This window comes from Salarias fasciatus, chromosome 23 (assembly GCF_902148845.1).
Source record: "Salarias fasciatus chromosome 23, fSalaFa1.1, whole genome shotgun sequence".
NCBI classification, from domain to species: Eukaryota; Metazoa; Chordata; class Actinopteri; order Blenniiformes; family Blenniidae; genus Salarias; species Salarias fasciatus.
This window is the reverse complement of record NC_043766.1, coordinates 17,876,718-18,123,345: the sequence shown is the minus strand read 5'-3', so window position 1 is coordinate 18,123,345 and position 246,628 is coordinate 17,876,718. Positions and strand designations below refer to the sequence as shown.

Below are 246,628 nucleotides of genomic sequence, written 5' to 3'. Positions count from 1 at the left end.
CTTTTATATTCCAATGTTTGCCAAAGCGGAATATAACAACAATTTTTCCACATTTCAGTCAGTGTATGCTAACCCAGCTGTGGATGTATAGCTTTATTTTCTTTGTAAAGAAACTTTGACCATCTCTCCTTTGATATATTTCTATAAGTGGCTTTATGACCGTCTCAGCAGGTCTACAGGCCTCCTCGTGCAATAAGAGGCCTTCGAAATTTATTGGGCATATCTGTGAGCTGACGAGAGTCCAACAACACGGTGCTCGTCTGTGTATGAGCCACGCCTGTTTATTGTAAATACTTAAGCTTTTTCACAAACGACGAAATACATGCAACACCACACCAGCTGGGCAACTCAAAAATAAACATATTCAGTTATAAGTACTTTATCCCGAACACTCCTAAGCTGAGGCAGAAAACAGGTGTAACCGTCCTTATATAATTTGCCTGAATGTGGTTTTCATTCTGCTCCCAAAAGGTCACATTTCAGTTCAAATGAAGCATGCAAGTGTAATGGAGCTGTTGGACATTCTCTGTAAAAGTGTCTAGAAACGACTTTGTTGTAATTGGCACTTTATAAATAAAGCTGAATTTAATGTAACTGTCAAATAATGGTTCAGACTAAACGATGTTGATGGATTGCAAATAAATGTCCTGACTCGCTAAGTTATTTTGCCTTGTTTGTTAAAAAACACTATAGGCCAATTTATAATATATATTAGGCCCCACATTAAAATGAGTCATGGCTCACACAGGTAGCACTTCTATCCTGAAGCTACTTGAGCCCTGACAGTGTCCTCATTATAATGTTGACAAATACTGTCTTGTTTTCCTGCAAAAAAAGTGAACCCAAAATATATTTTTTACATCAAAAAATGGATGCTTTAATGCTGGATGCAATCACTAAGTGTGAAGCATGTTCAGGATAACTATGGTGGGCACTGTCAGCACACTGTAATGATTAAACTAATGTGCAAGCCAAGGTTTCTGTCTCAGTTTTAACCATTCATTCGCACTCTGGTTGGTGGAGGAGCAAAGTAGAGCACTGTGGAGAAAATTTAACCTCAAAAACTTGTGTCTGACTTGAAGGCCTGAAATGACATGCAATGGGGTAGGTAAAAAAAAAGGGTGGGTAAAGAGGAATTAGTGGGAGGAGACGCCCGGGCCGGCCCTGAATTTATATATGACGACAGACATGCAGAGAGCTGTGATTGGCTGATTTACAACCACATGTGCTGAACGAGGTATGAGGCTGAAACAGAGAAAGAGCCCAAAGAACTAACAGCATAAACTAAATAATATTTTGCTGTTGTAATTATTACGATAGCGTCAAAGGACTTTTATCCTCACCAAATCACAATTTTCTGTTTCTTTAATAGTCGGAAAAAACTGTTGTATATATATTGTTTTATGGAGTGAAAGAGGAAGAGAGATTCATTCTACACGTCTTTCCTGTTTCTGCTTTTCTGCTTCTGCTTTTCTCCTTGCCTTTATCTTAGCACTTTATTTAATATTTTGTGAATACTTTAAATTTATTCCGGTGAAAATGGCCATTAGTCTATAGCTTAAAATACGCAATATTGTCGAAATCAATATTAAAATGTAGTTTGAGTAAATGTCGTGGTTTTATATAAACTCATTTGCCGTCAGTTTCCTGTTTTCCTTACTCTGAATACTTGATAACTGATAAAATAAGATTGCGGTGCTCTTCATACTCCACAGCATTGATAAAGCTTTTTTTTTTTTCATTTCCTGCGGAATGAAAAGCACACGCTCTAAAACCTACAGATTTTTTAATAACACAATGACTAAAACAAAGTTTTCTGTAATGGAGAGAATTTCAATAGAACCTAGATTGATCTTATCCATAAGTGAACTGCAAAACATTGGAATGAAACCTACATTCTCCATTTTCTACTCTAACGCAATGATGAATCAAAGCTCACTGGGTCTTCTGCTGTTGCCATATCTTTTTATTTGATTTTAGTAGATAGCATACGCATATTTTTGCTTACAAACAGTCTTTTACAAGCATCCAAAAACAAACACACAGCACACGCCATTCACATATGAGAAATGCTTGCCGCTCAACCAAATATCTGACACAGCTATAGCTTACCCTCGAATGAGTTTGACTACTTTAAATAAATAAGTCCTTCTGGAGATTCAGAGTGAGGGCTGAAAGTCTTTCCGTCTTGGAACTCTTTGTGCAGCAGTGTCATTGTTAGAGAAAAGGAAAAAAAAAAACTAGCTAAACACAGGGTGGACATGGTGAGTCATTATCTGAGGATGTGAGCACATTTTTTAAATATGCACAGATAAAACAGGACATCTGGTGGGGTGGAACAGTATGAATATTTAATGTGATAGTTAGAAGCAGCTCCACAAACTTACTCCGATAATAAACACCTTTGGGAGGCCTTTTATGTTCAGATGAATCGGGGCAGGTATGTGGACTCCTCAGTAAGACTGATTATTGTTGCAGAAACTGTGGCACATATAAACACACACAGAACACAGCAGAGTTTAAGGTCTGTGACACACACAATGTCTGCTCACTGTATCTGCGCTCAGCCTTGGTTAGATCCAGACGGTGATTAGGGACTTTGCCCTCGCTGCAAAAAAGCATTTCAGTCCAAACTCTGTGGCAGACTGCAGGTCACAGTGTAGGGGCAGCCCTACGGGGGAAGAGAGCAGGACAATGATGTGACAGAAATCCAGTCCAAACACCAACAATGCACTGACGATTCATTTATTAGTGTTCAGACGACGTAGCAGGACAGACGCCTCCCGTATTCATGACATGACATGTACAGTGACCGCCGCCCAACGACAGCAGCCTAAACAATCTTTGCATCATCCCCTCGGCTTCATGTTGTCTTTCACTTAACTTCACTCACATTTTAGCAGCAGATATCAACCCCCATATATATATATATATATATATATATATATATATATATATATATATATATATATATATATATATATATATGTGTGTGTAACCTAAGGCCATGAAGATCCATCTTAATGATGGAGGACAATATAGAGTACATTACAGTACTGTGCAAAAACTAAGGTGCTGACTGCCACTCACTGATCTTGACCACACACACTCGCACACATAGGCTGCAAAGCCTTAAATAAACACATTTGTGTAGGTGTACACACACACTCACACATGCACATCCACACACATCACTAAAGGCATGTCTTCAAACTGTATTTGATGTGTATCGTGCCCACTGTGCAGGGGGAGCTCAAATGATTTATCAATGTCCTGCAGGTCTCATATATAGTGGCAAGAAAAAGTATCTGAATTAGGCAGAAACCGCCCTGAAACATCAAAGTAAATGTACGACAATGTAATCAAAAACATAAAATCCACCTTTAGAGAGGTCCAGTCAGAGCCCAGGCTTGAATCCAGAGAAGAGGTTGTGGAAGATAATTAAAAGATTAAAATTAAAAGACTTCAGATGATTATAGATGAACATCTGTCTCTGTCCTCGCCTTCTCTCCACTAATGCCAACTGGAACAGCAGAAAGTCTTCACCTCTGAACCCAGTTCTGCAGAGGTTCCTTTTTGCTCAAAGGGGGTATTTCTTTTCCATCAGGGATTATTCTGGCTCATTTGAAATTGATGAGTGTTTCTGTCCAAAAGTGCCTTGACATGACTTTGTTGTATTTGGCACCATATAAATAAAACTGAACTGAATTGAATGAACTAAAGCTGCTGTGTTGAGAAAACGGTCTAAACTTCCTACCAAGTGTTGTGCAGCTCTGATTAGCAGCTACCATATTAGCTTGGCTGTCGTTACTGCTGCCAAAGCAAGTTCAAGCAGTTATCAAGTCCAAGTATCCACTCACTTTCCCGCTCAAGATAATGTTGAATGTTTAATGCAGATTTTCAATAAAGACATGAATATGACAAGTATTGTGCGGTATTACCTTAAGCATATCAAATTTGTCCGTAACCATGACCGTGTATAGGTGGGATCACATTGGACGGGAAATGAGTGAAATCTAAGAAATTCCAAATGGTTCACATACTTTTTTTGCCACTGCATATCAACTCACGTAGAAGCCAAACACTGGCAAGGAGAGGGAAAAATACAAAAAACTGAGCAATTGTATTTATTTGTGCTTTTACAATGAACTGTGTGTCTTGGGCAACAGACATTTCAAAATCTGGAGAGATCACTTGCATTGAGGCCTTAACTTGATGCAACCTAAATCGAGAAATGAAAGTTGACAAAAATATAAAACATCCAAATTGAAAACAAAATCAAAATTGTATAACTGACGTCTCTGACAACACCAGGCCAATTTGAATATTTACTTTACATCTAGCTGTGGATGAAGACATTTCATAAATGCAAACACATGAAATAAGCTCAATATGATGTATAATTTAAATTTGGTTGACCTGAATGCTTTTGATTTTCTTTAGAAATTAACAGAGCAACAAACCATCAAAGTAAATCAGTAGTTTGGTTAATGTCATCTGTAATAAATTATGCCCCCTCTCTCCTGGTCCATAGAGATGGTAGCCTTCATAACAAATCAATGATGGTCATGAGGATTTTCACAAAGTAAAACAGATTTTTTTCACATTGATAATACTAATGAATGTATATATTCTTTTTGTCAGAAGTCTGCTAAAGAAGTGCAAGTTTCAATCACTGGTCTACCTGTGCTTTGGCCAATAATACAAGATCTCACAAGATGATAAAATCCTTATAAGTCAAATTAGTGACTAAAACACACACTCACCCCCCTTCCACCAACAGAAACGATCCTCTTACTGGTTTCTGTTCACAGGTGGTTCAACATGTGAACCTCACTCATCACATCTTATATATATATATATGTGTGTGTGTGTGTGTGTGTACACACACACACATATGCATCTTTGCTTTCCAAAAGACATAGCCCCAGGAGACAGTTGGTTTTTCCAAAAACAACAGCCTGCTGTTGTAAGTTTTGCACTGGCAAACCAGCAAGGAGCTTTTCCTGGAAAGCAGAAGAAAGGAGAAATTCTGCATATTTCCTTGTGAGTAAAGAGAGGTTTTCTTTGACAGCCCTACATCTGATGTCTTGTTCATTAAAACTGAAACACCTGTGGTTTGACAGAAAAGCTCACCTTCCTCTCAGAGCAACAAACCACTGTACCGGTAATTGCAGGTTTGAGTGCTTGCTTCACAGTTTGCTCGATAATGCACTGGTTTGTGCACTTTTCAGAGGGAACTGAGAGCAAAGTGAATCGACCGCAGAGGCTGGCTCAGATGGTAACATTAGCAGATCTTGATGTGAGACAGCCACATGTTGGTGCCACTCAGGGACCAGTTCTCCAAGTCCAGAATTGCTGTTTGGCTAATTTCAATAAAAACAAAGGCTGTGAAACAAGTGTCAAGACTGCCTTGGTGGAAAGGGGGCAACGACATTTTCGTTTGTCACATCTGTGTTGTTGGTAAACGCTGATTCAACAGAGCCCTTATGCTAACTGCAAAACAAACCAAGAAACAGGTTTCACAAAGCCACAAGACAATTCATCCACTGACCAATCCCATTCTTCTCAGGAATTATCTGTACAAAGAGAGAACTTGAGGCCTGAGTGCCGAAAACAAGATGCCTGCAGAATAAATCTCAAGTCTGCTCCATATCTGATGTTCATCCCCAGCAGATTTTGAGACACATATCTGCAAATGTAGTGATTCTTACAGCAGATATGTCTGAGCAGCAGGCATCTGGAAGCTCTTCCGAAAGACATTTCTTTCTTCTTTGTTATAAGTAATCCGGCATCGGCAGTCCAACAAACACTATCTGCAGCCTGGGGACAGCGGTCATGTGTCCTTTCTCCAGTGTTCTGTCACAGGCTTGTTTCAAAATAGGAGAAAAAGAAAAATAAAAGAAGTGTTTACACTAGTGTGAGCATATCGAATATTTAGAAGCAACTCTTTGAAACATTTCTAAGCCATATAATTTAACTTGTATATCCTCGGTCGAGTTCAAGTTCACGCTGTTCCGTCTGATTTTTCAGTCCTTTCCACGGTCCGGCGTACTCGTGCTCGTCCCGACCAGAAACCCCCTTCAACCCACCAGTCCATTCCCAGATGCAATCCTGTCCAGCAGGCCAACAAAGGAATACGACACACTTCATCCTAGAACTTTTACATGATCACTGATATCACCAACTTACTAATCCAGGATATAAGTGAGCAAGATGGAAAGTGTGTGTATTATCAATTGTGTACGTATTTGGGTGTATGCGTGCGTGCGTGCGTGTGTCCAGTCTGGGCTGGGGGTGTTTTAATCAGTTGGTCTCATAGGAGGAGAGTAGTGCGGCGTCCACAGGCTCCATGCAGGACGGGCAGGTGAAGGATCTCATCAGCCAGTCGTCTATACAGTCCATGTGGTAGATGTGCATGCAGGGCAGGAACCGGATGGGGTCGCCATATATAAAGTCCATCATACAGATGACGCACCTGAAGAGGTGAACACAGACCCACAACAAATTTACCACAAACACATTAGAAAACGAAAAGTACAAAAACTGACTGATCTAAACCAATTTTTTTCCTTTTAAGTAATGAACTATTTGGGATTTCTTTTTAATCTCATAAATCAATATAATTACAGCAACACAGCCAGTCCTATCAGAAAAGTACAACTGTGAGACACTTTGTGGCTGCATCGGTCTGCCTCACAAGAGTTTCTAATCTCAATAATGACAGTTAGAGGAGCTAACTAGAATAACACAAGTCATATGATTTCTTTCCTATTGTCAAATGACAACAGGGTAATGTGGAGATACACTAACAAGTTAATGTGTGAAAAATCATAAATGCTGTTTTTCCAACACTTTCTGCGTTTTTCCTTACAACCAATAAATGACAGTAGAGCAATGGTTGTTTAAATATTACCAATATTACATTCAAAGTCAAGCTGATGTACTGAATATCAGCATGGTGGCAGGTACATTTAAGCAAATCACACAGAGCATTGCCTTACTATATGACAATGTGAAAAAATGATTAGAAAATCTGGCATTCAACCTTAAATTACAGCCAGTATTCGATGTTGAACAAAAACGTGCAGGATAATTAAGATTGGCTGCAATGTGGTTAAAACTCCGTGAGTGGAGCTCAAGCTTCAACACTTTGAGAGTCTCCACAGCGAATAATATCAGCACCAATTTTACTTTTTCTCAAATAATAACCAATTCTCAGAAAGTGTTGTAATTCTGTCCCGTGGTAAATATACACTGGGTTTTGTTGATGCAGATGGAGACAGATGGCCGTTTATACTCACTCTCTGATCTTCTTCTCGGAGCCATCCCGTCCCGGGTCATACACACCCTTCGGGAGGTGCTGGATGAGTCCAATGCGTTGTGCAATGCGAACTTGCTCCTCTTCCGTCAGCTGAGTGGCCAGGCGAGCTTGGCTGGGTGTTGGATGGTAGACAGGCACGTGGATCTGCTCCTGCACAATGACCGGAAATCGCATTAGAAACACAAGATTGCATGAGCGCCGAATGAAAATCAGAGCTCTACAGTTCATGATCTCAGTCAGTAGGTGGCGGTGTTCTCTCACTTTAGCGTAGCAGAAGCAGATGGCTTCAGAGCAGTTTTTGCACACTTCACTTGACAGAAGAAATAAAATGACAACACATTTCTTAAAATTTTATCTCAATGTACTTTTTTTTTCTCTGTTCATTAAATTGATAATAAAGTGACAGGATTTGTAGCATTAGCCCACTTATTTTCAAAAATAAATGAATGTGGCCCAGCCTAAAATTTCAGTTTTCAAAGAGTGGACACGTGACATTGGCCCGAAACAAACTACAAAGCAACCAACACCTAACCTCTCCGTTCTTTAAATCTGATTCTCATTTGAAGAAACAGTGAATGAAACTAGATTGTCATCATGGAGTTTTGATTTTACACATTGGCACATACAAAGGGAAACGGTTATGAAAGTCACATCAGTAATATGGTTCCATAGTTGACTGTGATGAGCCAATCCAAAAGGTCACATTTCCAGTATGCTGCAGCTTACATTGTATATTACATATTCAGTATATACAGAACTGCCTTTAGACTAACAATGGATTTGATTAGTCAGTTAAAAAAAAAAAACTGAATGTATTCCTTCTAGTGGGCACCTGAAGTGTCAGTGTTTTGTTTCTCTACAAGTTTTCTTAACTTTCATAATACAGTAATACCAAACACAATCTGCAATTTCAAAATAGCGCAAGCTGTCCTCTCTCAAAACCAGAGCGATTTCTCACGACTTTCTCATAAAGTTTTAAAAAGATAACGTGAAAAAATAGAATATATCATCTAACTTGGAACAGTCTGCAACCAATGTGACTAAAGCATTGTTGATAACAACCTGCAGGCAATAATGGCTGCCGCTGCTGCTGCTAGCGTTGCATGTGAGCGAATGTCAAGGGTCAGTTTGATGCATCTAACCACTGTGATCCTGCATGGTCTGACAAGATAAAGTAGCTCAGCACAAGAATGATCCTAAACATATGCGTCAACTTAACTATGATGAATACGCCATGCCGTGCTGCAACATAACAACCTCCAGAATGCTGCATGTGCCATGTCTTCATGCTTCAGCAGCATTTAACATCTAACATGGTTGTCCAAGAGTGTAATGAAAGGCTTCAAATGATTCCTAAAGGACAATACTTTTGTGGACAAAGTCTGAAATACTTTAACTACACTAAATAAAATAATAGTCTTATTTTATGTAGTATATTAATCTTATAAAGCTTACATCTAATATATCTCTAATATGTTTTATTATAACACTAATTTTGGCATTTTGATTATGCTATTCCCTTTGAAAAGCTTAGAAACTTTGGGAATGGGGTCTATAGTGCTGAATATCTGATTGGAAGACTGGTTGCTGTTATTGTAAATATAGACTTAAGAAATGTTAATGTATGAGAGACAGATTAGCATGGCTTTATTTCTCCTTTGCAATGTCAATATTTCTTAAATTATTGTCGTTTCTGAGGCAGGCATCGTCCCACAAAATAAATACTAGTCATGACGGTCTCACTTTATGGCTGTGTCATCTTCCTTCCTCATTTTTTCTGATTCACACACAGTCCCCTGAGCTCCTCCTGTCCCTTTCTTAATTCACTCTGAGACACATATTCATGTCAGACAGCTGAAAAAATGTCACGGCCATGTCAGACATTAAGCAAAGTCACCTGAAATGATATTACATGTTATCTTTCTTTAAGCACTTACACATCCACAGACCACTGCCGAACTGTGCATTTGAATCCACCACACATACGAATAAATTCCAAAATCACAAATGTTTCAGTAAAAGACAATCCAATTAGCAGCTTTTAATCCACAACTAAGAGAAAACAATGTGTCTTTTACTCAATGTGACTGGTTTGCTCGCACAAGTAAAAGGTCAAGTTATAACTACTCTATATTTTCTACTTTATTTTTGCCTAAATGTTATTAGGCAGCATCAAAATGTTTGTTTCAAATTAAGCAAAATCCTGCATATGTAGAGGGATAAGATGTGAGTGCTACCGCCGTCACTTTATATTTGAATTTTGAATTAATTTGGGCATGAGTTGAAAAGTTCATGTTCTAGCAGTATTTTCCTCTATTTTCTTTATGGGTGCTGCAGTAAATTTTATGTGAGTTGCTGGGTGATCCCATAGATTCCACTCTAAGATTTCACCCTCTTCATGGGCTTATTGTGTGCCCTACTGACTAATCACTAAACAAAGCTAACATTAATGTGTTCTTGCTTTGTGTACTTCAGCACACACATGCTAATGCAAATGAATTATAACTGACCAGATGATTCATTCCGCTAAATATTTGTCAAGGATTAACTCTGGTTCTAAAAAAGATTCAAAAAGCCTTCAAATGTTTTTTGCTTTTTTTTTTTTGTTAAGGCAAATAACTGGCCATCCAAATTCTGTATTCAAAAGCTGTTTAACCTTGTGACAAGATAAATGCCATTATATTATCTTGCCACACAAAGGCAATGAGGTTCAATGCGATGACTCAATTTCTCACAGTGATAAGCAGAAGGAAATTACCTAAATGATTTGATCATTTGTCATTGTTTTTATTTTATTCAAAGTAATAGGCACATAAAACACTTCAGGAACAGTTTAATTTCGTGAACTATGTCATGCAGTTGAACAGTTAAATCATCGTTGCATGACAAATACAGACATACAGGCGAGCAGTTAGCATCACAGCTGACTGAATGGGACTTCGATGCATGAGTCAGCACAATTTTAATAGCTGAAACTGTCTGCAGCGCCCCTTACAGCCACTTCTTTAGCCCATGTCAAAAAGGGGCGGCTGCCAGAATAAAAGCTGCAGACAGGGCCTCTGAGGGGGCAGCAGCTGCTGCTGATGTGTGTGTGTGTGTGTGTGTGTGTGTGTGTGTGTGTGTGTGTGTGTGTGTGTGTGTGTGTGTGTGTGTGTGTGTGTGTGTGTGTGTGTGTGTGTGTGTGTGTGTGTGTGTGTGTGTGTGTGTGTGGTGCTCAGCTGTGCCGTGGTCAGCAGTATAATTGTTGTCATTTGCCTCTCCCAGTTAATGCATGGCGTGTCAGCTGGGCTGTGACAAGTGTTCATTAAGTGACCTCAGGGTGACCAGAAGGGCAGCCATCAAGAGAGATAGAGAGTGAGACAGAGAGAGTAGGTGAGGGTGGAATGAGTACTAATGGGGGGAGGGATGGGCCGGTGGCGGCCCGCTGAGCCAAAGAACAGACCTTACTTTCCTCTGCCAAGCATGCTGTAGGTTACTGAGCCAAGCGCACAGCAACACAAACTGTCGGCCTGCCAGGCCATGGCTGCTAATGGGAAGCGGGAAGCAAGGTGAAAATTAAAGGTAATAAAGAACACATGCAGATACACACAGTTCAAGTGAGAGGAAAACGAATGGAAAGGGAGGAATTCATATTCCCGTCCTATCAACGATTGCATACAAGAAAAACAAAAACTACGAAGAAAAGATAAGTGGGCAAATTAAAGCTAACCTTATTAATAAAACTGGTTAAGATCCACAGTATTTCCCTCCACCCTGTCATGGCTTTGTATCGTTAAAGAAAAAAATGGATTTCTGGCATTTACACACAGATATCAACATTTTCCTAATTGACAGTCTCATGTAGCAACAAAACCAGCAAGATGTTGAAAAAAATTCACATCGCTTGACTAATTTATGGAGTCTGCCTCTTGCTTTACGGGTAAATGACTCGATTGCTAACACTGTAAAACAACACCACAGCAACAACTGAAAGCTTGTGGCCATGCCAGTGCGATAAACACATACCAGAGCAGCCAGAGCATTAAGGCCTAATGTGCATGTGGGAAGTGAGTTGCAGAAGAGCAGCACTTGGATTGGACATAATTACAGTGACCAGACTTTGCAAACATAAAAAAGGCCTCATAATATATTTTTAAACCACAGTCAAATCCAGCCCAGCAAAATACACATGCTGAATGTGGCTGTACCTTTTGTGCAACATAAGCAGAGTGACTACGCACTTAAAGGGGAAGCAACACATGAAACACGAGGCATTTTTCAGCCCTGAAACTGTAGCTGTCTGATGGCAAAGTAACAAAATCTTTAAACGAGGCCTGCACACACCTGGACACAATGCAAGGGAACATGCACATAGCTTCTGACTGCAACAATGGGAGAAAAGAGAAGCGAGAGGATGGACATAAGCATCACAGGATGTGTTTGCTGATGTGATAACAGCACAGGCTGATGTTATGTTAACATGTGCATATCACGTTACTTCATCACAGCAGGGAGCTGAGGCACTGCCGTCTCCTGGGAGTACCAACCCACACAAACCTTTCACTTCAGAAAGGACACAAGTGGATGGTGAATGTGACAAAATAATTTTACAAGAAAATAGCAGTGTATTTTTGCAGTGAAGCAAAATCTGAAGTTGACTTTTGAAGTTGAAGCAGTGTTAACCACCCAAAAACATATCTGGGACTTTAGTTTTTTTTTAGAACATACAGAGCTGAAACTACATTTTCAAAGTAAACTGTAGGGCTATCACATTACGAGAACTTTAAACTCCAACAACAGCAGTTTAAACTCCCAATACCAGAACTTGAAATTGTAATACTGAAAGAAATACTTAACAAGACAGCCCTACTGAGCTGGTAGTATTTTGCTCAACCATGACAAAAACGAAATGTATTATTTGAAAAATGAACAATTAATGTTAAAGGTTACGTAATATTTGGGCTGTGCAATATTCACCAGATATAATGGTCAATGCACAAAATATCACGTGAGACACAGCTGCTAACTAGACCCTTGCTGAGTATTGAACTGATTCGATTAGTTCAATTTTTGACATGCACCAAGATTTCACCTCTCTGGCTAAAAAAAATATATATATATATATCATAGCTTTGTCAGTAAGGAAAGTTAATATTAAGCAGTAAGCTTTTGATTAGCATTACAGAGCAAAAAAAATTAAACAAAAAACAAAACACTACATTAGAATGCTCACAGTTAGATCCTCAGGTCTCTGGTGAACCAGACTTTGGGCATCCAGACTGTAAGGTGAAGTTTTGTCGTCTGGAATTGTCACTTTAGTGAGAGAGGCAGTCCAATTGCTTGGGTACTAACGGGCACACGCATGACTTTAGAGACCAGGACATTTAAATCTCATTTTTACATCAGAGGCTGCCTGTCTATGCAAAGACACATATTCTTCTTTAGAGAGCCCACTTTTTTTTTTTCTTTCTTTTTTTTTTAAAAAAAGGTTTTTCATTGACACAGAGAGTTTGTAGAGAGAGTGAAACCACAAAAAACCTGTTCCTTGAGTGGCGAAATCTGAAAACGCTTGCGCAGCGTCTCGACCTTTACAGGTAAATACAGTGGCATCATAATAACTTTACCTCACCCTTAATCCGCACGCACGACACTCGCCAACCAACAACACAAACATGGTCGCCTCCATTTTTGTGAACAAATGTAAATTGAAGTAAATATACATCATATGCGTTTCACACACCTGGTTATTTTTCGTGTGTTTTTGAGCTTATGTGTATGCTTCATGTTTTCCTGTTTTGGGTGCATTTCTGTGGCGTCGTTACCGCACCACCACAGGCCTGCTCTAATTACTATAGTTTTTTGTTTTTATTTTTGAAGCTGCATGTGCTTGTTTCTAGGTACAGTTTCGTGTGTCCAGAAGAGCTTTGTGAATGGAAACATTTTTGTGCCCATGTGGACAGGCTTTAAAGCTTCCCCGTATATGTTGTAAACAGGCAAATTATTAAAGACCAAACAACATACTTCTATTTGGAAATATCCCAGAGGTAGTGGTCTATAATGGAAAGTATTACATCATTTATGATACTTTGGAAAAAAATATATATACTTTTTTCTTTTTTTTTAAAAGATGTCACCTTAAAACAGATACAAAAAAAAATTTATAGTGAACAAAAAACCAAGGTCAGTCAGTCTCTCTCGTTCATTTCATGTCATTGCTTTAGCCTCTGGGTGAAAGTTTCACTGTAGGTTTTTATCACTTCAATACTTTCTATTCTGTGATTAACATAATGAATGAATTAACAGAATGAACCAATTTTTTGTCAACAAGACGTTTAATAACAGCCCTGAACAACTCTTAATCATACTAACTATATCCACCCTGACCTCTGCTGAAGTGCACAGGCTTCAAACACTCAATCAAAGGATGCCAAGAACTAAATTGATAGATGAAGTCGTGCAGCAGACAAAACATTCACTGGTGGTTGCTGGAGTCCAAACCTTTGTGGTAAGCCCTCATGAACAGTAACCTCTGTGTGGCTCTGTGTCAGCCAAAGCCCACAGACTGTGTCACTGACCTGTAGTACAATGGCTTGTTTGTCAGCACTGACCCCTCCACCCACGGCAGTACTTCGGTTGCCATATTAGGACAAGACGTTAGGTGATCTATTACAAGGGGCTCTCAGATATAGTGCACCACTCCCTTACAGAGACAAAAAGCAACATCAAATTTGACTGATGTTACTTCATCATGCTTCCAGTGATAGAACAGTCCTTTTAGTTTAGCTTATCTTCCCAGTACCTGCTGATTTCCTAAACACAATAGGAAAGTGTTAAATAAATGAAGCTGAAATTGTTAGAACTTATTTTCTTCACTTACTGAATAATACCTGAAGAACAAAACTCTAAAAAAAATAGTTGTCCTGCTTTCATTTATGCTTATTGATATGCTGTTGTCTTGTCCCAATCTACACTCAATGAGGTGATCCATCCATAGCTTAATAAAGATGCAGCCACAATCGCTCAGAAATTCACCCTTATTTCCTTTTCCACGTCTTTCTTTCCTTTGTCTTCCTTTTCTCTCTTTCAAGTCCAAGTTTGACAGCTAATTAAAAACAACGTCTAAAGCAAAGTTTCTAGCCCGACTTCTTCTAGCTGAGCTCACTGAGCTGAAAGCAAACTGCTGACAGGAAACCCTCTCATCCTGACAGCAGCGCAAAGGGTCGTCAGACTGTGCTTCTCGATTGTGAGATTGCATGCATCTGCAACAGTCAGTGATGCATCCTCTATTCCACTGAATGAGAGACTATAGTTATCTTTGACCATGCTTATTAGACATACTGTATTTTACTTCTTTCTGTGTGTGTGTGTGTGTGTGTGTGTGTGTGTGTGTGTGTGTGTGTGTGTGTGTGTGTGTGTGTGTGTGTGAGAACACTTCTTTATATCAGAATTTCATCTCAAAATTAACATAAAAATTATCACACTTAAATGCTTCTTTGTGAAGTGTATTTTTTCTGCTGCTGTGCCAAATCTCACCAAGCAACCCTGATGATAAGCTTTCCTGCTTCTGGAGGCGGAACTGGTTACAAAGTCTGAAAACAGAAATGTATTAAAGAAGTTTTGACTTTGAAAGTCTGTAAGGTTTCAGCCAGTAAAGCTCAGCTGTAAAGGCTTCAAGACCAAAGTAAATGGGAATCAATAAAAACTTCAGCTATCGCTGAGGCACACTTGCCAAAGCTGCTATGTACAAGGGAGATGTGGTGGGGGTGAAGGCGGACTCTGGACAGGTGGTATCAGAGAGAAGGAGGCGAACCAAACTGATGGCCATCCCGAACATTGTTTCTCAGCCCCTTCACGATGTCCTGGTCAACAGCAGAAGCTTTTTCAGAAACAGACTCACAACACCGAAGTGCAGCATCCTTAATTCTTTTTGCAATAAGACTATCTCCTTTTTTAAATAGTGTTTTTTGTGTTTTTCAGGCAGTTTATTTCTTTATGCTTATACCAGCCACTGTGTAGCCCTGTATATATTATATTTAACATTACTTATTTAATTCTATGCTCTCATATAGATATTGTAACTTCTATGCTGTTTATTGTATGTTCTTTCTGCATGGATGGAGCTATATGCTGCAAGAATTTCTCCCAGGGATTAATAAAGTATAAAGTATTTTTTATTCTATTTTATACCAGAGGACCAGAAGCACACACAAAAACACTCACAAACACACTGAAATTCCCCTCTCAGATGGAAGCACATTGGGGTGCCTTATCTCTCGTAGTCCAGTCCCACCGCGATGAGTCAGCACCGGTCTAACCAGCTGCTGTGAAAAATCACCACACTAAATACACATTGTGTTTCTCGCAACACACAATCTAATGGGGATAAGAGCTGAAGCCAAAATTAGGAACAGAGGCCAGACCAAGTGTACCCTCTCTGCTTTGTCGCCATCCCAACAGCTATGAAATAAAAGACTTGAAACGCAGATTAATTTCAACATGATTTAAAGTAGTTCACTCATATATATGTTGGCCTTATCTTATCTCCTAATCTTATTCTGTTACCATCAATCCATCTATTATTTATTGACTTCGTCTTGGTAGGCTTCAATATTCTGAAAATAAACTGCTTTAATGCAACAGTTTGATTTATATTTCAAACAAAACTCTGGCTGCCATTCAAATAGTCAGTGAAAGCACCTGTTGTCTGTGAGTTTATGTCAAAGACATACTGAACTTTTGACGGACAATTTGATGCACATGCAAATCTATTTATGTTCACCACATTGAAACAAATATTAAAATCAGCTTGACCACACATAATATATACATTTTATTGAGAGGCAAGTTTGAGACAGAATGTATCACATACAAACACCGTGGAGCCTTTAGATAATTTAGATTTTCTGTCATCTCTTTGTACTAGCTTACACATTGCAGTATAGATTGAAATCCAAGCAGATTTACAATAATTTATCATCTCAATTAGAGCTGAATAACTTTAAGAAAACCTATAATTGTGATTTTCTAGCAGATATTGAGATTTTGAATCGATTCGGGAAATTCCTTCAAATCAAGCTTCAGTACAATATTCACCAGGCCCAGGTACAGACTCAAAACATGACAGCAAATTACACCATACCATCACAACATTAAATGCTTTTGAGTCTGATGCAGGGATAAATACTAAAAGCTAAGAATTGCTTCCAACATGTATCTATTGCAGAGAAACATGAACATTCTTACCTATCATTATCGCAGCCTTATTGCCATCAATTGACCGAAAAATCCCAAACTTTTTTCTAACACATACCATCTTCAAATGAATGTCAATGATTAACTGAAAGCACCCCAAAGTGACCAAATGCATTGTGAAATGAAACCTCTCGATAACTTTGAAGCCATAAAACCTTTTTCCAGCTTTCAATGTTGATCTGCCTTTACGGGTTCTGAGAAAACTCTTCTTAAGACAATAGCATAACAAATCAATGGCGTGTTCTCACAGGTCAACTGAAGTGTGTGGCTGAGTCAAAACTTGTCTTTCGCCACTCCCAGATTCACGCCCTCTTAACAATTAGTCAACAATTTGTGTTAAGTGAGAGCCTGTAGGTAATCATTTACTTGTTTTTAATTGAAAGTTAATAGTAATTTGCCCACTTTAGTTCATTCTTATTTAATCAGACCAGAGCTATCGAGCGCTTCATTTATTCTGGTAATTCTGGTGTTGTATTCCTAAAAAAATGAAGGCTGGGAGACTCTTTTCACACAGAATGAATCCCTTTGTGAATCATGTATCTGAAACTCAGTCACAGTTCACATTGTATGCTGTGGATCTGATGGGATTGCCAGTATCAAGTTTTTCTACCTTGCCTATAAACCTCTCCCTCTGTATGGAGGACAAGCCTCCAGCCAGTATTCAGAGTTTAATGGGATTTACACTCCACACTCAACTACTTTTAAGCCAAATAAATTCAATTTACAACAGAGAACAATGGAGAATTTAGTCCTCTTTCGCTCTCTCTCACACACAGGACTTCCTAAGTGTGTTAAGCTGAAACTAAAGTACACAAAAAATGTGAGCTGTGTTCTCAGGCTGGGTGCAGACGATGAAGGTGCTGATTACTGTAGTCACCCGGGAAAAGCTGGCAGGTCTGAAAGAGTCCTGTATAAGTAGGTTTTAACTAGTTAGTCAACCTTCTTGTGAAACTCTTGTTATTATGAATAATTCTGAAAGCCCAGAGCATTTCCATAAAGACCAAGAACTACTTCTGTTGTTTATTTTGTCAACTTCACTCTATGATGGATAGATGCTTTGACTCTGACTTTGAAAGTGGTCTCGCTCAACTTTGTCATTGAAAGAGTGACATACTTCCTCATTGAAAGGGAAAAATGACAAAAGTAGCTGCATGTTATTTAAACCAAAAAAATTTAGCAATTTTTAATTTAAGTTTTAATTTGCTGTGCTGCTCTGAAACTAAATCCATCAAGTATGTTGAGCATGAACAGGTGCAACATGAAAAATGAATAAAAATGATTAATAAGTATAATTTGTGCATATTTTTTAAACACGATTGAAAAGTTACCTCGAGCTACTTTTCTAAGCGTCAGCAGCGATGTTATGATGAATTTCATAATTGTGTTAAGAAGCACTTGGGATGCTTTCACATCAGCATTGTTCAGTATGTTTCAAGCAAAACTAGTGTTCACTTCCTCAGATACCCTACCTTGATTGTGCAGGAGGGAAAGTCCATTACATTCCAGAACAAGCCAAACAAGAGTTTAGGCTGCCTAAAAACATGGGAATTGCACCTCGTTCACTTGCGAGTGAACGAGGTGCAGGCTGTGATCAACTCAGGATCTTACGGTTACCTGTGGCTATTCTCAAAAACATTGTTTTTTAATTGCTTTACATTTCATGCATGTGTTTATTGAGAATCATGTGAAGGGGGATTGGATCGGGGCAGGATTGGTTTCCACTTTTGGCAATAGCCAATCCATCATTTTGGATCGCTGTTGAAATTGCAGTGGGAAAGTGAACCAAATCAAATGAAAATGTGAACATTTTCACATGCCCAGCTACATTGAACAAAGTCTCCAGACTAACGTAAAACAAAGGCAGCCTTACAGTGGGGCAGCATGATAAGTAATTTTTATTAGCAAACGTGGCCCAACGATTCTTAAAGAAAAAAACAGTTAATTTGATTTACTCTGTGTTGACTCTGTAGATTTTCTGTCCAGAAAGACTAGTTTGTGTCTATTGTATTTTATTTGGAACTTTAAAAGATGAATCAATGATTTCATACAATTATTTCTCTACTCATAGTCTTTTTTAGATGTGTACAATGTTACATATTCAGGGTCTGATTAGAGTCATCATATTTACTGTACATTTTATACCAACATAAACACATTGTTCTGTTTTTGCTTTTATTAATAACATAAGTGTATAAAAGCAGTCATTGCACCATCATGCATTACATGTAAACCAATAGTATGCTTTCTGGAGGTCTCATATCAAACTGACCTGGAATCACTAGTGGTTTCCCATGCTTTAACACACACTTATCTCAAATCTACAGATAAGACTTGGCTTAACCTAATAAGATGCAATCTCCCTGACAGGGCCTTACATAACACATGCCACACTACCATTTGACACAGAAAACACACAAATCATGGGTAAAAACAAGCTACACATTTACTGCAACAGCATGACCCAGTCTGTTTGTAGATAATCTAATTTAGGAAATAAGGGCACCAGACAAAGTTGCTGCTCTGAAGACCAGCCATAGTAGGTGTTGAGGTGGTTATGAAAGTCACCTTTAATCAAAAAACTAAAAACTGCACAACTCATTTTGTTGCAAATAGGGGAAGTGAGGGCTCAAGTTCATTTAAATCTCAATCTCTATAAGGACATGTACAGGCAGCACCACGAGAAAGTGTCTGAATTCACACTCTGTAAGAGATCAAATCACCTTATTTGGTGTTTGGGTGGACGTAACAAAGTCGTGCTGCTGTCATATCAATGAAAGACAAACACGACTGGAAACAGATGGACAAACTTAGAATATAACAAAGCGGATTAGTTCCAGTGCCATGAAGGGACGGGGTCAGTGGGTTGGGTTGCTGCTACCTAAGGGTGATGTCGGGAAGTAGTCTGGAATTTGTAGTGACCGGTAGTAGATTTTAATCCCGTCACCTTATTAAAAAAAGAAAAGAAAAAACAAACAAACAAACGACAACAACAAAACCATCGATAGCTTCACTCGCACAGACACGCAAAAACATTACATACGATTCAGTTAAAGTAAATCAGAGGTTACATATGTTTGGGTTGAAACAGCTGCCCAGTCAAAGTTACCTGATAGGGAGGCGGTGGCTCCTGGTCGGGGTCAGTACCGTCTCCGTAGCTGGCCCGATCCGACTGGGATTCATGTAGCAGGGATATATCATCGGAGGTGGGAGATTTTAGGCAGTTTCCCATCTCCCTTTTCTTCAATCAAACTCCCCCTTTTGTCGGCGTCGGTAGTCACTTTCACAGACTATGCCAGAGGCTGTAAATGCGTCGAGAGGGCGTTTTTCCATACACAGCTGATGAGTCTCCTCTCCCAGACGACGGGAGGGCTGCTCAGTTCAACAACAACAAAACATCCCTCGGCTAGCAGCTAGCCACACAAAGAGCTAGCATGCTAACACCGAGCTCGTAGTCGGAGGAGAGCAAAGCAAAGACCCGCCTCAAACAACCAACCAGGCGTTAATGTCTGCTAACGCAATGGGCAGGCAAAAATATTAAAACATTTCATTGAAAATGACAAAGCGAAGCGAAGTTTCCTTTCTTTTTTCTCTGAGTAAACCCTCTCTATGCTGTCAGGGACTTTCCAGTTTGCAGGGAGCAGCCGAATAACGACAAAAGGTGGTGATGTAGCGACACGAAGAACCGCCCATTCAGGAAGTTAACCAATGAGCTTTCAGCTACGCTCAGAAACCTCTTTGCGACAGCCAATCAGAGCCGTGATGACGTACGCTTTGCTGAAAACATAAACACAGAGCTAAAATCGATAAATGAGTCTTTGTAAGTGCAATGTCTGCTCATTCCTGTTCATCCCAAAACTGTCCTCAAGCTATTTCTCTCACTTTTTTCTTTCCCTGTGACTAAACTTAAATCTCCTTTATGTTTTTTTAAATGAACATGGAATGTGTAATCTTTTATTCTATATCTCTGGTTGCCAGACAATGAAGCACCAGTGCAAGACTCCCAGCAGAATAGTAGTGCCCCTTTGTTTTGCAAATATTTTCACTATATAATGTATTACTTGGGCCACATGATGGAATAGTGATTAATGCTCCATCATCACAGTCAGAAGCTTGTGGTTCAAATATCTCCATTTAGAGTTTGCATGTCTTGGGTGTGTGGGGGTTTTCTCAAGGTAGTCTGGTTTTCTTTCACACTTCAAAAAACATGCATGAGATTTATGGGTGACCCTAAATCACCCGTGTGTGTTTGTGTATGTGTGTGTGTGTGTGTGTGTGTGTGTGTGCGTGTGTGTGAACATGCATGTGTGGCTGTCTGTCTGTCTGTTTGCCCTGAATTGCCCCGTGACCCTGACCAGTGATGGATGGATAAGTTGTGTTATAACAAGTCAACACACAAAAAAGACAACACAAAAGTGGAATACTTAGTTGCTTTTCATCATTTCATCTTAAATTACAACAGAAACATTCAGTATGTACAAGAATGTCATACTGTTCAGTGGTAGCCATGCCCAGGATCATACGCAGATTGTAAACATTGCAAATGCCACTGAATTTGGTTAGAATATTTTCTGGGTACATGTGTTAAACTAAAAGCTAAAAAGAAACATTAGCTTGATTATTATAAAGCAAACTGTTTTTGTGACTGGAATTTTCAGGGAAGCAACTGCTGTTAGAATAAGACTATTTCCTACACCATAAAAAACAAAGAAAGAAAGAAAAAGCAACTGGCTCTTACTCATCATCTTGATTCCCAAAGCTAACTCTAATCATGAATAAATCAGTAGTGCTCTAATTCAAACATGAGACACCATCTGAGTTTGTAGGTGCTGAATTCCCTGTTGCAGGTGCACAGTCTTTCCAATTACTTAAACATTGCTTTTATTACAGGTGGTCCTACATCTTTATTTGATTCAGAACAGAAAACATAAATTTAGGTATTTCTACTGGTATTTTTAGGGATGTAGCCTGAATACAAGAGCAGAGGAGGCTGTTTTTGAAACAGGAAGATTGTAGTGGTTGTAATGGGTCAGAGCTCCTTCAACTACTAAACATGCAGCAGGCAAATCAGCACGCATCCTCTCACTGGTCATTGTGAATAGCCTGTTTGTTTAGGCTCAAGTGCTTCTGGAGCCTGTCCCACACACCAGTAGGAAAAAAGGAGGAAGTCTGCCTTTCTAAAAGACACATTCATCTGTCCTCTTAAAACAGGACAATTTGTGTAAAAGGTGCCATTTGCAGTATATAAATGTAAAGAACAACTCCCATGGCAAGTTTTACAGTCTTTTTTTTCTTTATCCTCTGGAGAGTTTGTTTCAATGGCTGGTTTTTACAAAGCGGTGTGCAAAAGCCTCATAATGTAAATGTACACACATCAGGATTTCAGATGTGATCATTTTTCAGAAAGACACAGGATAAAAGTGTTCCATTAAAATAAAGGTTTTTCATTGTTTCAATACATTTTATGGAAAGACAAAAAAAGAGTAAAATACGCAATTAAATGCTCACACACTCTAACAATCCCACAGATTCAATCATATTGTGTAAAGAGGAAACTCCACAGTTCAGTATTGCTTTCTAATTCATTCAATTTTGTATAGAGTATGTCAACACCTTAGTGTTAATGCCAATCATCTGTAATGTTGTGTGCTTGTATCATTGTACCCCATTCATCATAATGTTCTAATTAATCCTTTGAATCCATACAGCCTGTAAATAAGCACTTTAGTGAAAAGAGATGTTATGTGGGCCTTTTACGGTTTCTTTGTCATCTGGCACTTGGTGTTTAATTGAAAGAAAAAAAGGAAATGAATATATCATCCTGTATGTGTAAGAAAAGGAAAAGCAATACCCTCTTGTGTCAATTCACCAAATAGTGGGGAGGTTTTGAACCAACAAGGTCAAATGGTGTTGCTGGCTGAGTGGATTTAGTGTCAGTCATTCGGATGAAGGATGTATGGTACTCCAGCTTGATCGTGTCCAACTTCAGTGCATCCTGGGACCCGGCCCATTTTTATTCAGATATAGTGTAGATAATCTGAAGTATAGACGACCCAAATCTGACCTTGTTTTTTCTACTCTAGTAGTGCAAGACAAATAAGCCTGCTAAAAGCAACATTTCATAAATATAGGCACATTTTTCTATTAGTCTCTATTTTAAACCACAAGTGAAGATTTTTTTTTTTGTAACATATCTCTGGAAGAGGCAGAGCAAATCCGCTTAGACCAGTCAAGGCCACAGTAAGTTGCAGGAGCCCACAAGGTTGGCACACTAGAGACAAATAAAGCCTCCCTCTTCCCCAATACTTGACGAAAAAAAAGAAAGAAAGAAAAAACACCCAGCCAGACAGGCGGGGCATGTCTGTTCTGAGGTTTGCATTGTGGGACTGCAGAAAGCTGTCTCTGTCCAAGTGTGCCCTCCTCTGTCTGTTATGGGCTGGAGGGTACGTGAATGCCATTCTCCCCGGTGCCCTTGGCCTTTTGAAGAGCAGCCTGAATACGGAAGTGTGTCCGTGACTCCATTGAGTAGTTTTTGTAATTTTGCCTGGAACAAAACAAGAAAATTCATTCAAAATCATACTGGAACAAAAAAATTAAACTAAAACAACAAAATGGTGTACACTGAAATGGAGAAAAAAACAGCTATCTTAATTTACAAATTTGACTTAAAATGATCTGAAGCTACAAAGATCAATAAATGAACTAACATGTAATTTAAAATACAATTCTAAAAAGTGACGGCTTGAGGTTTTGCAGCATGTACAATAAACGGTCTATGTTCTTAAATTTCAAAGTGACTGACAACAAGGGAGAGCAGACCAACTTGAATTTATTTTGCTGGTTGAAAGACTTACTTTGCTGTTTCTAACAGTTTGATGGCTTCATCTCTTCGGCCCTGCTCCAGACAAAGTAGACCATGCTCTAGGAGGGCATTAGGAACCAGATAGTGGTCATACTTGATCTGAGTCTCACTGTAGGCCAGAGCAAAACATGGTGGCACAAGTCATTCAGTGTGAACAAATACACTCTTTAACTTTAGTGACTGAGTGTTCTGTCATTGTGTGCATAACAAAAACACTCAAATTCACAGATAGTGCAAGCAGCCAGCACTGCAGTGTTTATGTTTGATCTTGAATCAATCTGGATTTTTTCATTTGTTTATAACCAAAACATATCCCAAGCAGCCTGAAATTTCGCTTTACAACATAAATGTACAGTTTTCTCTGTTGAGGTGTTTCCCTTCAGACTTAATGAAGCAGTTTTTGCATTTCAGGCTGCACAACTGCAGCAGCTTTCAGTTTCTTTCACAAAGGCATCCTCACAGTCTGGATTTCATGTTGATATAGTTCTTGACTCCTGCTTCAGTGTTTTGTTGCTTACTGAAAAGAGTGTGACCCACAGTGGAGAAATTAGGAATTGCAGTTACTTCCAATTGGTGTTTTAGTTTTAATTATTATTCACATGTAAAGCACAAACATAAAATCTGTAATTATTTTTACAGTACAGTTTATACTGTCATCATATGTAGGTCAGCTATGGTTAAAGAGCTGCTTGTTTGGCATCCCTGAAAGAAAAGATGCCTGTTTTACTCTGTGTCTGTCTCTGTAGTGTTCTGTACACAGCTGCATGTATTACTGGAGAAGGCTTACTTGCAGAGAACCAGGGTGAAGTAGTGCTCTGCTTCCTCTTGGTGTCCCAGGTGTTTGAGACACAGTCCCTTCAAGAGGCTCAGCAAACACTGATCATCGATGGAGAACTCTGTTCCTGTTAGAAACAGACAAAACCACACAGATGACGTGAGCTGTAAGTCTAACAAATGGTTTTAAGGATTACTGTTTTATTTTACATGATATTCAAATTTAAACTTCACCAAACATACAAAAGTTTTGATTCAAGAAGAAAAAAACATTCTATTATATACCACTCATGTAATTTTTGTGAAAGTAGAGTAGTTCATTGCTTTTCATACTTGGGATGCTTTCAAGTTTAGCTTGCGCTTCATCCAGAGTTTTCAGCATGCCTTCAGTCAGGTCTTTGTGTTTTCCAATGACTGTGTAGCCGTTCCAGATGTACATCATCTCCTAAGCAAACACACAATTCATCCAAAGCCATTAATCAAAACTTTTTTTTTGATGAAGCAGAATCAACGATTGTTTCATATGACAAAGTTTTTGAAATCCACATAGACTTTATCCTTTCAGAAGTGCTGCAGCCTCAAGGAACAAAGTCAGACATTTTAATGTGACTCAGGAGAGGTCATGACTTTGCACTTTCTGACCAACCAGGATGACACTCTTGTTATATGACATGATGTAGCCACTGTTAATGTCAAGTCTTTCTGGTTTTAATCAAAATATGATATTTGGGACACACAGCAAGTGAGAAAACCAGTGGACATCAGTTCACTGAGCTGAGGGTTGCTGCTTTCAATGTGGTCCTATCTTGCAGTCATTAGCTGAACCTATAAACATAGTGAAGCCCCTGGCTGGTGGGTGGAAATCTCTTGACACTAGTTTGCAGAGCACGAGCGGAAAAAAATAGCTAATAAAAGTTTTTGAAATGCAACATAGCAGGCAGCAGCCCATCTATCAACTGACCAGTGGGGGAGCAGGAAGAGGAATGGGGTTTTCTGCAAAGTAGCGGCGAGCTTTCCTGATTGCAAACTTCTCAGTGGGTAGTGATTTTCCTGCTATTTTCTGCTTCAGACCTGGGACCTGCCTGAAATATAATACAGAACAAACACAAAGCACCGAAAGTTAATTAAAAAAAAATCAATTTACACCATTTCTTTTTCTATTAAAAACATGTCAATGTGCTATTTGCAAAGGAAAATAGCTTGTGAGTGCAGCAGTTAACACCTCACAGAGAGAACATCCGTGTTTCAAATCTGGTGTTCCCCAGGTAATCTGATTTCCTCCCACAGTACAAAACCACAACGTGCAGAAAAAAAAACGATACTTCAAAATTGATTACTGTTGTGAATGTGAGTATGGGAGACTGTTTCTCTTTGCCTGCTCTGTGATGTATTGGGCGTATCACAGGAATGGGTAACTTTGATCATTGTGAGGGCATCAGAAATTTTCCCTTTGGTGTGGGTTAAATTGTGATCTGGGACTTCCACCTCAAGAGTTTATGAGATGCATAGTAGCTAGTTTAGCAAAAATGAAATTTGTACGTCTATAATTTTAATCAGCATGGCATTATGTATGTCTTACCTCGACTTGAACTCAGGAATTTGGTGATATTTTGACTGACACATGGTTATATGTGCTTCAAATGATCATCACCTGTAAATCTATTAATGCAATATTATTTGAAAACTACCTTGTAGGTCATGTGACCAATGGTTGGCCATGTCCTTCTGTAGCCGTAAGTTGGACGAAAACACTATGGAAGATGAATGTATTTCTGGGATGAGCACCCCATATTTGTGTGCATCATGTCTAAACATCTGTGTAACTTTGAGCCACAAATAACAAATAATGCAAAAACAAAACAAAGGAAATTATAACATTGCCCTCTGACTGAAAATGATATAACCTCTCGAGTAAGGTTCGTCTTATTGACCAAGGACAGTTTTCCCCTGAAGATGTCATTTCAATATCATTATATAACTGTTGCAGTTGCATAATCATCTCTGTTTCAGTTTGAGTGTGATGAGCAATTCCAGTAGCATCTTGGTTTGTACCTGAAAAGAGTGAGTTCAGTCTCCCCGAAGGTTAGGCAGTCATCCTTAGTCAGCATGCTGAGGTAGGCAGCTTTCATATATGCATAAGTAGCCTGAGGAAGGAAAAAATGTGGTTACTATTGCATTCTGCACTTTCTTTTTACAGATGAGACGGGGACAGAAAAAGAAACATACCACTAAGACAAACACAGCAGCAACTTTGTCTTAGGATTTCACGAGGCCACGAAAAACATTTTATAACATCAGTTTATTTAAATGAGTGCAATTAATGAATACATCTTTCAGAAGAAAGAAGGGCAGTGTTTTTTTTTGTTCTGTTTTTCTTTTTTTAACAAAGGTTTACTGATTCGTGAAGTCACTCCTAAAGACAAGTCTGAGATCTCAAAAGAAACTTGGATTCATCAGGATCAGAGAGGATTACTGTATTACTACCCGTTTTAAAAACTTGTCATAGGTTTTTGGCCTCTTTTCTCAGGACTTGAATAAATTTTGAATTGCATTTGCCGCATAGCCAGCACACATTTGAATCACACCTTGGACCAAGCGTTCTCCTTGCTGAGGAGGTCAGCGTAGAAGTAGGCCATCTTCCAGTGCCTCTTGTACGTGAAGCACCACATCAGTTCCCAGTAGCACATGTGATGGAACTGCTTCCACTGCTGCTGCGCCTCACAGCACTCCTCAAAACGCTTGATAGCCTGACAGAGACAGGCACACGCACACGCACACGCACACGCACACGCACACACACACACACACACACACACACACACAAACACAAGACTACATTACTGACAGTATTTTACTCATAATATGTACACACAGTGAGTTGAATATATGAGATAAAAGTGTGGATCATGAGGAAATTACTCACTGCATCCAAGTTGCCTTTAATCTCTTCTATTCGACCAGCAAAAAACAAAAAGATTGATCCCTGGAAACAAATACAAAGCAGTAAGTTTAGGCACTTACGAAGAAAACTCAAAAAGAGAATTTTGCTTCTCATTTTGCCAAACCTTTGGATATTTTTTCAGGTAAGGCTGAAGCAGTTTCTCTGCATCGTCAACATCTCCTTCTCCAGTTCCTGTGACACACAATCAAAAGAAAATCGTCTCAGATTTGCATCAGTCTTTCTGGATGTTTGCAGTTGCAGAATTGTGTGTGTTTTTTTCCATTGCTCACCTAGAATGAAGCTCATGAATGTGTGATAACAGAGCAGTAGCATGTTACATAAGAAGGACCTAAATGTGCTTTCTGAAGATCCCTCCTGAAGCTGCTGGAGACCAAACTCCTGCATAAATGAGCAAGCACACACACAAAGCAAAATGTAGAACAAAGCCAAGACAAGCTCAGTGATACAAAAACACAGACAAAAAGGAAAGATGCATTTTGCCTCAATCTGATAACTCTGCTAAACCTGATAACCCTTAACTGTGGCCTGTCACTAACACATACCTATAGATAAAAATACAATGACTGAAACACGAGGACGTCCATATTTCAAGGGTTCAATGATTCAGTTCCTGTAGTTTTCTAAGATTTAGGTCTCCACCCATATGCCTGCAAGCACACACAAGCACAAACTAACACACAGAATCCAAAGTCAATTTATGTGGTGGATTTCTTGGTCAATCCACATAAAAACCAACACACTCACACACAGGGGACACTGCTGATGTTTGTATCATTGTTCTGTGATCAGTCAGGGTGTGCTGGAGGACAGACAGCGACTGCATGTCTGCAGATTACCTTCATTCGGTCTGAGCAGATATGCAAAGCTGATTACAGTGCTATATCCCTTGACACAAGGTGTGAATAATACATGCATATAGGCTTTTCTGAATCAACTAGAAAACTAGCAGATGAATTTGCAGTACATGCAGAAGGCATAATCTCACTGTGACTAATACCACAAGTAACCACGCTGTAACCCCAGTCGAGAAAGGACAAAATCATAAATCACCCACTCAATGTTAGTTTTGTTTCAGTCAACTCAGTAGTCTTTCGATGAGTTTCACTACAAATCACAGCCTGATTTAACAACAAAGTACTAAACCAGCTTCTCTGCAGTCACATTATTAATTATCCACACAATTCTCAAAGTTATATTAGAGAGGGGAATGCAACACATAGAGCAAAGAAATGCATCTCTAAGTGTAAACTTCTCTAAGTGGCCCTCAGCCTCACATCTAGGGAGAACGCACCTTATTTCCAGAGAAGCCAACGAACTCCAGTAACTTCAGTGTCCGCGTGGGCAACATGGAAATCATCTGCAGGAAGAGGACAAACAATAGGATTTAAAGGCAGTGAACAAAATTTCACAATTTTGAACTAATAGATTTATACTTGTAAGCAAAAACGACCCTGAAAATCTGAGTGCAACATTGTCGTGTAACAGGAAATGCACTAAGCAGAAAACTGCATGCTTGATTGCATATGGAGACTCTTACGCTATGTCACCTGCTGCTCTATCTGTACACGTTTTTCTTTATGAACAGGCAAGCAAGTAGCTACATTTGATTAAGAAGAGGCCAAATGGTAATTCTAACAGAATCTATCAGCGGAAAGGAAAGGCACCTGACCAAAATTTGGTTTGTATAAATATAAATGATATTGGCTCTGTTTTATTTCATTTCCTTTTCGAAGTGCAGTTCATATTGCTTCATTTGAGTTAAGCTGGTGAGGTGAACTTGCATTTCCTGGTTTTTCCGTTTTTTTTGTGAGAATAAACCTTCTGTAACCTCAATCTCGAATTCTGAAGGAATGAGAACACACAGTTTTAAGGACCAACAAGTGGTAGTCTATTTACTTTAAATTAGATTTTTAAACTGTGCTCTTCAGTTCTGTATGACTCATCCCCAGAATATTCAACATGTTAATGAACTCACTAACGTCAAAGGTCCTCTGCCTGAAAGTTGTTGACAGTTTTTGTGACAGTATTTGTATTTGGAGTCCTAGATTTATATATTACTATTCAAACTTCTTACTTACCAGATTGAATGCTCCCACTCCCAATTTAACACCACCTTCAAAATGGCCATGGTTGTCACTGTGAGTGTATCCAGCAGACTGGAGAACAGTGTGAAGCTCTCTGAAAGGATAGCAAAAAACAAAAAAAAACAAAAAAAAAAACAATAACAACAATGACAACGACAACACAGATATAAGAAACACATTAAAAGTGTGAATTTTTTTTTAAAGGAAAAAACAAACGTCAAACAGATATTGAAAAGATTCTTACTTGTACGTCTGATAGCTGTTCCTCACTTTGATCCCTCCTTTGATGAAACTGATCATGTTTTCATCCTGAGGAGAGATGAGATCCAGTAATAAGTATAAGGATGAATTTAAACAGTGTGAGATTGTCTGTTGCTGCTCTGACCTGAAGGAAGGTGAGTGCTGCCCTCTGCAGGAGACATTCAGCATAGCAAACCTCAGCATGGAGCTCCTCTGAGGTGAAAATTATATTTGTCATCAGTCAGAAAGTCTGAGAGCTGAAAGCATCAGGCTGCTTACATTGACTTGACGGTACTGACCTTCTGTAAAGGTTTTTGAGAAGCTTGACTTCTTGCGGTGCCTGGTGGAAATGACAGAGGACACCAAACCATCAGCAGATGAAAACGTTCACTGGTTTGTTCGTGTTTTTGTTCCTACAGAGCTTTTCTGGTCAGTGACTCAGCCTCATGCCAGTAAAGACAGGATGACGCACTGCTGCAGGATAAAGTTACTGTGAAAAAACATGTCGATTTTACATTAATTTTCTTGTTTGCACTCGAAAATTTATCAAGGTATGACCTCAAATAATAGTTAGCCTTTATTTGTCTTAGCTGGATTTTATGTTTCTTGTGTCGTGCTGTGTAGCAATAGTTTTTTTTTTATCCCTGTTATATAAAAACACAGGGTGTGTTCAGTAGATAAACACAACAATTAAAAAGGCGAGTTTAAACTATATTTATTCATCTTCTATTTAACTTAATTGAAAAGGAGCTGTTGTTTATTGGTTGTAAACATGAGATTATTATTGCAAAACAATCTAAAATCAACCCCAGATTTATGACTTTTCACTGCTGAGCCAATGTTCCCAACTCACAAGCTGGACGGATGAGGTGCATTGTTGATCCAGCTCTGAGTCGGGATTGGTTTGAGCAGACGCTTCGTGACAAAATTTGACAGGCAGTTGTGACATTTCTTGTAGCGATGAGCTGGGATAGTCTCAGCATGCGCTATAGTTTCAACAGGATGTCACTAAGTGGACGCAGTGCTCATAACACACGTTGCATCTGAATGTCGAGATCTGCAGACGGAGCAGAGTATCTGCTGTGGGACTAAAATCAAATAACTGCATCACCACAGCAAAAGAAGGTTAACTGCAAGTAATTCCCTTTTCTTTATTAAAAACATAACAAATTGACAAATCATACCAATATATACCAAAATACATTGATATGAGCTCATCAGGGGCTGCACAGTGGTGTAGTGATAAGTACTCCTGATGCACATCAAGTCTGCCTTTGGGCCTGTCTTAGAGGTTTTGCATGTTCTCCCTGAGCCTGCATGGGTAAGCACTCTAACTTCTACACACTCAACGTAATAATATCCCAGGGCACAGTACAAGAGCTGAACATATCACACAAGTCATCGTTGCTTTCAGTTGGCTCCCTTTGAGTTTAAACATTTTCTTACTCACTTCTAAATCTCTAAATAGTCATATCTCTCCTTGTTTACAAGATATTGAAACTCTTCACAAGCCTTGACTTCCTGAGATCTTAGAGGTTTTCCTTTAACTGTGCCAAAATACAAATCCTTTACTTAGAAATTTAAGGCATCTCTAAAAGCCTAGATATTACATTGGACAGATCCCAGTGCTCAACAGCTTCACTATCAGTTCTCTTTTCTGCTGAAACGCTGAATTTGCAACCGTGACACATCTCATCGTGCACAAAGCCTCAAGAGATAAAACGAACTTCTGCTGCTGACTCTACTGGGCAGGAACTAAAGGTGCTGGAGTCTCACCGCTGACAGATGGCTTGTGCCTCCTTCATGGTGTTTCCTGCAGCCAAGATGTGATCGGGGTCAAAGGTCATCATGGCCTGCATTTCTAAAATGGTGGCGTAGGTCAGTGCATGGTACATGCTGTCTTTGGCTCTGTGAATAGAAGAAAACAGAAAAAATGAAATGTTTTGTTTCAGTTACACAGCTCAGACAGATTCGCATTGAAAGAGGGTGTAAGTAATATTTCATGAAGACAAAGTGGCTTCGGTTCACATAAAAATAAAAACCCTTTTAAAAACAAGGAGATACTTTATGCAATGAGCGAAGGTGAGCATAGATTAATTAACACATAGATCCCCTTAAAAAACAGGAAGACTGACATTACCACATTACAACAATTAAAAAAAAAAAAAAGCAAACAGTGTCTATTTATATCTGTTCTTGTTGGTAAACCATGTCACACACCCTCTACTTCTAGAGCTGTGCTTCTACCGGTTTTAATCTGATAAAGATCACTTAAGATGTTAGTTCCACGTATACTTTTAGAGTAGCCATACTGGCTGAACTAGTTTTAAAAATGAAAACTTGTTGTACCTGTTTTAAACAATTATCACAGCTAATTATTCAGCAGAAATGAGATGACAAAGAATAATTTCGACAATATCTTTAATAAGCTGCCCCACAACAGTCACTGTTCATGACTTCGATACGGTGACGCGTTCTGTATTTTCCTCCATACTGTACCCACAGCCCATAAGTACAAACAAAAATGCACATCCAGGATCAGAGTACAATGGTTTTGAGGAGGCGTGTCGAGAGGAATGTGGTCGGTCTGCATGACTGACGCTCCATCATAAATTGGCTCATGTGACGAGCCACTGTGATGTGATACTCTGACGTTGAAGGAGACTTTTTGCACAGTCACGTACAATTGATTTGCTTCAAGCTGATTTTCTGCGCATGTAAACAGGCCTCCAAACTTTAAAGGTCTTAAGCCTCAATGCCATTGCAACACTGGACAGAACAAACAGTAATGGGCACAATAAAAAGAAATAAACATATGAAGATTTAAATATGCATATCTAAGAGGAAATCAAGGGAATGATGGGGGTTCAGACCTCATCAGCCAGCCCCTTTAGAAAATATGATCCTAGTTGTTTGCAAACAGCACATCATTTGTGAATCCCCCAGAATTTGTCTTTAATTATTTTTTTCATACATTGCTCCTCTCTCATCATTAACATGACAACTTTACGTTAATAATGATAACATGATGTGGGACAGCAGCCAAACGCGGGAAGAGAAAACTTCAGAGATGACACTGTGAGATACATTTCCAAGTATTTAGCTGTGATAAAAGAAGTTGGGATTAAAACAATTTCCTAAATTTTCACATCAGTCTTCTTCACACTCGATCTAAGTAAGACCGTCGCTCCTCTCATGATGATGTCAGTTCGAAACATATTTTCACCTCAGCTTCCCTCACACGAGTGAAGAGTTTCTTTACCATTTTAGGGGAAAGAAATGCTGTGTGTTGACACACCTTCTACACAGTTCTTGTACACGTGCACATACACGCAGTAACCAGGAAGTGCTGTCATGTCGAGAGCACCACTTCACTCTGAGCTGCCCAAATGGCAGCAGTTCTCTCTGGTTTAGATTATAATCATTTAATAAAAGCACGTCTGCGTTGTAAATATCAAATGATTAAGTATTGAAATTAAAAATAATATTTTATTTATCAGTTCTGCTTGAAGCACAGAACAGCAGTATCACCACAACTCCGTCAGCTGCTGTAGTGCACTTCCTATCTGCAAACATCGGCATGCCCCTTTCTGCAGGAGGTGAAAGGAATGGGGCACGACGGCAGTGTTAGATTGCTCTGTTAAGGCTGAGCTTGGCGTCACTGCATGTTTGAACAGAGAGCTGGCAAATACAGCCAAGCCTGCTGCTGGATAGCTCGGGGATTTGAAGGCAGATCAAGAAACAAAACGGGGGAAAAAAAAAAATTGAAGGCACATGACTGAATACTAAGCAGTGTTCACGTTGCAAATGACTCTGCAGCTTTGTGTCTCAAATGTCTAAACGCAACAATACAGCAGCAGAAGACTTACGCAACACCGCTTGAGTTGGTAAAGTGATAGCGCCACTTCACCCAATAAACAGCTCAGCTGACAAAACCTCTGATCGGAAAAGTCTGACTGGTTACACAGATCTTCACATTAGCATCTGCTGCTAAGCACAGTTTTACAGGAGCGACATTACAGGACACACTGAATTATTCAAACAAATAAATCACTGACACATTTCACATGTTGTCTATCTTTTTAAATTAGGTTAAGTCACATGAGGTTAAGTCTTGATTAGTGTAAAAACTAAATTTCATGTTAACAGTGCAGTTTTTTTTAAGAGAGCTATTCACAAGATACAAACTAGAAAATGTGATCTAAAAGCACTAAAATTAGTCACTTAACATGACAGAAGCTATATGACCGGTCCAAAATCACAAAGAAATGTTATTGCAATGTCCCTTTATAGGATCGGTAGCTTTGCGATCGTCACTTCCTGTGGTATCTTTCTGTTGCTCGAGCCTCACTTTGCCTACTGCTCAGACATGTGCTCAGCTTCTTGCTTTACAGCATACACTTCAGTAATCTTTGTCCCAGTGTGTTTAAGTGGTTTTCTCACAAACCTTTCCCTCCTTTGTGCCTTTAACTGTGTTACACTCAGCAACTTAGTATAAAGCTTTCAAAATTGAAAACCCGGATTAACAATATCTATGTTCTAGCATCAGTATGTAAAATGCTCATGTGTTGGATTAATAACTTTGAGCTGTTTTTGGAAAATGATTCTTCTTCAGTGTTATGTGATGTTACAGCTACCTAGTGTACTGTTAATGTTACTTCAGTCCTTTGATCTGCAATAGGTATAATTAGCTTTAGTAGAATAAATTGTTGCACAGTACAGCCTTGCAGTTTTTAAAGTTTACCTGAAAAAGAAAAGTCAAGGACTCTTGCCTTATAGGGCTGCACAGTGACGCAGTAATTAGTGCTCTCAACTCACACTGGCACCTGGAAGTTTGAGCATCTGGAGTCAAAAAAGCTCCAACAAATCATACTCATCTCGAAGGTAAAGAGATTTCTAACATGACAGATCAGGACACCGACTGCGCTGACAGACTGTCAGGCCTCAGCTGGCAGCAGCTTGAGGTCTTCACAGAATAAATTAAGCCTGTTTCCCTCCAGGGTGAAATATTTGATAAATTTTAATTCAAACGGTGAAGCACATTATGTTTTATGTCCCCGACATTCAACTGAATATCTTTAAAAATGTACCTGACCTGTTAAATCTGAATAAATCCCGTCAGTCAAACAGAATGCTGGCTGACAGGGAGCTCCTTATGTGTTGTTCTGTAAATCCATCTGTGAACAGCCTAAACTGGGCCATAGGAGTGGTCCACTGCCCAAGACACAGGAGACAGACGGGGGAAGAATAGCATCAGTGTGATAAAGGGAGTGATAATGGAGCAGATTATAAGTAGGGGACAATGAAGAAACTTGATGACGCCGTGTTGGTGTACACAGCTCGAGGCAGAAGTGTGAATCTGGAGAAGGAGTTCATGTTATGAGAGCTGCCTTACGTAAAATATCAGCTCGCTCTTACACAGTCACTCAAACCTCAATTTCCTCCTCAACTGTGTGACAAACTGGAAACTTAAAGATGCTTAAGAGATTTAAAAAATGTTTTCAAAATAGAACAACGGCAATGTCCGCACGGCTGGAATCAAACTCTTGATGAAAAGATGTCCGACAAACTTTTGAAAGCCACCAACAAAACAATGCCAGGCATCATATCTCCATTATCACAGGTGTACTGGTACTGCCAATCACCAAACAAATCTTGTTGATGCATTAAAAAAAGTAAACACTGTATAAAATTTGGCATAATTTTAAATCACCAACTGAAGGTAGATTAAACTGTGGCGTAAACATGTAAAGCTGTTTTTCTTTTTTGTTTCCTTCCATGTTTTATACTGCTCTGTGCAGCTATCAGGCCCATTGCAGCTAACCATGCGCCTGCCTGGACAGGTCACCAGTCCGTCACAGGGCGAACAGAGAGCTGGACGACCACACACACACACTCACATTCACTTCAAAAAGCAATTTATAGTCACTAATTCACTTCACATGCATGTTTTTGTACTGTGGAAGAAAAGCCAGGCTTCGTCTGTGTCCGAACCCACAACTCTCTCACCATGGAGGAAGAATGCTAACCACTGCACCACAGTGCAGTTAAATTGTATCTTACACACAAATCCTTTCTCTTCTTCAAAAAATCTTCTCTCAAGAAACAGGCATCAGGTTTAATTAACCGTGCTACATGACAAAACGTCAAATCAACAGAAGTAGTTTAGATGAGCCTGAGTATATTAGAAGGCCAAGTGACAGAAGTCTGCAGCAGTGGGAGCAGCTTGGTGGGAGTGTCAGCACAGCCAGGTGTTGGCCTGAAAGCTAAAGAAAGCTCCTCACAGCCTCAGTGCTAAATGGGACACAGAAAAAAACTCACATGTGAGCAGAGATCTGTTGCTGCATTGAGTAGATTTTTCAAATTTCACATTTTTACTTTGCTGAAAATTTTTGTAGCTGTTACTCCTATTTAAACACAAATATATGAAGGACAAAAAAAAAAGAGAACAGCTGCACTGAGACAGTGTGAGATACACTCTGAAAGGATCAATGCAGTTTTTTTTTTGTGGTTTCTTTTTTAAAATATGAGCTGTTGCAAAAATTACACCTTTGACAGTGCTGGTGAAGATCTGAGCCTTTGCAAATGATTAAGCTGGTAAATCACAGCATCGTAGGCAGTGTTTATTTTGTTACAATGAGCACACAAGTGTGCACGATATCATCTTTCGTTCAAGTTAAAAATTTACTTTTGATATTAACATGAAGTTAGAGCGAGAATGCGCACAACGTTCCAGACTGTGACAGCGTGCATGCGCGCGCTTGTGTGTGTGAATGGACATGTGAGTGTAACAACATAAAAAAGCTTTAATACTGCTGAAAAATCCACAAAAAGTAAAAAAAGAAAAAAAAAGTATTGAGTATTTTCATCAGGAACTTGTATTGATACACAGACCAGAACAAAAGTATATTTTTTAATTAGTAAGTAAAGAATTTGAGTACTCTGCTTGACAACAGCCCCCCATCCCACCCCGCCCCCAACACCACCACCCCACCAAAACCAATACATCCTCATTTTGATGCTTATTCCTGTAGTCCGACACGACCATCATGCAGTTCGCCTCGCTCTAATGTCTCAGACGTCAAGCCTTTTAAGGGCTTTGATTCTTTTTTCTTGTTTTTTTTAAAGCACAGAGTCAGGTGAGGACAGCAGCTGTGGTAGCGTGCGATGCCGGTTGTACTCTTACTTGGATCGGAGGCGGGCCAGCGCCCCCTCAAAGTCGTTCCTGTGGAACAGATCCAGAGCAGCCATGCAGTCCTCCAGAGACAGCGACAGGCTGGACTGTGAGCACCTGCACAACCAAAACAAACAAGGAAGGTGAATTAAAATAAGCAGAAAAGACATTATCCAAGGAGGAGGTTTCACAGTAACATCTGCTCCTGATCAAAAGGTTAGCTTCGATGACTGAGCGTAATTTACACTAAAAGGTCAGACAGCTGTACAGGTGGAACTCAAAAAGATATAATACAATTGGAAAGCAAATGTTTCCCATGATTTATTGTAAATGAAACATTCATATGTATTAGATTTATTACAAATAAGTAAAAAAGTCGCCTCTTTATTTGTGTTATTCTTTTCAGCTTCTAAATAATGAAAAATACAGCCACAGTGCCTCTTAAAAATGCCAATATTTCATAACATCGACCTCTCTTTTTAGATAATTTCACACATAACATACATCAAGTAGGATTGAAACTGTGGTTAAAACGTGTTAAAGCAAAATACATCAGCTCTCAATCATACTTTTAGGTAATTTCTGTTTCTTGACATTTTCAATAAGCTGGGGAAACCTTTGTTCAGTAATGTCATTTACAGACGTCACATAGCTGAAAACATTTCTCAAGAAAAAAGAAACAGGCTCCAGGATAATTTCTGAACAGGATCTGTGCATGAAGTGCAGATGCTCTGAATGGCTGACGACACTCTGACACTGTCGCTCTGTATTCAGGACATGGTGCACATGAGCCTCACGTGAGGCCAAAATGAGGCCAAACTGAGCTCCGATCAGGGCGGAGAATCACTATTCTTCCATCACAAGGCTTGTCCATCTCTGATCACAATAATTTTCATGTTAATTCCTCCACCTGAAGCTGCCCTCGGCATGAGACAAAGACAACAGGTGGCTTAATGAGCAGAAAACAGATCGAGTGGCTGACAGGAGCGTTCTGAGGACGTTCCACAGCATTAAACAGTGTCATTTTTCTCAATACATTATAACTCATCTGTTACGCTAACAACATTTCTAATGGGATTTCTACAGGAAAATATTTCATCAAAACATGGCACATGATGTGTTTATCAAAAAGGAGTGTTATTTCTATGTGCCTGGAGCTCTTTATTGCTCTGTATTGATTGCTTGAGCAAACCCAGTGCTTTTCATTTGCATTTAATAGCTGTCACACCACTGGCAGTCAGAATGGCCTCTAATACTCAAACTGCAGGATGCCAGCAGCAAACATTGTGCAGGCACAGAATAATACCACAGAATAGCAGAAACTGTGCAAACATAACTACGACTAATGTGTGTAACAGCAGTGACTAATACACTTTACATTCCTGTCCATTGGAAACACACAAGGACTTTAAACTCATCGCATACACGCCACCCCCATGCCAAAGCAGCACACACACACTTGTGCTTCTCCACCTAATGACATGCGGGTGACTGCTGTGTTACCATATGATCAGCAGTAAGCTGAGCTTCTTAAAAACAGGACAGAGACAACTGAAGCTACAGAAACTAACAACTCTTTAATCATCGTGAGTTTAGGGTTTCCACTTTTAAAAAGTCGAGTTGCGCTCGCAGTTTGTTTACTGTCATCAAGTAGTGATATTAGAATACTGCATGGAATGATAAGCCAATGTTTCTAACAGATAATCTGCGTTTCATCTGGAAATAATATTGCAGCTTAAAGTCATTAATATTATCAAGGGTGACGTGAGCAATTAATATTTTAAATAACAAGTGATAATGCTGGAGAGTCACATGTCTTTCTCCAGTGGACGTCACCTCTATAAAACCAGTCTAACCAGAGCTTTCTCTCCAGTGGCGTAACTGTTTTCTCCCTGGAGGAGTGAAGTGCAAACACCTACTGTAAATCAAGGCTGGTTTTAACTTTCAGTCCTTATACCAAACAAATCTTCAGCCATTACATTCAGTCCAGCGATCTTCCCCTAACCTCTTGTACAAAGCACTGTTGATACTGAATGCAACTTAGCCAAAAACCACATTTAACCTGATCTCTTCCACTAAGTTATGGTCCTAAACATTTCAATTTCCAAATCTTAAACCATACGTTTGACTAAAATCACCTGTTGCCTCTTGTTGCCATAATAAATCTGAATAAGTGTTTAATGCTGCTGAATTTTGCCCTAAATTTTGATCTGTCGGATGAAAAACACTTAAAGCAGCTTAAAATCGAATCACAGTGAAAAACAAAGCAGATCTTGACCAAATGTTTTCACAATTTCAAGGTCCTGCTAGGATCTAAATTGAAATCTCATCAGAAGTACTTCTCTGCTGTCAGGTTAGTAAATCATAACAATCACAAGGTTTTTTCATTTCCTAGAAGTTGCAAACCAACTGAACTGGTCTTGGCTGACAGGAAAACAAGGTTTTCTCAAATTTACACCTCATACAATGTGAAGCCCGAGGATACTGAAAAGAAAAAGAGGAAGCTGTCATTCATTATCCCATAATATAATCCTGTGTGTTTTAAATGGGAGGAACAAATGGCAATTGTGTGAATGCAAGAAAAGGCCTGATAACCACCACAACAGGGAGAGTTTGTTTGGCTCAGGATGTGCTCAGCTCACATTCTCCTGATAATTTAATTGAGTTTCAAGTCAGCAAGTCAGAAATTCTGTCTTAATTTCTCCAGAGGGTAACTTGCACAATGATCACTATCAGACAAATGCACGCACGCACACACGCACGCACGCACGCACGCACGCACGCACACACGCACACACAAAGCTTTTGCATGCAGCGATTGCTCTTGAACACACTCCTGCAAGTGAAACCACCCGGTGCAACAGTGACGAAGCATTAGGTTATCGGATGTGGTTCACAGGGCTTTCATCACATGCACTACAGCCGGTTTAAAATCTTCAAATGGCTCACTGCATTGAACTGTGACTACAAACTGAGCAAGTTTGTCCACATGTCTGAGTCTTACACCCAAAACACATTTACCCCCACCCCCCCCCCCCCCCCCCCCCCCCCCGACATGACGACGACAACAAAGTAGAGGAAACGAGAACAAATCATCTATGTGTAAAAACACACGTCATGACAACATGAAGCCAGTGTCTTACCCGTTTGATAGAGTCTCTTCCTCTCCTGACATTTTCATCTGGCAAAGTGTTCGTGTGTGTGAGAAGGTAAGACAGAAAAAGAGACAGAGGAGAAAGGGAATTTGCAGAAGTGGATGCAAGCCTGAGGCCTCCCCAGTAGTGCAGTATAATGGTCTGTCTCTCTCGGTAGCAGCAGAAACAAGAAGAAGAGAGGCAGCAAAAGGGCAGTCTGGTAAAAGAGAGAGCAAGAGAGAGAGGGAGGGAGGGCAAGAGAGAGAGAGAGAGAGAGAGAGGGACGAATGAATGAGTGAGTTAGTGAGAGAGGAAAGGAAGGGAGGGAGAATGAGAAGAGGGAGGGTTAGGATGCAGCAGCAACAGCAGCCCTTAATAAGATTGGGATGACTATCACACATGAGAGGAGAATGCAATGTCTAGCTGACACACACACACACACACACACACACACACACACACACACACACACACACACACACACACACACACACAAAAGCTGTGTCCCATTTATCCACCTTATGGTGCTATATCAGCGGAGGTGCTAAAATGATCTACAACTCACCGCCTTCAATTCATTAAAACGTGAAAGTACTCAGAGTTAAATCAGAAAGGGCGACACAGAGGACTGGCAATATGCGACAATCAATTAAAACAATATCAATTTTCTGAGTGAACAAAAGGATTAAAAGATGCGAATACAACGCGCTGTTATGCTGCAGGGATCACTGCCGGGCCGGTGTGCTGCAGAGGCAGAGCCTGAACACTGCAGAGAGCTCAGAAATGGAGACTATAGATGCTGCACTTCAGCGCAGCCTCGAGATGCACAGCAAGACTGAATTGAATCCATGAGTGTAATGTGGGCACAGTGCCACAAGCTACAGCCCCAGATCACTATATACAGCAGACTGTCATACAGTTACACGACTGCGTGTGTGTGTGTGTGTGTGTGTGTGTGTGTGTGTGTGTGTGTGTGTTTGTGTGTGAGCTGGAGAGTGGAAAAACACCATCAGGAGTCATCAGAGAGGACTGATGTGACTGTCATCTCATATGAGCGTTTAAACTCAATATTGGCAATAATGAAAGATGTGACGTTCATCATAAGTCATTCTCACAGCGTGCACTGAGGCACGGCACATGACTGTGAAGCCAGCAGTAAGTGCTAACGTTAGCGAGAGCTACACTACATTTATTCGAGGGTCGAGCTACAGTCAGGCTTTAGTTCAGCTGCATCGTACTGACGAAGCATGATTGTTTTTCTCCCACGAGAACGGAAACGATGTGAAGTAACACAGTTGGACACATGTGAAGATAATTCATGCTTTTGAAAAATGGCCAGCAGCAAAGCTTCCTCCGGGATATTTTTGTTTCACTTCAGACTGTTAACTTCACACCTTCTTCCTGTTTGTTTCGCAGCCAGGTTTTAGGTTGTAAGGTATCTTTTCAGCTTTTCATCAACTTCCTTCTTTTGTGCTTTGAAGTCTGAATGACAATTAATTGACTCTCTCTGGAGAACTGATCCAACAGCTCAAAAACTCCCAAGTAATATTCAGAATTCCTGTTAGGTTTAATGAGGAAGGGGCCAAAAACAAACAAACAAACAAACAAACAAACAAACAAACAAACAAAAAAGATTATTGCTACTGTTTTTAAACAGCATTTTTGTTCTTCTACATTTGGGAATATCCATACTGACTTATTTTCTAAGATGAAATTGTATGATCATCAGCAGACATATTTAAATCATCAAATGAAAATTTGTAGCAGAACAACCTGAAAGTCATTTACTTTTCTTAAACGCAGAAATGTGAACGTGTTTTCTCCTCAGAGCTACCAAATTGTCAAAAGTTCAATAGTTCCCTTGAGTCAGTATCAATGTTATAAAGTCTCATGGTAGCAACAGAAATAATTTACCCCCCATAAAAGCAGACACAAACATCAAATGTAAAGTAGCTGTGCTCCGAAGCAGACGTATACAGATAGTTTGTGTCTCCGCCGACATCAAGACAGATAAAACTCATGTGACCATGCCTGTGTGCTCATCACATACGGCAAATTTATCTCCCCTACAAACAAAGTCACTGGAGCAAAGCAGTTTGGTCAACCACAGACACATGAGGGGAAATCCATTTAACTTCAGAGAGTAGAAACATGTTTTTATAGTTGCTTTCATCTGAATGTGAGGAGACCAGACCACTGGGTCATGGGTTTAAGGTGGTGAGAACTGATCTGACACACCAGGGAGGCAATGGAAAACTTTCTACAGTCGTCAGTGAAAACCAGCAGACCTGAAACATCTGAAGGCTGTTACGCACAATACAACACTAACTTCTTTAAATTATCGCACACAAGAATACGCTTCATTCTTTATAGAGCTTTCGATGTGAATTCAAACAACACAACCAACTGTGGAAAGACAACAAATCTAGTAAAATTCATGGCTGGTTTGATGGTAAGTGCATTATTATATAGCAAATACTGATCTAGCAGGCAAAAACAAGCAGTTTGGACAGCAAGTTGGATTCACTAAATCACACACTTTAAATATACAAAAAGGCTATTGAGAAAGGAATTAGTTTTGATGTAGTTTTTTTGCAGCAGTGACTTTTTTCATCTTTGCTTTAAGCTGGAGGGGTCATCTTTAGGTGGGTGGGTGATAATCTTTGGTTAGCCTGTAAAATGCAAAGCTCATAATTTCATAATCTGTAAAAATGCATGAAATTGTGCAGTAAACCAAAGAGTCTCAGAGCTGTCAGTCAGCCAAAAAGCTCCATCTGAATTGGAAGTCACGTCTGAGGTGAACACCGGTAAGAACCTCTACCGTCCCCAAGATTCATGAAATGCACATGACAGCTGTTCGGGGTTTGTTTTGGGAAATATGAAATCACGTGGGTTACAACTTCGAGATGAAGCCACTACTCAAGTAGTGTTAAAAATTAAAAATAAGGTTCACTTTGGAAGCAGATTCATTATATCATATAAGCTGGGAAAAAAGTATCTTTATGAATAACTGATAGCACAGATGCAATACTTGTCTGATTCTCTTCAACAACTTAAAATCTCGCTCTGAGGAGCAGGATGTTCATTTGGCTAACCTGGTAACATACTTTGATTAAAGCTGGCTACTGTTTAAAAGCTCAGGGTTAACCCTGAGGTCCCCTCACAAAGCTGATATCCCGCTTTACAGGATAATCTGTGTTGTGTATCTGGAGCTGAAGTTATGCTCAATGACACTATCTGTTGCTGTTTTTTTGTATGATATTAACTGACTGACATGAGGTTAACTTACACGACATTAATTACACAGTAGCACAAATTATGTTATGTTACGTTGTGTTGTGTTGCGTTTTATTCTGCCTGGTCTTACCCATTCGATGGATTTGTTGAACCCAGAGTATCTTCACTGCCTGGGAGCTGTAACCTGAAACCGAGGGACAAAATTGAGACTGTTTAGAGAAAAGAGGATAATCTCAAGGGATGAAAATCCACTGAAAGGTCAGTCATTGTGGGAGCAACTTGATCAGGAAAGCCATAGAAATGTGAGCACTGATATGTGTGGACACTCCCTAGCTACGCATTTTTTTGAGAAAGCTTTTTTGGATTTCTGAAGATTTTATCAACTCGACCCTATTGAGGAAAAACTCCTATGAGATCAAACCTACGTGGAACTGTGTATTGATGCAAAGTTTATGCATCAGCAGTTTAAACATTGCACAATTAAATCAACTGAAAGTTTGTCAGGAGGATATTGTAGATTTTTTTTTTTTTTTTTTTTTTTTAATATTTCACTTTGAATTGAAAGACACTCACTTGAAGTTTGTGATGACTGGATCCAGGTCTGGGCTGTTTATGACTGACAGCCTGAGGGACAGGACAAGAAAAAGTCTTACAGTCTTGGTCACAGGAGGAAAAGAAAAGACTACGATGCATGTCCTGGGCACTCCGACCTGCACTGAGTTCTCTCTATTCTTTGACGCGCTTTTATGAAGCAAACAAACAAACAAACACAGAGCACAATGTAAACGTACCGGCTCGGGGAATCCGGACTCTTGGGGGCGTCACTTGCTTGCCCAGCATCTCTGTGAAGAGGACAGAGGTCAGCTTGGAGCCAACATAAGAACGTCTCTCATGATGGTGAGACAATGGGATCAGATGTGACGCTGCTGGTCTGAGGACCCTGAGAGGACTGACAAGTCCAGCATTCATTGTTCCAAATCAAATTGATTCAAGCGCCAAAAAAAGGCCTGTGAATTCATGAGGGATCTTCCTGCTGAAGGAAAATAACAAGCCAAACAAGCTTTAACATGCTGTGATTATCTTCACTTTGGAGCTGATGACTTATCTAATAATTATACGGAGAAAATACCAGCAAAGGAACATATGTCAGCACGAACAAAAGACTCAGAGCCAGCTGGTTTGTTCTGCTGGCTTCAACTAAAGGAGCAGGTACATCGAAGTGTAAACACAGAAGCACCATAGAACCTTCTGAGTTTACAAAATAAGCTATGCACTGTCAACAAATACTACTACAAGTCAAAGTTATGGTTGTTGCAGCTCATACATTACTTTAGTCGGTACAGATTCATTAGCCTGTAGGCAGACAAAAGTTAAGCTCTTCCAAAAAGGTCACTTGACAAATCGCACGGATCCTGATAAGATTATTTAAAAGGGGAAGAGAGGGGAAACCCAAATATAATAGATGCATATTACTAAAAAAAAAAAAAAAAAAAATCCTTGAAATGTTTTGGAAATTTTTTCTTGACATTTGGGAATTTGCCCAATTTAGGCATTGAATGATTTCTCAAATGAAAACATATTAACAACTCATTGTATGAAAGGACTCACCTTGATTTTAGAACTAAGGACTTATTTGCTATTGTTTCTATTTCTTGTGAAGGGAAATAAGTAAAAATTAAATTTGAGCAAGGTGCATAGAACTGAAGCAATCCTCATACTTATAATTGTACATTCATATAGCATATTGTGCCCAGTTTTGAGTAAAAACTCAAGAGTTGAAACAATAAATCATAAATTACTGTATTGTATTACTGTATTACTGTAAAAAAGCTGTATTTTGTGTACTTTTACTTTTATCACTGTTTTCTTGAAGTACTGCGCAGAATCCCAGTCAAAATGAAATGCAAACAACACTATATAATCCAGTTTGCTGTATTTAGACACATAAGTCACTAAAAGTGCAGCTACAATTTGAGTTAACACTCAAACCTTTTGAACTGAACTTGTTTAAGTAAGTTTAATATTTCTACAGAGAAGTTTTCACATTCACATTTCCTCACCAGAACGAGAGAAGTGTTTGAGTGTGATTCTGGTATAATAAACCGAATGCCTTTTACTGGCAATGCAATCAGATGTTGTTGAAATGCAACCAAAAACCTCGACGTGGCCAATGAAACACGTAAAAACACGATTTTTTTTTTTTAATTGTTGAAAAGTGTGTTGTTGTTTTATATTAATCTGGCGTGGTTTAAGAAGCATAAGGTCAACATTATGTATTCATTTAAATCAAAATCTGTAGTGAACGCAGTTCGTCCTGAAACAAACAGCTCGTTCGTGTGATGTCCCGACAAAACCACGCCAGAGGTGTAATGCTGTCTGACAGGCTGCAGGCAGGAAATAAAAGACTCCACAAAAACCAGACCTGCTCCCTGTTTCTGCAGGAGGTTTTCTAAACGCAGATTTAAAGTGAGTAACTTTGTCCAGGGGCACGTGACCCGGCTCGGAGGGTCCGGACCTGCCCACGCGCTGCCACCGCGGGGTCACATCCACTCAGCACGCGACTCCTCTGAGAACCGAAACAGACAAGCACGGACAGGACCGGGACCGGGACCGGCAGGATCCCTCTCCTACTCACTGCTGGCTGTCTTTTCTCTTAAAACTCCGCTTCAAGCCGAGAAAACTCATCCCACCGCGCTGGGGGTCCCGGACAGGATGGACGGAGGAGCGGCGGAGGCGGGGAGCAGAGCGGCGCCTCCCACTCACTTCACCCGGGCTGCGGTGCAGGGAGCGCGGCTGCGGCTGCGGCTGGGGCCGTGGTGCGGGGAGCGTCTTCCTCCTTCCTGATGTGGAAAGGTGTGCTGCTCTCATCGCCACAATAAAGACTCTGCTATTTAAATGCACAGGAATGTAGAGGCCGCCTTCACGGCCCTAAAGTCCTCCAGATCACAGCGCAGGTCACACAGCAGTTACAGCCTTACTGTGAGACATTAATGAACTATTTCCTCTAATTCGAGTCTTTATGGAAAATGTCATCTTTATGTTTAAGATGGTTGAATAGGTTTATGAAAAAAAACATTTGAATTGATCAGAGCAGGATGCCTTGTGTTAATAAAATAATTTGACATGACAGAAGACAGTGTATATATGTTTGCACCAAAGAACTCCAGGAAAAAAAAAAAAAATCAGGGGACGAGGGGAAAGACATTTCAAGCCTACTCTTCTGTCTGGGCGACTGTAAAATTGAAGAATGTATTGATCTTCTAAACCAGGGGTGTCGAACACTTCAGTTCAGGAGCCACGTTTCATCCTGAGTGGGCCAGACCTGCAAAGTTTAACCTTTAAACTTAAAATGTAAAGTTTTTCTTTGTCATGGTAGAATATATCGGCATCACTGACGTCTTAACTCATCTCATCTCTTTGTCTTGCATGACATTAGCTACTCTTAAGAATGGGGGGGGGGGGGGGGGGGACCTTCAATGTTTTCTTTCACATTTTACAATTTCCTTGGTTTGGCAGGCTGGACTGGGGCCCCATGAGGCACATGGGCCTTATGTTTAACACCTCTGTACTAAACCTTTCTGCAGCTTCGTTTCATGGGTGCAGGAGTGAATCCCAGCAGGGTGAAGGCAGGGCACAGTCGTGACCCTTCATCACATAGTAGAAGAACTCATATATTAAAAAATAGACTTAAATGTAAAACAATCACAGGCTATGAAGACTTACCAACACTTTACATTCAAAGGAAAAAAAAAAAATCAAAAATAACTTTCATTGCATGATAAATGTTGAAATAGTTAAACAATCTATCCTGACTTTAAAAAAGAAAAGTATTTTTACTTACAAGTGAACTGAACACACATACCGAGGTACAAATAAATATTACAATTTTATGGTAAATCTGTCATGATATTGACTGAGGTTGTTTACCATGCCTTCACCATCAAAATAAACACAACCTACATGAAAAAATACTCATCTGTCAGATAAGCAACAATCGTGAGACCGTCGTGAGACAGGTTAGTTTTACCCTACTGATGATGTGTTGTTGCAATAGTAATTCTGCAAGAACACAAACCCTGAAATGTTTAACATCAGAGACAAATTGTGGGAAAAAAGTAAGGAAACCCATTATGAAATGCTGTGATATTTTCTGGATAGATCAATTGACAATGACAACAAAAATGAAAACCCATCCATTGCGAAACTACATGTTTTAATATTTATTCAGTTTCAATTAAATGCATTACATATTCTGAACAAACCTCCCATTATTGATTTATTTTTCTTACAAGTTAGAAAATACAAAATAAAATACAATTAGGTTGACTTTTCCAAAAGCCTTTATGGGTAAGCCTAGAAACATAAGTGGTTCTGAATTCGTAAAATCTGCACTATCTGTACAAATGACAATAACTTGTGTGGACACCACTGAGTGTTAAGAGTGAAACAATGGACTGAAAGGAGAATCAAGAGAACCGACATGCAGCTCATGCTCTCTTATATTTACAATGAAAATGACCCTTGGATGTGTCGTATCAACCACAGACAGTACATTGAAGAGGAAACTACTCGATCTTCCCAAAAGGAAGACACCAGAAAAGAGAAATGAAATAAAAGGAAATAAGGCCTCATAAACTTCTGCCGGGTGCTCTCTCATCACAAACTCGCCGTCACCGCTCAGTGTTTGTTAGCTTTGTTCGTTTTCTGGGAGAAACACTAAAATATCCAACAAGAAGAATGACTAGCTGGCTGCTGTCTGAGTGAGAAAGGCATGAGGGTTCAGTGCAAGGTGAGTGCCCCTCCTCAAAACACCTGCAGGTTTTTGCAAGTAAAATCCCACACAAGCCCAAGGTGCACAACAAAGAGTGAATACTTCACCGACATGCAGAAACACTAAAGGTTTGTGGAGTCTGTGTAAAACTCAAAAGAGGAGATGCCTACAGAAAAGCATCGAACCAAAACAAACAGTTTGTACAAATGCACACAAAAAAAAGAAGTACCAGCTGTGGCAGAGGTGGAACCAAATATGAAATGTGATGAAATTACAACTTGTAGAATGACATGTGAATTGAATAGGTTGCACGGTTATGTTTTGAATACAAATGATCTCAGCACAGAGATGAAATATTGAAAAGTAGTTGTTCATCAAGCAGTGTCACCGTTTCCCTCGTGGAGCATTCAGGATCAATAACATTATTCATACTGTTGAACCCATGTGCTTAAACATCAACTAAAGTGGGATCCTCAGTAACAGACCAGAGAGACAATCAGCCATTACATTATGACCACCTGACTAATGTGTATTTTCTGGCTTTTTTTCCCCCTCATATCAACAAACTGTGACAAACTGTTTTCTGACAACTTTCCACTAGAGCCACCACTAACAGGCAGGCTGTGCTTCACTAGTGAACAGGACCACTGCTTCTCCACTATTCCTTTACTGGACCTATTTTGATAGATACTGACCTCTAAAGGCAGAAACATCCTACAAGAGCAGCCGTTTTGGAAACGCTCTGATCAGGTCAGGCATGGGCCTTGTTCAGTTCTCTTAACTCCTTTCACTTGTCCAGTTTAATGCTTCTAAAACATGAACTTACATAATAAAACATTCAATTGCTGCCCACTGTATCAGACCCCAACTAACAGGCATCATAACGAATGTTATTCACCTGCCTCAGTGGTCATAATGGTAGGTATGGCTGATAAGTGTTTAAGCCAGATTATTTATGATTTTTTTTAAACTAATTGTAAAATAAAAGTAAAGAAAATGTTTGGCCACTTTTAGGGAAAACAAATACTAAATGCAACCTTTTCTATCGATTTAAAACTAATGTACTACAGTCCTCTGGTGGGTCTGAGACAAAACATTTTTTCCCTCAAAATAATTAAATTTCTTGTGTAACCCACTTTAGGCCTCACCTAATTTTAATGCAACCATGTGTATTCATTAAATATGGTTATGATCATTTTTTATTCCTTATCCTTTTTTTTAATTAAAAACAAAAGTATTGGTGGAGTTTAAGAAAAGGAAAGTAACACAGTACTGACTTTCAAAAAGAAAGATAAAGCATCACAAAGCCAAAGGTGGTAGTTGTAGCAGACTTGTTCTACTTTAGTATAAACCTACATAATGCTTTTCACATCTGACAGGACTGGTAAGTTCCAGGAAAAACTGTACAAGTGTTGAATTATGTTGAATGGAGAAAAAAAGAAAAACTTGCACTGCGTTTGCTGAACAGTGGACATGGCAGTCCTCCATTTCAGAGGGATTAAAAACACTCAGGAAAACATGTTATAGAACCTATAAAATCTGTGTTCCCAGACTACTGAGGTTGTTTCAGAAATATTCGGAGGCTGGGTGTGAGTGACATTTTTCGGTTCTACAAAATTAGTATCTGAACTAAAACCTTCCTGAAATTCTCACTAATTTGCGAGAAATGAGATACAACAAGGTGTAGTGAGTTAGGTGATTGGTTTAACCTGGACGTCTGGCAAAGGCCTTTTCATTATTGGTGTGAGTACAGGATAAATAATTTACATTCTGGAGAGTTAGGGTGGCCTTTGCTGCCGGGCTCTGAGATCAAAACTCCACAATCCTAAAACTTGAACCTTTCCAAACCCTTTTTTCACTGAAATCAATCCACTCTTTCGAGCAAACACTTCATCGTAGTCCTTATATCCACATCTTGAAAGCACAGAGACCGACGGGATGGAAGAACGTGACACTGCAAATGAAGCCAGTGAACAGTGAGGGGTCAGGGAGGAGGAAGAGGAAGAGGAGGAGGAGGAGGAGGAGGAGGAGGGAGCTGAAAGATTCAGCCAGAAGTTTTTAGTCTTGTCATGGGGAAGCAGGTGCTGCTGAATGAGTCATGTACAATCCCCACTTTGCTTTGGTGCTTTCTGGGTCGGGCCAGACTGTGCTGTGCCGTGCCGAGCCTGACCGGTGGAGGGGGAGGAGGGGAGGGGGGAGGGGAGGGGGCTCTTCAAGAGAGTTCAGACTTGCTGAGGGCGATGGCCAGCTCCAGGTCCTCTTGTTCCTGCTGGGTGAGCCTGGCAAGTCGCTCCTTTTCCTCTCGCTCGCTCTCGCGCTTTGCCCACTCTATCATGTCTTCCTCGGTTGGATACTGCTCCATGAAAACAAACAAAAACAAACAAAACGCACACGATGGATGCAGTTTTAACACTGTGAAATCCCACTGACAATAGAGCCTTAAACATCTAACACTGTGATTAAAAAAAACCCAAAAACACCCTGCTCCTTCATTCAGGACCATAATGACACCAAAATGAAAGACTTTTTTTTTTTTTTTGGTTGTTGCTCAGAATTGTTTGTAAGAAGAAATGTGATCGTGAGATAAAACTTCCATTAAACTAACTAGCGAAGCTAAACGAGAGCTGCACAACCAAACTCACTCCTGGTTATCGGTTTATGATGACACAAGAAGTGGGAAGTAGACCTTAAAAATGCACATTCCGCCAGTTATAATGGTTAATCATTACAGGTTGGACATGCACGGTGTCAGCAGCTGCATTATTTTCCAATGAACAATGGACAGAAGCAACAGAGGTCGACGAGTGTATCGAGCCATGCAAAGGAAGGTAAAGCAACAATGATAAGGTTGTCTAGCAGCAATTTAAAAATGGATGATTTCAGCGTGCAGGATGCAGGGCATGCATGATGAAAAGATTCAAGAAATAAAATGAAATCAATGGAGAAGATGCTTTCAACCTGAGCAGGCAAAATCTCCCTAATTCTCTGAAACAGGAACAAATTATTATTTATATATTTGAAGTATTTCACCTACTCCAATTACTCATCTTTATTTTCAAAACTTTTACAGGACTCAAAAACACACAAGAGGACCACAGTTGATGTTTTTGCATACTGTGGATCATCTTCTTAAACATAATATTAACCCAAAACCTGATTCCAATGAATCTCTAATGATCACCTCAAAATTTTATTTTACTAATACTGATCATGTTTGAGGAAAATGATCAGTATTAACATTTACAATAATAATAATAAAACAAATCTAAATGCAAAAAACAAGGGGTATCAAGGTCAGGAGATCTACAGACAGGAACGTCACAGATGCACATAAAAGCCAGAGATGATGGCCTTGATTCAACCCTTTATTAAACTTGTTTGACAATGGAGTAAAGACAGAGAGACAGGAAGAGAATACAGCCAACGCGTTTCTCCACAACATACTGTGGCGTGAACTGATGAACTGAATGAAGGGATGAACAGAGGGTGCATGTATAAACAAATAGCAACAGAGAGAAGGAAAAAAAAAAAAGGAATGGTGGAAGCTGTTTTTCCAAAGTGAATGGGAGCCAGCTAATCAAACACACAGTCAGCACGTGCAGGTCAGGGGTCAGCGGGGACATGCGGACGCCGTCATGTGACATCAGAGGAATGAGAATCACTTTTATCCGTTCAACTGCCAAATTCAAAACTCAACTACGACGTCTACGCAGCACTGAACAGGAATGAATTTGGTGGATTTCAATACTGGCAAGTAGCAAATTCAAGACACGAAAACAGTGATTTATCACAACAGAGTAATGCACATTTCACTAAGTCCCGGCAAAGACTCCATGTTGACACAGTGACTTTTGACTAAAAATATGACTTTTGCCAGTATGTTCAAGAGTGAGAAGAAAGAAAAGCTCTCCTCGATTAAAGCACCTCAGGCTCAACAGTAACTTGCACCCAATGACTCCAGTGTGTTAGAAAAGACCTCCGGTACAGCCCAAACGCCACAAATTTACCTTTTAAATCAATAATTTTGCATACCTGTGGCAGTTTAAGGAAAGCTCCGAGGCCAGAGGTTGAATTGGTACAATACAGCATTTTTATCTCACGACACAGCAAACATTACTCTGCAACCTGTTAGTAAAGGTCAACAAAGCTGAACTGCGAGAATGTTCACAGTGCTAGCATCTCTCCTAAAATTTACCTGAGACAAAGTCAGTGTTAAAAGTGGAATAAAATGTCTCAGTCAGGACTATATGGTAAGTTATTTTAGGGTTAGTCTGTTCTTAAACATGCTTACACATGCACAGGATTCAACACAGCGTGCCGAGTTAGGATGGCCAACAAACACCAAAACCAAACGCAAGCGTCCTCTCATCTCTCCATTCACTGCCAAACATTACCTTCCTCCTGTTTTTTTTCTTTTTAATCATAAATATTCATGTGACCTCTTGGTTAGTAGCAGAGCCCACAGGTCCGCAACCACAAACACTTTCCGTTTTTCAGCAGACTCAATATATTAATATATCAATATCAATTATAAGCACATTTCTGTACATTTCCTCACAAAGTTAAACAGTGCAATTTCATTCAAAAGGCTCATGTTCAGTGACATATTCAAAAAAGGAAAAAAGAAAACAGTAACAAGAAAAATTAGATCTCTACATGGCAAAAAAAAAAAAAAAAAAAAACCTAGCTCAATATTAAGATTGCATATATTTGGGCAGAAGATGGATGAAAAACAAACAAGATCCATAAGCTAAAGTATAGAAAACATCACACGGGAATGCAGACATCTTTATGCACTAAAAAAAACGTGTGCTTCTAAAAGCTTTTACGCTGGCAGTGGATGGAGCGATCTGAAAAGGCGGCCTGATTTGCTTGGCGCTTGTAATCACACTGAAGACGTGAATTATTAGCAGGAGAAAGAGAGAGGAGGGTTTCACTACTGACATTCAGGTGGAGGTGAGGGAGATGGTGAGAGGGAGGTGCTCACTTTGTCAAAGCTGGCAAATCGATCAGCTTCCCGTACGTTGTGACGAGGAGGGGAGGAGGGGGCGAAGGGGTCAGCTAAAGGATCCTTTGCAGGCAGGGAGGAGGAGGAGGAAGAGGAGGAGAAGTCTCCTGAGGTCTGTGGGAGGAAGTGCCCTCGTCGATGGAAGGAGTCAGAGGACTCCGTTCTAGAGATGGACGACCTCTTACCTGATGAGGCACAGACATTCAACCTTTGAAACACTCGCTGCTAATGAAGGCGCAGCCACTCTGACAACAGTACGTATGATAGACGTGCACTTTCACCGGACCGACACCGACGCACAACTGACCTGGGGGCGGAGGAGGGGGTCTGGTTGGCGTACCCGTTTTTGGAGGCAGGGCTGGGGGAACGTCGGAGCCGGCAGACTGACTGTCGTCTTGGAATAAGTTCTTGTTGTTGATGCCAAACTGATCAGCACCGTTTGACTGCAACAGAGAGTTCACACATAAACACAGAACAGGGGACACTGAACCTTCCGCTCAATAACACTATCAGAGAATGTGCTCTTATTCAAGTCAAAAACTGATTCATAACTATGAGTAAAATCTGAATTGACACCATATATGTATTATAGTGTGCTCGAAGTTAGAGCTTAACTGAAGAATGAACATCTACTAAATAATAAATCACATTTCACCTACTCGCTCTTTTAAACGCTCTTTCATGTGATTGGTCAAACATTCCCTTGATCATTCTCAATCACACCAGTGGAGACGTTCCATGTGTTGGGTGTATTTATGGTCAAGGGGTCATACAGTGAGTGTTGTTACAGGTTAACGAGCTCATTTCGACAGGCTCTTTAACTCAAAATAAGTAAAGCCAAATCTCCTGGACTGCAGTGTTCACTCCTTTATCACTCACCCCAAATTCAAGTCCACCCTCCTATGTAAAGACAGCTTTTTCTAGATGCAACCATTTGTACTGAGCCAGTCGACTGGCTTTCAAAATACAATAGCTCCACCTTGTGGCCCAAATAGTGTTCAGCACAAGTGCAATGAAGGGTGTGCCAGCTGAACCACAGAAACTCATCTGATCTGTATCTGAATATTTGACAATATCAAGTTGTGTGAAATCAGTGATTCTGAAATAAATGTTAACACAAAGTGAGATTTTGATATAGTGCCTTTCAGTCTACAGGAAAAAGCCATGAAAACACTTCACTCCATCTTTCAATATTAACTCATTTAAAAGGCTTTGGGTGGCTGGGAGTCTTTTTGTGGAGTGAAATGCTTTCCGATACACAGCCTGGTGGTCGATGCAACGTATATCTGAGACTAAATACAAGCACATCTAGAAAATATATATCAGTAAATACTTAACTGTTTAATAAGTAATAATAGCAATAAGAACCTAATACTTTACCAATCACTTTTAAATTAGTATGTAAACTTCTACATTTATTAATTCTAACTTGATTTTTGGCAGAGGCGTGACAGAAAGCTATGTATTTGTTACAGAACAAACGAGTGCTTAAACATGCGATTTAAAATCCCTCCAACCACAGAGACCACTTTTTGCTATGAGTTTTGTCTTTTAGCTGATTACAGTAAATGGGCCATGGTGTGTGTTCACAGCCAGTGGAGCTTCTGGTGTTTGTAAACTTTGTGTGTGATTATAGTAACCACAGACAGATGCTGGTTCTGCTGGAGGATTCTTCATGTGAGGAGTTTTTTTTCTTACCCAGGGTTGCTAACAGGAGGATTTGTTCATAGTTTTAATATCATGTATACCCTATTTATAGGTAACTTTATTCTGTACTGCAGTCACACGTTGTTTCTAATTGTCAGACAAGCCTGTGGTGATATTCACCCCAAAGACAATCTATGGTAAATTATTTCAGTTTATTTTACAAATGAAACAAACACTGATAAATTTAATCTGTCAACACAAATATGCCATAACATATTTCATGGTGCATTTCATTTAAAACTTCATACACTGTCAATCTCCCAATTTCAACCTATTCTGAGAATTACCTTAGCCAAGGCACTGAAATCTGCAAAGCCCCCTCCAAACGACTCGTTTCCAAACACTGCAGCAAACGGATCTGCAACAGAGGAACAAAAACTCAATCTCAAACTGAGATCTCACAATTTCCCAAATATTGTAAATGCCGTTTCGACTGATTTTAGTTTTCTACCCAAACGACCGCTGTAATTGACTCTGTTGCCAGAAGGTGGTGCAATGCCACAAGTAATACCTGGATCTGAAGTGGCGCTGACTGTCGTACCACCTGGGGCGAAAGGGTCATTGCTTGCTGCAGAGTCCTTCTAGAAAAAGAGGAAAACAGCAAAAGGTGGAATGAAATGCAGTAACCTTGTCAAAATGTGAATCATGCACAAGCGTTGAAGCCCAGAGGGGTGAGCGTGGTGAGAGAGAGCGCCCTTTTGCCTTTGCAGCAGTGTCAGTTCCTGAAAGATCGTGCTCAGAGATCGTTTCAAAAGCACCTGGGAGCACCAAGCTCACTTCTACAGTGTCGACACAGACTGTCAGCAGGGGCAGCGTAAATCTGACAGAAAACCGCTGGCATCAAATACTTTTTTTGAAATTATGTAACACCTACAGAAAAGCTTTGTAAAGTACCGAGTGTTGAAAGAGAAGCAGTCATGCAGGTGATCCCACTCATCTTACCACCATAAAAAAATAACTGTAGGAGCTGGAATGAGTGTTTCATTGGTATTTATTCCAGTTTATGCTGACCTGTAAATGTTACTTTCAAACTGTCGTCATTTTAACTTTTTATTTTTCAAGAAACAGAAAAATTTTTTTGGAAAAAAAAAAAAAAAAAGCAAACAAAGCAACATAAAATACAATCAGCTCATCCATAATCTATACTTCTACTTGTCGTGTCTAGATTTTCTTTTATTGCCTTTATTCGGGGTCATTTAGTGTAAAAGGTTATGCAGAACTTAGCAATCTAACAAACGGATGCCTTTGCATCAATATTGTTATTAAGTTACTCTAATTTCTGTATCTGAAAAGTGGAGAGTTCTTCATGAAACTGCTCAAGCTTTAAAGAATTGAAGTTAAAAAACAAACAAAAAAAAAACTTTCCGGTGCACCATGAAACATCCATCACTCGTTCATCCCTCACATCAATACTGTATAAACACATCAAGAGGTTTTGCAGCAGCCGACTCACCACTGTCACATCAGAGCTCGGCGGGGAGCAGCTGAAAGGGTCCGGCCCTCCCTCCTGAGATCCAAACGGATCTGCCTCCCCCATCGCGTTCTCCTTCCCTCCAAAAAGGTCTGACTCAGCCGCATTGTTCTCAGAGGAGCCGAACGGGTCCACGGGTGCAGAATTTGGTTCAGTGGGTTTTGTGCTGAAGAGATCTGGGCCGCTCGCCGTAGCAGCTGCCACGTCGTTCTGCTTGGCAGCAAAGAGATCCGGTTCTGGCATACCAGGGGTGGTACCGAAAGGGTCAGCTGAGGCAGAGAAAGGGTCCTCTTGGCGAAAAGCAGAGTTGAAGTTCTGGGTGAAGAAAGAGTCCGCAGCAAAGGGGTCTGTGCCTTTGAACGGATCACCTCCAAACGGATCTAACGACACGTGCCGATCAAAAAAAAAAAAAAGTGAACAGTTGATAATGTGGCATCCATAAATACCTGATATGTTCATCAGTTTAAGCATGAATTTGAGTCAGGGTTTACCTGCAACGTCGGCCTTTCCAAAAGGATCCTCCTTGAAGGGATCATCTATAAAAAAAAAAAAAAAAAAAAAATCCAGAGTGTGAATGAAAAGTCTGATTCAACAGCCACACATTACATTTTGTACAGACAACACTGATCAGTGAAAGAAACCTCATGGTTTGAATTGGCTTTTTACAAACACATCAATCCTCAGCAGGATGAGTGACTCCTAAAGACTTACGGTCAGTAAAGGGGTCTGACTGGAAAAAGTCCATCTCAGGCAGTAAGGGAGAGCTGGCCTGTGGGAGCTTGGAGCGAGGACCGGCTTGAGGAGGTAATGAGGAGGTGTGTGTTTCCGTGGACTCCGCCTCTTGTTGGCTCTCCGGCTCTGGAGATGAAACCTGTTGGACAGCCACAAAACTGGTGACAGGTCTGACCAACACAGTGAGTATTGTGTGTTTACTGAAAACATTTTGATTAACCGATGAACAGGTGGAGATGCAGACATTCATGCCTGCATTCAGATCACAGAACTATGCAGAAGGATCACTCTGTACAAACTGAAACAGATTTTTTTTTTTGGGACACACCGTCTTGCTCACATGCTGAAAGCTTCTATTGCATAAAGAACCTCATGAGCCAAAAACTAAAAAATAAATAATGTGAGGTGAAGAAAGATTTCAGTCTAATGACTGATTCAAATGACAATAATAGTACACAGAAAAAAGAGGAAAAAAAATAAACAAAACCAACAGGATTGCCGACGACGGATCAAAGCTGCCAGCTGGTTTAACCCCGAGGGTCTTTACCTTCAGTGGGCTGTCCTTTGACGACTCTTCATCATCATCTACAACCTCTGAACAGGCGTCAGGTACGGGGCTATTGTGCTCCTGGAGTAAAACACAAACATTAAATGAAAATGTGTGTGTAGACCACCCTGTCTACTTCAAAATATATCTTAAACAAAACGACACAACAGCATGGTCATGAAACCAGGCCTTAAACAAACACAAAATACACTTTTCAAATAAAAAGTGTCATGTAAGCCCACTGGACTACTTCAAAATAAAAAACTGGGGAAAAAAAACAAACCAAAAAACTCCAACATCCCAACGAAAGTAAAACGAATGGAAAAAAAACCTGCACTCATGAGACATGAGATTCAGAACTGTCTGAGCTCCAAGTTTCCTCTATAATCTTCGAACCATTTGCTAACCTTAATCCTAACCCTGAGATTAATTGCGATTAATGCGATCCATACTGATAGCTCAAGGTTTGCTGAAGTACAGGTAAAGCTGAATTCACATATTTTCAGACGGTTTAAATCAACTGTTCAACTCGTACATGTCTCCGTTTACTCATTCCACATGAACGTAACATTTATCAGTGACATTGACAGGAAAAAACATAAATGACAGAACTGCCAAAGAGAGAGTGACTGTTTTTGCAGCACTGCTGTACAGAAAAAATTAGACTGTCACCATAAAATTGTGGCGTAAAACAGAGTAGAAGCCCAGCAGGAATAAATTCTAGTTTAGTCTTTTCATGTATCGGTTACACTTACAGTGGGGTCCCGTGGCTTGGCAATGGCTGACAGACCACTGTACATGTCAGAAGTGGCGAGACTGGTGTAAAGATTGTCCAAGGCATCAGGTTTCGGCTTTTCTTCCTCCAATGTCGTTGGACTTTCTTCCTCCTTCTCTTCTTCTTCATTTTCTACTTCATCATCTCCCTCTTTCTCACTTTCTCCTTCTTTTTCCTTGTGATCCGAACCGTCTATCAGCTGGCTGCTGGCGGCATCTGGCTCCTCCACCTTCAGCTCTTTGGGGTCTTCTTCCTGGAAGAGGTCCTGGCCGAACGGGTCCCCCTGCTGCAGCTCCGCCATGTGGCCTGCGGACCCGTTCACCATGACGGGAGAGCTGTCTTCCAGGGCTCGCTTCCAGCTGAGCTGCGCCGTCACGGACCTCTCCTCCACCTGAAGGTCGTTCAGTTTCTGTTGAACCTACACAGCAGAGCGACGAAGAAAAAAACAAAAATGACAGCAAAGACAACGGTTCAACAGAGATCTTAAAAATGTTGCACAGCTGCTTTGTTGTGTCATCTATTCGTGCATAAAACGCCAGAAGCAGCGATAAATTAATGGACTGGCAAAGTTTCCTAAGAAAGAAAAAGGTGTAACATGGGCTAAATGGGGGTTTTTGAGTGTGACGATGAAGATCTGTTACAACTCTCACATCGCTTGATTTTTTTTTTTTTTCTGTGGTAGTAAATTGCACTTTTTTAAGTCTTACAATCCCACCTTACAATATTTTCACTTGACATCTGTGGGACTGAAAGAGTTTCACACCTGTGCAACTTGTGTGAAGGAGTCACGCACCGACTCCTGAAGAGGCGTGAGCTGCTCCTGAGCAGCCTGAACCTTCTCCTGCAGCTTCCTGCTCTCCTCCTGCAGAGCCAGGAGCTCCTCGCGCGCTTGGACCAACTCCTCCTCATACTGACATATCCTCTGCTCCTGATCCTCGTGCTCTGTCTGCAGTGATGAAATCTGGACGGGAAACATGAAAATTGAGCATATTTATGTAACTTACAGCAGCAGAGTCACACAGTTGCCATTCTGTGGTGACTCCGTGAAGGTAAAACGAGTGAGTGCCCGGAAAAATTTATAACCACCAGCTGGGTCTCTTGGCTAGTCTGCTCTCGAATGTGAGTGAGCTGCTCTTCCAGGGAGCCTTTCTGCTGATCCAGCTCCTCCAAAGCCTCTTGGACCTTCTGCCGCTGAGCCTGGAGCTGCTGCAGCTCCTCGCTCGCCTTCGCAACCTCATCCTGAAGGTCCTGCAGAAGAGGAAGTCGTCACAATGTTTGATGTTGAGATGTTCTTAGACAAAATAGATCAAAATTTTTTTTTTTTTTTTACAGGATATGAAGGATGTAAGGAGGGAAAGAAAAGGGTGAACACAACAAAGATCAATAGCTGTCTTTTCTTTTAGACATTTGGATTGATCATGAGACTGTTCAGCAGCAGTTAAGTGAAGATTTGCATCAGAAACGACAATATTAGTTTATAAAACAAGTTTTCTGGTGAAAAATACCAATAATGTGAAGAAAAATTGTTTATGGGTGTGTACATGAAAGCAGTGCAGAGGAGAGGAACAAGGGCCTAAATTTTCTTATGCTGCAACTGTCTTTCAAGTGAAGCCTACGACAGCTCATATCCATGATTCGATATGCGCCAAATGCTGTTCTGAAAATCTCCATGGAATGAACAACGTTGGCGGCTGTGCCACACATGTACTCTCTCTGTCTCAGAGGAACACAGTGTCTCCATCTGAGGCTCGAGCTACAGATGAAAATAATGACAACCAAATGTAAAAGAAGGCACTGAAATTAAAAAAAAAAAAAAAAAAAAAAAAAAAGCGTAAACATACAAAACTGCTTTAGGCGGCCCTGCAGTGAAGCAAAGCAGTTCAGCTCTCCTGAAATCTGCTTTCTAACATCAGACGGATCTCTCAAAAGCAGAGCAGGCGAGTCTGAGAATAGAGTCCATCTCTCAGGCTGGGAGGAGGCAGACACTCCTACTTAAGGATATCGGACTCTCCTCCTTTGTTAGCAACATTAACCGAGCTTCAGAACAGCACCTCGATCTGCTGGCTGAATGTAGTATTGATTTTCTCCTCTGGTACATTCATCACAAGAGGAAAGAGGAACAGCTTTAGCACCTCCAATGTTTAGCAGCCAGGATGGATGCTTGAAAAGTGACAAGCGGAGAGAAAAACCCACACACAGAAGCTAGGCTGTCGCAAGCTTTATAAAAGCTTTTGACTTCACAGAGAATCGAGAAACAGCATTTTATGTCTGCATGAACAGTTTTCATTCTGTCCGTGGTCTCTGCTTGCAGTCCACTGTCAGGAGAAAAGGCTCAAACAACAAAATGACACCTTACCTGCACTTCGCTGCTGCGCTGTCGGATGGCCTCCTCCTTCTCCTTTATTTCCTCCTCCACAGAGCTCTTCTCCCTGGGGGTCCGCCACAAGAGACAGGAGTACTTAGCGAGCAAGGACAGACAGGTGAGACCTGGCGAGCTGAGCGGGCCCAGCCGGCGTTCCTCTGAACACACTTCACCCAGCTCCCCCTGAACCACCACATCCTGACTCTGAGCCACCATGATCCCGTCCTCAAATCACAACTTCACAGCACTCACAACTGCAGCGAGAGCAGGTGTGTGTGTGTGTGTGTGTGTGTGTGTCTCTGTCTGCGTGGTGTGGTGTGTACGAATATATCTTTTTAAAAAAAAGAAAAAGAAAAAAGAAAGGGTGGAGTTTGCACGACATCCGGGAATCACTGTGCTGTGAGTGAGGTGAGGGCTGGAGAAAGTAAGCATGAACGCGCTCAGTCAGATGTGTGGGGGATGAAGGGTGAGAAGCAGATGGCTGCTCGAGATGGAGGAGAGGGAGGATGGATGAGTGATGATGAGCCAACCAACGGCATCCATCAATCTGAGCTGCTCACAGCCTCCGCACGATATTATGCATTTGGCGAGGGAGCGCAAAGAGGAAACAAGAAAGGAGGCTGGAGAAATTGGAGGAGGGATGATACTTCAATCACTGATCCAAAGTCTTTTCATGAGCAGGTTTATATTCATTATGCTAGATTGCAGATGTAAAAACTCCTTTAGCTACAAACTGGCAATTATTTTGCATCGGTGAGAATCGCATGTTACCGGATTTCACTCACACACACCAGTGATCACTCTCAGGCTAAAGCCTCAGTATGATTCACATCACAGAAGCTTGAAAAACAAAGCAGCTCTGCACAGAAAACAGCCTGAATCAAACTGGGAATTAATATGCTGCCAGTAAATAAACCAATGACAGTTTCTGCCAATTTATTTTTTACAAATATGACTATGGCTACTGAACCTTCATTTGTCTTTAAAAAGTCAAAAAAGCTTAAAAAATGTTGTAAAATAACAGAAAAAACTTAAACTGCACCATTTAAGTCTTCTTTTACTCGGACTGACAGCTATCTAACAAAACCAAAAAATATTCACCTGAGAGAAAGAACACTGATATTTTTTCAAATTTAAAATAAAGGATTTCTTTTTTTTTGGTGTTCGACAAAATCGCTACACATGACATGCAAATTTCATGGCAAAAACACACACCTCGCATCTAGTTTAGCTTCTCTATCAGAGGTCTGAATCGCACACAAACTCTTCTGCTGCATCACCGATTTAACACCAGCTAAAAATAACCGCAAAACATTCAAGCTCTATTTTTACACTTTAACTCTTAATTAGACTTGAAAAACAGATTATTCCTCACAGCCCAGCTGGAGTCCTCCAAACCTCCTCTTACCCTTCAGCACAGCGTTCAACAACCTCATCCTGGGAGAAAGGTTGCTGCAAGATTCTGAAGCAGCTGCAAACATGGATCATATTTTCAAACTGGTCTTGATCCGAGGGATGACTGTCAGTAACGGCTAATATCTATCCGACTTAAAACATCTGTCACCTGGTGTGTGTGTGTGTGTGTGTGTGTGTGTGTGTGCACGTGTGTCTCACTTCTCAGTTCTTGTGAAAAATGAAACTAATCCAATTCAGAACCGATGTGCCACCAGCTCAAAGAAACACAAATAGGACAATACGCAAAACCAATCCGGGACATGTAAAACTGAAGCACGTTTAAAAACTACATCTGCTGTTAATGTAAAGCAGTGGTTTAAAACCTAAGGCCTGGGACCTTGTTGGTGGACACCAGAGACCACAGGAGAGGTCTGTGGCTGTGTCTCTTCTGAGGTTATCACCACTAGAGCTGTCAACTAAAAATTTTAAGCCCGAACAATCATAGAAGTTTTACAGTTCATCGTAATTAATTATTTCATTACATGTTTAAAACTGTTATTTTTCATTTTTAATTAAAAATATTAATCTTTTGATTGCCCTACATCAATTAATTTTGGCTGGTTCAAACCTGGAAAATCTCCCCCCTTGTCAGACTGGGTGTGTGCTCAGCCATTTAGCTTTACTATAAATCAGTGATGGGGGCCAAGCAGGGGGCAACGCTGCAAAGTATTCTCACTTGATAAAATGATGAGCGAGTAAAGAGGAAGTGAACACATTAAATCTAGTGAGCACTGCCTACTACGTCAGTCACTCTCCGCCTTCTATCCCACCAACATTACTCAGCTGTATGGCCGACTGCTGTCTTTGGCAGCTTTCAGCACAAAAACAAAAAACACAAATTTCAACTGAAGCTGCGACTGTGAGGGGGTTTAAAGGAAGCCTGAGAGCGAGAAAGCGATTCCCTCTGACACTGCTGAATGTGGAGTAAACATTAAGTGTGGTTAAGAAAATTCAACCTTAACTTTGACCAGAGCGGCTGCTAAAATGACGTAATGCAGTCGTGTGGCGCCGCACAGAGGCGTCAACTAGAAAACAGGCTTCACACACAGATACACACACACAGCCCTGTGTGCTGGATTTTCACGCTCTGTGAAAGAGAGATTTTTGGGAATTGATGAAAACATGCAATCCCCACAATCCCGCAGTGAAATTCAAGCCATGCATATCCATACATCGCGACGAAGAAGAAGGCATGTATGAGTCACACTGGCGTATAAGACACATTTCCTTTTCTATGCTCAGACATAAATCGATAATTCTTAGCCAGCAGCTACTGGTCAAGAAACCATCTGTGAATCTGTTTCTCACTTTGGTGATTTTAGACCAGTTTCAAGATCAAAATGGGGTGATGACTTTTGATCCAAAATTTTGAAAATGTGTTTCAACGGCACTGAAACAACAACTAAATGTTTTGAGTTGTGCAAGCTGGGAATATGAAAGCCAAATTATTACCTTTGTAGCTCGACGATCTCGTTGCTGAGAGAATCCAGCTCCTTAATGGCCGAGAAGTCAGCTGCCAGGTTCGCTGCATTGTTCTGGCAAAAAAAAAAAAAAAAAAAAAAAAGAAAGAGGAAAAAGACTTGAAAAGTGAGAAAAGGCCGACAACTGTCAGGAAAAGGAAAACCTTAAGTATTTTTGAGTATTACAGAGAACACACATATTTCTGATAGTTTGATGCAGGACTTAATGCCATTTCACACTGTTAGAATTAACACAGTCACAAAGAAAGTGAAAGTGCGACACAAACAGCTCCAGCAAAAGCTACCGATGAAGCCACTGACAGACGACCATCGACGCTAATTGAAGAACGGAAGATAATTACTCTGAGAGGCCATCATTGGAAGAAAATAAATAAATCTGCTAGTAGGGTTTAGAGCAACTAAATCTGAAGTGCTTGATGCTCCTCTGAGAAGAAGAAATGAACAGCTTTTTTTTTTAAGTATCCAATATTAAACACTTGAAAGTCTTTCAGCAAAACATGTTTGAACTAAAAAACAAACAAGCTAACATAACGTAACAGCAAAACTAGAAGGTTGCAAACAGCAACTCCAGTTCTCATCATTTTTTAAATATTCTTCAAAGAATTAAAGTAAGACTAAAGATTAAACAGAATAATTAACAGCAAATCGTTAAAACAGAAAGAAAAGAAACAACCTACTCAGAGCAATAAGAACAACCAGACATTTAAAGACAAAACGTTCACACTCTAATGTCCCATTGTAGATTAAGTGATTCAAAATGTAAAAATGTACAGAATAAAACGGAAAGACTGACAGGAAACTGTTGCACAAAAGAGGAAATGAAAAACAGACACAGCTGCAAACTCAGAATAAAAATCCAACACACACAAACACACCTGGAAAAAAAATCAATGTCAGCTTGAAAATAAAAAAAAATTGGCTTTTATCATTTAAAACTAATGACTGATACATAAAACACAAAATCAATCCTAATGAGGATGAAGGAAACCGCATATATTCACTTCTAGTGTCACCATGTTGTTCCAGATCACTGATCATTGAACAGATTCTTAATGACGTATAGAAAACAGGTTTTATTCTATAACTTGAGAAAACACTTTAACAGATACTTTCTTGGAGCGGAGTATAAAATCATGTCTTTTTGAGAAAATTTCATTGCATACAGAGTTTTCACTGTGAGGGTCGATTGAGAAATAAATCATTAAAAACGTTTTTGTAACACATCTGTTGTTTTTACTGTCAGGAAATATACAAGGGACTGATCATAGCATGAGTTGTCACACCAGGTGACAGATAGATTGAGCGTGGAAGTGTCTGTCTATTTGAGTGCGAGTGTTTGTAAATAACACTGCATTGATCTGTCATTGCGGCCCCAAAAATAATTGATTGTGGAGGTAGAGATGACAGTGCGTCAGCCAGTCAGATATCAGGGGAATGGCCCCACAGCAGCCTGTGTCCTTCTGCTTTGCTTCATCAAGTCACTACAAACTTCTCATTGTCCAGCGCTTGACATATTTTTGTGAATTTTACTTTTATTCAAGTAGATTTAAGAATCCAGACACTCGCTCAAGTTTGAAAGTAAGGAAAAAGGCCGAGACTTCCACCACAGTTATTCACAGACCGTGCTGTTGAAGGAGACTTACTTGTTTAATGTTTTGTCTGTCAGAAGGAGGAATCATCTCAGGCGAGAGGCTCTGAGGTGGGTCAAGGCCTTTCGTCAGCTTGAGATTGATCAGATACAGCGCCAGAGCAAACTGCTCTCGGGTGAGTTTTCCTATATCGCCAATGTCACAGAGCTCCCTGAGAACACAGACACAGAAGTTGCATAAGAGAGTAACGATTCACACCTCAGGCAGTGACTATTTTTGATAGCCAGACTGGTGCCAATACACAGGGCAGACACAAGAGGACAGAAGCTAATGAACTGTGCAACAAAAACCACAAAAATCCATATAGGCAAGGCAAGTGTGTTTGCAACGCACCATTCATGAGGATATAAAGTGAAGATATTCTCCTGGTACGAAGTGTAAACACATTACTTCCCAACATAAAATTCAAAAATCAATCTGCTCTGTTCAGTTTTAATACAAGCATCTGTTCATTGCGCTGACTGTCAAAGAATTTAATTAGACACACTAGTAACACATATGCAACAATACTGCAAAAGTTTTAAACTAGTATTAGGAAAGTGCTCCGTTTTGAAGATAACCTGATAAAAAAAAAAAAAAAAAATTGTAACTATTTTTCATCCTCATTTTAACTGATAAACTTGTAGGACTTTAATTGGATTAAAAATCTTTTGGTGCGCTTGTCTTGTGTTAATATTTTCCAAAAGCATTGGTATTTTGCTCATCAAATGCCCATTTTAAACCTTTGCACAATATCATGAAAACAATTCAGTCATGTTGCCTTAACACAATAATTTGACAGATTTCCAATTATTTTAGGAAAATCACCAAAAAGACATGACTGCATTACAGACGACAGAACTTTCATAGAAAATGTCAAACAATGGGATTTATGAACCGTTATATCATACGAAAAACAAAACAAAAAAAAACAAAACAAACACCGACAACTGGGATGTTTTCTCACACTAATAAGATTTTAAAATTACTGAGTCAACACCGAACATTTTCCATAATGTGGAAACAGATTCAATTTCCCTCCAGCATATAAAAATCTATATTTAATGTGTTCGTCTCTCAGTAGAGCTTGTCCTCTGTTTCTTTCCGTTTAACTGAACTGATAGACTGAGGATCAGAGGGTTTCTTACAGGCAGTAAATCCATTCAGGAGCCGCATGAAGAGCTGATCTTCACTGGAAAGAGCGGTCAGTCTTTGAGGTTCTGGGCTGTGCATGACACACACCGGAGCCGAGGATCCGGTTTTGCCGTTTCGACTTACCAAATACGCGCCAGCGTGGCAGAGGGCAGCCCGGTCTTCAAGAAGATGTCCCTGACTTCAGGTCCAGACACCAATCCGTCCAGATCACCGTCCGTCTTACTGAACAGCTCGTCATATTTGGCTTTGTCTGCTGGAGTCACCACCCACTGTTTAAACAACAAAAACAAAAACACACATTTAACAGCTTTTTTTTTTATAACTGCTGGAGACGCGCTGCACAACCTGCAGGCACGTCAGAGTCTTCTCACCTCACCTTTGCATTGCCTTTAACCTTGTTTTTTTGAAAAACACACTGAACTAGCCAATTGGAAATCATTTTAAACATGTGTGGTGCTGCGGCTACGTGGCAGTAAAACAAAAGCTCCCAAAAATGTTCTCAGGTGTTGCACGGGAGCGGCTGATCCTCTACTCACAGGGGCAGCTGCTGGTGTTGGGGCAGGAGCTGGGGCGGGTTTTGGAGGGTGGGGCATAGTCTTGGAGCCAGCGTGGGAGGAGCTTCTGTCTTTGACAGAAGGGGGTGAGGGCAACAGGGGCATCACAGGAGGCACAGAGGGTTTTTTCCTTTTGGAAGGGGGAACCAGGGGAGGCGGTAGGGACATAGGAACAGGTTCACCCTCCAGAGCTCTATACACCAGATACATAGCCTGGGAAAGAGTGACAACAACAAACATCAGTGATAAAAAAAAACAAAAAACAATTACCCGACCATCCTGTGGCAATTCAGTCTTCACATTTACTCCTCATGTCTCCAATTTGTTCCATACAGTTTGATAGAAATGTTTTTCACAGCCTGTAAGGATGTCAGATATGAATATGACATACGACAGAAAAAAAAAACAATAAAAAGAGCAACTTGTATTAAAAATAAAAATGTGCACAACTTTTAGGCTGGTGTCATGCAATGAATCTTATCCATCATGAAACAGCTGCTTGCAGGCGTCAGACTGAATCCCAGTTTATTCTACAGAAGAGATAAACAACCCCAAACCTGCAGTCTGTGTTTACTAAGAACTACTATAGTGTATACAAAAGGTGATGGGATTGATGGTGTGGTCCCCCACAGATTCACCATCTTAACATAATCATGTGTCGGGGTTTACATGGCGAAGCAGCATAATTTGAACCAGACCACGAACACAGGACGTTTGAGCTCACTCCTTCAAACACTGTCTGCAAGATGAACTGCAAAGAGCCAATTTCTCTGCTCAATAATGCTCAAATTTTATGAAAGAATATACACGATAAAGAAATTATTTTTACAGCTCATCTAAGTATTTTTCACAGGACTGTATTCTTGAACCAAAAGCATTCATAGTAAAAAGTATGAAACATGTTAGAAAACCTCAATTTCATTTAAGCATCTCCAACATCCACGGTGTGATTCTCTCATCAGTTTATCAGCCTAAAAGGAAACTAACTGCAGTTTATGTGGTTTCTATTTTATTTGTCAAATTTGCTAATTTCTTACCACAGAAAACTCATCTCTGTCCAACATGCCGTCTCTGTCGAGGTCACTGAGCTCCCACACCTTCAACACACAAAGTCACCACCCGTTAGACATCGGTCATTTCAACCCTGAAAGATACACACTATTGGTAGAGTAACACTTATTCCATAAAAAATTCTTTTGTTTAATTTAACTCTCTGACCACATTTGTTGGAGTAAACCATCTTATCATACTGTGTTGCTGAAATGTGCTTCACGAATAAAGAAGCTTTGAATAGTTTCATCCTGACTCACTATCGCCATCTAATGTACAGACATCAGCTTTACACCATTAACATGAAACTTTAACGGCTCTGATTTGCCACGGACTATTTTTACCTTATTTCACTTTCTACAACGATTAATTTACTTCTAATACTACTAGCAGATATAATTGATGATAATCTCATATTACAATAACTATATCTTTTTATTCTTGAAGGCATGAAGAAGCGTCCTGTCTGAGGATCATACCCGTCCCAGGATGTCTACAGGCAGCTTCGAATTGAGCAGGACAGGCTTCACTTTCTCTCCTGTCAGCATCCCTCCGACCGGGCTCAGACTGTCAAAGATGGAGTCAAACTTCATCTTTTCCTCGGGCTGAGAGAAAAATAAGAGGCATTAAAATGGCAAGACACTGAGCATTCAAACGCGATCCTCTTGTTTGTGTGCTCGATGAGTCTTTCCCAAAATACAAATGATTTGCATTTGAACAATTAGTTCAACAACCCTTGACCCAAAAAGGTGTAAACAGAATATAAATAAGTCTTAAAAATCCCAAAACCAAACTTCCTGTTTATTCAGTCAATTTGATATTTTCAAAGCAATACACCAACGCAACAAGCATCAGACACTCCATCATCTCACTTTATGTGGAAAAAGCACAGTTGTTTAGACCCCTTCATGTTATTAACATACAGCTCTTAAGCAAATAAAACCAGTACAATAGCTCCAAACAAAATTTAAACACCAGCACACAGTGTTGTTGTGAAATGGCGAGTATTAAAAACATCCATCATGCCGTCTGTTCAAAGCTTTTGGTTGGAGAATGAAGGCATCAGAGTGAACTCAAGTGGACTAAAGTGCAATGAGGTATAATCACAGTCTACGTCTGATTAACTAACCAACATGCTTCCACAAAGTCCAACAAGCACAAACATTCAGGTGCGCCAGTTCTTAAAAAAGAAAATATTATAGCTGTTATTGTGTGTGTCAAACATTCAAATCATTTTCCTTGAAAAATTACAGGAAGATCTGGTCTTTTTTTTTTTCATTTTCCATCAACACAACAGTAAAGATCACATTTCTATTGGGGTGCACCTTATGGGGAAAACAAGACAATAATCCCAAATAAATACTGATCACTGCGTTTATTAAATAAAGTTAGTTTTTCACCTTGACCACCCAGGGAACATCAATGACCACTCCTCCTGCTAACAATGGGCTGCTGGTGTCATGCTGGGGATAAAACAAAAACATTGTAGCACTTCAGCAACACAATTATGAATAATGTGTCCATTTTGGCAAATAACAGTTAAATTCAATCTGTCAGCCAAGAGACAAACTCCTCTGACTGTGGATGTAATGAGCAGCTAAAGCTAATTCACCTTCAGCAGACACAACATGGATTTACACTACATGGCATCAGACTTACAAACTTGGGGGGAGGAACAGCCACGTTAAGACTCTTGAGCGCCACCTCCAGGCCATTTTGTGCACAAGCCACCAACCGCAATGCTATGAAGAATTGCTGATGAGAGTAAAAGATGCACCGTTACATGAAAGACAACGCAACCCTGAATCACGAAGGACATAATTATCACGCTCGACTGTATACCTGTTTGTTAAGTGAGCCCTTTCGTTCAGAGTCCGCCAAATCCCAGATCTGAGGGGAGAGTCGCAGTTTTAGAGCAGCTTGTCAACGTAAACACTGGCTCGGGATCTTGTACTCAGGCCTCCGCTCACCTTCCCCAGCACCAGGTCAGCTAAGCCCGACCTCTTCAGAAACAGAGCTGCATCAGCTGCTGCCACCCGCCCGCTGCCAGATGGATCCACCTGCACACAAACTCAGTCATCAGTTTATCATCACATCAGCCAGAAAACGGAAAGGTGAACACAACAAAGCTGCTTCAGAGTGGTACAGTTTCAAATGCTCACTTGTCTTTGAACACAGTGATACAAGTATTATTGTTTTTGTTCTCGTTGCCTCAGTGATTCTCTGCAGATTTATGTTGGCAGAGGTCAGTCAGCTTCTCAGGGCAACAGTTTCTGTGGCCTTCAGTGTGCCTGTGTTCACACATTTACGCTGAAATTGTGTATTTAACTACTAACAAAAAGCTAGTCACCTTTCACTGCAGCATTTTCACTACTTAGTTTCCAGTTTCAGAGTTTTCTCCTCATCTTACAACATCAGAGCGACTCTTAGTGGACAGTTTAGGAACAACAGTTATTTATAATGAAAAACTGCCATTAATGGCTTCTTTGTGATATTTTAAGACATTGCAAAGTCATTAGATGTGCAGGACTCAACCCTCTGGCTGGCCCGGTTTGGCCTCTTGTTCTGCACATTTGACACCTCTGCTCCAAATGCATGGGGCTCTTCCCCCCCCTAAAAAGTGAGTGGTAACAAATAGAGAATGAAAAAAGAACAGTGAGAGTTGTCCTCTGGGACAGAGACACTCCAAGTAACTCAAATCAATAGTGAAGAGAAGCCAAAGCCATTTCCTCAGTGGTCTATTAGTAGTCTTTCATGAGGCTCACAGGGAGCTCCCCTGGTATGTTGGGCAAAGAGAAACATTATTAATTCATAGATATACTTCCTCTATTGGTCACTGAGACTGGGCATAAAAAAAGAAAAGGCAGATAGATCACTGCTCACTGCAACACTGCTATTTAATACTGCAGTTGAATCTATATGCACATTTGAAGAGTGCATAATATTTTTTTCTCTTCAACTTATGAGTCAAATGTTTTTGCCTGAGATTGTGAGAGATATATGTGCTTATTGTGTTGCATCTAAGACACGCATTGAATTTCAGAAAAAAAAAATGCCCCTTTTTATTCGTTAAAATAGAAAAATACAAAATTCCATCACACCATACTGACAAAACATTGATCTATAAAGTATTAAGAGCAGTTGCACACAGACAGACACACACGCACACACACTTCTAATAATCCCAACAAAATTAAAATAATAAAACACTGATTGCATTACTTGATCAGTCCAATGGCCAATAACACAAGCATGCACATTGTTACAGTGCAGAAGTCTTCATAAAGTCAGCATGGCTATACTCTAATTTCATCTGTGGATCAGTTACATACCTGTCGATAGTATTTGTCATAGATCGGATTTCCACTGGAAAGCTGTTGAGGAAGAAAAAACCTTGTTACAACAGAGGGTAGATTGAATTAACTGATTTACAGGTGTCTGTCAAACAGCTGATTAAATTAATAGTTTACTTTACCAGTAATCCTTCACTTTCAGATTTCAAACTGAAATGGTTAAAAAGAACATTAACCCTTACATCAGAAAAGGTGTGAATTACTTAATTTTACAATGATTAAACAATTTAAAAAAAAATAGAGTGAAACTTCTACTCGTTTTATAAGATGTACCTGTACAAGTAGCGCAACTTACTGAACTATGTCCACTCATTGTATTTACTACAATGACCCAATTAAACGAGCCTTCATACTGAACCAACAAAGAATAAAGCCTAAGAGGAACTTTGTGTTGTCGGACTCCAGCTGGGGACAGTGAGCATGTGTTTTCTGGATACAGTAACTGTCATCTGCTGAGCCGAGGCAGCTGTCAGAGAAAAGAATGATCCGTTACAGATGACTGCAGCAGCCTCATGAATCTAAACGCCAGGTTTTTAAAAATAAAGTTTAAAAACTCTGCATTACTCTTTCAACAACACAATGACAGTGTATTCTTTTGCTGTCAACAGCTGTAGGTGCGTATGATTCAAATTTCGGCCGTCATGAAACTTATCACCTGCTGCAAGATAGTTTCATAAGCATTGTTCTAAGTTTGACGGCATGTGCCAAGTGCTGCAGTGTATTTCAGTACAGCCGAATCGTCACCAATATACACCACTGATCTCCTCAGGTCCAGGAAATAAACAAAGCTAAGAGACAATCAAGCTTTTGATCAAGTAACATCGATGTGCACGGAAAAATTGCAGTCAAGGAAGTCAGTAACTCAAGCTTATCTCAGGCTGCCCATCACTACCACCCACTAAAAAAAGAAAAAGAAAAAAGACCACATGAGACCATTGACTTTAGGCCGTGGTTACTTGTTTTACGACTGTCTGACACGGTCAAAATAGTGGAGTGTATGGTCGCCTTTACAAACTCCCTCTCTAGTAAAATCATTGTGAAAAACAGTCCGATAGGAGCAGCTACGACGGTAAAACAGGCCACAGCAGTTTCACCACTGCACACAGGCTACGTTGTAGACGGATGAGGCAATGATGACTCAAAACAAATCAGTGCCGTATCGATGAAAGAAAATATTCTCCTTATTTAACGATCTGCCCGTTAGGGAAGCAACACACAAACATTTGATTATCAGTTAATCTGTTGATTTCTTTTGTGAAAAAGGCATACGGTCTGTCACGAAAGACTGAAAGAAAAGATTGTATAAAACTATATCGTTAAACAATGGCTGGGCAAAAAAGTGCAGGAAAATACTTCTAAATGATTTTATCATTTAAAACAGTTTCAGCAGCTGCCTGTTCATCTTGCTTCAGTCTTCCTTCAGCAACACGTTCTAATGCAGTTGATTTTTACAACAGGTCTTCATCCTATTATCAAGCATCCTGTCACCCTTCAGCACTAAACAACCCAGGCCAGGCCAGGCTGCTTTTATGTAGCACATTTAAGCAACAATGCAATTCAAAGTGCTTTACATTAACAAACGTGTGCAGTTGGCAAAAAACAGCCAGAAATGTAATTTAAAAAAAAAAGAATAAAAACAAAAAGTAAGGTGAAAACTTCACCACTCTTTCTGCTACGGTGAATGGATTTCACTTATATCGGACTTTCCACTAATTTCACAGGACTAAAAATGCTTCACATGAGTCGCGTGCAACCATTCACACGTCGGCTGCCATGCCAGACACTCAGGGTTCAGTGTCTTGCTCAACAGTACTTCAACACATAGACAGATGAGAGCTCGAACCTGCAGCCTGCAGATTGAGAGAGAACCCACTCAACGTAATTTCTCCCTGCCGCCACTTGTATATCTAATCTGAAACAACTGCCTTCCTACTCTTCATCCTCCTTAAAGCTGAGCTTCACCTGTTTGTTAAAAACAGAGTCTTCCTATTACGAATGGTCTCATTTGGAAAATCAAGACCCCGGTCACCTGTATATCAACCTTCTTTATGTCAACATTCAGCCAAACAGCTTGAAACCTGAATATCAGTCAATCTTCAATACCAACTTACTCAAACAACAAAAAAAAATCCATATGTGTATTACATGTGTGAAGTAGAATTCGACCAGTTTGTGAGCTGAAACAAACATTTGTTGCTTGTTAAATCTGCTTCCAAATAACTTATGAACCAGATATTTTATTACTGACGAGGAGATTATATAACACTTGGAGCTTGCATGCAAAGACGGACATATTCTCTCCAGAAATGTTTGCTACAGTGTGCAGAACACTGCTGCAAGTACATTCTGACGGAAACAGGGCTTCAGCATAAACATTCTACATTTCCTAAGGTTTGCATTTGGTGTTACAACAGGACGTCACACCGCAGGCTGCAGCTAATTTGGCCACTGGTCACATCCTCCCCCAAACACTCGTCTTTCCTCTGCTCATACAAAAGATTCACTGCTGGGCTGCACAGGAAACAAATCAACATTTCCTTCTTCATATGGCTGCAACCGACGATTGGCCGCTGCAGTTTTAAATGAGCAGGTGCAAGGAAGGAGAAAAGGAGGGGACTGCCATTGTTTGAGAGGCGTATTAACTGGGGAGTGGCTATTCAATGGGAGGTTAAAGCTTTTTAAGTTCCACCTCAACAAAACAAAAGAGCAGCAAAGTTACTTTTGATGGGGCTGAACTTTTTATATACACTCTTAATAAATAATCATTAAGGAGTACAGGCACGGAAGTCTGTTGGGATTGGGAAATTGCACACATTTATGCAGCCTTAAAAAGACAAGCTGCATTTTATTGTGATATACAGATTAAGATCAATCTTCACTGATAAATTGCTTGTTCATGGTGTAAAAATACCACAACAGTGAAGATTAGCTTTGACTTCAGTGGAAAAGGACTCACTTGACCTTTCAACTTCCAGTTAGCAGCCTGATAACTGTTGAGACGAACGCACGCGCCCATGTCTTTCTCCATCCAGAGCATCTTTTCTCTTTGGTACACACTAATGTGCCTGGAACTGCTGGTGGCTGTAACACTGCGGTCATTGTACGGGTGACTCTTTAATTGAGCACTGATAAAATACCACTCAATCATCACCTCCCCCAAGCTCAACCACAGAAAACGACAGCACCGGTAGCTGCCGTAGTACTGTAGTCTCGACTACATGACACTTGTGAGAAGTTGAGCGGTCAATCTAGTTTAACTTTTGAAGTGTCACCAACCTAAATGCACACAAAGCAATAACATACACTTCTGTCACCACTAGCAGCATTGAATGAGGCGTCAGTTGGAGGATTATCAGTTGGTATGGTTGAAAGAAAACAGTAATACATCTTTCACTGCCATGCGGGCGGATGAACTCTGCCATCAGAGATATAAGTACAGGTTTTTGGGTAATCTGTGAGAGATAATGCTGTCAAAGCTGCTGTTGGCAGACAACTCCAGTTTGTTGTTGGAGTCAACGGTGGCTCAGGTAACAAGGCCGAGATGGAAACCTGCTTATTAGAGGAGGCAGCTACCTGTTAAATAACTTATTTACTGCACAAACAAACAAACAAACACTGGAGAATCTTTGCTGCCTTGGGAAAAGCCACAGCAATCGTAATGTTTGTCAATAAAGTTAGGATGATTTTCATGTCGCTGCGTGTATGAAAAGTAAGGACAGGTTCATTCTCTGGTAAAGACTGTCTTCTATTGAACCACTCCATGTATATCACTTGTATTTGTTATATGTACAACTATTTCATACTGTAGCGACATTACTGCTATATTTCTGAAGAGGATGTACAATTCACCCTGCAGCAATGTCATGGCATTTCACTGTTCATTGATCCAAGCAATAATACTAACAATAAATATTAAAAAGGAATTTAAAAAGGCACTGCAACAAAAAAAAAGTTAAATGTAAGAGATTTCAGTTGAATTTAAGCATTTACAATGAGAACATTAACTTTTTTAAACCTTTATCAAAAAAAAATAAAATAAAGAAATTCTGGTTAATCCCAATTCAACAGTATTTCAACTGTGAAGAAACATGGACTCCATAAAGAATAAAGACAATGAGTATTTAGAGCATGACAAAGCTATGCTGTAAAAAAAAGATGCAAAGTTAAGATGACAATCAAAAAACTGCAAAAAAATTCAAATAGGATGTAACAGAGCATAATTCATGCTAGACAGCAATACTATTAAAAACATGCATGGGTTTTTAAAGCAGGCCTTCTATTTTGAGGAATTACATTTATTTGTTTAGTGCATTAAACCTCATTATCTTAACAACGGGGTTTTATAAAACCTGCAAAGCTTTTCTCTGAACACCTGAGCAACATTTTTACATTTTCTAAGTCAAAAAACAGGCACGTAGATCACAGTGTAGTCAGCTTTTTAAGTTCTGGGAATCTGCAGAGGGCGTAGAGACATTAGCTACACCTGTATGATGCGAAATAAAACTCACAGTACTTGAAAATAGAGCCTCCTTCACTCAAACCCATTTCACTCATTTTTACCGTGTTTCGACACTGAAACTGTCCAAAATGCGACTAAATCCACGAGTTGAGCCCAGCTGCATGCATGTCTTGTCCTGACCGCAGAGTGAGACAGTGTCCACTTCCTCTCACTGATTGCAACACACCAGTTAACATTATTCTGAGTTTTAGAAGATAAATTCATTTTAACCGACAGCAGCTAAACGAGCTAACGCTGTCCACTACAGAAAGGTCAGAGGGAAACCACCAAGCCAGTCAACCGAGGCATGTTTACTTCTAATTATAGGCAAAAACAGGACTGTTTTTCCCCCAGTCTAATCACACAACAGCCGACACACGCTGCTCATAAAGCCCATCAACCTGGCCTTTAAGGTGTCTATTTTTGCCGCGGAAAGTGTGTTAGCAGAGGCTGGACTAGCAGTAAATGTGACAGTAAAGCCACAACAGAGCCACACATGGGTGTCTCTATTATCATCTCTTTGCTGGGGACCAACTAGCCTGCAGCAAAACAACAGACAGCGCACAATTACGAGCAGAAGAAACAGTCCGAAACGAAGCAAGGTCGACTGAAAGCAGCGCTCGGTGTTGGTAAAGTTTGATGGAGCGGCTCTGAAATAGCCCAACACTAACTAGCTGTTAGCTCCGAAGCTAGCTAGCTAGCTACGCCCTTACGCAGTCCCCAAAGAGATTAGGCAGAAACTTTTCTCAGTCAGAGCGGGACTAAACTTCACCAAGAGGGGCGAGCAGCGAGGGGAGCACCCGTCTTTTCTGCCAGCCAACCTCAGGCGACGCTGCCGAAACACCCCCGAGAGCAGCGGCACGGAGGGCGGACAGCGAGCGCAGTCGTTAGATGAGAGTTGTAAGACAGTGTTACCTGAGTAAGAGACAGAGTGGCAGCCATAGTGTTTCTGTTTCCCACTGCCTTCACGCTGTGCTGCTGCCAGCCACAGACAGAGGCCGCTCAAAAACCTGGAACTGGACCCAGCTGCTGGAATCAAACCCGGGTCCTCTTTCTCTTATGTCAAGCCCCTGCGCCGCCTAATCAGCAGGGGCGCGCAAAAACATTCTGCGGTGCTGGAGCTCAACCACGAGATCCCCCCCTCACAAATGTTCTCCAGAAACTACAACACATGCAATTTTTTCTTTATTTGTCACCCCGGCTGACAAAAAAGGGCGATGTTAAATGTAAACAGGGTGTAAATCTCATGAAATGAAACTAGTAATCAGCCAGCAATTCCTGATATTAACTTCAGTTTTTACTACTGTGGCCCAGAAGGGGCTCACGATGAAACTAAAAAAAAAAAAAAAAAAATGGTTAGGGTTAGGGTTACACTTGACTCCTTTGAGATACCTTGAAAGTTGAATTCGTCCTAAATTTGCCTGAACCCCTATTTGCTTTGGCTTGCACAGAGAGCTCTATTAATAATCGGAATCTTCAGGTTTAAAATCTTGACTGAATGCTAGACCCAGATGAATTGCAGAAGCAGAATAATTCATGATGAACATGAGCTAGTGGCATTAAAGCATATATCCAGATAAAATACACTTGCGCACACACACACACACACACACACACACTCACACACACACACACACACACACACACACACACACACACACAAGCTATCTTTCAAGAAATTACTGTAGCTGTACAGAAAAAATGAAGAAAGCAGAAGTCAATAAATGTCTGCAATGTCTCATCCACATTTATGCAACGCAAGCAAAAAGAACTTATTTGCCAACACTGATTCATGGAACATCAAAATCCTGCATCGAAGGCCCATGACTGTTGAGTCCCAGTAATCCTGCCTCAGGATGGAGCTACAGTCATTTGACCAAACTCCAGGAACCTGTCTCTCCTCAGACCAACATGGACCTGTCCCAGGTTTTCAAATTACGAGTATTTCAACCATCAAATTCAAAAAGAGCAAATAATTTCCATGTAAAATTAAAACGACTCAACTTGATCTTGGGCTGTGTGTAGGTTCTACTTGGAATATTGTCTATTTATTTGATTAGAAACAAGAGTCTCAATTTCTTCTTTAAATACTTAAAGCTTTAAATACTTAAAACTTAAATTCTTACTGTAGTGAGAATTACCCTTAAAAAAGTAGAATTTTCTACATTCAAAGGCCATAATTATCAAAATCATAATGTAATCAAAGCCAAATTTGGAACTTTCACATTTGAATATTTGTGATAAAGCATCCTTTCCTACAATCATTTGTTCTCATTCATTAGAAACACCTGCATATGAGAGAAGTAAAACATTGAACTTGAGGATTTCTGCATTTTCCTGGTTGCCTTTATTGGACAGAACACCTGCCTTTTTGTTTTATTTTTTTCCAAACAGCAACATAAAAATCATCTCGCATCATTAACTATCATTAGTACAAAATGTGTCTTTTACAAAAGGAACACTTCCAGACTGTTTGGGACAGTGTGTTGGGGTACAGCAGTGCAGAAATAAGGAAACTGGCTTCATACACTAACAATGAGCAAATTATGATAATGAGAAGACTTTCTGCTACTGGAGTGTTCTTGATGTACATCTACATTTGAGCACGTTTTAGACACACAAGACTATAGTATGTGCATGAGAGTGGAAAAAGTATTCAGTCAACAGTACAAAACTCCACAGGAAACTTCATCTTAAGCACCTCATGTGACCATCTCATGGTAGCCGGCTTATCTAGTGTCAAGTCTCAGTGCACTCTGGTTTCCCTTTCAGTCTCATTTTAATCATAGTTTAAATAAGTTAACCTGCATATCAACATGTAACCCCGATCAAACTCTGCAGAGTGACAAGATTGACTTTTAAAACATTTACAAAAACAGGACACAGAAAAAAAGACAAACTAAACACATGAGGTAAACAAAACTGGTTTGTGGTACCATCCACAAATCAAATATACCTTTTAATGTCACAACAACAGTATACTTCATAAGAACTGAAATGTCTTCAAAACACAAAACGGTTTACATATTTTCTTGGGTAGTTTTAGAAATTCTGGTTGTGACATTCGTATTGACATTTCTATTCTGTTGCTATTCCTCGTTTATTAATAGTAGTTGTTGTAGTAGTAATAGTAGTAGTAGCACAATGAAACAAGAAATAACATAGCAATCGCCCTTTTTTGGCCTAAACCCTCGCCTTGTAAACAAACAAATGAAAAAGTCCCCCCCTGGGTGTCAGTCAGTCAGTCTCCAGCCTTCTTCCTGCAGCCCACTGACACAGGCAGTCTGAGCAGGTCCTGAGTTTATAACTCATCCTTGAGTTTAGAGTCTGTGCCTTCATCGTCCTCTTCTTCCTCCTCCTCCTCTTCTTCTTCCTCGTGCTCTTCTCCCTCCTCCTCCTCTTCCTCCTCCTCCTCCTCATCCTTCTCTTCCTCTTCCTCCTCATCTTCCTCCTTTGCCTCTTCTCTCCTCTTCTTGTCCTCCTCTTCACGCTTCTTCCTCTCCTCTTCCTCTTGGCCTTCTTTCATCTTCTTTTCAGCGTCCTGGAGCAAAAAGGACAGAAGAAAAATAAATCAAGAAGAGATAAATATAACACACCTTTGTAGTGACTATACTGAAACCAGTGCATGAATACACTGAAAGCCAATGTTGCATGAGATGAATGATGGAGTCCTGTCATCTGAAAACTGGTAATTACCTTAGTTTTGCCCCATGTGTCATTGCCTACTTCCTCTGCCAGATTTGGGTCATTGGTGATCAGGAAGTTGTCAAAGATAGTTCCAGACTTGACCTACACCAAAACAAAAGTATAAAGCAGGTCATTCATTCTGCTAATGGCCCAAAGCCAACATTATGCACAGTCCTAAACATTTCTTACACAAGCTCAGATTTGATAATCTGTCTGCACAACAACTCCTTTAGTCTGCATGCAAAACTTTAATGACGCTTATTATCTCCACCTTGAAAACACAAAACATAGCTGTTCACTTTAAGGAAAAAAATGAAGTCTCACCATTACACTGCAATCAGAACTATTCATGCATTCACTAAAATTGCACACTTGAACATCCGGTTCCTTTCTCCCGATTGTCTCATTAAGCTGGATATTCCCCTCCAGCATCAATATCTTCTTACCTGCCACAAATCAAGCCCGATCACCCCGACGCTGTCGTATTTATAGATCTCGGTATCTGCTGTGTACTCTGGATTTTCAATCTCAGGGTGAATCCACTTGCCCTTGTAGGCAGGGTTGTCGATCTCTCTGGGCTTCCACTCACCCTGAGAATTACCAACACAGAAAGACAGACACAAACACAGAGAGACACAAATGGAATCGCTTTTCTTCTTCAAACAGGAAAACATGTTCCTTCAGCTTCAGTGTATCTTTTGACTTAAAAAAAAAACAAAAAAAAAAACAGCATTCCAAACTCAAAAAGACTAATGTGAGAAACTTTATTCGGATGTGGTTTAAAACCTGTATAAGTTGTTGTAGTAAGTTAAGCTTTAGTGTTTACTGTGTACCTTATAATCAGGGTTGGTGACCATTGGTGGTTCCCACTCTCCGTCCATCTCATCGTCCCAATCATCGGGTTTCTTGGCATCAGGATCTGGGATGTTTTCGGGTTTGTCCCAATCCTGAAAAAAAAAACAATACAACAGTAAGTTAGTTAGTTTTTCTTTTTATATATATTGTAAAAACAATATTTTCATACAAGTGAAAAACTTTTAAAAGATAAAAAAGTTTTTTTTCCCCCTAAAATTATCCTAAAGGCCACCCGAGGATTCAGGAGAAGCAAGTTCTAAAACATCTCAACAGCGTTCAGAGATACTTCAGGCAATCAGACCTCTGGTTTCTTATCATCAGGATCAGGAATCTTCTCCCTGTCATCCCAGTCCTCTGGCTTTCTAGCCTCAGGGTCCTTAATTTTTTTGGGAGGCAGGAAATCCCAGTCATCCTCCAGACTGCCAGACTCAACCTTTTTGTTGTCAATCTTAACCTCGTACGTGTTGTCGGGGTTGACGATCAGTGTGTACAAGTGGGTGTATTCATCATCCTACAGGAAATACAAGAATGTTTATTGTTTACACTTGTCGCCGTAAATGAGATGGAAATAAAACATTTCAATACAGCACAAAACATTAGCTGGTTCAGTATTTTTAATCTTAAACTGTAAAATTAACAGAATATTTTAGAATTATCCATTTTCATATCAAGCAGAAAGCTGACTTTTTTTTACTGAATTCATACCTTGCACCTGATGTCCTTGTTAATCAGATGGTTCTTGCCTTTGTAGCTGAAGATCACATGAACTTTCTTTGTGCCAGGGCCACAAATATCAGGACCTGAGTGAATCACACAATACTCAAAGTTTAAACACACTCAAAAGGATTAAAGTTTAAAATGTAACAAAAATCTGCTAAAAAAATATCTGCACATTTTTATAAGATCAGTATTACAAAGACACTTGAACAACTGTTCACACGTACCAAACATGATGTTGTAAACAGAGTCTCCAAACATGTCCTCCTGACTGAGTTCAGAGGGGAACAGTTTGATGTAGCCTCCTCCACAGTCGATACTTTGCTCATGCTTCACGGTGAATTGGATGACCAGAGGCTCTCCTTTGTTGCTGAAGTCGTCAAACCGAGCTGACAATGCATAAAATCGGGCGTCCTGGCTCGTCTGCAGACCTGCAATATAAACAGCTTTACTGTGGACAAGCTCCAGTGGAGTACAATTCCCTTGTGTGGTTCATTAAAATTACACAGGTTACTTTTAATTTGGAGACTCTTTGTTCCTGGATTGCTTCAATATAATTCTGAAGCAGAATAAATGGAAAAAAATCAACTGTGAAGTACAGTAAATGTAGTGTTTAATCTGTTACATAAGGATATATTTTTTAGAATCACATTTCATAGAAATACATTCAGAGAAAATTAATTTCATTTGAACCACCTGACATTTTATAGATATGACTCACACGTTGCCGCAATCTAATTTAGACATTAATGCAGCTTCAAGATGTGAAGAGTTTCCATGCTACTTTGCAGTAAACGATCAGACCTGGTTTCCTGGTCGATCACCATATGTAGAAATGGTGTGAAGCTCTAAAGCACTAACCTGCTGATGCTGAAAGTTCTACTAAAGAGTAGACCTCCATGTAAAACCACAAACATCATCTCAACCTGCACCTTTACATCTGATTCTGAAATCTGTATTAGATGATTTTGAGGATTCTAGGGAATAGGAACATCAGAGGGAAGCAACTTCACAGCAGATTTTAAGACTACTTTAATAAAACCTATTTAAAAGAATGTCAACTTGGATGATTTAACAGCAAGCAATGCCAACGCAATTAACAAGGTTTCATTTTTTAGATAAATTTTAGAGGATCTTTTAACACAACACATCTTGAGAGTAACAAGTCTTTTGTTCTGATGCTTCTCAATCTGAGCAAAACTGTGAACCATCAGATTCTTTGAGCGGAGTGAAAGAGTATATTGGGATCACTGGAGAGGTTTTACAATGTTTACTTTATATATTTATAAAAGGATCCCTTTTTATTAATGATGAACAATCTCTCTCTCTCTCTCAAAATAATAAAATAAAGAAATAATAATAATAACCTGTGGGGTTCAACAAGGGTCAGATTTGGGACCACGCCATTTTATTTCATACATGTTTCCTCTGCATGGCGTGATCAGAATACAAAATGTCAGTTATACTGATGATCCTTGGCTCTAAGCAAACGTGTCTCCTAAAAATACAGGACCAAGTGTTGCAATTTAAAATTTTTGACCATGTGGAGTAAAGTTGGCTTTAACCTTTGACTGAGCTTAAGTTTAAGGTTAGTGGGTGAGGAGTCAAAAAAAAAAAAAAAAAAAAAAAAAAAAAGAATAAGCCCCCCAAATAACAACTGCTTTTTAATTATATCACAAACAGAACCAGAGAACACTCAGCTCTCCTCTAGGCAACATGGATGGAATAATAAAAGCATTTGTAACTAGTAACTTCTGTAAAGCACTTCTCTCTGGAGTCATTTTACAATTCAGCCCATACAACCCACTTTTTAGCTCTTTTACCTTTGACTGAGCTCGATTTTAAGATCTGTCAAAAAAAGAAAACCGCCAGAAACATGATTGTACTTTTAATCTTGATACCCTGGATACTTGTTAGACTTCACTGTCCTGTATCAGACCACTTCAATAAATCATTCTGATTTCCATACTGTCATGTTTATTGTACTCTATTTCTAGGTTTATTTTAATCTCACATTGACCAATATTATATTTTCATTCTGTGACATTTATATGTTTCTAATATTTAGTGTTGCTGTACTGATATACTATATATACTAATATACTACTCTGCCATTGCCATCCGATTCACTTCAGCTGTATAATCTACAGCTCCTTGTCACACACATCACATAAAAACACCTTCTTACAGTGGGGAAGCTGTTCTGTTTTGTCCGTTTTGTGTAGTTAAATAATCTATGCTTGTATTGTCAGCTTTAGGCATTTAGCGTGTATAATGAAAAAGACAGATCACTTACATTTTAATTTCAAATGTTTGCTTTAAATGTTCTAACAGTAACAATGTTTTTCTTAAGCTATCAATTAAATGATGTTGATTAGTAGTTTATTAGTATAAATACAATTTTATTTACCTTTGGCAAGTGTTTAAAAACTTCACTCACTAAAAATTCATTAAATATGATAGTGAGAGTTGACTTGCTGCATTTTTTTTTCCTTTCTTACACTGCAGAGAAAGTGGATCAGTCTTCTGAAACCCCTAGACTGACAAGGGGCCCAAATGATAGAAATCTGTTGGCTAATTAATACTAAACTAAAGACAGAGGTGTAGTGGTTAGCTCTCTCACCTCACAGTGATAATAAATCCCTGGTTCCATACACTCTGGGGGTTTTGACTGTGAGTGTGTATGTCTGTGCAGTTGTGAGTTCTCTGTTTGCTTCTTGTGATGCATTGGTGACCTATCCAGGAATGGGTGTGTCTGAAAGGCTCCAGCAATAAAGAGGTAACAAAGTGGGACCAAAGATTTTAAAACTGTGGTATGAGTACCACCAGAAGAACCTTAGTTCCCTCTAGTGGTAGGTTAAAGAAAATATCACTATATGGTTTTATGATCAATATAGTGGAGCTTGGAATAAAAAAATATAAGAAATGCAATTAAAAGCATGGGATATCATCTTTCCTTTACTTGGTGAAAAACAGTCGGTTTATTGTAGTTTAGCTTACTTTATATACAAGAGATAAAGAAGTGCTGTACCTTGTCTGAATGGGTTTAAATACCTGTTATAAAGCTACTGTTTTACAGTGTGACTTTGGCTGGCAAAACATGTCCATGAATAGTATTCATATCAGTTGTAAACATATATTTGTAAACTGTCTGAAAATAAATAAGGTAAATATTTTGAGGTTGATCATAGTGGTGATATTTTGAGACTGAGAGGTGGACATTTCAAGAGGAGGCACAAACTGTAAAGGTTTTCAGAACCTTTGGTCCAGAAGCTGAAAAATAACTCTTTTAAAATGCAAATTTGAAGAGAGAACCAAACACTCTGGGCATCCATGTGAAAAAGTAGAGGTTAAATTAAGAGGATGCTGGAATAAAATAAACACATTTCACTGATAAGTCAACTATAAACACTAAGTGTGTGCATGTGTAATTCATTGCAGAGCCAGGGGACACACATGAATTGACCACTCACCTTTGTCCTTCTCTGCATCCCCATAAAACTTCCCTGCAGTGAGGACGAACTTGCCATAGTCTGTCTTGTGCTTGGATTCCACCCAGCGACTCTTCCAGGCATCTGCACACATAAAGTCAGGTTGAGCTGAACAACAGTCACTGTGACAAGCCCCCCCCCAAGTCCACCTCACAGGATGCATCGGTGCAGGTGCAGCTGAAATGTGCAGCTACTCTGCAGGGTTTTATGGCTGGCTCCCCTAATGAAAGACCAGGACAGCTGGGTGAAGGAGGACACTGGTAAATGACCAGGGAAGAGGCGTGCGGGGGGGCGGGGGGGAGACAGACGAATTCTGATGATAGCTGAGGGTGGGTAACAGTGAAGAGGGAAGAGGGAGGGGGTGTGGGGGTCAAAGATGAATGAATGGTGGTCCAGTGAGTAGACAATGCATCTCTCGATCGGTGGAAGGAATATCAAATAATATGATAATGCATTCCAAACAACCGTTTTTTTTGGACACTCATGCACCGCTTCAAGACCAAACAAAAAAAAATTTTCTTAACGATGCATAAAAAGCTATGTCGCTGAACCGAGGAATGTTAAGTGCAGTAGACCTCACCCCCATCTTCAAATTGCTCTCGGAAATACACAGTGGACTCGGCCAGAGTAGAAGCGACCGACACGGCCATCAGCAGCAGCGACAAGGCTGTCATCGCGACGAGCTGGAGCGCGGACGCCACCTGCGAGTACCTGCGTGGAAATCTGAGTCTTTATCTGAGCGAGCAGACGTTGCGGCAGCGCTGTGCGTCTCTCCCGGTCTCTCATGCAGTCATGTTACAGTGAAAAGCGCTGAGACGACGCCGCTGCGCTCCTCTCCGCACGGAACAGATGTCTGTCCCTGATTGGACGACGGGCCCCAATCTCAACGAGGAAGCGCCGCCGCCAGCGGCCAATCGGAAGCCAGAGTGCGAGTGGGAAATGACGGCCGGAGCCAATCAGAGCAGACCACGCGTTGGGTTGGTTCACGCCCACAGGCAGACTGACGAGCCGCGGGTGAATCACATGCAGGAGCAATAAAATAACGGTGCGGCGCAATAAATACCCACAATTACCCTCATTTACAGAATTATAACATTCTGACTACACCTGGAAACACCAGATTGAGACTGTTCTTCACTGATGTTATGCAAAAGTGTTTGGATTACATCGATATGATTTGTTTTGTTTTTTCTTTTTCTTTTTCTTTTCTCTTCTTTAACCACTGACACTTTCAACAGGGGTGTCAAAATGGTCCACTCTGGCCCGTGGAATAGCAAGGAAAATATTCATTTTTAGGATAAAAGGAACTGCAGGCATAATGCCCATCTATCCTTTGCACAGAGTCAGTCCAAGCTAATTATGGGAGAGGGAAGGACATATCTTGCACAGTTCGCCAGTCCATTGCAGGGCAAATGCTGAGAGACAGACAACCACACAAACTCACATTCACATCAAGGGGCCAACTTAGGGTTGCTAATTAGCCTCATGTACATGTTTTACTGTGGGAGAACCTGGTGGACACACACACACACACACACACACACACACACACACACACACACACACACACACACACACACACACACACACACACACACACACACACGCCTGATCATCATTTGAACCCATGACACATGAAGCAAGGGTGCTTATCACCGATTCACTGCGCAGCCAGCACAATGTTGAAAGTGCTAATATTTGTCTTTAACAATTGCACTTGTTTGACAATTAGTTTCTTCACACTGGGACTTTGTTCCGGTTGGTTTCTGGGGGTGATGCACATGGGTCCTCCTGTCCTGGCTGGCTGGGGGGGCTCCCCACCTTGGTATGGGGTCCCATTGGTCTGGTGGAGTGGGGGGGTTGGGCGCCGGTGCCCCGGTGGCCCTAACCTATGACTTCTCCCGGTGTGGATGGCCCCAGTGGTGGTGTTCCCCATGATGCTCAGTTCCATGGCATGTCTCCCTATTGTATGCAACAAAAATGGGAATGTGTGTGTTTGTGCGCGTGTATTGCACCCAGCCTCATGGCAGTTCTTGCTTGTGTATGTGTGCATGCATGCGACTTTGATGAAGGTGTGGCTTTGCTCTGTTTTTATGATATACTAGTTTTGTTTTAATACTGTTAGGCACTTTGTGCCGTTTTTTTTCGTTAATATGAAAAGTGCTCTATAAATAACGTTTGATTTCATTTGATATTGCTTGCACGAACAAAAATAAAAAATAAAAAATTTCACACTTATACTTAAGTAGTAGTTTGTTTTACTTGTCCTTACCTGTATTTTATTGAGATACATACTTATACTCATACCTTAAAATAATTTTGAACTTGTGAGCTACTGGAAAGACTACAGCCACAAGTTTAGATGAAATACAAAGAAAGACAGATCTATATATTACAGTTTTGTGCATAATTGTTATAGTACCAGAGCAATGATGTTATTTCATAGTTTAGATAATGAAAAACTAAGTTTGAGCCAATGGTCAGCCATAAAATAACTGCATTCAATAAACACATGAAGCTGGCTCACTGGGTGTTTATTTCTTCAAACAAAGTCTGACAAAATGTATTTCACTGGTGATATGTATACAATGTTGCGATCCTCATCTTTGATAAAGTTGATATCAAAGTGAAAATGATGCAAAGTGGTAAAACATGCCATCAAATAAACCATTTTACATTATAATAAGTAATGACAATATTCACAGAAAGTTGCTGAAAACTACAATGAAAATAATTTAGGAATCATGAATACAGTCACACAAAAATGTCTAATAGATGAATTGAATGCTTTGAAACTAGGCCTTTCACGCGTTTTGCAGTAACATCTTTAATTGTCATTCCCGTCACTACTGGCCTTTGTGTGTTAGCTCTTTTACACACTTCATACAGTTCACAACATAGAACACTTTAATGGCCATTTCAGGTAATGCCGAAACCAAAAACTGTGAATTCAAACCACTCCACAAAACAATTTGTCACCGTATAAAGTTCATATATGGCACAAATGATATCAATAAATAATAAGTACTTATGGAAGTACGATGTTGATGGACAGACATGAATGATGACCTTATTTAAAAAACAGTGCAACTCAGACTTTGGATGAGGTGAACAGGTGCTAAGAATGTGGCTAAGTCATGTGTCCATCTATTGCATAACTGCACAGAAACCCTCTTCTTCACTGTGAGGACTCAAACCAGGCAGCGTAGGAGAACAGCCACACTTCAAATTGGCGACTCTGTCACAGACACACCCGCTGCGACGCTGCTGACCCCCATAGGGTGGCTTACACTGCTCTCCCCTCTCGTACTGGATCTGCTCTGCTGGCTGGCCTTCTCTGAGGGACCTGGGCAGACACATGCTGTATCTGCGAGGAGTAGGAGGGGGGACGTATGCAGAGCAGAGCAGAGAAGATACGCCTTCTCTGTGGCTCTGTGTGCAGTTAAGCTGGAAAAGCAATCTTACACCTCCTCCGGGTCTCTCTCTACCTGTCTGTCTCTCCTTCTAGGGGAGAAAGAAGTTGATCCTCTGTGGTATGGACTTGCATCCCTGGGCTGAGAACAGTCTCTCCTCTTTGGGAACATACAGCATTGCCTTGGCTACTTCATCCAATGTGGCTTCATCTGTCTCCAGACCTCGAGCTGCGTATGCATCGCGTGCACAGAGCTTGACGTGACGGTACTCCAGAGGCAGGAAGGGAACAAAGAAGTCAATGAGGTGGCCAGCCATCAGCTCACTCTGAGCAAATCCACCTGAAAAAAAAAAGTGATACTGCACGTCAAAATGGATTAGAAATATAAGTGAAGTGTCTAAAAAAAGTTTTTTTAAATCCTGTTGACTAACTGGCTGACAAATGTAATAACAAAATACCAAAACAGTCCTTTTTTGAGTTTTTTTGAGGCAGTCTGATGCTGAGTGACGAGAATTGATCCTTCTGTCCTAACAACTCCTAGCAGCATTGTTGACAGTATCTAACAACCAGTTTTGGTGAGTCACAGTGTTTTTTCATGGTACGATTAATACTGCTGTCTCAGTGTGCTAGTTTATTTTAATGGCCAGTTACTGATATATGAGATGCTACGCTGGAACCTTTGATTTTTCAATGTCATTAGCTAACAACGTTCAAAACATAATTGATCACTTATGCTCTGCACTTAAAAAAGATGTTGAATAACATAAATATTCCCTAATACTTTGCAATACTATTCAAGTTTCTCTAGTGTTTTAATATTCATAAATAGATGACTTGTTTAAATGTAAAAGGCTATTTTGTCTGACTTATTGTTGTGTAACTTTAATATTGGAAAAGAAATGCCACTCACACATTCACAGATCTACGTGTTGCTCAGGAGCTGTATTAAAATCTTTTAACAATGAAAAGAAACTAGTGTCTAAAACTCTGCTTACTTACCCTGAGACTCCATAGTCTCGGCTCGTAGTCGATGCTCCAGATCTTCCATACCAATATCTTCTCGATTCTGACCAGAGTGCCAGAAGTCCAGTGCTACGTCATTGATTGTTGCACCTCCAATATTACTGCAGAGACAAGCAGGTTGCATAAATAGAAAATCTTTTAAGTTGTTCCTGGACTACATAGTCTGGAAACTAAAAATAATTCTCTTGGGGTCTTTAAAATTGCATGACAAATCACTAATATATCTAAAACAGAATATCGTTCTTTTTCAAATGATTAACGTATTAAACTTTTAGATACAAGAGACAGTGGCTACTGAAAGATCATAATGTGCTCTGGCAATGATAAAGTGACAAAGTAAAGTAACTTGTGTTTTTTCATATTGTCACACTGTGCTTGGTGTAGGTGGTCTTGGATCTGTCTTATAGTCCATCAAATTAGTGACATATCATAACAATGTAGTGACAAACACTTTTCTCTTTTTGACTGATGAGACTACTTGTTTGCATGCATATGACAAGAGTGATTGAAAACCTGAAAAATTCCCCCCCAAAAAAAGCACTAATATAGACAGAAACAGAGAGCCGTCATTCATCACCATGAGCTGCCAGAATATCAGGACCAGTGGTGTAATTTTCTGAAGCAGCAGAGTGTCTGACCACACTTCAGTAGATGTTATGTGCCGCAAACATTCAACGGACCTCAGGAAGAGGAAGACGGCTCTGCGGTAGCTGACCCCGTCCACATTGTCATAGTGATCCATGTACGGTTTGATGGCGTCGATGAGACCCGGGTGGAGTTTTTCAGCCTCGTCAAAGATAAAGAGAGTCTGAGGACAACGTAACACCATGTCTCGGATGGCCTCCCGCAGCTGGCCCTGGACAGAAGGCGGAAGAATGAAAGACGGTCTTAAAAAAACCTGCATCCATACATCTTTGGGCACCAGTTCATCTAGAAGCAATTATCCGCTGATCTTGGACAAAATGCATCACTGTCCTCCTCAGAAGTTTTAAAGAAGATAGAAGAACAGCAAATCACAAGTAGATGTGACTTTGAGATTAAATACTTATTTGACACTGATTTCTTTTACTTGAAAGATGAAGTTTGAGGCTTTAAGTTAAAAGTTCAAAGTTAAATATACATGAAGACTGCTTTTAGATGGTAAATATAATAACAAACTGATCTAATTCAGGATAATGAAAAAAAGTTTCTCTTTGATGTAGTGACATATTGAATCTTTATGCTTTACAAGTAATTTTCTAAATACTTTTTTCAATTCCACAGTGAATGCGAAATTTAAACAACATGTATCCAATACCATCAATTGTGTTACGGATAAAATTATAAAACTAAACAATACTCAGGAAATCCTAAACACATGCAATGTCCAAAGTAAATTGGAAATGCAAAATAATAAATTCTTCAAGGTTATGATGTTGATTGAGATTTAGATTCAAAGAGGTCATTGTTGGGCTGTGACATGAAATCAAAGTACACTAAAACACAAAACCACAATCAGACATGCGTGCAAAGACATGACAGCAGACAACATGGGAAGTTGACATCTTTTTAAATAACTTTTAAATAAAAATGTGAAAGCTTAAAATAATCCTCTTATCAGATTCTGATGCCACCAGTTTCAAGGCTTCAAGGTCCTGTGCTCTATTTCCAGTTCAGTTTGATTTTGTGTAGTAAGACTAGGTCAATAATGTTTCAAATCAAATAAAGCGATTGCATAAATATGTGCTCAGAGGGGATCAGGCTGTCGTCTGAGGTCCAGTTGGTCAATTTCCAGGCCCCCAAAAATCAGGTGTATCTGTGCTCATCTTGTACCATCTGTGTTTGATTTAAACTTCTGGCTGAACTGTTACCTTTATCATTTCTACACTCGATTACAAAACCCAGATTAAACATATGACTAACCTATCACCTTGTTCCTGGCATACAAGCAGCAAGTCTGAGCCAAGTAGGCTCTCACCTTGTACGTGTCCACCAGTCTGGCGTGAGGAAAGTGAAATGGGGCAATAAACAGACGGACACACTCGCTCTTCACCCCGTCCCGGTAGAGGTTGTCTGCGATGATTCGAGCCACGAAGTTCTTCCCCGTGCCAGACCAGCCGTGAAAGGAGAGCGTGAGCGGCTTGTTGGAGTCGGGGTTGTTGATGAAGCCGTGGATGGCTTTGAGAACCACAGACTGAGCCAGGTGCTGCCCGTGAAGTTTTGTCTGAAGGTCCCTTGCCAGACCTGGATGTGCACACAATTTTAAAATCACAGAGATTTGACCACCTGCATGAATACATACACACTTGCAACATGAGTATAAATTGATTTTTTTTTAAACATGCAAAAAACCCCAAAAAAACAATCCCCCCAAAAAAACATGAAGTCTGATAGATTTAAATTGTCCAAGACATTTGATATGATCCACTTGTGGAGAGCGGCATTTCCACGCATAGAAGATATTTTGTATGCACCTCAGTGCAATCATTTACTACTATGTTACAATAGTTACAATTAACTTTGTTTTTTTCAAAGGAAGCCTCTAACAAACCTCATTTTGGGACAATGTTTTCTCCTATTATTGACTACAGAAAGCAATATTGAATGAAGTGCTATTAAAAGACATCATGTTTGCATATGGTGCCTTATGCAGTGCTGGTGTGCCTCTACAAATACCCTAAAAAAAAGTTATTGCACACACTTGAAAATATTTATAATTAAAATATAGCTACCCAATGACAAAAAAATGGTTCTTTTTTTAGAAAATAAACAAGTATATACGCACAAATATATGAACTACATATATTTGTCAAAAACTCTCAAAGTTTTATGTATTTTTAAATGTATTGTGAATAGCAGTTGAACTTGTGGGTGTACTACAAAGGCAGACTACATGATGCTGATTGTGAAAATATACATCCATACATCAAAATACAGTAATACTCATATAATTTCCCTTTTCCATGTGTAGACTGCACTGTGCACTGTGCAAAGGTTTCGAACAAGAGTGACAGGAAAAATGTCCCCAAAATCGATGTGTTAATAGTTAATTTTCCTGATCTGACTGAATGCAAATGAAATGAACAGACGAGAAATCAGTATTGAGTGAGACCATCCTGACAACAATTCTTCAAGCACAGTTTGTAAATCTATTCTGCAGACAGTTTTTCTAAAAGACTTTAAAAGCTAAGCACTGGTTATGGATGAAGGGTTTTTCCATCTCATCGGTCTCTTCTTGCAATCCCATGACTTGAAGATGTCCAGATCTGTGCATCACCTGGACACAATATTATCTCTTCCAAGACTCCAAAATGTTAACTAATGACATTGGGCATATGACTGCGGTTAATGCACTTTGCTTCAGGCTGACCTGAAACCTTTGCAGAGCAGTATGCGTGTGTGTGTGTGTGTGTGTGTGTGTGTGTGTGTGTGTGTGTGTGTGTGTGTGAGTGTGTTCTACCTGTGATGTTATTGGTTATTCTGCAGTCCCCGGATTCACAGCACTGACCCAGGCTACAGTACCACTGATGCAGCAGGCTGATGTAGTCCTGAGACAGACCTGCCCACACGTCTCTGGTGGGAACTGCTCACATGGAGAGGATAGATGCACTTCAGCACGGTGGAAGAGGCGCATTAGCCCTGGAGAGCGCCGCGGCCGGCCATGCGGGGCTTCTCCAAGCACCGCGCAGCCAAGAGGGCCTGAGAGCAGCGCCGGCCCCGCATCGTCTCTTACCTTGCTGTGTGGCATCGTCCTGGTTGGGCTGACACTCCCCTTCCCAGATGTTGCAGTAGATGTAGTTAAAATAGTAGGTGGACACATTGCAGATGCTGTCCAGGTGGAAGAAGTCGGCCTCGGCGGGCAGAGCGCACAGCAGCAGCGGCAGCAGCCACCGCACAGACATCGGGGAAGAGGCGAACCCGAGGCGGCTCAACGCAGACTGAACACCGCGGACCGGGCCCTCGCTCCCATTTATCTGGACCCAGTGGTTCACTGGTGGCCTGCTCCGTGCAGGACACCCCCAAATCGTATCCCCCACCCCCCCACCTCCGGCCGTGGGTGGGACCTACGGAGGAGCGCTTGGTTTCCGCGCTGTGCGCTCGGAGCACCATCTGATCCAGAAGGGGCGGGGACTACCACGATGCCCTCTTTATGTAATTTACTGGATTCTACAACCGCATTAATTTCACTCGACCGTCATTTACACCACATTAATGCCCAAATGCCCGGCTGTAAAGGAGGGGAACAGACTCAACCCCAGGAGCGGTGATTTGAGGACGCCCCCATCAGGCGACACGATGCGGACAGAATAAACCATGAACACCGAACAGCTCCTGCAAACAGAAGAGAACTGGAGGGTGACAGGCAAATGTATTAGATAAAGTGTAATATTACCAAAATAGTACACATACAGAATGAAAAGATACAAAACATAACGTGTGTACAGTGTAAGCCCATAGCTATCAGAGCGAGTCCCTGTTTCTGTAAGTTCAGGTAATAGTGATACTTGACAAGCTTCACATTTTCTCACCGCAGGTTTCATATTATATAGTAAATCCAGTGAAAAAAGATGCCTCTGAGGGAATAGAGAATACTGTATTAACCTAAAAAGGAAATTCTTTACATAGAATACATGAAAATGTATTTGTCCTTCAGCGCAAGATGTCTGCTTATTCATCGAGTGCTGTAGAATGAATGATTCTGTGCTGATGGTTTATCATATCACATAACGCCAGAGCGCATTCACATTTCAACACATCTCTTAACTAATAAACTAGTGATGGCAAAGAGCCGACCCATCTCTTCACCATTTGTTCTAGTAGGGGCAGACAATGCATGCCCAGCTCAAGCATGTGAATACAGAGGCTGTGTCCATGATTCAGTGCACCAATTATAGCGGATTAACTTTAGTTTTAAAGTTCCATCTTAAAAATAACTTACATTTACAGCAGCATATCAATGTTTTACTTCTTTTTTTAACTAAATGCATTTGTTTAGTGACACGCTAAATGACAATGTATGTGAAATGTGCTATTCTGTTGCATCAGTTCTCCAATATGAGACCAAATACAGCTAGTGATAAACATCGTGTTCCAATTTGATATATATATATATATATATATATATATATATATATTTAATTGCAGCAACCAACAGTGACTTTAATTGAATATTTCTTGCTTGGTTTGGAGGAAAACCAGAATAGAAGTCAGTATTATAAGCACTTCAAATTCTACCCACTAGAGGTCCCACAGAGAGACAAGCCCATATTTGCATCATTCAATACTTCTATTCCACAGAAACGTGTGAGCAGTACACAGATTAAGGTGGGTTCGTAGTTTAATGCCTGCAGTCACTTCCGTAGTGAAAACCACAATCGTCTTGGCTGAACGCTAAAGTTGCTTTTGACAAGACAAATGTCACAGACAAGAACTTATTCACTTCATCTTTATTTTCAGTCACAACTTCCAGGACACCAGTGCCAGCACAAGAGCTGTAGACGCAGAGAGCACAGCACGGGAAAGACATCTGTGGAAAGAGAAGACCCATTACTAATCTGAAAACATTTCAAATAAGTGAGAAAAGACCAACTAAATGGCCGACCAAACAAAACTCAGAATAAAATGGAACGGTATGGGTTATAATCAACACACATCATTTGGCAGAATCATTTCATCACAGATTGAGAGGTCGACTTTCAGCCCAGAGAAAAACTTTGTCAGATACTCACCAGACCCAAACTGAAGCTTTACCAGGTCTTCATCTCGACCTCTTCACCATGAGATGCCAACCTGCAGGAATAAATCCATGATCAAAATGCGCACAATCATGCAATAAAATGTATCACTGAGCACATCAGCGAGAGTTACACTCCAAGCTAAGTAGGCCCAGGTGAGGCAGCCTTTGGTCCAGTGACCTTTAAAGAGGAATGAGACCCAAGCTGAACCAACCCGTCTACCTGGACCTGCTGTACTTTGTAATGCATTTAACTCACCGTGTGTGAAGATTCTGGAGCTGTCCCAATCTCACCAAGTCTACAAAGAGCAAAGGCTTGAATGAAACTGTGCAAGTGTGTGACACAGGCCCACATTTAAAAATGTACAGATCAGAATGAAGTAATTTCCTCAATTGGATCAGCGACCTGATTCAAATTCATCACATCGGTAAAATTACAGAAGCAATAACAATGCGCTTTATTTACCATCAAACATGGAAATTCCAGCAGCCCATCCCTCCGATTAGCTGGGAAGTGCAGCAGCATCTGTAACGACAGGCTCAATTAACACCTACTTCACAAAGGAGGGACACACAATGAGGAAGTGAAGCTGATGCATCAGATAGGAGCGAAAGACATTTTCTTCTTCATGTTTATCTGCTGAACTATGCAGTCATCATTGCATTCAACTTCACAAAGTGCATATTTCAGAGCGGCAACCTCACCTTTACACGAAGGTCACCGACTGCAGCAGCAGCATCTGTAACCATAGAGGCCAAAAAAATTAACACCCAACTGAAGTCACGTGCAGCAGAATCAACATATGAAGCTGATGCATCAGATAGGAGCGAAAGACATTTTCTTCGTCATGGTTATCTGCTGAACTATGCAGTCATCACTACAACAGACCAGTCCCTTATGTTAACTGTGAAACTCGGTATGAATTTACCTATTAAGGCCGATCCAGCATTTCAACCAACAGCTCTCACTTCATCAGGACCACCTGCAAGTGGAAAAAATAACATTTCTTCAAAGAGCACAAAATGAAATTTACAGGAAGTCACTCTTGTTGTACTGCATCAGAAAAAAGTTGTCTTCACTCTTTTTCAGAGAGATTCCCATTGTTTTGAAAACAAAAGTCATCATAGACAGCTGGAACAAAATGATAGCGCCAACTATTTAGGCACATTACCTGTTTTTCTGTGTCCATGGAGTGACCAGCAAGTGGAAGCGTATCTGCAAGTAGAAAGACTTAAATGAGAAACCAATACTTCCTTCACCAGCTCACATGCACTAAGCTGCACATGCCTCAGATAGTTGACATGGTGGTTGTCTGTATCGTCATCCAGCTCGTCAAGAGTAGCAAATAAATGTCATCACAGGGCATGTGAACAGGAGTGAAGACACCAATGTGCCCCTCAGGCTTTATACAGAAGCAGTTTCAGGAAAGAAGCTGCCTTTTCCTGCATGCACCAATCATTCCCATGGTGGAATTTGCCACAGTCCAATTGAACCACACCCATATAAAACATGGTCATTTCAATTCTGAAGCTGAATTTGCAATAATATTTCAGTAACAAACAAACAAAAAAAAGACATCAATCATGCCTTTTGAAGTTGGAACATACTGGACCTACAGGAAACTCCTTATGACAACATTATCAAACATCACTATGTAATGAGAAATGTGAAAGTAGCTCACCTTGAGGCCTGCTGTAGTCTCCTTCACCATCCCCAAACCTGAAAAGACAGTTTCATCAGCACTGTACAGGCTGTGTTGGTAAAAACTTGTAAGCTATGAAGCCTCAGTAGTTTCAAAGCTCAGAAATCGCTTCTGTCCACTACTCTTAAACTCTGTTCATCAGCGACTTCCTCAGCTTACTGCAGTCAAGACGCGAAAAACCAAACTCACCGGTTGGGAAAGGTAAGGCGTCCAACACCAGCAATCTCATGATGTACCTAAAGAAACAGCATCATGGTTAAAAGGATGCAACCGGAAGAAGAATCCTCGATGAGCAGCAGCGCCGGGAGCCGCTGGTTTCCGCGGCCTGCAGCTACAGCCATCGTCACATGGAGTCAGAATAGTTGGCGTTTCTTCACATCGACTCAGATGTCCCTACCAACATTCATTTCATCATACAGCCAGCAGACGACGCGACTTTGCTTTAACGTTAAAGATAAAACAAACTAAAATGAACTAAGAGCCTCGGAGTGTGTGAGCGCGCCATGCTGAGCTACAGCTACTTGGCTGAGGCCTGCTCACATGTTCCGCTACTGCTACACCCGAGCATGAAGACAGCGCTGCGGCAGAGTGAGCGTTGACCGAAACATACTCTGAAAACATTCAGGTAGAATTTAAAGCTGGCCAGAAACAAATAAAGCGCAGATAATCATTGAAACTCCTTTACCTTTCAGACTACAGAGGACCAAGAGAGAGTCAGAGGGAGCCCGGACTTTATATAAGAGGGCTCGCAAAGGCTGCTGGGAAAAACAGGCGGAGACAGCTCGCCTCCTCGTGACAAATCCGGAGGAATGTACCAACTGACACTTAATACAGGAATGTACCAACTTACCAATGTACCAAACAGCATGGTGAAAACCAGTAAAACACACAACTTGCCCACGGCAGACGCAGCGTGGTGGAGACCAGCGCGGGTTAAAGCAGGTCGTCGCGTTCAGTTTCGGTGACTTTGGTTCCGTCCCACAGCGCACAAACATAAATCACAGGTGAAAATGAACTGGTGAGTGTCTGCAGCTGTCCTGTGATGGAACAGCAACTGGTCCAGGGTGAACTCCTGACTTCTGTGGATGAAGCATTATGGGATGGATGAGATTATGGGATGGTCTCATTTTCTTTGATGAACAAAGACTATTATAGAAAAGGTGCAATAAAAACTGCCTCAGTTTAGCAGGAGTTTCTTTTTGAGGCCTTTGAAAGATGCTCTATACTGGATTGAGGTCAGGATTTTTACATTTTCAGGTTTTTCTTTCTTTTCAAAATCAAGTTTAGATTGAGGGCATTTTGGGAGACACGCAGGTATCTACATTGGTTGAACCTTTATAAGTTGTACTAATGTTGTTTACAATGTTACCTGACTCTCAATGTGGATGAAGTAATTAGGGTTTTTTTTTCCGGGAACAACCACAACTAAGATTTGAAACCATACTTCCTTAAGATCAAATGCACCTGGGGTGTGCAACCCGACAAACTGTTACAAAGTGTACAATGACGACTATTGTTGTGCTGATGGTAGGATACTTACACAAGCATAATGTGCCATATACTTCACTTTATCAGTCTCAGTCTGACTCCACTGACCACAGTGAAGGTTATTAAAACAAGGTTATATTTCTCCTCTATGAGAAAAACCATGCACCATGTGACCATGTCCAGCTGACCTGATTCAATTTGAGATTCCCTCTACCTCAACACGTGGGAATATGCATGGGTTTTAGCACGCATGAGGCTGAATTTTAAAAAAGAGATTTGAAATACTGTTTTAGGGAAGACCAGACAGTAGGGCTTTACAGTAATACAGTAATCTAACCGACAAGAGGTAAAAGCATGCATAAGCACCTCTGTGCTGGCCTGAGCGAGAAATGGGCAGACTCTGGCTATGTTCCTAAAACAATAAAAACCAATCTTTGTTATTTTTTAATACATGGGATAAAAGTCAGCTCAAAGTAAAAAAAAAAAAAAATCACACCCAAGTTCTTTACAGATAGTGCTGGTTTAAAATCTTATAGTTTGTCTGAAAGATTCTCTCTCTGGTATTTGGGACCAATAACTAAATCCTCAGTTTTGTCTTGGTTGAGCTGTAGGAAATTCACTGCCCTCCATGACTTGATGAGTGAGATACAATATAAAAGGGTTACTATTGGCTCTGAGTCATCAGGAGACACAGCGATGTAGAGCTGAGTATCATCAGCATAACAGGTGTAGTAGAAGAGCAGAACTATAAATTTCAGGAGAATCGTTCATTTCTGGAAACAAGCACCAAAATTGGCACACATACTCCTCGGGGTATCACTCTTTTGTTAATACCCATTTGACACCTAAAGCTTCAAGTTGGCAGCCATTTTTCAAGAAGGCCGTTATTGAGTACTTTACAGAAAAACTACGCTTCATAAAAAAAAAATCACGACTTGTAATTTTTGAAACATTTTGGTGTGAAATCATAAAAGTTTGACTACGTCGAACTTAACTCAACTTTATTTAAAAAAAAACTTTCAAAACAATTGCTGTTGGCACACAGTGCTGTACATAGTCATAAAAAATAAAGTGCAAGATAAAATACAAGAAGAACAAGGAAAACAGTAAAATACATTAATAAAGCTGTAAAAACAAGAACGGAATCTCAGTCTGTGTTAAAAGCCAAGTTATTGAACTGTTTTAAGATCTCTTTTAAAAATGGACAGTGGGCAGTGGCAGCTCATTCCACACCAGGAAAAAGCTTTGTCCCTCCTGAGCTTCGGCTTGGACTTCAGTACCTCCAGGAGCAACTGATCAGCTGACCTGAGGCATCGAGCAGGAGTGTAGAGGTGAAGCACCTCAGAGAGGTTAGGCCAGATTGAGACCATTCAGAGATTTAAAAACAAATAAAACAATCTTAAAATGAAGTGTAAATTGCATGAGCAGCCAGTGGAGGGAGGCCAGGATGGGAGTGATGTGTTCCCTCTTATGTGCTCCAGTTAGTAGCCGAGCTGCAGCATTTTGGACCAACTGGAGACGTGCGAGGGACGACTGGCTGATTCCAAAATAAAGTGTATGACAGTAATCTGGCCAAGATGTAACAAAGGCATGGATTACTGTCCCAGAGTGCTCACATGCAAGAATAGGCTTCACCTTAGCCAAAGAAGCTGGACTTAACCACTGCATTTATTTGTGGATTGAATTTAAAAACACTGTCCTTTTTAAAACCCAGGTTTAAAACGGTAACTTTCACATATGGAGCCAAAGGGCCCAAGTCAGCAGGTGGAGGTTCACAGGAGTCACTGGGACCAAATACTATCACCTCTGTCCATTTTTTATTTTTGTCATTAAACAAAAACAGATATGAAATTTGGAGCAAAAAAAAAAAAAAAAACTCTTACTCACTGGCTTCCTTCTACCATATTCAGTCCTGGAACCATAATATTCTGCTAAATTAAGTGTTCGTGTCACATTTGACTCAGGTAAAATGCATGGTAGTGTTCATTGTAGTACTTATGAGGTTTTGTATGTGGAGCATCTTCTTGCTCAAGGCTTCTAAACTAGACATGACACGATGCAGTGCTGGTGTTAGTGGTAAGGAGGGGCACTGAGAGACTTGCAGCAAAACTTTAGAGTTGTAGCTCCACAGAGCAAATGTCAATGTCTAACCTGAGCACGCTGGTGGCACCACTGCTGCGAAATTCAACTTATTCAGTCGATACTGGCGCCATGCTTAGTGTCAGTGAGTAATAAATTCAGTGGACCAAATGCAACCTAATAAGCCTCACATCAGTTAGTCGGTGTAAATTACATGTTTTTTGAAATAGATGTTTAGTTTGATAGCCTGCCTGAATGAAACGTGAAAGATCGTCCATAAGTGAGGTGAATACCCACTCTGTCGTAAACAAAAACAATCACGTGTAAACATCTTGTGTGAAGCTATCTCACTGTGATTAACTTTTAAACCACAACTTTTTAACAGCTTTCACCATGAAATTAACTTACTCCTTCCAATGAACTTATTTTTTCTAAAACATTTTAATTTATTAGTCTTACTAAATTATCGATGTCTTTGACTCAAAGCCATTACACATGTATTTGAAAAACTGTAACAGTGTATGACAATAGTACAAACATAGAATGAAAGGATATAAAACATGACATTTATGTTTAAAATAAGTATTTAGTAAGTCCATTGGTATTGGAGTAAGCCTCTTTTTCTGTATGTCCAGGTCAGCTATAATGGTACTTGACAAGATTCTCATTTTCTCACGAGATTACACACTGAGAAGTTTGACAACCACTTGTCATGAGAGGAAAACGTGTATTTTTTCATCATATAAAGTACAAATATATAGGAAATCCAGTGAAACGGAGAAAACTTCATTAATCCTCAAGAGAAATTTACATGGATTAAATGAAAATGTGTCCTACTGTACAATATGCCTGTTTATTCATTTAGAATGCTGTAGAAGGAATAATTCTGTCGACAGTTTATCACGAAATGCAAGAACGCCTTCACAGCTGAACACATCTTATGAAGTAGTGATGGAACAGAGCTGATCCATCTCTTCACTATATTTGCTCAATCAGGGGCAGATACAATGCACATCTTGCTCAAAGCATGTATGTACAGATGTTTTGACCATGATTCAATACAGTCAGTATAGTGGATTATACTTGAACCCTTTTAAAGGTTCCAGCAATTTTCAAAGCAAGTGCATTTCTCAATTAGTGACATAATGCTAAATGACAATGTATTTGATATTCACTATTCTATTTTGGTTCATCCGTTGCCTTATATAAATGCAAATGCTGTTAGTGTGCAAATTTAATATTTTTTAGTGTTGAAATTTCAGATTGCTTTTTAAATTGTAGAAAACAGTGATTTGCTGTATGTGATCTAAAATGTGAAATGCAAAACAGAAGTAAATTCATACTTCAAATTCTATCCACTAGGGGTCCCACAGAGAGACAAGCCCATGGTTTGCATCATTTAAGGTGGGTTTGTAGTTTAATGCCTGCAGTCACTTCTGCAGTGAAAACCAATCATCTTGGCTGAACGATAAAGTTGCTTTTGACAAGACAAACGTCAGAGACAAGGACTTATTCACTTCATCTTTATTTTCAGTCACAACTTCCAGGACACCAGTGCCAGCACAAGAGCTGTAGACACAGAGAGCACAGCACGGGAAAGACATCTGTGGAAAGAGAAAAGCAATTACTAATCTGAAAACATTTCAAATAAGTGAGAAAAGACCAACTAAATGGCCGACCAAACAAAACTCAGAATAAAATGGAACGGTATGGGTTATAATCAACACACATCATTTGGCAGAATCATTTCATCACAGATTGAGAGGTCGACTTTCAGCCCAGAGAAAAACTTTGTCAGATACTCACCAGACCCAAACTGAAGCTTTACCAGGTCTTCATCTCGACCTCTTCACCATGAGATGCCAACCTGCAGGAATAAATCCATGATCAAAATGTGCACAATCATGCAATAAAATGTATCACTGAGCACATCAGCGAGAGTTACACTCCAAGCTAAGTAGGCCCAGGTGAGGCAGCCTTTGGTTCAGTGACCTTTTAAGAGGAATGAGACCCAAGCTGAACCAACCCGTCTACCTGGACCTGCTGTACTTTGTAATGCATTTAACTCACCGTGTGTGAAGATTCTGGAGCTGTCCCAATCTCACCAAGTCTACAAAGAGCAAAGGCTTGAATGAAACTGTGCAAGTGTGTGACACAGGCCCACATTTAAAAATGTACAGATCAGAATGAAGTAATTTCCTCAACTGGATCAGTGACCTGATTCAAATTCATCACATCAGTAAAATTACAGAAGCAACATCAATGCGCTTTATTTACCATCAAACATGGAAATTCCAGCAGCCCATCCCTCCGATTAGCTGGGAAGTGCAGCAGCATCTGTAACGACAGGCCCAATTAACACCTACTTCACAAAGGAGGGACACACAATGAGGAAGTGAAGCTGATGCATCAGATAGGAGCGAAAGACACTTTCTTCTTCATGTTTATCTGCTGAACTATGCAGTCATCATTGCATTCAACTTCACAAAGTGCTTATTTCAGAGCGGCAACCTCACCTTTACACGAAGGTCACCCAACTGCAGCAGCAGCATCTGTAACCATAGAGGCCAAAAAAATTAACACCCAACTGAAGTCACGTGCAGCAGAAGCCACATATGAAGCTGATGCATCAGATAGGAGCGAAAGACATTTTCTTCGTCATGGTTATCTGCTGAACTATGCAGTCATCACTACAACAGACCAGTCCCTTATGTTAACTGTGAAACTCGGTATGAATTTACCTATTAAGGCCGATCCAGCATTTCAACCAACAGCTCTCACTTCATCAGGACCACCTGCAAGTGGAAAAAATAACATTTCTTCAAAGAGCACAAAATGAAATTTACAGGAAGTCACTCTTGTTGTACTGCATCAGAAAAAAGTTGTCTTCACTCTTTTTCAGAGAGATTCCCATTGTTTTGAAAACAAAAGTCATCATAGACAGCTGGAACAAAATGATAGCGCCAACTATTTAGGCACATTACCTGTTTTTCTGTGTCCATGGAGTGACCAGCAAGTGGAAGCGTATCTGCAAGTAGAAAGACTTAAATGAGAAACCAATACTTCCTTCACCAGCTCACATGCACTAAGCTGCACATGCCTCAGATAGTTGACATGGTGGTTGTCTGTATCGTCATCCAGCTCGTCAAGAGTAGCAAATAAATGTCATCACAGGGCATGTGAACAGGAGTAAAGACACCAATGTGCCCCTCAGGCTTTATACGGAAGAAGTTTCAGGAAAGAAGCTGCCTTTTCCTGCATGCACCAATCATTCCCATGGTGGAATTTGCCACAGTCCAATTGAACCACACCCATATAAAACATGGTCATTTCAATTCTGAAGCTGAATTTGCAATAATGTTTCAGTAACAAAAAAAAAAAACAAAACACATCAGTCATGCCTTTTGAAGTTGGAACATACTGGACCTACAGGAAACTCCTTATGACAACATTATCAAACATCACTATGTAATGAGAAATGTGAAAGTAGCTCACCTTGAGGCCTGCTGTAGTCTCCTTCACCATCCCCAAACCTGAAAAGACAGTTTCATCAGCACTGTACAGGCTGTGTTGTTAAAAACTTGTAAGCTATGAAGCCTCAGTAGTTTCAAAGCTCAGAAATCGCTTCTGTCCACTACTCTTAAACTCTGTTCATCAGCGACTTCCTCAGCTTACTGCAGTCAAGACGCGAAAAACCAAACTCACCGGTTGGGAAAGGTAAGGCGTCCAACACCAGCAATCTCATGATGTACCTAAAGAAACAGCATCATGGTTAAAAGGATGCAACCGGAAGAAGAATCCTCGATGAGCAGCAGCGCCGGGAGCCGCTGGTTTCTGCGGCCTGCAGCTACAGCCATCGTCACATGGAGTCAGAATAGTTGGCGTTTCTTCACATCGACTCAGATGTCCCTACCAACATTCATTTCATCATACAGCCAGCAGACGACGCGACTAGGCTTTAACGTTAAAGATAAAACAAACTAAAACGAACTAAGAGCCTCGGAGTGTGTGAGCGCGCCATGCTGAGCTACAGCTACTTGGCTGAGGCCTGCTCACATGTTCCGCTACTGCTACACCCGAGCATGAAGACAGCGCTGCGGCAGAGTGAGCGTTGACCGAAACATACTCTGAAAACATTCAGGTAGAATTTAAAGCTGGTCAGAAACAAATAAAGCGCAGATAATCATTGAAACTCCTTTACCTTTCAGACTACAGAGGACCAAGAGAGAGCCAGAGGGAGCCCGGACTTTATATAAGAGGGCTCGCAAAGGCTGCTGGGAAATACAGGCGGAGACAGCTCGCCTCCTCGTGACAAATCCGGAGGAATGTACCAACTGACACTTATTACAGGAATGTACCAACTCAATTGCACCGTGAAAACCAGCAAATCATACACAACGTGGTGTAGAAAACCAGCGTGGGTATAAAATATTTCGTTCGTTACGATCATTTGCTGTTTTCTTTGTAATTACTGCACCGCAGTGGGAAGTGTAGCTTTGTACTTATTATAAATTTCCCAATTCTTTTTGTCTGGACTGGACTTGACTTGTGGGTACTCTGGTTCCGTCCCACAGTGCACAAATGTGAATTATAAGATAACTGGTGAAATTGTGAGTGTCTGGTGAGTGTCTGCAGCTGTCCTGTGATGGTCCGGTCCAGGGTAGACCCTGACTTCTCCCCATCAGCTGGGACTGAGCCCCCCTGACCTGGATGAAGCTGTAGCTTATAGGGTGGATGTGATAATGGGGCAGTCTCATTTTCTTTGAAGAACAAGGAGTCGTATTGAATTAATCACCTGAACCAGCCCCATCTTATTTTAACAGTAAAATCATTTTCGGGCCTGTGAACGGTGCTCTATGCTGGATTGAGTTCAGGGTTTCGTAGTTTTTCCATTTCCTATATTCAATAACTTAGTTCCACATTGCAGTCTAAAAGTTTTGGTTGAATCTATGATACTAAGTCACTTTGCTGCAGATGTATATTCAGTGAGCAAGTTTCATTTTACCTGCAGATTTGTTAATGTTTCGCCAAACATGGTAGGCAAATTACTATTAAATTCACAGGATATGGTGTTGTAGTATGTCAGGATGTATTTTTTTCAGTCTCTGGATACCCACACAGGTTATTTGATGCCAAGTAGAACATGGATTAAGCTCTGCATATTGACAGACTTTTGCAAATGACACAGATTATTATGAATTCAGTATTTTCACAAATACCAGTCCATAAAAACAGTAAGGCTGTGGGATAATACACTTTTAATCAAATTCCTGTATACTGACTGGGAACACCGCAAACCACAGAGGAGGTCACTTTGAAATCCAAAATTAAATAAAAATGAAAATATGTTATTCTGTACACTTTATTAGACTGATATGGTATAATGTTGCCTCACAGCAAGAAAATCCCTGGTTCAGTTCCATGTTTGAAGTTCCATGTGAAAATTGCATACAATGATCTCACAGAACACAGACATGCATCTTTTGGTGAAGTGGTGCCGCTAAAATGTGCAGATGTGCATGGGATTGTTTCTGTGTTTGCCCTTTGATGCACTGGTGACCAGTTCAGGAACCAGTCTCTTGGCTTCACCCATCGACTCACTGTTGTTGCCTCCAGACCCCTACAGTCAACAGGACACAGGTTTAACAGGAGCCCAAGTCATTAGCATTGCCGGGACTCTCTTGCAGATCAACTCCTTTCTGGTTCCCTTATTACAGTTATTCCCAATTGAAGTCCTCAAGTCCCCATCCAAAATGTTTTAGATGTTTCCTTCTTCCAACACACCTGATTCCAATGACCTGTTCCTCATCGAGCTCTGCAGAATGTGTTGGAAGAGGGAAACATCTGAAACATGTCGGACAGGGGGTTCCTTAGGACCAGGATCGGAAAACACTGCCTTACAAAGTAAGGTCAGATAGCTAAATTGAAGAAGTACTATGAAGACAATAAAATCATCTGAAGATGTTTTGAGCAGTGTGACTCAAGACGCTTTTCTGCAGAAGCCAAGACAAAATCTCACAGGAATCAACTCATGGAGATTTAATATTATGCATCAATAAACAGGAGAATCGGATACAATCACCAGTTATGATGAGAAGGAAATAAAAAATACATTTGTTGGGATTGCTTCCTATAACAGGCAATACTGAGTGATACAGAAAATAATGGCAAGGCCTCTATTCAACAGAATTTCCGAAGACAAAAACATGAAGGAAGTAAAGATAAAATAATTGCTTGAGATTTGGTAAACCCCTTAATTCAGCTGGATAATTATCAAATGCATTACTTTGTTTTCATCAGAACAAATTCCACATGAGGGGACATTTATCTTTCACCGTATTTGAATCAAGCACCAGCAAAAAAGCTTATGTCCTTCAACCTTATTTATTCAATCTGGCTTGAGAGACATCATGAAACAACTGTTGAATGTTATCCACACAAAGACAACAAGAGGGTCTGCATTGACTTGCTACAGCATTTTCAGGTGAAAATATTTTATTTGTTTGTTTCATTCAAATATTGTATTTAGGCCCACTTTATATAGCTGTAAATGAGAAAGTGAATTTAATGAAGCAAAGGTGTACAGCAGGATAAATATCACCCTCTATGTTGTTCAGAATTTAGGAAAACATAAAAAAACAGAAGAAAAAAAAAATCACACGAGGACTGAACAGTCGGGCTTGATGCAGCACTGTGAAACTGCAGCAGTGCTTCCAAGATCTCCTCTTGATTCCTCACTTTCAGTCTCTTCACCCTTTAGACTGAAGACCAAGGTGACTGGCCAATGCCAGAGAGGAAACAAGTATGGAGTGATTTGCAAAACAAATAGGAGATTCCCAATTCACAATGACCAACCGCCAGGAAACACAAAAAAACAACATGTAAACAATCATTTGTTCATAAATGCCTTCAGCTAAAACGGAGACTTCTCAGCGAACTATTGTCTGTCCTAATGAAAGTCCCTTTAACCTTTTTCTCTTAACATTTTTTGGCATATTGGACACTAAAATTTTTCCTTTGACCAGCAATGTAAATTAAATTTATCTGTATTGCATATATTTATAAATCAATCACAACTCTTTCAATCAGTGTGAGTTTAGATGCTATGGCTTACCAAGGACTTAGCCTCTGAATTAACACTGGAGACACAGAACAATGTGAATTATCTAAAGTGTGGAAAATTTAACTCAGAAATGGGAGGAAAACACTGAACGACTAACATGGAATGATTCCTAAAGATGTAAATAAAGCCATCAAATTCATATCCTCAAATATTTTACACTATTGCCAGAAAGAAAAATAAACAAAAAGAGCATTGAAAATAAAATAAAAAAAGAATATATATCCATTATATGTATATCTATATATAAACAACAGTTACAACTAGTCGCAGGCAAGCAGAGAACTTCTCTCCCGCCCCTTAAAGATTCATCCGGTCCACCGTTATAAGGCTGTCAGACTCTGGGAGGGGGCAGCAGCTTTCTTTCCTCAGTCACCAGATTCCCTGAGATGTAGAGCACAGTTTTACTCTTCAAGCTTGACTTGAACTGAACATCAACCACAGACCTCTTGCCTCCCCCTCCCAATAAAAGCATGTGTGTGGGGAAACGAGTACTGCTCAGTGCTGCCCAGGGAGCTGCTGGATGGTGTGGTGGTTAAGCTAATGGAAGGAGTCGAGAGACGAGTTGCGTCGGCTCTCCTGACTCCACCCTGTGCTGCCGAGTCTCATGTTGGCAGGTGGTGGGTCTCGATGGTGGTGGAAGTAAGATTGCCCAAATAAGGGGAGGAGCTTTACTAATATTCATATTACATCTTAGAGGCTTTTCATTCATTTCCATATTGTTTTACAGTCAAATGCTAAGCAGTGTACATCTTCAATCATCAGTCATATCAAGGCTTGGATAAGAAGTGGTTTTGCAAAAGAGTTCTTATGAAGACTCTGATCGGTGTGCATTTCTTTATGCATATGTATGTGTGTTTATTAGAGTGTGGCGGCGTCTTCTCACTGCCTCTGAGAGGCAAATCTCTTTAATAGCGGTTCGTCGTAGACCCAACACTCTCCATCTTCATGGAATAGCTGAAAAAAACACAAGTAAAAGCAAACATGACACTTTGGCACTGAGAGCATCTTCATCAGCACTCATTCTGCATGATAACCAGAAAGACATTCAAACGTTCAATTTCAGCAACAAATGCATGAAGGTGTGCTGTCACAGTCTGACACTTCCAACTTTATGCCCGCATTTTTCTGTTGAGGCTGAAATTTAGGTCCACGTGCATAAGATGTTTTAGATTTTTAGGGAGGAAGATCTGTCTTCACATCTCCGTATTTTAAGAACACAAAGGTGCATTTTCATGCAGTGGAAGCTAAATAACAAAGACAGAAAGCCTCACCCTGGTCTCCCACTGCTGCTCGTTCTCCTTTCGCTCTCTGGCTTCAGCTCTCTGTTTCTCCTCCAACCGGTGTTTGGCTTCCGTTGCTGCATCGATGTCTTTTAGCTTCAGGTTTACCGTCACATCTCTCCACAGTCTGATGGAAACAAGCGTGTGTTACTATATTCAAAGCATTTTCGTTTATGAATGATTCCACTGCATGTTATGAACATGCATTGGTTGAAAGTGAACTTCAAATTTCAGACCTTCGGGACTCGTACTCCAGCTGATCTTCCAGCTTCCTCACTTTCTTCTTGATGATGCCCATCCTCTTAGTGTCTATGAACACTGTGTTCTCCTAAAAAACAAACACACTCCAAAGTTAAAGCAATTCACAAGAAAAAAAAATCACCACCAGTCAATCAGATCTTCATTTGGACTAGTTACACTAACAATTGGTAGCTGTTTTATTTAAGAAAGGGACTCACTCCAGTTGTCCATTTGGCGTACATCACTCCGTTCCATTCTCCTTCGATGGAGCAGAAAGACTTCTTGTCATTTGGTGCACTGCAAGAGACACACAAAAATTTAGGATATTGTCACTTGGTGTTGTCAGGGTTTATAAACGACCAGCAAGACTATATTTAAATATTCCTCTTACAAAATCTCAGCAGTGATCCTGTGCTTCTTTCCTCCATAGAAAGGCTTGGTATGAAACACGATGTTTGCACTGTAGCCAGACTTTGAGCAGGAGATGTTGCACTCTCCACCCAGCTCCACCCACGGCACAGTCAGAATAGACCTGGACAGAACCAACAGCAGGACCAACATCAAACCCTGCTCCAGATGTGAGGACAGAATCTCCAGCTCCCGTTTGGTCAGTGAAGACTGAGGAACACTCAGAGAACAGAGACACCTCTTTGGACAGCTTTGGTGCTCGGGTAACTAGAATAACAATAAAAGTTTATAGTTTTACCAGTTATTTCTGCACCAGCAACATTTAAAGGGAAATATTTCAACATGGCGTCTTGTTAAAATAAAAATGAAAATATCTGATCTTATGAAAAGCATTCTCATTTTGAGTTGAGTACTTTAGATTTTCATGATTTATGAAACAACTGTAAAGAACAAGAAAGGCTTGAAATATTTCTGTCTTTGTGTAATAAAATCAAAACATATGGAGTGAAAAAATGAGGTGACTGAAAACCACAGAATAATCCAGTGGTGAGCCATACATACCTTCCGTATCCATTTGGAAATGTAAGAATATAATGCTCATCATGCTCCAAACATGACACACAGCCTGGATGAAGAAGAGGAAAAACGATTTAGGGAGAAACGATTTCTCAGTTTTGAAAGAATACTGATACAGGGCATAAAACAGTGTATTTCAGAATATGAGAAAAAAGTACGACATGTACCTTGCCCAATGTTGTGGACACCTATGGACATGCCTAGAAACTTAGACTTGGTCCAGATGTGAGCATTAAACTGGATCTTCTTACTTAAACACTCTGCGTAGAATGCAGAAACTACAGGAAAAAGAAAAGATTAGTAAAAAGTGGAAACACATCAACAGCGGTAAAGCAAAGTTATCAAGCTGTTTCACCCTTACATTTTGAGGGTGACTTACTATTAAAGCAATTACTCTAAAAACACATGGGTAGTGACCTTTTTTTAAATCAAATATTATAGACGTCACAGTTGGGTGATTTTTTTTTTTTTTTTTTTTTTTTTTTTGTATTTTAATGTTTCATTAGTGCTGTGTAGTTACACATAAGAAGATGGACCAATACTCACTGGGTGGGTGGTGAGAGACCTGCTCTGCCACAAAACACACACTGTTGGGTGACGACCAGGGAACTGGGCCATCTGATACAGTCTCCTAGCAGACACCACAAAGTAAAAATAATGAACAGAAGAAAGAATGACCAAACAATACTGATTTCCACATTATGGTTGCATGCATTTTTATTCTAAGGCCTGATAAATCTGTAGGGAGTGACTAGTGTGACCAGATAAAAAGTGATTAAAAACAGACACAGACACTGGGCTGGACCGATGACCATGTCTGCAAAGGCACATGACGGCACATGATCTCACCATGGGTGGAGACAGCTCCTCCGTCTCGACGGGAAGGTCCCAGTGGCAGTAGAAGACTTCACCCAGGATTGGGTTGTATGGCTTCTTGGCCACTGAGCCTTTCCTTCCTGCATGGAAAGCTGACAGGTACCACTTCACCACCTGAACCATGCGCTCTTTGGGCTCTGGCTGCTCAGCAATACTGGAGGAATCAAATGAGGATCTTAATGATGGATTGCAATGCTGAACCACAGATAAACAGAATGACGACAGCTCTAACACACTGTAAACAGAGACTGAGGAAATGATACAAACCTCACAAACAAGTCTGGATGTGCAAAAAAGTCTGCATACATTTCTAACAAGGATCTCCTCTCAAGAATAAATGTAGGCAGAACCACCTGCAGAACACATTGATGAAAGACAGGTATAAGAGTCGTGAAGACAAAAAAGCTTACTGACATAAGTGTAAACAAATGTGGCTCAAAGTGGCTGAAACATCAACGGCTACATTTACATGAGAGAATCAAAATTAAATCCGTAGTAAGTGGCTGGTTTACTCAGATTTTAAAGCAGAACTAAATAATTTCTCGATCACGTACAACTTCATTTCATTTTAAAGTAATTGCAGTTGTTCTGCGCATGCACATTCCCTCGTCCTGTTATCATGAAGCTCATGTTCCAGGATGGCTGCCCAAAGCAAGCATTGGACTCAAGCAGGGATAATTATTTAATGGAAGTCTTAGAAGACATGGATATAATGAAAAGAGTGAATGGATGAAGCATAAAAACGCAAACCTTCTGTCCAAGTTAATTGAATACTTAATTCCGAACCTAAAAACATGCAACCATGGCCATTGTCTCACTCAATAGTTACTGGCTTCAAAATGAAGAATAAAGCTACACCTTTTCTCTCTCTAAAGAATAAAGAGTTGAAAACATTGAAACTTAATAACAGAACTACAGAGACTTTGGTCCTTACCTTTGTGAGGTCCATACCCAAACGAACTTGAGAGAGAAGATGCATGATGACGCTTTTGTGCTCTTCCACTGACTCGCCCTCGCCGTCATCGTCACGGTCATCATGGCTGTCAAATGGATCTGAAGATAAGAAAAGGACCAGATGTGCCATGGCTTCCAAAACACACAGTGAAACGTCACTGAATAAGTGGAGTATAACTCACTAAACTGATCATAAAACGGACCAGTCCTATTTACAGAATGAAGAGGTGCAGCCACATTACGGCACTGCCGAGAGATGAAGCGGGTCAAGGGTCGTGCTCAGACCACTGTGCACAGGGACCCACAGCGATGACACATGAGCTTGACATTCAAATCTGTGAGCCGATCCAGAAACTGCTTCTCTAACCTCTAGGCCACTACTGCCTTCTGTCATTATATATTCCATAAATTTGTGTGTCTTATATAATCTCTTCCATATATATATATATATATATATATATATATATATATATATATATATATATATATATGTATATATATGTATATGGATGTATATATATCTCACATGTTTTTGTTTTTACCTGCATCTGTAGTTCCGTTAGACATGGATGAGCTGAGGGACTCGGTGGTGTCGGGCCGTTTCAACGCTGTTTCTTGATTTGCAAGGGGCGAGGCAGCTGAAGGCCCTGAGGAACTGCAGGCAAAAGGAGGAAATAGTGGGGTTGGAAATTAGGCAGGAAGCAGTACAGATAAGCTGTTGAAGAGGAGACAGAAATTCTCATTTTCTTTTGAGCCCCGCCTGAATCCAGCCACTAATGCCACCTAATTTTAATTAACTTGAAACAGCATTGTTATAGTTGACCCGCTGAACAAAAATGTCTGTTTTCTAACCCTACAGGAAAAAGTCACACATTCCATTTTGAAATAATCTAGGACTAAACCATTTTCTGCTGTAGATGAAGCCGTCTTAAACTGCTTCTAAGCGCTTCCTTGATATCATCACTCTTGTGTTTCAGTGTAAAAGTCTGGCCAAAACACAGTCGCTGCATTCAGTGTGTGAAGCACAGAACATTATGACGTCTTTCCAGCAAAAACCCCATTCAGGTGAAGTGCCAGAAGATGTGAAAATAGCTTGCCTCTAATGATCCACATTGATTTCCATCACATCATGCTTCTGTTTTTCTTACAATAGGATCTTGACGTATTTTCACAACAGTTGTCACTCCAATCCATGGAGTTAAATCAGGACTACTGGAAGCTTCAAATCTCCCCTGCCTGCCTTCATTGACGGTTATACCCACTTCCCTTTCACATTCCTAATGTGACGGCGCCCTGTGAAGGAAAGTTTTTGTATATTCTAGATATTGATCTGAAGGGACTGACTGGAGAGGAAGCGTCAACATTTTGTAGGGTTCAGATTATATTGTTGAGTATTTGGTCAGCTTCTCCAACTTCCTCATCTGAATGAATTGGTAGTATAGCTGGAACTACCTGAAAGGGTATTTCTTCTTTAATCTATTTATGCAGTAGGGATTGAAAACCATGTAAGGTGTCATTTTTTTGTGAATAAACTGCAGTATACAAGACATTTTGTTAATTTTTATTCATGACTAAAATCTTTTTTCTTCACTAAATGGAAAAAAATATTATTTTTTTAATGTATGTTGCATCTATATAGATTGGAATACGTATTTTAAAGCATACCACTTCCTCTTCTTCATTGAAAGTTCTGGTGGCACTGACTGACTCCTCCAGAGTTTTAAGACCAGGTCGTGTTCTTGGGGAAGACCGTGTGCTGAGACTATATAAACTTGGAACTTGACGTTACTTCGTTTTGAAAATCTGCATGCCTGTGTGTATTAATTTGGACAGAGTAGCATGACTGTGGTCCACGCTGATTTTGGATCGCTCCAAGATGTAACTTTTCTGTCTCTTCATTCATTCACAAGGGATCCATAATTCACTGCTTGCACAAAGCTGTGTGGCCGTTGGAGATTTGGAGGTTTTCTTTCAGCAGTCTCTCCACAAAGGCGTTCGTTGTCTGAGGTCACACTTCAGGATCTGCTCTCCTCCCTGATTGTTGTTCACATTTCAGGCCACAGCTTGACATTGCACCAACTTCTTTTTGTAGTGTTTTTACCGGTAAGGTTCTCCATTATTTTTGGTTGTTTTGCATACAGTGAGGTTTCTCTCAGTGAATCACAGTCGCGTTCAGTGGCTCTTTAGTCGGCTATTTGGGATTCCTCCACGGGCTGCTGTGGTTGCTGTTGATTTGTATTTTCAGCCAGTCTGACTTCATTACACATGCTTTCCCCTTGTTTCAATACTGGAAAACATCCTATTTAATGTGTCTGAATTAAATGAAGGGGTATTAATATAAAGTATGTTGACAAACATTCAGTTTGCATCGTTGTTATGACCTCGTCCCTCAATCTCTGTGCGTCTGTTTTTCAGTGCTTGAAGGTGTCATCTCAAATTACAAAAGTGTCCTCTTGATTTCCTGTGAGCTGTGAATGGCTGTAGGCTGCAGAAGAGGTGTAGTGATATTTTACTTACTCTATGCAGTGCTTGGGGGAAGTGCTGCTCTGGTAAAATTCATCAGCGTCATAGAACTCGTCCTCACTGGAGGAGTAGGAGAAGTCTGGCACTGAGTGCGAGGGGAGGGGGATTAGAGCTGGGGAGGCGACGCCGCTGCTGGGGCCTGATGGGCCACTCCCTAACAGACAAAAACAACGAAGAAAGATGTCAAACATTGCCTGTAACTGCAGGGCTCTCCTGTTGGCAACCCCGTAAAATACGACATGATGACCAAATCCAGACTGTTCTGTTCGGTGAGAGCGCTACTGCAAAATGTGCACAGCGACATTAAGCTGTCTCTAACACACTGAAGGCTTTCTCTGAAGTGGATATTGACAGTACTCTCAACCATGCGGACAGCCTCCTTAGTGCAAAGCGCAGCATTTTAATACTACTGCATCAGCACGGAAGACAAACAGGCCACAACCTCTGCTTTCCTCTACTTTTGCTCTCTGCACTCTGCTTTTTAATTTACATTATGCTTACAGACTGACACAGAAGAGCAGCATTAATTATTATATCAACTGTATGCTTTTCTGCGGTCAAACTCCCACTGCATCAGCTAAACATTGCTTGTGAAGTCAATTATCTGACTGCATCGTGTTATCACTGCAAAGTGTGCATACTGTCATTTCCTGGAGAACGAGTAATGCATCATGTCGGTGTAAATGCAATAACAAGGACAGCAAAATCATTTATATTGAGAAAATCTTATTTTTGTATATTCTCTTTAAGATATGCGGATATATAACTGTTCAGAAATATGCATGCTAGTACTTCATGAGTAAAGCTGTTATTTTAGTGTTGTTTGGTTGCAGGTATATTTTTGTCTTTATTGCAAAAAAGAGAAAAAAACTTCTAATTAAAAAAAAAAACAACCTTACAATAAGTGAACAATTTTCATTTTTATAAAAATTCTACAGTCGTTTAAAAACAGGCAAAGAAAAAAGAGTTTGATAAATAAATTAGTTCACCTGTACTGTTGGGAGTAGGGGTCTGCAGACTGCCCATAACTGTGACGACAGGACCAACAGGTAATGTGGAAGGTCGTTGGTCTGATTTACACACCTGAGAAGCGTCTTTATTGAAACAAAGAAGGCATATAAATTTGCAGTCAAGCTTGATGAAGGAGGATAAAATAGACACCTCTCCCCACATGCTGGCAGGCTGGGCCTGAGAAAATGAGCTGAATGAGGCTTCATCTGTGAGGGGGATTACACAGACCATTTATAGAGACTGAAAATAGAATGGCCTACTTTGTGGTGCTCATTTTTGCAGTATTTTTAAACAGTCTAGTCACAGTCACCTGACCAAAATACACCCAAAAGCATCAGGGCTTAGTCACACAGTGCATGTGCATTTGGCAAATTATTAATCATCTAATGTGGCTTAAAATAAAATTATACAGATGAAAAAAATCAAAGCAACTAATAGGAAAATATCATCTATTCCTTTCAGAAAAGTATTAAGCATAAAAACAAAAAACATGAAATACAAATGGTACACCCCCACTGTCTTTCAGTACATTTATTCAAACTACAGTAATAATAATCAAGGTATCATCTGAAAACTTGAAATAAGTAAATCTGCAAATCATTTTGCAAAGATTTAAAAAGTGATGATTTAAATGTCTAATTCAACGTGATCAACTGTATCATGGAGTGCTGCGGCATTTTAAGGAGTCAACATTTTCTAGAGAACATTTAAGGGGAAGTTGTTCTCATCTTTGTGCACATGACAGAATAACAATAACATTGTCGAGATTGAGATTTTTCAACCAATCAAATTTATTTTCAATTTTAGACGAGGTAAGGACAGAGTAGCAGCATACCTGTAGGTAGTGTGGTCTGCGTTGGCATGGTGCTGTTGACTACAGGAGTGTCCAGGGGGGGCTGGTAGATCCCATCCACTGGGTTGATGGTGCTCTGGAGAACAGAAAAAAAAAAACACAGCACAGCTCTCAAAAACAAAAAAAAAAAAAAACCAATCAGCATCTGATGCCTGTTGCAACACACACACACACACACACACACATACACACACACACACGCACACACACGCATAGACTGTCTGCTATAACTCCTCGGTTTCAACGTGAGCGGATAAATAAGCTGTCATAGAGAGAGTTATTTTTAATACTGAGGCACAATAGCAAGAGTCTATTTTGTCAACTCCTATAACTTAACGTACCTTTATGGGAACCACAATGAAACCCAAGGCAGATATCAATGGAACTGTTCAGTGTTTTAGGACAGATAAATGGTACACATGCAGGAACCTTTAGCTTAAATATGCACAAGCCGGTCTGGGCAGATCAATGTGCTTTCACTCTGTTTCCTGGAAAGCATGGCATTACAAGGTTTCATTATTGAAATCAATATGAAGCCAGCAACAGTGCTTGAAATCCAAACACCAGCAGCAGCTTCACACATCAAGTAACATCATCTCTTGAAGTGTGAGCAACCTTCCAGCCTTAAAAGGAGTTAATTAACTCCACTGGGTGAACTCCACCTCATCTGTAACATGTGTAAACTCTCTGGATCTTTATTTCCCTGTTGTATAAAATCAGTGGGGACTTGTTTGGATGGCCCATATGAGTGCCACATTTACTCCACGGATCCATGCATTTAAAGAGGGACACAAAAATGATAAACAGACATGAATAAAGCACACAGTTGGCTCAATGTAAGAGGGTCAACGCAACATCATCCAACTGATAGCAACACTGACAACAAAGCCATCTAAAGCCAAAGTATCGACCCGTACTCCCCTACAGCGGGCCCTCAGGGCTCTTGGTAGCACTGAAATGACATCTAGTCATTTTGATGTGTTATGCAATTACTCAAACCCGATGTGCAGTTTGTTACTTTGACTGCTTTCTTTCTCCTCAATGTTTTGAGAAAATTTGAAATTAACAAGAACAGTGACTCAGCACAGTGACTATGGTACCAACAGTCAGCAAAAATATATATCTGAACACAAATCAGACCAAACATTGAAAATGTCACAGCGACGCCTGGTCAGGGAGTGCAGCTTCATTTCCCTCAATTCCAATAAATTCCTCCTATCTTCAAATGTCCTATCCCAGATACTGTTGCTATATCTCTGCTCTTTTCAGATCAGTGCTGGCCTCCTCCATGTGCTTTCACATCACAAAATCGAAAGCTCCTAATTATTGCCAATTTCCGCTTCATGGGTCTATGAAGAGGGGACCAGCCTGTGGTCTTGCAATAAATATTTGAAGCAAAAGTACATGGTGCAAAGCAGCTGGGGGTTAAGAGAGTGTAACAGTCAAAGAAACTTTTAACCCAGAGTTATGATCAATGCATGTTTTTTTTCCAGTCAATACAGTATTGATGCAGCCAGTAGCTCTTGTGGCGCAGCATGCCGATGTCAATCACAGTACATAAATTATTTTGACAGATAAATACCAGACAGACTTTCTCTGTGCTGGGTTTAAATGATTTCTGCTCTTTATAACAATTTGCCCGGCAGTGCTTGACAGGGTCAATCAAACATGCTGCCTGCATTTTAAATATTTTCAACTACAGCTTACAGCAAATTTATACTTCACAACACGGGCAAGCGTGATGAACATTTACAAATGTATTTGCCACAAAGCTGACATATTGACACATGCAGTTATTCGAGAAGAGAGCTTATGATGTGCTATTTATACAGCATAATACTGTACTTAATGACTATGAGATTAGGTCAGCCATAAGAGCAATGCTGCCCTATGAGCTTTCTGCCTTATGTGGGATTCTTTCCCCAAGAAGAACACTATATTTTCTGGGTACCAGAAATATCTACTACTATTTCAAATTACCAACATTTTCCAATGCTTGCAGAGGCTTCACATCATTATTTTACTAGCCAGGTTCCGTTCATGCTCCAGTGGGGTTTAATCTCTTAGTACATGTTTCATTTGCACTTCGGCACTTACTTTGCCATATCTTCCATTTTCCAGTCTAGCAGCCTCTGTGCTGTACTTTTTTTCAATACCTCAACACTTGCACAACCTCAGCAGTGATATGCATTTCACTGTAGCCAAGTTAATATTTAGGTAAGCATGTCACCTGCAAATTGAACGAGAAAGATGAGAAAATCTCAGCAAAGAAATCTGGCTGTCTGTTCCATTTAACATACTGTTTGGCAGCTTACACTCAAAGCACAATAGTCAGAATTTCTTTTGTCCAGAAGAGTTCTTTTTTTACAAAGGCTTTACTCTCTGTAATGCTTTGACAAATTATCTGAAGAAAGCTTTGCGTCACTCTTCCATTTAACAATACAATACTGAAAGGAATAACAAGATAAAAGTGCCTCCGAGTATGAAAACAATTTAAAAACTACCAGTGAATGTTGAGGAAACTAGTTGTCATCCATGTAAATTGAGCAAGTGAGCTAAAGCATGCATAACCCCAGATACATCCTTCACCATTAAAGTGTACCTGCAGAGCTTGTAAAGTGCTGTCTGTGTGGCTTTACAGCTTTTAGTGCTCAGTGGTTCAATAGGCGGGCAGCGTGTGCACAAAAAATCAATGGTGAATTAGTGGACTCTAATTAGTGAGTGAAATGATGTGCGACACTCATACACTCACGTGTGCAAACATACATGCAAATTCTATACACATACAATCATTTTGCAACAATTCACATCTTGTGTACCAAACACACACACATTTGGTATGTTGATGAAGAAAAGAATAGTTCCCAAACATTGCTTAAAAATTAAACCTTAGATGAAATCAGGAAAGTGTTAACTTAATCAAGAGGATTGTAGTGGCAGACATGAGGGAAAGAGCGTCAGAGCGAGAGCGTATCTCCAAATTAGACGACATGCACGACAGAGACCCGATTTATTTGCTTTTCTACCAGAGGGTAAATTGAGCAGTAAAGAAAGTTAGCACTTTATTTGATTTCAGTTTTTTCATGGACAGAAAGTGTCAAACTTACTATAAGTCCGTTTGCGTGTTGTTGTTCGTTACTTTGGTCCTTAAAATTTTAAGAAGACAGTGTTAGACTGCTTGTGTAGGAACGTTCAAGACTCATTTTTCAAAGCATCTCGAACAGCTGAGGTGATGAGAGAAATAAAGTCCATCTCTCTCATCACATGGAGTTTCATAATAACTTGACAAATGCCGTGATCATTTCATCACATATCAGAATCCCCCTTTCTTCATCAGAAAGAACAAAATTGCTCTATCATGGAAAGCTGGACTTCCCTCTGCTGCTTTTCCTCCAAAGTTTATCACGAGCAAGAATGTTCCTTATTTAAAAAAAAAAAAAAAAAGATAAGCGTCAACTAAAGGCCACATGAAGCAGAAATTATTGCTCCACTTTCTTTCAGAGATGTGATGAAACAAGCACAGGGCTCCACCCTCATCAACCACCAACCCAGATAGCAAATGTAAGCAGGGAACTACCCCAGGGATGCAAGGTAACTCACAGTGCACACCATTGTGGTCTCACAAGAACAATGATTATGGTGAAATGGTAGAGCATACGGCACTGAGGGGGAAATCAAGCATGCAATTAAACTGTGCTTACCTTTGCAATTTGCAGCAGTACAATACAGTGCTTTATGGACTCTACCATACTCTGAAAGAGAAAAACAGAATTGATTTAATCTCATTACATCAGGAGCAGCAGACTTCCTCGACACTGCGATGAAGTGAAATATGTGAAGGTCTGACTTACACAAGTAGTTTGTTTCAAATTCTCAATTTTCTGTAAAAGAGAAGAAATCACATCAATCAAAAGCAGAACTATTGATGCAAACAGATTGATAACAAAAAACCACAACTAGAAAAAAAACCCCCATTAAAATAATAGTAACATCTTCTTAAAGCATTCACCCACAACTGAGAAGTTATTTGAGGCCCGAGTCCTCACATCGATGGGCAGAGAATAAATCTTGAACATAAAGAAGTTCAGAAAGGGTCAGATAGCTACTTGCCCTCCCCAACACACACAAAAAACAAAATAAAACAAAAAACCCTGTAATGTTAATGTTTTAATAATCATGAATGAGAAAGACAGCTTACTCCTTTGAAACAGAGTTTATATAATGAAAATCAGCATTTGTATGCATGTAATGCATCATTTAATAATTATGCATTACATTAACTTTTTTTTTCTGAGTGACAGAAAATTACTCAACTGTTGTTGAGGCAGAATACAAATTCATTGTTCTGATATGTCCTAACAAAAATAAATAAATAAATACAATATACTTTATTGTCCCACTTAGGGAAATTAGTCTTGGCCATAAATAAAAATAAATAAATAAAAGGTCAATTGAGGATATTTGTGAGTGTACCTGGAGAAACGAGTGGTGGAATTTCAGCACTTCTGTGTTCAATATATCAATATATTTGGTGAAGTGCCAATACTAAATTAATGAGCTCATCAACACACATGCTGACATGCAACTTGTAGTGTTTATACTTGTTTAAAATGTGTGATTTTAAAAGCTGACAAGCACCAGATATGTAAAATCTGCACCAGCCTGAGAGCCATCGTTTGCCTTTCCACAGTTGTTAGCCATGTCTCCTAATGAAGGACAGAAGTGTAGACTAGAGAGCGCAGACACAAGAACAGCACGGTTCTGCTCATACTCACTCTGCGTGATTCATCCTCTTTGCAGTCCTTGATCTTCTCATCAAACAGCTGTGTGAGAGCAAGACATGTGAGTGGACAGTAAAAGACAGATGGAACATGAGCGCAGATGGATCCACAGTTCAAGTGTTCAAAGGATCAGAAGGTGAATCTCTACCAATAATGTGGCAAGCAGCGAGCTGGTCTCATTAAGAAGGGACACTTGAAGTGCTTTTGCTACGATGTTCTTACTCATGATGATGTGCATCTGCTTTCTGAAGCGCAATTTTCTACTTTTCCACTATGTCGCCATGTGTCTCATTTTCAATAGCTTGTGCTTTGTTAATAAAGAGGACAGTTGTGGCACAGATGAATTATGGCCGGTTAATAATCAAGATAGAAGTTAATGATCACTCATTGCATCAGTTGAAACTAATTTTTTCTGAGTTTCTTTAAAGTCAGTAGTAACTTTCAGTGTGTCTAATATAAGTATGAACATGTGAAATACACTAGCAAATTAAATGATGACACTGAGTCGATGTTTTGACATGCAAAGATTTACCTTTAACTGGTCAATCAGAATCTGCAGGTAGGCATCAGCTTCAGCTAACTTCTTGTCAAAGTCTTGAACACTTGGGACCAATCCTGTCTCTGCCTCCTGAGGACAGGAAAACAAAGCAGAGCATGAGAGCAGCCCTAACCAAACCACGACAAAAGCTGTGCAAGTATTTACATATTCAAATTCACATTTACAGGCACTCCCAATAATCCATAGTCATAAATACAGATATTGTCCATTAATTAAAAAAAGACACCCACCCTCCCGGACATATCTGCTTTGTAAACTGTATTTTGTGAAAGACAAAACAGTGCACAGAAAGATCCCCAGTTCAGGAGAATCTTCCAGCAACGTACTGTACTGAGGGAGATATGTATAGTATTGTTGAAAGGCAGGCTGTCATGAAAGCACAGCAGGTCTGTCTGCCTGACTGACAATAGGCAAGCACATTTCAAGCTCCAACAAAACTAAATCAGGTATCTCAAGGCCGAAGAGCATTTAGTTCCCGACAGTGACAGACGACGATGTGTGTTAATGGGTTGAGGTGCACTCAGATTCATTCTTTGGTAATTAGCTTTGCCTCATAGCCCACCAGACTGCATGCACATGCACAAACTCTGGAACAGAAAATTTCATTACGTAATATCCATTAAAAGGTAATTACTAAACTATTGGCAGAGCGGACGTGACGGGGCATCTGTCTGCGTCTGTCTGAGCCTTATGTGCACACAGAACAATCCAGTTGGCTGTGACACACAACCAAAAACACACAAACATGGCACTCCTTAAAAAAAAAAGAAGACAAAAATATCACTCTGGCCATATATCCAGAGCCATATCAAGGTTGTCAACAGAAAAACCACTCAGCCACTCTGACAACACAACTTCTGTACATCAAGTCAGATGATTCAGGAGATGACTACCACAGTGTGTCAATTTCCCATTATACAACAGTAACCATAAACCACAAAGTCATCCATGAAACATTAGAAATGTTTCATGGACATTTTCATGCTGATAGAAACATTTTAAAAATGACCCCAAAATAAATTCTCATTCTCTTACAAAAACAGTGTCTGAACAAACCATGCAGGATGTCACGGCTGCTTTGAATCTGCTGCGTCGCATTGTCTCTCTGTGTCCGAATGGGGAGCTTCCTGCTCCTGAAGATGATCTTATAGGAATGTGAAGAAAAGCCATTGACCCAAAACCAAACACCGTCAGCAGTCTCTCTGGGCAGCAAGCTGTTAAAGTCTAAACTGTGAAAACATGCCTGCTTTATTGAGAACAAAGTCTGCATTACCGCAGCAGACATGAAGTCTACAGTCACTGAGGCATGCTTCTTTAAAGGGTCAAAGGTAGCGTCACTGTGAGTGTGACTACAAAGACAGTAGATGACCACATGGCCGCCTGAGTAAAAATCAAGAAAGGGCAGACACTGAATTGAGCGTGTTCTATTGATTACTGTGGTCTCGTGTCATCTCAGTAAGAGAGAATTGTCTTCTTTGATCTCTGAGCACACTGAAAAAAATGATTCAGTTCAGAAGAACTGCATCATGGCGAGACGAATTGTGAGTCATAGAGACTGACGGCAAAAAACAAAATACAGGGCAATGAAAGCACTTTTCCAGGAAGCTCTAAATACAATGGACAAACCGTGAAACCTTAAGAATAATGTATTTGGAAGTAAACAACAGGAAATCACCTTAAGCCTTCATGACAGTAGTTATAAAACAAGTAGGAATTATATCGTACAAGGTTTCTGTGCATGATACCAAGAAATTCAACTAGAGGAGTTGAGTTAAAATGTAATAAAAATAAATAAATGAATTTACTGCACGTTGGATGCATGTGAAAATTAATTAACTTAAATCACGAAAATGGAGCTGGAGCAAAATGTAAACGAGACATGAAAAACAGATCTCATGTATTGTCATACGCCAAAAAAGTTTAGAAGCAACCGGTCAAACACAGGTGGTTGTTTCATGATAAATCACTGTACTGCTGTCAGTATTTTCACTCACTCTCACCTCTTACAGTGATTGCCCCTGTGACAGAGGGGATATTTCAGGACAGTCTGCCAAGTCTTACATGTAAACACACATAAACCCATCCAACCACTCCAGACTCCACAAACAACACTGCCTTCACACCCTCCCCCTCCCCCCTGCTCTATTTGTCTTTCGACAGTGTGACCCACTTTAAAACGCTGATGCCCCAGCAGCGCACTGCAGCCGTTTGGGTCTTTCCAACTGTGGTGCAGTGATGTTTTTTTTGTGTTTGTTTGTGTGTGTATTTACTTACTGGGTGCCTTGCTCCAATGGACATGCTGCATTAAAGCTTGTACATCTCTCAGGCCATTTGGCTTGACACAAGTTCGTTTTCTGGCTCCGTTACTCAGCTTTTTTCTTCTCGCCAAAACAACAAATCACCAGCTTTAGTGAAATTAATATCCCCCCTCTTCTCAGCTCCTCCTTCTCATGCACAATGACACAGAGCACAATTCCTCCTCGTGCACTCCAGTGCGGCCTCCAAACATCAACCACAGCAGCCTTCAAAACTGAGGGATAGCCGGGAAGTCGGTCTAGCTACAATGCATCCTTCAGCAGCTGTTATCAGCTGAGCATTGAGTACAAGACAGACAGAGCTGAACTAATCCAGGACCCTCCCCTGGCAGGAAAGGCACACTTCCTCTTACACAGGCAGAAGCGAAAACACACAAAGCAGCAGCGACTACTGACAGGAACAAGCATCAACAGCTTCTCTGATTGGCTGAGGCAGCAGAGGTTTGGTTGATCAAGCATTCGGGCCTCAGGTTGGTTCGCGCTGGGTCACATGACGCTATGACAGCAGCACGTTAACACTGCATGTGTGAGCAAATGTGTGTGCGTGCACGCACTGAACAGTCAGGCACACGTAGCACATCAGAAGGATTTGCCAGGGAGGGAGGGAGGGAGAGAAGGGAGGAAGGAAAATGTTAGGTGGGAGTGAGAGGGAATGGAAAGGTTGGTTATGAGCATGAAAAGGAGAAGACGAGTACATGATGATGGAAGTAAGGCGCACGCAGGAAAGTTTGCCTTTCAGGACAGCAGTACGGAAGAGACAACTGAATAAAAAGAAGCTGCAGTATTGAAAACTGAAAAAGGCCTACTTAGCACTCATAAAAAAACCGAGAAAGAACACCAAAGAGACTTAAAGGCTGTCAGCCAGCTATTAAGCAGACGTTCCATTGAACTAAAAAGCCAGGTCTTGGAACACGCTTGCCATGTATTGCCAAAACACCATTTATGATGACGTAAATGTCACCATTATTTTTATTTATACAGCCGACACAGATAACCAACCCTCAACTGCTCTGTTGTCAAGCCAGAAAAAAAAGGGAGGGGGGGTCAGGTTCAGGTTTAAAAGTGCTGAGAACAACACCTGATATGTAAAGTCCCAACAAGTTCACCCAAATGAATATGAGGAAAATCAATACATGCAATTTTATGGTGACAGCTTTGCTATTTATCATACCAACCTTGCTCAACATACCTCTCCTTCACTTTATAAATAGCTGCACATTTTTACATTTGACGTGCTTACTTAAAAAAACAAAACAAAACATGAAAAACAAAAAAGTAGATGCTGACTTAAAAGCAAGCATTACCAGGAGTGCAAACATGAAGATTAACAGCAAAAGCACTCATTGTGTTTATGAAGTGCAAACATTAGATATGTTCATACACATGTGCTTACATACCCGGAGTTGAAGGGTGTGACGGAGGATAGTTCCCTCTAAGGCATGGATCCACTTCTCCCGCTCATCTGCATCTCGAGCTAAAGGCAGAAGCACACAGACACACCCAGTGAGCCATGTTTTCCATTCCGACCTCATCAGAAAACCTTAAATTCGTGTTACACACCAGTGACACCGGGACAAAACAATGAAATGATATGAGCATAGGTGACACGGAAATGGACACTACACTGATATGCAAGACACACTCAACTGATTTTTACAGTGAAGATCGACCGAATCTGATCAAACTGATACCAGTAAGACGCAACACGGACCAACATCAACTCTATGTCGTCAAGTTATAATTAAAATAAGTGATGTATATATTCTTATAACAGTGTCTTAAAGAATCAAATGATTTCCTGTTGTATCAAAAACCTCAAGTGTAAAAGCTGTGAGAGAAGAACTTAACAGAATCTACAAACTTGAATTGGGAGTAAATTATATCCTGTGTCATAGTCATTTTTCAGACAGCAGGAAACAAGACAGTACAGTAGATAAACGGCTGTGCTAGTACAGAGACTCAGCAGTGGTATAGCACAAAAGCTTTTAAAGACATTAAAAGGCATGCGAGGCTCAGGCCAATCCACTCAGACAGTGCCTCACTGCCCTTTCACTTTCCCCTCAGCCAAACAGAGTCTCCAGAGGAACAGATTACTGCAGTAATGTTGTTAACTCTATTCATGACAGAATAGAGACAGTAGCAGGGTCATTTAAGAAAAACAAATAGCGCAACTGTACATCCAATGTCACAAGTCCAATCTCTGCTCTCGTCTGTGGTTGAAAGAGTCACCAGAAAGCTTACCAGGTAAGCCTCAGCACACGGAATTGACTACTCCATACAATAGTGGCACAGTAACTGTCCTGTGTCAACATAAAGAGACACACATTCCAGAAACTGAAAGGTAAAGGATCATTTTAAACATTTACTCGTCACCGCATTAAAGAGACAAAGATTAACAACTTTCTGACAGCTGTGTATGGTGTACATTAACCCGCAACATCAAGACAACAGCAACGAGAACAGAGATTCTCCCAGTGGAAACACTGATGATAGAGCACAGTGAATGTTTTACTAGACATGTGATGGGCCTTCTTCTGCAGTAACCATTAAATGTTAAAGGAGAACCAAAAGGACAAAAGTCTCTTGGAAGGATTATCAGTCAGTTTTCAACACTCTTGATTCAGAGTGGACATCAAAGTTTTGTGACTCAGCTGTTAAGTGGCATTATATCAGAAGGAGGTGTACATACTAAATCTTGTTAATGTAGGTTGTAGTGGATCTCTGCAGGAAAAACGCAGATGGACACAGCTGCAAGGCTACCTCATCCACCACCTACACATAAGCACACCTCTCTAGTAATCACACACAGACTCTGGCAAAGACTGAATGAAAATTCACAATAAATACAAATTGACAGAGCAAATACCTGCAGGCCTGATGGGAAATCAGATGTCCATATAGATCTGACATACCGAGCAGAAAACAGTGCAAGTCTTTAGTCAGACTGCAGTTCACTATCGAAGTGTCCACACTGAAAGTGAAGGTCACCTCATATATAGCCTGGATACAGGACAAACATTTGCCGTGCAGGGTGTGGGTTGATGACACTCACCAGGATACATCATATCCTCATTTCACTCCTTAAACGCTCAACAGCATTCCATGGATAGTATGACTGACCCATTGGTCTAAAAACAACAAACAACTTTAATACCAAACCCCAAGCATCCACTTCATTTTTGGGTAAGCCCCGCCCTCAAACACAAACAAACCAATAAGATTCAACGACTGACTTCCCTGACTTGGACAATCATTCTCAGCTCCTTAGAGAACTATTAGAACTGGCGAAACTTCTGTTGTTATCTGAACTATTGAAGTCATTTAAGATATACAAAAATGGCCAAACAATGAGCCCAGGGCACTTGCAACAGCAACATGAGGTATCCCAAAAACACAAAGCAACAGGGTTTAGTTTATCCCATTTCAAAAAGCTGAACAAAACATGGGCAAATGTCTACTGTGGATTAAACTCTCTAGCAGAACATACAGCCAACTCAACGCTACCACTACAAACAAGGATGTCTACATTTGTTCCAAGGTAATGCAATATCTCGTATAGTCTTAGCAATGTAGCCATATAATATCAATAACAATGTTAGCAGCAATGAGTTTCCTTAACTTAAGGACCTTTAGCTAGCCCCAGAGCTTACCCAATGAATGCCGATGTTAGCCACTGCCACTGGCTGCAAGCTAATCAATAAAGATAAGTGGCCAAGCACTGTGTAAGCGGCTGCTGCGGTAGAGTCTCTACAATCAACTGCGGTGGCTTGTCTGAGTTAGCAACAGTAACTAAGGGGGGTGTAGCTTGGCCAAAGGTCAAGTGCTTTAAATTCCTTAATCTTTAAAATATTAACACAAACATTCATGTCGTTTAACTATGTTTAGCAGATCATTCTTCTTGTGTATATACCTGGCTATTTCCTACATTGGTTTGACCAAACTTGTGACAAACTCTTACTTATTTTATAGGAATGTTTTGGAATTTGTTTTTTCCAAATGTAGAAGGTGACAAGAAACAAGAGGAATTGAACATGCATGATGATATGTGGCAGGACTTAATACCTTTGATATTTGGCAAACAGACCCACAAATATTTGTAGTGCTCAGCATTATAATTACTGCCAGAATCATTTGCTTATCAAAATTTATATCATATACAACCAAGATATAACCAATTATGAAGGCAGCAAGTTAGTGACTAAATGCCAATATCTTCACAGGCTTGATTCAAAATCAACTCCAGTCCAATGATTTAAAAGAAAAAAAAAATCCAACAACAACTGGCAGTTACAGCCACTGACCCCAGCCAATTTGTCTGTAGTAAAGACCATACCAAGACAAATGTAGACAATCTCAAGAAATGACACTGAGTGTGACAATTTATTTTTTGTATTGGGTTTTTTATTTATTTATTTTTTTGTTCTGTTTTGTGTGGTTTGTTTTTCGATACATTTGTTATTTGTGTGTTTTGGGAAAACGTTAATAAAAAGACATTGTTGGAAAAAAAAATGTGGTCAGTCACACAGAAAAATTTTTTCTCACGCGCAAACTAAGGTAATGACAAAAGTGATGTATTTTTAACCCAAGAATTTTATCTCAGGAGGTCAGAGTAGCATTACACACATTTCCTACACACATTTCCCTTCATGATGCTCAGTCTCTACCCATGATGCTGCTCCTCCTCTCCCCAAAGAAGCTGCTGAATTATTCATTCCTCCTATGTTCATTCTCCTCCTGCCATCTTCAGACAAGCTCATCAAATGCCCCGGGACATACTCCAGTGGGAAGGCCGGAGCATTTGATACCAGACTGTAACCTGTAAATATTGCAGAACTGCAGTGATCCACATGTCTTTCCAAGAAAACAACTATTTCATTGTGAATATAATTTGAAAAAACTGCAGCAACTCCTAAGAATCTGTTCATAACTGTGCTGATGTGATATATAATTATGCACCAACTGTGTGATTAAGAAGACCAAATTGCACTATGTACTAAGCGAATTTACAAGCAAACATGTGGTCAAAAATACTGACAAGGTGACAATTTTTTGTTTTCTTTTTCACAGGATAATACAGATGGTGGTGGTATTGAGTTAAAGGAGGATTCTGCAGAGCGGAAACCAAACAATGTGCATATGTCTTTCATAGTGTCTTGCATTCTGGGGTGATGCTCTGGGCATGCTATGTAGTCTGATAGAGATAAGGGAGAAAATGCAATAAATTGATAGCTTTTCTGGATTAGAGGAGAGCAAAGAGGGGGAAAGAGGAAAAGGGCTCTCAGGCAACTATGATGCACCACCGGGGGAGAGGGACTGATGAATAATGGATGCTTCTCTAAATAGAAGAAGTACAGGGGTGTACTCTAGGCTAACACTACAGCTGGTAACTTCAGCACTACAGATCAACCTGGAAAATGGCTAGTACCGTAAGACACACAACGGACCTGTCCTTGAAAATACTCATGTCTTTATAGCAAACCATTAATGAAGAATGATGTACTTTAATGAGTTGATTAACAGTGGATATTTTATCACAAATCTGAATTTCTTTATTAGTGTTTACTTTCACCCTTCTAATTTTGGAGATCGTGCTATTTCACAATCCATAACTTACCCACGCATTAGCCAATACATAATGGAATGCACGCACGCACACACGCATACACACACACACACGCACAAACACACACACAGCTGTAAATCCTGGGGGACTGACTGCATAATATGCTTTGAATGGGATCCTTTTACAGCAACACAGAAACCTACTCCTGCCCAACATCCTGTGCATCTCTTGTCTGATGTACCCAGATTCTCCGGTTCAGCACACATGAAGTGGCGATTTTCTACTCTTTCCCCTCCCACATGACATGGACCAATACTCTTCTGGATATCCAGACAGCAGATGTGACTTACAGTGACATTTCAATGTTTTCACTCAAACTAAACTATGATAGTTAGGGTAGCAATGTGTCTCAAACTTTGGAAAGTTCATCTCATATTATTTTTGACTTTTCAATAGTACATTTTAATGGTAAGGCATATTTAATACATGTGTTGTGTTGACCTTATTACATGGATCATTTTGTTGTACAAGAACATGCCAGAGATAACTTTTCCCAGAATTACCGTGGCTCTTTGAATAATGCCAGTCAAGGTTGCTTCATTAAATCAGTGCATGATTTGGATACATTTCTTTTAAATAAGGATAACTCAGATCTCACAACCTAACATATAAGAAAAAAATTTTTAAATTTGAACAAACACCATTAACTCACTGAGGCACTATAGTGAACATCGAAGACTGATTCAACGGGAGCAAACAAAGTTCCAGAAAAAAAACACCAGATTACTTTCTGGTTATCATTAAGGGCATAGGCATGTCACTATGGGAATTTGTGAAATATATTGTCATTTGTATAAGTTAAAAACTGAGACAACTTCATTGTACAACTAAAACAGCAAACCCAGTAAACTACTGGGCAGGCATAACAACTTCCTTATCTCAGCAACACACCGAGTCAGCGCAAACATTGAGCAAAGACTGCACACTTCCATCTCTCCTTAACAATCCCACACAGTAGTCAACTTTTTATTTTGCTCCATTCCAAACTGTCCTTCAACCTCAAACAAACCAATTAAACCATGCGCTAACAGCATATACTGCTCCACCCTGACAAACAATGCCTCTTCACGATCCATTCTCCGCGGGTCTGGCATGCATGCTGACCATGAGACGTGCATGGTTTCCTCCTTACCCTTGCGTTTGTAGAACCACAGCATACAGCTTCGGAACACAGACATGGGAGAGGGCATGGAGAAGGTGAGAGGGGCGTGGGGCCCATAGACTGAGGCTAGTGACCCTCGAGAAGGAGGTGAGAAGGGGTATGCTGGTTGTGAAGTGTAGGGGAAGGGATTGGTGGTGGCAAAACGGATACGAATGGACTAATGGAAAAACAGAGATGAAGGAAAGTTAGAGGAGGTTAGTTAAAGACCTGACGTAGCGACAGAGTAAAAAAACGTGTCTGCGGTGTACTGGATGGCTCCCTGTCAAAAAGGAAAGAAGGTTAGAGATAACGGGAGAGGGGCGATGCTGTAGCTAGGAGCCAATCCTTTCCCTATGGAGTGCTTGGCTGTTAGATAGCGACGGCAGCGGTGCAGTGAAGGGCGAACAGCAGCAGCAACCAGAAGAGACCTGATCTCAGCTTCGAACTCAGCAGTATTCCCTTGTTCCCAGAGGCTCAAGTGCAGAGACACATAAGCAGCAATCTTCTTCTTCAGCCACAGTCGGGGGGGCCAAAAGAAAAAAAAATCTTACTTGCTGGGTTTGTTCCAAGAGGAATCTGTGTAGCTTGCAGTGGCACAAATCTTGTTTATCACAGTAATATGTGTCAGTCCAACTCCACAAAGCATGAAGAAGATCCAAGGAAGGAAGGAAGGAGCAGCTAAGATGCATGCAGCATGCTTTGACATTGTATAGATGCCTGTGTGCATGTGTTTCCTGGTGTTACAGCAAGCCAATCGAACTCTTTAAAAGGCGGGGGGTAGAGGAGTGAGTGAGAGAGAGAGAGAGGGAGAGAGAGAGGGAACGACTGATAGAGAGAGAGAGAGAGAGAGCAGTGAGAGCAGTGAAGAGCCCGGCTGGAAGCATAAGACATCACAGAAAGAGCAACGTTGATGGAAAGATACCAGGAGGGGAAAAAGACAAAAGAATAAACAGGGGGATATCTCACCTTGGAAATGGAAAGTCTTCTGGTCCACAGTGATGGTAAATGTACTGTCATCCTCGTCATCAATGCCGATCACAGCTCCCTGTGCAAACAGAGCCAGGAGAGAGAGAGAGAGAGAGAGAGAGAGAGAGAGAGAGAGAGAGAGAGAGAGAGAGAGAGAGAGAGAGAGAGAGAGAGAGAGAGAGAGAGAGAGAGAGAGAGAGAGAGAGAGAGAGAGAGAGAGACAGAGAGACAGAGAGAGAGAGAGAGAGACAGAGAGACAGAGAGAGAGAGAGAGAGAGAGAAAGCAGGCAGTCAGACAGCGGGACACGTCATACTTAACTTTCCATTTCTATCCTCTTTCCCTCCACATAGTCCCTACCCGATTCGCTTTGTAAATTACTCGTGGTCGTTTTCAGCAGCTCATTGTGTCCATTGGATTATCTCTTTCTCACTGTGTTTCTCTCTCTCTCTCCTCACACACACACACACATACACACAAATGAGTCCAGCGTTTTGAAACATGGGAGAGAAGAAAAGAGAGAGGGAGGTGGGATTATGAAGAGTGAAGGAGGAGAAAGCCAGCAAAGGGTGGAGAGAAACAGACACGGAGGACCAGCAGCAAGCAGCCAAAAGGGAGGAGAAAAAAAAAAGAAAAGAAGAAGAAACCGCAGAGAAGTGGCCTGCTGGCTAGCTGGGGCATTAGCTCCTAGCAACAGAAACAGGGTGTGTGACTCAGAGCTTTCCTATCCAGAAAACCTGCAAGTACTAAAAATAACAGTCTCCACTGTACTCCACATGGAGCAGACAGGATAAGAAAAAAGCAGTTGTAAACTACTTCAGTCTTCAAACAAAACTTTTTTGTAGCTCTAAAGTTTATATCGTGTCAACTGTTAAAGTATTTTGTTAATATATTTTAAAAGTTGCACATAACACAATGATAAACATCAGTGCTTTTTATGGAGAAAGTCCACTGAGTCCTTTGCTGCATGAAGATGGATTAAAAAAAAACATGTATATATGGACAATATCTTGTGACATGTAACAAATTCATGTCACATGAACATACTTGGATCTATTGAAAAGGGAGTCTCTAAAGACATGTATTTAATAAAATACTGAGCAAGTCAAATCTGGCTTTGTCACCAATTACAAGTAATAGCTGTTCTCAACGTTGGTATGTGTTATAAGTTATATCCTTGAAATGCTGAAACGCTGAAAAAAATCTGGGCTTGCTGACATTTCACAATGTAACACAAAAATGTTTACTCTCAATGCATTATTACACAACAAATTCTGATGTTTCTTTGTAAATCGTGTGTGCTTCCATTATTTGTTTTCGACAGTATGTGTTCTATTTTCTAAATGTCTTTTATATCTATTTTTGACATCTTTTATAATGACATGTACAAAAAATATTTGCTTCAGAGACCGTGGTGTATGTGGTCTTGTAATATCTGAATTAATTAAATTATGGTTCTTTAAGTTTTCATATTGTGTACTAATTGAAAATACTGAGCTCTTGAATGTTATTATAGTTAACCTGAACATACAATAACCTTATTAGCTATGGACTTATTACTTATTTTAAATATGATTTTCATGTTTATATTTTTTCATTATAAGTTTTGTTCTACTTTAACAATTTTAGATATCTTCAAGCAAATTGCTTTAAAAAATATAAATATATATGACTCGCTCCCACAAACCACTCGAAGAAGCTTGCGTACGACTGGTGGTATATGTACCACAGTTTGAGAATCATGGGTTTAGAACAAGTGTGGTGACCTGCACTGTTTTTAAACACTGAAGGTGGCTGAGTATTTGATTAGGAGACAAATGTAGTTGCCTAAATAAAATCAGAAGTACTCCATTCGCAAAAATAACTATTTACTTTAAACAAGACTAAGGATGGATTTAGAAAATTGAGTTTGATGTTTTTTATAATACTGACTGATCTTGAATCAGATCTTGCTGAAACCATGGGTCCTCTTTTAGATGGATAGGTTAATTTACTCAAGGATCAATACAGTAAAGCATCACATAAGCCAGGTACAAAAATAACAACAGACCACAATGCAAATACACAAATAGCATAAATATCAAGCTAAAACTGAAACGGCAGGTAATATGAATATGTTAAGTTCAAGCTCGGCACTGAGTGCAAACATGAGTACACATAGGATTTGTGCATATCTTGCAGTGTTGGTATGGGCGCACTGACATTACTGCGGTACAATGACCATAGGTGTGGCAGTTTTGGATGAATTGTAAAGCTTGAAGGCACCAGGCATAAGGATTTCCTGTACTGTTCCTTTAAACAGCGAGGCTAGATGAGTCTCTGGCTGGAGCAGTGTCTCATGCAGGGGATGGGAGACACTGTCCTTGACTGTCAGCAATTTTGCCAGCATTCTGTCCTCAGCCATCTCGCCCAGAATCACAAGCTTCGATCCATCAACTGACCTGGCCTTTTTATTGAGCTTTTTTCGAATGTTGGCATCCTTTGCTTTGATGCCTGCACCCCAGCACAACAGAGCGAAGAAGATGCTACTTGCAACGACTGACTGGTAGAAGATCTGGAGCACTCATGCACACATTGAAGCATTTGAGTCTCCACAGTAAGTAAAGGTGACTCACGCCCTTCTTATGGGCAGCATCTCTGTGTGAACCACTTTGGTTTATTGTCCAGGTGAGTACCCAGGTATTGGTGATATGTGAAGAGTTCCATATCAACTCCAGACTGGAGGAGGAGATTTGTTCCTCCTGAAATCCACCACCACCTCTTTTAGGCTACATTTAGCTGCAGGTGATTCTCCCCACACCACCTCACAATGTGGTCTACTAGGCCCCTGTATTCATCCTCCTGTCCACCTTCGACACTCCTCGGTATGTCCTTGTCTGTAAATGACAAGACTCAGTGCTGTATCTGAATTCTGCAGTGTAGATAGTGAAAAGGAAGGGAAATAACACCATTCTCTAAGGGGCTCCGATGCTCCTGATCACATGATCTGACCTCAGTCTCAAAAACTGCAATTTGGCCTTCAGCTCATCAATGATCTATGAGACTAGGGAAGCATTCACCTGCATATCCTCCAGTTTCTCCTTCAACAGTCTGGGCTGGATGGTGTTCAAAGTGCATTTCAGCTTACTTAAATCATACTAGAACACATAGATGACGAATATCCAACACCAAATGACATTCATTACTTCATTTAGCAAGCACACACACACACAGACACACACACCTAACTGAACTAACATGTGTGGTTTTGCCCTTTGATGGGTGTAAGTTTTTTGTTTTTTTGTTGTTGTTTACAATCAACTCAGTTCCTCAAATTGAAATGCAGCAGAATCATGTTTTCTGGCCTGATATGTAGGATTGAGAAGCCATAACAGTAGGACAATGCTGCTATCTAGTGGACATTATTCAACACTGAAAACAGCCTGACAGGACAAAACCTTATCCTGGAGGATTAATTTTTGCTCAGCAGTGGAAAGACGGATAATGCACCACCAAAGTATTAAACAAACTATTCAGTCAGAATAGTAATTATCTTCTTTGCAAAGGAAGAAATTTCAACACAAGTTTGTGAATAATGCATTGTATCAAGTGGTCTACCTGCCTGCTAGAGCTGTTTTCAATGTAAATCTTGTCAAGCTACCACACAAATATTTCAAACACTTGATTAATACAAAAAGTATCTATAAATACAGCAGAGGATGGATTCAGCTGAAGAAAGATAACTTACCCTCAGCCGTACGCAGCCTCTTCGGGATCCTCTCATCATTTTGTCCTTTGACTGCAAACAACACAAAGAAGCTTGAATAAGCAAAGTCAGCCTTCAACACTGAAGACTATGCACTTCAATAAAGAAACAAGCAGATTTTCAAGACATTGTAATTTGTAAAAGTGGAAAAAAACCCAAAACCCAAGTGTAAGTTGAAAACAAACTGCCGCAGATGCAGTCCTGTATGGCCACTGCTGGCTCACTGTTACGCCTGACTGAAGCCCTTGCGCATGAAAGACATACTGTCAACAATATAAGAATCATATGTGCTTTTGCTATTATGGTAATGTGTCTGTAGTGAAAAGGGCTGATGCTGATGAAATGTAGCATAAAGTCGTATGGGATGGGTATTAAATATACGCTATCTTGTTCCTCTGTAGGTCAATATAAAGATCAATGAGCCATTTGATCCTATTATTGTCTTTGCTCTTACAGAGTCCAGATAAAATGGTCTAGTTATAATCTAATAATAAAGAAGCTTGAAAACAAGACAAAAGACTTCAAAGTCAACCATCTATTCAGTGATAACAATGAAAGCATCTTACACCATATTGGTTTATAGTTTCAATCATGAAACACTTGGAATCCTTTTTAGGGTAAATCCTATATTGTAAAACGTGATTCAATGAAATCAAAGAGTGATTTCACCCTTTACTCAAATTCAGACAACAACCAGAAACATCATGCATGGATAGGTGGGATTGGCTCCAGTGCTTCCCAACCCTGCACAGGATCAAGTGGTATAGAAGATTAATAGTGGCTGTGGTTCATTGGGGAGAGCGGTCGTCCCACAATCTGGAGGTTATGATGAGGTCAATTCCTGTCTCCCCCTGTCTGCATGTGCAAGTATCCTTGGGCATTGGCAAGACACTGAACCCTGAACTGCCCCCAGTGTAAGTCCCTTTGGATAAAAGCATCTGCTAAATAAAATTGTAGAATTGTAAAAAAATGTAATGGAAAAACTCTGTTATATTTTAATTGAACCGCCAGGATCTGGTATTTACTGGTATTAACTCCCAGGTTTTTGCACCAAGGATGCCACTGGTCACATTTGAAAGGCTGTGTCCTGCCAATGCCTTATTTTAATTTTTTGCAAATACATCAAATATTTTTTGGCTCAAACAAATATTTACAACAGTGAAAGAGGAGCTAACAGATCACATTTTCCATCAGATTTCTAAACCATGGACAAAGTCCTTTAGTTTTTGCAACAAATTTTAAAACAAAGGAAGGGCCGCCAAATAGAAACAGTTTTATTTTTTGATATATCACTGCTTTAAACCAAGGGGCAATATTTTGACATTATGCCAAAATACTTTACCTATCTGTGCTGTCTGTCCAACTCCAAACACATCTTGAGTGGCTGTAAGTCCAGCCTCATACAAGACCATTATACCTTATATCTTTAAGAGTTCAGCAGCAGAACTTGAGTGCAAGAGGAATGCCATTAAGTCCTTGCCTCTGACAGCGACCAATCCCACTGTAACTATATCATTCATCCGAGAGGGATATAAAAAAAATAAGGATCCCCCTACCAAACCAGAAACTGGACAGCGAGTCAAGGCCTGAGATTGGAAGATGCTGTTTGATATCGGTAAGCAACTGATTTTTACCTCCGCCAAGGAGGTTATGTAATCACGTTGGTTTGTTGGTTGGTTTGTCAGCAACATTACGGAAAAAGTTATGGACAGATTGCAACGAAACTTTGTGCAAAGGTGGGTCTTGGGCTAACTTAGAATCCATTAAATTTTGGTGATGATCCGGATCACTGTCTGGATCCTGGAATTTTTTAAAGGATTCTTTATCATTGAGAGATAGGGCAGTCTTTCACATAGTTGGGCATAACTCAACAATAAATGACAAGGGGGCTTAGCAAAAAATTACAGTGTAAGTTCTTCAATGACTCTAAGAGATATCAGCTGCTGATCCAGATCACGGAAGTATTCCGGATACCAGGATCCAGAACAGACAAAAATAGGGGTATTCTGGAGTGTCAGTCACTGTGAGGCAACACACTGAGATATGAACATGCAACAAACAGCTTTCTCCCATACATTGTTTGTGTTGGGGAGAAATAAAATGTTTTTTATTATATATGGTGTTCTTATTGTTGTTGGTGACTGATTTGAGCTGTGGCGGAGGTCTGCGCTCTCTGAGTGCCAAATTCTAGTCTCCAACTGAGATTGCAGCCACCACCCTTAGGTCAGACTTGGTGCTCTGGTAACCTTGACTGAGGTCTGTTTACAACACAGAACTCACAGTCCCAGGGTAGAATTCAACTGAGGAAGCCCATGAGCATACGAATCTACATGACAGTGAACTGGCAACTGACGTTCAATAACGAGCATGGAATGCTAAAATCTATCCAGCTGAAGTGGGATGTAGGGGTTTTGTGGCTTCTTCCACCATCAGGCTGAGTGAAAAATCTTTGAATCTGCGCACAAGGCGCGATGACAATCAACTGAATGAAGCAGTCAGTGGATATGGACTTCATAGAAGGACCCTGGCTTTTCTCAAAGATCAACAACATCATGACGTCCTCACTATTCCACTCATCCTGTATTTGAGTGCCAGGTCAAGGTATGCAGTCACCCTTGCGCGTGACTCAGGGAAGAGGACGCCCCCTACCGTGCATCATCCTATGGAGCGTGCCACTCAGTAACTGGGCACTTCTCATGATAGGGCATGAGACACAAGGACACTAGTATTAATAGGCCAAAACACCTCCTGATTCAAGGGTATACTACTCATGATGTGTCACTGGATTTGCATCCTGCTTCCCATAACTGAGACACAACTCCCACACCACTCTCAACATCAAGGCAAACCTCATGTGAATACCATCTCATTGGCATAAAGAACAATTTTTTCCTTCATATCCCATGTTTATTCATTTTCTTCCTTCAACTTTTGTCTGTTCGTGAAAAAATGTTTTCAAAATACAAACAAGGCCAAAATTTTTGTTTTGGGATAACATTCAAATTTTTCACAATCTCAATGTATTTGTAGCAAAATCTCATGTGTTTCACGAGGTGTGGTTGCATTAGACAGACGCGAATGAAAACAAATCATATTTTTTTGTTTTATCCTTGAACAAAAATGAATTCTTGACAGTTTCAATATGTCAGTTCTCAACACTGTCAGTATCAAAGTCAGCAATTAACAGACTGTGTTTAAAACTGAGCCAAAAGTAAATAAACTATCACGTCATCAAATTAATATTTAGTTCATTAGCATGCAGTAGAGTTCTAATCCTGGCCAGCATGTTCCTCACACGTCTTTCACATTGTTGAGGGAAAATCTCATAGGGTCAATATAAACTTCATATACAGTATTTTTCTGTCAATAAAACTGTACCGTAATAAAATTATGGGTCAAATTCACAAACAAACTGCAAAATGGGCAGTTTTATTAACCACAAGCTGCACAACAAACGTGAATTCTCCAGAAGAAAGGTGAAAAAAGTGGCATGCACTTAAAAAAACAAAAACAGAACTTGTTTGTAGGATTTAAGCCAGCTGCATCAAACTCACTGTAGTTCAGAGACAAACTAGAGGGGGGTAGACAAGTAAAAATGACAGCATAACATTGCATAAACATCCACAAATCCACAAATCCAAATGTTTCAGTACAAAAAATAGAATATATGCATGAAAATGTAATATCTTCAACATAGGTACTATTTCAACATCATGCTAATTTTAAACTTTGTAAGCTGGTGCAAAATATAGTGAAAAAAGCTTTGTTAAATCCTGCTGAAACAACAAAATGCAACAATGAATCATCTATGTAAACAGCCATCTCGCAGGCCGGACTGGACCGTCTGGAGTCCTGGGTTTGGCCCACGGACCATATGGTGCAATAAGTAACATTGCATCACATGTCGCCAACCACTCCTCCTCCCCTTTGGAGAGTGCTGCACAGGTTGCCAGTTTAGGATAGTTTAGACAGTTTAAGGGCGTCGCACCTTCGGCCCGATGGTGCACGGCCGGCGGTGCAAACGGAATGCAGCGCTGCTTGTTTGGCAACATTGGGAACTCACATATGATGGCTCAGGAACCTGGAAGTAGTGACGGGTTAGCACCGCCCACCAAAGTTCTTCAGGCCCGTACCTCTCAGTTTGAAAGAAAGAGTTTCACCAAGATACTTTTGATGGAGAAGACAGACTGTTTGAAGGGAATGTTTCTTCAATAATGGGCTACAAATCGTAAAGTTTTTAAATGCTTAAATGGTAGGGATGCACGATATTGGATTGTTGCCGATATTTGATATGCTGATATATCGAAACCCCCTTTTGGCCGATACCGATACTCACAAGGTGTTCACTGTAAAGAAAGCTAAGTCTCTCCTGTACTGGAATTTACATGTTACTCTTATTGTGACAGTCTTATTTGTTTAAGAAACACACATAAAACAAGACAAAAAGCATTTGATTTTACCATAAATAAGAAATGTATTATTTTTTTCAAACTCAAGACATTCAGTGCTGAAATACAGAAAAAATATTTCTTTTGATCACATGCACTTTAAATGTACAATGCATATTTAAACTTAACCAAGTTGCATTTGATTGTAGAGCTACTGTAACAACCTGGTGACAGACACAGAGCTCTGCAGTGCAAATAAACGAAGTGTTATATTTTTCAGATGGAAAACAATAATAATCCTAACTGAACAGTTGACTTGCTGGGTGTTTCCCTGAAATAATACTAACAAAGTGCTTTAACAAAAAACAAGCAGTGCAAAAATTTAAACTAGTTAGCTCAGACCTAAAATGCCAGTCCATTTCAGTATGAGGAATGAGGATAAAGAACAAAATCATTTCAATTATTTATTTATTTTTTTTTGGCGCACTATGGATGTCACCGCGCGCACCCAACTACTACGTCACCATATCGGCTGTGCCGATATGAAATTTTCATATCTGCAGATACCGATAAACGTGTTTTTAAGCTTTTATCAGCCGATACCGATATTGTGCCGATAATATCATGCACACCTATTAAATGGTTTTTAAATGTATTTTTAACAGCTGCCTTGTGATCTGTACCTAGCAAACCCAGTTCTACTGCTGTTCTCTCGTAGCTGAATTTTATTTTTCTTCAGTAGAAAGGGTTCCTGAAACATAGCTACCGGTACATGTCTGCGGTATGTCATAAACCAAACCAAGTGAAACGCAATGTCTGTGAGTAGTTTTAACAGGTACCAACCCTGACACCCATAAAATGCTGTATTCTTCCAATAAAAATAGGAATGGAGCACCAAGCTCAGCTTTTCAATCATGGCTTCAAGTACCCAGAGACCAGCAGCTTATGCCCTACCTATACTATCTGTAAACATCTTGGTCAAATACTGGCACTTGCTGTCTTGAGAGTGTTATAAAATTCTGAGCTTACACAGCTCGATTTTATGGTTGATTTATTTTGCGTTCATTTGGTACAATAACAAAAAAGAAGAATACAACTCACTTAAATGTGAGATAAACAATTTCACAAGGTCATCTGGCACGCAACTGCTCACATATGCTTTGTGGTGTGAACTATACACATCTTGAATGGGTCCTGGACAGCGGTGCAACTGAAAAATACATCCTACTCAGTGGAGCTGGTGGTAAGTTTCTTAGGTGGGGCTTCATCATTCTTCACTTTCAGCCCATATTCTCATTGATACTCACAGTGTGTTGATAAACCAGACTGTGATAGATGAGATAAACTTCTCCCCGAGCAGCAGCCATTAACTGGTGCTTGTTGGTTTAATTTTATGTCATTCATAATGTCAATCAGTGTTTTATCGAATTGCCACAAAAGCTCACCTCCCTGGAGTGAGTTTTCCGGCGCTTGAAGCTGTTTATCTGCTTTTTCATTGCAAATTATTTATAGAAAATTAAGCACACGCATTGTTAGTTTACATAATATCATTTAGTATTAGAATTTATTCTTTTTTTTCCCATTTCTGAGTTGCGCGGGTTGGAGGGGCAGAGCCAAGCATCAATTCACCCACTGCTCTCCTGTGCAGTGGGAAGTGACAGAAGTTACTGACCTGAACCGGCTTGGCCAACACCAGAGTTGGGGTCCATTACTCAAAAGGTAAAGAGTTACCTGTTACTAGTTACTTTTGAAAAAAGTAGTGCCTTACACTACTTGATTACTCCATGGAAATAGTAACGAAGTTACACTACTCATTACTGCATAGTGCTCCGTGGAGCTGTGCTCCCTTATATCCTTCCGCTGAGCACTGCGCATGCGCAGATCTGTGTGTATCAAAACGTTTTTTTTTGAAGGGATTGAAAAGAAAACACGTCTTTTAAAATGTTTTATAACCATTCGGATTTACTTCACGTGCTAATACGCCATCCCCTGGACCACTGGAAGGAGTATTTTGTCCATTTGCGTAGTCCGGCTCTGATTGACTTCCAGCTAAGCTTCGAGCTAAGCTACTACAATGCTAACAGCAGGGAACCAGAGACACAGGTATTTATGAGCTTGTCTAACTTTGTCAATGATAGGGAAAGGGCGTGGGTCCCTAATCTTCGGAGTATTCATTTAAAAGGGGCATTTACAGTAGGAGGGAGTGCAGTGTTGTCAGTGGGGCACAAATTTATATAAGGCAATCAATTTTACTTTGACGGTTCCATCAGCCCTGACCCGGAAGAGATAGCGAGTAGTTGCTCGTATGGCCACCGTTCCATCTACTGATGGGTTAGTGCTAAAAAAACTCCGCTTAAATAATAATATTTTGGTTGTTCTATTTGCAGTCATTGTAAAAGTAACGATCGTAGCGTTTCATTTGTAACGCTAGTTTAACTACCAATCTAGAAGGAGTAGTGCCGTTACACTACTCGTTCCCATAAAAAGTAATTGAACTACTTGTAACGCTCGTTACTTGTCGTTACATACCCAACTCTGGCCAACACACATGTAATGCAATGTTAAGCTGGGTATCCTACCTTGGCCCCCAACTGTACACTTATTACCCGAGACACAAGTTAATGCCAGGTATGAACAAAGCCAATGACAAGTCAGATGCAATAAACAACTGCAATCAATGATGCATTTAAAAAAAAAAAAATCACAAAGGCTGTGTTTGAAAGTGATAAAGAAAAGTAATGGGTTAGAATTACTTATTTAAACTGTATCTCTACAAGGGATGCGATGTTCTCTGTAAAATACTGAACTGTTCATTTTGCCCTGCATAGTATAATAAGCCCTTATGGATGGTGGTTTTTCAGTTTTGCACTGATGGTCTACACGCCATTGTGTATGTGCCTGTCCACTGGCTGAGTCTTTTGCACAAAAGTCCGCCTTGCAAGTTAATCTACAAGCACTGTTGTGGCTTTGCCCACAAATGGAGCCGAGAAAAGTGACATTTGCCGAATCTTTCCACATGGGTGTTTTTTTCACTCATAAAAATGCACTGCATCCAATATCATGCATAGTAGGTGGGTGGGTCACAAGGCGGTGTCTACAAATTCGGTGTCTACAAAGTCAGTCGAAGGCTATCTGCACCTGAAGTTCAAACTGAGCCAATATCAGTTCAGCGAAAAGTACTTGTGAAAACATATCTATCCTAGTTTTGTTTCCGCTACAGAAACTTTTGACGTTTTACAAAAAAACAAAACAAAAAAAAATGTCTATTGAGAATACTTTTCAACAGATCTAAAGTGCCACTTCGGAACAAAAACAAATAAGATGTTGTCTTTATGTGCAAAACACACATTGAAACCTTGGCCCAAAATTGAGGTTCAAACTGAACTGTGGGTTACCTGTACTGTTCCAACCTTTATCCCTACAAAAACATTTCCCACAGGCATAGAGTTTGACTTGATACACATAGAAGACACAGAAATTTAAGCAGCACTGGTCTTCTCATAAAGTTGAATCACTGTACTTTACCATGACTTACAAAAACACTGTCATTCACGTCCACAATTATGTGAGACACAAAAGAAAATCATGACAGCGGACATGTCTCAGCTATAGTATTTTAGTAATGGGCTTTGGTTAAAATGGGGATTTTTTTTTTTTTTTTTTTTAAACAATTTCAATTTGATAGACCAACTACACGAGAAAGTGGCAGGGCGGGTGCTCATATTGTCACTCAAACTGAAAAAGAAAGATGACTTAAGACACTCTGTGTAAATGTGTAATGCCACTGACTGAATGTACAAAGCTACTATCATCTATGAATGCTGGTTTGAACAGTACACCAAGATGGCCTGAGGGCATTGTGATGCTTATGCTGTCTCTGTGAGCACTTCAATGTTGAGTAAATCAAGCTTGCTTCTTTTATTAGTAAAGTTACTCCACAATGCAAATCATAAACGAATGTTAAAACAACTAAAATGTACAGTAAACATTGACATTATCATTATTTGAAGCTCATGATATCATACTGTTAGTCTGATTTAGAGATGCTGCCCTGGCTCAGTCTGCATCATCATTAACAATAACCGCCTTGCTGTAAATCTATCACAAAGACTCCAATTTATAAATGCCATAACGTTACTTTATATGAATTTAATGGTGCTTTCACATCATAATGATAAATAATAACAAAGGTTAGCTCTTCTTCTGAATTTTCTGTTATGTTTTGTTTTCAAACCAAATATCCTTTCCAAAAGCAGTTGCCCAATAAAAAAATGCAGCACTAACAAAAAAGATGGTGGAAATGAGAGAGACATGCATCTCTGGGATCTATACACAGTTTCTCCTCCATATTATGTCTATTGGAGAGTCTGCTGGCAATTTCACACTGTATCTAAAATGCACCACGACGTTCACAAGTGAATGATCGGGGAGCCACATTTTTATATGAACCAGAGTTCACTTGTTTGACATGCATCAGAGCTTCCACTTCGGTACAGCCAAAGCCAAAGTGAGTAAGTGAACTCTGGTCTGCAAAAGTGGGCTAGTTTGAAGCATACAAAGAGGATTTTCATACATCATTATGGCCCAAATGTCCTCAACACTAAATACGTAGATGTATACAGGGATATCCATGTATACTACTGATTACCTTGAGCCAGTGTTACGCAGTATGGCTCAAGTATGACCAGTGTAAGTAAAGAAAATGATCTAACTTGGCAGACCGTAGAAATAGCAAACCTCTTCGAGCAAAGATAAAGTGAATGTGGGCAAGGTTTCAATATATGTATGACATTATCTCACCTAGTCATCAGGACAAAGAAGCTTCAGGTGTCTCGTGTGAACAGTTCATAAATGCCCTACAAGTAAATGACCCATGAAAACATTTAAAACACAACAATTTATGTATGTAGAGAAAGCATATATGAATATTTTCTATCAACTTTTGAGTTCTGTATTGTCACGTGGTGCTTCAGTACAATCTGTAAAATCTCATAAAAACACACCATCTTTAGTTGGTAAACCATCTATGTGTGTAGTTTGCAGTCTGACTCTAGCTCCAAGAGATAGGGCGGGACTATTGTTTGTAGTCCCACACAATTATTGTCTCAAGAAAAAAATGCTGCTTGCCATGGGGACAGCAACATCCGCATACTCACTAAAAAGGGGGTGTGGAGAACAGTTAATTTGTGTTCAAGGAGACATGTTGTAAAACAAATCTACATAAGTGTCTGTTATATGAAGTCTGAATTTCACAAAGGAATTGAGCGATATCAGACCAGGAACAGTCAAAATTTTTCAAAACTACTATTCTCCGATTTTTGTAAGCCGATGTTAACCTCCGTTTCCTAATCTCAGCTGAGACGAGTGGCACCTGGGGTAGTCTTCTGCTGCTGTAGCTCATCAGCTTCCAGATTCAACTTGTCATGGTTTTCTGCATTACTTATTCGTAAAGACTGGAAATCTGAGCAACTGTTGCCTTTCTATATTCTCCCGGCATCTGATCTGAACAACATATTTTGGTCCAGAAAACTATAATTTGATAGATACTTTGTATTTTTGGGATCGTTGTCTAGTTTTTGAAATACTCAAACCAGCCATTCGGGCACCAATAATGATTCTACAGTATGTTCCAAGTCACTTTTCCAGTCTTGTGCTTGCTTTGAACTTCAGCAAGTCATCTTTACCATATCCAGATGTCTAAATAAAGAGAGTTCTTGAAACATGATTGGCTGATTGTGAGTGACCAATGACTGTATGTATATATAATTTAAGTTTTGAATGTAGACCTCCATTAACATTACTTTTTGGTTCCACAGATATTAAACTGAATTCAACAATCTTTGATCATCACATCCAAACTGGATTTGAGATTGCAATAGGGGAAGGAATTAAATATAAAATGAATGGGTCTGCAGTCTATTATTGGGTTTATACAAAGAGACAGAGAATCACACCAATACACACTCAATCTTCAGAAAACTTAGAAGCCACCAAACAAGCATGTCTTTGGGTGTCACAATAACCAGAGAAAATCCACACCCTAACCCTCCACAGGGAGAAAGTGAAGACCTCACACAAAGCAGCAAACTCAAGTTTTCTCTCTCTGGGAACAAGGCTAATAACTCCATCCTAGTGTTGCATCCAACTGCTTGACATGCTCTTCAAACCATTATTAGACCATTTATAACAAATGATATCAGACTAAAAGAGGCTACTGCTAGGTGAGGAAGCATGCAGTCTGCCATAATGCCTGTATAGGCGTCAAAGTAACAACCACTGAAAGACAGCATCCAATGTTTCCCTGCAGTACCTCATCGAGAGCGTCACACTATCTCTGCTCGGTAGCCAGCTTTCTCCACAGCTCAATGATAGTTGGGAGGCTCACCTCTCATTCGCAGCACATTTTTTTCGCCGTAATATCCCAGAAAGCCCGCTGTTTTTAGTTGTCTTGCTCCAATGCAGCTAACCTGCCCATTGTCAATCATGACCGCAGCTTTGCCCATTTTTTCCACTCCTAACACATCAACTTCAACAACTAACAGCAAAATGATTGCGTGCCACCCACTGACAGTGGTAATGGTAAGGAGATAATCATATTATCTGGTTATTCGCTATACTTGACATTTTGTGGCTGATCCGACTGTGTTACTTAAAGTCGGCGCTGTTGGTAAAATCCACTACTACCGTATTTATTATGCGAAGACGATAGTCTTCTTTTTTACATGAGACAATCAACTTGGTGTCGACATAGAAAAGCTCTTAGCGTGTGATCCTCTTTAATGAGAATTAATTTAAAAGGTGGGTTGATAGTTAAAGAGCAGCCACTGTCTCCTCCCGCAGGGTCCTTACAATATCCGCCAACAATCCCAGTGAATGGGCAACTCTCGTGCAACTGCCAAAGGCAAACATTACCATGACAACTATATTTTTCTTTATCTCGAATCGTAAACTACTCACACCAATGTTGTTCATTTCGGCTTTTAGCTTTGTTAGCTCGCTGCGTTTAGCGGCAGTGAAGATAAAATGCAGCCAGCCGATAGGTCAGAAAGTCTCAGAGCGGCTCCGCGATTGCCCGGCATCTGGATCCGTCAGCCCGGAGTCCCGCCTCCCGGTGCCAGCTGAGACTCCCAACTCCTGACAAACACAAGGCCCCTCACTCTCACTTTGACAACCTGCGAAAACTCTTTCAACCCGACCACGGTACCGCGAGCGCCTCTATGTCCACAAGCGGCCCGGACGAACGCACCGTGTAGTAGGACAGCAGACCGGCGTTGTAGTCCAAAACAAACCAGCGATACTGCCAGCCTTTCATGACGTTAGTCCACTTGCTGAGCGGTCCCTCCATGATGGACGCCATCTTTACTTCAGGCAAAGACTGGGAGGAGTCGGATATGGCGCGTGCAGCAGGCGTCACGAGCCTGACGCTTTTGCTGACAGGGATTATGGCCATACATACTAACACGTGCACACATATACGTGTAGTACTTTTTGATGGTAGAGACCGCATGTAGCCTGTACCATTATTTGACGAAATGTTTGCAAAACAAACGGTCTTTATAAAAAAGAAAGACAACGAGTTTTGTGTTATGTTTTAATCTTTAACGTTAAATAAGTATATTTTTAAGCACATCAATTTTCAATTCAGTCTCAAATACTGTTTCAATTCAAATACACTACAATTTCCTCCTTTGCTGAGAAGTACAGGATAATCAATGTGATTTTGGATCCCAGACTACATCTGGCAAATTTAGCACTATTCAGGCTACAAGCCCATCGCAAAGACTGCAAGGCAGAAAACCACAACCCTAAAATACCTGACTACAATATCAAGCCAGAGGACCTGAATAAAATTGCACAAACATGAAAACTACATAGTATGGATCTCAAGCTCAAATTAAAACCAAGGATATTCTTCATGTGAGGAAAAATTCTAACCACTATCCATATTTGCAATTTAGATATTGAAATGAAAAGTGCATATACTTCATGCATGGACCTGGACCTCTTTGGAACTTATGTAATTCTGATCAGATTTTGAGCTTTCACATCAGCTCATTCAGCAAAAAAGTATTTGATGCATCACTATTCATTTGTGTCTGTCTTGGCACACATTGTGGAAAAATCTTAAAGAAAGGAAAAGCTGTCAGAGGTAATTACATTAATATACGCAGAACTGTCAAAAGACACATTTTATTTAGCATGATTAATAAAATAAAGGATAGGGGTTTTTTTCAATTTGAAAACTGTCTTTGATATAGAAATTGCAATAAGTTGGTCTACATGGTATTTTATTTTGAAAAAAAAAAACTTGTTCATTTAACTGACACTGATAAGAATGCTTTACATTATGGACTTAAAACTGCATAGAAAAGCAAAACAATAGATTTTTAAACATGCAATTCAAAATGTGATAAATCATTATTAATGATGGAAATTCTGTGATTGAGATAAAAAAATAAACTTTCGCTGACTGAATAGCTGTTTGAGTACTTGTTCAAACTGAATCATTCACTTGATCAGTTACAAAGAAAACTGATTATACATTGGCATCAGCCCAATGTTCTATACTGTGAAACTGTAAACTTTTGATGAACATAACTACAAATACATGTATTGTTACACTGAGTTTGATATAAGAATCTGCATTTACCTACAGCCTTTTCAATACAGTTTTTGCAGACCTCGCTTAAAACGTCAATATTTCATTTATCTGAAATTGAAGAGGGGGCACATTTCCTTTTGAGATAAAATAATTATTATTGCGTTATTATCAAGTAACATGAGAAGTAGAGGGAACCCATTAACAAAACAGTATTCATCAATATCTTTATTATTTACAATAGGCTTAACACTGATAAGCTGAACTTCACAGTAATATAATGTGAGCTTTAAATAAAAAACAAAACAAAAAACAACAGAAACACAAAATATATTTTGTACAATAAAAAAGTAAATGTTAACATCTGCCATTCTTCATCCCTGTTTAGATTCACATATTCTATTATGGTGTGTGTGTGTGTTGATTTTACATTGCACTCATACAAATGAAGAAGTGGCCTTTGGTTTAATGATGTGTATACAAGTTCTCCAAAACAGAGAAACATGAGAAAATAAAACCCATATACAGGATAAATGCAGACAACAAAATCAGAGATGAAGTAAAAGACTTATGTTGAGAAGAAGAAAAAAAATCTTGTGGTCGATTGAAATATTAAACAGTAACTGAAAATAATTGGTACTAAATCAGTTTAATTCATGGAAATTGTAACCACCAATTGAATGAAAACAAGTGTTTATTCCATAAATAAAACATCCATGATAGAAATGTGTTGGACTCTGACAAGTTGCATTACTTACTATACTGGTAAGGCTTTTGGAGAGTTCTGTTTCAAAGAGATAATATTAAACTTATCAGAAACTAAACTCAGAGGCCAGACTGGTGCTAGTCAGCTGAAGAAGATTTTTTTTTTGACTAAATATTTTTAATATGGGACAAAAAGCAGCTTAAGTTTAGTGCAGCAGACTCATATGTGTCATTTGTTTGTAAGGCTGAACAAACAGTGTTAATAGCCTCAAAGAAACAATCCCAACTGAGTTTTCAAACACATTGATTTAATAAAAGTGCACCTTTTGGTTTCAAGTTTGCATCTGGTGAAAGAGATGCTCGCTTGCAGTGATAAAGTTATCTCTATCTCTCAGAAAAGAAAAGAAAAACAATACATGAATGATTTCACGGAAGGAACTTGAGTTTTGCTTTGCAGTGATTTATCGCTGTTATGGTGGACTATACATGAATTGTTTCACAAAAAGGCACCAAGAATTAAGGGAAAAAAAGAGAGACTTCAATCTGTGTTGTTTGAAATGCACAGTGAATTGAAACCAACCATTACTTCATCTCAGAGCATCTTATTTGGCAAAAGGTGGATTTATAATGACAATAAAAATACATGGCATGAAATGGTCAAGGAACCCCCCTCCTTTTAAATTCACATCAGATGTCATTACCAGGCATTCTTTGTGTTATGGACCATTAGTGTAAGTAAATTTTGTAGTATTTATATGCAACAAGTGTCGACGCACCCATGTGTCTGAGGTCTTATCCAGTGTACATTAAGATGAGAGTCAAAAAAAAAAAAAAAAAGAAAAGAAATCATAAAACAAAAAACTGTGTGCTGTACTTGGTTTTGTTTATGCTCAAACAACAGAGCAGCTATGTGGACTTATTTATTGTGATCAAAATGTAAAGTATGGGCCAGTTATTGTAAAAACAAACCAAAAAAAAGAAAGAAAGAAAAGAAAACCCCAACAATAAATAAAAATATGGCACCTTGAAGAGATTAAAGAACCAGGCAGTTGAACATTCGACCAAGTTCAGAACAAAGGAATAATACATTCATAAAGCAAATATTCAGATTCTGATGGATGGGCCTTAGTCTTTCAAAAACATCTCTTCAGTCTAAAACATTGCTCTTCAATGCTGTGACCACACATAAATCTTTTGTTTCCTGGATATGAATAAAATCAAATATTTACATAACTTTTTCTCTTAAAATAGGTCTGTGCTTAAAAAAACAAGAATAATTTAAAATTCAAGTTCATACATAGACATTCTAAAAGCAATTTCTCATTTTTTTTAACCGAACAATATACAATTCGCTCATGTGCTGAAGACATACTGCAGTTTTTGTTGAGAGATCAGTACGGTGTGATTAGTGTGAAGTAGGTCTCTGCATGTCGCAGTGTTCATACATTGAAGAATTTGAGGCACTGAGGCCATGACAAGGCTACAGGGAATCTAGCACTGTCCATACACAGAAGGACACTTGAAGAAATACTGTCCCAGTGAACCTGCTCATGCGCTACCCTGTGCTCTTCCTCCCCTTGCTGCTTGCTAATAATGCTCAATCATACGAAGAAGAAATGCAGTGTGCAAAGACAACTGGACATAACTACTGAAATGCTTTCAGGAACTGGGGTGTTCCTCATTTATGTGGCACTGTGTTAAGGTGTGAACATCAGTCACGCTGCAGTACGCAAAGACAAATGCTGTGCATATGATAAAACTCCCCACATTCAGTTACTTTTTAGTGTAGGGGAAACACGTTTCATAATATCATGTTCAGAATTTATTAAGCCTGTATTTGGTATTATTGAAATGCAAAGACAGCATTTCATTTGAGCTTATATACACGCTTGGCTAATGCACACAACTTTGAATTACGCTAGTGTTCCCTTCAATCTGTCTCTATGGTCTCACCTTCAGAGGATTTGTGGGAATGTCACTGTCTCAGCAATTGTTTAAATATTGAACCCTTAAAAACCATGTAAAACAAAATGTCTGTTTCTTTGAGGTTTGTCAAACTTCTGATGAAAAAAAAATCGTGAGAAAATTTACACACCAAAATAAAAACATCAAATTGAGATCACCAAACCTACAATCTGATTGCATCCTGATGCTGATACTATTTGCAAGCCTTCATATCACAATGGCTTTTAAAATGGCTTATGGTCACTCAGGTCCACAAAAACAGAAATATTGACTGTGAAAACAGAATATCCAGCTAATGCTCCACGTTAGTGAATCAAGTGAGGGATTTTTTTTTAACTTATAACTCTCCGTAAGGCTGGGCACAACCACCCTTATTCCTGCTCAGTATCTGATAGACTGACAAATGAGCAGAGTGAATATTACCTACAGTCTGGGCTGGCAACACACAGCTGATAAACTCGACATTCAATGAGTGAAGAGGCCTTTATCACGGCCAGTTGGAGAATTGTGGTGAAACACTTTGTGGTGCGACTTAAACCATGTTAAGTTTGGTATCACAATTCTCAATATGTACAGTTTAGAGCAAAGTTAGTGTCCACAATGGCATTTTATGAAGCAGATTTTTTTTTGTAAACAGTAAAAAATTACATTTTGTTTTGAATTCTTTGAGGTACTTAAGAGAGTAATCTCATCTAGTCCCCCAAAAAGCTGTCAATAAAACCGGTATATAAGCAATCTGTTGGGCAGTGAGAGGCGACTGGTGTTGTCACAGTGGCTACCTCTGCACTACATCACTAATCTCTTTAATACAGCTGTGTAGGTTGTCCAGTACAGTGTTGGACCCGACACCGCTCAGCCCTCCACCTCCTGAAGATGAGGCTCTCAGTTCCTGCAGGCTGAGCTCCAGCTTTCCCACTGCCTCTCGAAAGGCAAATTTGTTCCTCATCTGGGGGATGCAGTCCACATAACCTGAGCAATAGTTTAGCAGCTGGTGGCCGGCGTCCAGCACTTGACTGCTGGAGGAGCTTTCAGAAGTGGCATGGAGCGCACTGCTCAGGCACTCGGCACACTCTAGCAAGGTCTCTCGGCTAACCCGCTCCAGAGGCACCCTCTCCACTTGCTGTCTCGTTCGCCGCAGTGCCACTTTGGAGCCAGCAGATGGCGTCGAGTGCGAGGAGGCAGTGGTGGTGGCTCCATTGGCCATTTTGGTGGGTGTTGTGTTGGTGGTGGCAGAGCTAGTAGAGGAAAAGGAGGAAGAAGATGCAGGAGGCACTTGTGGTGGTGGCACTGATGGTCTGCCCATCGCAGCTCCTCCCGATGTTCGCCCCGACCTGTGACCTTTCAGTGTGTCTCCGTTCATTTCTACTGGCGCTGCTCCGACCTGCTCCTCTCCATCGCCGCTGTAGGAGTGCTGCAGACTTCGCAGAGTGGGGGGAGGAGGAGGAGCACACTTGGGCTTAACAAGTCGGGGCCTGTCCCGATCTGCTTGGTGCTCTGACAGCAGTTTAAAGCGGTTCCCCTGAGAGTCGAGGCCGACGAGGTGCACATCAGCTGGGCTATGCTTCAGTGTGGGGGATATCAAGACTGGAACTTTGTGGTTGTGAGTTGGTGCACTTGCTGTGGCTGCTGACATACTTGAACTAGAAGTCTTCGAGGGAGATGACCAACTCTGTTGCCTGTCCAGACTGACGCTCTCCTCTCTACCCTCCCGAACCCGGTACAGACTGTCCGATTCTCCCAATTCGCCCCCAACCCCTGGTGCCCTCACTCCAACCGCGGTGCCCCGGGGTAGTATTTTGGCCTTGGGTCTTTCCCTGATCTGTGCAGTTCCCTCATCCATCCTCCTCAGAAGAGTCTCTGAGGGCCGTGCAGCTCCGTTTTCTGGCTGAGAGGTTGTGGAGGCAGTCCTCTCTAAAGGGGGCTTTGCACTGCGGTTCCTGGGTAAAGTCAAAGCCATGCGTTCCAAGTCTGGCAGCCCGGCCGACATTGAGGAGGTAGAATTGGACCTTGGGAAGGGCTTGGGTCCTCCAACTATACTTCCACCCTCATCTGAAGAAGCGGTCTTTCCTGTCCGTAAACCCAAAGTCTTTTTGATAAGTCTGGGGGTAAAAAAGCCTGCCAACCCACTCCAACTGCTGCCACTTGTCACTTGTGATCCAAAGCCCCCACTAGAAGGTTTCTGTACAAATGCAGCTCCACAGCAGCGGGGCTGTGTCTGGGTGGGTTCCCCGTGAGAGTGGGAGGGAGAAGGAGAAAATCCCCCTAAACTGTCCGACTGCGGTATTGGAGGGGGAGCACAGAAATCTGCTGTGGGTTCGTATTTCTTGTGGGGCTGTGTCTCCATCTCTCGGAAGGAACTGCTCCTCTTGGGTGGAGTTGGAAGATTCTGTTGGAGTTGAGAAGAAGGGGACGAGGAAGAGGAAGAAGATTTCTTCTTTATGAAAGAGCTGAAGAAGCCAGTTTTGCGGTCTCGAGTGAATGTGCCCATGTCCTGTGCATCTTCCAAAAGGCTGCTGGGAGATTTGTCTCGTGGTTGCTGTTTTCGAGGGAGCGCTGGTGAACTGCCTGATCGGCTATCCATACCAAGCAAAGTAGAAGCCCAGCCTGGAAAGAGAAGAGAGAAATGGATTACAATTATACCACGGCGCTGGGTTGGACTTAGTCAGGACACATACATCTTGCTCAAAAGGATGCTTAACACTTCATAGAAAACAGATAAGAAGGGTATGATAGTCTCAAGACACAATTGCTTTGTAATTGAAACATAAAATGTCCCTCTGTTCTCCTCCCCTCTGAGATTCATGATGGAAAAAAGACTTTAATAAAAGAATGGAAATCTTGGGTCCCTGCCAGCACGTTTTCCAATGATTATCGAGTTGGTGGTTTAAAAAGAAGGTGGATGATGGTGGAAAATAAATTCACCTTAAGGATCTGACAATGCAGACACAACAAACTGTGAGACTCACATTGACTAGAAAGGACCTTCATAAAGGCTACCCTTCAAAAAAAAAAAAAAAAAAAAAAAAAAAAACACCAAACACAAACTTTACGTAAACCAGCAAACAATGGTGAACAACTCCTTAACCTCTTCCAATATATTGGCAAAAGCTGTATGATAGCTGAATAATTCATCTACACACACACCAATGGGAAAAATAAAAATATCAACTTAGTTTTCACCGTTTCATATTTCTATGCCTCATGCATAAATAACTTAAATGAAATTATACAACTGAAATTAATCCAGGCTTTTGTGTGTGTGTGTGTGTGTGTGTGTGTGTGTGTGTGTGTGTGTGTGTGAGTGGGGGGCGGGAGGGGTCACTTTGAGACTTTTGATTAAACGATAATGAATGTTATTTTGTGCTTGAGGACATTTCCTGAAAGTTCATTGTGTTGTGCATATTTTATTGGAATTTAATAAAAGAACACTGCTTTTTCTTTATTTTGGACATGGTAGGTTCATAGATTTAAGCATGGAGTGGAAAAAAACTCAACAAACAAGTACAAAATGAAGAGCAGACATCTAATTGATACATCAGATAAACACAAAGAAAACAAAATAAACAAAATAAAATAACAATGGCATATTCTTGAAATTTTAGAATAAGCAACATGGTATTCAATAAATAGTGTATTAGTGAAATAAATAGACGGGTCACTGTAGTCAAGAAAAGCTTAAATAATATTTACACATCCTAAATGTTAGACATCGCTGAAATAATTTCATTTGTTGCAAATAAAACTGGTGAATTGTGCAATACTGTAACAATATCAACAAATCTGAGACAAACCACATGAGCAGGCAGATCTCATGTTTACAAGGCTTTGGAGGCTGGGGGTGAACGATAAATACACTCCACCCGTCTTTTACGACATCCAGTCTGAGATCTATTTTGTGAATGAAGGAGTAAACTTGACAAATAATGAATCTAACAGCATTTCGTTCCTTGGTCCACTATCCCTCAGCAAGACACGATGACAGCAAAGAGAGCATGCACTTCAGTGTTTCAATAATTCCTTTATTGTTGATTATGTTAATTTTGAGTAGTACATGTTTATTTTGTGTTTGAAGTTATGTTTTATGCTTCTCATTTTTTCTTTGGGAAACCTTTAATTGGTGTTTAGCAACATGAAAATGAATATTCTGATATTCAAATAAAGGCTTGACCCTTTGAAATCAAACACTGTAAGCCACTGTATAAAGGAGCCCCAATGATCAGTTGTTGAGAAAAATGACGGCCCTTCTTTTCAGACGGCGGGCTTGGCGGCGCTGAAGTTGACTCTGCAAATCCGCGTCATCCGGCGTACCTGTAGACTCATACAGTTGTACACCCAACTGGTCAGTAGTGAGGCGGGCATGCCCGATGGTACCTGAGTGAGTGTGCGTGCTGTGGTCGGTGCGCCCATCTAGTCCACCCTCGATGTTTTCCTTGTTTTCTGTGTGCTTGTGGATTGTGCGGGATTTGGAAGGCAACAGGGGCATGTCATGACTGAAAGAATGTGGCGGTCCACAGTGACCAGAGGAGGCCGTTTTACATAGCTCCTCTGCTACCTCTGCAATGAGTAAAAGAAAAAAAGAACAAAAAAAAAAAATAGAGTCAGTTCGAGGCAGCTCCCAATAAACCCGACATTTGCAACGCATTAACCAACTACTTCTTAGAACAGACTACTCAGAGTCAACTCTCAAACAAGCTAAAATAACTAAACTACACAGCAAAAAATATGCAAAGCGGCTGTCTGAAGGAAAATTACTCTACATATTCTGTTGAATGACTGCAGTTCAGAGATCCACGCAGTACAAACAGCTGAGAAGAAGTCACACGTTTAGCTGCCATAGAAGTGCAGTGGTTAGTGCTCTCGTAGCAAGAAATTCAGGGTTCTGCCAGGGCTTTTCGATGTGTGGAGTTTGCATGTTTGTCCCATTTGTGCATGGGTGTCCACTGGGTACTCCTTCCTAACGATAGGTCAATTTCAACCAGGTGATTAAACACAGTATGATGAGACAAAAAATACCTTCAGAAATGCTCGAGTCATGGAACATTGTTTCAAAGGCTTGGTGGATCTCTGCAAACGAAGGCCGATCTAATGGGCTCCACTGCCAGCCTGGTAGGGAGAAAAATCAAATTTAAAAATCAAAAGAATATTTTAGTGTTTTTTTTTTTTTTTTTTTTTTTCTGTTACAATTTTTGTCAGGATGTCTGTACAGTGTTGAGGGAAACTCAACACTATACAGACAAGTCTCATAACCGTAACTTACATGCCCTCATAAGTTCATAAACCTTGGGTGGGCATCCTTCAGGTTGCTCCATGCGATAGCCCTTCTCCAGGAGATCATAGACCTGAGACAAATCGATGCCTGGGTAAGGTGACATGCCATAGGTGGCAATTTCCCACAGTAACACTCCGAAAGCTGTGCAAAAAAGAATTTGGAAATCAATATTAAAGCAAGGAAAACAATATGAAGAAAAGCAAAATAAGACTGACAAAAAAAAAGCGCAAACTTAAAGAACTCACCCCAGACATCAGATTTGATGGAGAAGGTGTTGTACGCAAGGCTCTCTGGGGCGGTCCATTTAATAGGAAACTTGGCGCCGGCGTGCGCAGTGTAGGTGTCACCAGTCATCAGCCGGCTCAAGCCAAAGTCTGCAACCTTCACAACATGATTTTCTCCAACCAGACAGTTCCTCGCCGCAAGATCCCTGCAGAAGTCAACAATGAGAGATGCAGTGGTTAAACGGCATGGCAAAGAAAATGACGTACATACGCATGCAAACACACACACACACACACACACACACACACACACACACACACACACACACACACACACACACACACACACACACCTGTGTATGAAGTTTTTCTTTTCCAGGTATTCCATGGCAGAGGAGATTTGAGTGGCCATGTAGAGCAGCACCACAGCATTTACCTCCTCCTTGTCACAATCTCTCAAGTAGTCCAGTAGGTTACCGTGTGGCATGTACTCTGTCACAATGTAGAAGGGAGGCTCCAATGTGCACACACCTGTGGGAGAAGCAACAGTTGTAGCACAGCTGACAATAACCAAAAGGAATGTTATATGACACACACTCAAAGGAACAAGAACAATGTAGTTTTAAACAGGCCGTGCCAAGTTAGATTCAGGTATCGTGATATCCAGTCAATAAATGCAAGAGTTAAGTTATGAAGTGTTGTTAATATACTGACCAAGTAGCTGAACAAGGTTGGGATGTTTAACCTCCTTCATAACAGCAGCCTCTTTCAAAAACTCTTCAACTTCCATCGTGTCCTCCTGTCAAAACAGATAGCAAAAAAAAAAAAAAAAAAAAAAAAAAAAAGGGGGGGATATATATATCTTTATCAGTGAGTTGCACAATATTTGAATTGGAAAATTCAACCTTCATTATTTGCCATAATTACTCTGTAATACCAAACTCAGCCTGTAGGTGGTGATGCTCACTTATTTTTAACAACATACCATTATTGATATATTTATTTTTAAAAAAGGCATGTTTCACAATCTAGCTTTCATCAAAAACATCTGGAGAAGTCATATTCTCGTGTCATCTCTATACAAGTAGCCATTCTAACCTTGAGTGTTTTGACAGCCACCGTGAGGTTGTACTTCTTCCACACTCCCACATACACCTCCCCATACTGGCCACCTCCCAGCTTGTGCTTCATGGTGATGTCTGTGCGCTCCATCTCCCACTTATCATGGATGGGTGACACACCGTATACTGTGGGCTTGTTACATTTGGGTGCAGGGTAGTGCAGTGTGGTGACTAGACCATCAGCCACGGTGGAGTGGTGGTGGACCAGTTCGGCCAGTGTGGCAAAACGGCTCTCAGATGTGACATACACCTGAAGGGGCAGAAAAAGATGCGACAGGGTTTCATGAGGAAAATTAATGAAATAAATTATCTAAACCATTAGAGAAAAGTGGATTTTATAAACTCATGCAAACAAAAATCCCACATTAACCATACCTCGCTGTCTGTTCCCCTTACTTATCATGATTCTTACCTTCCCATCTGTGGCGGTATTGATCCGGTAGTGGTACACTCTGCCCTCATAGCGCAGAGATATGGACAGTTGTCCGGGGCTGCTCTCGCTTTCCCGAACCAGAAAACTGCCATTGATAAGGGACGAGAGCAGGTACTCAGCAGCACTGCGGGAAACTGGTCCATGGTACCAACTATGCTTCTCCAGACTGTTGACTGGTGTGATGTAGTTTGAGGGCACCCAACCCTGGCCGTTCTTAGACCGCACTTCACTCCACTCTCCATTCTGGTTGTAGCCAAGCACGCGCAGCTTCTCACCTGCACATGGGCAACGAGGGGGTAAATTCTGAGGATGATCACTTTTAAATATCAATCATGACACAATGACAAACCTGCAAGGTCAACTGCATCAATAATGATAATGTACATAATAAACATGACACATAAATCATCCCTTTTAAGATACCTTAAGAAGTCTTAAATGTTAATAAATTAAAGGGCAAAGCAGGGTGAAGGGAAAGGAACTGTCAAGGGTGGAAAGCAGGGTTATGAATTAAATGAAAAAGAGCCGTATTTAAGCTAGATCTGGATACTAAAATCCCCATCAAGCTCAAGAAATATTAAACATATTATCACAACACATCACAACAAATTCTGTACAAAAAGTAAAGAAACTGATGTTTGGGAATGCATTCCTTTAAATTATCAATGGTTCTTTGTAATATATATTTATGGAGAGGCAAAGGCTGCTCATTTCCCTTAATAACTGTGACTTCTTAAAGACCATGCATTTAGGGGGGGTGAGGAGCTGATCTAAAGTATGTGCATTACACTAAAAGGAAAAGTTTGTCAATTTTCACTGTCAATGTCTTTTTTTTTTTTTTTTTACTGTTGGCATTGATTCTTGCACCAACAGACTAGTCTGAATAGAGAAAGATCAGTCACAGATTTCCAGCTGAACGTTGGGTTCTTAAAGAGCAAACTGCCAAGGAGTACTTCAATTTACTTCACAACTAACAAACATGAAAAAGTAAACCAAATCAATTTAGCCAACCTGCCTACTTTAACCTTGCTCTGAGAAACAGTCCAAACAATGCATTCTTGATGTGTCACCACATCGCCATGATGTGTCGGTATCAGGTCTTTATTGAGTTAAAGTTGCTGGATGTGACTCACCTATCACTGAAAATACATCAATGACAACTGAACAATGACAAGGTTCGGTAAACAATGCATCTGTCATAGAGGGCTAGGCATAACTCGGCATGTAGCAACAGGCTCTGTCGCTGTTTCTGACGTCAGTGTGAGAGACAAGGAGCAGACAGGCTGATATGTGGGGGACTGAAGGATGACGGGAGCCATAAGCACAACAAAGTACAGCCAGTTGGATGAAAGTTTAGTGAAAAAGATTAAACGAGAAAGAAGACAGATAATGTTGACCATTGGGAATGACAGTCTGGCAGAGAGCAGAGGCTGCAAATGGAGAAAGCCTATCAGTCAATATATCTTTTTGCTGGCTTTGATATCTTTCTACACTCATCTTCATTCTCAATGTCTGAAGTTTTACTCACCAGTATCTATTACTTTTATTCTGAATTACCCATCAATCAAAATAATTTGTGAGACGACGCAGTGTGTTGCCTGTTGTAAAGGCATTCAGACAGGCACCATCCAAGCGATGTTGTTGGTTTGAACAACAGTGTGAAGGGCGGCATTAGTGGGGTGACTGTGGTGAAACTGGATCCAGAAGGTCCAGTTGGCAAAACAGATTACCGTCTTTAAAAGCTTATCAGATGCCAAAACACTGACTGCACACACTTCATAATACTCACAAGATTTAAAAATTGTGGCTAGATATCATTGCATCGACTTTTCTTTTCTTTCTTTTTTTTTTTTTTTATCTTCTCTGCATATGAACTCAGGACACTAGCTGATTTCAACTAACAGAAAACAAGGATCTTAGCAATTTCTGCACAAGTAAACACTGCGGGGTATTTTTCTTGTGCCCATGCTTTGGGAGATGTTTCATATTAGTGTGTCTGCAGCAGTAGCACATTAGGACCACTCACTGACAGAGCAGTCATTTTTCATGCAGGGATTTTTTAACTATAGCTTTAGGCTGTTACGAGATACAAATAACACCTTTAACTGTGACCAACAGCACCTACAAGGTTTTGAAAAATACTTCTAACATTAAGCAACATAGAGCAGGAGACCACTGAGTTGAAATTGCTTAATTAAAAGTCTAGTTACAGTGGATTACTAATACCCTACAAACACCAGCTGCGAGTTCAGCTCCAAAAACTAAACATGCCGTATTCCAGAGAGCTACATTAAACAGAGACCCACAACCAGAACACCAATTCAACGGTCTCCTCTGTGTCTGCCTTCTGTGCCCCTTAGTTTTGTGGGAGTGGAAACACTGACAGCCTGCTCCCTCACACTGGGAGCCACATGTGTTTGAAGCAGGGCTCTGGTCTGGTCTTGTCTCGTTTTGGCCTGGCATGAAGAAGAGACAATGATTAGCCCCAGACATGGGCCTGCTAAGTCCTCCCTCTGTGATCAGCCTCTGCCCGCTGTGCTTATCCACCTGTTATTATTACAGTTGAACTGATTTCACATTAACACCGCATTCGAAGCATGCGTGGGTGTTTCCATGTGACGGAGCACAGAGCAGGACAGATAGGAAAAGTGCTGTGGAGCCTGGGATTGCACATGTGCTTCCATGTGGGCAGCAGGAATCTAAGATTCACTCCATGAGTCAGGGTCTAAACATCATTTCCATCCCTGGCAGCTGCCATGGAAGTCTTAAAACGATGGATAATTAACACGATGCCACATTTAATGCTTTTGATCGTTTGGGGACACAAGCCCGGTGGTCTCTGAATTATACTATGAGGATATTTTGGGCTCATTACTCATGGGAGAATTGATTCAATGTTGTAACGTCACTAAATCAGGGAGAAGAAATCTGGATTAAATACGGTTTTTCTATAGGTGTAAAAAGAAAAAAAGCCTTGAAGACAAAACTGATATCCTTAATACTGTGAAGACAATTTCAACAAAATTATAAGCTGTACTTTTAATTTTAATTTGTTATGAATAAAAAAACTTAAGCCAGTTGTCTCTTAAATGGTGTAAAGGACCGAGAGGTATCCTTTGAACAAAAGACAATGTATGGTAACATAGGTGGAGTTTAGGTACCTGCTGATGAAATGAGATAAGCTATATTGTCACACAGCACTTGACTGGAATAATTTTACATTTACTCATAAGATTGCTTCCTAAGAGTTGATAAGCTGGTAATCTCTCGCGCAGCCTTTGGGGTTTTAAGAATGACTCCTCCTAACGATAGCTCTGTTGCAACAAATGCTCATGCCATTGTTCACAGAGGTGTGGTCGAGAGAGATCAATGATGCAGGAAAAGAAATCTCAAGTGGACTAACATCGCGTAGCCAGGCAACTACTTGTAATGATGATTAAGTTTGGAGAAATGCCCTGGAGGATGTCTATCTATCAAGTTTTGTTAAAGCATAACATAAGTCTGAATTCAGAGTTTGAGGCCAGAAGGCAGCATACAGCAAAAAAAAAAAGAAAGGAAGGCTCATTGAGAAGAGTTCTAGTAATGGTCATTTTTCCAAGAGACTTGAAAAAAAAATAAATAAATAAAAATAAAAATCTGCAGGCCCATCAGACTATTCACCTTTGGTGATGCTTAGCGTGTTGTCTCCACTGGCGACAAAGTCATAAAGTGCAACGAAGAGGTTCGGGTCGCTCTCAGCCGCCCCCAGTAGGTTCTCCTTTGAGCTCCAGCGCACCGCCTCCGTTAGAGCTTCTGGAAGGAGAAGAGGACAAGATGTCAACAGAAGAAAACAAACTGACATCAACTAAGCAATAAAGAACCTCGCTGACAAACGCCAATGGTGAATAAAAGAGTTAAAACCCCATCGTTGAGGCTGGTATTGTCAAGAGAATCTACGGCAAAAACCCGCTGCAAACAGTTCCAAATAGAAGCGCGCTTTAAATTCTCGATTCAGCAGACTGTCTACCTGTCGGTCCCAGCAGAGTGTCCTGCCTGAACCCTGTGTGGAGATGGTGGCCGCTCAGAGCTGCCCACTCATCTTCAAAACTGCTGCTCGCCTGCAGGCACCTCAAAAGCATCACTTCAATAATCCACTCACTGATATGCACCGGTATCACTGCCTACACACACACAAAGGTCTGCTGCGCCTCGGCTAAGACAGGTATGATCTGAGTTGGGAGTGTCTTTGCATGAGTGTATATACAAGGAGAAAGAGAGAGGGAGGAGCAACGAAACCACTGAGATTGGAAAGATGTGGACATGTTACGTGATGCACACCCACAAAGATATGATGAATTATTGCCCTTAGTTACAGTGAGCTACACTCAACAGCTGCTGCCAAAGCTGCTACATGTCTGGACAGCTGCTGAATATGCGGTAGAGGACTGTGGTGAAATGTGTAGACACAAAATGAGGATATTACAGTCTCTTCTACCCATAAAATGTGTCCATTGTAATAATGTGTGTACACAATTTGCTGCTTACAGTAGCTGAAATTGTACACAGAGTCATAAAAATATTTAAAGCTATGTTTTTCCCCCAAAAATATGAGTTTTTGTTTACTCTGTGTAAGAGAAGTTGTTCGGATACCCTCATTAAATGTGAATGATACAATTACCAAGTGGTATATCGAAAACAAAAACAAAAAAAACTTCACTAAGTGAAGGAACGACTTCACGGATAATTTCAGAAAGGAGAAAATGAATGCATTCCCCTATTGGAAGACCTTCTAGAGGCACTAAGGTTCCTGGGTGAGCAGCTCTCAGCCTACTAAGCAATTGTTAAACAAAGCAACTGGCATTACACCCTACAGTGAGGTGTCATTCTGGAGAAGATGGCAATGTTCACAGTAATACGTTCAGAATCAAAAATTTGTTCAAAAACACCCGCTTACAGTTACGATTCGCTTCAACATATAATTGTGATGAGTTATGACAATGTCTAAAAGAAAACAAGAAGTTTGTCTAAGTGAAGTTAGCAGTTGAAGATTGCCTTGTTGATGATACATTTTCATGCAGTTTGGTACAGCTCCTCACAAGAAGGCTGAAACAGTGACACCAAGACCTGACCTGGAAGGACCCTGGCAGAAAATACAAGAGGAAAAAAGTCAGATGCTTAAATAGGTGATATAAGAGTGATGAGAAATTAGGATAATAAAGGAGATTAAAAAGTTATTTAAGACGCAAAACAAAAATGCCTTCTGCCAAATACTGATTGTGATGTTGGCATTCAATGTTCTAGATGGAAGTAGAAGGAAAAGACCCAAATACAGATAATAATTCAATATGCGTCATGATCACAATGACATTGACTTTAGTAACCAAATCTCATGATGTAAAGCTGCTGTGAAATATATTCTGAAATATTATTTCCCAACAATGCTTGGAGCTGGGTCAGGGTTTGGTTAAATGTAATGTTATAATTAGTTTAATTAATTTAACTAGGTCTTCAAGTTAAAAATCCACCAACAATTTAATAAATAGATAAAGGCATCAGAACAGTGGAAGGAATTCCTTTGCTGGGAACATGAGCGTGTGGTGCAAGGATACTGTGTTTTTAATATCAGTGACGTCTCGTGTTTGGTCTGTTTAGAAACCTCTGGCTGTTGCTGCATGAAGGTTACAACCTAACTTCAATAGAATGGCACCAAAGTTAGTCAGGAAGAAAACTGGAATCTGCTTTAAAAAAAAAACAAAACACTCAGATGGCACCATTTACAGATTACACAAAATGGTTGCAGTAATATGGCAATTACAAACAATTCATTCTAAGCAGACCAAACTTGACATGTTGCTCGTTGACAATGTGCAAAACAAAGTGATGAATAGCTGTTTTTGTTAACTGACCCTGCATATGTTACTTCTAGCTCTCAATATGACTAGAAGGTAGTTCAAGACTTTTACCTTACGAGTGGTAAACACAGAATCATAAAGGCAACTAGCAGTGTAAAAAAAACCAACATGATTAGTAGATACGGAAATATCAGTGAACAGCAAGGTAGTTAACATGTCCATTAGATTTAGTTCTAAAAGTGAAATTGTCATTCATTATGCCACAATGACCAAGTCAGTGAAAAAATAACTCAGGATACAAGCTTCTGAGACACATGGCTTCATGATGTTAGATCACATATTTCCTCTTTCCTTCTGACTAGTTTGGATTAGTTCAAATAAAATTTTAAAGAATTAGAGCTGAATATGAGTTCTGTCCTCTGGTAAATCTGACATTAATAGCAATGTCAACATTTTCTTCTAGTCGATCGTGCTGTTGTCACGTACCGTGCACAACATCTACAACACTACAAACACATTTTACAAAGCTGTAACAACTGAATAAAATTAAGAAAAAAATAGTCAACATCTGTGGCCAACAGTCAGCGTTGTTTCATTTATCATTGTGTCCACAACAAAACAACCACACAAAAGATTTGCCCACCTTTGTTTTGAACCAGCATACATTGCAAAGCAGCACTGGCTGTCACTTGGCTAAGCCACAATTCCCAGTACATCTTCAGGCCTGGTCCGTTCAGTTTTCAGCCCCAGTATCCACAGAACCTCTTAATCCACTGTTCTGACCCAACACAATTGTTCAAAGTCGACTATGTTGATTGAGAACAAAAAATACATTCTTCTTATGAAAAAAAAAAAAAAAAAAAGACTGAGAAGCACTGAAAAACCATGCTTGCTTCTTTGGAGTGCAAAAGCTGTCCATAAGGCAATCAGACACACGGAGTCTGCTTCAGACAATTCACCCACGTTGTCCTTGAATTAAGCTGCCTAAACCTCTGACATTACAGGAGGGACTACCAACCTCCTGCTGAAAACTCCCTGCTCGCTTTGATGTGGCCTGAGAGAGTCAAGATTTCCAAGGTCCATCTGGAGAGCACAGACATCCTTGATGGGTGTTCTCTCAGGTTTACTGCTCGGCGAGGGATGGCAGAGGGAGCAAGCAGGCAGTAAAGACGTGTGGTTGGAGGGGGGCTGTGGCGGCGGCGGCGGCAGGGGGTGCATGTGTAGAGTGGAGTGTATGGTATGGAGGAAAGTTGAGCTGAATATGGCTTGTGTGTGGAGTGGGAGTGTGTGAAGGCTGGATGAGTGCTGTGGTCAACAGCAGATGGTTGGTCCTGCTCCTCAGGGACATGAGAGGTCCTATTGACCCACACATTTCATTCTATCTGTGTGTGTGTGTGTGTGTGTGTGTGTGTGTGTGTGTGTGTGTGTGTGTGTGTGTGTGTGTGTGTGTGTGTGTGTGTGTGTAAATGTGCATGACTGCAACTGCTGCAGCCAGGCTAGGCCAACTGTCCAAGCTGCTCCTCTTACATAGCTACATATCACATCACTGCTCAAAGGAATGTTTTTAATGAAATAGTTATATTACGACATACACATTTATCAAAGTGTTTTTGTCTAGAAACCTCAGTCATTGCAGACCAAAAAATAATTATAAAAAAAAGTTAGTGAATCATTCTGACTTTGAAATCATATGGAATCATAAATTCATTAAACAAATTGTTATCTTAATATGATCCGAGTTTTATGCGGTTGACTATAGCTCTGTAATCATTTCTAAATCCATGTTAAAGCAGGCCGATAAGAAGGTGCTGTTCTTCAGAGCCAAGCTCAACCTCATGTGCTGAAATGTTTGACTGAGCGAGCAGTTGGCCTGCGTGGGGTATGTCGTGTGGCCGTCCGGGTGCCTCAGCGTGAGTACACGCTGTGAAGTGTAGCACATGTGCGTTCTGAAGAAACTACTGCTTTGTTTTGTAAGGGGCTGAGAGGGTGTTTGCGAACCGAAGGGGCATGCCAAGCCCCCTAAGACAGCTGCGACAGAGGTGACCCTTGTCCCAAAGCACACATAACATGCAGACACACGTATTCACATCACATGCACACACATCAGCGGTGACACCATTACTCTCACTGTCCCTGCAGCTGTTTGAGTGTTTGTGGCCCCAAGTGTCAATAAACCTGTCACTTCACTTCACTAGCCAACCACTGTGTGCCAGAAAGTATCAAACAGCACAATAACATCACTTACACACCCTAATCAAGCACAATACCGATTTTATCTGAAGTTCATAGTGAACGAGGTAAGGTATTTTTGGCTGCCGGAGAACAAAACATAGCAGTGACACAGCCAGAAATAACTCAGCAGTGGTGTGGAGATAAATGGCTGGCTGCCTGTAGAAAGCCCTCACACAAAACCTGAGACAATGTTGCAGAAGACACACACATGCCCGGCTAGACCAGATCCTGTGGATTAGTCAGAAAAATAAAGGCTTGGCAAGTCGGTGGGGGTGGGGACTCAGATAGTGATGTTCTGTATTTATATTGTAGGGTACATTTCCTTTCTATGTTACCTGATGCAGTTTTTGTTTGTGTGATTACAAGAGATGATTTTAGTAATCATTTTCAGTCAAGGTTAGGGTGGAATGACAGAAATTACAAAAAATCCTGATGGGTTTACAACCTGTACTCAGACTCCCTCTCACTTGAAGTCTTAGTCTTAAAAATGGAACAAATTATCATGATCATTTCACAAAGGTAAACTTTCAAAGTGTGAAAGAGGGATCGTACTTTCAAAACGTCTCAAAACTAAGATAATTCACTGAAAAAAATGGTTTATTGATAGAAATCAGGCAAAACTGAAACTGATTGAAGAATTGTTCATGTCATTTCACACTGCTTTTCACCTTCATAAACTGAATACCCCGTTTTAAACTTAAAACCTACAAAAGTCAAACAGCAGTTCTGCAAAATTCAACATAGAAAACTCTCCTGAATGTGAATATTTAATTAATAAAGACGTAAATATTTCAACATTACCATCAAGCCTGAGAGAAAATGTTGAACAGGTTCACCAATCATAATTAACATACCAGAAAGGAAAAAAATGTCATTGAATAATGTCCAGGATTATCACTTTGTATCTAAGATGTCACAAAAACTGATGAGCAATCTATCTACATTTTGAGAAGTAAACAGAGAGGCCACAAATGGCAAGGACAGAGGAGTCGGTTGTTCTTCGTGACAACTAGACAAAGGACAATAGCCTCATTAATGCCATATCACGTGTGTGTGTGTGTGTGTGTGTGTGTGTGTGTGTGTGTGTGTGTGTGTGTGTGTGTGTGTGCGCGCGTGTGTGGTGGGTTGTTAGGAAGTCATTCCCTCATTCTCAGAAGTTCAGATTTTCAGATTTACAGCGTGGAAAGAAAGAAGAGCCTCTGCTTGCTGAGATCAGCCTGGAACTGTGAGTTACCGTAATCACCAAAAGACTCACTGTATCTACACACATAGCGTCATGTTCAGGTGTGGACTTGTCCAGTCGGTAAGTCCCCCTCATGTGTTTTTCTTCAGAGGAACGTCGCCAAAAGGGTTCTGAATTTCTGAATTGTATCAGCATGCCCGCACAAACGAACCCCTGTGAATACCCTGCGTTCATCTGCCATGTCAGCTGGCAGGGATTAGAGCGTGGGGAAGCATCACCCTGGGCAGGCAATGAGCTCTAACACGCAGCATGACCTACGCGGCCCTGCCCCTCTCAGGGCTCGTTACAGGCTGGTAATGGGCTCTAAGTACTTCCCTTAAGGTGTGCCGGCAACAAAGCTAAGTGCTACTGTCTGTGACAATAGAGAGTGTGGGTGGCAGCTGAGAATTGGAAATACACTTTTGTGCTGCTTTACACAGGGAAAAAAGGGAAGTGAGCAGACAAGCATCACCAAGTTAATTGAATACACTTCCTTCACTACTAATTGAAATTCAAAAAACTGGCAAGTTGAGACTTAAATCTTAATCAGACACTCACAAAAATATTTCAAACAGAGGTAACTTTATAAGGATGATACATGAAATAAGTCCATCTAATTGCTCATTTGAACTTTGCAGAAAATGCTACTTTATGGCATTTACATATCTAATTTCTGACAAAATAATAAAAAAAAGACTGGCCAAGTCAAATGTACTCAGATCATTTTTTCCAAGGATTAAAATTCTCCAATTTAGATCCAATTCTCACTGTATTTCTGTCAAAGTGGATACAGGTCTGTTACCACAGTCCATAGTACATTGAATACTATTGTACTCCAACTATTGTGGTATTTGCCAAGAATCAGTACCACAATTATGGTATCAAAGATATATAATGTACGAGTTTAAAATCAGAAATCCTGTCATTGGTTTTGCATTTGACAAAAAACAAAGTCATATTTTTGTCATATTTTCAGATGAGCAGCCTCAATCGGGTGTTATCGGGTGCCTCAACGACTCAGAAGAAGAGATACCCAAGTTCCAAAACACAATGAATGCGTGAAGTGTAAAGTAGGAGATTGGCACAACTTGCACTAAATCAAAAAATCGTAAAAAAGCAGCAACTATTACTACACAACTACATCACAACATCTCAACTGTGATATTACATAACTAAGACCAGTCAATGTCCTTGTTGTATCAATGATGCAATTTATGGGAAGGAGGGCATGACGTTAACTTTCTGGCCAGGGTGTGTCATGATGCCAACTTTTCACAAGTAAAGAGGCGTGTTCTCCACTACAGACCTCTTCAGCCTCAACGGACAATCCAGTCCCTCCCCACAGTGAGGATTCACAGAGGAACCTGTGACCGGATCTTGGTGTCTGAGCAGCTAATCTGCATGTGGCATAGTTAAGCTGTGCCGGGGTGTGGATTTAAACTGCTTTACACCATCGCAGAACTGATTGTAGCCAAAAGAGAGGATTTGACATCTATTCAGAGATTAGTTAGACAGCTGAGACGCTGATATGTCTTGATCTACAAAAGCAGCTCACAAGAGTACTATTTAATATATATGCAGTACTCATTTGTGTGGTTTCAAGCACACACGGTTTAAGTTTCTATGCCTTTTGGGGCACACATTGACATACATCGACACTGATATTCATTACTTGTAGATTTACACTAACTGTAATTGCCACATATCTAATCCCAAAATATGTATAAGTATATTCATAACAAATGATACAACAATTTAATAACTCTGGGTTTCCACTAATCGGTATTCTCACAAGTTTCACAAAAGATATTGAACGATAAGAGTTACTGGGCATCCAGATTAAATGTTTCTGACTGACCGCTCAAGGAGATTACGCTGAAGCAGTGGGGTGTGCTGGATAAGCCTCATGAAGAGCTGCGCCACATTACAACTATCCTGATAAGGATGGGAAATTGAGGAGAGTATATATGAGTGAATACATGTTATACGTACATACAAATGCGAGTGTGTACAGTAAGGCTGCACAAGTGCATACAGTCAGTAAAGATTCCAGCCTGCAACTTAGACAAGCAGGAGCGATAATGCCAGTAACTGAGAACTCATCCTGGAAGCAAATCAGTGCTTAAAAGAGTTGGCACAGAGACTGCCCCCATTTTCTTACTCGAGATCTACTTTCCCTCAAGTTACACCATTGTAGGTCAAAAGTGAAAACTGTGATTTCACTGGGAGCCCCTACAAGAACTTGGCAAGACTTTCCTGTCAAGTTCAAAACATTTGGTGTTTGCAAGTTGACAGATGCAGGGGATGGTCTCACCATCTGCACAGCCAATCACTTGCTGTTGTGATTAATCTTCTCCCTTTAATGATAAACGCTGTAGTAGTAGAAGCCAAAGGGGGGAAAGAAAAAAAAAAAAAAGGGACTGTGGTTTTGAGAACTGCAGATCATTGACTGGTAGCAGATGCAAAGGCTTAGGGCTGAACATTTAGCTCAAGTACAAGAGTGTGCAGTAACGACAGACTTAGGAAAAATGCTCCTGGCGATTTAAAAAAATTTTAAATGATCACTTCATTTTTTTTCTTCTGTTTAACAAATGATGTTGACATGCAAATCAGTTCAGTTTAAGAATGGCCCTTGCTGTGTGGAAACCCACTCACACTGTATTTGACATAAATATTTTTTTTTCTTCAGTACTACTGAATACAGCCTTGCTGCAGCTCTTGGTGTTCAACGGAGGTTAAAGTTCAAACAGGCTAAAATAACTGAACAATGAAGGCCCAGTATGTGGGATAAAGTTATTTCATAGTCATAGAGCAACACATGATTGGGAAGATTGAGAACAAGAAAACCTACATTATTTAATCCACAACCATTACAGGGTGCGTGTGGTGTTCAGGCAAAAATCATGCAAGATTGTAACAAAGTCATTGCTCTGTGCTTCCTGTTATAAGTCCATCTTGTCACTGCTGGCAATCACTCAGACCGTCAGTCTCACCCAGACAAGGTGTGGTCATGGCTCCTCCTAGTGGTAAATGTTTGCTACTAGTTCTCTTTATCAACAACATCACCGTCTTCACTCAAAGATAGGATCAGTTCAAGCCGATTAAAATCTTACCCACAGCTACTGAGGTGTTTGAAACTATTCTCCCCGATGCTGCACTGACTGATGTGAGATTTATCCTGGTTGTTTAAGCTTTAGCACATCATGCCCACGGAGAAGTGGATTTGTCTCTAATCTAATTTCACCCCTGATGCAAATCAGCTTAGGTCCTTGAATGCTGCATCCAGGAATCTGTCTTCTCCTCTGGGCAGCTGTAACGATGCAGTGCATTAGGTACTGCAGGCTTTACATGCATCATCATTACTGTTGCCAGAAAATACTCCAATCCTCTCATCTGCCCCAATTTCTATGATCTGTTTAGAGTACTAATAGAACAGTCTCTTGCCTTGTATTTATACAGTGCAGGAAAACAAGTCTCAAAATGTATGGCTAGCATTTCTTCATGCAGTTGCCCCACCAATAAAGTCACATATTTGAAATAAGATATAAGACGTTTTATGTAAGAGAAGTAAGAGGCTTTAGATATGAAAAATACTTGAGAGAAATGAACTGTGACAGTAATCTGCAACAATAACATCGTTAATGAGGATAAACTTTTAGCAGGTTCACTGTTAGTCAACAGAAAAAGCCTCACCCTACTGCAGTGTGTATCGGATGAACCCACTGCAGGGATGGAAATCTCTGAACTCCTGACAAGGCTAAAAGGGGCGGAACCATCAATGCTATGCAGTCATTGATTTACCAATGTTAAACTTTAACCAAATCCCAGACAAATGGCTGTTTGGCCAGCTGCCTTTGAATCAACCCAGATCTTATGTTAGTCTGCCCTTTTCCACTCCATATTTTTAATCGGCCGTGCTTGTTTGATGGGGTAATTACTGTCTCTCTCTGGAAGACAGGAAATCCCAATTAGGACTCAGGCGAGGGGAACTAATGCAAACCTTGCCAGGGAACAAAGACTGACACTGCTTGTTTAACAAGAGGAAATGTGAAGGTCCAGTTTAGTTCCAGCGTTAAGATTTTCACAACTCACAACTACCAAGGAGAAAAACTATGTTTATCAACAGAAACTTGACAACAGTGGTTTCAATGCCAATTCTCAATCAAATGACTCAGTGGACACAGGCGTACCAAAACCTGATGTGTATGTGCACATACGACGCTGGACAGACAGGTATGAGTCAAAAGACAAGCATTCCTTACCGACTGGCACCTTTCATTTACAACACAGGAAGACGTCATTATAATTATGAAGCTGGATTAATAAAACCCCCTTTGTCACGTTGAATTTGACAGCTTTCGTCAGCATGCTACCTAACTACTCAAACAACTGAAGTCCTTAGGTTCACACACAAATATACTGCATATATTATCATACATTTCTTCCGGTGGGACTGCCCTATTCCTCAGTATGGGAGTAAATAACATTGTTATTTCAAGGAGTATTTCATATGAACCGATAAGTTATTTTGACATAAATACACAGATTTTTTTTTTTTAAATTAGCACAAGTGTTGAATTGAAAAATCTCAGACATATATCAATGCAAACTAAAGAAGGTGATTACTCATATTTCGTTCATTTAGTCATACATTATACAGAAATAGCACTATACAGAAATAGCATGTGTTTCTCACTTCTGGTCAAACTCGAGCAGTAAAAGCCACATATCAGCTTCAGTCTAAGTATTTCAGACTTGCTGAAAACTTTCAACAGCAATTCATAGGAGAAATGATAGACATGAAATGATAATATAACATGCAAAAATATACAGCATGTAGGCACATATGCTCACAATCCTCAATTGACAGTTTCGTCTTCATCTTTTCTCTATAAGGTTTATTTATATTGTGTTGATCAGAAAAGTAAAACCAGAATTATGGTAAAACAATAAACAGAATTTGTTTTCTGAATTTCCTTGAATTTGAAGTGTGTTTGGTGTGCAGTTAAAAAAGAGTAATTCCATGGAGAGTGCTTGTGAACTGCAAGTGCAGGAGGGGGGGGGGGGGAACAAAACATGACACTCATTTCCTATTGGTCCAAAGTGCAAAACTGGGGAAGAATAGTCAGCGTAGGGTGTGAAGGAGCGACCGACTCCTATTTGAAGGAGTGGCATTGCAGGTCGTTCCTCCCCACAGCTGTGAGACATAACAACCAGCACGGCCCCAGCAGTTTTTCTTTTTAAGTCTCTCCCAGTTGCAACACACCTGATTGCAATGATGGGCTTGTAATTGGGCTTATTTACTGGCTTGAAGATGTATTATTACGGTACATTCAGATACACTGAAGCAGGGAGACATCTAAAGCATGCAGGATGCTAGCCCTCCATCACCAGAGGTAGACACCCCTGGTGTAACTGTACCTCGTTACAACGATTCAGGGTGATCTGGTGTAACGAATATTAAGACAACAGTGTACCCATCTTCTGGTGGCTACTTTCAGCAGGATAACGCTCCATATAATAAAGGCAAGATAATCTCAAATTGGTTTCATAAAGAAGGCAATGAACTGAGTGTACTCCAGTGGCCTCCACAGTCAAGAGATCGCAGTCCAACAGAGCACCTCTGAGAAATGGTGGAATATTAAGATGGATCAAAATCTGCTACGAATGCTTCCAAAACCATGTCTGTTAGAGGGTATATTAAACACTATACCATCCTAAAGGAAAATGAGGGTCCAACCTGGTATTAGCAGGTAGTACTGAATGAATTAGCCAGTGAGTGTACATACAACGCATCATTATTACATAAAAAACCAACAGAAAACAGGCAGTTTGATATTCACTGGAAGAATGAACACACCACTCCAAGCTTGCCCACTTAAGAGTCTTTGTTCTATTATTGTGTGCTTTGAAGAGTAGCAGCCTCTCAGTGGACTGTCTGTGTGACTGCATCCGTGATACTATAAAAAGGCTACTCCTGCCCCAACACTGGAGAGAACACAGCAGTGCCGACAGTGAGTGGTGTTGCACTTAGTGGGTCTGTCTGTCTGTGTATGTACTTCAAGCAAGGACTGCTACTTTTGAGACGTGAGAGCCAGGAATTGAAAATGCTTTCCATTCCCAAAAGGTTGCACCTTCCGTGTGTCCTTGCTCACTGCAATGGCGGGAGGGAGCTGGGTCTGGGACATCAGTGGAAACTAGGCAAGTTATGCCAGTACTTTTACATCTATGCGGCACATGAGAAGTAAGAATTCACTGAAGGACACATGTGAGCGAGAAAACCAAGCCAACAGCAATTCAAACTTCAAACAGCCCACCAAGTTTTCACTCTGACTGTACAATCATGTGAAAACTGTGCTATCATTCTTGTAAATACAACCTTGTTGCAACGCTTTTTAGTTGAACAAATACTAATGTGGGCATATAAGCAACAGCCTGGTCTTTGTCACCACCAGATCTTCATCAGCTCTTCTATCCGTCCTCAGACTTGGTTCGAAAGTGCCACTAGTGACACAAGTTAATCAGAGCCCCTTAAACACTGGCCAAAAACCCCGTTAAAACCCGCTAATTAATCGGCTCCTCATGGCAGTGTGAAAGGGTTCACTCGGCATTCGACCCGGGTTTTTAGCGGGTTGCTACTATTGGCTTTTCAGTGGGAGGGGCGAAAGGGAGTGTGAAAGGCAGACGCGAGTCGACGCGGTAATTTACGTGATGACGTCGACGCAGCGTGGCTACGTTAGCGCGCTAGTTATTGTTTCTGGACACCGCGTGAGATTTCCTTCGTCAAGATGACCCAGCATTGGTAAGATAGCGAGACCAGAGAGCTCCTCTGGATCTATGGGGGAGAGGAGATTCATCAACAGGTAACGAGGACTGTGTTCCGCTGCATTGTTTACTTTCGCTTTGCTCCGTCGCGCTGATGATGTCATCAACGCGGGACACTATCAGCACGGGGAAATGCAGCGATGCGGCTCGCCAGCAGGCGGTTTAGACTCGGGTCTGCATGCAGTGTGAAAGGACACAAAAGTCGATTAATATCGAGTTGAAAACACGGGTTGAAAGGGGTATGAAGGGGGCTGACATTGAATTGGATAAAACATTCATTAGCTGAGAAAGAAAGGATGGCACCAGTAAAAAAAGGTGTTTCACTAATCATGATGTTAAGAGTCTAATAACAACAATCATGATAGTAACGGCAAAAAAGTTTTTATATAACACTCTGAAATATCATGGTTAAAAAGTGCTTTACATAAATACTCCTACAAAAAAAACTATTAAAAACTGAATACAACAACAAAAAAATGTAATCATAAAACAAAGCCAAAAGTCTCTTTAACAAGAGATTTAAAATGTTCAGTTGACTCTGCCAGAACAGTCGTAGTTTGCTACTTTTCACATCTGGGTGGGGAGGGGGATTTCACACTCTAACTTGGTTTTGCTTAATTTCACATTGCACTTTTTGAAAGCGGACCAAATGCATGGACAACGTCATGCAATTACAAGAGCTGCTCATTTGGGGGCACTGTCACCCGAAAAGAATACTAGTGTTTGTTTCAGAGGAAGAAAAAAACTGGCTTGTTTGATTGGTCCAAATGACAGCGGAAGTCCCACCCCAGTATTCTAGTTTCTAGCCACAAAAAACTGCGATATATAATCTTCCGACCATCTATCAGCCACTACCTGCCTCCCTCACCCCTCCTCAACATTTTCCAACTCTTTCTTTGTGTTTTTTTCTTCCGATTCACATCGTTGGCTTCATTTATTTTGCTACCCGAATGCATTGTGCTCCACGTCACTTCCTCTCGCTACAACTGCTGTAAAGTCTGCTTGCAGGAGAGTCAAGACTTGCAGTTTTAAGGGGACCAAAAGATCTGAATCTGAGTTTAGAGGAGGTTTCATACATGCACAGATGAAGCAGACTTTCCCAGAATGTCCCTGAAGGTAACTCGGGTTCTGGTCATACAGGGTTAGTGTGAAAACATCCCTTCAGTTCAACACAGTGGAGCCTTAGGGTGCTTTCACACCTACTAGTCCGCTAGAGTGGTTCGGTTCGGACATAAATTATTCATAAATGTTGCAGCTGTCAACTAGTTCGGTTCGCATTCACACCACTTGTTTTTGCAGATGAACTATCCACTATGACCCTCCTGCCCCTTGGTGGCGCTGTTCACATAATAGTGTGTTTTGGGTGGCGGAAGTGAACCCTGATTGGCCAGCATGTGTGACGTGATGCGCCGCGCGGCTTGCTACGGAAGCCTCCGCCGACCGAAAAGCCTTCTCCACAACAGAGCGGACAGGACCGAGGCTGGTCAACGTTCACACCAGCAGCGGACCGCGCCGAGACCGCACCGAGCCCGCCTCCTCGAGGAGGTCTCGGTGCGGTTCTTTGTCCCGGACCAAAACTAACTGGTCTGCTTTCACACCAGCGCGTACGAACCGAACCTGCAGGAGTTGGGGACGCTAGTCCACTTCAAGTGGACCAAATGCTGTAGGTGTGAAAGCACCCTTAACAACAAAGGATCAGGCTCTCCTAGGCCTTCTTTATTCGTAAACCATCTGCTAAAATCTGTATTATTTTGTCTGGTTTAATGACAGAAAAGTTAATAGAAATTTTAAAAACAAGTGCAGTATAGCCAGGATCAAGACAATCTTGGAAAACGCTGTAGATCACTTGCTAGTCATGAGTGGCAGTGTCAGAAAGGCGTCTCTGCTGATACAGATGACGGGATAGTAAATGTACAATTTGTTGGAGAACCGCTGTTAAATCCAAAAAAGTTGAACTCTGGAATCTACCATTGTTATTACTGTCATGAAATTTTATTTATTTATTTTTTAAAATTTGAAACCACTGTGTAAACAGGACTTTAGAGACAAGTCAGTATTTCGGCACAAATAAAAGGGCGCTACAAGAGACACACGATCTTGGTCTGAAAACAAGTTCAAAAGGACTTGAAACTTACTGTAAATATGGAAGATTCTGACTATTTCAGAATTTTAAATGCCAGGATAGGTGTCATTTTATCTGTTTGATAAAGCCTCAATGCCTGTTTGGTGGCATGTAGTCTTTGACTGTCATGCTTTCTGAAATCTGAGCAAAACAAATTAATCAAATTGGGAAGCTATGAAAGTATGTATGACCTTTTTCCAACACAGCAGAGCTACAAAATTACCTGATCCTTTATAAAAGCCTGTTGCGCAAAGCATGGGTGTTCAAACTTGGTGCCTTGTTCTCAAAACAAAGATCAACACCCAAAACTGGCAGTGAGAGGTGCAGACCTCTATACAGACATTTTTGGGACTGGCACTGAGGCTTTCAGAAGCATGACATAAACTTCTATCAGCTAAAGCATGCTGATTTTCAACAGGTTATGACGACAGAGTGTGAAGTGTTCATAATTAAAAAAAATCCTTACAGCATCGAGTTTTTTTGATATCGGGAAATACGAAGCAATGTAGCTGATATCCATCGCACCAGATATCAGTGTGGCACACAGAAAAGCTGAGAAGAAGCCAAGAAGAATTATAGCAGAAAATGGCATAGAATCTGTTGTGAGTGGTGTATCATTTTGAAAATTGACAAGTGCAGTCTTTTAGTGTCACTAAATAAATGGAAGATGGACTAGAATTTTGTTGAAAATCCAGTTGGCATTCATAAATAGAATGAGTGGTGACAACGAGTACTGTCTTATCAAGACCAGAGTTCACTTCAGTTACTTTCTGGGAAAGTCCGCTTCATTTGGGCGTGTGTGAAAGCTCCCCTGAACTCTGGTTCCTTTGAAACGGTGGATCTCGGTTCAATTGAAAGCAAACTTTTGAGCGAATATAGAGAGAGTATGTGATGCGGTGAGCAATGCATTTTGGGTGGTAAATAAAGCCAATGGTATGAATCAGAAGAAGCAGAAGCACAAAGAAATGTCTCAACGAGCAGCTGTTGTAATTGCATGAAGCTGTTTATAGGTAGTTTGGTCTAATTTCAAAAGTGCAATGTGAAAGCAAGCCAAACCAAATGAAAGAGTGAAAATCCCCCCAAGTGAACCGAGTCTTGGACTACCCTGTTTGTGAAAGCAACCTGAACAAGTGAAATCTGTTTGTACCATACATTTAACTTGTATGATGTGATCAGCATAACATTTTTTCAGCTATCATTATGAAAACAAAACACTGATTTGACAGGACAATGGTTAACAGATTTCACTCACACAGTGCTTCAGTGTCTTGCTCAATCACACTCTGACATGTAGACAAATAGGGATTCAAACCTGAAACCTTCTGACTGAGAGAAGACCCCCTCTAGAAGCTAAGCCACTGTCACCCTTAAAATAAAATATCACTTTTTTTGTCTTTCTGATCCTACAGTAAAAGAAAAGGACAAGCCTGTTAAAAACAGCATGAATTAGATAATGTAGGTTTAGTCCAAGCTAAGATGAAGTTTTAATTGAGTGGATAAGTTTTGTGAAGAATCATATTCTATTTCAACATTTCAAAGGGCCCATTAGTGATAAAACACAGAGTAGTAATTTGTTATTTTTCTACAGACACAACTAAATGTCATTTTACTTTTGAATGGGATGAAATATGTACATACAGTCAAGTAAAGGGACTGGAATTCATCCGCATACAATTTTATGTACTGTGCATCTTTACTGATAAAGGTTCACTCATTAAATTACAGTAAGGCAGGGGGAGAGGAGGCATGCTCTATCTCCATGGTTCAAATGAGATCTGCATGCAGATATCAGTGGAAATATAAAGCAGTTGCTATGAGGCAAAAAAAAAGGGATGATGGGAGCCACAGTGCTGAGTCAGGTGACTGATATCACTTCTAGCTGGTGTTTTGTTTTTCGCCACATGACTCGTAATGTATATTTTGCTAATCGCAACTGAAGATGTCTGCGTTTACACGTAATAACACTTATATTAATCTTTGATGTATGCATGGGTGAAGTCATGCAATGACAGAAGGTCACTTCAATAATTCACATAAAATCTCCCATCGGATGAAACCATGCAGTGACTTTGCTGAGTGTGTTGTAACTGTAGACATTATCAGACAGCGGATGTAAGTGAGCATGTGAAGCCCACTAGGTATTGTAACGCGAGCCTGTGGTGGCTGCTATAGCGAGTTAATGGGGTAGAATTGCTCGTCAACCTCCGGAGGGCACGAACTAATGTGAACACAAACCAGGTATCACACAGAGGTGGCTAAAGACACTAAGTTGACGTGCTAACCTTGAGTTTAAAGGCTGCAGCAGAGCAAAAAAAAAAAAAAAAACATTCCTCTTTTCAAAAGCAGTGTGCCTCCTTTTAGTATCACTGGGTCACATGCAGCACATACTGAGCCCCAAAAGACACCGCGAAACGGCGATAAATCCTCGCTTTTCGTCGACTGCTTAATAAAGTAAGCGATCACCCCTTTGCAAACAAAACGGGTACAATAAGCAGGGACGAGGCATAAAAAATTCATGTTGGTTGGCATGGCTGTTTCCGCTAACGCTTCGTTGTCAAATAGCATGGACTCGGCTAGCAGACGCTAATCAGCAGCAAACAAATAAAGTAAGAATCTGACATAGACAGACACTTTATAAAATACACACGAATCTATTGTTACCTGAATGCAGCGTGAATATGTTGATCGCTGGATCGGGCGCATTGACCACAGCTGTCCTGCCCGGCGGTGTTCCGGTGCTACTGCCGGGTTCTCGGGGTCTCCTCCCGGCGCCGCTCCCCCGGTTCCCCTTCCCTTGGTGAGGCTGAGACGCGTGGGGTTGTGGTGGCTGGAGTCCGGTCGATGTACCCTCGCCGACGCGGCCTACCTGCTGTCCCATCCCGTTAGTTTGGTGTGAGGACGTTCGGGACGAAGCGAGCAAACCCCCCGGCAAACCTCTGGTTCACATTCCCCCAAAAAAGCTGGAGCGGCCAGGCCCGAGTACTCCTTCCTCAACCCTCCTCTGCGCTGTTCTCCACCGAGCTAACGTTGACTAGCCCGTGTTAGCTCCCCTGGCTAGCCTGGTAGCTACTGTTAGCAGACTATCAGTGAAACCCACCCACCCTGGCTTAAACAATAAACTCGCACCCCCAGTCCGTGACAGCAACTGTTTCTATCCCGATTATCCAAACTGTATCCGAGCGGTACTCGGTAGTACCCTGCGAGATTAATTCGATCAAACTGGAGCTTATCAGAATCGCTTCTCTGTTGTCCAGCCGCTGCGCGCCCCCTCTGACGCCGCCATCTTTACCGCAGAACAGAGGATGTGTTGCACAAGGCGGGGGGTTCTCCTCGATCCCCCGTCAGAGTGATCCAACACCAGCCGAGTCCCCGCAGCGCCCCCGCCTCTGCTGCAGCGGACCCCGGGCTCGGGAAGGCTGTCTGACCGCACAGACCCGGAGGACTGAATCACAAGAGTACCCGCTGTTGTATTGTGTTGTTGAATTGTAATGAACATGGTGATAAACTCACCAGTAAGTAGTCACAACGAAATCTCCACCAATTATTAGTCACCGATTCTACTAGTTTTATATAAAGTAACACAAAAGTGTTTTTTTTTTTGTAATACTAGAGTTTATTAACGAAATTTGTTCTATATCTAAAGTTGCACTCGTTTAAAAAAACGGGACGAAAACATCCGAAATTGGATCAAGACTTAACTATTCAACCATGTCGATTTTTTTAAGCATAAAAACATGTATGGTAATAATCATAATCATAATCATAATCATAATGACAACAAGTTTCAACCTTACCCCTGGGGGGGCGCCAGGGGACATGGGAGGGGTTGCCACGATGCCTTGAAAAAAATGCGGGCTTTATTACAAATATACACGTTATAATTGTCACGACATTTGCAGACTGTAAAATGGTAAAAAGACATTCCAGATTTTTGAAATAAAATCATTAAAGCACGCATGTGTTAATGGTTGAGCATTATGACATGTGCTTAACAAATCTCAGTTGCTTTCGTTGTTAATCCTGACTTGTTAGATCCTGACTCGCATTACCGAGAGATGTGGAAATCTTATGATCTTATGTTACCCAAAATGCCTTAAAATGTTGAAAATTGTAATAACAAGGTGTGTGTGCGCGCGCACGTAAAGGATAATAATTTTTTTTTTTTTTTTGGGGGGGGGCTCTATTTTATCGACCACTACATACTAGATTTGTATATTGCACTCGTTATTCAACCCTTCAAGTAATGTTAATATCAACAATAAACATGTCTATAATCAGATCATTATGAGCTTACAAATGACTGATTCATAAAATTGTTCCCATAAGCAATGCCAGAAAAATATCCACAACGAACACAGTGAATACTAATGAGTAGGCACAGTTCTGCTCCAAAAAATTTAATATCCAAACAAATGGCATTTCTTCAACTTGGCACTTAATGATTATAAATAATATTTTTACAGACATAAAATTATAAGGAAAAATAAAATGTTGAATACAAGTGAGTTCAAACTTCCAACATATCCATTATAATAAGCATACATTAAAAGAAAAGATTTGCTGGTACCTGCAGTACATCGATCTCAGAAAACCCTCTGATGCCAAAGAAAGAATCAAAATGAAAAGCTTTAATACACTGCCTCCTTGTGGCCATTAAATTGTATAGGAGTGTAAAGTTTGCCCTTGCTGATTTGTGCTTGTATGATGCATCCTGCAATTCAAAAGCACTAAACCGTTTTAAACAAGTTGGAATTGGCAATAATATCTGTGCATTAACATTCCACAAATTGAAGTAAACAAGGTCTAGAAGCAGCAACACCTCGGATAATACCTTGATCTGACATGTGAATTACTCAGCACCCAGTATCAAAAAATACTAACAGTAGCCCTTACAGTTAATGAAGTACCATTGCTTTTCTTTTCCTTTACAGCCAGCTGCAAGTTTTACAGTAGTAGTTATTCTGCAGTCACGTGACTGGCATCACTGCACATAATTCTCATATTGGTCATGAAGAAAATATATGATAAATATATCAACATGGTCACAAGAAACTTTCTGTGCAAAGCTAGGTGCACATTCAAAAACAATTGAATCAAGTCAGTGATAATGCACCCAGTGCAATCGTATCTTCCCAACAGGTGGCTGCTCAGATAAAGATCAAAATAATAAAATATTACATTTGTGAAATATACAATTCAGGTGTGTCATAATATTTTGCTCTTTGCCTGACACTTAGAAATACAAAAATAGCAACTTCTTAACCATGTCACTGTGTCAAACATTGTCCGCTGCCATTTCGCTCCCCTCTGAAGATGAAAACTGCATTCCCGGAGTTACAATACAGAGACAGAGATTCATACAAAACACCAAACAGTTGACATTTTCAAGTTCAATCCCATCAGTAGAGAAAAGAACCAAGTCTATACGGTCTTTGAAGTGAAAATACCAAATGTTCTTTATGACAGAGAAGAGACTCCAGATGTTAAATATTAACCACTACTGCTTATGTAAATAATATTTCTGATGGTGTAATGTTTGTATCCAGCTGCCATTATTGCCACTGTCATATTGAGATAAGGAGGGGTTTCACAGTTGATTAAGGCATCAGGAATAGCAATATACAGAGCACATCAAAAAGTTTAAAGACCTTAATGTGAATCAGTAGGGTTGTTGTGGGGTTGCCTTTAACCTAAAATAGATCAAGCATCATTGTGACTTTTTCTTTTTTTTTTGGCATTTTGGCTGAAGTTCTTCAGTACATTCTTAGACAAAACATACAAACATAGTGCAATAAAATAAAACAAAGAAAAAAACAAAAGCAATGGCAGGAAAAGAAGAGCTGGTGTAGTTCATAATAATGACTGCACGTCCTTTTCCCGACTCACTGTAGGTCAGAGCCTGATATCAGGCTCCTTCTGACAGCTCCAGGAGCGAGGTGTCAGTAAGTCTAGAAAGGAAGGCTGCAACAAAAACAGTAAGGAACAGATGATGTAACTTCACTGAATGCTTTGTAATAATATAAATCCATTGAGTTCTCAAATCTGTGTTACCTCCTTCACAGGACAGTAGCGCTGGGCATACCACTCTTGGGAATAAAGACAGATAATGACCCCCTGACCCAAGAACAGGGATGTCCACATAATTATGTTCCATATGGGGCCTTTCCTCTGGTCATGGAGAATGAAGTTAAACATCACTGAGGAAGGACAGGAGATAAACGCTGAAGCACAATTAAAATAGAAATGCACAGCCATCAGATGATGGGCCAAGAAAATGTCATTATTTGGACAAAGCTAAATACATATAATACACATGTTCACATGTACTTTGGCTATTTTCAAAGATGGTGAAATGCTTACTCCCAAAGCACATGAAGAGGCAGAAGAGCACAGGATAGAAGAAGCCAAAGCAAATGGCTAAAATGTACTCATGGACCACTGCGGACACTGTAAACACGAACAGCATGGCGGTTGTTCGGAAACGCTTCTTAGATACCTGGAATAACAACAACAAAGAAGATACACACATCAAAACTCAGGTATGATTTTCTTCATTTAGAAGAAACATAAAAAAAAGAAAGTCAAAACTTTGAGACTTAAAACACAACAAAAAAATGTTATTTCAAATTCATATAATTTTCTCTTTGTAAAAGAATGATAAACCAAACAAAAACCTTGAAAAAATATTATCAATGCAGTATGCTTACACACAAAATACACTCACCAGCAAGAAGTCACAGTACACGTAGTAGTAAAGCCAATCATGGACCACCACATTCCAAGTACGATAGTAGTTAGCGTAAGATGTTGAATTCCACCAATCCTGTGACATGCATTAAAAATATATGTATGTACAACTGAGAACAACAATGGCATTTAGTTTACAATCCGGAGTATGAAAGTAGTACCTTGTAAAACATCCTGTCAGCAAAGCAAAGCATTTCCGCAAAAGCATTGAGCCAACAGTGAAGGAAGGCAAAAAATCCAAGGAAGAGGACCAACACTCCTGCAACAAAAAGGAGAAAACAAATGGTCAAAAACACCGCAATAACATACATTACTCATCTACTGATATAATGCAATTAAACCTCTAGTCAGGGCCAGAGGTTGAGTAAAGTGCCCACAAACCAGTGGCCAAGCTTACCTGGCAGGATGGAGTTGAACACACAGAGGACCATGGCCCGCAGGTCAAAGAGTTGCAAGCTAATGCTTCGAAACTGAGGTATACACAACCGCACAAAGATGTAATAGGCATAAAACAGACAGCCAAGCACCTGTGGGGTAGGAAAAGTTGGGAAAGTCAGATCAGATACAGGAGGCAAAACCTTTGGCTTGCACACTTCAGTAAGTGAAACAGTGACAGCGTGAGAGTCTCTGGTACCTGAAGTAACTTTGTGGCCACATAACCCCATCTAATCACTGGATTTCTGTTCAGTGAACAAGTAATACAAATTAAATTAATATGGGTTAATATGTGCAAAAGTTTCCTAACAGAAAATGGTGAATGTCACAACAGGGTGTGTTTACCTTGGGTATTTGTCTCTGTAAATAAGTGTGGGTGCAAACAAGAAGTAGAGATACTGAGAAACCTGAGGGACAACTGGACCAGGGCCTGTGGATGACAGATGAGAACACTTAAAGGGATACTTCAACATTTTGGCAAATTGGCCCATTTAGCGCAACTCCTTAGTCATTTCGAACAGCATACTTACTTTTTTTTGTGAGAGCAAGCTGTTGTTTATTCAGAAATGAGTCGGGGAAGGTTTTCGGGATGGACACAATGGAAGTGAATGGTATTTTTGCTTCCCCTCATCAAACTCATCAAATACACAATCCAACAACCCCAAAACACTTTGGTGGACACGTTATAATCCCCACATTCACTACGCTGTGAAATATTAATGCAAAATTACGAGATTGAGTTGTTTTTGCGAAGATTGCTAAAACAGAACTACTTACTAAACATGGCGTCTGGGCGTAGTGATTTCAAAAGAAAAAGTAGTTCCCAGTATTTGCTTCAGTGTCGTAACGCTACAATATTATTTGTTGGTGTTCCACAGCGTAGTGAATGTGCAGATTATAACATGTCCACCAAAGTGTTTTGGGGTCGTTGGATTGTGTATTTGATGAGGGGAACCAAAAATACCACCCACTTCCATTGTGTCCGTCCTGAAAACCTTCCCCGACTCACCTCTGAATAAACAACAGCTCGCCCTCACAAAAAAAGTAAGTATGCTGTTCCAAATGACTAAGGAATTGCGCTCAATGGGCCAATTTGCCAAAATGTTGAAGTATCCCTTTAACAATATAAATGATATGCAACACACAACAGTCGTAAAGTTACATACTGGTCTTGTCCTTGGCCCAGGTCAGCACTCTTGGTACATTTTCCCGGACAAAGGAGTGAGCTTTCATCATTAGACGTACCTGAAATTCAAATATGTAAAGCTGTCATTGAAGATATGTTGTTTCACTCCAGGTTGGTCAAATTTGTGAAAAACACACATCAGAGGATACTTAAATATGATACAGGGATGACAAAACTATACATCTATCCTTGAGAATTAGTAAAAGAAATTGTGCAAAAGACACACAATATCAGTTTAAATAATCACTCAACTCCATTGTACAAGCAAACACTGGAAGTATAAGCTCCAAAACATCATTATTCTGTAAGAGTAAAATTATCCCAGTGAGGAATGTTTGTTTTGCACGCGTTTCTACAGGACTTACAGGACATTCTACTTATTTATCCTGTCTGAAAGTTCCCGCCCTGATTATTTGTGAGATTTAGGCTTGTTTTTTGTTTTTTTCATATCTGAATATATGACCGACATACTCGCAGGAGTGACAGGAGCCGTGTTAGTTAAGTAAAATACAAAACAAAGGCCTTGGTGAGGTTTCCTACAGCATTTACACTACAAGACACAATGACAGCCTATCGAGCATGGAGACATTTAAAACATGCAGAGCTACATTTTCTTATCAAATTTTTTTCCATTTTATCGATGTAATTATTTTTTTTATGCAGGCAACTGTGAATATCTTCCAATTACATTAGATTTATGCTTTTCAGTTTAAAATGTTTTTTGTTTTATTATTTATCCTCAATGTTTTAAGTTAGTTGTCTGCGATTTTTTTAAACATTATATTTATCTTATTGTCATTTCATTACTTTGCTTTGTTGAGGTATCTTTTTAAAAGCATTTTCAATCCATTTCTCATTTAATTTAGTTACTTCAAGTTTGCCTCTGCAGTCACACCCACTATTTTGTTTTGTATTTCCTGTGTTACTGTTTTGTCCTGCTTTAACTGTGAGAATCCTTCCAAGCATGCATGAACGATGCTACATAAAAAGAGCTTGATGGCGGGACTGAAGGTCATAGGTAGAAAGTGTTTCATATCTGAAACTGCTCTATGCTCATTGTTTTATGTTGTGTATTCTCAGCTTTGTGGCTACAAGTTCTCACGGTCACCGAAATCAAAATCAACAGGAAGATTTTCTCTTTGTTCGTGTTTTCCTCTCCTGTCCGATCTGTCGAGTTATGTCTTTTATGTCGTTTTATTTTTTTGCTACACAAAGAGATCACTTTCCCATGTGCTATTTCAGGGTGAAATCACTCTTCATTTTGTAAAGTCAACACAAATTAACAAATCAGGATAACAATATGGTTGCCAGCAAAAAACAATACTGGCACCTCTACCTGTTCCAGGATGATGATGAAGCAGGATGCAGGTGGCAAACTGTTGGTCACCACCACATATGTTGGCAGGAATCCCAAACCCAGCGCTTGATAAAGAAGGAACACAGAGCCAAAGAGCAAGCTGTACAACCTGGGATGACTAAAGGAGGCAGACTGGCTCTGTGACCACAGGTAGAATAAGGCGTAGGGAATTACAAATGCAGACAGGAACATGCAGATCCAGGTGCACACCACCAGAGGAAACTGTCCAAACGCATACACCAGCAGGTCAAAGTCAAGCACCAGCCTATGCAGAGGAGGAAAAAGACAATAAATGAGCTTTATTTACTTGCCTGACTCATTCGTATTGGCCATAAAAGTTGTAGAAGTAATTTATTACCTGCTTTCATCTATAAAATCTACCACAAGTGTGCTGAGGATAAATAGAATGAGCAGGGCAATAAACATGTGATAGATGGTCCTGATGTGGTTCACTTCAAAGAGCTCACTGGCAAAAAAAATAAAAAATAAAAATAAAAAAACATAAAACAGGGCATAACATAAATATATGCACAACTGTACCAAAATTATTATACAAACTTCAAATTGAAATTAAACCTTAAACACAAGTACTCTATGAACAAAAAAACACAAAGCATCTGAGTGATTTGTATAAAATATTGTGTTAACTTACTCTAGAAGGGACCTGCGATTTACAAACTGCTTTCCCTGGCCATGAGGAGGTCTGAAATTCCTGCGGATAAGCAAAACAGAGACCATTCAGCCACTCAATAATTCCTGCAAGATGAAGAGATTAACTACTAACAAGAGAAAATGTTACAATCAATTGCTTCCATCCTGAGATTTAAAATAGGAAAAAAAAAGGAAGAGTTTTTTTTTTTTTTTTTAACATTTAGTCGGTTATAAAAGAGATACTGAACTGCAGAACCTGAGTTTATTTCTCTCCTTGTCTGATAACGGTGGTGAGAAGACAGCAGAAACGGGTGCAGGCTCCAGGCTGACTGATTCTTCAATAAGGCTGTCCATCAAGTCATTGACCTGATTGTCAAACTGACGTATCAGGTCACTCTTCAGGACCTGTTCATAGAAAAAGCACATGGCTCTGCAGATGCTTGAATGCAATGATTTGTCATTATGTGACACAATGTTTATTCAAATTATACAAAGTTCATGTAAATATTGTCTTGCTCACACCAAATACAATGTTGCTGCTTTTCAATGCGACTTTTCCATGTTGTAAAGCAACCCTTCAAATCGCAAACGTGCTGCACTATTAACAGCACTGTAAAGCCAGAGTTCTTTAATGTCTGTCTTATTTCCGTATTAGCAATGAAACACTTTACAACAGAAGGCCCCTGTATGTTAACCCTACTGGTAAAAACTGCTGGTACCAAAGAACCCTTACATATAAACAAAATTGCAGCCCAGCATTTTTTGTGCTACATGATGAATATTCTTTATATAAAACTAATATAGCAATCAGAGAGTGCAGCCCTCCGCCCAACAGCTCAGTCACCCCTCCTGATCAATTACTTCCCATTGACTGTAATGGCAACATGTTCAAAGTGATTCAGAATCTGTGATTTGATCTGGACCACTCCCAAAAGCTTATCGCTTGTTCCTAGTCCCATTTTGGACATTTCCTGAAAATTTCAACATAATCTGTCCATTACTTTTTGAGATATGTTGCTAACAGACAGACAGACAGATCAAGCTCATAGTCACTGCAGACTGAGGCTTTTCTCAAGAATAATACTGACATACAAACCTCCGCTTTTCTTTTGAGTAGCAGCTTTTTGCTGATCACATGCTCCACTTCAATTCTCCCTGAAGATGAGAAACAAATGTGATTATATGATATAATGACAACTGTTAACATACTCTTTTGTAAGTGTATTCTTACAGCAGTGGACACTCCAACATGATTAAGAGTCAGCTGAGGCACCATCACCCTGGTTCAATACTTTGGAACATATAACATTATTGAGGACTATTTGGTTAATATTTCATCAAAAGACCAACAAAGAGCAAACAAGAGTCAGACTGTGACCTATTTGAGTAGTTGGCTCTAGAAAGTAGAAAATTCAAATTCATTTAAAAAGTACAATTTCAATGAAAATTATCTGTAGTGATTTAAAAAGAAAGGGGCAAGGCAAAGTAGATTTTTGTCTCCGAACTATAAAAATTTAACAGTCCAGGAAAATAAAGAAGTCAAAAAGAAGGAATCTTCAGGTCCAAATCTAGAAATTACAAAAGGGAGACACACCTACGATGTAAATGACAACTACTTGCAGCTGAGGTTATTACAGGCCAGCAGTCATAAATGCTGGTGTTAAACAAGTTTGTCCTTACAGACACGGACATTAAGCACTCCACCCACTGAGCAACACAGCAAACACTGTGGTAAAGAATAAAATAATAAAAACTCAAACCTGATCATGTAACAAAGCAGGAGGCGAGTGTATTATGCTTTCCTGACTATTATATATTCAGTTTTTTTTAGTTCACTTACAGATGTACACGTGTCAGACCAGTGTTTGTCAGTCATTTCTCAGTACTGAGTAGGCATGCTTTCTTGGTTACATTTGCAGGGTACAGAAGTCATTTTAGCAGGAAGTAGACTCTACCCTGTCCTTCAATCCAGTGATTTTTCATCTTAACTACATCATACGTGAAAAAAAAGGAAAACACAAATGACGAGTAAATCAGCACATGATATAGTTTCAGTACACATCAAATAAATGGTGCTTGACGGAACTAAAAAGAAGGATCAGAGCTTTCATCAAGGTGCTCAAGCTCAGAGAATATTTCTTACCATTGCTGGTGGGAACATGGTCTCCCCTGTCTTGGTGGCGTCTTCCAGGACTAGCTTCCTCATTCAAATCAGGGAAGGTTGGCATCTTAGGAATGGCTCGACCACGGATCCGGAGGACAGCTCCATCCTCACTTTCCATCCTGAAGTAGCACAGAAGTTCAATCATTTTGCTGTCATCAAGTGGGATTTGACCAATTTTAAAAATATATGAATCAAATATATATGTTTTACACAGTATCATGAAAAAAGTGCCAATAGTTCTTCATTGTAAACCTTTGCAGAAATCAGTTTACCCAGGTTTTACCTGAACTGCTTTGGTTAAATGATGAGTGCTTCAATCATGTCAAACATGAACCCACATATGCTGCAGTGAAACAACACTTTAGCTCTTTCAGGCAAACAGAGATGAATGCAACGATTGAGTTTTACAGCTATGTGAAGTCAGCAAATCTTTACTTAAACAAACACTAAAAAAAGTACACACGTTGCTATAACCTGTGTACTAATATGTGTGGGCTAATGAACAGTTTTTGCAGTCTTTATAATGGCTGAAATGGCTTCTGGCAATTTCCAGGAAGCCACTTGAGATGACATTGACACATATCCCTTTAATTTCAAATATCTTCCAAAACATTGAACATGTCACCATTTTTGTTCTCAAATATGAGGGCTAAAAGATCAACTGACCTGCAGACTCACCGATAAAGTGTGATATGAGTTGCTGAAGCTGAATGTTCAGGTGTAACACAGAATAGTATGGGTCACTGAATTAATTCTTTATGTAAACAAACGATCAAACAGACCGGAGCAAGGAAGAGATCAGGCATTTAGTAAATGTCAATTAGCAGGATCTGAAACAAGCACATGCCCAGACACTTGTGGCGACCTAATGAAGCGAGGGCTCGTTTGGCCCCCATTCATCCCCACCTCACATGGGAATGAAGGGCGAGAGGATTTTTGATGGACGGAACAAACGGCAATCCGGCCACTCCGGGACAGCTAACAGCGGAGTTAGCTCCAGTCAGCTGATTTCAGGTCCCAGCGTGACAGACAGCATAGCAGCTCATTCAGCAGCGACACGCCGCCCGGCTCGTCTCGCTGTCCGTGTAAAGACACCGGTGTCGAGTTCGGACATGAACGCTGTTAGCACGGCGGACAGGAGCTAGTCAAATTAGCCAACTTGTTGACGTCGGTCGTTAGCTGCGGAACAGGTTGACTGAATGAAGCACGGAGAGAGAAAAAAAAAGAAAAAAAATTCACCCGCCTTCCTCTGGATACTCACTCCCTTCAGGATACAGCTGCTGTGCGGTTAAACCTCTCAGTCCGACGGAGCCACCGCAATCTGAGCAGCTGCTCTCTCCACTTGTTGTGTAAACACTGAAGATGTGCAGGAGGATGGAGGTGGTGGAGGTGATGATGATGATGAAGAGCAAGGCTGCACTGCTGATTGGCGGAAAGGCTCTCCTCTTGGTGACGTCACACCGAAACCAAATTTGAGCATTGAGGTCCACCAGAGAAAATCCAGAGATTGCAAAACGACACATTATTTAAAAGAAACACGAAAATAACTGCAGGTAATTGAAAATACACTTTTTTTAAAAAAAAAATTATCATCAAAAATAAGTTTCTCTCCTCTTCACAGCCTCACTTCACAGTGCAGCCTGTACAGTCATGTAGTGGTTATCACTCTCTCCTCACAGCAAGGACTACCCGGTTCAACTCCAGGCTTCTGGGTCAAGGTATAGGGGTTTTCTTCCAGAACTTCTGCTTCTTCCTGCAGTTCATTATGACTGAGGCAACTCTAATTTGCCTGTGGGTGAGAATGGTTTTTCATGTTTTCTGTGTGATTTTTCTAGTGGTAATAAAGTCTAGTTGGGGTCCATTCAGAGAAAACCAACTGTAGATAACCCATGCATAGGTTGAACTTAGATCAAATGTAAGAAAGGCCACCAATGCACCATCCTGAAGCTAAGAAAGGCCACCAATGCACCATCCTGAAGCTAAGATGCAGCTGGATGGCATTGATTGTCATATATTAGATGTTAAATTTGAACTTCACTTTGATTATGTGACGTTTTGTGCTTTCAAATTTATTTAGAGAAACATGTCAGCTGATTTGAAATCTCTGCATGAGAGACAGTGGTTCCAAACAGAATGACCTCAACCACAACAAAAACTGGGACAATCTTGTCATGAGGCAAGAGTGCTAACCACAGCACCACTGTGTGACTCATTTGAGTCTATTCCTTAACAAATTACCAGATAAAGTATTCCAAGATCTAACCTCATGGATTTGCATTGACTGCCAGAGCAGCCGACATAGTGCCGACATGCAAGGCTTTTAAGTGTTTTTTACAAGCAAGATTTGAAAATGTTAAAGTCAGTGGCCTCCTAAAATTGACATTGAAGCTTTAATTTTGTGCAACAAAAAATAATAACAGAGATTATTTTAACCAAATTTCTACTAATGGGCAGAGGCGGGCCGTGCCAACAGGCAAACCAGGCATTTTCCTGGGGCCCCGGCTTTTAGGGGCCCCCTGCTAGGTGCAAATTGTGTGCAAAAAAGCTTTTTTTTTTTTTTGGTGTGCACGGATGGGGTGGGGGCCCGATGAATTTCTTGCTTGGAGCCCCCAAGGACCCTTGCCCCACCACTGCTAATGGGATTGGTCTTCATAATGCTCCAACCTGCTAGGAAGGACTTTTGTGGAGAAAACAAGTTCTCCCAGGGCTGCCATATGTTTTTTTTCTTTGTATTGGGCTTCTGGAATCTGCACAAAATCTGAAAGCATTAATTAGCTCCATCTTGTTTTGGCAACCTACCAAGCTCTGTGTAGAATTTCTCCCACAATGTTTCATTCTTCGTGAACTTCATTTGGATAAGGCACAGAAAATGAATCAATGGGTGGATTTATTCAACCCTGGATCTATACTAAGTTTATAATGTTACACAAAAACTTTTTAGTAAGAAGACATTATGCAGAAAATGTTCTCAAAAACTGGACCTTAAAATTCAACTTAACAGGATTTATTTGAAGTTATTTTCAAGTTAAGTAAGTTTTCAAATGGTACAATGAGCACACTGAATTCTAGCTGGTCTCATGAGTTGAGTGTGACAAAATAATTAAGACCAAAGACACAAGAATTCATTTATTAAAAAAAAAAAAAAAAACAGGAAGTGTCATAATAGAGGTCATTCTAATGACCACAGTTTTTCATGTGGTCTATGATGCACATAACGCAGCGTCATAAGTGAGCTTGTGAGTTGGAATACTGCAGCCTAAAGCTGTTGCAGACATGAATTTCATATAAGGCTCAACATGTATGCATTGGACAATCCTGCATGGTGAAACAGATAAACACTCTGTGACACAAATATATTTCGTATAGTTTTTGCTCTGGCTGTTGTTTCATTTCCTATCACACTTGGGAAGCAGAACCTTGGTCAAATTAATAGCAGTTTTTGCAAAAGTTAATCTACCATTCTAACACCTGATATGTACCAGAATCACAGACAACATTCATAGACGTGTTCAGAGAAATGGAGCTGTACTTGTGTAATGTTCTGATGGTTTTAACTTGTCCAAGCACAAAAAAATGAGACAGATATAATCTCTTCAGAACTTGATTATTCTTTTAACATGATCTTTTCTGAATTACTGATTAATCGTAAAACATAGAGCATGTATATTTCCATCAGACTACTCTACTTTGAACATCTTCTACTTTGAAGATGTCCAAAAACCACAGTAGGATTGGGATTCTTTGATTATTAAGAGAAATAAAAGAATTTAATTTAACCCATCAGGGCTCCAAATCTCAAGCCCACCTTCCCGGCCTCGAAGGAACCACTGCCCGCATAACTGATTAGAATATACTTAAAATGACCATTATCCTGCCATTGCCTGTGAAACCAATACTTCACTCTTGCAGCCCGCAACTTGCCAATTGCTTATGACTGAATATACAAATGATGTAGGGAGGGTTCAGCAAATATAAAGCAAAAGGCTCAATGTTATTTGACAGGTTTAAAATAATCACTTTGATGTAGTGTTGGTGATACTGAAAATATACTTCTGATATAAGTTACGGACATTTTTTTTTTAGCATTTCTTTGTTAGGATGGCTTGACCACAAATTAAAAAATGTTTCACATGATAACATCTAATACTTACATTTCAATAAATATACAACAAAGTACAGTACAAAACTCAGTCAACTCATTGAAAAGTATTCATTTCCAGTCATATTTACAGAACCTCCCAGTCACAAGAAGCAGATGGGCCCTAAAAATACAGAAATCTCAGAGAGGTGGGGGGACATGGTATGCATGTCTACAGCCACATTTCTGACTGGAAGGAACTCCATATCACCTCGATGTAAGTCTGTGCTTCCTCGAACCTTCACCTGCAGCGTCACCTGGGAAAGGACCACAGAGAAGAGAACATGCTGAGCCATGTCACTGGACATCAGGAAATATTAGAAAGTATGTTATGGATGTGTTTTCAAAAGAAAGAAAAACCTTTTGGCCTTACCTCACTACCTATTTTGGATATTGTTAGAAGGTGTGAATCAATTTCTTTGCCCGAGTCTCCCAGCAGGTGAATAATCACACGGGATAAATCCACAGCGGCAGCAGCGCTCGACAGATTTGCTGCACAGTTCAGAGTAATGTGCTGGAAAGATGTGTGGCTGTGTAACCGCAGAAACCTTAGCTGGACCACATCCAGGTCAGTATATTTGATCTGATAGAAACATAAAGCATTTAAACTGTGGTGAGAATGCTAATTCATACAAATTTATATTAAAGGTGCCGTAGGCAGGATTTTGCTAGTCAATGCTAATTTTGCTGTGTTTTCTTTGGATTAAATGTTAGAGTATACATTGATAATCCTTTAGGAGTGTAGTATAATTGCACTACCGCGAGGGCGCAGCGTTTCCATCTGTCTCTGTTCTGAGCTGAAAAGGAATCTCGACTGCTCCAGGTATTTTTGACCAATCAGAAGAGCCCCTGAGGCTCTATCCTGATTGGTCGAGCGGCAGCGCTTCAAAGCTCTGCTTCTCGTGAACGTGCATAAGGAAGTCCAGGCTCACATATTTATCTGCCTCGTTGGACATAACATCATCAAAACACCACGGAGGACACTGTCTGTTTCTACTGTAATTCTTAAAAAAAAAAAAAAAAAAAGGCTTTGACCCCAGGCCCGCTGTGAAAAGGTCACAGGTGAATCAACCCGCCGGCACAGGCGGCCGTGACACTGCCGGCCCCGCCCGGCACCCCGAGGTGGGCATGACTCCGGGTTTCAAATCGCCATCTTAGATGGGTCAAATCGCCATCTTGCGAAGGTAATCCTGCCTATGGCACCTTTAATGATTGTTTAATCAATTCATACCTGTTTCTCATCATGAGGATACCACTGCTCAGACATCTGTGATATTGTCCCATTCCATTCGAATCTCATTTGAATCTGAAAAAAAAGAAAAAAAAGAATACGGAGTGATACACATAAGTCTGAAAAAAGAAAGAAGTTGATCTAATAAAAAAAAAGTGCACATCACTCTGGTGTGCTGCTTTACATCATATGCTGTTTGCTTGAAATCTTCAGAAAAAAATCCTTTATCATTACAGTTGTGCCTTTAAGGCAATTCCAAACACTGTTGTGTGAAAACATGTAGTGTCATCTGACCATGAGTCTTAAGAGCAGCTTTAAAAATAAACTTTTATGTCCATTTATGAGTACATCTCTTTCTTGCTGTCTCTGTAGAGGCTGAAGCATGAAACACCAATCTTGCCAGGTGAAAACAGCTGCACCTGTGAGTGTTGGGGGTGGATACAGGTTGTTCCTCCTGCTGTGAAATTACACAACACCTTCACAGCATCATAGGGGCAACCTTGGTTGGGGTCCATGTAAAAGTAACCTGGAATGTCATAAAGGTTTATTTTAAACAGTGTGTCACTGGTACTCCTGAAATATACAGTATGTGACAAGTGTGAGCTGTTTAAAAGATTCACCATCATTCAGATGTGGGTGTACAAGACTCAGCTCATAACAGGTGGTGCCAGGGTCGTCTCTGGTTCCCAGCGGCCAGCTGAAAGATTCCTCATCTTCATCTCTTTTAGACCATCTTCGATATAATGTTCTGAGCTGCTGTGAAATGATTAATTATTCAGGGAAGAATGAGCCAGGTGAATATAAAGCATGGCAATAAGTTTTTCAACAAATGACAGAAAAGCTTATACTAACTTTTTGTTGTTGTTTCCTTTGCTTCACACTTAGAGCAGTTTTCTGCTTGTATTTTGGGCTTGATTTAGGCTTTTGCTCTGTTTTCGGACCTGGTCTAATTCCAGGTTTGGATTCCATCGAAAGCCTGTGTTTGCCAGGTAAACCAGGTTTTCCCTGTGAAAATGTGACATGATACATGATTTCAAGCTGTTTGTTGGTACAATATTTGTAGTAATGCTTACTGATCATGTCTTACTGGGGGTCCACTCATGCCTTTCATTCCCTTTGCTCCTCTTTTACCTTTAAGACCTTTCATTCCCTGAAAACTCAAAAACACAGTTAATGAATAAATGAAAATGAATGCAAGGGTTCCACTATAACAGGTGAGGTTAAAGGCCTTAAAGCATTTTGCAAGTTTCAGATAGTGTTTACTGACATTTGTGTATGAAATGATGAAAACAAATATAAAAATACAGCAAATCAGCCTCACCTTCTTCCCAACAAGGCCCTACACCAGTGACAGAGAAGGAAGTAATCCATTAATTACTGAAATTCACATCTATGTAAAGGCATCTATCACGTGTTTAATATTCAGTCAAGATATACATGTCTTATATTATTAGGTATAAATTCAGTGTAAGGTGTCAGACATATGTATATACATTATTATGAATTGCAGAATATCAAAGTAACATACAGGAACTCCACGGGAGCCTTTGTGACCACGTGGACCACGCGGACCAGTAAACCCCTGTGAAAAGCAGTCCGCTAATTAACTTGGCCATCAATGCCATTTGAACTGTTCAAAAACAAACAAACAAACAAACAAACAAACAAACAAACAAACAAACAAAAATTCAGTGTTTTTTAACATTTACCTGTTTTCCTTGATGACCTATGTGACCCTTTAACCCCTGCAAACCAGGAATTCCCTAAAATAAACAACAATCATAAAGGAGAAGGATATTAAGCAAGCCACTGCATTAAACAACTCTGTCTAAACAACTTTAATTCACCTTCAGCCCTGGTGATCCGATTGTTCCCTGTATCCCCGGGTCACCTGGGACACCCTTGAAGCATAAACATAAAAAATGGCTTATGAGTAATATTTCAGTGTGATTTACCAGAATGTGTTTTACAATTAGGAAGCTTGTAGAAGTTAAATGTTAGTTATTCACGTTGGAACACTGTGAGTTTTGTGTTTCTGACTTTACTTTTGTGCCAAGATGTCCAGATTCACCCTTCACTCCCCTCAGACCTGGTAAACCCTGCATCAGTACCAGTGAGAGCCAATCACTCACACGAACAGCCACTGATTTTATGGAGGACTGTATTGTGTTGTTAAAAAACCAAAAACTATCATACCTTTGGGCCCATTGGCCCAGGAAGCCCAGACATACCCTTTTGTCCAGTTTTTCCCTGAGAAGAGCAGTGAGACATTACGATGACGATCATACAACATATAATATTATCTTCTTCTTCATATTATAATAATAATAATTATTATTATTCCCACTATGATATATGGACCTCTTTCTTATATTTGAGACTTCGAATGATAGTGTACCTTAAACCCTCTTTCTCCAATTTCTCCTTGAATCCCAGGAGGCCCAGAGTTTCCCTATAAGCATTTCAGACAACATAATGCATTTGGTACACATAAAGGAAAAATAGTTTTGAATGTAACAAAGTCTTTGTGTCTAGGGCAGTGCTGGTTTTCATCTAGATATCAATCTTACCATCTTTCCACGGGGGCCAGGTTTTCCGGGAGCTCCTCTGGAACCGTTATCACCCTTTGAGGTAAATGGGTACAGTTTGTCATGTTTTAAGCTATTTGAGAAAAAAACACTGAAACCAGAGCGTGGTCAACTTCTCCTACCGGATCGCCTTCATTACCCTCAACCCCCAGCAAACCATCCAACCCACTCAGGCCCTGAGAGAGAAATACAGAAAAGAAAACAATCACCGTTATTCACAGATTCAATAGCTAACCATGTTGAATGGAAAATGAGCTGAAAAGATCTTTTTAAAATCTGTGACGCTGTTAATGTAACACACTGTTATCAATTAATTTTAGCTTCAGTTTTGGAAATGAAATGTGATTTTTCCAGAAATCAAATGGAATTTATGTTGGTTGAATTTGCTTATTTATCTGTCATTAGGGATACTTGCGGGTTTTCCTCGTGGTCCAGCAGGTCCTGGTTTCCCTCGCAGGCCTTCAGTCCCCTAAATGAGCATGTGTTCGATTCAGCATATTGTGGTTGGAAGAAAAATGACATTCACCTGACAACTATATTGATAATGAGTCAAATATTTTTCAGACACCCAATGAAGGAAGTGGATGATAAGCAATGAAATGGGCTGAGAACAAACTGGGTTCAAAATTTATGTTATTATCTGGCTCATAGTGAAATGTATGCCTTACGATATAATGAATTTTCACACTTTATCCAGAATGTCAACTGGGCTAACTTTCACAGTGCTACCTCTTAACATGCTATTTAGGGATGCTTAAATGTAATATTTGGCAGATGTGTTGTTTTATAAGATTCAAGGTTACATACTGCTCAGCAACTACTACTTTTTTATGTGTAATGAGTAAACTTCAATGTTTTGTTTGTGAGAAAGAAAAGCTGCGGTGTAGACATTTCACTGCCAAGGAACTTGATGTAACATCAATAAAAAAACAAAAAACACTGAAAATATTGAGCTATGAAAACAGTTAGAGCCTATAATGACTTCCCCACAAAGACAGCAGATTAGTTTGATGAGGTCTGGCTTGTGGTGTCTGTGTCTATGCAGCTGTATTAGATGTGTTTTTTTTTTTTTTTGTTTTTTTTTTTGCATCAGAATATCAAAACTCACAACTTTCCCAGCAGCTCCTCTGATCCCCTTCTTTCCAGGCTGTCCTCTTTTACCCTTTGTAAAGCAAACAGTGAAATGAAAGAGATCTCAGTGCTCATTTTATCGAGAAGCAGACAAGCCATAATCCAATAAGTCATCACACTACACAGTATTTGGACGGCCAGTCGTCACGCGTCACAGTATTTGATGTGTTGTCACACATCAAATACTTTGATTTCAACAATTTTATATCTAGCATTAGGTACCTCTTTTATATTAGCGTTGCTTGTGCTTACCATTGGCCCCTGTGTTCCTTTAGTTCCTGGAGGACCAGGTGGGCCGGCACGTCCAGGTCGACCTTTAGCTCCAGTGGTGCCAATAAACCCTGTCTTTCCCACAATGCCCTGAAAATAATGTCACATAGTAAACAAAGTAGAACTATGGTGATGTGAACCCAGGGTTGCAGATCATTAAATTATTAAAGATCTTTTAAAGATATTTACAACAACAGTGACTTCAAAATTTAAAAATGTGTGTATTTGTAAGTTTCGAAATGTCATCGTACCACGATGCCGCGTTTTCCAGCATCTCCTTTCGCCCCTTTTTGACCATTTAAGCCCTGGAAAAAGCAAGAGGGTTACAAAGACACATAACCTTTTTGGATCTTCTCACACACCATTCGACATGCTACATCAAATTAACAGTGCCCACAGGGTGAAACAGACATCGAAATCTCACAATGTTTCCTTTCGTGCCTGCGAGACCCGGTTTGCCCTTCTCACCAAGACTGCCCTAAATAACAGATACGAACAGCAAAAAACACAACTAAATAACAGAAAGCGCATATAGACAGTGGATACAAACTCAAACCACTGAAATGTATCAAAATAACTAAAATAAGTCATTTTACCTTTGGTCCAGGGATTCCAGTTTTGCCTTCATTACCTGTCTGACCTGGCAAACCCTGGAAAAAAGGCCAAATTAATTTTACTCATTCATTCATTTTCCAAGCCGCTTTATCCTTCTCAGAGTCGCAGGGGGCTGGAGCCAGCTACTTAGGTTGAGGGCGGGGTCCACCCTGGACTGTTCACCAGCCTGTCACAGGGCCAACACACAGGGACAGACAACCATGCACAGTCACATTCACACCGATGGGTAATTCAGGGTCACTAAGTAACCACCAATTAACCTGGCATGCATGATTTGGATTTTGTGGGAGGAAGCCAGAGGACCTTGAGGGAACCCGCGCAGTCACGGGGAGAACATGCAAACTCCACACAAAAAGGCCCCGAGTGCCAGTCAGTGTTTGAACCTTTGAACCGGGGACATTCTTTCTGTTAGGCTAGAGTGCTAACCACTGTGCCACCGTGTGGCCCACATGAATTTTAATGAAATATAATTTTAAGAATATATGATTTAAACATAAATTCAATTACTGCATGAAACCTCAATTTGAATTACGTTGTGGATGGAAAACTTACTGGGTATTTCAAGCACACGCATGCAATATTCTTATATCACCATGTTTGACCTGTTTGATTTTTTGTGAAAGAAAATCAAACTGCAGCAAGTCATTTTGCTTTAAAACAAATCCTACACCTTAGGTCGCTGTCTGCACACTACACCAAATATGACTAAGTTAAAAATATACTACAATATGACTAACATTTTTGCAACTCTTTAAAGTAAACACAACAAATATGATCAATAGTTCCACATACATTTTCATGCAAACTGAGTAGATATAGTGGGTATATTAATTAGGGTGAAATAAGACATACTGGTGGTGATGGTCCAATTGGTCCAGTAGGACCAACATGACCAGGAGGGCCCTGAAACAGAACAGCATAAAGTTTATTTCCACCTGTGTCATAAACAAATCCTCTCTTTGGCGTATACAGGCCCTCTGAATAAGGATATTACACCTTTATAGGCTAATACCACGACAGACAGCATTTGGTATTTAGAGTGTACTGACAGTGTGTCCCAAGAGCCCCTTCTGGCCTTTGAATCCAGTGGCCCCGGTATTACCCCCAGGTCCAAACCGTCCAGACTTGCCGGGCAGACCCCTTGCGCCTGGATCACCCTGTGAATGTATCATCATGACAAATTTCAACACTAAATTGCCACACTATCCAGTTCTGTCATTTTTGTGGGTAGGTGACTCGCCTTAAGCCCGGGGAAGCCTTGTTTCCCCCTCTCTCCCAAGGCTCCCCTGTAACCCTAATAAGGTCAAACAAAGTAGAGGAAGTTCAGTGTCTCCTTCACTGTTCTGCACATTTCAGCGAGTCTCAGGAGTCTTGGGTAAATTCTGCTTCAACGTTTAGTTTTCTGGTATCTAGTACAGCTCGTCCTGTAGGAGTCATCTCATCCTAATTCCTGCCTCCTTCACTGTTTATCTTTAATCCTCCCAACAGGAATCTCAGCATCTTCATCACTACCAACTCCAGCTTAGCCTCCTGTCTTACACTCCCATTGTCTGTCCCACTTTATCCTAAACTCTGTTATTTACGCTGTCCACCACTATGGATAGTTGACTCCAAGTACTTGAGTTCATTCACCCCCACTTTGCATCAGTATGAAAATAGTATTTATTACTTCCTGTAAACTGTTGTCATGTCCACCTGAGAGACTGGAACCTAAATCCAGGTTACAGCAGGGCAAGCAAAAGACATGCACACTTGAAGAGCTCCTCACGGAGATCTCTCATTCACCTGCCTCTCCAGCTCCAAGCTCCAGAGAGGTCTCTCTCACCTGCAGCCACGCCTGCCTCTTTATCGTTTCACCTCAGGTGTTCCAATTACCCCCACACTCACAGAAAAGAAACGAATAAACCACTCCCCTTTTAACATATCACAACTTAATGACTCTATTAATAAATATGCAATGATAGGACAACATGATAAGAGTGAACATAATAATTAAAATGATTGGCCAATCAAACGACATAATAAGCTATGGTAACCTTTTACTCAACTCAATTCCCAACTCATAATTCCACATAACACAAAACATATATATTCCCAATCACCCCACAAATAAAGTGTGTGTGTTTGTGTGTGGGTGTGTGGGAGTTACACAGACAGGGCGGCAGGCCCGCGAAGTCCTCCCTTCACAACTACGCTTTATACAGAGCAAATACTCACCTGTTTCCCTGGCAGTCCCTTTGTTCCCTGTGAGCCCCGGTTTCCTCTTTCACCTTCAGTGCCTTTTTGCCCTTTCTGTCCAGGAGCTCCACTGTTTCCTTTGTAGCCCTGAAATTTAAATGAAGTCTTAACTTATCAGTGCTTTGAGAGTGGTGCTTCCTCAGATCCTCAAAGATGCAGTAAACATCTGATAATATGCATCAAAACCAAATGTTTGTAAATAATTCTGAGAATGAAACCACTCTGGCATTCATGTTTACTTAACGGTTTTGCCTTTTTCTCCAGATGGCCCTTTAGGTCCCCTCACGCCAATTGGACCCTTAAAAAGAATCACTTGGTTACTATCAGATAGTCACTGGCTTGAATATACTGTAGGTATTGCAACAAAATGCATGTAAAACTATTAATCTATATTTGGTGGCTTTGCAGCCAGATAATCCAACATTTAAAAAAAGGAAGAAATCCAATCTGTGACCAACACAGTCTAATCAATATACCTCCTCACCATCGAGACCGGCAACTCCCTCCTCCCCCACAACTCCTTGGGATCCCTGGAAATGTGACACATAACAGAAAAAAAAGGCACTGATTGAATAATGAATCATTTAATTCAGAAAATGCCTCTCATGCCTATTCATCATATTTACAACTCTTTCATGCAATCATTTCAGGTTGATGAAAAAAAAAGACAAAAAGTGTGAGATACGTAGAGATCAGCAGACTGAAAAAACTGTTCTTTAAATTACCTTTTCTCCGTTTGGACCAGTTGATCCAGCTGATCCTTGAGGTCCATCTTTACCCTAGTGTGGACATTTAGATGGATTATTAAATGTCACCTGTCACATGGCTCCACACTCTCTCACACTGTGTGAACACTGCAGTGCTCCTCCATGTTGGACTTCACAAACAGTGGCCCCACGTAAGACTCCCATGTAGTTTCTTTGCCCTGTGTCTGAAGGGAACAAATGAACTCTGGCTCAAGGTCCTGGTGTCCTTTGTCCAGGTAGGGTTTGTAGTCTTGTGAAAAAAATGAAGTACATTTCTGGCCACTCAGACAGATTCAGAAAGGTATTGAAAAATCCTAATACAATATCTGGGTGACGTTACAGTGAAAGACTCACCTCATAGCTTACCGGGAGCACGGCATAAAAAGGACCTGTAATATTACATTCATTATACCTGTTTTCACCAGAAAATACCAAAGTCATTCAGAGAGAGCCTCATTGACATTCAGATGCTAAACTCTGAAAACTGAGCTTTCAGATATGAGCAGGACGGTGAGAATGTAGCTTTTTAGCAAAAAAGGGCTATTGAATTTATCTTCATGCTACAGTCAATGAAGGAATTGCTCTAGACCACCACACCAAACATAGCAAAGAAATGACTATACTCTCATGCATTTAGAATTAAAGCCGTGCTATTTAAAAAGAAATGCTTTTGTTGAATTTTAGTTTTTCAGTATTTTCAAAATAAAAGAAATTGATGTCAACAAATGATTCATGGGGAATAAATGGCAGGTATGGCAGTTGCTCATTAGAAACTTTCACTTTAAAACTAATAGATAAAATAAGTCTCTGCTCTGTTTCTCTGGCATACATCGATCTGCTTATATCACAATTTGCAGCCTGCACATGACAAATTTTAAATATTTAAAAAGCAAAAGCAGTGAAATTAACTTACAGGGAAACCTGTAACTCCGAGAAGCCCACTCTGCCCCTGGGGCCCTTTGTCACCTGGAAGACCACGGGGGCCAATATCACCCCATGGTCCGCTGTTACCCTGGATACCCTGAAGCAGAATGATTTCACACACACACACACACACACACGCACGCACACACGCACGCACGCACGCACGCACGCACGCACACCCCCATAGTATTCACTTAAGCTATATTTTACAACAACTTCCGCACATAACTCTGAACATTAGTGAAAAGATGGGTTTTGCTGTGTCACATAGTGTATTCAAATCCAAATCTATGGTGCAGGCAGCAGGCTAAATAAGTGGCGGGGCGGGGCGGGGGGGGACTGTCTGTGGTTAAAAAAAAAAAGCTGTTCTCTAGCTTTTTTGAGGAAAGCAGCTCATGAGTGCACACTTCCTTTTAGGAAATACCAACTGGGAAGAGATCCAGTCTTGTGACTCTGCTCTGGAGTCAAGCTGATAATGAATATGGATGAATGGATGAGACCAACGTGGAATGTAAGCTGATCAGCAAGGATAACCGGATTTTTAGAAGGAATGAATGACAGAAATCATCTTACAAGAAGTCCTCTGTATCCCTGAGGTCCAGGCCAGCCTCTTTCACCCTAAAGGATGGTCACATATGACATGAGTAGAGATTTCAGTGAAAAAAGACACAAAAGAAACTATTCAGTGGAAATAATTTACTCACAGTGGGGCCTTGTTTTCCCTTTGGTCCTTCCTCTCCTCTTTTACCCTTCATAGCATGGTCAAAAATGTCACAAGTGAGAGAACCAAGTGAACTGTTTCAATAATTGATGAAGTTTGTATTAACTGAATGTCCAGACAACTAAAAAAACAATCATACCTTCAGTCCTTTGCTTCCTATCAGCCCATTGTCCCCCTTTTTACCTTGAACCCCCTGAGGAAAACCAGGGTTTCAATTATTTTAAAATTACAGTTGCATTCTATTGCATCAACTGAACTTTTAACACGTAAATGTTTGGACATTGCTTGCGGTATCCCCCATGGGTCAGTACTGAGTCCCAAACTTTTCATCCTTAAGAAATTTGCAGTTTTTTAAATTGGCTTTATTTGCAGAAGGTTTACATAAAGCACTTGATAATAACTGCAGAAATATTTAAATTTGATTTGGAAGCTAAATTAAAGAATTGTTTTAACAGAAATGCATATTCACTGAATCAAAGCAAAACTGAAGTTAAGGTATTTGAGAGTATCATGCAGATAGATGGGATTAATATTGTAACCAAATTCCTCAGTGTAATTCTGGGTGAAAAATAAAATGGAACTCTCAAGTTAAAACATGTGAAACAAACTGACACAAGACATTTCAATACTCAGTAAGGTAAAACACTTTCTGGACAACAATTCACTATACATTCTGTACTCAGAAAGTAATTCAGTAATACCAGCATATTTTTAGTTTTTTACCTTTTATTGAACTTTCCAAAAGGCATTCTTTTTTCTTTTTTTTTTTTTTTTTACAAAATTACAATTTTCACAAATGAACAAAACTGTTCCACAAATAAAAATACAGAAGAAAAGAACAGCACTCAAACTCCAAGAATATGAAAGTCATTATAATGGAGTTCATTAAAGGGTCAGAGGTCCTAATGTCTAATTTCAAGAATTAGTTCAGTTCCAAATTGCATTTAACTCCAATAATGTTCCAATGGTGTCTTCCATTTCTGCCGAAAAGTGTGAATTCCTCTGATGTGATGTCTCAACTTTTTAAGAGTCAGAACCTCAGATATCTGAATTTTCCATACAAGAACAGAGGAAGGGTCACCTCCTACAAACTTCACCATAATTGCTTTCCTTACCAGCATTAATAGTGACCGAATCCCTTCCTCATGTTGTTTAAGAAAATTCTATTTCCTCCACTGACACTTCCAAGCAAAGATAGGAGTGGATTTGCTGACATGTATTGCTTTATTGCAAAACTAATATTTGCGTATATTAGCCTCCATAATATCTGAATGGAATTGCATTTCCACAGGCAATGCAGCTTACTTGACTTTTACATTTGGGACAACATGGTGAGACTCCAGCAGTGTTTTACTGTGAAATGTTATGTTTATCAACACTCAAATTCAGCATTTCTGGAAAAAATGTTGACACAAAAATATTTAGTTTTTTGTAGTTGAAAAACTGTAATGGATGAGTGGGCTGGCTTTCTCATGCACACAATGTCTGTCTTGTAATTGATCATTCTTGGAAATGTGGTACTGAGACTTCAGTGATTCAAACGTTCTGAATTTTCCTCTCTCAAAAAGATCATGAAATCTAATAATGCCTACTCGTTGCCAAGATGTATGATTTGGACCTAACCTCTGTGCTGTTCGCTCTGGGTTTCCTCCAAAGTTCGCACTTTTATTGTACTGATTATTTTCTTTTCAGTTACCATGTTTGAAATAAAACAAACAAACAAACAAACAAACAAGTAAACAAGCAAAAAGTGTTTTTTGTCCCTGATACATACAAGCCTCACAGTGATGATATGCAGCTTACCCTCTTTCCATGTTTTCCTGGTGTCCCTTTAATCCCTCGACTGCCAGGTTCACCCTGGAAATCATCACATATGCATCATGAATTTTCACTTTTCTCAAGTTAGTGGACCAGGTACTGACTCTGCTGTTTCAGTCTCGTTCCTTTTCATTACTCATATTAAAATATTTTATGCAATGTCATCCATTTGAAGATCAACATCACAATTGGAAATGAAACACTCACACTCCTTCCTACAAGTCCTTGGAGGCCAGGAGGTCCTGTCTTCCCTGATAATCCCTGAGAAAAAAAAAAGATTGATCTATTTGTTACATTTCAAGGCAAGAAATTGGGATCACTAAATGTTTGCTGCAAATAAGTAATCTCACTTTTTGGCCTGTTGGTCCACTGTCTCCAATGTCTCCACTCGTACCAACTGGCCCCTAAGAGGAGAATATAGAACATAAAGGCTAAGCGACTCCTATTGTTAAATGAACAAGATATTCCAAATAAACACTGAATGCAAACACTGTAAGTATGTGACTTTATACTCCAGTGATAGAAACACAGGTTGTGCAGTATACATATTTTTGTAGAACTTTTTCATACAGAAGCTCAACCCGTAAGCATTTATAAGTCTTAGTGCTTCCAAATGTTTGTTCAGGAACTTTATTCATGGTTGGTCTTACCAAAGGCCCGATATTGCCATCCTCTCCCCGGTTGCCCAAATCACCTTGAAACCCCTAAAATGAGAGAGTTATATTTTTAATGTTTCCTATTTTCACATTCTCTTTTGTCGTTAAACAATTCTTTGGCAGAAAAGGCCAAATGAAAATTGTTTGCTGATGTTGTCATGCTGTGTGAAATGCTTAGGTACGATCACCTTCAGGCCTTTAGGCCCAGTCAACCCTGGGATTCCAGCTCTGCCCTACACAAAATGGACACACTTATGAAAAACAAAGAACAACAATCCTGAAACTTCGCTGCCACACATCTGAACTTGTGTGGAGGATGATCTCCTTGATGCTGAGTTATAGGAGGCTTTTTGAAAGATATCTAAAACACAACCATCAAGACGTCATTTGATTATGCACAAATTAAAACTATATGGAATTTCTGTTAAAAGAATCCCCAACCTCCTGCGAGCCCATAGAACAATGTAGAGTTAGTTTAGTGTCTTTGCATGTTTAATTATTCTGTCACAGAATTACAGAATTAGAAGTGTAGCCACACAGGAACCTTAATACCAGGATCTCCTTCAAGACCTCTCTCTCCAGATTTTCCCATCTCTCCCTGTGAGTAAAAATATAATCACATTAGTGTTAAGGCACAAGAAGCACCAAACTGACATAACTTCCCTCACTCATACTCACAAAAGGACCAGGCAGGCCAGAAAACCCGGCTCGTCCTTCCCGACCCTTTAAAAAGAACAGCAAAACATAAGCAGTGTTTCATACTGTTCGCTGCATGATCACAGTCTTTTGAAGTGTTTTTCACAGAAAGAAACTCAACAAAATAACACAATGAGCAGAGGTGGGAACTATCAACATTTGTGGGAATTAATGCATGTTTCTTGCGTCCACAGAAAATAAAGTCAGCCAATGTTTAATTTTGGCTCTAAGCTACAAAGAATAAATCCTTATTTATTTTATTCTTTGAAGCTCAATAAAAATAAAAGACATGCAGTGGATTCCCTATCTCTCTTATTAACACGGCCAAAACTTATAACATTTTCTCAGTTAAATCTATATCTTACATGCCTCATTCCAAAACTTTAATTTGGTATTTGTGTTTGTTTTACCTTATCGCCTCGAGGCCCAGCAAGTCCTTGGATACCAGCTGGTCCTCGATCTCCCTAAAATAACAAATTAACACCAATAATTTCTCAAATCAAATTTAAAAAAAACAAGTTCTATTCAATGGAGAAAACCTGGACTGACACAACGTTGACAGCTCACCTTGAGCCCCTCTCTTCCCTGTCTCCCCTGCTCCCCCATGATGCCGTCGGCTCCCTACACCAATGAAAAGCAGCATAAACACAGACTTGATGACTGCAGTCAGTTCTGCATCATTCAAGAGTACTGAATGTTTTTTAACTCACCGGCGGTCCATGAAGCCCTGCTGGACCTGTTGGTCCGCCGTGTCCCTCAAGGCCTGCTGGTCCTTGACGGCCCCTGAGTCCCCAGTTACCTGGAGGCCCCGGAGGTCCCTGCACGCAAACTAACTTCACTGCACTGCTGGATGGATCTGATCAACAACCAGACGAACAAACCAAGTAAAACTCACCATGTCTCCCTTAAACCCAGGATCTCCCTTCTCACCTGGGCTGGCTTTGGCTCCCTGTGGTGACGCACACACATTACACACAAACACAACACACACACACACACACACACACACACATTACACATGAGCAACACAAAACAGCTGCACATCAAGCTAAGTAGTGAAAAACCAGAAAGCCCTTCAGAGCACAACAGAATGACATTAAATGGCTATTCCACATGTTTAACTTCTTAAAATATTCAGCTGTTTTAGTGGTAAATGAATCCATGAAATCAACAGTCAATAATGAAATTGCTTTAAGTAATCTTACGGGATCACCTGAGGGTCCAGGCTTTCCTGGATTCCCCATGGCTCCCTAAAATGGAGGAAAAAAGGAAAATTCACTTCAGCAAAAAGAAAATGTCAAACTGTACATTTCTGTTTAAATTAGCGCTCAGATGTGCTTCAGACAAAAACCGTTTTGAGAACAGTCAATCATTTTATTGTCCAGTTTTAGTGAACAACTAACTTGTTCCCACCACTAGCAGCTGATTGACACCAGCAGCATAAAAAGAATTATTGTAAGTTTTTCCTGTTTGTTTTTTTGCTTTGAAGAAAACACATACATGGAAAAGTAATTCAAATTTATAATTGTTATAACGAAATGGCTGTAGATGTACTCCTCAAACAGGGGGCAGGATTAATACGTTTTTTTGAATAACTACGTGATTGTTTTTTGTTTATTATGCATAAGAGGAATGCCAGAACATTTATAAATTAGGATGAGTCAAGAGGTAAAATCCACACAGTAAATCTGCAGAGGCTTTGGTCTTTTTTTTCTCTTTAGCTTACATTCAGTCCAGGAGGCCCAGGTTCTCCTATTTCACCTTCGTCCCCAGTGACACCCTGAAGTACAAAAAGGAAAGTGACAAAAAAACTGAGAAGTGTTTTCAAATTTTCTGTCCAGACTCTTTCTCAACTTGGGTGCACTCACAGGGTCCCCTTTAGGGCCCGGAGGCCCGGCTGGTCCTGGGTTTCCCTGTGAAACAGATTTAAAGGTGAGAGGAAATCAGGGTAGGATTAAAATTACCAGCTGCTTCTTCAAAAAGTAGTGGAGATAATTTATCAATTACTAAAAGTTCTGAGCATCGAGCTACTCTCAGAAGTTATTTCTCTTTTACTGTTGTCTGTTTTCCTCCATTGGGACTGTCTTATTGTCAAGACAGATTAAAAGACAAGCTGACACAAGTCAGCTTAGAAAACTATGGAATTTTCAGCTGCAAGAACCTTTCAGCACCTAAATTGGTGTCTACAGTTTCGACGGGTGGGGGTCAGGGTAATTTCAATTATAAATAACAAATAATCAACAACATCAAGAAGAATAATGCATAGAATACCACGCAGACAGAAGTATGTAGGTTCTTATAAGTACATCACAACATCCACAACTGGAAAATAATCTATGATAATATCGTCAAAGCTGAGAGGCCCCAAAGGAGCAGGACCACAGAGATAAAGAGAGGGTAATGATATGTCAACATCATCACCATATAGGACCGGGCAGCTGGCCGGTCAGAAGTATGGAAAACAGCAATTCATGTTTAAAAAAATGCAAAAATTTCAGCAGAAATTGTTGTTAACCTGCAAAAGATGAAATTGTCTTGAGAAATATATATTGGATTCTGAATTTACATACATGTAAGCTTAGATGCTCTTATAGTTTAAATACTGTTAAACCAAATGAGTAGGAATTTTATCTATATTTTATTGACAACTGAAGTTTTAATTTTACATATAAATATAAACTGCATTGTTACATGTTATACTACCACGAGACAAAAAACAATCAACCATACTACAACTTTCATTTATTCCGATGTTGATAATATTAGTGACATATAGTTAACTTCTATAGCTGTACGTGCTAAGACGAGTTCAGGACAAAAACAATATTAAGGACAAACAACAAAAATAGATCTGCTGTTGCTGTAGTGTCAGAGTACAGCATTTTTATTAAACTACTTTTTGTGTCATTTCTTGCATTATATGCTCTTCATGTCCTATACAGAAACAGAGGGCAGACTTGTCAATGTCTCATTTTTTTCTCGGTATTCTGTTATGACAACTCTTTCCTCCACTTTCTGTGTATTTTTCATATTGCATGTAAGTCATTCATTTAGACCATTTTGTTTTTGTTTTATTTAATTGTTGTCTTAGATCCTAAGCCCTACATATACAGAAATATTTCTCTGAAGTATCTACTGGAAAGCAACCTGGGTAGAGCTACACAACTGTTTTTATTTACAACGAAAGTAACAAGTGCAAAATTGATTTTTATTTGCCTTAATGATATCATGATTGCAATCACTTAGTATCCCTCTACAACCGAAAGCAGCAATGAAGCGGCAACACATCGTTTGGTAATGCATTTCAGTAAAAACAGTATGAAAAGGCCATCTATTATATAGTAAGCATACATTACATAAGCTATATTTACATTACACAGTACTTTTCATTAATCTAAATCATTCTTTAAAAATACATGTTTCATCAACATCATTATTGTAGACTTTCATCAGGTTTACAGGTTGCACATGACTCTCTACTCTGATGAACCTGCAATAGATGTTGTTTCAGACTGAGATACAAAACAGAATATATAAGTCTGTCCCCAATAGTTTATATTTTATTTTAATACCTGAGGGCCTCGGACACCAAAAGGACCAACTGTTCCATCTGGACCAGGCTCGCCCTGAAACAAAACATGGACAGACAAAGATAAGCAGCTCTTACTGCAGTTCAGCATCAACTCATTATCCAGTTACAATTAAAAGAGAAAAACGGCAAGCATCTTGTCACCTGCGGTCCAGCTTCCCCTCTGTTGCCCAGTTGACCTTGATGACCCTAATAGTATGAACATTTCCTCCATAAACATCATTATTTTGCACTTCGATTGCATTCATGATGATCTGTGTGTTTTCTTACTGGAGGTCCGTTAACGCCAAGAGGACCTTCGACTCCTTTGGGGCCTATGTTGCCCTTTGGAAAACACAGAAACTTATTTATTTCCTGTAACACATATCATTTGATCTAAGCGTTTTATCATTTTGTGGCAGTATATTGGTGTTGCATAACTTACGGGGGGGCCTGGGGGACCACTAAAACCTGGAGGGCCGATCTCTCCCTGAAATGATTAAAAATAAACAAATAAAGAAATAAATACAAATAAAACTGGATCAAGATGTAAATGATTTACACAGTGTTATTTAAACTCCTGTATGTATGGGTGAGCTTGTGAGCTGTCTGACACTGACCGGAGGTCCTGCTGGTCCTGGGAAACCTCGGGGTCCCCTGGCTCCAGGTACTCCCTACAAACAGGTCAGACATCTGTAAATGTGATGATTTACACATTTGTTATGTCGATGATGTTTTAAACGCGGAGTCTTTTGCACTCACTCTGTATCCCGGTACCCCAGCAGGGGCTGTGACTCCTTTATTTCCCTGTGTACAGCAGAAACAGATCAATTAAATCAAGGTGAAGCGGCAGATCCTGAAAACACTGAACGATGGGTACTTGTTACTAACCTTGTCTCCTTTTTTCCCTCTGTTTCCCTGCTGACCCGCCTCGCCCTGATAGCCCTGAAATGAAAGCAAACTATTTAACCGTGCAAATAAACATCATTTGTTTGTTTTAAAAGACTTTCTGCAACATTATGTAAAAAGTTCCTCATCTTCAACTGAAAATAAGTGTGTGTCAGTTAAAGCCTGAGACAAAGACACTGAACTCATGTACATGTGCAAAGCACTGAGGCCGTCTCTTAGTACTAGTTATAATAACTTTAGAAGTTCAGGCCACTCTTACCCACTCACCCAGCTCCCCTTTGCTGCCTTTCTCTCCTCTGTACCCAGTTGGACCCTTCAAGGAAAAGGAAGAAGTAAATTAATCAACCTTCAACTGATCCGTGTTCAAGTGGAAATCATTCAATCCAAGATAATAAAGAACTATTCTGAAAACTCAAAACTGTCAAAAAATCTGCATTGTTTCCACTAGTCAAACACTGAATGTACCTGTTCTCCTTTGAGGCCTGGTGGGCCTGGGTCACCCTCTCGTCCTGGAATCCCATCTCTTCCAGGTCGTCCCGGGGGGCCTGGCAAACCCGGAGGTCCAGGACGCCCCTGCAGTGTGACATGGCACAAAGTGCAGTGTAGCTGTGCAGACGAAGCGACGGCCCCGAACATCCGCAACCAAAAAAGCTTTGACATCAATTATCTAATCAGACATAACAACTCCACTTAATCAATGCCAACAAACACCTGAAAGTGTTTTACAATATAGAAGTAACACCACAGCACAGATGGGAATTTGGACTCGAGGCTTGGAGTCAATTCTGCCTCAAGTTCCAACTAAAGACTCGTCAGAGCAGTGACTTGGATTTGACACGACCCCTTTGAATCGAAGAGTCATGTCAAGTCACAATACAATAACACAGTTTATATTTTAAAGTATGATACATGAATCATTTCTTTGTATTTTCATCACTTTGTTTTTGTTGTTTTCATTGTTCAGCATTTGACTACCAAGCTGGCCAATCCCGTGGACGCTCCACGTCTTTTCTCATAAAATCCTAAGTCATTGTCTAAGGCTCATATACTGTCAACTATAACTGATTACTTGTGCTAAGCCAATATTTTCATCATCAGATAGTCTGTTATTTACTATTGAAACTATATGAGTGTAAAAATTAACGGACACTGACAAGGCATATAGTTAGCCATTAGTAAGCTTTGAATAAAATGAACACTAAGGGATTTCACACTTTCTGAAATGAAAGTGAATCATAAAAATAATATCTTTAAAAATGTGATGAACAAACAGGCTGTCACTCACAAGATAAATGTCTGTAACATACTGTATATTGAAAATAGATCTGTTATTTGGGGTTTAAGTTTAAAGGAATGTGAAAAAAACAAAAATGATTCTTGTATTCAACTCATCACAGGGAGAAAAACTGATAAAACAGGTCATTTTAATGGTGAAGGTGAATGGTAAACTGGCCCCAAAACTGTGATATTCAACAGAGAAAGTTATGTGCTGGGCTCTATTATTATTATTATTATTATTATTTATTTATTTATTTTTTTATTATTATTTATTTATTTTTTTGCAATGATTTTTTCAAAATTCAGTGGTAGCTTTGGGGGGAAAAAACCTAAAAATTTTAAACTTTATCCACATACTACTTTGTTATTTATAAAAGTTCAATTTTATTGATTTTATTTCAAGGTGTGAAAGTGTCTTCAAATGTTTAGAATTGCAGGAATGGGGCATTAGACTTGTTTCACTTGGTTTTGTTTGACAGCTAAGTATTGTGAAAATGGCCAAGCAACAAGCTCTCATCTCACAACAACATGATATTTCAGCCAAAAATGTCCTTATCGGTGCCTCAACAGTTTAATTTATTAATGATTTGTCTAGGACTTGAGGAAAAATAATTTAGGACTTTGTCTCAACTTGGGTCTAGATTCAGCAATCAAGACAGTGAGGACTCAAGACTTGAGTCTCTACTTTGACTATCAAAACAAGGACTTGGTCCCATCTTTGCATCTTTACGAACTCCTTGATTTTATTCCTTGGCTAGTTTTATTATCGCTCTCCCTTCTGCTCCTGGTTCTGCTATATAATCTTTATCACAGGTTTGATTTAGAAGTAAACATTGAGATTTCCGGATAGTATGAAGTATGAGCACAACCTAAATGTATCAAAGTTGTTACTGAAGTGATAGAGGTCAAGGGTCATTGTAGGCACAGATAATTCAGACAAGCAGAGGTACCTACAGTTTTTCCTTGAACTCCTTTTGGTCCTTGTTTTCCGATAATTCCAGGGGGACCCTATAAAGACAGTACTTCTGTTTGAAGCTCTTGGATATGTAAAATGTTAAACCTATAAGAACCTGTAAGAAAAAAAAAAAAAAGTACAAATTATGTCTAGATTCTACTTACATTTGGTCCAACAGCACCAGGAGGTCCAGGTGGGCCACGAGGCCCCTTCTTCTTCTGAAGATTAAAAAAAAAAAAAAAAAAAAAACTTGGCATGACTTGGCGTTATTATAAATATAATAAAACAGATCAATAAAATAATGTGTTTCGCTGTCAAAAAGTAAGAAGGTTGTTGCGCATTTAAGTTTTGCAGAAATAATTAATTTTAGGTTCTGAGATGCATAATGAACACTTTCATTTGTTTTATTGAAGGGTTGTGAGAGAGAGAGAGAGAGAGAGAGAGAGAGAGAGAGAGAGAGAGAGAGAGAGAGAGAGAGAGAGAGAGAGAGAGAGAGAGAGAGAGAGAGAGAGAATGAAATAGGTGTTGAATGATATATGTGTGGTTTAGAGACAGTGGGTCTGTCTAAAAGACAGACAGGAGGCCGAGCTGGAGCTGGCAGACATGAAGATGCTGAGATTTCCATTAAGAAAGAACAAGATGGATCGGAGTAAAAATGAACAGGTCAGAGGGAAGGCTCTCACTGAGCAGCTTAGACAAAAAGCTAGAGGTCAAGATGAGATGATTTGGACATGTTCTGAGCAGAAGTACAGTGAACATCTTGGATAAATTATGTTGTAAATGGAGCTGCCAGACAGAAGGCGAAGAGGAGGACCTCAGAGAGGATTAATGGATGTGCTGACGGAGGGCACGGAGATGGGTGTAGTGGCAGAGCAGGCAGTGGATAGATAGGGTGAGAGGAGGGCAGGTCATCTGCTGTGGCGAGCTCTGGAAAAGCAGCTGAAAGATCAAGAAAACTGTAAAGTACAAGACGTACCGGCCATGAAGAAACCAGCTGTTTGTAGATTTTCTTTTTCTGCACGCAAAGAAATTAGAGAAAAATCTTTTTATAAAACGTTGCTTATTAAATCTTTCTACAAAAACCTAAATAACTCTTGAAAATGGCTTAAACAAAAACTTAAAGAATATGAAATGCACACGTCAATAAGTGAGAATCTTGTTGTAAATTTTTAAACCACAATGCCACATTGATGCTGGAATATATGAAAACAAACATGATATCAAGACAGGTTTTTATTGAGACCAGTGGGATTATATCACAGACATGCGCATAACAGAATACCAGAAGAAAAGGAAAAAATCTGGCTGTCAGGAGCTTTATCAGTTGGTCATGTCAGTATTCAAGACATTATCACTCAAAGCAGCACCTCTAAAAAAGAATGCAAATAATAAAAAAAAAAAGAAAACCACTTTCAGTTGCTTTCAGGACAACCTGCCTAAAATCACCTCTTTTGATTCAAATAAATCAGACATGTTTGTTTCTCCTGTACATTTTATGCATTTACTGATATTACGGAAAAGAAAATATTCCACACAAATCAAAGGACTGCAGATCATACACATTTGCATTGAACTGATGACAAAAAAGTCTCTGGTAGTGCTTGATCACTGCCGGTGCCTCTGAGCCACAGCCGCAGAGCTTACCTTGAAAGCCTCCCATTCTTCTTCCGAGGTTTTGAATACAACAATGGCTGGCATCCCAGGTGGACCAACAGGGCCTCTGTATCCCGTCAGCCCAGTCCTCCCCATCACACCCTGATAGCCCTGACAATGAACACGGGGAGGATGAGACATTGTGAAATCAGCCTCAGAGCATGTGCCCTCAACTTTCACAGGACAAAAGAAGCATTTTGTTCAAAACAGATAAATCACTAAATAATACATTTGGACCAGTCAATGATGTAAAGAATGTACAACAATAATGTTTACTGTTTGAATTTGTAACATCTTCTGTAAGTTTTAACATCTAAAGCACACCACTTTGCAAATGAACACTGTTAGTAACTAACATAACTAAACTAAGCATTTTTAAAAGTTACAAGCTTCACAGGATTAGGTCTTGTCTATCACCATGAGCAACATTTTGATGCCACAAGCAGCCCCATCTGTTACATGTCAATATCATAAAATATACCTTGTCGCCTTTGGGACCTGGTGGTCCTGCTAAACCTGGAGAACCAGACATTCCCTGTAGAAAGACTGAAGTGGATTATTTACAAAATATGGATAATAACAGCGTGCTGAAAAAAAAATCTGTGTGCAAGTAAATTTTAACATTAAAGAGGCAAACAATGCAAAAACATTTGATGATGCCGTTTGATGATAATGTCGATGTGTCAGGGCGATCTATCTGAGCTGCAAACAAATGTCGACTATCATAAGTGGCATTGTTGATTTATTTATGAAGTATTTCTGCAAATGCAAATGCATTTTTTGCAGTTTTATGGTAACGTTGGTGCACTGTTACATAGCACAAGAAACATACCTGCATGCTATACATTTTAGATAGACACTGTAGATTATGAAAACTTTGATGGTGGATACACAGGTTCACACTCAAGGTGACACAAATGTATATCGACCACAAGAGGGAGACAATGCCTTTAATTTGACTCATCTTCACTGATACGTGCACAGATATGTATGCAGACCAACACAGCAACACACACATGCTATGCACACATATACACTTGCCGGATCTGACTCAGGTACTGGTTCTGTTTGTTCTCATCAAATCAGCTCCATGGAAACTCAATTTCTCCAAGGCTCATACGAGAAGATTGAATGAGAGTGTCTTACAATTGGGAAAACAAATTGTGTGTTTTTATGTATATGCAGCATTATTAAGATTTGCTCTCTATACCACTGAGAATACAGCTTCAGTTAAGTGCAGTGACTGATAGAGATAAACATAACAAAAAAAAAAAAAAAAGCCTTACCCTTTGACCTCTGATCCCAGGTGTAAGTCCAGCCTCATGAGGCTGTTCGGCTCTTTCAGGAGGCTGCTGTGGAGTTTCAGTAGCTGACTGGGTGATGTTGAACTTGGGGATTAAGTCAGATGCGTGCTGATGGTGAATATTGGCAGTGTGTTTTTCATACTGTTGCTTTTCAGTAACTGACTGAACGTGCGCTTGATTCACCTCCACCTCTGCACCCATCTGTGTGTCCTCTGTCTCTGTCTGGACACCAGGAAACACTATTAATTCAGCTTGAGGAGAAACTCTCTCCAACTTATCTTCCTCACTGACTGAAACATTAACAGTCTTTATCTCTGTGTCCAGGGGACTAACTGCAGTCAGATTAAGTGTTTGATTCCCTGTTGCTGATACATCCTCTTCTGACGGAATAAAAGCTTTAAGGGGAGAACTACCAGCCGCTGAAACTGGAGGTTCAGCCACTGGTACGGATACATCAGGGACATTTTCCAGTGCTTCCTGCTCTTCAGATGAAGGGTGCACATTGGAAGCAATAAAAGACGATTCTGTTGTGATGTTGGTGGAAAGAGAAAGTGTTGTGGAAAAATGTGTCTCATTTACAAAACTTGTTTCTGTTGTTTCAGAGACATTAGGGGCTGCAGGGTTCTCAGGTTGAATGGTGGATCTTAAAATGTCCATCTCAGACCAGCTGAAGGCAGCTGTTATATTTCTTGCAGGAGCCTTGCTGGTGGTGTTGGAGGGTTGATTATCTTCTCCTGAGTGCAGTTCATTTTGCTGTATTTTCACTGAAGGACTCTTATTTGTGCTGTGGACTGGTTCCTTCACTACTGCAGAAATGTCAGCATTTGAATAAGAGGTCTGCACATTCATGGGCAGAGAGAGAGGATGTGGTTCAAGAATTTTACCTTGATTTAAAATCTTCATTGTAATTTTTGGTCTCTTTCGTCTTTTGTTAGTTGATCTTGTAATGTTTGTATCCATGCCAGTGTGGGCTTTCAGATCAAGGGAGCTGTTTCTGTTGTGTGAAGCATGATCTGTTTTCGAACGGGCAAGGCTGCTGTCTGGATCCCGTCGTGAAGGCTCTCCCCTCTCTTGCAGTGCTGATTCTTGAGGAGAATGTTCTAGTTTGAATGATGCGCTGATGTCAGGCTGGCTCGTTGTCTCATCCAGGGATTCAACCTGTTGGCAAAGGTAATCACACAGAAGTTTTTGTACTTAATAGTGTTTATTGTAAGAACTGCCGTTCTCCGCCTCTCGTCACCGAATACTAATTGCATAAAGGCAATAGGGCATTTATTACACATAGACTTAAATCAATTATTTTTTTTAAATCTTCAGAATTCGTCATAAAAATACAAACATCTATCGATTTATTATGCAGGCAATTTTTCATGTTTGGATATTTATCAAAAATGTTTTTCAACTGGAGGGGTTAATCATGACAATTGAAATAAAAAAATTCCTGAAACATTTGAATTTAAATGTTGTGTAGAAATAACAGAAACAACAAAAACTTAACTTTTCTATGATATTCTGATTCTCTGGATGGACCTGAAAGGAGTCCTCCATTAAGTACCAAAACAATTTATTATAACAAAAGCTGACAAAGTTTGCAAATCAAGCACAGTGCATACAGTTAGGAACAGAATATCTCAGACGATGCAGTACAGAAACATATATTCAGAAACTGCAAAAATTTCACTGAATAAATATTCAAATGGAATCTCATGCAGATTAGGTAAAAAAAAAAAAAAAAAAAAGTCAAACATTTGCCAGAAGGTGAAGGTTCCAGAAATTCATGGATTACTGAAAATGAGAAGGCTCCTTTGTTTCTCAATGCTGAAATAAACAAACTTGTTACCTATAATGTATCTTTTGGAATAATAAATTACTTGCAAACTATATGAAAATAGGTTATTTGCTCCTTGACAAAAGAAAATACATTGAATACCATTAGAAAAGTAGATTATTCCTCATTTAAATGGCTTCACTCTTCTGAAGATCATGCATTTGTGGGATAAGCAACAGAGCTGTGTTGACTGAGCCCATGAGAAGTTTGCCAGATGTTCTTTGCCATTGACAAACAGGGTTTTTTTTTTGTTGTTTTTTTTGTTTTTGCTGATGACTTTTGTTTGGTGTATTATTATTACATTAACTAACAAACAGTATTTCAACTGCATGTGGAGGAACCACACAGCCACAACAGTCTGACCCCTTTAACTTTCCATGGTCACCAAACTGCTCAGAAATGACTGTTAGATCCACTCTTTAAACAGCATTAGTCTCAAGTCATTCATCAGAATGGGTCATTGGCAATAATCTAACTAATTACTTTTCCCGGCATTGCAATGCCGGGAATGCCGGGCCCTGACAGCGTTGCTGTCAGGGCCCTCACTGAGCCTGCAGGTCCTCCCTGATTCCTCTAAGTGTCTCTATCTCTCCTCCTTGTATCAATCATTCAATTAACCTGTTGTTGTTCTCCTCACCTTCCTTCCCTGTGTATTTATACTCCCCGGTCTGTTTCCCCAGTGCCAGATGTTCGTGCCTAGTTGCTGTCATCCTGCCCTTCCTTGTGTCTTCCTGGTGTTTCGGATTACCAGGTTTACCCTGCTTGTTCATCGACTTGCCTTTCGCTGCCTCCCTTGGATTCGTTTGCCTGATCAATAAACTCTCGTTAACAAGATTGCTGCCTCAAGAGTCTGCTTTTTTAGTCTTCATCGGTCCTGACACTGACAATAATATGAGGTGCAGTTCCGTGACTATAATTCACCGCTTTCCCCTCGATTTTCCCTTCGGAATCCAGCTGAGCCTGTGGAGTATCGAGTTTTTGTCCAGAAAGAAGGAATTGTATTGGCATAAAGAGCATCAAGAAACATGACAGAGATACAGCCATGGAGAGATCTGTCAATAGATGTATGTCAATGAATGTAGTAATGTTAGTGGGAAATGAAATGTAATTGGTTTCCTGTCTCATACACAGCAACATCTGAATAATTCTTTGTGCCTGCTCCTGGCAAGGTGCAAAGGTTACAATCCTTGCCGGGCCTCGTCCAGGGTCGACATTTTAAACAAATTCTTCTGTCGTGAAAACAGCGCTAGAGGTGAAAGTAAGCCAGTACGGTCCTAAAAGATTGAGCAGAGTACCAGGAAGATGGGACAGCGGCTCAAAGCAGCTTGAAGCTTCCCTGAGAGTCTCTTTTGGATCGAGTGGCACCTGTCCAGCACGACTCTGCCCCAGAGCCAGGGCAAAATACTTCCCTGACCCAGCCTCCAAGCCTGCTCAGGCCATGGGTGGCTGGTTGGTACCCCAGCGAACCTTCCCCGTGACCACCCCGTCCCCATCTGTGTTGACAAAATCGATCAAGTGTCATCACAGATGAAGAAGGAACTCCTGAGGAAGATAATAGAAAATAGGTGTAAAATCACAATGCTAGTTGATGAGTTAACCAGTGTAGGGAACAAATCAACATTAATTGTGTTTTTGAAAGCCAGTGTTGATGAAGAGATGGAGCCTATTGCTTTTCCATTTGACCCTTTTGAGCTTTATAGCCTGTCTGCTGTTCATATCAAAGAACAGTTGATGAACAGCTTGTTCAAGAGTGGCTTCACCACTGATGTGCAGCAGGAAGTTATTATAAGATTTTGCAATAATGGGGCCAGTGTGATTCTGGGAGTGAAGTCAGGTGCTGGAAAGCTGCTCTAGGATGATTTTCCAGGCCTTGTACTGCGGCAATGCCTTAATCACAGACTGGAGCTTGCTGTGGACCAAGCACTGGAGGCAACTGGGGGAACAAAAGACTTCCTTGACAGCCTATATTCATTGTATAGCCATTCACCAAAAACCATGCAAGAGCAAACTGAATGTGCTCACAATTTGCACATCCAACTCAGAAGAATTCGAAGAGTGTTCAGTGTTGGCTGGGTTGCTTCTTCATACAGGGCAGTCACTGCAGCTTCCTATCCAGCACATGTACAACATTTCTGTGAGGCATCAGAGAACGAGGCAAGGGACAATAGAGAGAGGGCCAAATTCAAAGGTCTGCTATGAAAGCTGTGCTCTGAAAACTTCCTGAAAAATCTTGCACTGATGGCAGATGTCCTGACTGAAACTGAAGAACTTGTCCGAGTTTCTTCGGAACAGGAAGGCCACATTCCCAAAGAGCCGTGAGTTCATGACGATGTATGGGAAACACATTGAAAGTCTCATTTCATTCAGTCAGCAAGTCTCCTGTCATTGACTCTGTGCAGTTTACTCAACCAGTGGCAGAAAGTATGAAAGACAGACTCTTCACAGCCACATCTAACAAAGCACAGACCAGCGTCACAGTCAACAGAAAAGAGACTTATAATGGGTTTCTAAAGCAAATGACAGCCCTTAATCCTGACAAGTGGGACCATGACAATCCACGATATGGAGAAGAAGAGGTGAGGGCTTTGTGCCATGTCCTACATCTCAGATAACAAGAGGCACACCTTGGATTGACTGAATACAAGGTCAATGGAGGAAGATGCATTCCCAGCAAGATCAAGAAGTTGCTTGTGGCGATAGATACATTGTCAGCAAGAAATGCAGACCGTGAACAGTGGTTCAGTCTCATGACAACATCATCACTGAACAAAGGAGCAGACTGACAACAGAGAATGCCTCTTTTCAGCACAGTTGGACCACCATGTATGCAGTGAGACCCAAAGCCTTATGTGAAGACCTGGCTGGGCAAAGGAAGAAGAGCAGCTCACACAATTAGAGGCATGGCCATCCATTGTCACTCAGGAGAGGACAACTACTATGCTGAACATTGAAGCGTGCGAAGGATTCTAGTTCTTCAACTACAGATAGTTTTCTTTATTAATGCACTTTAACAACTAGCACAGCCAGCACCATGATGCACCACAGACCACCACATAACTACAGACAAAATAAAACAATGAACTTACATGCATACAGTTTATGAAATAGAAAATAAAGTATAGAATTAAATTCTTCTGACCACTTTGCCTGCATGTAGCTTCAAATTGGACAGTGTCATGTGATAAGCTCTGATAAGCTCAGAACTAAGATGATATGCAAGTGTTAAATGAAAGGCCATCATCTACACTCCCACATCCTGGAGGTGGTCTCTGACAGTCACCACTTTGTTTTGGTGAATATTTTCAGTTTGGAGCCCCAGTTTGTGGAGATACTGAATTGCAGTAGCTGCAGAATCTCATCTCAATACATCTCAGCATTGAGATTGTCTTCTATGATGACAAGCAGTGTTTCTTTTAAAACTCTCCAACATAATACCTTCATCAAAACATGACACAGCTTCTGATGCTTTCAGCCGACTCTTCACATCTTCTCCACGATTTGAACCTATGATGCATTGATCACTGAGCCAAGAACCACAGGCATAGTCTGGACTCACCACTGAACTTCATGTTGACAACTTTGCACCTGGGGGTAATAGAAAATTACTCCAGTGAATGTAATTTACTAATGTGGCTTCATTTAAAAGGGGAACAGCTAGACTTAAAAAAAAAAAATACCTATCAAACAAAAATTTCCTGTTTGTGTGCAGCTGAGCTTAGACTTGTTTGGATGTATGTAAAGTTATATGATCAGACTGTTAGTGGGCGTTAAGATAAAGATTTTCATTAGCCTGTTGCAAGAAAAGCAACAACTGAATTGCTGACATCTGCTACTGACAGAAAGCAGGGACCTTTTATGCAGGTGAGCTGATGTTAAATGAGAAGTACTGTAAATACAGGTTAATGTCAATGTTAATGTTAATGTTGCTTGGATATTGGTCATTTTGCTGAACTGAGTTAGTTCATGAAACGGTCCTCCTCCAGTAAAGTGGAGGTTAGTGACATAGTGACAGTTAAGACAGTGTCTGAACAACTGTTCACGTCTACAAAAGGCTCACTGAAACAACTGCAACTTTAACTATGTTATTTATAAATGAATAGCTATGTTAGTAATCAGGTAGGAATTGCCAAAAGTAGCTGCCTAACAGTAGCCTGCTGCTTCATAATGCATTTACTTGAACAATGGAAACGTGCTGTGACTTACAGGCGTGATATGAACTCAGATGCTTCAACTAATGAAAGTACCATATGTGCACATACACGCAAACAAATACACACACACACACACACAAGGATACAGTTGGACTGAAATCCCAACACACCCTCAACCAGCACAGGTGTTTTCATCTATTATGTCTAATTAAACTGATTTTAATTATATTGTGTGGGTGGATGCACATTAAGCATAATGAGCATCTCCCTAAGCTGTCTATTAGCTTTGTTGTATGAAGTTGGTGAGCTTAGACAACCAAGTCCAGTTTGAGCCACACAAAGTCCCACTGTAGCTTGGTTATATCTAACAATCACATTGATGTCTAAATCCACTGAGTAGTAAAACTGTATATATTCTAAATATGATTAGCAATAGATTCTGAATAATCATTAAAAATATAGATGTATAATTTTCATGACTGACATATATCAAACAATCCACAAAGAGAAAAACACATGAAGAAAAGAAATAACAATGAGATTAATCTTAATTTATGAGATGAAGCTCAGGAAAATGAGTCTTTTGCATTTAACCTATCCCTAACTTGACTTTAACTACACATACTCCCAAAAGGATGGACTGAGCACCTTGCATAGCAGTCGACACATTGCTGTGTGATAAGCACTTTGGGGGCTGGTGAAGCCATGGAAAAGTGCCACATACGTGAAATCCATTTAGCATGCTAGAAGCAGTGAGCTGCCACAGTTCAGTGTCCACAACTTAGTGACCCACAATAGTAATCTGTCAACAGTGGAATTAGAACCCAAGAACACCTGAACACAAACTGGCTCCTTTAACCGAGGTCTCTACTGCCTAAAGAACATGAAGGAAAAAATTAAGAATATTACAAAAAACACAACTTGGGTGCTTCACATTTGAAATGAAACCGAAGATTCACAGCCCTCTGAATTGCCTTGTGCCTGAATGGTGGCATTTTAATGAAATAGCCTTGACTTAGATGAAAAAGCAACATTTTCGACGAGTGTTTGCATTCTGTTGTACCTGAGTGTTTGTTGGTGTTGAGCATGTGCTGTTGTAATCTCCACAGTGACGCTCCGCTGCTGAAGGGTCTCCTAAGACAAAAATCATTTGCTGGATGGTGCCCTAAAAAAAAAAACACACACACACACACACACACACACACACACACACACACACACACAGATTAAAACTCACAGGAATTGTATTTTTCGTTTCTTGGAGGACTTCACATGGGTGAACAATAAGATCTTTGAAACTCTGAATTTCTATTTATCTATAAAGACAGTTAAACCACTTTGTAAAACTATAACTTCTGTTGAGTATTATTGACAGTCTGACAGTGAATGTGAATGCACACAGTGAATGCACTTTTCAAAAAGACTATTTCAAACTCTAGACTCTAATGAGTCAAATTTACAAATCAGTAGCCTGGCACGCCAGACTGTCTCTCCATGCTCAGAGATACACGGAGATGTCTCTGTGTGTAACATATGAGGTCAGTCTGGCATGCCAGGCTAACAAATCAGCACACAAACAGGAAAAGCAATCAATCAATCAATCAATCAATCAATCAATCAATCAATCAATCACAATCAGAATTGTGTTTATTGTCAAGTATAGTTGCCCATACAAGGAATTGGTTTCGGTGGTGGTGCAGAGATAGGAAAAGAACAACTGATTTTAAAGGTGTAAGTATATAATTTGAGGAATTAAGAGAGAAAGAAATAATCTATCTATCTATCTATCTATCTATCTATCTATCTATCTATCTATCTATCTATCTATCTATTTATCTATCTATCTATCTATCTATCTATCTATCAGAGGTGGGACCAAGTCATTGATTTGCAAATCACAATTAAGTCCCAAGTCAACTCAGAAGTCCAGCACCTTGGGTTTTGACTCCCTTCGAGCCATTTTAACAACAAAGTAATGATAAAGTGAATTTACATAGTTTAGGTATGTTTTAGGTATGCTTTTAAGATCTATATTTATTAAAACAAATTTTATTAACAGTTGCACTGAACAGCAGATGGGTGTTGACTATTTGTTCAACACACTTTTTTTATTTCACAATTTTTATTGATTTTTATCTTCATACCAGCAAGTACATTACCTGATATGAATGCCTTTACTTGAGGCACAGTCATGAATTAAAAAAAATGAGAGAATAAAAAAAGAGGGTAATATAAAATATAAAATAGAAAGTACTATAAAGCAAACATGCAACTTCAAATTTCGAATGAAGTTGGAAGTAGTTGCCTGTGTTACTATCCATCTGTAATCTTCGTCCTGCATGTTTTGCACACCGCAATTCATTTTTTGTTGACCACCTGATAATTTCTGTACCTGAACAATACTACATTGGGGGAACATTTTTAATTGAAAATTTGGCAGAAGTGAAATGAAGATCATCCAAGTGAGTTTGAATAAAAAGAAAATCCATCCATTATCTACCAGTTCTCCATATATAGACATACAACCATTCACACACACATTCAAAATATTCGTTTCAAATGTTCATCGTTGATTGTTGTCCCATGACAAAACAACAATGTAGATGGGATTTAATTAAATTTTATTTGGATGGATGCTGGGCCTGTACACAAATGACAGAGAGCAGAGAGAGAGAGAGGGGGAGAGAGGGAGAGAGGGGGGGGGGGGCCCTTCTCACTGAGGTCTGAGCCACGTTGTTTTCCTGTTTTTGGAGCACCTGAACTTTTTGTACAGAAATGCCTGTAAAACCCGAACCCTGTGATGCAGAATCATTTATTGGACTTTGTTTCTTTTGGAACAAGTTGAACTATCTGAATATGTCTGCTGCAGGAGTGTTGCTTGAATGTTTAAATGGTAATTTCACCTTGAATAGAAAAAAAAAGTCAAAATAAACTGCAAGATTCTCAGACATGTGTTAGAAAGATACTGAATGTTTCATCAGTGTGTTTGGGTGAAAGCAGCAAGTCATTTGCACTCCAAGTCGAGTTGCAAGTCCTTGAAAAATTTATTTTCCACCTCTGCAAATCCTTAATTAAAGTGAAAAAAGAGAATGGCATTTTAGATTTAAATTTCAAAACATGGTTCAGCAATTTGAAATATTAAATTTGAAAATGGAGATGTATTATGAGAAATATTTTTTGATTTCAAGGTTATGGCAAATGGCGAGTGACAACAGTGAACCTGCTTGTATCTCATTTTCCTAAAACAAATGAAGAAGCGTGAATCCGACTGTGCTGCGACCTGGTGTCTGTCACCACCATCTGTGAATCAAGCACAGACACACTTTAACCCTTGAGCCACAGTTGGACTCAAACCCCACTGTAAGTCCTCAACCAACTTACAAGCGCGGCGACACATCTGCTTTGTTTTTGTTTTTTTTATCACCTGTCCAGGAGGTGGAGATGATTGGATGAATATGTCTGAGGACTAAAAATGACAAGACTAAGGGAAGCTTTGCCTACTTTTCATCAACTAGAAGCCACTGTGCATCACGAGCTTTACAGTAAAGATAAACTGGAACATTACAACTTAATTTTTTATCCAATTATTGAAAAAAAAGAAAAAAGATGTCAATTAAACTCCTAAGTGCTTGGTAGCGTTAAAGGCCCGACCATGCTTCACATGTACGCGTTTCCGCGTCCGCTTTGGAAGGTCCGCGCACCACCGATGCGGACGCGCTTTCTCCCATGCTACATTTTGAGCTCAGCTGTACGCGTCTCATGCAGGCGCGGTGATCCACGCAGCCTCGACAAGCTTTTCCGGCTCTACAGACTGTTTATCTGCTCCTTTAGTACGGATAATATAGAGAAAATTTAGCACATACATTGTCAGTACATTATCTTTAAGTATTAAAGTTTATTTAGCCCTTTTTTTCTGTTTCTGAATCGCGGGGCGGCGCCGGAGCGATTAGTTACTTTTTTACTTCTGTCTGCAGACCTTCTCCTCCCTCCAGACAGTCTCTCTCTCTTTCCACCAGTTTTTCACTCTTTCGGTGTCTTTAAGTGGAGCCATCAGGCTGGAGCTCCGTCTACTTTCACTTTTACCGTCATGTTTTGTTTGCTATGGCGCTCTGGCGCATGCGTACACTTCCGCGACCTGCGCGCAATGCGCAACGCGGTCTCAAATTCTGGCTGCTGCGCGGACGTCCGCGGACCGGTCCGCGCGGACCCTAGCGGACAGGAATTCATGACGATTTTTACGTCACGCGGACCAACGCGCAACGCGCACCCACGCGGACATGTGAAGCATGGACGGGCCTTTAGTTTCTAAAGCGGATGGTACATCTTGATGTGTGTATGTCTGTTTGTCACTCGACTTGACCGAAAAATGTCATAATGGAACTGGATGAAATACTATATGATTATTTTTTGGAGAAAAACCAAAAACCATTATCTGAAGGAAGAAATGTTTAGAGGTTGGTAGGAATAAGTTGGTCTCGAGGTATCGGATTCAGATCAGAATTGAAATTCTCAAGACTGCTTATTCGATCCTCACATCACTTTGTCACTTGTACACATCTATAAAGCAGTTTTCTCATTTCTTTGAACAAGTTACAAATGCTTTGGTACGTCCATGAAAATGATTATGCACAATTCCTTGCTTTTTCCTACATTATCAGTTGCTTATGTCATGTGGATCCCAAAACATTATCAAAATGGGTCTCTATTGAATAGGCTGAACCATCCTCTGGCAAGTATAAAGCCGGAGCACAACACGTTACAATGTCTGACAGTGGAAGGACAAGAAATTGGACGGGGTCAACAGCCAGAGAGAATTAGAAGAGGAAGAGGAGTGAGGCTACATGACGGAGGAGTTGGGAGGCAAAACAGAGGAAGAGGCAGAAGAGATCAGAGCAACACTTGCAGGCCATATTGTCAATCATGGACTTTCAATGGCTGAGGCTGGTAGAATGGTGCTGCCAAATGCTGAGAGAACAACTGTCCTCAATCATTCACACTTCTCGTTGACAGAACATAAGCTGACGTCCACAAACAAGTTCTTTTATGCTGGTTATGGATTTATAATCATATATTCAGTCCACATAAACATTTTATTTGGGACAATAAAGACATTCTTTACGAAAACAAATCACTATTTTATTGGGCCTGGTTTTGAGAAGGAATTCTGTTGATGAATCAGCTATTGAACACAAATGAACTTCTTTCATATTCAGAATTTGTTGAAATGTCCATTTACCTGTGATACCTAAATAGTTTGATATTACTTTAGACACAATCTCTAACAACAGACAAGCAAACAAACAAACAAACAAACAAACAAAAACTTAATTTACAGAGAATAACATTGAAATTCACACCGCTTTTATTGGTGATATTGATCTCCACAGGTGGGACAAAGCTATTGTGAGTCAAAGGACACAAGTGCAAGTCGAGTTGCAAGTCTTTTACATTTTTTTCAGGTTAAGTTGAAAATCATCAAATTCATGACTGAAGTCTGACTCAAGTCCACACCTCTGCTATCTATCTATCTATCTATCTATCTATCTATCTATCTATCTATCTATCTATCATTGAATGTTCCAGTTTATGAATACTCATAACCTTAAATATTGACTTGTATCCTCACAAAATCATTATGTTTTTTAAATTATCCTGTTGCATTTCATGGATAAGGTTAAATACTAGTGATGAACTCATTCACATGTTACTACTAGTTTCTCTCTCATTCAGTCATTTAGTTGTTATAAAGAGGTAGACGCAAAACTATTAACAACCAGACAGATATCCACTACATTTCTATACATTCGTCTTTATTGCAGTTCAGTTCAAGTTTATCTATATTACTCCAAATGCTATTTGCAGAGCCAGGCTCAGAGGTGGCAGCTTTAACATGCTGTTCACATCATTGTTTGACTTCCTAACATTTTTTATTCTCTTGATGAATAACAGATAGATCAGACTGAGGCATTAGAGAGCCAACACCAGTTCTTTCAGATACATGTGTGGTACCATGATCTGATGCACAAACATATAACATCTGCTAAGCTAATAACCAGAAAAATGACTTTTCCAGACTAATTATAAGAGTTTTTCAGAAAATAGATAATAGATTTGCGCTGAATCTGCAGTAACTTGACAAGCTTTTTTTTTTTACCCATTTAAATCAGCAGGATTTGTTCAGAGTGTTCTGTGTAATTGTTCATACTGAAATAAAACATATTAAAAACCTAAACAGAGGCAATCTTTCAACATAACTCCACCGATACATTGTCAAAATGCAGGGAAAAAAAATCAAACTTAATCCCTTTTATCCCTTTGCAATATAACAGAGAAAACAGCAACAACAACAAATAAATCAGTAAATTGAAGCTATAAAACAGATGGCTTGACTTACATAACTCAGCAGCAACAGCCACACAACCAAGCTCTGCATGGCTCCTTGTAAGAGAAACCTCTGGCCTTCCCTATGTCCACTCTGTAAATCTGTGCTCAGGCCTGTCCGACACTCTGCAGAGGCTGCACTGGAAAAATACACGCCCCTTCCCCACGCCTTAAACCAGTACTGACCTGACTGAACACACGTTCACAGCTCAGAGCAATATTACAATCAACAAACCAGCCCAACAGACACCAGAAGCCTAAGCAGAGAAACCGCTCATACAGACACTGACAGAACCCTGAAACATCTGAATATATGGAAGAAAAAAAAAATGCACCATGAGGTAATGCAGTGCCGACAGGTCAGCTGGCAGCACTCATATCCTCAGCAAAGCCCTCAGTGTTAGAAGTTCAGGGAAGGTGAGATGCTGTAGAGGATACATCTGTCACTGATGGGAATTAAAAAAATTAAAAAATCATAATAACTTTGATGGGCCTCCATTAGTGGTTGATTCATCACAACTTCATCAGACCAACCCTCCTCCTTCTTTTTGGTCCAGGGTCAGATGGGGGAGGACTGTGGCTCAGGTGAGGAATGTGACATGAGGATCAGAAGAGCGAGAGACTGTGAGCTGAAGAGGGTTGTGTCGGGTGAGGTGGGAGCTTACGGTAAAGGGTGTATGGTGAGGACGTGAAGCTCCTCCCAGGAGGATCAAGCTTAAAGTGGTGACATGAGGTCCTAAACTGTGGCGCCAGGGGGTGCTCTCTTGTAGGCAACAGTCCAGGTAGAGGTCCAGTCTGGACTGAGATATGGACAGAGAGAGGCTATGCCACAGTCCATCCCACAGAGGAGCAGCAGGAAACCTGTCAGACACATCTGGGAGAATTAAATTTTCACATACAGTGGAAAACCAGCCCCCCCCCCCACCCCCCCCCCCCCCCAAAAAAAAAAAAAAAACAAAAAACAAAAAAAAAAAAAAAACCCAGAATGATTCATTTATTATAGTCATGTCTGAAAAACATCATGGTATAACCTGATATGAATTGTATATAAAGTAATTTTAAGCAGATGTATAATGGTTTTACTTAACACAGAGGTGCTGGGACTTGGTACTGGAGAGCCACAGTCAGGAAACCTTTCAAAACTGTAATGATTGACCCACTATTGGATTGTCTGCTTTAAATTCAGTGGTGTTCAAGCAGAATAGCTTTGAAAACAAACAGCCTTTGGTATTTTTTTCCTCCCAAGGTTACATTTGTCCTGTTTATTACCCTGTTTAAAAATTCCTGACAGCTTTTTTCCCCTCATTGAAACATTTGCCATTGAGTTACAGATATATAAAATGTATAACCATTGCTTTAGTCATGTCTGTGTAGATGTGTGCATGATTGAGGTTCCTCACTCATAGTGTTGTTCCCAGACGCTGAAGACAGTGAAGAGTCTCGGCCCCACCTTCAACTGGAAAAGCTCCTCCCCCTCCTCCCCCAAGACTACCAATAGCGTTCTGTCCTCTGACCAGCGTTGACCCAGACGCAGACGCATCAGCACACTCAGCTCATCTGGAAACCTGTCACGTACACGATAGCACATATGCAAATAAATCTACACATTCAGACAACTCTCCCATACACACACACACGCACGCACACACGCACGCACACACACACACACACACACACACACACACACACACACAGACTCGGCAGTTGTGGGATGAATCAACTGGATGGGCAAAATTTGAAGGGTAGGTTGTCACAGAGACTCTGAAGACTGTCCTCACACAGAGCCACTTCACAGGGGAATGGTAGCTGACACAAAGCTGACAGATTCACACTGCATAAGCACTTTGTGTGTAAATATCCAAGGTCAAGTTTAACACCAAAGTCTGGAGCTAAATCCTTTCATTCCACCCATCATGGAAAGAAAATCCACTTTATGGAAAAACACAGTTGTTCCAATGAGGCTTAACCTCTTAAACACTTCAAATCTTAAAGCAACTGTGGAACAGCTGTAAAACATATGATTATCTATTTTTCTGCATGGGTATAGTCTGTTTACGTTGTTCGTACGTGTATTTATCTTCACACTCAGTCAACGCAGTGTTATCCTTTTGTACCTTACAACATTCACTGCTCAGACTCACATTAATGACTGGATACGATGATGTTAATGAGGAGTCTGTGTAGTTACTGAGTAAAGAAGCATCAATAAATGTAAAGTGGCCATGGATGACTGAGCTTTTCTTTGCTCATGGCTCACAAGTGGTGAACCTCAAGCACCTACATTGACGGTAGGAGTTCCTGGTTATAAGATGTCCGGGTCCCTGTCCTGCATGGTTACCATGTGAAACATATTTCTAGATTAAATATTTTGTAAAATGCATTATTTGTACTTACAATGATCTGAAAACTGCAGTTGCTGGCAGGGTCAGAGTTGCATATTGTCCTATATGATAAGCTGGGCAGCCCTTATCGTCCTCCGCTGATGAAACATTGTAATAATTGGCTGCTTGCGTGTCAAAAAGTTTCAATAGGTCAATTTCTGTAATCAAAAGATATGTATACATTAGATTATTCATACAGCATGTGCACTTCCTTAAAGTCAACATTGTTAGTGTTAGGGCATATAGTTCATAATATCTACAGCTTTCAAATTTGACATACTGTACATATAGTAAATACATTTATTGGCACACACCAATTTTGACTTGGACTCTCTTTCGAGGTATTTTTCTCAGTTTGAGTCTTTTTGAATTTTTTTTTATCTCTCAAATGAAGAAAGGAAGTTAAAAAGTCAGCAGCAAATACGTCACTGCAAATCTTGGATCGATCAGATAAATAAGTTAGTGTTACCTGACTGTCCTTTATTCAGAGTTGCACCGAAACAATACAAAGTAGTTCTATATTGAAGGAGATGTTAAGGCTACAATTGGCTATGATTTTATTGCCCCTGCATGAGTTCTGCTGAAAATAAATAAAAGAAGAATTTGAACACGATCCAGGTTTTTACTTTACTGGAAATCTGTTGTTTTTGTGTGATGCTGGTATCACTGCAATTGCTTTGCCTTTTTCCAGAGTTGCTGTAACAGCACCCTGTCTGTGGTTGTACGGCTGTGGTGACACTTGTCTCCCCCTCTTACTGTAAGAGATACCATCACTCACAACTGCTTGTCTTTGGTCTGAGACTGGCCAAACTGATTGTTATCCAGAGTAATAGAATATGTTGAATGACATCTCAGCCAGGGATTAAGCTTGACAGATAGTTTGGCACCATCCATTCATCCACCCTTTTATTGCCCATGTTTTTAATCTGTGCAATTTGTTGTAACTGTGTTTTGTTTTATTTGTATTGTCTGAGTGAGAACAGTGCACTTGGTGCTTTTACACCTTATCTGTTTTGCACAGCACTTTGATCCACTCCTGTTAATTTAAAGTGCTCTATAAAGTTGTTTGCATGCTTGCTTGCTTCATCATCAAGAGCTATTGTTATTTTTTATTTCAATAAATTAATTATATAAATAAAGAAAACAGTGGTGAGGACATTCCAGCGATTGTCTTTAAGCCTTTCTGTACATTTGGACATCACCGATCAGTCCAGTCTTGTAAAGCCAGCACCATGTCTGTCCCTAGTCCAATAAGAAAATTACTGAAGACATTGGAAAATTTTTTTGAAAAGAAGTGGGATCACTATGAATTGTATCAGCTTTTGCTCCTTCCAATATGAGCAAATTTTACATTGAAAGCATTTTTAATTTCCCTTTTTGTTTTCTGTGTAGATTTTTGACATATCGGTCTGTGATCTCTAATGAACAAAGACGCAGTTTCACTAAAATGCAGATGCTGATTTTCTCTTGAATTGTCAGACGTAAGACACACCACTGCAAAGCAAATCACCTTGTCTGCTATTTTGTTTCCTTAAAAAAATAAAAAATAAAGCTTTGACATTTGGTCACAGAATTTAATATTTTCTCTTCCTGAAACCTGACTGTAACTCACATTGCCTGGTAATGTGGGACGAATGCATCGACTTTAGTGGCAAACTAAAGCTGTTTTCAGCTTGTGTATTTAAAAAAGAAAACACAAGAGCAGTTTCATTACATGGAACAGCTGTTGAATTATTTTTCTAAAGTAAATAAGGAATACACCTGTTTATGCGGTGACAATTGTTCCTTTGTTTACACTATGATTGTTTTCAGGTGGACGTCTGTTCTCTGGTTTCATGTCCTCACACAGACATCGCCTGCAGATTTCTTACCTTTAATGTCTGATGATGAGGCTGTGTTTCCTCTGACCCTCCCATGATCCTTTGCTTCACCTGATTGCGTGCTCGGCCTCTGAGATTGATTGTTTGCTCTCACCTTGAGCAAGCCAGTTTGAATGCTGAGCGCGATGAGCAGACAGAAAATGAGGCTGCACAGCAGCCAAGCGGAGCTCCACATAATGTCCTCGGGAGACGCAGCAGACTGATGCCTGAAGAACATATCAGCTGCTGTCACACCAACCAGAGAGGGACGGGCCTAACCGGCAGGCAGGTGGTTTCACAAACACTCACCGCGCGGGACAGGCCAATCTCTCAACAACAAACTAAATATATCACTTACGTCTGGGCTCCATTTACTCGGTGCTGAATCATTCACACTTGCGTATTTGGGGCACATGTGCACAGAAACACACGAAAACACAAGTTCGAGTTTTTTTGTTTAAAAAAATATATGTATGCTTGTGTATGCTGAAAAAAAAAACCTGTGTCACCTCGGGTTATTTTGTTATAATTGGGGATTACAAAACATTAAAATAAATATCGTCTTAGTCTGAAGTATTAACAAATATGGTTATGAATTTCATGATTGCTTTCAATTGTATTTCTTTGTTTTTCCAAGTATGTTTTATTTGTAGGAGTTGTAAAGAGGTTTACCTCATCTTTGTTGCTGTGGAATGAGAAGTGTTCATTTTTGGGTTTGTTGGTTTGTCCCATTTAGTAATTTTGTGGAGGCTCTTTATTGGGGCTTTCAGTAAAAGGGCTCCTTTATTAAAATTATCTTATTAGACATGTGGTTCACCCTGAAGCTGGGCGTCAGGCTTTTATCGGCTGTATTGTAGATATCATACGTGCAAATAAACCACCGGTGGTGAACAAATTTCTCCCTCCTGACATTTTTATTTAAGGTAATCTGGAAACGGGGCACAAAATCTACTCTGTTGTTTATTGTTTGCTCCATAGATGCTATTTTGTATGCTGCATATTAGTTTTGAATACCATTCAGTGCACATTATAACTTTCAATTTGATCTACTTCCAGCAGATACTTGTAAACAGAGAAGTAATGATAATGCATATAAAAGCATATCATATAAAGGTCCACTGTAGGACTTTGCAAATCTAACAATGCAACAAGTGACTGATTTCCCAAAAAGTCTGAAATTTGAGCTGCAGCAGGAAGAATTATCAAAATACTTCTTTGTGCCAAAACTCAACTGATTAAGTGAATATTATGAAGAAGACAGAAACTGAAATGTATTAAAACACCACTCCTATTCTCAAAATGTCTACTGACAGGCACATTCCTTTAGTAAGGTAGATAAAAACATCGTTGATCCTGACGTAATTATAAGGAAATTATACAATTAAAGATAAGAAGTCATAACATCCCTGACACCTATTAGAGAGTCAAGTGCTGAAGTGAAAACTTGCTATCAGAAATTGAATGAAATTAAATTTGTGAAAACACGCATGCTGAAGACATGCAGAAATCCCACAGCCTGAAAAGAGACAGACTTTGTCAACTTATTGTAGGTCTGAAGAGCACCACTGAGGCAAAGACGATTCCCTCCGTTACTTTTCTTTGAAAAAAACAAATGCTATGTTTTGGAAAATTTACAGTATTTCCAAACATTTTCAGAACACTGTCATACTTTTTGAAACAAAAAAATAATTTAAAGGTTGTAATGCTGTCATTTTACTAGTCTAGGGCAGATCCACATGTATATTTGTTCACTGAAAAAAATGAGGCCGAAACATCTAGTTTGTGGAACCTCAAGGATAAATGCCATAGACTCAAAGTTTTCCTACTCTCTAATAATGCACAGTAATTTGTAGAAATGATATTTTGGTTGATATCTCATCTGAACTGTAGTTTGATTTCATGAAGCTACAGTCTTGTTGTGACACCGTCAGTACATTAAACATCCACTGCATTTAGTAATTCCTTTCCATGTTGCTTTCAAACAGACACGTAAACAGTGCTTTGATAAAGAACAGACAAGCACTATGAAGCAATAAATTAAACATGAATTTATTTTTACAGTTTATCCTACATATTTACCGCAAAACTTCTCTATGAAATCCTGGCTTGATAAGGAACTCTTTGCTTGAATTTCCCCAGGCACAGATTAGGCTGTTCTGTTTAGACGGACATCAAAGTTAAGACCCAGACTGCAAAGTACATTTTAAGCATGTTAAGTCCTATATTCTACACGCTGAAACCTTAGCCTGACCTGTATGAGGTCTTAACAAACTTCCAAGAGAGACTGTCAGCAAGAAGATATTCTTTTTCTGTGCGGCACTTTCTGTATGGGACTCCAGTGTGACCTCTTCTTACCTGTCTAGATATGCTCTATCTTCACATTTCAAATTCAACATTTTATTCAACAATACAACAGCACATGATATAAATATAAGTTCTATTTAGAGGGAACAACAAACTCTCTTAAGATTTTAAATGTTCATGGATTTAGACAGTGAATGGCGTTTAAATAAGAAACAAACTTTTGTTTAATTTTCCTATTATTATTGTTTTTTTGGCGCTAAATTAACCCAAATAAGCGTCATGGACAATAATAAACAGGACTCTCTTACTCATCTGTCATTATCACAGTCACCATGATCATGCATGTGAAAATTACTATAAACCGATGCACAGAAATTACCCAAGGCTTGTTTTTACAGACAAAAACATATGTGACCTGGAACAATGCGGCAGATAATGGACAAACCAAATAGCGCCTGTGATTCCATTTTTGTTATCAAGTATCATGTTGCATCACATGTACAGAGGACAGACAATTCTCACCAGTTTTGTCTTCATATGAAAGGAGGCAAGAAGAGGACACACCCCCAGCTCTATATACAGGAAGAGAATTGCTTTCATCACCTTTCAGACACAACATCAACTGCAGTTATTCAGCACAGAAATGTGAAAAATGAACATCTATTTGGCTTCAAATACCAACATCATCCAGGCCATACGAATGGTCGGTCCTCAGGCCTCCGCTGCAGTAGTCCATGAACAGAGCAGATGCAGACCGCAGGGCCTGTCTGAAGTCTCCAGTGGTTGAGACCAAGGTGACGGTGCGCTCATGTTCCTGGGATGTTTTCTGAATTGTAGAGTTACCAGACACGTAAAGTCCATCTCATCTCCATCCACATGGAAACACTTTCAGGTGTCAGGAAAAAAAATAAAAATTACAAACTCAACGGTCCTGAGATTAAACATCTCTTATTGTGTGATCTGTTCATGATCCACAGCATCTTTTTCACGTACATCTGTGCTCCAGATGATTTTACACTATCACTGTTTTCACATTATGGCAGAAAAAAACCCAACCATCACTACACATTTAACTCACTTAAAGGTCTGAAACTTGGATTACTTATTGATCAGTGACTGTTTAATGCCCATGAATCTCGTGGATAGTCTTGCTGTAAACAGGAACTGTTGGTAATGGCTGCTTGCCATAAACTGGCATAATTGGGTTTAATTCATCTCTGCTTCAAATCTACTCTTACAACAATGCACAGAAAAGACCAACAGCGACCATCTCAAATCACCTGACCAGAAAACTAAAATACATTCATCTTATTACATGTTTACGTGCTACTTCTATGTTCACTTGCACAAATGCACTTAAATCCATTTTCAGGATTCATCTAGAAGGTTTGGACATCTGAAATTGACATCTCACCACGATTTGTTCAAATATAACAATCAAAACAATAACTTGTGTGGGAAGGCTTGGCAACGCGTGGTGTTGCCCGCAGTGAGCTACTTATGGTGAAATCAGTCTCTGCTGTTCTGTTGATTTGGCACGTTTTCTCCGTGAAGAGCATACACATGAAAACACACATTCACATCCACACACGCAGTCTTTGTCTGGCTAAAATAAACACATACAAAGGACACGCACGTGCAGACGGACGACACTCTCCAGATAAATAACAATCAAACTCAGTACTGCCTGTAATGCTACTGGTGCTGAGAACGCCATGTTCTCGAAGTCACAGAGAAGCTATGTGGTTACACATCAGCCACTCCGAGATGCCCGACTGCTCCGTGCATCCGTTTCATCCGCCTCGATATTTTAGCAACGGTCGTCTTCGTCTGTGTCACTTAGCAGCTCGCTGGCACCAGCTGGACTTGACTGGCCCATGTGCTTCCGAAAATGGCCGTTCGGAACCTGCCAGGAGTGTCTGAGCTGAGGGGCGGAGCTTATGGCGTTGGCCCGTCCCAGGCTAGTGGCAATGGCAGACTCAAAGGTAAGGGTCTCCTGCTTATCACCTGCTTCGCCACTGGTGACGTCCTTGTGGAATGGGAGGTAGGGCTCCGATATATACCGATGGGGGGATGGGTGGCTCGGTCCTGAACTTTGAACACCTGATGACCCTTGATTTGCAGACAGGGGTCCGCTTTCTTTCCCAACCTTCCATGAGGGCTCAGTGGAGCCAGCAGTAACATCCTGAGGCTGCGCTTGCTCCTCAGAGGTGGCCTCCCCTGTCGGAGAGGTTTGGGCTCGGCAAATGAGAGGAGAGTAAGAGATGTAAGGCCGCGGACGAGAGGGTGTCTGAGGCAGCTGGCGCCGATTGCGAGGGGTACCGGACTCAGAGGTTGAGTTTGCTGGGCTTCCTGATGTGTTCATCTGTGAAGAATTTAAACACAGAAGTGAGGAAAACATGACAAACTGCTGATTCTATTTTGGTTTCTGACATACTTCTCTAAAATAAGGTTTTTATTTCGTAAAGTCACTCAGCAAACAGCCACGACGACTGAAGCTTTTTCTCTCCGGAGTATTTTCCACTCACCTGTTTCTGCTGGCTATGCGCGGGTCCTTCACTGGGTGAGCGGGATCGTCTCCTCTCATATGAGGGGTCCCGGCTTCGTTCCTCAGAGTTGCAGCGGGACACATCAGGGGACAGAAGATGGCGTCTTTCTTTTGATCTCCCTCTCTCATGGCTACTAGTATCCCTGTGGTTGATTCTTGGGCCTAAAAGAAACATTTAGAGTAGTAACTTCAATTCATCCAGTTTTTTACCCTTAATTTCAGTGTATGGAAAAATAAAAAATATAAATACAGACATCAATCACTCTGGTCACACTGGGTTTTTTAAATGGTTAATTAACCTCTATAGCTCCTCTGCCGGGGTCTGTATGTGCTGTCGGGACTGACTCTCTCCAGAGAGTGCTGTTCCTGCCAGAGGCCGTTGACACACTGATCACCAATGGTGGAGAAGGAGCGCTTCATCAGCTTATTGTCTGCTGGCATCCCAGGCTACATTTATGCAAGCAGAGAGCATGTTATGAACATATATATACATAACAAATATATATATATGCGATTACATGAAAGTTTTATCCTTTATTACCTGAGTGTCAACAGCCAGTCTGGGCATGGAGGATGCTCTGATAGATGACGTCCGCTGAGGTGATTTCAGAAGAGTTGGGTCCTGCCGGGCCTTCTGCATTATTTGGTTATATTCCACAACTTCCGGCACCTACATGGATACCACAGAGTTTGACTTTTCTTCAACTGATCCAGATGGTCAGGAAGAGCATATACTGATGCTACAATAAAGAAATAGCGTACTGCCAATTTAAGATAATGATAATAATAAAAATAAGTTGTTTTTTTTTAAATTGGCAGTATGCTACACAACTAAAAAGTACAAAACTCCGAGTGCCTCAGACCTAACGTGCCATCTATGATCCTCTGTTATATTATCAACCATTCAAACCTCTCAGGCCATCTTCATCAAACCTGCTTTTCATTTACAGAATCACAATCAAACATTCAGAAGTTGCTTCAAGTTCTTCTGCACCAAATACTTAAAATCTTTTAAAATGAGGCGGTGGACCTTTGTGTGAAACAGTCTCTGATTTTATACAATACTGTATGTGAAGTTCTTGTATTTCATTTTAATCATTGCTTGTTATTCCACTTGTTTTGTTTAGTTTCATTTTCTATTTAAATAACACTTTTGCATTTTAAGTTGTCTTTAGTTTTTTTTCTTGTCATTACATCTTACACGTTTGATGAAGTAAAGCACTGCAAAATTTGCCTGTTGCTGAAATGTGTTACTTTGACTGCCTTTGCTTAAGAATATGTCTGAGAGACCTTGCTTACCAGTGTGTGTAAATGACGATGGTGGTGGCGGTGATGCAGGTGATGGTAGGGCTGGTAAGGTGAACGGTAGTCGTCATCTTCCTCCTCTTCATCTTCCTTTTCCTCCCTGGAGTGAGACAGAGGCTGCAGGAACATCTCTTGGGGAGAGATGGGGCTGAGTGCCACAAAACCTCCTCTGGTGCTGTGGGAGAGAAGAGGATTCTTGCAGAGCTGCTACAGCACAACACAACAATGCAACTGACTGCATGGAGATCTAAAAAAATAAGTATTTACAGAGCTGAACCAGCACTATGCCTGAGGAATGACAAGGACTTGGCATTGCATAGGATTTCTTGAGGAAGAGATGAAGCATCCATTCGTTGGAACATAGGTGCATGTTTCTGTGGGAAAAGAAAATAACAAAAACAAAAATCACATCAAATTAAATCGCATGGTCTGCTACACACTATTAGTTATTGTTTTTAATATTGTAATTTCTCATTTAATAATTCCAACATTGATGCTGCTATTATATGCACACCTGCTTTACGCTCTGCCAGTGTGATCACTGAATCTCCTCTCTGCTTCATCTACATTGATTTATCAGTACCACCTTCATATTCATCCATCCATCCATCCATCCATCCATCCATCCATCCATCCATCTTTTTGGGGTTCAGTGTCTTGCCCGAGGACACTCCGACACATGGACAGGGGGAGGTGGAAATCAGAACAACAACCCCCCGGTTGTGAGAAGACCACTCTGCCAGCCGAGCCACAGTCGTCACTCCACCTGCCAATCCAGCAAGCAAGCAGACAAGAAGAAACAAACCTGTTCCTCCAGTTGCTGTCGGAGCTTCTTGGCCTTGCTTTGCTTGTAGTAGTCCATGATCATCATGGCAGCATAGATCTTCCCAATGGTCATGTCACTTGCTGTGAAGCAGAAGTTACAACTATTACAGATGGAGCAAGAGGATCTTTGGCGGTGAGGGAAACAGTTTCAAAAAGGCTAACCTGTAATGGTAATCAAACACTTTCAAATTAAGTGATTTTCACCTTTGTGAATCGGGACCAACAGTTCCAGGGTCTTTTGGGAGAGGTGAGGCCAGATGACTCCAATTTCTTTCTGCAGATCCAAATCCATTTGATTTCTGTCTTCATCTCCTGCATATTCATTCAGAAAAGCACAAACACTACTGAAATAAATCTGTCTATCGCACAAACACACACACAGATGTTTCGTACATCAGTAAATATAAGAAGTTATTGATTGGTTATTCCTGACCTCTCGCTATCTTGACCTCCAGGGCAGTGCGGATGAGGGCCATGAGGGTGGAGGTGAAGTGGACCGACATGTCGTCGTCCACTGGCATGTTCATCAGGACTAATCTCTGATGGTAGCATGGAAAACATCACAGTCAATAATAACAAACAGTGACACAACAAAGCAGAAGAGACCAGCAGACTCCTAATGTTATTCAAGCCTGTTACTTGATGTTTACAGGTCATCTGTTGAGCAAACAAAATAATTCATGTTGAATTAAAAGACTATACAGATGATCGTTAGGCGAGGCTTTACATGGTTCATGACAGTAATGCCATCATCAATAAATCAATACAAACTGAAGTGGAAATAACAGCTGTATTGCAATGCTTAATTTCTTATTGTGTCATTTATAAGTCTATTATGACTACAATCAGATAACTAAATCATAATTTTAAAGCATCTGACTTGAAAAGATTATGACAAACCACAAGTATAATGAGAGACTGTCCATCTGAATCATCATTTCCTATAAGCAAGGTGAGCTTTGTAATTATTTCCTTCCATAAAGAAAACAGTTTTCTCAACTGATTACTTTATAGAAACATCAGGACGTCATTAAAACTGTTTCATTGTGATCTTAAAAAAATCTCAACCAATCTGTTTTTGAAAAATGCATGGAAAAAACAGCAACAAATATTTATGTTGTTACTGATCTCTGTCCTGTTGTCGTATAGCCCTGTTGTTGTCCATGCACTCCTCTTTCTTTAATCTAACTTAGAACAAGAGATAAATAACTGAGATTGAGCATGCATTCATTTTCACCACAAAAAAAACAAAATTCACAAATAATACAACACATATTGCAATCATTGGCATCACTGAAGTTTGAAATTAAAACAAAACATCTGATTACAATCCAAAGGTAATCAGATAATTAGATTTACTCAATTTCAAAGACAAATGCTTTAACTTGTGTGAGCAAAAACATTTTTTTGGTGTTTTCTGCTCTGTCAGTGCAAACTTTGAAAGAACATGAAACTCCTACAGACGTTACATGCCAATGGCAACAAATGTGTTTTGACACTGGGCTGCGGCAGCAGACACATGCAGACAGATAAAAGTAAGAAACACAAAAGCATGTAACAAAACCTGGTAGCATATTCTTTGCAAATGACAACATGTAGATGTTTAACAACTTCTTCATTATTGTGACTTTAGTAAGGCTTTGAATAACCAACAGAAATATATTAGACTTTAATCAGATATGAGCAAAAAACAGATATTAATGCCTCAGTTTAATGCCAAGATGCAAAGCAAACAGGCAAATCATTAGTGTAGCGCCAATCAGAGCCCAATATACAAAGACTCCAACGTAAAACTGCTTCAGCACAGCAATACTGCATCATATAATCAACAGAAAAAATGGCTTGTATTTCCAATGTACGCCACACAGAACACAATTTTACACTGCTTAGCTTCGTTGATTGAAATAAGAAGCCAGTGCCTGTTAGTCTCTGGGGATTATTCTACCTTATATGCCACCTTGGAGGGACATTTCTTGCCCAGGCCTAGAGGTGGCGACATGTTGGTCAACATCTCATACATGTCAGTGTAATGGATACGACCACTGGGGGCGCCAGGTAGCCATGAAGATGAGAATGAGGAAGAGCAAAGAAAATGAGAGAGAGTAGGAAAAGAGGGAGCAGGGTGATGTTGGAGGTGGAGGAGAGGATGGAGGCATCAGGAGAGGGTGAGCTCCCAAGAGATGAGTGGATGATAGAAGAGGGAGAACACAGGAAGGGGTGAAGATGAGAGGAAGGGAACAATAATGGAGAAAATACAAGAGAAAGGGTTATTTCAAGGTTTCACACAAAAGGAGAGAGCAAAAGTAGGATAAATAAAACGGGCTGTTTTCTTTCTATGCGGCCGGCAGGCATAGAAATCTGGGAAAAGAGAAAAGTTTTGACAAGATGATAAAAGGAATGACAGCCTCCCTGGATCTGGTACAAACACTTGCATTGTGGCACTGGGTTTGGGTTTATACGTCATAGAGGATTACATACCAGATCCATAAGGTAGAAAGAGACAGGATTCCCTCAAATTCCTTCATAGCTGCATCAAAAGCAACCTTTAAACATTCAACACTACAATCGTGAATGTTTACAAGTGAATATGGGTCGTCCTGTGCCTTAGTACCCCGAGACTGAAGTATTGTCATTCTCCAACCCGACTAACACACCCTTGAAGAACAAGCAAGGGTGGTGACATTCAGTGAAGGGAAGGAAAAAGGGGGAAAGAAGGAAAATCAGGAAGGATCCCACATGAAAGAGGCAGAGGGGAGGTTTGTTGACATGGGAGAACCAAACCTTGCACGCCACCCTGTGGGGGCAGTTCTTTCCAAAGCCCAGGGGAGGTGAGATAGTGCGTACAACTTTGTACATCTCCTTATAGTGGATCCTTCCACTGGAAAAAGCATACATGTCTTTAGTGGTGTAAATTATCACTACAGATTTTTAGAAAACAAAGGGGCAACTTGAGACTCTGTCCTCTTGTTTGACAGAGTGAGGACTCTGCAACAACAAACCACTGGTAAAAAAAAAAAACCCTGTAAGAATAGATCATTGATTATATGATTAAGATACAAATTATTTGAACAAACAAAGCAAAACAATACAATGCTTCTACATGTTTACTGAATACACTCTTGTCCTGCATTTCTATGAATTTGTAGATGTGGTTAATCTGTTCAAGCTCACTGTGTTTTGTTTCACTGTGCTGCACAGTAGACCCCAAAACTGTCTGTACATAAAACAAAACAAACAAAAAAAAAAAACACCTATCAGATTTGCAGTAATTTGTATGAGACTAGAAACCATACCTGCTGCAACCAGGATTCAAACCCAGGATCCCACGATAAGAGTCAAGGCTTAACTTAAAGAGCAACTAACCCCCAAATCATGTTAGTGCGGCAAAATATCTCACTAAAAGTAATAATATGTAGCTCTGAATTTTATTTTATTTTTTTGACTGCCTTAACCTGTTTTGCCATTTATTCATACTAGTGCCTCGCATTAAGTACTAATAAGCAGTAGTGTCAAACTGACCAGGCAGCGCGATCATACTCTCCCCAGATACGGACAAACTCATCCAGATGGTGTGGACCAAGGATGGACGAGTCTCTTGTGAGATATTCAAAGTTATCCATGATCACGGCCACAAACAGGTTCAGCATCTGCATGGGAGGAAGTAAAAACCAAACATAAAAGTAAAGGAAGTACTGAGAAAGTACTGGCCGGACTGAGGCCTCTGGCATCTCTTACTAAAGTAAAAACTTCAGTGTCCTTGTCTTACCAGGAAGGAGCTAAAAAAGATGAAGGACACAAAGTAGAAATAGGCAAAGTCGGAGCCGCAGCCCCCTTCATGGTCAGATGTCAGCAGTGCAGAGTTAAGAGAGGGGTCCATCTCACAGTGCTGCCCCCCCAGACAGGACAGCATGATCTCCTGCCATGACTCCCCCGTGGCACTCCTAGATAAACACACGTTATACAACAACAACAGCAGAGGGAGTGGGATGACTGGAGCTGTCCGGCTCACAGTTTATTCACAGTTACGCTCGCCATCTGGAAGGTGCAATCAAAATATCAAGAAGACTTGGCACCACCACCTTCAGAAACAGCTTTCAGAGATGTCAAATAGGAGTCTCACTGTGCATTTAAATAAAAATACTGGACCCAATGATGCCAATTCTGATGATCATTCTTTAATTTTCATTTTCACTAAATAAGGGCCAAATTGTGACTGACTACTCAGATGGGCACGAGAGATTTGAAGGCAACTAATTCAATGAGAAGTAGTAACTGTGGCTTTTAATCAAGTTCATTAATCCATCATGCATTCAGCCAAAATCTTTATCTTAAATGTATTTGGAAGGACAGTTAAAATTAAGAAAATCAGTTTCAAATTATTTCAAATAAAAGTAATTTTCCTTTCCATCAACTGTGAAACTAATATTTTTTTGAAAATAGGGTGCTTATATCTGGGTTATACTTGATTTTCTTTTGTTATGCATCCAATTAGTCCAACTGATTTTACTAACAACGCTTATTTTAGATATGAATGTGATGTAAATCGAATCAAGACAACTTACAATTTTAGACTACACATCTGATGAATTTATATGAAGGCAGAAACACTGCTATTCTCAATTTATGGTCTACAGATTAAAACATGAGTTACAATGCATTCAAAACTACAGGAAAGTCCAGCATTTAACTAAAAATGAGAAACTATTAGGAATGTAAGGCAGCGTGAGAGTGTTGTGAGATATGAGAATTGCTGGGGCGAGTGTTACTATTGATATGTTATGATTGGTAGCCTTGTTTTTCTTTGGCTTGAGGACAGATGATATAAGCAGAATTGGAGATGTGCACATCAGAAGAGAGGAACTTGATGAGATTTGCCTCATCATCCCTCCAGAAAACGGCCCCGCTCTTCCGTCTGTGAGGTTCTGTGTAGTTTCAAATTAAGAAAAAGCCTCCAAAAACCTTTGGATGTTGGTAGTTTTGTTTTATAGCACATGTGAGCATAGCTGTACAACAGCAAGGTTAAATAAACACAGTTTGAAGAAGCAACACTTTAACGGCACTGTTGGACCCAAAGGGCAGTTTTTCCAAAGATCTAAAACTCTCAAAGTGTCTGCAAAGCTATTTGCTAAGGAGGCAAGTGGTACACAGCAGTATCTATCACGGTCTGACACTGAATGGCCCCCTGGGTACTCAAATAGCAAAGTTCCTACTACTGTAACCTAGCAACATCGTTCAGGCTACATCAAAGGCATGTGTTATTTAATGAACCAGAGGCAGCAAATTAAGAGTAGCTTGAAACACTGCGGGGCTAATTTAACAGAAACAAACCACTGTGAGTGCTCATCTTAAACAACCAAATTAGTCAGAGTGTTGAGTGTTGAGTGATTTAATTAAACATTTGAAGCACTTCCAACATTATGTGCATATTAATAAAGGGGCAGGTGCCAAAGAGTTCTACCTGAACAGCAGCATCAGGGCACCGGAGAATGTTTTGAAGTTGTTGTGCTGGTTAATGTGAGTCTTCTCATTCAGCTTGATGTTCCCAAACACCTGGTTTAAACAGGCATATAAAAAAGATAGATCAACAAAAAAATAAACTTTCGCTATGCAGCATTTTATTCTACTCAAAAACAAGTAGGATGTAAGCGGTTTTCTGTATAACAATACCACAAAGTAAAGAATGGCAAACCCCATTATCAGTGTCTGTTGTCAGCGTGTGTCATTTCTGACCTGCATGCCGATAATGGCGTAGATGAAGAAAAGCATGGCAATAAGCAAGCAGACGTAGGGCAACGCCTTGAAGGACTGGACAAAGGTCCACAGAAGGATCCGGATGGTGTAACCTTGTCTCAACAGTTTGATCAGACGAGCAGCTCGAAACAGCTTCAAGAAACTCATGTTGAACCTGTCGACAGACTGAGAAAGACAGAGATGGCAGAGGAGCTGTTGCATTTGCTTTATGGGAATAAAGAATTGAAAAGTCAATAGTAAACATGTCATTATCACCTGCAAGTCGACCACAATCTCAGTGATGCTGCCCAAGACAGTAATGAAGTCAAAGATGTTCCACGTGTCTCGAAAATAGTTCTGTTGAAAGAGGAGGGATGTTTGAAGACATTTTTAAAAGGCGACTGGCATTAGATACAGGCTGTGTGTCACTGTTTATGCTCACCAAAAATCCAAAAGCCATAATCTTGAGGACACACTCAACAGAGAAGAGAACAGTGAAAGCTGTGTTCAGGTGCTTCAGGACGGCCTCATACGCTGGCGGCGCAGAGTAATACTGAAAAAAAAAAAAAAAAAGGTAGTAAAGGTTAAATAATGATGTGATCTTAGTTTTATGTAGGATATAAAAAAAGCGGACGATTCCCGAAGCTACTGCGTCTCAGTGATCCTCTCTGATACCGGGGTGAACTTCAGCCATGCTCCCTGCAGAGCTACAGGTTGATGGAAGATTCCTCCAGACCCATAAATAGTGCCTCTGTCTGTGCACCACTCATCTGTCGCACTATAAAAGGAGTCATTCCTCCAGGGCCTTCAGCCACAGTTAATGAGGTCATGCTAAATAGCAGCGTCTGGACATTATAGATCAATATTTAATACAGGCTGAGTCACTCAGTGCCTGCCTGTCTGCTTCTCTTTCTGAACAACCGGTACAACTTGAAAAATAAAGGCCAGCTGATCAGTGAATAAGCGAATGTCGCACCGACACAACCATGTTTTTACTTAGGAGTGATGCATCTTGGCCTTTTTTAAAACCAAAGTGTCAACAATACCAAGCTCCAAACAGATTTTCTTTCTGAACCATTACAAGGTGAGATATTTCCTATTAACAATTTAAGGTGTGAAAAAAAACCCCAGTTATTTTTAAAGAAACAGGAGGTGTAGGTAGTGAACTGTTGTTTTAATCATCACACAACTAATATTTTGATCTTCAATCAAAACGGTTACTCTTTTTTTGTTTTTTGTTTTTTTTTTTTTAAATTTCAATACGTAATTGTCCTCACCTTCATCATCAGGACAACCGTGTTGAGAGCAATCATAGCCAGGACTGTGTACTCAAAAGACGGTGAGACAACAAAATGCCACAAGCGGTACTGGAAGGTGTGCCGGTTCTGTGGCATGTATCTGGTCAGCGGCTTGGCACTGATGGCAAAATCTATGCAAGCCCTCTGAAATACAAATATAACAGAGCAAAGAGGAAAGGCAAGGACAAAATATTTAAAAACACAGTAATATGGTTCAATCCATTTCAAAAACACGTTTTTGTTTTTTTTTTTGTCTGTATTTGAATTACATGGGATTCCACTGCATCCACAGCAGAAAATCAGTCTTGTTTTTAAGAATTATTAAGATTTATGTTTCAAAAGAAAATTAAAAACACATTTTCGGCTCAGTTTGATTCAAAAATAACATTTGGAATTA

The 246,628-nt window shown here is 40.2% G+C and overlaps 10 protein-coding genes, 3 long non-coding RNA genes and 14 other non-coding genes across 37 annotated transcripts in view; all 27 read right to left on the bottom strand.

The window, feature by feature from the left end:
* Positions 1-4,071: 4,071 nt before the first annotated feature.
* Positions 4,072-20,194, bottom strand: rnf11b (ring finger protein 11b). The gene is made up of 3 exons (XM_030082942.1): positions 19,662-20,194; positions 7,305-7,474; positions 4,072-6,478 (listed from the first exon to the last, which is right to left on the bottom strand). The coding sequence occupies exons 1-3, from the start codon at positions 19,782-19,784 to the stop codon at positions 6,307-6,309; spliced, it is 465 nt and encodes a 154-aa protein (XP_029938802.1). The 5' UTR covers positions 19,785-20,194; the 3' UTR covers positions 4,072-6,306.
* Positions 20,195-20,968: 774 nt separating this feature from the next.
* ttc39a (tetratricopeptide repeat domain 39A) lies at positions 20,969-45,872 on the bottom strand. The gene is made up of 21 exons (XM_030082941.1): positions 45,655-45,872; positions 43,811-43,861; positions 43,593-43,643; positions 43,150-43,203; positions 36,661-36,765; positions 31,251-31,382; positions 29,774-29,814; positions 29,620-29,687; positions 29,479-29,543; positions 29,229-29,328; positions 28,442-28,507; positions 27,420-27,528; positions 27,254-27,321; positions 27,112-27,171; positions 26,774-26,935; positions 26,241-26,332; positions 25,150-25,270; positions 24,522-24,633; positions 24,202-24,316; positions 23,407-23,523; positions 20,969-23,096 (listed from the first exon to the last, which is right to left on the bottom strand). Exons 1-21 carry the CDS (start codon positions 45,702-45,704, stop codon positions 22,982-22,984), a joined length of 1,854 nt encoding a protein of 617 aa, XP_029938801.1. The 5' UTR covers positions 45,705-45,872; the 3' UTR covers positions 20,969-22,981.
* A 2,877-nt stretch (positions 45,873-48,749) lies between these two features.
* On the bottom strand, positions 48,750-76,604 carry eps15 (epidermal growth factor receptor pathway substrate 15). 3 transcript variants are annotated; one of them, XM_030082450.1, is made up of 25 exons: positions 76,482-76,603; positions 71,048-71,089; positions 69,686-69,775; positions 69,558-69,605; positions 69,375-69,470; positions 69,116-69,178; positions 68,195-68,320; positions 67,703-67,762; positions 66,648-66,878; positions 66,235-66,380; positions 64,972-65,128; positions 63,300-63,382; positions 60,387-60,459; positions 59,117-59,278; positions 58,824-58,991; positions 58,011-58,448; positions 57,256-57,336; positions 56,688-56,847; positions 56,468-56,512; positions 55,959-56,356; positions 55,017-55,086; positions 54,793-54,863; positions 53,106-53,241; positions 52,778-52,983; positions 48,750-50,143 (listed from the first exon to the last, which is right to left on the bottom strand). In XM_030082450.1, exons 1-25 carry the CDS (start codon positions 76,506-76,508, stop codon positions 50,003-50,005), a joined length of 3,318 nt encoding a protein of 1,105 aa, XP_029938310.1. In that variant the 5' UTR covers positions 76,509-76,603; the 3' UTR covers positions 48,750-50,002. The 3 variants fall into 3 exon arrangements, with proteins under 3 accessions (XP_029938310.1, XP_029938309.1, XP_029938311.1); XM_030082449.1 differs by having other exon boundaries at positions 58,794-58,991; positions 76,482-76,602; XM_030082451.1 differs by lacking the exon at positions 52,778-52,983 and having other exon boundaries at positions 58,794-58,991; positions 76,482-76,604.
* A 757-nt stretch (positions 76,605-77,361) lies between these two features.
* On the bottom strand, positions 77,362-92,813 carry tor3a (torsin family 3, member A). Of its 2 annotated transcripts, XR_003930403.1 has the most exons (7): positions 92,464-92,813; positions 92,191-92,313; positions 90,709-90,974; positions 89,432-89,607; positions 88,728-88,852; positions 87,400-88,068; positions 77,362-77,374 (listed from the first exon to the last, which is right to left on the bottom strand). XR_003930403.1 is itself a non-coding variant. In XM_030082453.1 (6 exons), the coding sequence occupies exons 1-6, from the start codon at positions 92,630-92,632 to the stop codon at positions 87,821-87,823; spliced, it is 1,107 nt and encodes a 368-aa protein (XP_029938313.1). In that variant the 5' UTR covers positions 92,633-92,813; the 3' UTR covers positions 86,834-87,820. The 2 variants fall into 2 exon arrangements, 1 of the variants encoding a protein (XP_029938313.1); XM_030082453.1 differs by lacking the exon at positions 77,362-77,374 and having other exon boundaries at positions 86,834-88,068.
* calr (calreticulin) lies at positions 78,008-85,157 on the bottom strand. Its single transcript, XM_030082452.1, has 9 exons — positions 84,897-85,157; positions 84,299-84,400; positions 81,053-81,256; positions 80,814-80,908; positions 80,410-80,619; positions 80,087-80,200; positions 79,700-79,843; positions 79,263-79,355; positions 78,008-79,107 (listed from the first exon to the last, which is right to left on the bottom strand). The coding sequence occupies exons 1-9, from the start codon at positions 84,988-84,990 to the stop codon at positions 78,868-78,870; spliced, it is 1,296 nt and encodes a 431-aa protein (XP_029938312.1). The 5' UTR covers positions 84,991-85,157; the 3' UTR covers positions 78,008-78,867.
* A 1,347-nt stretch (positions 92,814-94,160) lies between the features above and the next one.
* LOC115381189 (uncharacterized) lies at positions 94,161-96,915 on the bottom strand. The gene is made up of 10 exons (XR_003930404.1): positions 96,853-96,915; positions 96,357-96,403; positions 96,147-96,184; positions 95,637-95,680; positions 95,394-95,447; positions 95,170-95,204; positions 94,931-94,990; positions 94,724-94,763; positions 94,460-94,520; positions 94,161-94,257 (listed from the first exon to the last, which is right to left on the bottom strand). It is a non-coding gene; the product is annotated as an uncharacterized LOC115381189 (long non-coding RNA).
* LOC115382376 (small nucleolar RNA SNORD47) lies at positions 94,339-94,413 on the bottom strand. Its single transcript, XR_003930544.1, has one exon. It is a non-coding gene; the product is annotated as a small nucleolar RNA SNORD47 (small nucleolar RNA).
* Positions 95,055-95,132, bottom strand: LOC115382380 (small nucleolar RNA snR60/Z15/Z230/Z193/J17). Its single transcript, XR_003930547.1, has one exon. It is a non-coding gene; the product is annotated as a small nucleolar RNA snR60/Z15/Z230/Z193/J17 (small nucleolar RNA).
* On the bottom strand, positions 95,274-95,351 carry LOC115382383 (small nucleolar RNA snR60/Z15/Z230/Z193/J17). The gene has a single exon (XR_003930550.1). It is a non-coding gene; the product is annotated as a small nucleolar RNA snR60/Z15/Z230/Z193/J17 (small nucleolar RNA).
* Positions 95,517-95,598, bottom strand: LOC115382372 (small nucleolar RNA SNORD79). Its single transcript, XR_003930540.1, has one exon. It is a non-coding gene; the product is annotated as a small nucleolar RNA SNORD79 (small nucleolar RNA).
* LOC115382369 (small nucleolar RNA SNORD24) lies at positions 95,750-95,830 on the bottom strand. Its single transcript, XR_003930537.1, has one exon. It is a non-coding gene; the product is annotated as a small nucleolar RNA SNORD24 (small nucleolar RNA).
* Positions 96,246-96,314, bottom strand: LOC115382385 (small nucleolar RNA SNORD75). Its single transcript, XR_003930552.1, has one exon. It is a non-coding gene; the product is annotated as a small nucleolar RNA SNORD75 (small nucleolar RNA).
* LOC115382379 (small nucleolar RNA SNORD74) lies at positions 96,513-96,595 on the bottom strand. Its single transcript, XR_003930546.1, has one exon. It is a non-coding gene; the product is annotated as a small nucleolar RNA SNORD74 (small nucleolar RNA).
* Positions 96,916-101,239: 4,324 nt separating the features above from the next.
* LOC115381812 (uncharacterized) lies at positions 101,240-104,007 on the bottom strand. Its single transcript, XR_003930457.1, has 10 exons — positions 103,936-104,007; positions 103,440-103,486; positions 103,230-103,267; positions 102,719-102,762; positions 102,476-102,529; positions 102,251-102,286; positions 102,012-102,071; positions 101,805-101,844; positions 101,541-101,601; positions 101,240-101,338 (listed from the first exon to the last, which is right to left on the bottom strand). It is a non-coding gene; the product is annotated as an uncharacterized LOC115381812 (long non-coding RNA).
* On the bottom strand, positions 101,420-101,494 carry LOC115382375 (small nucleolar RNA SNORD47). The gene has a single exon (XR_003930543.1). It is a non-coding gene; the product is annotated as a small nucleolar RNA SNORD47 (small nucleolar RNA).
* On the bottom strand, positions 102,136-102,213 carry LOC115382381 (small nucleolar RNA snR60/Z15/Z230/Z193/J17). Its single transcript, XR_003930548.1, has one exon. It is a non-coding gene; the product is annotated as a small nucleolar RNA snR60/Z15/Z230/Z193/J17 (small nucleolar RNA).
* LOC115382382 (small nucleolar RNA snR60/Z15/Z230/Z193/J17) lies at positions 102,356-102,433 on the bottom strand. The gene has a single exon (XR_003930549.1). It is a non-coding gene; the product is annotated as a small nucleolar RNA snR60/Z15/Z230/Z193/J17 (small nucleolar RNA).
* On the bottom strand, positions 102,599-102,680 carry LOC115382371 (small nucleolar RNA SNORD79). Its single transcript, XR_003930539.1, has one exon. It is a non-coding gene; the product is annotated as a small nucleolar RNA SNORD79 (small nucleolar RNA).
* On the bottom strand, positions 102,832-102,912 carry LOC115382368 (small nucleolar RNA SNORD24). Its single transcript, XR_003930536.1, has one exon. It is a non-coding gene; the product is annotated as a small nucleolar RNA SNORD24 (small nucleolar RNA).
* Positions 103,329-103,397, bottom strand: LOC115382384 (small nucleolar RNA SNORD75). The gene has a single exon (XR_003930551.1). It is a non-coding gene; the product is annotated as a small nucleolar RNA SNORD75 (small nucleolar RNA).
* LOC115382378 (small nucleolar RNA SNORD74) lies at positions 103,596-103,678 on the bottom strand. Its single transcript, XR_003930545.1, has one exon. It is a non-coding gene; the product is annotated as a small nucleolar RNA SNORD74 (small nucleolar RNA).
* A 2,130-nt stretch (positions 104,008-106,137) lies between the features above and the next one.
* Positions 106,138-146,459, bottom strand: osbpl9 (oxysterol binding protein-like 9). 5 transcript variants are annotated; one of them, XM_030084098.1, is made up of 24 exons: positions 146,341-146,459; positions 134,689-134,739; positions 130,964-131,042; positions 124,631-124,707; positions 120,892-120,987; positions 120,354-120,401; positions 119,430-119,459; positions 119,280-119,330; positions 118,686-118,724; positions 115,561-115,654; positions 114,704-114,808; positions 113,709-113,868; positions 111,734-111,846; positions 111,172-111,290; positions 110,505-110,590; positions 110,211-110,391; positions 109,908-109,992; positions 109,529-109,639; positions 109,347-109,410; positions 108,769-108,909; positions 108,596-108,674; positions 108,374-108,465; positions 108,129-108,264; positions 106,138-107,811 (listed from the first exon to the last, which is right to left on the bottom strand). In XM_030084098.1, exons 1-24 carry the CDS (start codon positions 146,449-146,451, stop codon positions 107,737-107,739), a joined length of 2,223 nt encoding a protein of 740 aa, XP_029939958.1. In that variant the 5' UTR covers positions 146,452-146,459; the 3' UTR covers positions 106,138-107,736. The 5 variants fall into 5 exon arrangements, with proteins under 5 accessions (XP_029939958.1, XP_029939959.1, XP_029939961.1 ...); XM_030084099.1 differs by lacking the exon at positions 118,686-118,724; XM_030084101.1 differs by lacking the exons at positions 134,689-134,739; positions 146,341-146,459 and adding an exon at positions 131,322-131,435.
* Positions 146,460-148,685: 2,226 nt separating this feature from the next.
* abl2 (c-abl oncogene 2, non-receptor tyrosine kinase) lies at positions 148,686-178,930 on the bottom strand. Of its 2 annotated transcripts, none has more exons than XM_030084095.1 (11): positions 178,304-178,930; positions 161,071-161,202; positions 157,390-157,685; positions 156,955-157,227; positions 156,571-156,655; positions 156,210-156,387; positions 155,878-156,062; positions 155,621-155,773; positions 155,377-155,466; positions 154,735-154,917; positions 148,686-152,967 (listed from the first exon to the last, which is right to left on the bottom strand). In XM_030084095.1, exons 1-11 carry the CDS (start codon positions 178,518-178,520, stop codon positions 151,139-151,141), a joined length of 3,621 nt encoding a protein of 1,206 aa, XP_029939955.1. In that variant the 5' UTR covers positions 178,521-178,930; the 3' UTR covers positions 148,686-151,138. The 2 variants fall into 2 exon arrangements, with proteins under 2 accessions (XP_029939955.1, XP_029939957.1); XM_030084097.1 differs by lacking the exon at positions 178,304-178,930 and adding an exon at positions 161,417-161,599.
* A 1,096-nt stretch (positions 178,931-180,026) lies between these two features.
* Positions 180,027-189,542, bottom strand: soat1 (sterol O-acyltransferase 1). Of its 2 annotated transcripts, none has more exons than XM_030084103.1 (16): positions 189,444-189,542; positions 188,162-188,301; positions 187,115-187,173; positions 186,275-186,423; positions 186,020-186,079; positions 185,726-185,833; positions 185,347-185,632; positions 183,991-184,069; positions 183,170-183,254; positions 183,024-183,069; positions 182,787-182,916; positions 182,551-182,648; positions 182,367-182,465; positions 182,003-182,138; positions 181,694-181,839; positions 180,027-181,603 (listed from the first exon to the last, which is right to left on the bottom strand). In XM_030084103.1, exons 2-16 carry the CDS (start codon positions 188,298-188,300, stop codon positions 181,535-181,537), a joined length of 1,689 nt encoding a protein of 562 aa, XP_029939963.1. In that variant the 5' UTR covers position 188,301; positions 189,444-189,542; the 3' UTR covers positions 180,027-181,534. The 2 variants fall into 2 exon arrangements, with proteins under 2 accessions (XP_029939963.1, XP_029939964.1); XM_030084104.1 differs by lacking the exon at positions 189,444-189,542 and adding an exon at positions 189,089-189,207.
* LOC115382048 (collagen alpha-2(I) chain-like) lies at positions 189,418-196,219 on the bottom strand. The gene is made up of 15 exons (XM_030083689.1): positions 196,122-196,219; positions 195,950-196,003; positions 195,748-195,801; positions 195,597-195,650; positions 195,399-195,452; positions 195,261-195,314; positions 195,080-195,133; positions 194,873-194,890; positions 194,639-194,701; positions 194,404-194,556; positions 194,172-194,304; positions 193,971-194,077; positions 193,552-193,626; positions 192,512-192,577; positions 189,418-189,627 (listed from the first exon to the last, which is right to left on the bottom strand). Exons 1-15 carry the CDS (start codon positions 196,122-196,124, stop codon positions 189,418-189,420), a joined length of 1,152 nt encoding a protein of 383 aa, XP_029939549.1. The 5' UTR covers positions 196,125-196,219.
* Positions 196,220-196,552: 333 nt separating this feature from the next.
* Positions 196,553-197,630, bottom strand: LOC115382355 (uncharacterized). Its single transcript, XR_003930528.1, has 3 exons — positions 197,523-197,630; positions 197,248-197,301; positions 196,553-196,608 (listed from the first exon to the last, which is right to left on the bottom strand). It is a non-coding gene; the product is annotated as an uncharacterized LOC115382355 (long non-coding RNA).
* A 36,624-nt stretch (positions 197,631-234,254) lies between these two features.
* cacna1ea (calcium channel, voltage-dependent, R type, alpha 1E subunit a) overlaps positions 234,255-246,628 on the bottom strand; it is a 108,515-nt gene continuing 96,141 nt past the window's right edge. The window contains exons 33-49 of one of the 2 annotated variants that reach the window (XM_030082442.1): positions 246,211-246,375; positions 245,376-245,486; positions 245,210-245,290; positions 244,934-245,119; positions 244,662-244,753; positions 242,970-243,144; positions 242,723-242,850; positions 241,149-241,245; positions 239,637-239,742; positions 239,408-239,515; positions 239,184-239,284; positions 238,646-238,752; positions 238,373-238,553; positions 237,615-237,743; positions 237,373-237,520; positions 237,054-237,235; positions 234,255-236,890 (exon numbers count right to left, since the gene is read on the bottom strand). In XM_030082442.1, the coding sequence (XP_029938302.1) occupies positions 236,336-236,890; positions 237,054-237,235; positions 237,373-237,520; positions 237,615-237,743; positions 238,373-238,553; positions 238,646-238,752; positions 239,184-239,284; positions 239,408-239,515; positions 239,637-239,742; positions 241,149-241,245; positions 242,723-242,850; positions 242,970-243,144; positions 244,662-244,753; positions 244,934-245,119; positions 245,210-245,290; positions 245,376-245,486; positions 246,211-246,375 (2,652 nt within the window). In that variant the 3' untranslated portion in view covers positions 234,255-236,335. The remainder of the gene's footprint in view (positions 236,891-237,053; positions 237,236-237,372; positions 237,521-237,614; positions 237,744-238,372; positions 238,554-238,645; positions 238,753-239,183; positions 239,285-239,407; positions 239,516-239,636; positions 239,743-241,148; positions 241,246-242,722; positions 242,851-242,969; positions 243,145-244,661; positions 244,754-244,933; positions 245,120-245,209; positions 245,291-245,375; positions 245,487-246,210; positions 246,376-246,628) is intronic. The other variant, XM_030082443.1, reaches the window with a different exon arrangement.

Excerpts from the sequence above, each read along its gene's own strand:
- rnf11b (XM_030082942.1), bottom strand. The coding sequence starts at position 19,784 with ATGGGAAACTGCCTAAAATCTCCCACCTCCGATGATATATCCCTGCTA. Across the intron at positions 7,475-19,661 it reads AGCCACCGCCTCCCTATCAG|GAGCAGATCCACGTGCCTGT; the intron begins GTAACTTTGACT and ends GTCATTGTGCAG. Across the intron at positions 6,479-7,304 it reads TCCGAGAAGAAGATCAGAGA|GTGCGTCATCTGTATGATGG; the intron begins GTGAGTATAAAC and ends TCACCTCTTCAG.
- ttc39a (XM_030082941.1), bottom strand. The coding sequence starts at position 45,704 with ATGAGTTTTCTCGGCTTGAAGCGGAGTTTTAAGAGAAAAGACAGCCAG. Across the intron at positions 43,862-45,654 it reads AAGAGAAAAGACAGCCAGCA|AGATGCTGGGCAAGCAAGTG; the intron begins GTGAGTAGGAGA and ends TCCTCTTCACAG. Across the intron at positions 29,544-29,619 it reads CAGCACTCACCTTCCTTCAG|GATGAAAACATGATCAGTTT; the intron begins GTCAGAGCAGCA and ends ATCTCTCCTCAG.
- eps15 (XM_030082449.1), bottom strand. The coding sequence starts at position 76,508 with ATGGCTGCCACTCTGTCTCTTACTCAG. Across the intron at positions 56,357-56,467 it reads TGGAAAGGCCGACGTTGCAG|ATCCGTTTGGAGGTGATCCG; the intron begins GTAAACCCTGAC and ends ACGTGTCGTTAG. Across the intron at positions 50,144-52,777 it reads GATTTGCCAGCTTTGACAAA|TATCCAACCGAGGAAGACAT; the intron begins GTGAGCACCTCC and ends TTCATGGAGCAG.
- calr (XM_030082452.1), bottom strand. The coding sequence starts at position 84,990 with ATGACAGCCTTGTCGCTGCTGCTGATGGCCGTGTCGGTCGCTTCTACT. Across the intron at positions 80,201-80,409 it reads CTGATGATAAGAAACCAGAG|GATTGGGACAAACCCGAAAA; the intron begins GTCTGATTGCCT and ends TTTTTTTTTCAG. Across the intron at positions 79,356-79,699 it reads TCGGGCTTGATTTGTGGCAG|GTCAAGTCTGGAACTATCTT; the intron begins GTAAGAAGATAT and ends GTTTTGGTGTAG.
- tor3a (XM_030082453.1), bottom strand. The coding sequence starts at position 92,632 with ATGTCTGTGCGGTGGCTGCTGCCGCTGCTGCTGTGCGCTCTGCCCGCC. Across the intron at positions 92,314-92,463 it reads GGACGATGCCACACAGCAAG|TTCCCACCAGAGACGTGTGG; the intron begins GTAAGAGACGAT and ends CCATGTGAGCAG. Across the intron at positions 88,069-88,727 it reads CGAGACTATGGAGTCTCAGG|GTGGATTTGCTCAGAGTGAG; the intron begins GTAAGTAAGCAG and ends TTTTTTTTTCAG.
- osbpl9 (XM_030084098.1), bottom strand. The coding sequence starts at position 146,451 with ATGGCGTCCATCATGGAGGGACCGCTCAGCAAGTGGACTAACGTCATG. Across the intron at positions 120,988-124,630 it reads GTCACACCCTTCAACTCCGG|GAGGCAGAGACAGGATTGGT; the intron begins GTATGTAAGCAC and ends TCCTGTCCTCAG. Across the intron at positions 119,331-119,429 it reads ATTTGAAACAAACTACTTGT|AGTATGGTAGAGTCCATAAA; the intron begins GTAAGTCAGACC and ends TTTCTCTTTCAG.
- abl2 (XM_030084095.1), bottom strand. The coding sequence starts at position 178,520 with ATGGGACAGCAGGTAGGCCGCGTCGGCGAGGGTACATCGACCGGACTC. Across the intron at positions 157,228-157,389 it reads ATACCGCCACAGATGGGAAG|GTGTATGTCACATCTGAGAG; the intron begins GTAAGAATCATG and ends CTGCCCCTTCAG. Across the intron at positions 156,656-156,954 it reads TGGCTGTCAAAACACTCAAG|GAGGACACGATGGAAGTTGA; the intron begins GTTAGAATGGCT and ends CTGTTTTGACAG.
- soat1 (XM_030084103.1), bottom strand. The coding sequence starts at position 188,300 with ATGGAAAGTGAGGATGGAGCTGTCCTCCGGATCCGTGGTCGAGCCATT. Across the intron at positions 184,070-185,346 it reads TCATCATCATCCTGGAACAG|GTACGTCTAATGATGAAAGC; the intron begins GTAGAGGTGCCA and ends TTTGAATTTCAG. Across the intron at positions 183,070-183,169 it reads TACAGAGACAAATACCCAAG|AAATCCAGTGATTAGATGGG; the intron begins GTAAACACACCC and ends TTCACTGAACAG.
- LOC115382048 (XM_030083689.1), bottom strand. Across the intron at positions 194,557-194,638 it reads AAGGCATGAGTGGACCCCCA|GGAAAACCTGGTTTACCTGG; the intron begins GTAAGACATGAT and ends ACATTTTCACAG. Across the intron at positions 189,628-192,511 it reads GTGATATGGAGTTCCTTCCA|AGGAGAGCCTTTCCGCCAAT; the intron begins GTCAGAAATGTG and ends GACGTCACCAAG.